This window comes from Enoplosus armatus, chromosome 12 (assembly GCF_043641665.1).
Source record: "Enoplosus armatus isolate fEnoArm2 chromosome 12, fEnoArm2.hap1, whole genome shotgun sequence".
NCBI lineage: Eukaryota > Metazoa > Chordata > Actinopteri > Centrarchiformes > Enoplosidae > Enoplosus > Enoplosus armatus.
The window spans coordinates 10186003-10436577 of NC_092191.1; the positions used below are offsets into that span (position 1 = coordinate 10186003).

Below are 250575 nucleotides of genomic sequence, written 5' to 3' on the forward strand. Positions count from 1 at the left end.
GTGATGTCAACACAACAGGGGAAATAAGGGTTTTCACAGAGCGGGGTGATGACGTATTGTACTTTGATTGGTCTCATGTTACGTTAATTAACCAGTGACATTGTTCTCACACACCTCCTGCGTATTTGTATATTGTATTTCACCTCTCTTTGCCTCTCTCTCCATCTATCTCTCTCTTTGCATAAATTTGAGCCCAGTTTAAAGGCATAAGCTTTCCTCTCCCAGAGTGAGATGAGAAGATCAACATCACTCATATCTGTGTGTAACAGAGCAGGAGTCAGGGTGTGTTTAGCTTAGCTTAGCTTAGCTTAGTTTAGCTTAGCATAAAGGCTGGACACGGGGGCAAACAGTTAGCCTGGCTCTGGCTACATGACACATGGCTACAAGTCTTAAAACGACAGCACTTCTATGCAGCGTCTCCAGCTACAGCGTAGTTCATCACTAGATACGACTGGTTAGCACAGGTTTTGTTTTGTTACTGCGCCTGGATGTTATTTGCCTCTATTATTAATTTTTACACTTAATTTCTGTACAGATTGAACAAACAAGACACAATGTGTTATTTAGTCAGCTTTACATGTGTTGGTAGGCATATATCACTTGGAGAGAGACAGTTTTAGCTTTAGCTTCAGTTTTTATGCTAAGCTAGGCTAAACGTGTCCTGGCTCCAGCTTGAGAGAAAATCAATAGTTTGACATTTTGGGAAATACGCTTATTCGCTTTCTTGTGGTAAATTAAATAAGATCAATTCCATTCATGTGTCTGTCAAATATATATATATATACAGTATATATATATATATATATATATATATATATATATATATATATATATATGATTATAAATAGCCAGCAACATGTTAACATAGCTTAGCATAAAGACTGGAAACAGCTAGCCTGCTGTTCGTTGCCTCATCTAACTCAGAGGGAAGCTTCTTTAGGAGAGTGAGAAAAGCATATTTCCTTGACTTTTCACTCAAACTATATATCAAAATATCAGCATGATGTTTGTGAAACATTTCCACTTAATCAGAGAACTGTGTGTGGGGCTTTTCATGTGGTGACCACGAGGCCCAACCCGTCTCTCGCTGCTAACCCAGGGACAGAGCTGTGACACTGGGTTCGCTTACCAGGGGAGGCTCATGAATGACTGGTTTGATCCATCCTGGTGTTCCTCCCATCTGCAGCTGACACCTCCTCTGTGGTCTCAGGTCCCTCTCTGATGATATCATACCATGTTTGAGTCCCTGTTTACCACATGAAGGAAACTCGGCGGCTGTGACTTCAGCTATAAAGGCCCATGGTTGGTAAGTGTGTAGGCCTAAAACAGAAACAAGTGGTCGTGTTATGTTGCACAATATGTCTGTTACAGTAACACTGCATGGAAGCCCAAGTAAAGAGATACCTGACCACAGTACCCTGTGTTTTGCTATGGTTATTGCCCTCTGGACATGTTTGTTTATTTTCCCTTGGCTACTGGCTTTTTCAGCAAAGCCAGTGGTGGCAGGAATCAAGGACCATTGAGGCACTTCAGTTCATCCCCCGCCACCTGTATCCTTCAGGTGGATTCCCTCACTCTCTCCAGGCCTTCCATGTGCAACATATCCCAGTGCTTACACAGCTGCAACCAATTCAGTGCAAACAAACAATCTGCCCATTGTTTATACAAATAATATCCCAATATGCAATGTCTGCCTGCTCTGCCAGACAAGCAGGGAGCGAACAGATGCACCAGGGGTGGGGGCAGACTTACAGCTGGGGATAAAAATGCCTACTCTTCATTATGGTTGGTCCAGAAGCTTGCTGCTGGCGGCCTGGGGCCGGGGCTGGGGCTGGGGCTAGGACAAGGGCCAGAGCTGGCTCAGCTCCTGGCTGCTATGTTAAGTCTGCCTCAGCCACAACCACATTGCGCAAAGCTGCTTCACACATATAATTTACTCATTATTCAGAAAGTTTTCGAAAGAAGTCAAAAAAATATATTGCAGAGTGAGAGAGTTGGTGGAAAACTAACACAGACTGAGTCGCTATTCAGTAAAAAATAAAGTTATATCCAGTTATATAACATTGAAAGATGGCAGGCTTATGGAGTCACAGTCAATTAGCACAGCTGATTGAATAGAGGTGACCGCAGAAACCTTATACTTTGAAAAATACCTTATAGTACTGAGGAGAGACAGTTTAGCCAATGATTGGCAAACCCCAGTCTGAATGCTTGCCATCAGTAGGTATGCTGGTTACCATGCCTAATCCAGTATGCTCACAGCAGACAGACTACTTTTTATGAGGGGCAGGAAATAGGTGCCTCTGAGGCCTCGGTTCATTTCATAAAACATGCTCAACAGGAGATGAGTGTCTGTCTGAGACCTGGGTGAATATGTTTAAGCAGGAGCATCAAAAGCCCCAAATGCTGTGTAATGGCATACTTTTACTCAACAGGGAAGCATCCTATCAGACAATGGCACAATAATGGCCCCAGTGGTTCAACCATTGTCCCATTAACAGTCATCAGGCCTTAATCACTGCCCCTCGCCACCTCCTTTCATGCCACCCCCCAGTCCATCTCTTCTCCTTCATCATCCAAACTCTTTAATGTCTCTGCTTGTTTTCCGTCCTTTCAAAAACACTGTCTTTAACCCCACCAAAGAAAATGGCTGATGCACAATCTCATTTGTGTAGGGACTTTGCAAAGGTGGAGTCTTTGGTAATAGAATGAAAAGGAGGAGGCCAGTGCTTTGATCTCTCTGGGGGGCAAATGGATTGGATTGTCTTGCCCCTGCTGGTGGGGCTAAGCTGGGGACAGTGTGAGTCCCAGGGGGTCATATCAAAGGTAGTTATCTTCAGAGGGTCTTCTCAGCGGCACATTAGTACACTATCTAAATGTTGATTTGTTCACACCAACATCTGAGGAGCCCTAAATGAGCTGACAAAAGGAAACACCCAGTGAATGTAAATGAGTCAAGTGGTCAAGTTCACTTCTGTCGACAGATGTGTGTATAGCCCTTCTCCTCCTCACTGCCAGCGTTTACTATTAAACCTGTCCCAAGTGGACAAGTTAAAAAGTCTTGATGTTAATTCCAAACAGCAACATTTCCACAAATTACAGCCCAGACTCAAAACTGCTTTATTTCCTTATGTACTGCTTGATTCTTCCACTCACAGGACCAAGCCTTAATAGCGCAGCATGCTCATTGTCTATGTTGTGGGTAAGGAAATGATTGGGAACACCCTATAGCCTCAGCAAACAGCCATGTTGAGGTTGCTGACTGTGTGTGTGTTCCTCCGTTGTGGGTGGGAAACATCATATTACTGTCACTCTCACAGCTGACATTTAGAGAAAGGTATAAATCACACACACACACACACACACACACACACACACACACACACACACACACACACATACACACACACACACTCCAGCACCCACTGTCAGCCACAGACAGAGACATGACATCTTTTCACTTTTGATAAACTGTGGACATCGAAAGGATCCGTTCACAAATACCCCTGCTGGTACAAACCACTAACTACACATGCATCTGTTGGACAGAACCACTGTTGCATTTAACATCATCCTGAAGCCGCAGGTCTCACATTAGAGAAAAGAATAGGTGGGGATTTTTTGGATTGAAGGAAAGCGAAAATGATCAATTCAAAAGTTTCTTTACAGTTGAGTTACTCAAGGTTTAATCATAATTTGAATGCCAAGAGCTCTCAACCCACAGTGTCGCTGCTGTTCTTCACCAGTAATACAGAATTTGAGGGATATATTTCCATATTTATTATTTCAAAGGCTGCCAGGCTTGTTAGAGCGAATTCTCAGCAATACCCATAAAAGAGGGAAAATTAGACTCCTTGCGCGGTGTCACAGTTTGCCATTCTCTGTGTGCATGGCCCAAATGTGGGATTGCAAATAAGCATCTCTATTTTTAGGGACTTTAAGACCAGTAGCACCCGTCTGGGTCATTCCATATCATTAGAAACAGCTACAGAGATGAACAAATTCTCATGGCACTCAAATATAATTCTGGTCTTTAAGCCTATAGTACCATGAAATCAAAGCCAAGCCTAAAACCTCCCTCCATCCTTGGTGTTATTTTTGAATCTCTACTGAAATTTGGGTTGACACGTTGATTGAAAATGCCCACGTCTTTGGTTATCTTGTGCATCAAATGTTCAACTCAGCACATTCCAGAGGGGCTTGAATTGCGCTCAGAAGCCTCAGTCTAACCCCCTGTTACTGAAATGTACATTTCAGCCCTTCTCTATACTCAGTCATTAACTATGCTAACTGTCTTTTAGGCTCTTTTCCTTGTCTCTGGCTGTTGGTAAATATTTGCTAGACGGAGATTGCATTCCGCATTGGTACTCCAATGTCTCCTTTGCATAATAGTTGTTGTGAAGGCAACTATTGTCTCATTTAAACTGACCACAAAGTGTATTTTAGTGATGTCGGCAAGGGTTGGCTTCTCGACAACTCTAATTAGCATTCCTTCCAGATAAAACAATGATCACTTGAATACGACTGAGCTAAGCATGCAGGAAGTGATCTAAAGAGCTGATAGGCACCCGTGATTACCAAGCAACTAACTCCAGTCCTCCATGCATAATGTTTTAATTCAACATCACCCCCCACCACCCCATTTTGTCCCATCACTATTCTTGCCTTAAGTTATCTTCAAACTACCGCTTTGCCCTGCGGCTTCAGGCCTTATCATTTATTGATTATGTCTCTTAGATTAAAGGACCCGCTTTCATTTCCACAAGAATGTGCCCCACTCTTTGTGTCCATATGGAAGCATTTGCCGGACAGATGGGCTGTTTTCCTCTCGAGAAAAGGTCCCGCTGGTCGGAAAGGGATTCACAGGGACTTGGTAAGTAATGGTGCTGTTGATATCCAGTTGTTGCTCACTTTGAAGTCCAACTCCCAGGTGATTTGTATTTGGCTATTAATGAGAGAGCAATGTAGAATATGCAAGGAAAATAATTAACATTATGTGAAGAAAGTCTTACCAGTTTTACAACAAGTCATCTTAATTCCTCCAGACAATTTCAGGGCTGTCAAATTGCTGCATAATACTACCCCAAACCCCCTCAAGCCTCCCAGACTTAATTCCATGTGCTGAGAAGCCGAATTGCCTGAATGTGGGTTACACACAAATGACGGACATTTTGTCTTGGGGTAAGTACTAATATGCCACTGTTGTTGCCCAGGCTGCCTGTATCTGGGTTTTGGTTTAAATGTTGGGTTTACTCTCCCTGGGCTGTGTGGTTTGCAACAGCTTAATCACAAAGCCACAAGCATCTCAGCCATTTTGATAGGAGCCAAACTGGGAAGGGTTCATATGTAACACTGTTTTGCTAGTGCTACATATAGCAGACTTTTCTGCAGAGTCAGCAGGGTGACTAAATTGAAATAGTTCATGTTGACAAATTGAAAATGTGCAAATAAAATGAAAATAAACTCGAGGCAGTTATGGACTGTAAAATGTTACAGATTGTAAATCTAATGAGTAAGAACCAAGCTTTACTTGTGCAGGAGTGGAAAGAACATTTCAAAAAAGATCACTGATTTTTGATCCACTTGGAGTAAACATTTTAAATATTAAAAATGTTTTATTTCCAGGATCTCAGGAATGGTGATGCTAACACTGTACTACATAATAATGTTGCCATTTGATATTGTTATTGGGCAGTTTGCTCTTGCATAGACAAATTCAGTCTTTGAGTCAGTGACAACAACTGGAGCATCTGGAGACAGTTTCCAGATCACTTTCAGGTTTGGAATAGAGGATGAGTAAGAAACCAAAGCATGCTTAAAGATTAAAGAAAATAAAGTGATAAAAGATCTTTGAGTGAAAAACAAGAACCGCAAGCCTCTGTGAGATAACACAGATCACCAGTCTGTGAGCAAACACACTGGCAGCATTACACTTATCAGCCCGAGACAGAGTCCCGGTCACATAAAATATTTCCCAGCACACAGGTGTTTACAACCCTTTCCAAACAACCGTGTTTGCAAAAACAACAGCGTTAAAAAGGGATTCCAAAAAAAAGTTACAGGCAACGAGGCAATTAACGCCTGTGTACCACGTCGAGCGCCTCAGCTCACTACTAATGGTTTGGGGCTGAGTACCAAGCCTTCTTTTTATTGAGCGTTCTTCTTGCAAGACGTCCAAATATTGCTACAAGGGAGGTTTCTGAAACATTGGCTCACTGGAGGCACAGAGGCTTTTTTGTTGTGCTGTGTGTGTAATTTACAATCGAACCGATGGACTTGCTACTGTTGGCTCCCACGGAGCAATCACATAAACTTAAATTTTTTAACGTGGTGCACTTTGGATGTTGTGCAGGAGCCGTGAGACATTACATTCAACTCAGTGCCAAGTTTGGCTCTCAGAGCTGCAGTTTTTCCACAGAAGTGAAAAGCTAATTCATTTGAGAGAAAAAAACTCTAATTAGTGTCTCATTTATGATAAAGCTAAAGTTGTTTTCTTTTTAATTTAAAACACTTGACAGGTGCTGTAAAGCTTAGAATTCTTCTTCTCATAAATCCAGTTTAATTAAGACTTTTCTCATGTTTTTCTTGTGTTTCAAGTTTCTCTCCCCTCATTTCAGTTCAGTTCCCCTTTCCCCCCCTCAAATGTCGTGTATCGCTGTTCCTCTCATCTCTGTCTCTCTTTTTCTTCCCTTCTTCCCTCTGATCTGTCACACACATTGCGAGGAAGCTAACCCCTGCTCCTCAGAGATCTGTGAGTACATCGTGAGGAATGTGTGTCCTTCCTGACATTACAACGCTCTTTATCAACTAACAAGAGGAGTAGGAGGGGAGCAGGGAGGAAGAGAGGAGGATGTTAAGATGTTAGGAACGGTTTGGGAGCTGGAAAAAAAAGAGAGCTCTTTGTGGCTGCTTATCTGACAGGATATGAAGCAACTCAATGGCTTTGGCATTTGGCAAAATAGCTTCCTTCAATGGGCATTCACTACAAGAGGCATCCCCTGACATGAGGCCACATATGGCTGAGCAGCTGAGAGAGGGAGAAAAAGAAAGAGAGAATTTCAGGAAGAGAAAAGACAGCCGGAGGGTGTTTTAGAAGTTCCGTATTTTGTTAATTGCCCACGATAAGATACAGCAATTTGCCGGTAGTTGTGATGATTATCAATGGCAGCAATTTAACAGATGTTGGTGCACTGTTTGAGCTTTTAAACACATCAGTCTTTCCAATGCTGCATGACTAAAGGACAATTCTGACAAATTTCTGATTTCTATGAGCAGAGGAGCCACATTTTAGAGTTGAGGAACCAAATTTAACTCACCAAAGGACACTTAAAGTGCTTCCTACACACACAAACACACACGGCACCAGACACACACACGCCACAGTTTCTGAGTATTATTTTTGTTAATGGGATCTAAGGGGACATCGTTTTCCTGATGTGGTGTAATTGAAGCTGCTGTATTAAAGGGTTGTGTTCCTCTCCTGCTGCTGAGACACAAAGTACTGCAAACCCCATCCCAGTTATTAACCCAGGAAGTCCCCATGGTGCACTGCACTCTAATGAGAGAGGCTGATACATGTTTTATTTTTTCTTTCATTTAGATGTTGCCCTTTTGACCCCTGTGAAGCTTATCCAGCGCTCAGTGGTCCACCTCTGTCCCTGTGGGGAGCTATATCCAAATGCTCTCATATTGTCCCTTTTCAACTTTTTAAATGTTTTCTCTCAGATCATATTATTAAACATAAGAAGCATTGCAAGTTTCCTCTGCCTTATTTCCACGCATTTCTCCTTTTCTGTTTACTCGTATGTTATTTTTCACTTTTGGGACAGTAAATATTTGAAAGTGAATGGAAATAAAAAAGACTTTAATGCAGGTCTCAACGCCTTGAGCTACCTGTCACCTGATCAGGAGCTTTACCTGTTGAACTTCATGAGAAAGATACACAACAGATTTGCTGTCTTTAGGATTAGCCGTGTCATCTCAAAGAAACACGGTTATACCATCTCATTATGTTGTAAGAAGATGATTTGTATTTGTATCCCCATTCTGTCATTTAGTTACACTTTAATATCAAGATGTTTACACATTTCTTTGCCTTTCTTCTCCTGCCACAGAACACACCACATTTTTAATTAATTGTATCTGTGGTCTTTTCAATCAACTGCACATACATATTTTCCGTTCATTAAGAATTGATGTTTTCATTTGCCAACATTTGCAGATAAATCTAATTGGTGCTGTCCACACCCCACTCTCAACACAATGGGCCTTCTTCTCACAACACAACAGCTCCTTGTCTTTAAACAAATTAACACTAATGCATCTTAATGGGGTTGAAATTACAACCCCATGTTGCCCGAGGGCAATTTCTGACAGGGATTCTTCTTGTTTTTCTCGATCTCACTAAACATCTGGAGTTTCCCATAATGCACTTTTTATTGGTCCTCTGGCTCTATCTCCACTTTTCACCTGATTGGCTGAGTTTCATACAGTGTACCACCAGAGGAATGCCATCACTGTTGTGTATCCAAAGAGGAGATTAACTCTACAGCACTCAAAACACTCCTGATTTTCTCACACAGGGCAAAAACCAGTCACAGTTGTATTGTCTCCTTTACTTTGATGTAGGACTTTGAGCCCTGACGGACGTATAATATCATTTACAGTCAAAATCAGGGGTGGTCTTTCCCGGTGTTAACAGCTCACCCTGCTTTGTGTCCCACTGATTCCAAAGGACTGGATTTTTCTCAGGCTGTTGAATGTTCACTGAATGGTTTAATTGCAAGCAGACTCAAAGAGATGGATATTTGAATCATGCTGAGTAAAATATGGCTCCATCTGGATTTCATAAGCTCATAAATGAATGCCATCTGATGCTGATTTTACACTTCAAACAATTACATTAATTCCAGGGCACCTACTGTACTATGACTGTGGAGTGTGAAGGCACTAATCAAAGAGTAGACACGTGGTTAGAAAATATGCAGTTTCATGTTGCGAATACTTCATAGCTCTGGTTGCATCAAGTTGGAAAACAAAAAGCTAAGACAAGAATATAAAATAAACAAAAGCAACTGACTTCTTTATAAGTGAGAAACATTCGGCTTCATCACAGGGATGGAAAGTCTCATCCTCAAAGAAAAGGGATTGAAGCGTTTCCACTTTTTAATACCAAAACAGTTTTTTAGCCAATGTTTGGAAACAAAAAAAAACATTTGCAAAAAGATCCACTGCAATCCCTGACTCAATAACATTTACACACCAATAGCTCTGATCACAAGAGTTCACCAAATATGTGTCAAAACAGGTTGAAGAGGAAGCATGAATCTATAATTATATAGATGGTATAATTATGAATCAAGCACGTATACAATTCATGGTATAATTATGAACCTCTGCAGTTATAAGCCACTAATGGGAACTGGGAGTGAGGAGTTATTCAACACGCAGACAGCGAATTACTGTGTAGGCCTCGTTAATTGGTTATGCCCCCTGTTTAGAACAGGAGCGTGATAAGGTTGGCAGATTTATGGAGCAGTAGCACACGTACACATCACAGAGAAGCATTTTTTTGTGTCTTTCAACTGTGTTTACCAGAATAGGTATGAAGTGTGGGATTGACCACAAAGCACAGAGAAATTGGCTCACACCGAAGAGCTGACACTGATAGTTGTGACGTTTTGCAGCAAATGAGAATGATAAAATCTGCCACCAGGGTATGATACAGAGACTTTCACACATGATAAGATGAAAAAGGCAGCCGTGCAGAAACAGCTTTGTGGTAGTAAAAAAGAGGGGGAAAAAAGCATTCGGATCACCAAAGCAGCTTGGTTTTGTATGGAAACAACTGTGGCTGGATGTTTGGTTCTCATGGAAGCCACATGACAGGGAGGTCATGAGAGAGACAGCAGGCCCGGCACTGTGTGCGATCTCACCACACTCGTTCCCCACCGCACTTTTGATGTTTCCCTCCTCAACTTTTATCATTGCTCCTCGGGAGACCCCTACTCTCATTGTCAGGAAAGCAGACACACACACACACACACACACACACACACACACACACACACACACACACACACACACACACACACACACACACACACACTCCCCTTGCTCCTGCTCCATCTGAGCAGAAGCTTGGCTACTGCCACCCATTTCCAGCTTCGCAAAACTATTTTAACAAGCAGAGAAATCATTTAGCGGACACTTTCCTGGATCATAAAACACCAAATGATGGCTTTTGGATCCTGCGCTTTTATTGATCTGCGCTCTCCGATCAAATGTATACTTCCTGGGCCAGGCCTGGTCAGCTTGGAAGAGAGGAAATGGAGAGGTGGGGGGTGGAGGACGAGGATAGGGGGATATGAAGTAGGGGGTGCTCATGTGAGGCTGAAATGTGATCCGGAGCCTGTGTCGCATTAGCCTTAACGGCTGTGTGGCAGACGCACTGGCACCACAGAGTGGAGAAGACAGGCGGCGGCGGCGGAGGAGGAGGAGGACTAGGAGGAAGACAAGGGAGGCAAATCGCCGGACACCCTGACGCAGGAAAAGTATGTGGAGCTAACGCAGCAGGAAGGAATGTCATCATCCCCACTGGAAGGTTTTTCTGGCACCTCCCCAAAAAAAGAGACAACAGAGAGGGAGAATGATGCTTATCCCTCAATCTAAGTCACCTTTGTACCCACAGCACACACATCATCACACATCTTCTGTCAGCCTGTCATCCCACAGGGTCACGGTCAGGCTGGCGCTCCCTCTCTCTGTGTGTCATGTTGTCTCTCTCCTGCTCTGTAATTTCCTTTTTTCCCTCTCCTCTTTCCCGGAAAGAATGTTTCTCCTGTCGCTCCACGAGTCAGTGTCAGGGGGCTTAACAGCCCATTTCGGTGTCTGACTCAGTTACGGAGTCCCAGAGGTGCTTGAAGGATTCCAAAAATTCCAGCTTTTGCACCCACAACTGTGACGCCACCTGAGGGAATGCCATAGAGATCATACCAGACACTTCCTGTACTCAGGATACATCTTCCAGCTGCAACATGAATCCCTGTTTACATTTAAGATCAGCATGAAAAAACCCAAATTAACTGCATATGAAGTGTGTCTCTGAGTGGAATATTGTACAAAACACTCTTTCTGTGCACATGCATGACTGTAAATGGGAGGCAGGGTGATGATGACAGAGAGGATGAAGGAGCAAGAGAGGCAGAGAGAGCAACAGAGGAAAGGAGAGACAGAGCCAGAGTGAGAAGAGTGGAGGGGGTAATGACTAGGTCTGCTCAGGACAGAGGAGGCGACAGAGGGGGAAGCGTCTCCGATCGTGGCTCCTCTTTGGCGTCTGTGATCCTCGGACCCTTCACGCAATCTCCCTTATTACAAGGCTTCCCCTCTCCACACGGGCACCACTACAAAATGGAGCAATTACATTTAATTAGGCTGCAGAGGGTAGCTAGCCTGCCCCATCCCAAAACCTCAGAGAAGCGCAGACTTCAGGTAACACAACGGTCGGGGAGAACTTCAAAGAGATGCAAAATTACAGCGCCATTAGTGGAGCCACCACAGGACTGCTGTGAAGCCAGGGAATCATTTGACCCAGAGAGGTAGATTCAAAGGAGTTAAAACTGAAAAAGCAGAGCAGTGGAGACAAAAACATCTCAACAGACAAAGATTAAGGGGCAGACTGAGCACTTCTCTAAACATTGTTTGTGTTGTATGGGAGACTTGAAAAATGAGTCTTTACAACGCCTATTAGTTATCCCATACCCCGCTAGCCTCTGTGGAAGGATGCTCTTTTGGGGCATGTCAAACATTTTGTGGTTTTACAGTAAAAAATAATAATTTTTGTTCCAAAACAAACAGACAGGGATTAAGTGTCCCAATAAGCCATTCAGGCTGTCCTAGAAAGATGATATGCGAGGCAATCCGACTTTATCTGCCTGCTGTTTGTAGCGCTAGATTTTGGCTCGCAGAGGGCATGACGGCCCTAAAAGTTTTATTGATGCTGACTCACTAGGCCTCCAACATGGAGTGGAAAATTCTGACTTAAATGCAGTTAGATGTGCCTCTGAGACAGTAGGACTCTTGTTTAAATGCACAACATCCACACAGGTGAGCTAACAAACAAGGATGACTCGTTCTGCATTTTTCCAATTCTTCCTGTTGGTTGCAATGCTATTAAGGAGATTGAGTCAAGTGGTGAGTCAGGGCTTTTTGCAATGACACACACACACACACACACACACACACACACACACACACACACACACAGACAAATGAAAGGAAAAACCTGCAGTGAGCGGAGAAACGTAACAAATTCAGAATACTTTCATACTGTGCACAAAAGGTCTTTTGTTAGATGTTTGTTACTTTCTCATTTTGTCTTCACTCCCAACAATCTCTTCCAGCATCCAAACATTGTAGGAGAATACATAAGCAGCCAAAACTGAGCAATCACATTTCTTGCAGTCCCCACATGGTACGTATATTTCTGAGGAGGTGCAGGTCAGCTGCGGCATAGCCCCTTAACGCACAAGTCCAGCTTTAGACACTCTCCACCACATATCAATCAAAACATCACGTGAGAGAATATGTTTAAGAAGAGCGCTCATCCGGCATGGTTGTGCAGAGGTTAGCACTGGTGAGCAAGACAGTGAACCCTAAGTTGCTCCCGATGGAGGCCAGCACCTTGCATGGCAGCTCAGTCGCCATCGGTGTGTGAATGACAGCAGATCTCTAAAGTTAATTTACCATTTGTCCCTCCAGGAGAGTTTAGAGACTTGTAGGGTCCATGCCAAGCTGTGTTTGCGGCTCATGGGGGCCCAACACTGAGACACCTAATGTTGGTGTTTCCCTCAATTTGTCACCCATCTGTACATTATGAGCATAAAACAATAGTAGATTTCTCTTCCCATCTTCGTGGCTGCTCGTCTTCTCTGACTGTCTCCCGCTGAAACGTTCTTTCGCGCGGGTAAATGTGTCTTTTGTAGTTAACTGTGACTCCATAAAGAAAGGGCTGGGTCTTTTTTTTCCCCCCACCACAAATTAGTCTCATGCTGCGTCATGATTTACTGTCTCCCTTATAGTAATCACAACCAGATCTGTGCGCACCATAGACTACAACCGACTGCTGGAAACTTTGACAGACAGCCAGTCGTACTGATGTCGCCAGTGTCACCAGTGCGCAGGGTATGAAAGAAACGTCATATTTCAGTGACTGGGCTGATGGTTACCACAATGTTCAAATATATTCTCCCACTGGATTTAATATTTTGTTTTATTCATGTGGTCGACTAGAATTAGTGATTATAGTAAAATTCCTTATAAAGTACAGCACAGAAATAATCATAAAATAAGTAAATGGATACTTCATCTGAAAAAAAAACAAGACTAATGGAAAACATTGAGGTATGCAACAAGCATATTGGAACATTCAAATTAATGATGCAAGGGATATTGAAGAGCACTTTGTATAACAAGCTGGTCCCTAATATTCTCAATAGTTCTCACAGGAAAAATACTGTTTATGCTGCACGTTTTCAGCACTGACAGATAAGCATTTCAAAGCTCTTTTTATATTGGATTGTGAACTACAGCAGTGCGAAAACACATAAATTAAATTCTCCAGCAGCAATCAACATCTAAATATGAAAAGTGACACCCTTGTTCTCACGGGAGTGCTTGTGTGCGACTTTAAGCTGTAAAAGCAGTAGAAGGAAATGTTTATTTAAAGCGTGACTCACAGCGTAGTGCAAACCTTTGAGTTCAAGATGACATCGTGTCTCGCTCGTGCGTCCCAGGCTCGGCCTGCTGTGGCCGGATGGTGACGACAACACGATAAGACCAAAAGCATTCCAGCGTTTGTCAGCTGCTATCTGAACGAGGCCTGCCTCCACTTTAGACAGCATGGATCTCTTTAAAGAGAACTTGAACTTAGATGCAGTGTCTGATGATGGGTGCAGCCTGTAGATACAGTGAGCGATATAAATCTTTGGATAAGAGAAAGAGACACAAATAGATGAGAAGCCAGTGAAGCAAAACAAAGACAGGAGCAGTATTCTTGTGAACGGAACGCACCAAGGATATGAGTCATGTGGTGCCAGGCTGCGTTTAGCCTGAGGCAAGTCAAGTTCTTCCAGGTAAAATATATTGCCGCAATAAAGGTCTTCCTAGAGTGCTCCTATAAGAATAAACTAATTTATTATGCATTATGAAATGACAATGATATTGCGCTATATAATAGATCATCAAGATCAATCTAGTGAGCCAATTTGATGAATGGGCAATGTGAGGTTATCAAAGCTAAGTTGAAGGAAACATGTAGCACAAATTTTAAAATTCAAAGATGATTCACTTCTCTAGGGGGGTTAGCTTTAAGATGGCGAGTACTGCTTTATGCCAAAGCCCACAGCTAAACATCCAAACAACGTCTGGCATGTCCCCACAATACGTTCTTGAAAGTAAGTAGACATCTAACCGCCTCTACAGCTGAGAGAGCACGCTGGCGCTCACTCATCTATGCAAGCATGTCATTGGTCACATGTGCATAGCATTAACAAAGACACAAACAAGGCAGGGGTGTACCACAACCCTATGATTAGGCTGATTTATGAAGATGTCAGAATGCACTCCACAAAAATATGATCCACTTTCCCTAAAAAGCTAAATGGATGAGCATTTAATCTAGCAGCCTTTCTTGGTGACATCGAATTGCAAATTGCTCTGAATTATGGAGGCAACAATGTTCTTTAACATGATGGCAGAGTTTTAAAGAACACTTAACTTTGAAAGAAACTCACATTTAAAAATACATTTTACAAACAACAAATCACTGCGGCCACAGAGGTCATAAAACTTTAGGAATCCTCTTCACTGGTGTAGTGCCCTAACAATGACATCCTGGCTTGACAAACATGCCTAACTGCAGCTCTCCATCACATAACCGATCAATGAAATCTAGACAGACACAAAATACACTGCGGGCAGTGTTGCCACAAGGCCCTACTGTATCATAAATCACCATGGAGACCACCATGCTACCAAACCGCACCAGGCTTAGATTTAGGCCATTCCTAATGGGAATCACTTATGCTCAAACCCCTGTAAATGATTAAGAGCTGAGGTCATGAGTGACATTTTACATGTCGACAGCCTCTCTTAGCCTTAAACAGTTTTTTCTGGTCTTTCAGATGCTGCTTTGCTGCCTCACTTTCTCTGATATCTTGTGGAATTACTTTCTCCAAGAGATCCAGAGTGCGTCTCACGGCCGTCCCTGATGCTCCTCTTTCATTCCGTATCCATTTCAGCCACATTCAGAGATGTGCAATTTGGTTTTGTGTCAATATACATCATTGCAGGATCATATCCTTCCTCTCAAACACCTCTGCTATTTCTGCCCGCAGACTTCGAGAGGTACCAACTCTAGCCCTGATTGGCCAAATTTAGCAGCCCTGCTCCATGGGAACCTTGGACCATACAGGTTGCATAACTCTCCCTCTCTAGAGGTCTCTCTTTTTTTCTTTTTCTCCCTTGTCCTCCTTTCAGTAAACACCTCTACTTTGACAGGAGTGGCAATTTTCATCTCACTGATTGAAGAGTAAAGCCGCTGCTGGTCCGCCACACAGACTCCTGCCCTGCCCTGCCTTGCTCCCTCTCTCACTTTGTGCTATCAGTCATTTAAAAGAACCTCCCCCATAATCTTAATCCTTCAAGTCTCAAGGCCCCTTAAGAACAGCGTCTGAGCCCTCAGCGTCTCCTCTGGCCTGTTTTCATTTGCTCTCGGGATACAAAGCAGCAAAAGCAGCGCAATTTTAACTTACAAAAAACTTTTTCAGTCACAAAGCAGTTTTTCCAGGAGCATGACTTTGTGCACAAATCCCCACATGCAAGCTAATGAGTATATTTAGACTCATGGACAACAAACAAAACTTGGACAAACTAACTCAACCTTTAATGAGTTGACTGCTTGCAGTGACACAAAGAACCACTTCATTTCTCCTCTCTTAATCTGCCAGTAGCCTGTCCCTTTAATAGCACTGCTTAATTGTAATGACTGTGTCTGTTTGTCTTGGGATGAATGGATAGAAGGGAGGCGGCAGGCCTAGACCACAGCAGCAAGGCTGGGCAGTGGTGACGACTAACAGCTCATCAGTATTGGAGACGGAGGGCACCTCATCAAAGACTAAATCAACTAAACTGTCCCCCCACAGATTAGAGCAACGAGCGGCCGAAGCCTCGAAGCAATGACTTTGGATAATCTTAACCTCACCAAAGCCTTACTAATATGAAGAGAAAACACAAAACTAACCACAGATTGTGTCTAGACGGAGCCTTAATCTACTCTATGGATTTATTCTAAGAATCTGCAGATGAGGATATTGACATCACTGGTCTAGTTTAGGAAGAAGATTACACATAGAGGCACACAAGCAAAACGTACACATATGCTTATACAAAAACTTTAAAGAATATACCAAGCACAGAAATAAATGGACAACTGACAGTAAAAACAAATGTACTCCATAAAATAAGGGCTCATAAATTGTTGCACAAAAGCATGTCGACACTAGTTTTAAGAAGACATGAGTTTTGTGACACACAAAAGCCAGCTTTGAGCTCCTCAAGCAGGTCATTTACAAAGATGTGTAGCTCTGGTCGCAAAAAGAGATCGTGTCTTGTTTTTAATCCAGACTTTGGAGTGGCTATTAAAGATGTGCTTCAGGACCCAAAAGCTCTGTGATGTAGTTCAGTTTCAGAACCAATCGAGCTGGTCAGTAACATCTCGAAATCAATTATAAACTGAGTTGACCGTGAGGTGACTCGCTATAAAAGTCAACTGGTTTCAAATTGGAACAATTATCTACTTCAGGCTGGATCATTAATTTAATGGCACTGGTCGCATTTTTATGTCTTCTTTTGTTACATTCCTGTAACATTCAGAGCCGTAAATCAACAAGGACGTAGATAGACGGATGGTGACATAAAGTATTGTCAGCCAAACTGTTACGATAAGTTTGTGGACAATGGGCCTCATACACAAAAGTTTTCTTATTTTTTGCTTGTAAAAATTGAACAATAGAAAACAAAAGAAAACTCTCCATCTAATTAATGAAAAGTTATGAAAATGTAAAAACAAAAAAAACCACTAACGTATATTTTATTTGTTATTTTATTTTATAGAAACTTTGTGTGTTCGTAGAGGTCTCGACCACTGGTAAATTGTCTTCTTGCCTTTCAGCATTTAGGAAGTTAGAATCAAATCTGTGTACACTAACCTTTCATGAATATATGCAGCATTTGCCAGTGGTCGGAGGAGGTGGAATGAATATAAGTTTGCTTTAAACACTATATTTGTTAGGATGGACAGGAGAGCAGCTACAAAATAATAATTAGCTTTACGGATAACTCCAGACTGCAGCATTCATTATGGCATGTGATGATAACACTATGTGTGATGAGAGGAGCAAAACAACATGCCTCCTTTGCATTTACCCCAGTGCCTCACTTGATGTTCCTGCATGATGAAAGCATCCCATAATCCTGCTGGAATGACAGTGGACAAAACATGGATAAGAGCGGGGAGGAAATTGCAGTACAAACAGCCTGATGAGTGCCAGAGACACGGCCCAATGAGTATGGTCTGATCTGTGTTTGCACAGGACCGAAGCATGCAGATTGAAGCTCAAAGCCTTTGTGTGTGTGCGTGTGTGTGTGCAGCATTGAGCAACAAGTTGAGGTTGGGGTAACAACAGCGAGCAAGACCAACAGGTGATTCAGGAGAAGACTCTTCTGCAGCAATGGATTCCCATGGGATTTGTGGCCAACTTTTTTTCCCTTTGCCTGTTTCCTCTCATAGATCCCAGAGGTGTGATCAGAATGACTTTAACTAAGATCTGTTGTGGATTATTGACAGGCGGAACACACAATAAACATCTCTTTTTTCACACGAATTGAGCAAGGCACGAGGTTTTGGATGATAATCTTTTCTTCCTCTCAGAAAGCGTCTAATTGCATTGGCTGGCAAGCCCACACAGAATGGTGTGCAGTTATGAATGGTGTGTTTATGCAGGTCGTTTTTATGTGAAGTGTATGTTTGCTCTCATATTGCATATAATTTGCCCAATAACACTCACATCTGCTATTAACTTACCACAGAGTTACTTCAGGCAAAACACAAGGGATTAACTCTTTATGTTCTAGTCTGGACAGCAATGAAATATTAAAAACAACAACAACAACAACAACAAAAAGACTGCAATTTCTCTGCAGTAGAAATTAAATTGTAGGTTTAAAATTATGAATTCAGTTCTTGCTGAGCGCAGACATCCCAATGTTAAATTGCTGTTTTTTGAACTCTACATATAACCAGCCATCCTGTGGCTATTCAGACTGTCCCAGACGCCACAGACACAGATATTAAAAAGACATTCACATCCAAAATCATTGTTAGAGCGGCTGTAATAGGTGGACAGTGTCTATTCCCATGCTCGCATTGTCCCTCCTCACACAGCCATGGCTAAATCAGTGGCGCCACAGCCGCAGAAGCAGGTAGTAATAAGGCTCTGGATGGTGGCCCATAGATGTGTTAGTTGATGTGTTACTCAGAGGGCCCCTATGAAAAGACCCCAGGCGCCTATCCCAGTGCCTGTCTCCACAGCACTAAGCGACCATTAGGCTGGATTTAAAGGGCAAGACATTTAGGCTGCTGTCATCTTGTGTCAGTCCACCACAGGGACCGCGCCGTGGTTAAACAGGCTCGTAAATAAACACCACACGCATACAGGCAGGGAGCTGGGCTGTGGTGCTGCTGCTGCTGGTGGTGGGGGAGCCGACCGCAGGTTTGGACCAAGGCTCCTCTCAACGCCCCTCTCCCCGCCCCCGCCAGCAGCTCCATGAATTGCCAGACCCAACTTTCAACTTCATCAGTCATCGACCAGACTGACGGCTCCCCACACAGTCGCTTTGTCCCTGTCTTGCTTTCTCTCCTCCGTCTTTCTTTCTCTCTCCCACGCACACACTTTGCATCTGCCTCACACTGTCCCCTGGCTCTGCTCAGAGGCAACACCACCACCACGGTGGTGGCGACAGCAGTGATGGAAAAACTGAGGGCTTCTTTCTGAGCAGCCCTGGGGTCCCACCACCCCTCCCCTCTCCTGTTCCTCACCCTCTGTCTCTCCCCTGTCTGTCTTCTTCTGGAGTGGGGACCACACAGATGTTCCAAACCACATCCAAGCAGTCTGGCTGTGATGAGCACATTTGCACATAGAGTGTAAGCTAACAATCTGCCAACAGCTAAAATGTGTCTGACTACGGCCTAGCACTAATCTTTGTCTAAGACAACGGCCACTGGAACTAAAATTGAAGCTGCTTACGTAACTCTGGTAGACTTACTGGGAGACACACACATAATGGCAAATTATCACATGGAATATGGGATGAGCTGTTGCTCTGGAAACAGGGCGAACAACTCTGGGTTGCCTGTTGAATACTCTCAACTGTCAGCAGTAATGTTTTGATCATCAAAAATAAGACCAAGTATAACACTGTTTGCAGAAAGGCTTGTGCCTGAAATCACTAAAGAAATGAATGTACTGAGCAAGAAAGCCATGGATTAAGAATGTATTACAGTCAGGAACAGCTTAAATGGTGTGATTCAGTCAAACTCCACCGAATAAAGAGGAATATAATAAGAGTTACTGAATGCCACGTCCTCTTTGAGTAATCAGCCATCTTTACCAGCCTCACAGACATCAATGCAAGTATGTCTCAGCCCCTGTCATTTAAAACAGCTACTGTTTTAATGCACCAAAAACTAGTCAAACCCCTCAATTACTCTTCATGTGAATACTGTGTGTGTGTGTCTGTGTGAGTGTGTGTGTGTGTGGTGCGCATACTCATCTGAAGTCTGTGGTTTGGTATGGTTTGGCGGGTGTGGGAAAGTGTGGTTAGAGCTACACTCACACAAATAGCGGTTTTCAGTGTGAGCAGACAGTGAAATTCTCTTTTTAAGACAACAACACAGTGTGTACCTCGAGGCTCGCCAATGGCCAAACCGCACAATGTTTAAATCATTTTGGCTTAATTGCTTTTTAACAAGGCTCCCTACTGCGTTGACATTATACATTAACACTGTGGGTGCTGAAAGCTCGCAGTCTGACAAGTCTGCCCACGTACAGCTGCGTCTGACTCAGAATAACGCAAGAGAGGCCATTTTTGTGAAAAACTCCATTATGTGCTGTTTATAAAATCAAGAACAATGAGAGCAGAAAATGACCCCAAAAAGCATTAAACAATTTTTATGCCTCAAGAGCTATCAAAATCTTTTTTTTTATAGTGGCTTCATGTCCTGGAATAAAGTCTCCACTGTGTCTAATAGACTGAGCTCTCATTGCAGACTTGCACTGCTGGCAGATATAGGATGAGATATGATCTGACCTTGTATCCAGTGATAGAGCGGCGCATGATACATGGTACAAACACAGGACTACCAGTCATAAACCCCTTCATTAGGAGAGCCAGACAGTGTGGAGCATGTATTTTACTACACACCCAACATTTCGGATAGAATATAACCTTTGGGCGGGATGTCGTAGGACTGGGCTCACTGAGCTGCACTGTGTCTGTGTGTGTGTGTGTGTGTGTGTGTGTGTGTGTGTATGTGTGTCTGTGTGTGTCTGTGTGTGTGTGTGTGTGTGTGTGTGTGTGTGTAAAACCTGTCTGTCAGTTAAACCTTACTTTGGGTTTTGAGTACATTTCCAAAATAACAATGTGCAGCATAGAAATTATAAAGCACTCAAGATGTACAATATATAGTTATGGAAACCGAAAAACATCTGAGATGACTTCTAAAATACCATTAAGTCAGATGGCACACGCTTTGTACACACGACGGTCGACGAAGGTATAGAAATGTCAAAACAAAACATTCAGAGACATCCTAATATCCTCAAATTAGTTTGAAAGCAGGTCCCCGGATAGCTCTGGCTGCGGTCATCGGGCGCCTATTTTGGAGAGGCACAGTCTTAAATAGCTGCAGGAAATGAGGAGATGATGATGGACTTGAATCTACCCTCTGCCTAAGCACTGCTCTCCGAAAATAGGAGTGATCTGTTGTCCACTACATGCCAGAACGAAAGAAGAAAATAATCAGATTGAAATAAATGTTAACTAATTAGCAGGCAGGAGCAACAACAAGTCTTTGATGTAAATAGTATCATCATGGACACATTTGTAGAGAGCAAAAGCATCAAACAACTCAATTAACTTAATGCATATTTGAGTAGTATTTAATGGGATGCCACAAAAACAATGACATTAAAAATCACAGATCAACATCAGCAACAAGGAAAGAGGAAAGTTTAGTTCAGAAAAAATCCTCAAATGTGACTTCAATCAAACAACTACTTTGTTATTAGTATTTTCATGTTCCTATTTTGGTCAAAGTGAATTATCAGAGTCATCAATTACAGCATGTCATCCCTTAGTGGAGTAATAAAGATAAATAACTAGCCATGCTGCAGGACCTCTAATGTCCAAAGAGAGTAGAAGTCAAATATATTATCTTTAATTTCCACTCTGTCAGTACCACCTCCTTATGAGCAATGTGCATCACTTCATTTGCCTTCTCATCTCTACAGGCAGATATCAAGCAGCAGCTGTGAGTTTCCGGCGCCATCTTGTGGCCGTGTGTGTTCAACATCTGTGTAAATGAAAATGCATCATGAATTATTTAAAGAGCACTCAGGGCGAGTCCAAGGCAAACATCAGATGATGTTTTCTTTAGTTATGGTTTCACTCTGATACAAAATCTGAAAATAAATGGCAAATATATTTATATGTAAATCTCGAGTTAATTTTATTCTCTCGAATGCGTCACAGAGTGAAAAGCTGTTAAAATGACAGCTAGGCACTGATTTATGTAAAAATGGCTAATGTGTCTGAAAGCAAATGCCACCACATTTCATACAAGTCATCACAATATTCACTATCACCTCTTTGCTGCCTCCTTTTGTTATGATGTGAAAATCAAATGTTGTGCAAATATATTCTGCAAATACTTAAAAACTAAAGTTGGGGTGACCCGATAGCCGAGTGGTTAGGGTGTATATGTCCTGAGCAGGGAGTTCCCGGTTTGATTTTCGACTGGCTGGACCGTTTGCTGCATGTCATGCCCCTACTATCTTTCTCCACTATCAAATAAAGGCACAAAATGCCCAAAAATAATCTTTAAAAAAAGTCTAGCTCATGATGTTCTTTCTGGCCATTTATCATTTCTCAGGATGTCTCTCTGTGGGATTAACAGTTCCGGATGCTTCCACAGGGGTCATGCAGGGATTCACAAAGTTATTCTCAGTTGGCTTCTCCCGCTATCTCTCCGATCAGAGTTTCGACTCCACCGCGCTCCAGAGGAAATCTAATTAGTAAGCAGTGATGTGCTGAAATGCGAAGAAGTTGGGTTAAGTGTAATCTTAACAGGTGGCTGAGCTGCAGGGCAAAGCTAAAAAGGTGAGAGCCAAATTGATCACCAGTGAAATTAGTGGCCCAGAATGTTTATGAATTGGACTTAAGTGTGGTTAATCAAGTTCTGGCCGATGGGGGAAGCTTTGATGAATTTAGCATCGATCAGGAGAGGCTAAAGCTCCTAATACCATCACTTGTCAGCAGGATTAATGAACTATCAAGAGCTGCAACAACATCAGAACTCAGCTGTGTAAGCAATACAGGCAAACAACAATACAATACAGTATGTAACTTTATTTGACACTAATGGAGCAAGAAGGACAACACATACCTGTGTCTCGGCTCTTCATCTTGAGTATAAGGTAACTGATGCTGTGTGCATCTTGTTTTAGGTATCCTTTTAAAATGGAGGGTAGACCACCAGGATTCGTTGCTTCAGTGGTTTTGAGCTCAGGTCAGGTGGCATTCTCAGAGTCTCTGTATTTCACAAAATGTATTCAAAGATTAAGGAAAGATTCTGGCTAAATGGATATCTCTGTTTTATTTGAAGGATTTCTTTATAAACATGTATTCATCACCAAAGATACCGACACATTTGGTGTAGTAGAGGCTGTGGGCTTGTTTCACTTCAATTGAACCTCAGTTTTGTCCATAACCATCTAATCCAAAGAACACTGTTGATGGTATTTACACAGCAACAAAGTAGCAAAATCTGCACTTTTATCCATGAGCTTTCTACTCCAGTGCATCACCTGCCCCACAACACATAGAAACAAAACAGACCTCTGTTATGGTTCTATTAAAGGTGCACATGAATCTGTAGCACTTCCCCCCTCAGGTCTTATTTAAATGATTTACTAGAAGTCCGAAAATAATAAACATAATTTTGTGTGATTTTTCTGGTCCCTGTTCTGTTAATCGCCTTGTGACCGCTCAGATTCACCTTGTGACCCCTTGTGGGAGTCACAAGTTGGTTGTTCCTCTATTTTTAATGGAAAAACATAGATTTGCAATAATTGAATCCTCTACACATTGTCTTTACATTTATAAAACATATAATTTAATTATAGAACATATAAAACTCTTTGCTCTATTGTATCTATAACGTAATATTTCTATACACATTTCAGCTGAAGTTTTAGTTAATACATTTCACAGTTTAAAATTCCATCATCAGCTCATTATTGTACACCGGTACAACCACAGCATTCTGTACTGTACCTGTGTGTGTGCGCAACCAAACCCCAGAATCAGGATAAACTACCAGCATGCATCTTCTTTACCCTCAAAGAAAATCATCAAAGCTTCAGCTTTTTAATAATAAAACAAGACCTTCACCTCACAGTCTTGCTGTTTATCAAAGAAATGACCCCTACACCAGATGGTGTATTTGGCATAAACAGTATTGCACAGCACCCTCTAATGTGGCTCCACTGTAATAACCAACCTGCAACCGGCCCCAGTCTCCCCTGCAGCATTGAACTATTCCCATCTGTCCCTGTGCCGGCTGCAGGGCAGACCTGATCTAGTTTAATGAGTAAAAAGCCAGAGTTCACTGAATAAAAAAAAAAATGACGCATCGGATGCATGGCAACAGCTGTGATTTCACCAGTAGCTGTCGTGTGCGCTCACAAAACAACAACTAATAATATTTCTTTCCCTTCCTCCTCCCTGATTTTGCAAAAGTAAATAAATACGTGACTTCTAATTTTATGACTGGAGTAGTGAAATGGATCATTTTATTTTGGAGCTAGGTTTTGGAGGAAACGACAAGTCCTGCCCTCCAGGTCTGAGCATGCAATAAGCAATGGTGACGGATAGGTATTATGAGGAGTTTCTCCTGCCTCCGTTGGGGATTTGTGATAATCTCCTTTAGAATGAGTCATGGGCAGATTACCATATTGCCTGCTGTAGGCCAGGATATCCTATATAGGCTATGCTAATAGGTGAAACTCAGGAGGCTCACTGGTGGACTTGCAATGAGAACAGTGCTTACCTGTACCTGGGAAGCACATTCCTGAGTGAGGGGAAATGGTATTAATGTAGCCACTCCTCCAGTGCACACAGAAAATCAAATCTGCATGCTTGTGTTATGGCTTCGGCTATCAAACATCTCTTTACACATTTATGACATGCAGTATTTACATGAGATGAAAGTGTGGCCGCCATATTTGCTTTTTCACACACTCACTGTGCATGATACTGCAAATACTGAGTCTTTATGTGGGCCCTTGATTCATTCTTTTTTTTTTTTTAATCAATGTAGTATTTCTTTATATTTTAGTATATGGTTTTTGAATCATCAGTGTTTCAAAATTGAAGTCTCAAAATAATTGATGTGCCAGCATAGCACAGAAAATGATTCATATCCCTGAGAGCAAAACATTCCTGATATGGGGATTATGTTTTTAAACATTAGTGATGATAACAGGAGTCATGCTCTTTGCAATAGCAGCATGAATACCTAAGAGTACCTTTTTTGACCCTTGTATTGGGCAAGCTCTCCACAACATAATTCTTCTGACATCAAATGCAGTAAGATGGCATGAGAAATGTGTTCATTCAACACCAGCAAGGGATCATTAGTCCACAGAATAAAACATATCGGACAACAGACACTTGCATATTTGAAACAAATCCCAATTCCTATTGAGCTCATGTTTCTATTTTACAATCACAATGAATATTTGATTACAAGGTGATTGAATATTGATGCATTTCTGTGAAGTTGCTCCCACTTCTTCCCATCAAATTGAATGTTAACACATCAGGAGCTATGTGGCTCTATCTGCTGCAGCGATACTACATCCTCAGCAAGCCAATGAATTTGTTCACTTGTTAGAGAAGAGTTAGGCGTATCTGAATGCATGCATGAGCTCGTTGCACTGATTAAACTAAGGGCCAGGAACAAGGCCTCAGTAGGCCAATTAGAATAAGTTAACTGTCAGAGGCTAGCATAAAGACAGAGCATGACCCTGTGCCGTTGTTTGGTGCATACATTGCACAACATTGCACTCCCTGGTGTATAAATAATCACCTTTCATAAAACCTTTAGAGATTTATGAATCTCTGTCAGGATTTACATGCACAGGTCTATTACAGATTTGCTGCTGCAGAAAAAGACTTATATAAACACAAACTGTGGCACCTGTTTTGGAGGACGTATAAATACATTTAAATGAACCCCGAGGTGATGATTATATGACACAGGTGTACAAAAATGCTGCTTGCCACTTCTGTGATCAGTTGATAAAACTAAATTTCTACATATCTGGTTTACTATGAAGCCCAGATCAATGTGACAATAACAATTTACAGACACAAAAACTGAGGGTTACCTATTTGTAAAAACTTTAAGACCTCAATAGTACACAGTATTCATGTTTGGAATAACTACAAATGCTTTGCTAACATGCTGACATTTATCAAGTGTTGTCAAATGCTTGTGAACAATGCTCTTTTTCTTGAATAAAAATATGCATTAAAAAAGTAAAGAGTAAAAGTAAAAGATTGAATCTTTATTTCTATAAACTTAATGTCTTCCCACATCTTTATCCAATTATGTAATCTGTCTTTTATTAGTTTCAGATGTATCATTTAATTTGATCTCATTTCACATTTAATGTACCTGTTCAAGTTTTTTTTGTAGATCACAGCAAGTTAGATCTTTGCATTAATGCATTGTTTTTTCCGCCTTGTCTCTTGTCTACACAAGCCTCTGTTATGACAGATAACATAATTGTTGTGACAGTGAACGGTAATGAAACTTCAGATCCGCTTAGACATTTTCTGTAGGTGTGCAACATTTCATCATCTTTAGACAGTTTTGTTTTAAATATATTAAATGCAAATGACAAGTAAATCCCATTTGAGGAGACATTGGATTGTGGGTTCTCTCAAGCCAAAAATTCATTGCCACAGGGATATGTCCATTTTTAATGCAGTAATTTAATCTACTAAGTGAAATGATGGGGGTGAAGAGTAAAAAAAGGCTGGGAATATAATCCTGTGACAGACATAAATGCTCAGTAAAAATGCTTCCATTATTCGTTGGGCCATCTTTAATCCAATTCATCAGGGGAGTATTCCAAAAAGAGGTTGGTGAAGTGTGTCCTTGTGTTTGAGAAGATGAGGGCACAGATGCATTTCATATCTAGTGCTAATTATTTTTCTTTCTAGTTCAGGATGCAGATTTCTTGGAATATGCTCTACATACAACACAACTTTTATAAGAAAATTGCCAAAAACAGCACATGATATTGAGCCCCATCTGCACTGAACAGGGATTATGAAGTGCTGTTCTCCTGTCAGCAGTGGTAATTCCTGTGAGTGTGCAGAGTGGAGCAGGTGGCTCTTGATAGACAGTGAACACTAGATCCTCGTCTGTACAGATCCCAAAAATTAATCCACACAAGGTGTCACACGTTTAACAGTTGAAAAAGACACAACTGACAATTAAAACTGGCTGATTCCTGCTTTTTTGCAGATCTTGCTTCCACATTTTTTTTCCCATCAGCATAGTGCAGAGGTTTGTTTTGATCCTTTAGGACACCGGGCTTGTTGTGGTAGGAACAAGGTTCCCTCCTGACCTATTTTCTGAGCAATTTTTCAAGCTACTTCACTCTGGCATTCAGCTCCTGCTCCTCTCTGAACTTCAGCCTCCAAAGAACTCTGTGAACTTGATTGGCATTCTCATGGTTTGATTGACTGCAGGACACTTTTTGTAAATGTCATTCTGGATGTGTTAGATGTGTCAATCTCTGATAAAACAAAAAACAAATGAAGAGAATGTGCTTGAGATTTCCATTGCCTTCTGCCTTTTTGGTTACAATCCCTGCCATCTTTAAAAACACGTTTGCTTTTTCTTTTTAGCAGTTTTTGTTGACAGGTGAGAAAGTGGGCTCAAGAAGACTGTCAGTTTGTCAGACTTCCCGGGATACTTCCTACTGCTTTTCAGAGATACAGTAGCTATCCATATCCCCATGTTTAGTGACATGTCATTGCTCTTCTTCAGAGTGAAAGCCCATTGCACAGAGAAGGCCTCATCTTGACAGACCTCTCTCTGCAGACATTGTATTTTTATGAGCTTACTGCTGAGTTCTCCTGCTGTGTGCTACCTTATATTCAACTTTCATCCACATTATGCAATTCAAGGACTCTATCTTTATAACCCCAAACATTCTTCACATTGTCATAGAGGCAATGATGTACTTTCAATAATATTTTCAATGGCTGAGGTTCCACTAACATTATCCATTTTGCTAAAGCATCTTGACATTGAGGAAAGGGTGAACTTGCAGAAATAGTCAAGGCCTGCAATCAGCGTCCAAAATTAACACCTGCCAAGCGCCAAATGCGGGTAGATTTTCCATTTGGCCAGTAAATCTTGGAAGGCTATCTGCCTCACTGGCAAGTAAATGTTTGCAGCGCGACTCTACCACGTTTTCGTGTCATTTCCCCTGTATGAGTTCCTGATGTGAAAGTTAATAAATTATCATGAAGAGAGTGAATCTGGGGTTGAAATTACCACATTCTGTAGTTACAAATGTCCATTTAAAAACATTACTATCTACTGTACTGTCATAGTTAAATGTTGAAATTCAGCAATGACAGTCATGTGGGTATTATGTCTTTAATGTCATATGTTAGATTCTCCATCTCTGTTAGATACAAAATAGACAAAAATAATTTTATATATTTTTCAGAAATTTTCAAAAACATTGTCAAGTGATCACAACATAAAATAATCAATGACAATCTTAATCATTTGCAAGTAAAATGCTATTAGCAAAATATGTATCTTTTACTTTATCATGGACTATATAATCACAATTTCTTCATATGTTCACCATGATTTCTCTGTAAATATCTTTAACATCATAGAGAAATGAATGACAATCTCTTTGTGATCTGTTTCAGGATAAAAAAAACCCCAAAAAACTGAGCCCGAAAAAAAGAACGTAAAACATGGAGTTCAACAAAAGAGGCCCATCTTCTGTGTTGAATAAAGGTTTAAAATTACAGTCAAGCACGGTTCACATAAAATTTCATATTTCTTTGAGGCACTCATTGCCTTGCAGCTCTATGTTCCCATCTGTAATAGCCCTGTCGGTGATAAACGCTTGGAACAACTACGTTTTAACATATTATGGTTAAATAAAATGTGACTATAAGTGGAATCACCTGTCGAGGACAGTGATCGGAGATTATCCAGTTGAGGCACACAATCATTTTTTTTATGAACATTTTCTAAACAAAAGCAACATGATAAAGATAGGAACATAGCAAAAAGGAAATTAATTTTCTGCATGGCCAGTCAGAGTTTTGTCATTGGTATGTGCAGGCTATTCCAGGGTCCCATCCATAACTCCTCCTCGTCTGATAACGTGTGGTCACTGTGGGACTCAAGTGTCTCCCTACTGTCCTTGTGGTTGTCAACAGAAGTCTCTTGCTCCTCGTTGACACACAGGCCACTGCTGTTTCTGTCAATCAAGGCCTTAGCAATATTGGTTTTGGACCCCAAACTTCTGAGATCTGTGATTGTGGATCCCAGGGAGCCACAGGAGGGCCGAGTGTTGAGGTTGACGTCCACGTTAGAGGGAACACATGTACCTGTTCCATTTTCTGTGTCGTTTCCTGTGCCCTCACTGCTAATAGTGGGAGGGGGTTCTTCATGAGTTACACCCAACTTGTCTAGTTTTTTAAAATGCTTACCGAGCCGGCACGGAGAGCCCACCTTCAAGTTGTTTGGGTGGGGTAGCCGCCTAGTTCGGATGATAGTACCATTTTGTGCGAGGTAGATGTTACCATTTATGTTGCTGTGGCTGTTGGGGAGTCGGTTCCGCTGGGTCTCTGTGGTGCTCTCCTCTCCTGTGGAGCTGGTCTCATTCTCCCGATCCACCACCAGCTTTACTCGCTTCTTTTTACCAGGCTGAGGAGGAGAGAAGGGGTCAAGGTCAATATTTTTTTTTTTTCAGAAGGTACAGTGAGAAAAAAATGCAAACACAAACACAGCAGATAGCTGGGTTGTACACCAGGCATCGAGATTCTCGCCATTATTTACTCCCTTGTCCCAGAAAAAATACTCAGATTTATGCTCATGTGCTATTTCAGGACTGAGGACTATCATGTAGTGAAACAAAGATGCCTTCCTAGAACCTCATTAATGCTACCAAACAAATACTGACATCAGACCATAAAATGTTATTACAGTAAAACAACTGTGCATTTTTAAGAAGAATTGTTGTTCTATTAAAGAATATTCATACTCTAACAAATGTGAAAGAATATCTTCAGAAAATAGAGCAAACCCAATGTTTGTGTTAGAACTGAATTTATGGCGAGAAATCTCGGTTTTCTATGGAAAAGAGAAATAGTGTATATTCCCAGAAAGTAATCATTTTAAAATCACAGGAAAGCATTCAGTCAAAACAGACAGTACTGCAACATGCAAAATCTCATAATGTTATCTCATAATGAGCATAAGGTTATACAAAAAGTAAAGGCATAAAAACACACTAGAAAACACCAAAGAGAAGAATAAGTCAAAGATATAAGAAAGAGAGAAAAACTCTGGTATTTTGTAACAGGAAACCACCATAGTTTTTCCTTGCTAAAGAGAAATGAGGAAAAAGTGGACATGTGAAACACTCTGTAGTGGAAAGCAATATTTCTTCACTCCCATGCAAGGGTAATTGATTTCATTCACTCTTACTTCACAGTGGACAATATATCTCTCTACAAGGCAGTTGAGTTTCCATCTGACTCTGAATCAGCATCTGATGTCGCTTCTGTTTCTCCAGAGTCCTTTGACGCACTGTTGGTCTCTGACCCAGAGCCACTGGCTGAAGACTTGTCAGAGGAGATGGCGTCCTCGTCCACCTCAGTGATAGGGGACAGTCCTCCATATGTTTCTACAGAGGTGTCACCGATGCTTCTGATCTCTGAGCTGTATGGGGGACCAGTGTAGGGGGCAGAAGGCCCAGGGTCTCCAGACGCCACACTGGACCTCCTGGACGATGCTTCATCACTCAGCTCGCTGGCTGACTCTTTGCTCTCATCAGCAGTCTCAGATTCTTCCTCATCCTCTTCTTCACTCTCCTCTGTGATTGTGTCCTCAGATCTGCGGCTCAGGATGGACTTTTGGGAATGCCGGCTGTCACTTGTGGACCGGGAACTAGCTGAACTCTCCTCACTGCCCAGGGAACTCTGGTCTGTCATCTGACTGCGGGATGCAGACCCTTCGCCAGACTCTGACCCAGACATTTTTCTCTGGCTGGACCCGCGAGACGAAGAGCCTTCACTTCCTGACCCTGACTCTGCCTCGCTGGCTGTCCCTGTCCCTGACTCGGCCTCACTGAGTTCTTCAGTTGATTTCTCTGAGGTTACTGCGCTTCCTGATGATCTAGTTCTCTGTGACGACCTTACACTTGACCCAGACAAAGATGCAGGACTGCTAGCACTCTTACTGCCACTCTCACTCTCACTTGCACTTGCACTTTCACTTCTTCTGGTACCACTCCCACTCCCACTCCCACTCCCACTCCCACTGCCACTTCCACTGTCACTTCCACTGCCACTTCCACTGCCACTGCCACTCACGCCTGAAGCGCTACTCCCCTTGCTGGCCTCAGTAGCTGATGATCTCATGGAAGAGCGGGCAGAAGACCCACTTTCTCTGGTGCTCCCTGATGCCTCTGCCTCCTCAGACTCTTCATCGGAGTCTCTCTCTGTTCCTGAACCCTTTTCTGTGCTTGTTTCCTTCTCTGTTGCTGTGCCTGTTCCTGATTCTGTTTCTTTCTCGGATTCTGACTCTTTCTCGGACTCAGACTCTTTCTCTGTTTCTGACTCTTTTTCTGTAGCTGACGACTTCTCTGACAATGACTCCTTCTCTGACTCTGATTCTCTTTCAGTCCCAGATTCTTTCTCACTCACAGATTCTTTCTCCGTTTCTTCTCCTTCAGATTTGGACTTGCTTTCTTCATCAGAATCCCCTGGCTCTTCATCAGGCTCTTCCTCCGAATCCACAGTGCTTTCGTTGGCATCATCCCGATCTAAATCTACTTTCAGATGATCTCTGTCAACACTGCTTTTCTCAGAGGATTCGTCATCAGAGCCTTTCTCCTTACTGCTTCCACTTGCTCCTGCTTCTGGCTCACTTTCTGTTACACTAATAGACACTTTAGACTTCTTGTCATCCTCACTGGTTACTTGTGAGGCCTCTTCGTCTCTCTCGCTGCCTGTGGCCGAGCCACGACTCACACTACTCTGTGACTTCCTCCGCAGCTGCAACTTTTTGCCTAAGTTGATTTTCTTCAAAACTTTGCCAAGCCGGCTGCGGGTATCAGACTTGCTGTCAATTGGTCCCATAAGTGCTGGTCCGTCAGTCAGACTCTCCTGGCTGTCAATACGACGGGCTGACATCAGTTTGGCATAATCCTTGTCCTTCGTCCCGGCACCAAACATCTTGAACATCTTGGCTCTCTTCCATGGAGATGGGCCAGAAGGACCAGCATCAGATGGCTGTTCTCCTCCTTTGCTAGCCGCCAGGAGTTTGCTGAGTTTCATGACAGACTTCAGTTTCTTGGCAGCCTTAGAAGGCTCCTCTGCTGGCTCAGCTTGTTCGATTTCATCCTCTGGCGGCATGTCCCTAAATGCAACCCTCTTGGGTGGACCTCTACCCCTCATGCTGCCGCGTCCCCTGCCTCGGCCCTAAGACAGTCATATTTAATTTAGCAACCTTTTGTGATAATTAAGATGTTGGATGTTACATAGGGTTGATACTGTTTCAATAATACATTGGACACACAACCTATTAAGGTAATAATTGACAATCTTGACATTATCACGTGCATATGAAATTCACATCTAGGAAAGATAATACCTCAGGGCCATGAGGACTGTAGTAATACCCGTCATCCTCCATTATCACCTCTCCATATTCATCATACATGGGAGTAATTAGCCTCCTCCGACTACCGTACTGAGGAAGGTCATACCTGAAAAATAGATTCAGATTAGAAATAGGTGTTTAGTGGACTACCTTGTCCATTTGCTTATAGTTTCAAACCAGACGGTATCAGCAACAATGAATTAATGATTATTAGTTTTAAACATCTAGATGAAATGTATTCATCTAGATGTTGTATGATATAAAGCTACAATGTATTCAAAATCATACCCTCTGTATCATGTTAGGCACCTGTTATCATTTAACATAGCGAGTACAGTACAATGTGTAAAATATATCCAGGAATTAATGACATTGCCAGAATCATAAAAGGCCTAACTTTCTTCTGTTTGTAATTCTTCTTAGTTTTATTTTCTTCTACTATTATATCAGGCTGGCCCCATACATTACTTTCTTTTTTTGTAGATTTGGCAATACATTTGATCAGGCAGCAATTGCTGTGGATATTTGCTGCTCTTCCCAGAATATAATGGAGAGAAAAAAAAGAGCTTTTCTGAAAATAATGGAGCACATATTTGCCAATGTTCATCAAAGGGGTCTAATAAATTACAAGTATGCAAAAACATGTTGAGATGGGAACCTGTGGAGTAACAAGTAATGCCTAAAAGCCCATTAAAACACTTAATTAACATCAGGTTGCATATCTCTTCTCCAATGTGCTGTTTTTTATTCCAGAGCATGTTTGGCTACACAGCTTTCATCAAGGGAGTGCTAAATCATCTATCCAACCACACTCCCTACTAAAGAGAGCAAAATCCACATTTGTATTTATTGCCAATTGTTACTAAAATGAAAGACAATGCAGAAGTAATTTAATCATGTCTCAATTGTTTTGATAATTCAATGTTGATGGCCAAATGTACAGATCATGACCTGAAGAAAATATTGAACATGTGAATTATTCTTCTTACTTTGAAATACTGAATTAGAGAGGAACCTAAAGGAATGAGGCTGATGGCAATTTGTGTCATCGCCACCTTCTGAACATGTGAGGGCGGCTTTGAGGTCTGGTGATTGCTGGATTAAAAGCTTGACCGCTGCTAGTGTGCCCCTCAAAGCAAATAAAAACAGATCAAAGGCATCTGGTCATTGTGATGGTACACTCATAGGACGCAGAGGCTTCTACAATGAACTTGACATACCATTAAAACATAAATGCAGCTGTGATTCAGCCAGTGTGATTCAGACACAGTGAGCAACAGTTGAGGTAATTAGAATTAGTAAAGATGACAGGTAGGTTGGCAAGTAACTGCAGAGGCAATTACAACACTTAATTTCAATATGGACAGTTTTTAATATTTGTCAGATTTCCATTCAGAGATTTAAGCCAGCAAAAGCTTCTCCCTGGTTTGATAAACTTGCAGAGTAATTCCCCAGAGTGGTGCAAGTCACCTGCCGTAGACGGGGAGCATTTAATGAATAACAATTTCTCAGCAGCTGTTACAGCTTTTAGTTCCATGTTTTTCCTCTTTAGACCATATGGGCAATGTAACAGGCAAGCCAAAACACCCTCTATCCATTAAACCATGGGAAAACACTTTCACACTCTCAGGTGCCCGACTCAAAGCAGCATAATTGATCTAATTTGATGGGAGGGTAAACGCTTTGATGGTATGTACTACTGAAGGGGCAGTGGAAGTTATGCTCATTGTTTTATTCTGAACTTTTAAATGCTCTCCTCCCCCCAAAGACCCAAGCACTGGAAGTTGGAAGGCAAGGTCACGATAAATAAAACGATGTAATTTTAAAACTTTAAATGAACCAATGGAGATCCGTTCCATGAATTAGAGTAAGACTGATGAGAGATGAGATGATCAGTTGGCTGCATGCTCACCCTTGGTCATAATTATAGTAGTCCTGTGTGTAGTAGTCCTGGCCTGGGTCGATACCTGACTCCATGGAGAGTTCCTGCATTTCAGAGAGGCAGAGAGAGAAATTACTCAGCATTTCTCGAAGAAAGACAGAAGAAGAGCAGCAGCAGCATACAGGGTGAGTATACAGCAGAATGACTACAATCCCTGTGAACTGTGAAGAAAAGCAGGAGAGTTTCTACCTCAGGTCTCAGAAGAGATGGCCTCAGCAGTTGCTGTTGCTGCCAAAGATTAGTGCAGAAGAAGGATAAGGTAATGGAAGGAAGGGATGGTCAGGAGAGCATAAGGACGAACATAAGGAAGAGTTCTACACATTTCAGATTTAAAGACAGAAAACGCAGACATGTCTGAAGTTTATTGCTAAATCTATGCTATACACCATGGAGTAGCAGGGAGAAAACTGATAGAATAATGATGGAAACAAAGCAAGGAAAAAGAGGGAAGACGTTAACCAAGCAATGGAGAAGTAAGAAATTGCAACAAAAAAATAAAACACATGTCATATGCTGACAGTTCAGATTATTTGAAGGTGACAAAAAATTGTCTAATGTCAAACACTGTCAAACAGAGCCACTTTGTTTGGTTCCTGATTATGTTTTCTTCCAACAGAGGAGAAAAACTCATCCAAATGCTTATCTACTATTTGACAGGAACATTGGAGAATATAACAGACTTTTGAATCAAACCTAAACTGTAATGTCAGTGTCAGAGGTCCTATCACAGGGATCTCATCTTAATCTCATTCAGTGTTTTCTATCAAGTGAGTTGTAGATAAGAATAATAGGATATAAGCTGCCTCAAGCTGCCTTGAGAGTGACAAAATGTCTCGGCACAACAGTAAGATAAAAACAAATCACAACAGGAATGCTTACCTGTCTGCCGTACCCTTGCCTGCTGTATGCCGCAGAAAGGAGGAAATAAGACAAATAATGAATATGGATTGACAGAAACATTTCAAGTGCTTTGAGATAAATGAAATGTTAAGTCTACAGGACCAGCGTGTGTACATTCTGCTGACCAGTGAGGAAATTGCAGCTTTACTTACTGTGCATTTTCATGTGTTCAATTATAGAGTTGCAGATATTGTTCTAAAAAGGGTGCCTAAGGCCACAATGTTATCATGCTGGTGTGGGCTGTTTTCCCCCCACCGTTATCTCATCCAAACAGGGAGAAAAAATAGATACAATAAAATGCAAATATCAAAGAGGCTGGAAAGATTGGAATTTGAAAAAAGTCAGTGTTTATACAGACATATCTAGAGCATCTCCTTGCAGATATGAAAAGGACATTGTGATTCAGGGAGGAATTACTGACTCAAAGAAAGTTAATAAAATTGTCTTTGGTTATCACGTCATAATGTGCCATTTTCTTTCAACAGGCAGCAATGTTTTTCAGCTAAATTGAAGTAAGTGAATCTTAGGAATTTCACTCTAACAAACACATAAAAAACCAACTCAGAGCTGCTCCTGAGGACAACAGTGCATCTGCAGTGCATTCTGTACAAGTCAGTGAGAAAGGGCGAGTAATGGAGCAGCCCGGCTGAAACCTCCAGGTTCACAAGCGTACAACTGTAACCTGTCTGGGCCCATAAATAATGACGACTTTCACACTCAGATATATGGCCAAGCAATGATGTGAGCTTCCTCTGGAGAGCTGTAATCTGTTATTATGGGCAGGGACCAGGGGACAGGGCAGAGCCATATGGCCACACCTCCCAGGCAGTGGATGATGGGACTGGGATCTGATGGATGGCCTGTTGGCTTGGCTGCTGGCTACTGCTGTTTCATGCAACATCAAGAAAAATGGCCCAGTGGACAGTAGCCATAGGAAATCTGCACATGAGGGGACTTGGGGGAAGATGGGTGATAATGTAATGTTGTAGAAAAAGACGTGAGATCAGAATTACAGCAAGAGTTGAATACTGAAGAGCCCAGCGTATTATATCTATAACAGTAAGGTGATCTTGGCTTCACAAATAGCTAGCTTTACATTTTTTTCGTTGCATATTTCTGTATAGAAAATAATAACAACAGGTCTTATTATTCTGCTGCTACACATACAAAGTTACCCAACCCATTGTAGCTGAAATCAGTTAACAGTTCAGCATTTTTTGTAAAATATGCTTATTCTTGCCAAGAATTAGATGAGGAGATTGATACCACTCTGATGCGTGTGTTCTGTAAATATAGTCTACAGTCAGCAGCCGATTAGTTTAGCTTAGCATAAAGGATTGAAACTGGGGTAATCTGCTAGCCTCATATTTACCAAAGACACAAGATAGTGGTATTGATATCATCAATAGGACCTCTCTGATCAGCATTTTGTGTGTACATGGATATTAATCATAGCTTAATTTTTTTTACCATATGGTCTTCGGTTTGTATTTTCTTGAACTTACTATGCTGATATCTGGTTAGTTGAGTCAGCATCACCTGTTTATTGCTACTCAAAGCATAGTTTTATTGTTAAATTTACTAACCCTCGTGCTATAGAAAAAAGAAAATTATTTTAATTATTAAAATTGGTATAACATTTGAGTTCTGTTTTCCTTACCACTACTTCTATTCCACTACATATCAGAGGAAATATTGTACTTGTTACTCCACATTTATCCGACAGCTTTAGTTACTAGTTCCTTTACAAATGAAGAGTTTTGCACACAAAACAATGTACAAGTACAGCTGAAAGAATTACTAGGTTAATCAATTGACCGAAAATTAATTGGCAACTATTTTGATAATCATTTAAGTCATTTTACAGGCAAAAATGTAAAAACATTTCATGATTCCAGCTTCTCAAATGTGACGACATGCGGCTTGTGTCACCAAAGGTGTCACTTTGGGCAATTGTGACGGCATTTCTCACAATTCAGAATTTTTACAAACCAAACAATCAATCAATTAATGGAGAAAATAATCAGCACATTAATTTATCATGAAAATAGTCATTACAGACCTATACAAAATAGTTCAAAATTCAACCAACTAAAACAGTAAAATCCTGCTTTTACATTAATGCATGAGTAATAATACTCCAATGATATAATATAGAATAGTCACAGGGGACATTTTTATGCATTGAGTAATTTTACTTTTCAAACTTTAAGTACATTTTCCTGATTATACTCACATACTCTTACTTAAGTAACATTTTCAAAGCTTTTACTTGTAACAGAATATTTTTACAGCACGGTATTTGTATTTGTACAGGCTCTGAATACTCCACCACTGGTCGGGACACAAAAGAGTTTGATAAAACTAGATGTAAAAATGGAATATAAACAATACCATCCATTAAGGCTTACATGGGTTGAAAAAAACAGCATGTGAGCTGCTAGCCTTTTTACAAAAGAGATTACCCCATGTAGTGAACATGGAATACAGAATTAGCAGGCCTTCGATCTGCCCATCTGGGGAACGAGTGATGAATCAAACATTACATTGCTCTGGAAGGGAGGTATGCTAAGACCATTTTGCCTTAGGGCATGGAAGGTGAAACAAACACATGAAGGGTATGTGGGAGAAAGACAGAGAGGAGTGGAAGTGAAAAACCTGAGCGCAGAAAAAAAAGGAAGAGAGAGGGGACGGAGGCCGCATTGCAATGAGTGTAAAGAAGGTAATAGAATCTCCTGAGAACCACGAGGAAAGATTAACAAGAAGAGGCCAAGGATTGGAAAGTATTCCAGCTAACTAACTACAGGGAGAGAGGGAGTGGGAGAGAGAAACAGACAAATGGGACATGCAGAAGGTCAGACGGATGGAAAGGGAAAGGAGATGGTAACTGTAGTTGACAGTCCCACAGGCAGCGGCCCTGGTTAACGATTGATTGGTTCTCTAATTAGCCTTTTCCAGTGTGCAGCCGAACATCACAGTGACTACTTTATTATGCTGGGAGGATCTCTGCAGACATGTGAATAGACAGATCCCCCAGAGGTCTGCTCTCTTCATTCAACATGAGCCTTCTGGGGAACCCAGTCGATGTATTTTTATAGCTGACGCTTCAACTAACATAAGAAGATGTTTTCACTTAGAAGTGCCAGGCCCTGTATCTGCATTCAACTGTATTGTGTTTAAATAATAGGATTTCCTCTAGCCTGCCTTAGTATAATGTCCAATACGTTTAATTTCATGAAATGTTTTCAATTTTTTTTGTGTATATTGTCCACTGTTTCCTTGCTCTGGGGCTGGGTATGACAATTATTTCTCTTTTCACTGTATCATCTACATCTCACATTCATTCACAACTGTATATAGTTCCTGTCAAATACAAATGAAAATAATGTAATATTTTACGTGAGCTTAAGTCACCGCAACAACTTTCTGAACATGTTTCATCATCAAAGATGTGATCATCCTTCCTGAATACTCTGAAGCTTATTTCACCTTTTGGGGAAATCCTTAACAATTTTCCCTCATTTGAAAAAAACCCTCAAACATTATAATTTTTTCTCTTTTTCCTAATTTGGATTCTGCATGAAGCAACAGCATCCCGAATTGTCATGCCCTTATCTTTGTGAAGAAGTTAAAGACCAAAATTCAAAATCAGCATTATGCAGCCAGCAAATGGTTGAGGAAACAGACCCCAGGGTTGAGGGATTTATACATTGTGGTATAATTGAATGGCTTTGGTTGTGAAATGTTAATGTTAACATTATGAACTGAAATAACACACTTGGTAACATGAACAGACTAATCTGTTAACTCTGGGGTATATTTAACACTGTCATAGATCTCATAGCAGTTCAGATAATTAAAAGATACCAATGAACTGAGCCGAACTGACTCTGTATATGCAAGCCTCTTTTATGTTCTAACGCAAGCCTGTAAGCATATTGTACAGTCAATGTGGCAGAGCTGAGTACATTTCTTGGAAGGTGACACTAAAATTTGATTTCCACACAAAGTATTAAGTAAAAAAGCACTGTGTCTCTGGAAAACCCACACAGTCAAAATTCTTTGACTAAAGCTAAGGCTTATATAAAACACTACCAGTTGTGCAAAAAAATAAAAAAAGTTTTTAGAAACAACAGAAAAACAGGCATGGAGATGTATAAAGGGAGATAATGAGAGTATGGAGACAAAGAGGACAAGTCAGAACATTGTGGACTGAGAGGAAAAGTCACTGAGCTCAGAAGTGTTTGTGCTGTTCGAATTCAATTGGCTTGTCTGCTGAACCTCTGCTGACATGTTCAGTTGACTCGTTTCATTTTCAGCACAGTTCACACTTGTTGAGTTGTTTTGGACTGCAGAGCTGGAGTTGGTTGGATTTGGCGTGCTCTGCTCTTCACAGGGATCAGAGCTTTGCAGTTTGTTAGCACCGTCTGATTCCTCAGTCACTTGTGGTTTCTTGTTAAACTTGGGCACCTTGCAGTTTTTGTCTACTTGGCTGTACAGGTTGGCAACAGACCTCTCTATGTCGGCTAGATTCTGGATGTTTTTAAGGATCCCTTTGAGCTCCTTCTTCCTCCCGAGGTCAGTTTGTGATGGGTCAGGAGGAGGGGGTTGTTTCCGTTCTGAAACAGGGCGAAGCGAGGACACAGGCGGCAAAGAGGTTGGAACGAACTGGACGACTGGGCGCGGCTGATTGCTAGCAGGTGAGGGAGGGGGAGGAAGAGGCGGTGGAGGTGGGGGAGCAATCTGCTTATTTACAAGAGGAGGAGAGGACTGAGGGGTATATTGTGGTTTATGAAGGTAGGGGGGTGAAGGTGGAGAAGAAGGTGGACTAGAGGGAGGAGATGTGGGTGGGGAAGGTGGATGTGGCCGCTGTGGAGGAGGAGGAGGTGGATTTTCTGGTGGGTCTGGTATGATCTCCACCATGATCTGACAAGGCTGAACTGACGTGTAGCTGGAGATGCTGGAGCTTAACTTCCTGAGAACGGGTGGAGTTGGTCTCTGGCTAGCCAGGGGCCATGATTCATCTCCCTGAGTAATGATCATGCTGGGGGGCAAATCCCTGCCCACAGATGTGGTGCTGTAGGGGTAATTCATGATGGAGAGCAGGGTTTCTGAGGTCAGCTCCAGCATGTCATCGCTGTCTCTATCCCTGACAAGGATGGAAGATAGGGAGCCTTGGGAGTCTCTGTTTTGCTTGAGGGTTCGTTCCTGGAGGGCCTGTTGCTCAAACTGCCTGGCCTGCTCACGGACCGACAACTTAGTCTCTGTGCTGCCACTCAGGCGAAGCGTGTCAGAACTATCTGGCCTTCCCGTGCCTCTCATGGCTGCTTGGAGTATCTGCAGTTCCCAATCATGCGGGTCCATAAGAACTTGTCTCCTTGGCACCTCGTAACCGTGCAGCTCTCCATGAATGCGAGCAGGCGTTGACCAGACGCACCCTGACCCTGCTGAGAGGGAAGGAGAGAAAGAGAACCGCTTTTCAGACGGACTCTCCCCTCGTGGAAAGACATCAGGACTGCAGAGGGGACTGTTGTCATCGTAGACAGGGTTGTGAGTGGTGAGTGGGTTGCAGTCAGAGAGGAAGGTCACGTTGCTCTCGGACTTGGGCAAGTTGACATGCAATGCTCCGTTGCCGCGGGCTGCAATGGCGCGACAGGCAAAGGTGCTAAGAATCCTCTGGTGGTCGGCCTCCTCAATGACAGACTTTTTAGCCCTGCCCCAGTAAAAGGTGGATGTGAAGAAGAAAAAAGACTTGAAACAGGTGAAGATTGATGGTTGAAGAGCGAGCGAAGCAAAGAAAAAAGGACTAGGCAAAAGCAACAGCGCTATCATTTGTTCCTGCATCTTAACTGATTATGACTAAGTATTGTGACTGATTTGTATGAGTAAATTCAACAAAACAATTTTTTTTTATTTCAATAACTTAATATATGGTTCAGTCTTCAACTGTGCTTTGAATGTCTGCATAGCATGAACCAACAGTTGGTATTTTGAGGCAAATAAAATGAAAAAGATGACTTTTTAAAAACGTTCTAAGCTTACACTAAAGAAGCTAAGAATTAAAATGTGATGCGATTAAATATTGAAATAGTAAAATTGATGATGTCTGCAGATATGCTGGGCTTTGGTCCAAAGATACAATATAATACAAATAACCAACATCATCCCATATTTGGATGCATTAGTGCAATCAGTCACTGGTAAGGACAGGATACAAAAGGAGTCGATAGTCTAATGGGAAGGCAAAGAGGAGATGGCTATAGTGATGTTTACTAAAGTGTAGTACCTCTAAACAAAGGGAGCTTCACTTTTCCTGACTACGTGGAAGTAAAAGGGTTTCACTAACTACACTACAACACTTTCCAAGTACTTTCTAACTGCTACCACTTCACCAAGGTCAGTTAACAAAAAAGGCTTTGCCAATTAAAAATCTATTTATGTACAAGGTTAAAATCCTACCATTTTAATAAAGGTTAAGTACATACCAGAGTTATACCTATATATAGTATGTGCATACGCTCAGCAGACGCTAACGAGGATGCTGCTCTTGTGCTATATTTACAAATAATACTGATCATATGCATAGACCTCATACGTCATATGTTTGGGGATTACTTACTGCAGTCTGAATCCAGAGAGACAGGGGAATAGAAATGATGGAGAAGATAGAAACAGACAGATGGTAAGACGACTAAAGCAGAAACGTCAGCGGTGTGGACTTCGAGTAAGCTCGAAGGTATGCCAATATTTTGCTTTTTGAGGGTAAATACTGTGCTGATTTATTTGCTGCGTGCATGCAGGACTGCTGGCACAAACACAAAGACACCCCCCCCCCACATACACACACACACAAAATACATTTCTGCAAAAAAAACTTTGTGTTTCACACATGGAGTTTAAAAGTGTTTTAATGGGGTTGTTTATAGGGCCAACTCCTCTTGTTCCGAGTGCAGGTTGGAAAATAACCCCCAAATAAACGACGCTCGGCTACAATACAATCCCCCTGAGAGCTTTTCTCCTGCTACAGAATAAAAAGCTTCTGCTTGTTGTTGAGTGTTGGTCAACATCTGTTGTAAACATTGCAAAAGCTCTTTACTGCTTGCCATTAAATTTCCATTTTCTTTTTTAAACAGCAATTGTGATGTTAGTAGCAGTACTACTTTAACATGCTGTAAATCAAAATTATTAAACCCAGCGGGGCAGCGGTTTCAATTCAACCTCATTTAATCCGTGAGCATTAACATTTCAACACACATTTTAGGGTAGTATTTAACATGATAGGTGAAATCTGATCATGCTACCTGCTTTCGTGCTCAGGAAGCATTCAATGTAGGTATTAATCAAATTAACGTTCAAAGTAATTTAAGACAAAATCAATTACTAAACACAGGGCCAGATTCTGTATTTGTTTCCACTAAACTATGTGATATTTTATGAAATTAAACACACTCTTACCTTGAGAGAGGATCTTGCAAAAATGCATATACAGTCAAATTAGAAAAACATATATAAGCTAAAGTGTAATCACCAGCTGTGCTGCTGCATACAGTGTGGTTTGCAGAAATCTAAAGTGGATCATGGTTAGGAAGCTAAAGAGCAGAGGGATCCATTGATGCAGCTAATAAAATGTATAAAGCAGCAGGTAGATGTCTGAGGTCAGCATGCAGAACTGCCAGTGGTCATTTTAGAAGAGAGGAGTTGGTGTAAAAAGCAGGAGAATATCAAGGATAGCATTCAACCTGAAAGCATTTCTGAGTTTAAATCTGACATTCAAAGAAAGGAACCTGCAGAGCAAAATATGGTACCTGCTTATCATCGGAACAGGTGGGATGGGAGACAGATAATAAAGGGTCAGGGTTGACTCACATGCTGCTGTCGCCCAGCTCTTCATAGAGGTTAGCAGTAGTTGCACCCGCTGGAGGTGCCTTCCCTCCTGGCGGTAAAGCCATCTGAATCCTGGCAGTTTTGGCACACTCTGCCTGTCGCCTGTGCAAAGTGTTAACATTTACAGTCACCAAGACATGTGTTTCTAGTCCACATACACAAACATACAAAGAAAAATCAACCCAAAATACCAGACCGTGTTTCTTTCACATTGAATGTAGTTAAGAACAAACTCCTCCTTTCCAGAACAGTGTGGTTAAAAAGTGCGTAAAAGCCAGACATATCACTTATGCATGAAGTCTCGAACATGAATTAACCATGTGTTTTCACAAGGCATTTTTACAAAAAAGAGGCACATGCAGTAACTGGTGGTAAACTAAAGACACTGTTATGTGACTGGGGATATATGCTAATATGCTATGCCATCTAAAGAGATGTTGGGGATAGGAAAAGTATAACTTAGTATAGTGGGACAAGGTATATGCAGCATTTACTCTTATAAGCAAAGCTGCATTAAGCTTTTTTTGACCGTTATGGTCCAAAAAGAGATTCCCAAATATACAATGAGCCTTTTATTTATTTATTTTTAACTATTTTAATTAATTAAATGTCTTATGGCTAACCCTAGGTCATGACAATACAGTCCTGTAAGATTTTAAAGTCTCTTTTGAGGTTGTTAAAAGATACCTGTAATTGTCATAGAAAATTACATTGACTAGTATGATACCTAACAACTGAAAGGTTTGTAGATGTAAGCTTTTATTTGTTTTCAACTACGTGTTTTTAGAGTTAGATTCTCCGTTATTATATTTTTCTTAACTAGTAGGTCTAACATTAATGCACATGCAGTTTATGCATAAAACAGCTGAGAACTGAAAGTTTTCAACAGAATGACAAGTGTAATGTTAGAGTTGCGTAAGAGGATATTTGTACAGAACTATGAGTCTTGTTGACTTTGGGTTGATTTTCCTTATGTATTCAGATTTTCCACATGAAGAGAACTTGTTCTGCCAAATTAAACATTCATTCTGTACCCTACAAGATGAATAAGCGTTGCTTCATGTCATTATGCTCTAGACATTTCAAAAGGGTGGCATTAGCTAGCATGTATTTTCTTCATCTTGACACATTCACACTCATCTTTAAATAACCAATGAATAATGGACACTGTACTTCTCACACACACTTCAAGCAATGGAAGAGCAATCACTTGTAAAACATGAAGAAGAATAATTACTCACTCTTTGAACCTGGTGATAGGATTTGATTCAGAGGAATGGAGAGGAGACGGGAAGAGGGAGAGATGGGGGACAAAAAAAGGATGAGTAATTACATAATTTGGCAAGACTGTAACCCAATGCAATTTTAAGAGGTATTTTTACATACAGACACACATTAGATTAAATCATGAGTATTATTCATGCAATCCTTGCTTAGACAACCGAAGATCTTTGCACAGCACACTATGTTTATCTATTTAACCACAAAACAGGTGAAAACTTTCTGTATGTTCTCTCCTATTTCTATGCAAAGTAGGAAGCACTCAAGCCTCCAGCAGTGACTGCAGGGCTACATGCAAAAGTAGCCATTGCTTTTTTCTTAAGTGAATCTTCCATGCTTCATGTCACAATTACTTATTCACAACAAAATTCAATTACTCCACACGAACAAACGTATTCATGTTTTATATATTATTTTCATCCCCAAATTTAGGCAACGGCGAATTATGTTGACACACAGAAATGAGAAAATGATCTCCAAAATGTAATGTCGCCACCAACAAAGCGCCATCTGCTATGACAGTTTGTGCGTTAGGTCTAATGTCACCATCAACAGCTTTCTGCTGTGTGTTTGGTCTGTGCATTTGCGTAAGGACAACTCCGCCCATCTGCCAGGAATAAATATTTCCCAAACATCACCGTTTACTGAACGCTTGCAGCATCCCAAAGAGTTCAATTACCTCAACAATCTGAATGACGCTTTAAACAGAGAGCATCATACTTTGTATGCGTGAATGAGACAGAGCAAACCAGCCCGAGAGAGCATTGTTTATTATGTGTGTGTGTCAGGCAGAGATGATTAAGTAGCGTGAAGAAGCACTGTGACGGTCACAATTGGCTGTAGATATTTGTCACAAATGAGTGTTAATTAATCTGCTTTCACAGAGCATGAGCAGGGAGATTAGCCCAGCAGAGTGCGCAGTCAGCATGTCTGATGAGAGAGAGAGCGAGAGAAAGAGATAGAGAGAGGGAGAGAAAGACATACACACAAAAAGGCAGCAACCAAGCAAGAAGTGCTCATGCTTTATCTTAAATACTTGACAAATACAATTTTCAAGAATGCTGTTTGTGGTTTTACTGGCTCTATTCTAACAAGCCACAGGGTACGGGATGTAAACAACATTCCAACAATAAATATCTGATTTGTCGGTGAGGAGCAAACTCGCTAAAACAAGTGTAATACAATACCTCCCAAGGAGGTGGTCTGTTTAATTAAAATGTATTTGCCTCTTAATTTCCTGACAACCAGTTAAAGATGATTAATCGAATGCAGAAAGGCAGTGATTATTACTGAGGCGAGAGTACTCACTGTTTGTAGGTGACCATGACGATGAGGATGGCAGGGATGCAGCAGAGGATGATGATGATAGCCAGGGCCAGGAGAGCTCCCTCTGTGTAGCCCACGGCCTGGGCTGCCTTCTTCACACTGGCCACAATGTCTGGAGAGCGAATCTCGAGGATGCGGCCGCCCTCGCCCAGGTATGGCTGGAACTCCTTGTTGATTTCCAGCACATTCCCATCGAGAAATCTGTGATTTTTACAACACATAATAAGAACAGGAAATGAACTGGTCTTCTGCACTCTTGAATATCACAGTTATTATTATCAGATGGCAATATAAATGTGACACTGGGAAAAAGTTCACTTGTACTGAAGAATCTACATAAAAATCAATACCCAAATCTGAAGCTCCCCTCGGCTTTACAGAGCTTTATGTTGAGTTTTCAGCTCATTGTTTAGCTGTCCAGCTGCAACTTTACTGGTTCACTCTCACTGCTCTCAATGTGCCATTTTTGGCTCCAGCATGCAGCTGTTTTCAGCAAAAAAGCTCTGAAAACCCACTGCACACTACCTGCTCAGCACCAAATGGCAGACAAACACAGTTAGCGACTAGCTGGTGAACATAGTGGAGCATTTATCAGCTAAAGAAACACACATTTCCCTCTGGAGTAGGTGGAGACCAAAAATAGAGCTACATTCATCAGGTGGCCACAAACACCAACTGCTGGATGTGTAAATAAGCAACTGTTTGCACACAAACAGTTTTGCCATATCAAGTGAAAAGGTTAGGATATGTCAATGTTGTGTTTACAACTTGTTTCTGCGGCCTCCAAGTGGTCAAAAAAATCAGTTACTGCAGGTTAAGTATTTCATTTGCTGAGAGATTATTATCATTTCAAGGTCAGTGGCATCTGGTGATTTAGATCATCACATTCTGAATAATGTAAAAGTGACTGGGAACCTGCATGCTGTTCATAGTAATGCATTTTTATCAAATGATTTGTCAAAAGGAGCACTAAAAAAAAACAAATTAAGTACTTAGTGTGACCTTTCTACCAAAATGCGTTGACTCCCACTTGAATTTGCATCAATATTGTAGTAAAATGCACATGCATATGAGCAATACACCCACTGTTATTCCAATGTTATTTTGTAACAATAACCAGAGTGGCTTTCAAACATTCTGCATCACAGGAGAGAGCACACTGCCACATCCAATTACTGTCATTTTTGTTTTTCTATAGGTGAATGAATGAGTGTAGATGAAGGTTATTAAGTGGTCTCTCTGGTAATCTATCCTCTAGAGAGCTCAAATGGTTGGCATATTCAAGGTGGCATAAGGACACTTGCATGAAAGAATCCACTCACTATGTTGTCTTTCTCTTTCTCCCTCTGTGATCTGACAGCAAAGTTGCAGACATATTACATGCAATTACCCCACAACATTGTCAGACATAAAAATCCTTTCCCCTCTAGTCTAAATGATGTTCCTGACATTCTCTGTATCCAAGGTAGCAGATTCATATTAAAGCAGGGATGTAGTATGCCTCTTTCAAAATGAGCTCAGCTCTCTCAAAAGCTGCCACTTGCAATAACACGATGGTCACTAGTTTTGGTTTAAAAAAAAAAGCTGTTTTTATGACCCAAGTGCCACCCTTCCCATGGCTCCAGCCTCAGTCCCCCACTTAAAAAACAGTTGAGGCACTCGTCTGATGGTCAAGGACACTGAGATAATGTTTATAGATTAATTCAGCACATACACAAAGCACCTCTAAATGTCATTTGTGTGGAGCATTTCCACGTGAACCGAAATTGTCACAATCTCATTCCGAGGAGAACCGACAAGGTTTCTTTGGAGCCCCGCATAAAACAGAATTGGCAATAACCATGGATAAGGAGAAATAAAGACAGGATGGTGTTTGATAGCTCAATGTAAGATAAGCAGGACAGCAAATAGGTAGAGAGTGAAGGGGACAACTCAGATGGGGGTGTTTCCTATTGATTGGCAACTCTCATGCTCTGATGGAGTTGCCATTTTAAGATTGGTGTCTGATTGGTTTGAAAGAAGGGCTAAGAAACATGAGAAAGATGAGTGCAAGATTGTCCTCAGGTGCCAGCTGAGGCCAGAGAAGAACTTTTTTTGTGTTGCTTCAATCATAATAATTTATATTTAGGTTTATTTGCATAGCACATTTAATGCTTTCAAAGATGCAGTCCAAAGTGCTTAATAAAACGATCAGATGAAGCAACAATAAGTAAAAATGGCAATAATAGCAATAAGTAATAAGTGAGAGACAAAAACAGTTTGATCACAATGCAATAAAACACGAACAATGATACCAGCAAAGTTAACCCAAATTAAAGAGATAGGTCTTTAATTTCTTTTTAAAAATTCCAATGGAGTTTGCTGTTCTTATATCCAAGGGGAGGGTGATCCACAGTTTATGGCTACAAAAACAGAAAACAGATTTCTTGTGGGAACTTCTAAAAGAAAGGCAGATCTGAGAGTTCTTGTTGACACATAAAATGAAAGGCAGTCACTGATATATGAAGGTGCAAGATTACGTAAGGCTTTGCAGATAAGTAAAAGGACTTTAAAATCAATTCTAAAAGATACAGATAGCCAGTGCAGTGATGCGAGCAGAGGGGCAATGTGATCGCTTCTGTTGTTATATTGGTGAAAATCCTGGCTGCAATGTCCTGTAATTTTCTTATAGACTTTTTAGGGAGACCAGTAAAACCAGTACATTTTGGCAATGTTCCTCAGATGAAAAAATTATGTTAAAATATATCTGTGAGACAGGTAAAAAGAGCATATAGAGCTATATAGTTGTGTATCACCAGCGTAACAGTGATATTTGACATTATGTTGCCCAGAGGGAGCATGTATAAAGAAAAAAGAATAGGACCTAGAATGTTTCCTTGAGGAGCACCATATTCACATAAAGTCACCTAAACTAACAAGAAGTTTTCTTTCTGACAAGTGCGAGTGAAACCAGTCAAGCACTGCGCCAGAGAGACCCACCCAGTTCTCAAGTAGACTGATTAAAATGCTATGATCAATTATATCAAATGCAGCACTCAAGTCATTTACAACCTTTAATAAAGCAGTTTCAGTGCCAATAATCAGATGGGTATTTATCTAATATATTATTAGCATTCAGATGATCATGTAGTTGGTCAAATACAATCTTCTCAAGAAGTTTACTGAGAAAAGGAAGATTTGAAATAGGCCTGTAATTAGGAAGACGCAGAGATGTGTTGATTATTCTTTTCTTGAGAGAGGCAGTTGAAGTTTGGAACAGTTTGGTAGGAACAGGGTCTAGTGCACAAGTGGATGACTTAATTTTGTTGATAGTGACACCAATTTCATCATCTGTTGTCATACTAAAGGATGTCATGGTAGGTGGGGGCTCACCCACCGGTAGATCCCAAAGAGTTGATGAATCTGTCTTTCTAATACTGGATCTAATGGTGTCAATTTTTTATTTAAAAATTATGCAAATTCCTGACATTCACGACCTGAGGCTTGATCATTTAAACTGGAAGCCGGAGAACATCATTGTCATCAATGATTCGCTTTACCGCAATGACACTGTTTTGACGCAGACATAGAAGCATTAAAAAAACTCAAAAATAATCAGAAATGGGAACCTCTGTGATTTGAGATATCTATTTCGATACCCCTTGTAATGACCAAATCTAATGTGTTCCCATGGCTGTGGGTGGCCCTCTTTACATGCTGTGCAAGACCAGAACATCTAAAAATCCCACAGCCTTTGAATCAGTGTCATTAACATGAAAGTTAAAATAGGCATGTAAAATAATCCTATCATAACTGGTAAGAGCAATCGACATAAAATCAGAAAACTCAGATAAAAAGTTGGTGTTGTGCGTAGGGGGGTGATAGATAGTCACAGTTAGTACAGACGGCTGAACTTTAGAGCTCAGTATTCAAAGCTTAAAAAGTCTCCAAAACAACACTTGGAGCAAGTGAAGTTATTAGAGAAGATACTGGCAATTCCTCCTCCTCTTTTATCTCGTCTACATAGGTCCTGGACACTATAATTTGGAGGGGATGATCCTAATAATATGGCAGAGGCAGTTGAGGAAATCCAACATACGGTTAAAAATAAAAAAACTAAGACCATGACCATGAGGAGATAAAATCATTCATATAAAAACTCTCACAAGAGAGGGATCTGATATTCAAAAGTGCTAACTTTATCAGTTCGGGTTCAGGCGAGCAGGAAATGTTTGAGTTCAGGCAATTTTCACAAGGTTCTGTGGATTGCTGTAATAATGATGGAGAGGTATGAAGTGCAAAATTTTTTTATTTTGACGTGTTACCTATGCAGTGTCTCAACAGGGTTCATTTTGTGGAGCAACATTTCTCCGTTTTGTTACGATGGGCAGTAACAATGGGGATTGGGAATGTCGACATGTGACAGGAACCGACAGTTAAGTCCGTGGATTGATTAGGCTTGAGAGAATAACTAAAGTCAGTTCCTACTTTCCAAGGACGAATAGCATGCGAACATGGCCTCAAACCGGGTTTTAGCACACAGACATCTCTCTATCCCTGCGTCCCCAAACAATAGGAATACAATTTATTGCTGGCATATCTCCAGGCTCTTGTAACAGCCTTTCAGGCACTGGCATGCCGGGTTGATGGACTGATGGAAATACTCGCTGCTTCACTCATACTTTGTCCCTTCCTAACCTCACCCACTCCCTTTTCTCCCTTATATCTGCCCCTTTTCTATGACATATGACAGATTTGGTGAACCTGCAGGATAATCAAAGTCTTACAGTGGGCGACACCTGAAACCTACTCCTGGATCCATCCCGTCACTTATGTTTTACAATCTACATTTTGTCATCATACTTGTATATACAATGATTTTCTGTTGTGAATCTCTTCTGCACACACGACATCTATTGCATGTCTGTCCGTCTTGGGAAGGTTTCTCCTCATTTGAAACGAGGGTCTAAGGACAGAGGGTGTTGTATGCTGTACAGACTGTAAAGCCCCTTAAGACAAATTGTGATTTTGGGCTATATAAACAACGTTGACTTGACATGACTTGACCTGAAAGTGAAGGCAGTGAAAAAATTGAGACATTGTAGAGGAGGAAGCCAAGGGGGGCCTGAGAAAGAGACATTTGCTGACTCACTGTATGGACAGAAGGTAAAGAGATACTGCGGGCATAACATGCAGCACAGCAGGGACATTAGGACATCACTTTAAAACAAATGGTGAACTGTACTTTTTGTAATAAAATTCACCCACTCACTTGAAGAGCTCCTTGGGCGAAATGGCCCTGTTCGTGAGCGGGTCAATGGCGTACACCATCAGGTCCGACTTACTGTAGTCCTCTAGTTCATAGCCATCGCCATGACGACGTGGCCCAATGGACTCTACTATCACCTTGGCACCAGGAATCTGGTCCTGGACGTGTCGCTCCAGAATACTGCAACGAACACAAAAGCACAAGTCAAACGTATATAAGGAAAGCAATAAAGATACTAAAAAAAGCAGTCTAGACTTATATAAGCCAAGATCCAGGTTCACATTAGTTCAAACCATTTCTGGCACCTTTGTGCCCAAAGCAATATGAGAGCCACCAATCTTAAGTACTCCACTCCAACAATGATTGTCCCATCGGGCAGCAGTTTGCTCCTCCACACTGGGCTCTTGGCAAAGCATGGCTCTGATAATCCTTTTCAGGCAGGGAGAAATCCACACCTCAAATTACAGCCAATAAAGGAAAGCCTTGCTGTCTGCCTTTGCCAAGGTAGATAAACAGTTTGAGCACTCAGGTAAAATGGCCCTGGATCATCACCAGCACTGTGCAAAATCGCAGACCTCTCAAATGACATCACTGCAAAGCGCTTAACATGACTAATGTGTGTGTTTTTCAGCCTGAAGAGCAGTGTCACTTGTGTGGGAGAGACACAGCAAGCTCTTGAAAAACAACTATTAACACCCATTTGCCTTTCAGATTGACTAATTAAACTAAGCACTGTGCCCCAAGAGCTGCAAAAAGATGTTTCATGAATCTCCATCATTAATTAATTTGGACAAGGAAAACAGACTCGAGAGGACAGACTCAATTTTCTCATTGGCTAATGCATGATCTTAATTGATTGGTCAGTGATTATTGAAGAAAAGAAAAGATTTGCGTAAAATTAACTTTTATTAGTCAGTGTTTATTTTCAATAGTTGTTTGGCACAGCTAAATCACACACGTCACTCCAGTCTTTCAAAAATAATTTTATATGCAAATGAAGGCACCACCTTGAACCAAGTTCACCTACTATCATAGTGGGCAAAGCACTGCACACAAAAAGATGCAATTAATTTTCCAGTGTCAATTCTACCTGAAATCAATTAACAAAAGGAGTATTAGAGGGCAAGGAAATGTACTGGAAAATAATATGTTACAAGGATGAGAATGGGAGAAGAAGTGTGGTCACAGGCATCTGGTGAAAGATGAATATTTTCTGTCCATTTCACCTCCTTATTACACAGCAGCTTGCTTTATATAAGAATAACACTCGTAGCATTATTTCCTCTCACTTAATTTGGTTTTACTTTCATATTCCAATCACGTTAAATGTTGTCTTACCTAATGAGCTCCTCCTTATGCTCTTCCACTAAAGTGGGTGGAACAGTGGACACAACAACTTGCATGTCCAACGCATTGACCACAGAAACCTGAGAGAGTAGAGGGTAGAGGGACAGAGAGAAATAAAGGACCAAGAGGGAAAACAGACAGCAGACAATAAAGATAAACAGTGATTAAGCCAGTTAGTTGCATGTGTTCTACTGTGAGTTTGATCGACTCATTCAAATGCTTCTTTCACTGGACCAAATGAGACCCTCTAATTATCTGCTTGTATTGGAGCCATGTGGCAAACTAAACAGGAGCTAATGCTGATGCCGCAGTTAAGTGTAAAGGCAACAGCCTCTGTGCTCTGAAGCCAAATCTCCCATGCGGCTCCTGTGAAATTAGGTTTCCCCTTGAAAATTAACGAGCAACCATGGTTAAGCACTTGCTGCTCTCTCATATCCAGGCAATGTCCCAGACCCTCCTTCTGTCTCGTTAGAGGCTTGTTAGCCAGACATATTTCCCTGAGACGAAAAATAAGCCTGCCCATAGTCAGGAAAGATAAGCATTGCATTGGGGGCAAAGATGAGCCCAATCACAGCGGGTGTGTGGGGAAATTATTGGGAAAAAGAAATGCACACAGAAATGAAAGACACACATTTAGACAAACATACAGACACACACATGGACACAGACAGATAATACATATGGCTGAAAGAAAGAGTTTAACTGGATCATCAGCCAGTGGCAGATGACACATGTTGAGTGTACTGTACTTACTGTAAATAATTCAATAGACTGGAACCAAAACATTTAAGGATGAGTAGACAAAAAAAACATCATCTAGGCTCATAATGAACAAACTAATGTGAAGAAAACAGAGCAGAGGTTTCTCCAAAATGAATAAGTCCAATTTACTCTCACACATATACAGTTTGTAGTTGTTTTTCATGGCAGGCATCTTTTGATATACAGACAGAATTATTGTTAAAACAGCCATTCATGCCTACAATTCTACTTCACAAAACATTAATCTATAAAACAAATGATAAGCAATTTAATATTGCGCTGTCATAAAGTAGCTGGAGTTGAGAGAGGAAATTGAATAATCAAAATCTGTGCAGCAGAGGCCAAGATATCCCGACTTTTACTCACTCCCTAAACATTGGAGCCTACACAACTTTACAGTGTGTTTCGTTTGACCCTCCCTACCTAGTGTTTCAAACTCCACATGCACATGATGCAGACTTTCCATAAAAGAATAATTTGACATCTTGAGAAAGATGTTATCTTGCTTTTTTACCTTCAGACAGAGCCAGGCTAGCTGTTTCCCACTATTTCTAGTCTTTGTGCTAAGCTAAGCTAACTGGCTGCTGTCTGTAGCTTCATATTTATCATACAAACATGAGAATGGTATCAATATTCTCATCTAGCTCCGCTAGAAAGGGAATAAAGATATTTTTCCAGAATGTCAAACCTTTGCTTTAAAAATCCCATAAACCCAATCCGAGATGACTAATCTGATGTAATATGAGTAATTCTCTCAGACTTGTCAAAGCCACAGAAGACAGGCTGTGCAGCACTCCCCAATGAATACTGAATTGACTTTGACATGTGAAATTGGTGGAATGCCCCATCAATAAGTCTCTCCTGTATCAATGAATTGTAGAAAGGTGACATTGCAAACCAATTCCATACTTCAAAGCACTCTGCAGAGATGTCATGCTGTCATATATATATAAATTAGAGGTTATTACTAACATACATACACGCTATAAAAAGCACTATACTGGATACTCACCACCACTTCGGCGCTGCTGCTGAGACCTTTTCCATAGTCGTCTGTGGCAATAACTTCAAACCGGAAGTAGGACCTGCGCATGTTTCGAAACATGATGGCTGACTTGATGATGCCTGTGTAGGTCTCGATGACGAAGCTGTCCTGGCCCTCTGGTGTGGGTGGGATAATCAGGCGGTATGCCATCTCACTGTAATTCCCAGTGTCCTTATCAGTGGCCTATAACACACATGTAACACACACATACACAGTTAGACAGAAAAAAAAACAATATTTTATACTCAAAACAATAAGAAAAAGAGAAAATACTTCAGAGAACAATGTCTTATGGAAAAAAACATGGATCAATACAGCCTGAGTCAACATCCACCAACCATTGCTTGAGCTCTTGACCATGATGGTGGCTGTTTAGTTCCAAGCATATTGCACTTCTGGCCACTTCCCAATCAGTAATATCACAGGGGATGTTTTGTCTTTGACAACCAATGGGAAACACCTGCTGTGACATCAGTGAATTGGGCCGGAAGAGCAATAAGCTTGAAAGAACACAGAACACAATGCAGACAGGGTTTTCTTCCTTGTGAGATTCAGAGTCGATTTTCAGTGTCGATTTACCCCCAGAACTCCCCCGTGCATCAATCTTGCTGTTATTTATCACACAATTATTCTGCAGCGATGTGACAATTCAAAACAATATAATTTTCTCATAACAACCGACCATCTGAGATGTCTGGTTATTGATGTGAAGTTAGCACTGTTTTCTTCTTGAGGCAGCCTTTAATGAATCCATGGTTTGTTGCCATGGTGCTATGTTGTCTGATAATGTACAAACCATTGATGGACAACCATTATAATGTTATGTTAAACTACAGACAGATGGAGTGGGAACCACTGACAGTTTCTATTAACAAGAGGTGAAAGAGTGGAGCTTTTAAGTGATGTCCTCCTACTGGTGGAGATATTTGCTTATGATTCTTTCCCATGCAGGTGTTCTGTGACCGTGGCTGACGAGAGGGAAAAGAGCTGCAGCTGGAGGCTCATAACATCTCTACCTGAAGGGGTTTGTTTCCTGTTATAAAAGGCCAAGGAGGAGTCAAGGTTTCCTAACTTTATGTTTTTCATTAATGAATGCTGACTTGTTTTGTTTCTTTAAATGTGCAATACGTTTTTAAGCTTTTAATGGTTAAAAATGACCGACTTGTTTGTTAACAGTTGCTTATTTAAACATCCAGAGCAACATTATCATTCATTTGGAATCATGTGTCTGGCCACCTGTACAAGTACAATATTTACTCTCCTTTTAGCTCTGATTTTAGCTTTGATTTTGGACTCTACCAACTCCTGAGGGAAATATCAGGCTCTTTAGCTGCTTAACAATGGGCTGAAACTCACTATAAAGCTCGGTAAAGCCGAGGGGAGCTGCAAAGTTGGGTGATAATTCTCTGTAGGTTCATCACTACGAGCGACGCCTCTCACCCTTTAATTGTCATTAAAAAAATATCCATTACGGCCACTTTAAATTTGAGTAATGACTTTTTGATTTTGTTATTTTTGGGCTAGTGTTTATACCACTTGCTCTACAATTAAAACAAAATAATGGCTGGGGTAAAAACCACTTAATCCTCAAAAACAACATAATTTATGAGGACCATAATCTCCATCTGTACTTTATGTTATTGTAGACAAAACCACCGAAAGTTCTGACTGGCCACTGAGATCACACACAGGCATCAATTTTCAGAGAGCTTGTCTGCAGAGAGTGACACTGATAAATAGGAGCAATCTCTTTTTTTTCTCCAGCTACTGGCAGAGGAGGACGAGGGCTGCATAAATCAACAGAGGGAGATATCTTCATTCGGTAAAGACAAATTTACAAATTATATGCACCAGCATTACTTATGTAGGGCAAACCTTTTAAAAGTTGATCCACTAAGGGAAAAACTGTCACTGTTTGTTTGCAAGCTGCGACAAGACAGCAAGGGGAAAATGTATGGATCCCGATGGTTTACATTGAAAATCCTTCAAAATACCAAAAAAATAAACTTAAGGTATCTCTTTAATGTTCAAAAAGCTTTTCATTGTGTTTCAAACAAGGAGCCAAGCAGTCAAAGAGGGAGATGACAAAAAATGACTGAATCCAATTACTTACTGATTAAAAAACAGGGTCAAGTAAGTGCCACAAGGAGCACGGTGTAATCATGTAATCAACCTTGTTAATGAAATATATTTCTTTTAACTTTTCCCCTCCAATGAAATAAGACTTTAGCAGCAAATAAGGCATATCTGTCTGGCACTGCAAAGGTCATTCGCTTAAATAAAAATGTCTTTCAGTTACTGCTTGAGACTATGCTATAAGTGACGATATTATTTCTGGCTAGGAGTGAAATAGCAGAAGGTCAGAAGTGTCAAAATATGCCAAATGCTGCCGATATTTCTAATGATTATCTCCAGAGAAAGGGGCACTCAGCTTCATTACTAATTAAGTCAAGTACAAACGCTTCACACTAGCCATAGTCCAAAGAAGCCTTGGCCGCGGGGAAATTATAGATAGCACTTGACCCATAATTCTACACTTCGGTGTCTATTCCAAGTTAAAGGAAAGACAGAAAAGGGATTTCGGATTGGCCGAGTGGTTGAAGCCACTGAGCCTACACGAAATGGGTTTTTCATATTTAGAGGACTTGGGCAGTGACCATGGTCAATCAGCAGACATTATTTTTAAATCATCTTCATCATTCATGATTCCAAGAAAGATGGTTTTGCTCTGTATTCCCCATCTGAAAGTTACAAAAACTCCCATCCCTGTTTCAGACACAGACAACCACACTGACTGAATGAATTACAAGCAAGTCATTTAATGCCATCTATGCCAGGTGATTTGTCAAGTAACAGCTGGAGGAACACAGATGTAACAGCAATAATATTGTCTGCATCCCATTTACTTTTAACATTTCCAGGGTCCTGGTATTGTGCAGGATGATCCGCTGGTATGGCATCCTGGGACACTTAACTGGACCTGATCCATAGTTAATGTTATTTGTTACACTTCTGCTTTTGTCAAAATGTCTGCTGTGAAAATTGTTCTATTGTACAACTAATGGTCGATTGAGTTACACTAATTTCGAGGCTATCTCCACGGACCAAAGTCCAAAATCAGTTATGAGACTGTGAACCAGTTGCACGCGTCAATGTGGGATAATGAATGAGACGGTATAAAAAATTCAACAACCTGAGCCGATATCCAGATATTACAGATTGTGGCTCTAGGTAAAGGTGAAAATAAAGATCTAAGAATTACATTAGTTCAAATCAAGGTTATACTATTCAACTACACAAACTGTGCTCTTAACCAACTGAATTAACCCCAACGATTCAGGAAACTAAACACAATTAAGTCATATGTTACGTTTTCCTTTTGTTTGAAGATGTAAGAATTTGACTGACTGAAGATCCATCCACCCACATGCATGATTACGTGCTGAATGATTGTCCAAGGCTGACAATGTTCTACAGTGTCCGTGCCCATAATACCTTCCTGTGAAATCTGATCAAACCTCGGAGACCTAAGACTTAAAATAAACATATAACACACAAGCATTGGCCATGCAAAAATAGGAGCAATCTCTTTTTTTTCTCCAGCTACTGGCAGAGGAAGACAAGGGCTGCATAAATCAACAGAGTGAGATATCTTTATTGGGAAAAGACAAATTTACCAAATATATGCACCGGTACCTTTTAACAGTTGATCCAGTCAGGGAAAAGCTGTGATCATGTACTGAATAATTGTCCAAGACTGACACTGTTCTCCAGTGTCCGTGCCCAGGGCTGCACGATTATGGCCAACATGATAATCACGATTATTTTGATCAATATTGAGATCACGATTATTTATCACGATTATTCATTGATTTTAGGGATTCAATATTTTTTTATTGCACTTTCATATTTACATAAACAGCACTGCTTTCACTTCCATGTTGTGCTACATTCCTGCTAATGTACAAATCTTAGTTCTTATTCACTGTGCATCTCCTGGACGCAAAATATAAATAAAGTTCTACCAAAAATAGTGTGGAGAGACTACCTACCTAACTACCTAAGTGAAAAAGAGAGTTCATTTATGATCATGTGATCGTGACTAACATTCGATTAATTGTGCAGCCCTTTCCGTGCCCACAATGCCCTCCTGTGATACCTGATCAAAGCTCTGAAACCTAAGACTTAAACTAAACATAAAACACACAAGCATGGCCTTTTGACATTGTCTGAAGGTGTTAATGTATCATGTTATTACTTTGATAGGTTTCTCCTAGTGTCTGCATCTCTTCATGTGCCATCATCTGTCTTGTAAATGTATGCTAACCCCATGTTTGGAGTTGTTAAATGCAGTAAAGAATGATTCACATAGCTTCACCAAGTCCTTGAGGAATGTTTCTGTGTCCTACAAGAGCTTTTTTTTAAGTTATAACATAAAGATTAAGGATAAGCTCCTTTCCCGCAGTAAAAGCAACCCCAGAGTTTTATGCGAGACCATCAATAGAATGAATATAATCCCTGGCTGCCCCTGGTATTCCTGTCTTTTCACATTTAGACAGCAACACATATCTTGCCTATTTTGTTAATAAGGACAGGGATATAAGATAAGCGACAGCGCCCTCCTCTGTATCATTTCCTGATTGATGCTGATTTTCACATCTGCTGGGAAGTCTGAAATACTTTTTATGATTCTCCCTTAATGACCTTTGTGCTTCTCAACTTGCCTGCTAGATATTACACCCACTTCTTTTCTTAAACATTCTCTAGACACCATTGGCCTGTGTCCCGTGTCCACTATACTGCAAATAGCTCCAATGTTTCAGGCAAGGTCCCAGTTTAATTTAAACTGGCTACAGTTACTCCCAATGAAGTTTAATTTCACCTCCAAAATATTTGAAAAGGTGTTAGTAAAACCCATAATACACTATAACTATTGGGTGGTTTGTACTGTGTTGTGACAACAAAGAGCGACACACAGCCTTATATCCATTCATTGGACATATTTCTTTTTTTTATTGTTAAGTGGACAATACTCAGGTTATTCAGGTTCAAGGTACAGGTTAGCCGTCCTACAAGACTGATTATCTCCTCTTCAGCTTCCTGATTATTGACACTGGCAGCATCACGTCAAAGATAAAGCTTAGCCTTGGTCAGCCTACATTAAGTCGTGTTCTTTCAAAAAAGTGAAAAACACCTATACATACCCAGCTAAGCCCCGGCTGATGTACAGTATGTGTTGTGCTCTCTAGCGCTGCCATTACTGGTGTGGCGAAGTCGAACTGAAATGCATTTTCACTGACATGAAAGGATGTAATTAAGTAACCCATTAGCTTGCTAGCTTATGATTATAAAATGAATAAACTTGCAATCCATGATTTCTTGTATTGTAATCAGATGAAAATACATAACGTATAACGGGTAACAATTGTTAAAGTGACATTTTGGCCAGGAAACAGCGGTAGTTTTTCCGATTGGGATGACGCTTGATCTGTCAGCCTCTCTGTCCCAGCCAATTACTTTTGGTGCAGTTCAATTTAACTTTACCTGGGCCCCGCCACTTTCCCATATCTGTGGAGAAATTTGGAAAAATAGTGGAGCGGAGCAAGATGGACAAACAAAAAGAGAAAAAAAATATAAAGGTGGTGCTGAAAAGCTGAGAGAGAAGAGGTTGAACTCCCTTGATGCAGGTTGATGCAGGCAAATGTTTTAAAATAACAAATTATTAATTTGGCGCCGTTACCAGTCAATCATCTGAGCCTAGTGAGCCTGAAGGCACTGACAGCAGAGAGCAGACAGAAGATAATATGGGGAAGACAAGCAAGGTTTGGGTTTGGCTAGCTGGCTATTCAGCTATATTGGGTGCCTTTTGTTGAAACATGTTCAACTTTTCAAGTCGATGCGCTCGTCATTGTAATTTTTCATGAACCGACCAAACAAAGCCTGGATGGGGCGGGACATGAAAAAAAAGTTGACGTGCTGCTGAATTGTTGAGCTCGTTGTTATGTATGAATGGTGATTATTGTCAAGTTAGCACTTAGCATTAACAAATTAGAGACTGACCACCAATGTAGACCATTCTTCTTCAAAAAGTCAATTTTTCATTCACGTCCCTGATATAAAACCTCAGACCTGCCCTGTTCTAGCTTCACTTCACAGGCTCTCTTTGTACAAATGCAAAACTCAAGATTCTGCTAGTCACATATAAGACTCTCTACAATCAAGCTACATTTGTGAACTCTTAACACCACACTGTAGAAACAGGACTTCTGGTCATTTGACCAGGGCTAAATGGATGTTCTTCTGACAAACTTCAAGGCCAAGGGTAATTGCTTTTGGGACCACAGGCTCTGAAACAACCTTCCCACTGACATTAGGTCTGAAAGCAATGTGAACACAGTCAGGCCTTTTAGTGATATTCTTGGGTCGTTAACTGTTTTTACTGACTTGTAAAAGCACCTTCGCCGACTTACTACTTTATATTTCATCATCATTTACACATAAATTGGTGGAGGTTTCTACTGTGGTGGGACTTCATCAACAGCATTTTTTTTTACTACAAAGAGCTCTGTCTTTGACTTATGTTCAATTCTTTTTAGGAGAAATTAACTGTAAATAAAAATAATTTTACCTGGAAAACTAGTACACTTTTTAAACCCTGAGTAATGTCTGCAGGTATTCATTTCGGGCTGCATACAGCCCCAACAACCTTCACCAATAAGGTAGGGCAGCTTGTGTATAGCCTTCTCTCATCTGGACTTTGGTGGTTGGACAGTAGGAGAACAGAGAAACTAGTAATAAAATCAACCTGACACTATAATGTGAGGGGGACAAAAATAGGATTTTGAAATCCCGAGAGGAAATTATCTCCTTGCATGGCTGTATTTAAAAACTGTATAATTCAATTACAAATAAACCCAACAAAACACAAAAATCCTGAAACCTTGACAAATAAACCAAGCTGTTTTCATGACATACTGTACATTCACACATAAACGGATGACTGTATGTCAGCTGTGTTGTTGACATTCAAAGTAGGCAAAGTATGTTCTCAAGGATTTTGTACACAAACGCAAGTATACACTAGCACCCACCCACGCATACAGAAAATACAGACACAGTGTAGTAAACAGGGTGACAAAGTGAAACCTTGACAGAGCAGGTTGATAATCAGACAGGATGTCCAGCCATGCTTCTGTGAACATACAAGGATTACACCGCTCAGCTCACTCTGATCCCACCTGCTCGTGGACAAGGCAGACAGTGGGGGGAGCAAAATTGAGGAAGAGATGTAGCGAGCGATAGGGGAGGAGATGAAACTGTGCTGCAGAGAGCAGATCGGATTAATTCTCCCACCATGGTTGCAGGGTAAGTGTTGAAGAAGTGGGAGCAGAATCAGGGACTTTAGTTTCAGCCTGTTTTCATGTATGCTGATACAAAAACCAATCAAAACAAAGACCAGAGCTGATGTTTTCTTACCACTATCTTGAGCACAGAGCTGAAGATCTTGCTGTCCTCTGTCACGCCACCTATGTAAAGCTTCCTGGAGAAGACGGGAGGGTGGTCATTCTCATCCTGCACCACAATGAACACCTTGGCTGTGTTAGCTGCAAAAAAGCAAATGAACACTTTGGAATTCAAGTCCTGTGGAAGTCTTATAAATACAGATCTAGTATGTATCTAGCATTGTAAAAGACCTAATGCCTCTTGTCAGTTAACGTGAAACAAAATACAACTAACAAACACACAGCATTTAACTCCATTCTGTGTACTTCAGTGTACCTATTTAAGCATCTGATAAACCAGGTTTCCTGCACACTCACAAAAGGAAGAATTGGGACACACAAGCCCAGAAAGTTTTCATCATCACGGCCACAAGCTGTTGAATGAACACATCTCAGAAGTCATCCAAACTGGTGTTGATCAAATGTTGCACAATTTAGCCTCAAAATTGTCATGTCAATATAATTTTTTCATGGTCATCAGCTGGTCCACAACTTCAAAAGAGAGCTTGAAATAATTTCCCAGAATATTTTGCAAGTTAGTCAGCACTGAAAACTTCACAGTATGTTTTTCAAAGATCCAGTTGGCTAGCCATCAGCAACTTTAAATAAAGTAATACTGGAAATAAATTTTATTTATTTTGAAATTGAGGATTCAGATTCACCTAGCTGGCTGACTGTAGTTAATGTGGGAATATTCACTGCAAACAGAAATGCTATTTGCTTGGTTTAATTTTGACGAAACGTGGACTGAGTGAGTTTTGGAAAACTCCTCTTCATTTAGTAGCAATTTCCAGTATTTCCAGTAACTATTTGAGGTGGATTTGTAATTACATGCTGGAAAGAGAAACACGTTGCCTTAGCCCTAACTCAACCCTTTCTGATGAAACAGTGGAGAAGCTATTTTAGTGAAGCTGACTACTTTGAGTCAATAATGAGAAGGTTAATTTTGTTTTGATTACAGCAAATATTCTGAATCAAGGAAAAACTGAGTCTGCAGTATGTTGATGACTTCTCTCTCACTGCCCCCGATAAGTAGATCAGGAAAACAACTGAGCCAGTTTGCATTCTGTTTACCAACCAATTAGTGATAACACTCACACTGGGTGAAATATGGCTCTGTGAAATAATAAAAATGATGATGAAATCTTGCCTTCCAAGCCATTATTTTTAAGTGAGGTCTACCTCGCATCATTTATTGTTGAGAAGTTTGTTTTCCCCACAACTCGGTGCACGACAATGCCATCAATAAAATGCTCTGAAAGTTTAACAGGTAAGCAGTTTGCACATTATTGGAAATAATAACTTGAAGGGCATCCAATAATCAAGCAGCACGAAATTCCCTGGAGTTAGAGGAAACACTGTGAGAAAGAAATGGGGAAAGGAGGTGGAAAATGTGATATTTTAATACTTGATTTGCTGGTTAAATGGTCTTTTTGTGAGGCTTTTGAAATATTCATCCTATCCCTTTAAAAGGAAAACACACATATCTTGAGTATAAACATTTGTCCCCCTAATTTGTTACAGTTACACCTACAGTGTGCAATGCACAGCATAAATATGTACAGCGCAAAATCCTTCCAACACTGCAGTTTAGGTAAAAAATATGCAGTGTCAAGGACCATTTTTCTTCTGGTGGCATCCAAAAATGTAACGTCATGTGGCATTGGAGCTAAGGATGCACCAGGGGAATTGGACAAACAAAAACACAGCACATCAAATTATGGGCACAAAAGCTGTAGCGTGAGACACAGAGGGAGGACTCCAGGGGATGGAAAAGAGGTCTGCGTTTCTCTCTCTTCCCTCTCTTTGTAGAAAGTGGCTATGTTCCATCCTCTGAGTATCAGGACATAAAAGCATAAATACAGTCTCCCCCCTCTCACTCTCACACACAGAGTGCATTAGAATTTAGAAAACATGTTTAAATAAATTTCATCTTACTCTGGATTATTATATGTGTGCATGTGCATATGAATGTCAGAGTATGCGCGCACGTGTTCATATTAGCCATGTGCGTACATATACAGTGCACTGGTCCTAACAGGGAGAAGAGAGAGAAATCTATCTGACAAATCAGTCCAGTAATGCTCTGATAATTTAAACTCAATAAAGACTCATTAATGACAAGAAAAATATTCCCTGTCATTGAGCCCTGATCTGCATTACAATAATATAAATGAGAGCAGTGAGAAAAGAAATGGTTTCTCTACACTCTGCCAAGAGAGGATGTCAGCCTGTAGATGCCAGGGAAGCTCTCTCCCTTGTGTGAGAAAGAGTCCTCTACTTTACATCCATCAGATAAGTGATGTGTGCCTGAGTATTGTGTACTTGTAATTACTGTCATTAGTATGTGAGAGACAGGCAGGTAGAGTAGGTCATTGATTATTCATTGGTAGCTTAAATGGATCGCGAGTGAGGTATGAACCCAACTTTTTGTTAGCACTTCATCCATCATTTTACAAAAAGTTTGTCGGTAAATTGTCCATAAACAAGCCTAATGATATTCCAGCTGAAGTTATCAGAGAGCGCAGTCTGAAGGTCTCACTATGCGTCAAACAAAGTGCTTCTCGGATGGTCAAACAGTGTCTCAAACCTCAGGCAATCTGACAATCATGCCAGGAATTTGACAGGTATGAGGTATGAAGTTTGAACCTCCCTCTCAAGCTCTCTTAAAGTACTTCTATCAGTTTTCATGCAACATCATGAACGCCTTTGAGGACAGAAAATATGCAGTATTACCCTCATTTGTGCAACTCATTGCGCCCAGACTACAAAGACACACGAAAGATGCTGAATTCTTGGAGAGAGATCGGGGAGGCAGCGTGATGCAGCCAGGAAGAGGCTTTGTCAGCATGTTTTAAGCCACACCTTCGAGTGGCTGGCACTTTGTACTTTCTAGTTTGTTTTAACGCACAATGAGGCCTTTGAATGGGAACACACAGGCGTTGCATTAACCGAGACTTCGCTATGATTAATGTTTTGTCACCCAGCCTCGTTTTGGGGGAGGTCTGCCTAAATTAAAACAAATGGGCTATTTCTGCTTCGACTCTTTTGACGAATTTGAACATGTTTTTAAGGATTTATGATATTGTTGGACTGATATGCTGCTTTGAAGGTAGAGATGAATTATATTTTTAAGATTATTATTACTAATTACCATGAATGAAAGACGAGAGTCAAATCTGTCGATACATATATTACATGTTCATATTCAAATTTTCATAGTACAAGCGGTCTAGCAGTGTAGGTTCTCATTTCAAAAACATTAAGTAATTCCAAAAATGAATAAAAAATGATTGCTCAAATAATATGACATCTCATCTTAGCCCGAATGTATGAAAATGCCTTAGTGGTCAAACATAGAGTCAGACAAACAGGCAGACTAACAAATGATCAACAATGCAGATTCTGGAGAAGCAGCTGCTGAGCTGGTCAAGAAAACCACATATTTTATTATTAGGCAATTTAAAATCAGCTTGACGCTGAATGGAGAGTGAAAGTGAACAACAAATCACAGGCAGCAGCAAACCTGCCACCAATTAAACAAATGGATCCGTGCAGTGAAGAAACAGTAGCTATACAACTGTCAACCTTGTTTTGATCCAAACCTGAAGCCCGTGTAAGTGCCATATATTTGTTATGTAAAATGTGTATAATAATACTTTAATAAACCAGGATCATGGAGCTTCTGTGTTTGACTGTATTTATGCTGTTATTTTAATGGCACATCTGATGTCGCCGATGCGTTCCTATGAGGTTCTAGCGAGTGAGCGTGATTAATATTTCTGTGACTGTTGACATTTTCTTCAGCGTGGCTCTTAAAAAGCAAAATTAATCTTATACAAATCCACACATATGTACAAACATATAATGCAAAATAGCTCTACATAATTGTGGTAAATGTGAAAATAAATATGAAGGATGAAAATAGGCTGCGATTTCTACAACTGTATTTAAACATAATCTGTCACAGTGAAGGATTATAATTAAATATAAATGCAACACCTGGAATCATATGAGACATAATTTCAACCCTGATTTCCTACAACACAACTCAACCTCCACATTCACATTCACCAATTTATTGGCAGCTCTTTCTTACTTTTTGAGGGCACACGCAGGTTGGACATGACAACCAACATAGAGTCTGCCTGGACCCTGAGGACATAGCTGGTCACGTTTTCATAATCCAGAGGTTTAGCTGTAGAGATGACACCTGTCTTGTTGTTCACCTGGAAGTGACCTGGAACCAAACAGTCAGAGCACATGAGAAAGTTGAAAAAGACAAAACTAAGGCATAGGCAACAGAATGGATGGAAGCACTGGTTAGTTAAGCCCATCCTTTCTCTTAACTACATAGTGTTCTGATCAGAGCTATATGGATTCCACTCTGCGGGTATAATAACTGTTTTAAATGTATACTCCTTCACAGGATATTTTCTCGTCATGGCCAAGAGTTCACTTATTGAGATCCTGTAACATTTGAAAGTCTTCACACATGTGCTATAGAAAATTTGAAATGAACATTGTAGTGAGTGGCAGTGCTCAAGAAAAAAATAGCCTTTGGACAAAAAGGGAATAACAGAAAAACAGCATGAATTCTAATGGAGGCTGTCTAAATGACGGATTTAAAAAAAATATTTTTTGCAGCTGAATGAATAGTTGGAGCACTGACAAAAGAAATATCACAAAAATACATCCAGCCCCCCCCCCCCCCCCCCCCCCCCCCCCCCTTCAATGGCATGGACAGATCTCAACTCCTCTGTGGCTATTTAAAAAGGTCATGCTTCAGAACGCTTTTGTTTTCCCTGAGAATATTACTGCTAGGGGCATGGAGGTAGATTTATAGAACTCTTATTAGGTCTTGAGCCTGCAATTTCCAGGAGTATCTAAGGAAAAGTAATTCTCACTGTTTCCATATAACACAGACATAGCTCACTACAGGAGCACTTGAGGTGCATGTGGGGAGGGGGATACTGACTGCCTGCTTCCTTCTACACTGCTTGCTCTCTCCATCTCACAGGTACGTCTCCTACTTTTGGCTCAAACACCTGAGCTAACCTCACACCTGTCTGGCGTTCTCTCTCTCTCTCCCAGGGTGTAATTATGCTCTTCAGACTTTGCCAACAAATGTGAAAAGCTAAAGCTAGTCTAAAGCTGAGAGTATGTCAAAATTGTCTTCTCTACTTCCAGACAAAGACAGGACAAACAGTACCTACGGCTATGTCATGCATTCCTCAATTTTCTAAATAATGTGGGGGCTTTTTGCATGAGTATTTTAAAATCTGATTGCAAACATATTTTTTCAGTTTTCTTTACTGTGATGGAAATCTGGTTTATGGACATCTGCAGTTGTCAGAGAACAACAGAAGTACACAAAAGGCACAAAAGTACCTTTTCTTTTTGTAGAAAAAAGAAAGAGAGGGCTTTGTACTTCAAACACAGAGCGTGTGTATGAATGGAGAAAAAAACCCATATTGCATTTTAAAGAACATTCACTTGGAATGAATTGTAGGATTAACTGACAGCATGGTATATGGTATTCAGCACATACCTAGTTCATTTCCTGCCACAATGGAGTAGAAGATGGTTTGATTCATAGCAGCAGCTAGAATAGTCCCCACTGGTGTACCAAAAGGAGCCAGCTCGCTAACTGGAGGAAACCTGGAGAGACATAGAACACAAATCATAAGACAAAACAATAACGACAAGACTTGAGGGATCAATGAAGCTGCACGACATAGTGGCAGACAGTCTAGCATCCAACATCTACGTGCATTATAAGAAAATATGTTAAGAATGAATTCACACTGATTAAGGCGGGATTGATTTAAATCATTGAATTCTCACTTAATGCATGAAAAGAATTGCAGACTTATCAGAGAACAGAGTAGGTATTAATTACTGGGATTGTGTTAATGTTTGGTAAGTCATTTAACCATTTTTGTGATAATCTTGGAAAGAACAATCTGCAAGAGGCATGGCTTTTGTCCAACAGTGAGGTCTAGTGGTGATTCTGAATATATGTATTTTTTTTCTTTATAAGTAAAAATATTTATTTTTCTTCTTTTAAGAATTCACAGTTTGAATGAGAGTCTTGTTGTCAAGGGTTATTACTGGGTGTGTATTTTTCAAATCTGTTTAAATAAATAATAATTTACAACATCTCTCGCCACTTATTGTTCCAATTATTTTGTTTTTCTATGATTTCTTTTGTCACTTCTTGCAGTTGTTTTACCATTCCCTTTACTCAAGTCTCCAGATAACAATACAGAACATTATTTCCTACCTGGTTAATGAATAAGTAAACAATTTCCCTCTAAGGGAGCACAATGCAGTTTGGGGAAAAAACATATGACTTAAATAAATAAATAATCTACTTGGACTGAGACAGGGTGGCTGGTCTCACTTTATGTGATGAAGCAAGGAGCTCAGTGATTCCCTGCATATTATGGAAGAATTAGATCTTTCAGCTTCCTGAGAGGACTGGGGTTTTAAACAGGAGGAGCTGAAATGAAGTTGCTGGGGTAAAGCATGTTTGGGCTGCTCAGCTGGTCCTGTTGCCGCTTAAACCCTGACCAGGATCAGCTGCTTAAGACTAGAATATAAAGAAATAATTGATAAACACATGAAAATGTATTGTTATGGTGGTGAGGGTGTAACCATAACTGATTTTTTACTTGCTCATTTTTCATTAATTCATCGAACTCTTTGAATTTGAAGTTGAAAAAGACCTTTTCACCCAAACTCTAACTGCCAGACAGACTGTTATTATCAGATATAAAAAACACATCTAAACAAAAGATTTGATAGTAAATGCAACACAAATTGTTCTGTGAACAGATCTGAGTGTTTTTCTCCTGATAAGTGAGACTTTGTAACAGTTAATGGCTATGCTTGACTATCAGGGGTACAAGTGGGTAATCATATCCAGCAGATATGATTGTCACCACTCTCTACAGAAAGTACAGCTGCCATAAATAGCAGGGAACCCTGTCTAGGCGGCGTGTCGGTGAGGGCTGATTTAAGCTGATAATGTCATCTCACTGTGACACCCTCTTGTGATACTGCGACTGCTTTCTCACTTACTCTCTCATCTCTGCATATGAGGGGTGTGTTTATGCGTTTGGGCATGCATGGTGGTATGCCTTCTTTTGCGGTTTTCATTCAAAGTTTGACTATTATTGACAGCAGCTGTAAGAAATGTGTAACAACGTAGTGGGAGTAACGCTCACACCATAATCATTCAGATTGTATTATGCAGTCAATGTCAGTGTTACAGGATATTTTGGGGAGTAGTCATTATCTTGGCAGTCTGGAGGCGATTAGATGCCTCCAGCCCGTGTTTATAACATGTTATTCAATGCTTTCATCTCTCCACTCTTTGATGACCCCTCAGTTCCAACACATTTTCTACATGAATAATAAAATTACCCAAAGCGGTCAGCCTAAGTTTCCCTTCTGGGTAGATTGTTATTTCATAGAGGATTGCAGTTGTGAGAGGTTCCACAATGAAGATTGAACCACTTTCCCGGGTGAAGATGAACAGTAGGAAGAACTTAATTCACACAGAAAGAGAGAAGTGCATTTGCTGAAAGGATACACAAGTGTTGAGACAATAAATGACACTGTCTTCACTGCTCACTGGAGTAAAACAACACACTCAGTAACGTTTTAGACAGCTGGCAGGTATAACAGTCACTATATAGAATATGTGTTTATCTCTCCCAAAGTTTCAGAGGCAAACAGAGGTTCAAACTACATTCTTGAAGGACATTGAGTGAAAACAGATCTTTCTATCCATCCTGGAGGCTACAGTTACTGTCTCTGCAGACAAACACTCCCCAAGGACATCTCGAGTTGAGAATAATTCTGGAAAATATTACCCATTCTCTTGGACAGAGGATGATATAGCATGCCACCCTGAGACACAATATTGTTGAGTATATGCTGCAATGAAATGACTGAACTAAACGTACTCACAAAGCCTTTCACGAACAACACAGGGCTGTTATTGACACGTGATTGATGTGTTGTTTGGATAATACTAAATGACTTCTGTTCAATTTCCCTCTAGGTGTACTGTTGGGCTGTCACTGAATAATTGCTATCTGGCATCCAAGAGCCACCACACCTCACTATGCTCCACAGTGATGGGAACCAATTCATTAATGTGGCCTTCACGTAAGTAGATTACCTGTTAGGCTCAGGAGCAGGCTGACAAAAACAGAGGTAAGCCCTTGAACAATGTGAGCACACTGAGGTGCAGCACGGCTCGACATGTGACTCTATATCAGTCACATAAATGTGCCATTCATTGGAATCAAGGGTGACACAATGGTTGTCACTAAATGTATGTGCCTTTACTTTTAATATACTTTTTAGCAGTCTAATGTCTGTTCTGGAGATTAACAGCCCAGAAGTGGGGATGTCATTGGCCAGATGAGGCTAATTTCAAAACACACTAACAACTCTCTTGCTTCTAAGTGGCTGTGGTTGAGACTAATACAAGTTTCACACACAAACTCTCTTTATGATACAGGTTTTGAGCGCAGATTCAACTGGTGTGTGACTATTCAAACCAGACTCATGGTCAATGATGTGAACAATCAGGTATAATTTTATTGGATTTCGTTTCTTTATTTGGTCAGCTTATAAAATGGTTATGCAATAAATCATCTTTGTCAACCCTATTGTTACTAGTCCCTGCTGAATCTACATGTACTTAAAATGTGTCCACCATTTAAAGACAGGTAGTATCAGCCTCGTGTGTAGCATTAAGCTCACCCCATCATTGGCGGTTACTGCAGCCAGAAAAACAAATTTGGGCCTCAGTGTGGAACCTGAGAGACTACTTTTTGAGCCTTGCTGTGTTCAAAATCAGACCACACATAAATTGGGACATAAGCCACTGAAACCCCAAATTCATCTAGCGAAGGGCAGTGGGCCTCATGCAAGAACATCTTGGTATTGTTCTCCTAAACCTCTCTTACTTTTATCAGAAAGATTTCCAAGTAGCTTAATCGATACCTCCAAATTGCTATATAAGGTGACTTGTTCCACTCCATATGTGGGCAAATTTCATTCACTAAAATGTTACCCAAGAGTAAAAAGAAGGACATCACACCGTGGAGCTTCAAGTTCTGCTGTCGGAAATCAGCAAATGAAACATAACATATGAATAGAAGTAGAATTGACATAAAGTTAGAGGCTAAAAATGGCTTTCTAAAGGTCCATGATGGTGTGACAGTCACGGAGATAGATGACAGAATATAGGTAATGTTATTGTTAATGTAATGTTAATGCTATAGTGCCGGATGGGGTGCAAAAGAGGATGTTCCCCTAGACAGGCCTTTCGTAGTGAGATAATTTTGCTAGCAGTCACTGAACTTTAGCTGTAATGCCTAAATATGGCAATAACATTATTCAATCCACAAACAAAGGCAAACAAACCAAATAAACATGGAAAATTGGCAAGCCATGATGCACGTCATACTGATATGGTGAATAGAACGCTAATTTAGTTTTATTTCAGTTATTTACTTTTCAGTTTATTTCTCTAACAACTTAAACTCCTAATTTATGCACATTAAGGTGTGCAAACAGTAAGAGGTTTTCCCTTGTGGAGAGAGGCAGACTATCTGGACTCATGCAACACGTCTGGACAGGTCTGAACTTGTGAATTTTGTTTGTTCTTTCTAAATATCAGAAAATTGGTCAATGTGACAAATTCTCCTAAATCGTATGTTCCCGTTAAGAACAAATCTGTTTGCACAAGTAGTTCTTGCATGAGGCCCACTGACTTTCTGCAGAGATCCTGGGCATTTTCTCAGATATTTCAAAACACTATGTTTTCTCGGAGCCTTCAGCTTTTGGTGAGTGGAGCTTCGTTAGAACTCTGGTCTGGAGCAGGGATGGATAACCCATGCTGGCCCACTTATAGGTTTTCCTCGGGTTGTTCTTTGAGTGTGAGTGCGGTGTGAAAGTCTGTGTGGAGCTAGCGCAGGGCTGCATGGTGTGATTGCCAGGAAGAGGCAGAACTGACATGTTATCACTCCCCTACAAAGTGGCTCTGCCTGAGGGTTGTAAGCTGCTGAGAAATGCGAAGGGGGGTGTGAAGGTGTATGAAGTGTGCAGATTAGTATAAAGGTGTATCCACAAGTAGACAGAAAGGATGACAGAAAGGTTAGATACAGTAGATACTGATACATAGATAGACAGAAGGGCAGACTGACGGAAAAAGAGACAGTAATAGTACTGTAGGCACATAAAATGTCTTAGATCTAAACAGCTACTTAAGCACAAGCACTCTAATAAAATCCAATAATTAGGTGGGGAAGTTATGAGCTGGCTGATATACTGGGACTTGAAGATACCAGAGAAGGTAAATAAGTTGTGTATTCAAGAGTCAAGTAGTAGGCGAATTCAAAGAGTCAATTATGCATAATGCAATACCGTGTTCTACTGAGCAGGGTCGAAGCCACTTTTCATTCCTTTCATATTCAGATGAGGAAAAAACCCATCCAGAGAGAAAGAGAGAAAGAGAGACAGAGAGATAAAGGGAAGGGGAAGATGCTGACATGTCTACAGGCAGCAGCAGAGAGTCCTGGTGTCAACATGAGAGAGGGTGAATGGAACGCCACTGAGAAGCGCGGGCGTCACACAGGTGTCAGCGAGCACTCTGCCCCAGGCCCTATGGCGGAGTGATGCTTACGAGACAAGGCAGAGGCGTATAAACCTCGTCGTGCGCCACAGGGGCTGCTGTTACCGTGTCGACTCACTCTCTACCTCGCCTTCCCTCTCTGTTCATGCATTGCATCACCGAGTGAACAAGCGGCGATGGACACGCCGGGAGGTATAAGTGCAAGTCTCTGCTAAAGTCTCTTCTGGTCTTGAACAACAAAGGCAGACATGAGACATTTAACTTTAATGTGCACACTAGCAAACATCATCATAAACAGTGTGTGAATGTCCATGAATATGTACTTGCAAATGTGCTGCAGCACAACTATGCCTGACTTCTACACTGCACATTTTGTTCAGCAATTATGAATCAGCCTAATTCGATGACTGTTGAGGTGGATATGTGCTTGAGAGTTTGTTAGTTAGCTGTTATGTCACCCCGGTGTTAACTTGTTTGTTCCTGCCTGGAAGCAAATTCGGAGAGGGACAAACATACACTCCTCTGACTTGAACTAAATTACACATAGGGAATGCATTTCAGCTCCTCCTTGAACATAAGCAGACAAAAAGGAAAAACACTGGTGAATATAGAGATACAGATTTTGACAGCCAAAGCAAAGTCAACTCAGTCACACATCATGGTTTAAACAGGAAATATGCTTTTAACCTGAATCCTACTATAGTGGTGATGTTATGTTTGCGAACGATCCGATTCTCTTCAACGACTCTTTGGTATGAACGTAGGGAACCAAGTCGTACTTGGTGAGAGACGTTATTTTTATCGTTGTTCCCAAATTTCCATGCCTGCCCTAAATCCACTCCCCTTTACGTCCCCTTAACAGTGAGGACCAGCCAGTCACAGTGTTGCATGAATTGCATTCAAGGCAAGGCAACTTTATTTACATAACACAATTCATACAGAGAATAAATTCAAAGTCGTAAATTTACTGACAAAGCAGAAGGATATGGCGTCACCTTGTGTAATGTTTACAATGAAGATCATTGACATTAGGTCTGGCAATACAAATAATTGTGACTATAGTGCCTGCTATAAAGTGCTGCTAAACCTAGTACACGCAAAATGAGATTATATTGGTGGGATGTCTTAGTTTGAATCAGATCCAAATCTTACCCTATGAATACCCTAGTGATTATTTCACAGATAAGCCTAGTAACCCAAGGCATCTAAAAAAAAGAGGAAAAAAGACAGCCATAAGCCATAAGATCTGGCTCCCTTCAAAGAGCGGTAATTCCCATTACTATACTATAGGTTTTCAAATTTCATGAGTGTATTTAGCATTCAAAATGACTCGCTGAATAATTCAGAATTGCATTTAATCACAGAGCTCCAGATGTTGTATTGTAATAATCTAAACCAGTGCCATCTGTAAATACAGTATCATGTTGTTGATATTGCTTTTCATAACATGCAATTTAGTTCTTAAAAATATTTACAATATAATGTATTTTCCTTTTTCAAACATTGCAGTCCATTAAAATCAAAGTTCACACTGAGATAAAGAGTGCACCGCCCTCATTTAATGCAATGTTATTTTAGAGTCTGAGCTGTAGTGTGTTATTGAAGGAAGGGTGAACTGTAAAGATTCTAGGTTATGTTTGGCAAGACCAAAGGAAGTGTTTAATTGAGATGTATAACTTATTCAATTTCCTCTTCCTGTTATATATCAGTTTCAATTGGCAATGTATTTCAAAATATTTCATAATTGTTGAGACACCAAGACAAGGCAATTGTCCTGTTAATAAAGGAGATTGGGGTAATTTCAAAATGATTCTGCCTCGAATGCTCGTCTAAAAATGTTTTGTTATGCATTAAGTGTAAATTTGTCCTTCCAGCTTCTCTGCATTGCACAGCTTATGCTAAACATGAAAACCCTGCAGCTTCCAAACATCACATTATCCCGAGCTACTTCAATTCAAAACTATTATTATACGTTTTATCTATACCAATCAAGGCTTCCTCAAATTCCTAAAATGTGTGTACAAATGAACAATTCATCACCTCCTCCAGCAAATGCTCTCTCAGTTGTAAAGCAAATTCAACACTAACATATATTAGCACATACTGTTTATGAGCTCCTGACTCACACTTCCTAAGAGGATTTAACAAAAATGTGTCTGGTGCTAACAAACATTTCAGAAATCCAACACTTCTGACATGAAGTAATGCAAGTATTCACAATAAACTATCGTGTTCTATAAAACAAGAAAAAAAAATGTTTACAACCCCTCGTCTGATCATGTTCCTCCCTGAGCTATTCCTCTGATCACTTATCTTGCCTCACCAGACCCAGGATTTCTTTTGTATTCAAGGGGAGCCATTTTTCTGAGTTCCACAAGAAAGAAAGTGGATTCAATCAAAAATATCTTCTGGAGGGCAAGATGGAAAACATTAGCAAAGCTGGAGAAACAACATTTACTGTGCAGCCAGACAGTGGTACCACTCTGTGCCAACTTAGCCATGTCAGCCCACAGGACATCACTTCACATATCATCCAGTGGGTCATTTAGCACACAAGAGGAGACCTGGCCAGCGAATGTTTGGACGCTGGTGGATGAGTGTGTTTTCCAAACTGGGCCAGCCATTGAGGCTTGCAATGTGATATCACACAGTGCCATGAAGGTACTGATGCCATCCTGCATGTTTTACTGTCAAATTACTGCTCCTGCCCAAATGATCTATTCTACCACACCAACACCTGGAGGCCTCACAGACAGAAATACATTAGCACTCTCTAACAAGCAGAATGCTGCAGGAAAAATCAGCATGAACTGTTTTCACTATGGAGCATGTGGTCGTGAATGTGAATCATAATTACAATAACTCTGACATAACATGAACACGGCATTAGGTGCATAGGTTGAGTTGTGCTTTCCCAAACCATTTAATTTGACCTTTATTTGGTTATTAGGAGATGTTTATAGTAGTCATTTGCAAATACACACTGTTTCATACATCATAAAACATTAATTGTTAACCAGCAGGTTTAGTTTCTGTCCTGTTTGTTGTCTGTGTCCTTATGTGGGATTCCTCCAGCAAAAGGCAGAGCCAGGGACATTGACTTACCTATAAATGATCTGTGTAGTAGTTGGTCAGAACCAACTCATCAGGATTCATGGGGGAGTCATAACTTCATATATCAAATATGAATTCTGTTATTAAATCGTACAGAGCAAAGCAATATTGTGGCTTAAACTGTTTACTGTAACTATTTATAGTGCGTAAATGTTATGTTCCCTTGTCCCCCATTTGGTGTTCATTAGAGGCTAGAAAGGTTCATATTCGAGTGATGTGTTTGTCATAGACATTGAAATTTAAATAGAAAATAAATAAAATCCTTAAATTCCCCTCGTCCCTCACATTTCCTCTGTCGTGTTGCTTATCATCCCTTGTTCTGTTAAATCTTGGGAAATTATAGAGGGAAATTTTTGCATGTCACAAAAATTAAGCAACGGTGAGAGCAGACATGTCAGGTGTAGGAGGAGCACTTTCATTTGTACCAAAGCTTACACAACATCTCATGCAATAATGTCCTGCTTCACCATCACTCTCAGTAATATAGGATAATGTGACAGCTGACCAAACATTTCAGAAATCCAAATACAAACAACATAATTATTCAGCACCATGCACTGGTTTAGATAGCTTGTATCCATACATACTGTTTATGGTTATTGATAATTATCTGGAAAGTTAGTGTGAGCCTTTAATGATAGGTCATAGTGCTTTTCTTCCCTGGCTTTCAGCATCGACCTTTAGCTGATATTTGGATTGTGTGCAATGAGTGTGACTTGGTGTCTGTTAGACAGCCAAGTGATGCCTGCCTACTTAGCAGAGACAAGTGAAAGGTCAGTGCACTCCTGGTGCTTAGAAGTTCATGGCTCAGGGCAGCAGATTCAAACCTGTGGCTGAAAATCAATCATGCCCTTCAGAAGTGAAAGTGCTCCAAACCTTATAGCTGTGATTAAGAGGAGGAAGGAAGGAAGTAAGGATAGTAGGACAGAGCGATAGACAGAAATAGAGAAGGTCGAGATTGTTCTTTTATATGTAGGGTTTACAGGGTTTACTCTCATTTGTATCCACGTCAAAACAACAGTTGCAAGAGGGCTGCCAATAAAAGAGCTGCATGCTTTGAAGACATGCCATTTGCCTAATTATGTAAGAATTACAGCCTTGTCTGAATTGGAAATGTGATATGGCTGGACTTGTTTTCTCTAACTAAGATGCCAGGGACAGGTGATGGAGGGCACATAGTTGAGTTGTTCCTTTTAATTCCTCTAAGATGAATAGCAACGGTTTCTGGAATACATTTTTTCTTTAATTTTACGAACAATTTATCGCTTTTTGATTAGCGGTTAAGAGCTGTGGAGTCCAGTGTGGCTGGTATTTCAAGCTACAGGATATCTATCTCCTTCAGGTATTGTGCAGCCAATTGTGAGTCAGACCCCTGAGAACATTAAATCAATCGTCACGCTGGGGTCAGACATCCACAGAAAAAGTACACAGGCAGTCTACATGGTCTGTGAACGTCAAGAATCTGCAAAAAAGAGACATGCTGTTCCAGTTTGACTGACACTCACATTAATGGTCAGATTAACAATGCCTAATGGAGAAAGAGGAAAAAGCCATGTCTCAAGGCTGAGAAAAGTCCCATCTCTCATCCAAACAAAAGACACCCTTAAGAGTTTAAGCTGAAACCAAGAAATTGTTTTAATGTGCATGTATGTGTGGAGTAGCAAACAAAATACCTACGCTGTCATTAAAGTATACTGTCACTAATTGTGTAATTAGTGGGGTGGCAAGGATAAGTGGTGACAGCATGTTGTTGATTGTAGTAATACTCAATGTTGATACTGTTTACAATGCTAACAGTATAACTAAGAGCATCACTCAATAATGGGCTGCAGTGCTCTTCTCAGGATTGCCAGACCGCATATTAATGCGACAGGTATGGCACAACATCTGCTGTCTGCGACAACAGTGAATTGCTGGAAAGAGAATAAATAATGGCGTGACATTTCACTCCCACGTGATATTCTCTTCAATCAGCAAAATACCAACTTCTGAAATATGTTGCAGTGGTAACAGGTGCTCAAAACAAAGATACATTTGGGCCAAAAGAGGTTAATGTACAGTAATACATAACTAATGACCATTTAACTGCAGTGAGCACAAAAGTCAATCAAGTGACTTAATATGGAGAAATACACAAATCCAAGTGTCAGCACATGCACATGGTATCACACAAACCCACACAGAGAGAAACTGACCCCCGCGCTAAGGAGAAAAAGGGCTACTGACTGTACAGTGAGGTGAGAAGCAAAGGGAAGACAAAGTGAGAAACTGACAGAGAGAGAAATAAGCTGAGGAGAAAAACTCAGGGGATGTGAGGGCTGGGGCTGTGAAAGGAGGAGGAGAGCAAAATGACATACTCAGAAGCGGTGAGGCAAAAGTCTCATGTGATTTAGAGTAGATTTAGAAGGGGAAGTGCTGTGGGGGAGAAAAGCAGCACGGAAAACTGCTCAGAACGCAGGTTTGCAACATCGGGCCAGAGAAGTAGCCTCAGTACAAGAGGGGGGATTTGCATAGTGTGACCATGTTAGATAGTAACTTACCCCTCCTCATCTTGAGTCACACACGCAGGGGAAAATAAATATTCATTCCCACCCCATGTGCTCAGTGCTAAAGACTTCCCCAGAGGGTTGTGTCCGTGAGTTCCATGTAAAAGAACCATTCACAGTGGTTTAATGATAGGGCTCCAAATAATGTTTTTTCTTTTTTTTTTTTTTTTTTTTAAATCTGCCCAAAACGTAATCTCTTTGTTCATGCACATTAGCTTTAATTTATTCACATATTTAATATAAAATACAAAAAACATCATCACAAGCCATTAAATCATTACAAAATTAGTTAGCTACATTAAGTGACTATTAGTTGGTAGGACTGCATAATGGATCATATTTAAATCACAACTGCGAATGCTACATCTATGCAACCTCGTTCATACACATGTAGATCCGCTGCATCGACTCAAGCGCTCCAACCCAACAAATGGTATCACATGGCAAACTCTGGGCAACTAGAATATCAGATTAGATTTGATTTGATTTTGTTGAGTTCATGTTGTTCATTCTACTGCTTATCAAAACAAGAATAGGAATATGAAGTCCACAAGAAAAGGGCAGAAAAAAAAAACGAATTTACTGTGTTTAAAAGACAGAAAAGTAACAAAAAACAAACAACAAATCAATCAAAATAAAGAAATATGATGATGATGACCATTAAAACCATATACATACTTACATACTACAGAAGTCTTGCCATAGCTGCAGCAGATGAAGATGAAACAATCGCGGCCCTAAAAAACTACCTGATAAGATATAGGCAGAAGGGGACTATAGAGTAGACCTATCACCTGGCCGAAGATATAGCTCCGATTAGAACATCAGGGGTTGAGTTGTCGATACAACTCTGTGGTTATTTGGGTGGCACGTGTTGTTACTGGATTGCTATAAATATGGTGGTAAGAAAATGTGAGCTCTACTTATAAATACTAGTCACAGTCAAAGAGTTGTTGTGTCTCTGGCGAGATACAGACAAAAGAGAATGAAATTAATATTTCTATTTCATTTTTTCCTATGAATTGGGAGATTAAATTGGAATATTCAGAATATTATGATTCTTATTTTTTACAGAATCATGCAGCCCTACTAGGGGCAGAAAGACTTTCAAACAAACTCAAAGAAACCCGATGGTAGCCATGATATACCATTGGCTTATGAAGCTGCCACAGCTAATATGTTTGCACATACACATGCAGCAGAAACAGAGCAACATGACCATTGGGCTCATTTCTGGCCTGACGAATGAAAGTTCAATATTTACTCTCCTCTTTGGTCCACTAACTCAGTTTTTGTTTTTACTTTATTCACCATGTAGTGTTCACTTCATGCTGGGCAGGTAGCGTGCACTCAGCTTGGCTGCCTGCAGTATTATATGGGGGGTTCATGAGGGCGGGTAGACTCATATAGTCTATTTGTGGTGTAGAGAACTAAAACAGTGAGCTAAGACGCTCAAAGCTGTGTGAAGCTGCTGAGTTTTGTGAAAATCTCCATAGGTTCAGCACTGCAAGCAAACTTTTCACTGAGTCATATTACTATATTACAATATTACTTAATGCGGGTTTAAAAATATTTGAGAAATTCTAAACCCAACATCTGTATTTCCACAGAAACAACACAAGGTGTTTTGCTTAAACCTTCTGAAAAGCAAGCGGCAACATGCTGCTACAGTAGCAACTACGGTATAAGCCATTTATTTTAGCCAACAATGACTGGGAGCCCCTCGTTTCCCTCTGACAGATGGAGGGGACCAACCATAAAGCAGGAGCAGAAATCATTAAGTCAGCCGAAGCCCTGCAGAGTTGTTTTAATTGTGTGCTCTGGAGCTATAGGCATAGCTTACCTGATTGCTGCTATAACTAACTGCCTTCACAGAGACAGACGAGATCTTCTGTGGACGTTTAGAGAGTGATTTGTGTTCAGAAGGTTCCTCGGGGAGAGGACGATGGGGAGAGATAGAGAGGCGAGGAATGAAGAGACAGTTCATCGCAGAGTGAGCAGATTGGAAGCTCTCCACTAGAGAGAACCTTGTCCAGCAGGAGAGGCTCGAGCACCTGGCTAATGCTTTCATGGCTCACAATTTACAGCAGACCTGCCACTGTGTATGGCTGGCATCATCAATGTGACACCCTACAGAGGTATGTGACTATGGCCCCGACCTTCCATGTGTGCGTCAGACAGAGCACTCATTCAAAGCGTTAATCAATGGCCTTTCAATGGCTACGCTGCTGTGCCTGTGTATCAATCACTGAATAATGCTGAGCAACAGGAGAACGTGAGCACACACACAGAGTGCTGGATTACAAAAGATGTATTCAATGCACACACACTCATCTGTATAAGGAAATACACACACACACACACTCAACCAGGCACTTTTTACAAAAGGCAGTGAGATGGGCAGAAAGACATATCTGTGCACAAACAAAGACACGCGCCTCAACTGATGTGTTGACAGGCTGGGCAGGACTTACATTCCCTGTCTTATGCATAAAGGCATCAAATTCTGTTACAGAAGATAGTCTGCCAAGACTCCCTACTTTGACTGACATACAAGCTGGTAAATCAATCCACTTAAAACAAGCTTTACTTTAAGCTCCCAGGGACTGCATTGTGCCAGGCAACTTTGCCATCAGACCTTAAAGCTTCACAGTCTGGCTAGGATCTCCTGAACACTGCAGACAGGTACCCACTGCAGCACAACATAATAGACAGCAACTGTTAATGCTGGTACCCACTCCTCATGGAAGCTTTATCACAGCAGCCTCAGCTGGTGTGTTAATAATCCATGTTAATTTTTAATTATAAATGACTTCTTGGCCTCCTCCAGAGTCACAGTATCATCAGTACAGACAAACTCCACCCAGCCCTGGCCCAGTACAGCCGTATATCACATGTGTTGCAGCCAGACATCTCAGAGCAGTATAGATTATGTTCCCTCATCCTGCATCTCTCTCTGCCAGTTTAACAGTCTAAACGCTTAATCTTGTCAAGAGAGTCTCTTAATAAACCCAGAGGGAAGTCCTGCTTTGCCCTCAGAGAGAAACAAATGTGGTTTACAGCAGTGATAATCTGCAGCATCTACCCCGAAGCTCTAATGCATATTTATACCCAAAACTCATTAATCAGTCATGTACGGAAAAGAGAGCATGACAAAGATGGATGCACGGAATCAAAACTGGGCTAGTGACAACAAGAGCACAATAATACTATCTTTATTACAAAATAACAATAACAAATGCATGAGGAATAGAGACCTCATGGCCATTTGCGGCAATTCAAGGTAGAATATATAATTTACCAAGTGATTAAATATTAATCAAAGTATTACAGAAGCTGAATGGAAGATGTGACCAAAGATATAAATGGGCGCCAAGGTATTCTTAAGATACCTTGTCCACTTCCTCCAGCATCCAGTCTCGTTCTGTCTGGCACTACAGCCTAAGCTGCTCTTTGATGTGTGAATTTACAAGCAGAGGCAGCTGCATCAACAGTGTGTCAGGGAGACGTACCTGTACTCTTCTTGGGTGAAGATTGGGATGCGGGAAGGTTGAAGGACAGTGATCTCCACCAAAGTGCCGTTAGATTTGACCGGCTCCCCATCATCATATGCTATCACAAACAACTGCAGTGGACAAGAGAACACGCATAAGCAACACATATGCAAATGCAAGCACAAAAGCATTATTCTTTTTATACTATACTATTACTCACTACACAAATAATTCCCTTTTTGCGGTTGCCAGGCATTTTTTTGTAGACATGTTCGGCATCCTAATAAAGACTGACTGGCAAAATAGCATCTGGCGAGCAGCCTGCAAATGCTCCGAGAGAGCAAGTATGAATGTATTGATCTACATTCATAAACTGTGTGGAGGATGGGGCCTGGGGGAAGCAGGGGGAGTATGGAGGCAGAGAGATAGACAGAAAAAGAATAAACACAGACAAATGTTTAAAGAAACAGACAAAGGAAAATACAGGAGAGAAATAAGGCAGGATAGAGGTAGACAGACAACATGGGAGTGTAAGCGACAAATTAGGACCTAATATCACACAGCACCTGGTCCACTGTTTACAACTACAGATGAAAGGTCACCTGTTGGTTAAAAAAATCAATAAGAAAGGTCAATATCACTGGTCACATACAAAAGAGAAGCAATGGCATGATCACTGTGACAATTCAGGACACACTGTAATAATGCCATAAAAATGTCGATTTTAACAAGCCAATATGTACAAATCTGACCCGCTGTTCTTCACTGCAACTTATATCACAGTAAAACATGCAAGACAGACCAGTAAATATCAACCATGACAAGTAGATAGAGTTTCTTGTATTTGTGATATAGGATGAGATCCTGATGATGATTATGATTATATTATAATGGCTTTATCATCAAGTATATTTAATGCCACCATCATCATTATTATTAACATGTCAAATGTTGAAAGCTAATATACGTATTTTGATCACACTTTTCTTAAAATAAGTTGAATTTGCCTTTTTATTAAAATCTAGCAAAATTAAATCTTACTTTATTAGTTATTGAAGCCATGCTTGCATTAGCTTATTTGCTTAACAACCACCGGTTGTCAGCTGACTGCTAATGTCCAATAATAATTATGCAGGTGTACAGCGGGGCCATTATAGCCTGATACTTCTCACTATCAGCTCCCTCCACCACCAACCTCCTTCTTATGGTTATATCTTAGCTATTATTGATTTAACTAAGATTTCATGTTCATGTAAGGAGGGAATTAGCTGGGATTCCCTGAGAACTCCTCCCTCAAAGAGCAGATCCTTTTCTGCCAAATCTAACTGTATAACCATTCACTATAAATGGACAATTCCTGGACTCACTTTTAGTGTCTCTGACTGAATAACAGAATAACATTAATAACTTGGAAGTGACACACTGACTAGCAGCAGTAGCTTATCACCGCTATACTGTCACCATAATCACCGCCACTAACCTTAAAGGTGGCACTGGGCTCTTCATTGAGGTTGACCTTGGTGATGACTCTTCCAGTTTCCTCCTCCACATCAAAGATGCTCCCACTGTAAGGTGACCGGTCCAGGTCTACTCTGTAGCGGACAAAACTGGCCGGAGTGCCCTGGAGGAAGGAGAAAGACGAGCATCAATCCAATAGCAATCCACTTATCTGGACACCACCTTTCACATTTTACAAATGAAGCCACGAAGATGGAGACAGGGTGTGTCAAAGTAATTAGGTGCTGCAAAATGTATTCAAACCTTGAGGGTATAGCAATATTATTTGCTTAGGAATACAACTGTATTATTGTGACATTTGATTGTTTCATCATGAGACAGAGCTGAAGTGGTTTAAGTAAGAAAAGGTTGCTCTTCTCTCTGTGTAACCTGGAAAATTACCCTAATGTCTCTCTCTGCTCTCTCCTCATCAGACAGCCTAATATACACTCACTGTTATTCATTGATTCGTGTTCCCTTTCATTTTGAATAAAAAACTTCTCCATTAAACTCACCCCTCTAGCCTCCAGAGTAACTCACTTAGATTCATTAGCGAGAGCCTAGACTTAAATATGACCCTTTGATTAAGATTAATCATGGTTCCTGATTACTAATCATCTCTATAGCTTATTTTATGCCAGTTTCATCCCTTTGGACCTCAAATTCAGTCTGATTTTTAATAAGCTTTTTTGAAGTTCTGCTCCCTTGCCTGAACTGATTTTGTTCCCCAGGGGACACCTGGGGCTAGAGAGAGGTAAATCCTGTAGTGGATCCCTAGGGAGGCCTACTCACACAAATGTGTCTCTAAGAGGTTACAAAACTATCTGAGTGAATTCACTCAGGGGATTCTCAGAAAAAAGGCCCTCGTCTCTAAAAGCTCTTCAACTTGTTTTCGAACATGTAATGGAAAAGATGTCAGGACAGAATCATTAATAAAAAAACACCTCCCACAGAAGAATCTGATACAGTGGCTTCGGTGGCAAGATCTCTACAGTGATGGCAGCAGAGATGGTTAAAAGTGCTTTGCCCAGGTCTAAACATATAGTGTAGTCAACTTAGAAACAGCAGCCAGACTCTAGTTCTTCTTCCCACTTGTATTATCAGTTTGCCTTTTGAAATATCTCACTTAGCCCTAGAATATCAGGACCACACAGAATCACACCAATCAAGAAAATGTTCAGTGAAATGATAAGACAATGATTGTGCCTCACTCACATCACAAAACTGTATTGTAGTTCTGAGCACACTGCACAATTTAGTGCGTTTAGTGCATTTTCTTGCAACAACTCAGTCGCTCAGAAATGATGTTCAAACGTGAGTCAAGTACTGAATGTACTATAGTTATAGTATCATCTAAGTCTGTCTCTGTTTACAGACATTTTCAGCTGTACAACACATTATCTTGTCTGGCATTCAACTCACAGACTATGAATGTTTTATATCCAGTGCTGGAGTGAACTCACTGTGTCATTAACATTGCAGATGAAATTGCAGACATACAGTTATGACTTTAGCATTAAAATAATTATTCCTTATTGTAACCAAGAGCAACATTTTAAAGACAGATTATTTTCAAATGTATTTTTTCTTTTGCTTGTATTTCTATCCAATTCTCTTTTGTATAAAATCAGTTCATGAATTAAACAACAAGCTCAGAAGCACTGAATGATGTGTCAGAGACAGTACAACACAATGGCATGGCTTGATCTGAGTGTGTAAAACAGCAAAGCCAACACTTTTATACGATTTAATTTGGTAGGTTTGTGAAATGATTTGATGTGAAAGTGGCTAAAAGACTAGTGAATACATGGGAATCTCTAAAAGGGGCAACAGGAAACTGTCCCTGCTGTGATGAACAACGTTGCAGAAGAAAAAGAAACTTTCATTTCCAGTCACAAATAAACAACTCTGCAAATCTTGTGCTGAAGAATAAGTGTCTTACTAGAACATTCATCTCCATGGTGATCTCCTGTCTCATTCAGGGTTATATTAACATTGACGTTAACGGGTAGAGTGGCACAGCCAAAAATACCGCCATTTTTAAATAAACCATTAGTATCACTTCTCCCAAGGTACAGGAGAATAGATATTATGACTTCTTTCCAAAATGAAAAAAAAACAGGAATGGTCTACACCATTATAACCTTCTGACAAAATATGCATGGCTCATGTTCATCACATCAACACTACAAGCAACAGAGAGTCTTTTCTTTCTTGGTGTGCTTTTATGAGCCTGTGTAACACAGAGAGTGAATGTGTGTGTGCACACATCTGTGTGTGTATTTAGCAAGCACTAGACTAAGCTCTGTTCCACCAGAGGTGTCTATGACAGGCATCCTGTCAATAAAATGCTTTGAGCTCCCAAATCCAGGTCAATAAGAGACAGGGTTAGTCTGCTTCTGTTAGGAAATCTAATCCCTCTGTCTGTCAAACCACTTTGCAGAGTCACTCCCATGTCTCACTCGCTGCCACTTTGCTTGTGGTGGTAACATAATGATGATTTCCTACCAATTATTTGTGCTTCAGCACTGCTGGATATTTTATACTGTAAAATATTTAACTATAGGAATATTTTAGGGTAAAATCAAGGCACAAGTTCACAATAAGAACAATGGTTGTAGATCTGCATAGACAGCAGGAGGAGGGACAGTATCCCTCTGAGAGGGAAAGTGAGATGTACAGCAGTCATTGTGGCACTATAGAGATGTTTTACCACCCACAGCTGGGACTGACAGGCATTCATATCCCTCAGCGTTTATGTGCTGCAGAGAGTACACAAGCTCACCCAGCCCTGGTGAGATCCCACCAGCAGGAGGGCCACTAATAACAAGCATCAAGTCCAGCCACACAGGACTTTTCTGAAAAACGCATTCAGAACTAAAAGGTGTTAGGGGAAGACAGGGGGGTCACTGGGGGATTCCTATTCCCTTTTTTCACTGTGAAAATTTTAAGAAAAAAGACTCAGTGTGTTATAAGAGAAAAAGCTGGTTTGGTGAAGTCGCTATGAAGAAAAAAAAACTCTTTAGCACCACCAAAACGAAAGAGAGGATGTGAGCAAGACTGCTGACGCACCAAGTGCAATAAAATATTAAGGTGGGTGGCACTGCAAATAAAAGGAATTCAGCTGAGGTGAATGACGTGGAACCAAACATTCTCAGGACTTCCTATCCTAAATATACATGTTATGCTACTGACAGACTTAAAGCAAGGCATCCCCACCTCACCAAAAAAAGGTTTTCCATTGCTCCCGTGTTGCCTCCTCTTAGTCATATAATTTCCAGTCTCAACAGGGTATCACAATTTCTCTTCCGCATTGTGTAATTTAGTTCCTTGGTTTGGAGAATCCATAAAAAAAGGAAGAAAAATCTTCATAGCTCCACTCCCAGGAGAACCTGCTCAGAAATAGTCAGGTAAAGGGGAGTGAGGAAACATGATGCTGTCTGAGGCAACTGGTAGATGACTCATACAAGTGAGGATGCTAAACAAGACTCCCTTACAATAAGTACACACAGCGCTGTAGCTCTAATGAGAGCACCGAAGTGAAGTCTTGAAAACATCTTTTAAAATGTATTGTGTCAAATGCTACGGATGAGATTTGCTGATGTTCTGAGAGCAACATGTAGTGAGGAGGGAAAAATCACCAAGCAAGGCCTTTTATCTCTGCTACCTTTATTACAGACACAGACAGTCAACATGCTTTATGTGCTTTGAAATTGAATCACCAATGTTGTACACATTGCGTATTTTAAACAGACATTTGAAGTGTGACAAATGTAATTTTTTAATACTCACGGGAGGGTCTTGGTCCTCAGCAAAAACAGTTGTGATGACTGTTCCTTTCTCTGCATTGGGTGCCACCATGCCCTTATACAGGCCTTGGCTGAAGATGGGGGAGAAGTCATTCATGTCCTAAAAACAAAAAGAAATGTAGGTTTATATTGGTGATATCAGTAAATGTAGCTGGCTTTCACCTGAAAAAATGCAGTTATATGTCAGTGTAAAACATTATTGAGTCAGCACAGTACATACTGTTCAGTTACACTCCAGCAGATTAACAGGTTACAGACAGATACCCCTTTGGTGAGAGATATGATTTAACATTAAAAGGGTCAAATTAATTCATCAGTGTATTCTCCTACTACTTTTGCAGATGCTGTCTGCATGCTGAAAGAGTAATGATGTAGCAGTGCAGATTTTGCAGCTGCTGCTTTGTTTGATTTCAGCTAACACTTGTAGCAAGTTATTGTGGATTCAGGCAAATTTTCCCACTGCAGTAATTCACAATGCCGCAGGATTTGTCCATGCACTTTAAGAACTGTGCATTTGAGCTGAACGTGATCACATATAAAACATACGCACGTACTGTAATAACATTACGGATTAAATGAATCCATCCATATTGTAAAATTGCTGTGCTTACAATTAGCCGCTGAAAACTGAACATACAAAGTACTGTGACTGGCTGATTAAAACTATTATGTTGTGTAAATTGAACCAATTCAACATTTTCCTTTTTTTCCAAGGCTTGTGTTGATGTACTGGTAATTAGCCGCAACATTTAATTAAATTGTGACAAAATTATAATACTGCTGCTGCTGTGAAACTAAGTGTTTTATAATTAATGCATTTTCCTTTGTGTTTACACATTCCACTCGACAGTATCTGATGATGGGAGGTAGGTAGATGAGCTCATTGTCACTAATTGCTAATAGCTGTTCATGGTGTGACCAACATACATTTAATAATAGCTTTATTCTCTCAAAGTGTCTGAAAACAATGGAGCCTGAATCTTAAGGACCCTTGTGGTATATTTACGTCAGGTTAAGATGACGACCATGAAAGAGGTTTTCTGACCTACTTAAATGTACAGTCTAACATTTAAGTGTTTTCAGTGTGATTTTGCTGGCTGGAAATTTTCGAAAACTGGTGTTTAACTATAAGTAGGTCCCATTCATTGAACCAAACAACGACCATACAGACATGAAAACACACAAAGACAGGCTGTATGAGAGGGCTGACCGGTTACCATGAATAAAATATATGGTATATGAAAAAGAAATCCTAATGCTCGCCCTTTTAACTGCAAAACAACAACAAGACTGATGTGAAATGTTGTGAACACTCCCATCTTTTCACGACATGAATCCCCCTTTAGGTGATGAAAGAGTTTTGTTGGGATTCAGTGATAACAGTGCTCCCCAGAACACATGTGAGAACTTAACATAACCACTGCTTTTAATCTCCCTGTCCCGTCTCCCTGTAAATAAGAGGTGTATGATTTCATGGGCATGCAAAGAAATGAAATCTTGTTAATTTTGCAACCCTTGCTTTTGGAGAGCCATTCACATATCTCTCAGGAATAGCTTATTAGTTTTGTAGTATAACTGCTTGATCTTCTTTTCTCTTGACTTTTCTCTTTACTTTCCATTGTTTTTACTGAGCCATGGGCAACAGTATGTGTTCCATAAACTCAGTGGTGGAGGGCAGCCTCCCTTTGATCTATACACAGGTTCAGTGTTTCCTAGCAGAAAAGATCCAGCTCTTACTTTGAACAACAAAGCCTGATCCTTGTGCTGCACAGACATACACATGTTTGCATGCATGTGCAAGTGTGCACACACATGCAGTACGGTTTCTCCATCCATGCATACACACCCACAGGGCATGTCTTACATTTCTGAAGTACAAGAATAGAAGAAAAAGTTTGGGAGATTCATTCGGAACAACAAGACACGCAGGACACTCAATCCATCACTGCGAGGCATCCGACGAAAGAGACAACAACAAAACAATACAAGGGAAATCAAACACAAGCAACTTCAAATAACCCTCTGGAGGTGTTATATGAGGAAGGAAGTGGAATCAGTGGAATCAGCTCCATCTCTAGTCCCCAAGACGCCCGTGTGAATCCATTAGGCTCATTCTAATTCATGTCTGCCATTTCAAATAGCAGACATTGGTTTGATATCAGGGGCTGTGCGATGCCTTATCCTATCAAACACAGTTCCTGGGTGACAGCACGAACACTGCAACAAAGCTTGTCCTTATCGGAGGACAAACTCACTCTACAGGTTGACAGACCACGCGGCGAGCCAGCTTGAATAAGCTTAGGTGCTTCCTCCCTGTCAGTGTAATATAGAGAGCTTAATTCTGCAGACTTTGAGACAGTCACTAGGGGTGGACTGAATCCATACACATCGATGCATGTGAACGCATGCGTTTTGAAGCACAGAATTACTCACAGAGCAAAAAAACACACACCCATTAACACGCACACACTCACACATACACACATGAATAGTATCGCAACACAAGGCGTCTAATCCTCTCGTTGGGATTCAGCCGTTAATCTCTTGAAAGGTTGTAAAGGGAATACAAGCTCCTGAAAAACCTGACATAATTGCTGTCACAAAGCTAATGAGTCATTCAGATCTGGAATAGCACAGTGTACAAGGCAGAACCACCTATCCATCAAATTATCTTTTTCCCGGTGATGCTACGAGGACAAGCAGGTCAGGAGGCCAAAACGTATTTTACAAAAGGAAAAAGCATTCAGCTTTCATGCTGAATGTAGTAACACTGAATTTCATCCCACAAAAGCAGCACAGGTGCAATACTGTACAATATGTCTCCAATCCCCTTTTGGACTGAGGCTTATGTGAGCTATTACTACTGTAAAACTCTGCTAATGACTCACCACATATTCACTGTCACTGCTGCAGCTCCTCTGAGGGACAATGAGGATGGATGGAAGGAGAAAAGACCACTGAGAGGTTGTGGTGGACTGACTATCCAGGGGCTCTTACCGTGATGCGGACCGTGACGGTAGCCTGCCCTGGGGGCATGACCCCTCCTTGGTCGACAGCTTCCACCTGGAAAGTGTAAGAGGCCCCCATGCCCATAGCTGCCAGGTCCTCAAAGTCCAGGGTCTGTAGCACAGCTAACTCCCCCGTGACAGGGTTCAGAGAGAACAGCTGCCTGGCCGATTCAGTCTTGATCCGATACGTGACGTTGGAGAAGAGGTCTGAGTCCACCGCCTGTGAGAAGGAAGAGGAGAGGGATGTGTAGCAATACAATCACAGTACATTGAAGACAACAGAGGACATGTGTGGAGAAAAAGTGTGGTGATGGAAGGAATGCGAGGAAGAGCCATATTTTCATCATTGGTATGTTACATATACATAAACGTATACATATAAGCACTGTGGCTGTAGACAATGAATATTAATGTTTCTATTTTAATTCTGTTTTTATGCTGCAGGGGTTCCTTAAATCAATCATTAATAGGATCTGATTAAATTAAACTGGTCCTCACTGCATAAAATCCCAACTCTACTACTTAAAGTAGATATAATTTGCAATGGCTATGCATTAGGAGATAATTAGATATTATAATATATGAATGCTGTGTGGATGCGCCCTCCCCACACAGACACAGACACAGACACACAGACACACACAAACACACTATTTACTGATACACACAAAAAAAATACATTTCAAGTATAAGCAGCAGGTTTCAAGCTACCCAACTCAACCACTTCCTTTTCTCAGTCTATCTCGTTTCTGCTCTTTAGATGTCTTGCCAACCACCCCCGTCCCTTTAGAGTTGAGGTGACGTTGTCTAGGAGATTAACGGTGTCACAGTGCCACTGTCACTCACACCCCTCACCCTCACCCCCCCCCCCCCCCCCCTGCTTCTCAACCTCCTCTCTTGCTTTATCCATCTCTGGGAAATGTCACTCACAATATTTCAGCAATTACTGGGCCCTCTGTCCGTGTTTGCTCTGCAGGCACAGGGTTTCCCTATACTTCACTTCAGTGCAGACTCGTGCAACAACGTTTGACGGTGCTGAATCAACCCAAAGACAGATTCCATCAAGTTGAAAAGATTTTCAAAATCTTATGAGAATAATATTAATGTTTGTCAGGACCAATGGTAAAAATAATCCTCCTAATAAAGCCTGGTTTTGACTTGAAAAATCTAGCTTTAAATCATATTCTGTTTGAGTCTAAAAATGCCCAAAGAGCTGTCATGACATAACTTTCTGCTGTATATATAAAACTGTGTTTGTTCCTGTCTTGGTTTCTGTCTGGAAGCATTTGACATTTCTAAACGCTAAATTGCCTGCACTCGAAAAGATGCTAAAAGCCTGTTAATACAACCGTTGTTTCAAGCACCCATGCTGCCTTATATAAAGGGAGACAGGAGACATATAGGGTGGAGGATGGAGAGAGAGAGAGAAAGAGAAAACAACTTTGGCTATAAACACATGCACATAAGTACTTACGCTTAACTTCAGAGCCAAAGTTCCCACAGGGCTGTTCTCAGGTACATTCACCACGTAAGTTTGCTGGGAGAAGACTGGGCTGTTGTCATCGATATCCATGACCTGGATTGAGAGGGTCAAGGTGGTCCGCCGTGGATCCACTGCCCCATCTGAGGCCTCTACCACCAGGTCATATTGGCTCCTGAGCTCCCTGTCAAGAGGCACTCTTGTGTAGATGCTGCCGTTAGCACTGATCATAAACAAGTCAGGATGATTCACGATCCGGTAGCGCACCTGGCCATTAACCCCTGCATCTGGATCTGTGGCCTGTGGGGAGATAAAGATCGGAGGGCTCCATTATGGGAATATAAATATAATTATCTCTGTTTACTTAGTGTAGGAATATAGGACGAAATGTTTCCCTTGCAAGATTAATATGTGGGCAGTTCGCCCATGTTAATTAAATGCCCCCCCTTTTGTTTGACTTCAGTTTGGGTGATCTGATGTCTGACACTTGTGGTTTTTGCTGATGTACTTTTAAAACAATCACCATTTAATACTGCCAAACTCCCAAAGCAAGTTAGTGAACTACAATGACCATAATTCAGTGCACCAGCATATCTGCCATTGTTTGCGTAGTGGTCTCTGCCAACACAGACTGAACAGAGAGACAGCATGAAAAATAGCCTGGATTATCAAATGGACGCATAATAGCCAGCTAATGTTGCAGTGGCCATTATCGTGCAGTGGACTGAGAGATTCGTATGCTGAAAAAAATGAGAGTTAGCGGGCTTGCTAAATGAAACATCAATAAAAAGTCATCAGTAAACCCCCTTTCCCTCCTGATGCTGCTGAGGTAAACTGACAACCCGTGGGAAACACTGAGTATCTATTTACATATATCAATAACAGCAGAAAGAGATAAATATTCACCACAACACGGCATATGAATAACAGGTAAAAATGAAATGCAGAGGTACTTCCCTTTAGGCAAACAGCAGCTGTTGTGAGTTTGATATGATCCATTACATGATCCATTAGAGCCTGGCTTTATCTTAACGCCTTACATATTTACTGAGGCTTCAGGTACAAAGCCATATAAGCTACAGTACCGCAACTGCGGCCAAAACAACTCTCATATGCTTGAGTCTCATTTCCTGTTCTTCATATTGAGATTCCAGTCTTTGTCACCTTTCATGCAATATTTGCATTCAATCAAAAGGAAATCCTTGTATGCTAAATGTAACTTTAATAGCATACATGCCATTCTTGCCATGCCAAAAGAGTATAAAAAACATGGTCAGAGAAATGAAGAGCTTAGGAGAGGCACAGGGTACTACTCTGTGATGCTGTGGTGATCCTGCAGGGCTAAAATAAGTTAGTGGCTTTAGAATGTTTTATTCCTGTGTGGATATGATGGGTCATTATTATGCCTGTGTACACACGTGTGTGTGTGTGTGTGTGTGTGTTTATACTCTGACAGTCTCCTGTGTGGTGGTAATTCTTTGTTGTAATTGAGAGAGAGACAGAGAGCGGAAGTGGGAGAGAAAAAAAAGAAAAGACAGAGTTAGATCAAGCCACATTTCATCTGTCTGTTTGGCAATCATTTCTCTACCCCAGTGCAAGTAAGGACAAGGCAGCACAAAAAAGTGGAAAAAAAGCCCTTTGAGGAACAGTGAAAGAGAGAGGAGGATGCATATGGTTGGTAAAGGCTGGCACCAATTTGTTTTACATGGAGTGCCTGACAAATATTCAAAGCCAAGGCTAAAAATTGGACCTCAGCATTAAGCCTTTGCTAAACAGACTAAAGCACATCATGTCAATATGTGCATATGGATCACTACTTCTCTGCAGTGATTACATAACAAACATTCTCACTGCTCCTTGCCTTGTAAGAGGTGTAATCCAATTAATTAACAGCCAATAAAATCAAATAACGAATTTGCATATTTCTGTAGCCTCCAATGAACAAAGTACTGTATGTATTATAGAGGTCTGTGCAGGGCAGGCCAGTCCCACACGACCTATAGCAGATGTTGGCTGACATGACAAACATGGGCAGTCATGTTGTAATGCCTGGCCTTAGTGGAGGCTGTAAAGCCTTTGGTTTGTGTACCATAGTTTCTGACTATTTGGCAGTGTAACAGCAGATATTGGAATCTCTCAAAGAGATTTTCAATCAGGACTCATTTAGTGATGGTAACTGGCTATAGATTGTGAGCTGGTGGGCAGGCTCAGTACATCTATTGTGGGAGAACATCCTGCAGGTGCAGGTGGCTGCAGTACAAAAAGCAGCTTGAGCAAGTGGTTGCAGTCTTTAAAAAACAGGCCCACGCAGACCTCTAATGTATAGTACCTGAGAAATTTGTCTCAGGCTTGGGTCCAGTGTTTTTTTTTTTTGCATTTACAGACAGAACATATTCATCTTGCTTTGGATGATTAGACACTGACATCTTTTAAAACCCTTTAAATTTAAATTAAATTTAATTGAATCGTCTTTAAATTTAAATTCAATTTAAATTCAAACCAACATTTAAATTGAATTGCCCACTTATACTGTAGGCAGAATGATGTCTCGCTACACCCTGGGCACAGTATTTTCAAAAATGAAGCACGCATGTTGTCCTCTTAAAACCAAACAACAAGGTGAGATAACTGTATGTGTGTTCACCAAGTGAAATGCAGCATATCAATGCAAAATGCAAATGTCTTCTTAGGAGCAGGATAAAACCATGAAACTCACTTTATCAAGGAATCTACTTGACAAAAAATAAATAGCATTATGTTCAACTGCCTCTCCAATTAGCAACAATTCTACATGATGTTTCCATCATGTGTCTGACATGAATGCAAATCGATTTGTCCTCCGGTCATCTGCATGATCAGATTATGGCTCCGTGCTGTGAGTAAACAGAATGTGCATGTATGGTTAAGGATTTGTCAGTCACAGAACAAACGGCTCTATTAGCACAACCAGCAATGCTGTCAATTATGATAACCTAGTAAATCGTCTCCAGTCTATGTGAGTGTGTGTGAAATAAGAACAGGTGGGAACCGGTTCCAATTACTGTAACGATAATCCAAAACACTTTAGGTCTAGCATTAAGATACTTAATAGTATTATGCATTTGCACTGCAGTTATCTTCACCGTTGGCAATGGCCTGAAGCCTTATGGTTGGCTGCACTATTACTCCCTCTTTGCAGGTAAAGTCAAGGCGCTGCAAGGAGAGAAAAACAGATTTTACAGTAACGCATCACATTTAAATGTGAAATAATTGAGTAGTCACAAATAGCAGCTTTATTCAAGCAGTCTCTCATCTATTCCTTTATCTGTCACTTGACTTTTACCTGGCACGTCATGTGATAGTGAGCTGTAGGCTACTGTTCTGATAGAGACAACGTTCGTTCAATAAGACTAACAGACACGCACTTGCACACAAAGCTCTTGAAAAAAAAAAAAAACACATCACAAGATGCTAGTCAGACCGGCAGCAGTTACAGAACATTTGTCAGCCTATCAGGACGGGTGATGAAACAAAAATAAATACTCAAGTTGTGATCGTTAAGTGACGCCACTCGTCAAAGTCGTCAATATCGGGCGTGTCCTCTAATATTGATTAATTGATGAATATTGACCATTCAACATTCTGTCAGAGTGTATAGTCTGTTAAATAAATAATACATAATACATATAATATAATAAGTTTCTCCCTCTACATTTCTATATTTTATCCCTCTTGACTGCCTGTGCACCTTGTGGATGACTTAATGATGTGAAGTGAGAGTTAAGAAAAAGTGAAAATGTGACAAAGGGGAATTTTTATATAGTACATTAAATTATTGCCACTTAAAATCTAAATGGCACATGTCTTTATTGCTGAAATTTGGTCTAAAAAAAAACTTAGAGCCCAAAGCTATTAAAGAGTATGACTTTCTCCCTTGCACCTAGCCCGCAACTACAAATAAAATCTTAGAGAAAAACACTAACACTTCGTTACCCATTACAAAAACACTTAACAATTGTGTTATCCATGTTACAACCAAAGTGCCATCTTATCTTGAAGCCTAACCCTGAAGGGCACGGTCTCCTAATATACTGAGCAATGAGCATGATGACTTAAAATTCAAATAACAGTATATGCTCCTTGCATGAAAAATGAAGAAAATGTCTGTCCACCATGAAAGGATTAAGTAAGTAAAGGAGACAAACCAGAAAGAAGCTGTACAGGAGATACTAGAAACAGGCTGCAGGTGGAAACAAATAGTAGGTTGTAATATAATGGCATCGTGGCTGGTTTGGTGTGTGTGTGTGTGTGTGTGTGTGTGTGTGTGTGTGTGTGAGTCTATATACACTTGCTTTCAACTGTGATAACTATGTTCAGCTCCCAACAAGTCATGAAAGTTTAAGTTTTCTTGTTTTAACCAAAGTATTTCTAATTTAATGAACTAAGACATACTGTTTTCTATTGCACCTTTTAGGCAACTCAAAGTGCTTTACAAAAGGCATTAAAATCTATAAACACAACATTTAAAACCACATTGAAAAGTTAAATTAAAATAGAATTAATGAAGATTAGAAATAAATTAATTCCTCACTTCTTAAATGTGGTATTGTAGCATCATATCCTAATTTGTATTCATGACATAAGCCATTAAGTGATTCATAAAATAGAAGCAGCACTTTAAAATCTATTCTATGACTATCTGGAAGCCTAAAAAGGTTTAAGAGGAGGCATAACGTGCTCAGTTCTCCTGGTTCTTGTTAGAACTCTTGCAGCAGCAGTCTGAATGAACTACAGTTTAATGGTTTTTGGATAACAGACTACGGCAACAGTTAATCCAGCATGAGATGAAGGCACGAATGAAGACGTGGAACCTCTAATTCTTGCTATTTGTTTTAGATGAGAGAAGGACCTTTTAAGGGTTATTGAGTTGATTGATTGCTGCTATAATCTTTCTAACTTGGTGTTTAGTCTTTATCGCCGAAAGAATTAAAGTGAGCAATACCTACTTTTTCTCCCTGATATATGGAATAATATACTTTTCTCTTGTAGTAATGGATCTTAGTTTTGTCCTTCTGTAAGTGAAATCACATCCACATGCCACTTGCTCTAAGCACTGACACAGTAAGTCTATAGGAGCATAGACTTCAGGTGAAAGAGCAAAGTAAATCTGGTTGTCTTCTGTGTAGCTACTGATTTTGCCAAAACGGAGCACAAGTCAGACAAAAGAAGGGTGTCTACAGACAACCATCAGCCAAACTTCTAATGTGACAAAAAGGTGAAAATGGCATGTCCAATTCATGGTATTGTCACTTACTCAAATCTATTGGAGGATCATTATATTCACTAATTTGTGGCTACAATGTGCAACCTGTATTTGAGAGATTGTGCATATTTCCTGAGAAGTGTTGCATTGAGAAAAAAAAGCCTCCATCCCTTCTTGATCAGCTACAACAGGCTAAGCTGTAGCCTCTCTATGTGCATGTGCATGGAGAGCAGGATTGTGTTGAGCTAAGTACTTTAATGTACTTTTCTTTCAGTCAGAAAGGCAGCACAGCCTCAGCTCAAGTTGGCCAGGTGCCAGCTGAGAAAACCTCCCCAGGCAGGACACTGAGAGAGAGAGAGAGAGAGAGAGAGAGAGAGAGAGAGAGAGAGAGAGAGAGAGAGAGAGAGAGAGAGAGAGAGAGAGAGAGAGAGAGAGAGAGACGGTGGGGTGGGCTAAGCCCCAATACAGCTGCTGGCTGCATTTGTGAAGAAACACTTGGGAGTGAGACTGAAGGTAGCTTTACCTCATGCAAACACCAAGCTTCCTTCATATGTCCTTCTGTCTTATTTCACAGTTCATAAACCTGCAACATTTTCTGGTAGTCCGTTTTATTACCCCCTGAAAAATGTAATGGGATGCCTAATGTTAAAAGCATATATCCTGAAAGGTGACAAATGAGACTGATATGAGAGTGCCTGCTTACCCTTGGTATATTTTTTGTTTGCACAAGCAATTACAAGGACAAGACAAGGAAATGCACAGAAACTAATACTCTCATCAAAAACAATGGGAACTGAGGTACATTTGTGACAGTACAATTTATGAAAAACGACGTGGATATACAACAGTGGAAATGTGATTGACTGTTGCTAGAAAAGAGAAGATGTGGATGTTGGCAAAACAGCAGCTTATTAATTTCAAAAGAACAAGATCACCTGTCTCATAAAACAACACACTTACCCTGACTTGTCCTACAAACAAATTGGCCTCTTCTTCTCGGACAGTAAAATTAGTGGGTACGGTGAGGTCGAACTCGGGGTCATTATCGTTGACATCAGTGACGACTATGTTCACAGTAGTAGTGGATGTCTAAAGAAAAACAAACAAACAAACAAAGCACAATTACGAACAGCGATATTCAGAGTTCCTTTATATATTAAAAACCACAGAAACATAATAATACATTTGGATGATATCATTTGGCTAAAATAGGGAGCCAACTAAGCCAAGAATTTATGTGATGAGGAAAATTAGATTCATGCTCAAGCAGTCATTTTAAAAGCATTAGAATGAAACAAGGTTGACTGCTAAAAACTGGCAAATCACAAATAATGATTTTAAGAAGTACTTTTGACCCTGTGAAAACTAAAGTAAACAAAAGGGATTTTACAACAAACCTGAGCTTTCATGATGCATAAAAATGTACCCACCTTTTCTTTTGTTACTGGTTAACAAGACACATGCATTGAATTTCAGAAAAGACGACAGATTCTAGTGATGCTGTGCAGTGAAAATGTCATCAACCATCCAGGTACATTGAACGCAAAACATATTATTACTTAAGTAAGGAAGTTAGGAGGACTTGCCAGCCGAGCAAAGCAGGGTTTTTCTCATGAAACTGGTTAGCAGACGTGGTAAGCTGTAGTTAATTTCACATGAGACGGCCGACATCTGCTAAAATATGCTGCAGCAAATCCTGCAAAGTGCACCATTAGACTCATAAATAATTCCTAGTTTAGGGAAATGTAAAAAAATCATCCCATTGCATGAAAAGCAGAATCATTTGGAACAATAGCTCTACCCTACAGTTAATGTTTAAAAAAAACCTGTCAAGTCAAGTGTTTGGTCAAACTACTGTATCTCGCTTTACTTGTTACAGAGAGTGAAAAAAAGGTTCTGGTAGATCTGGAAGAGCTTTCAAATCATATTTATTTACATATGAAAACCCTGTTTATTGCAGGTGTGCATACCGTATATAGCGTTATAGTAAAAGTACACTATAACACCACAAACACTGGGTAAACTATGCTGTAATAAGAAGGACATAGTCACTCTTGCTGTTGACACTTTCTGCCAATGATTTTGTCAGCCAACATTATAAAAGGTACACTGATGTGCAGATGATAAAGCTTTTGTTAGCCTTTTACCTCATGGGAATGAAATCAGATACAGACTAGAAAAATAACACTTCCTGGTGTTGTAATGATGTGTTTCTAGCCACACTAGCTAAATATTTTGACAACTATTGGATGGATTGCAATGAAATGTACAGACATTCATAGTCAAAAGAGGATGACTTGTCACTTTGGTGATCCCCTGACATTTCATCTAGCAAGATCATCAGGTAAAATTGTTATTTGTTCAATGTTTTGCTCCTAAGCACAACCTCACAGAGCCGCTACTGTGGCTGTACAAGACTCTTCGTCTTGTTAACACACAATACAAATGATTACATATAAACAGCGCCACAACCCCTGTAAAAGTGAATGATACAGCTAATTTAATGTGTGGGGGAATACGCCTACAAGCACTTACGGAATTTGAATACCAACACTAATGCTTTGTTTGCAGAAATACATAGTATTTTCTGCCATTCAGAATCCAGGGTGTATTGACCTCCTGCATTTTTGCTCTGCATTTATGATACTTACAAGGTTAGATTACAAGACTAGGTGGCCCATTATCTGGGTCAAGAAAGCATGAAATCAGATCCACTGTATCTTCCTTCCTCTGATAATACATGTTTGCTCTTAGAGCAATGGTTCAACAAGCCAAAGATGCAGAAGTCAACAACTCTATATCAACACTGGCACTTTTTATGGCATTAGAAGATGACAAAATTTTCCTCATGTTTACAGTAAATTAAATTATGCTTGTGTAGGTTTTGTATAATGTTTTTATTTATGTGGGTTTGTTCATTGGGCAAAGCTAATTCCCCCCAGCGTCATTTGAGGTGTTCATTAATTTGCAGGGCCAATGTGCACCAATGTACTGCCATTAACCTTCAAACAAAGACACAGTACACACACGTACAGCACTCCTATAAATCAACATAGAAAAATTGCTGAATATGTGCAATCTACGATCTCTCAGCGCACTGGGATGAAGCTGTATGCAAATAATGGTGTAAATGGTCTCCTTTGGGGGAGGAAGGATGGGTGGGTTGTGGGAGGAGTTGGCCCTTGCAAGAAAAGATACTTCCCAGAAGACAGCTGTTTGAAGTCGCCCTGGCAGATGAGACATTCAGCAGCACGAAATGAAGGAAATGACCTAGTTAATGTCACCTTCATCTCACTGTCTGTTGGGAATTCCTTCACCATTGTTGTTTTCTTTGTTCTAGCTTTCGAGACGTACATAATCAGTCCTTTTATGAACGAATTGACATGGCAACCCATGCAGAAAACCATCACACCCCATGCCTCTTTTTGCTCTTTCACTATAACAACTAGGACACAAGAGGACGCAGCTCACTATCAGCGTAGTGATGGGATCTACTTATTTTTCATTTCACAGAAGACCGAAAGCCAATTAGCATCTCCATCCTGGTGTGGGTGTTTTTATCAAAGCCAAAACTCCTACCTCTACGGCCACGAGTGTGATTAATGAGCTGCCATTATTTATTTAACATAAACAGAGGGAGCTTTGTTATGTCTCATCTTCTGTCCTCACTGTCTGAAAGATCCAGAGGTGCTTTGCCTTTCTAGTGACAACCCTGACCAGACGTTGCATGGGCTGATATGATCAGGCTGCTAGGAGTCATGTACTCAGCTTTATCCAGCATCCCTGGGTGAGTTTCTGGGTTCTGAGTTTCCTTCACAACATTTTGAATTGGTCACACAGATTAGCACAATTTGTTTCGCGCACTCGTAGATGTAAGAGTTACAATTCAACAAGTATTATGAAAAAAGTTGACTATACTCAGAGAGAAGTAGCACCGAGGTGGGGGAGATGGCTTGCTTCGCTCCTTGTGTCAGGTTCCCATGGTTACGAAAGTTCTGTGCTAATTACACATCCGAATCCCTTGTGGCCCCCTCCTTTTCTCAGTCGCCTTCTCCTTTCTGCTCCCTCCTCCTGTGCTTATTTTGAACCTTTTCCTGTCTCCAGCCTTCCCCGCAGTACAAGTTCCTCACCTCCATCCTCCTGCAACCCTTAACCCCCTCCCTTATTCGACTTCCTTTCTGTTGTGACAGCATTTCTACCTACCTGTGACATTTAGCACACACGAGTCAGCCAGTAATTTCCGTGGAGAAGACGTTTCGCACACACGTCATATGTGTTTTACTATGTGTTGTTTTGTACAATCTGTCCATCAATATTAGGACAAAGACCACCAGAATGTGGTTACCTCACCTCATATTGTGAGGTGAAGCCCCATCTTACACACTCTTTATTTATTTGCTCGTTCCTCTTTGACCCTGTCAGTGTCCATCTCCTCTGCCCCTCCCTCTGCCTTTGCACTCCAACAGTTCTGGAGCACTCACAAATACTGGGACACACACGCAGCACATATGCTTCTTATATAGCTCCACTTAACCAACACACGTTGGCTGCCAGCAGATGAAAAGGAGCTGTAGTGTTTATGCGTGCGCAGGTGAGAGGGGGGCAATCAACATCACTCCTGACAGCTCATCAGCTAATGTTCATTACCTATCACACACCGCATCTTAAAAAGGAAACCACATTTCATCTCTGCCTGGAACAGAGACAGCTGCAAAAACTGAGCCAACCGAGGTGAAGTCTAATTCAATTAAGACGGTTTATATGATTATCAGCTCTCGGTGGGAGACAGAGCAGCCAGCATTCACTTTCAGTTATAGTGTCTTCTGTTCCTCCAGGCTAAGTTACAGAGACAGCTCTGTGAATGGGAACACTCAAAAGTCACAACTACTAATGATGTCATCGTATGGGCTGCAGTCTTCTAAAGGGGCACAATTACAATTAAAGATCAGTTTACCAGTTAGGGTTAGTGCTACTCAGGTGAAAAAAAGTAGTTTGCTCTCTTCTGTGGTTCTGAAAGAGGTGTCTCAAGTCTGAGAAAACAACTCTGATGATGTCACAGTGATGTAATTGGGGTAATGTCAGCTTGGGCTCATACACTACACATTTTTAACAGAGAGCCTGCGTTACAAACTGGAGAAGTGGAGTTTGAAAGATGTGGGCAATTACTAGACAGGGAATGTCTAATTGAAAGAGGCTATCAGCTGCATGATGGGAAATGTGGGATCTGGTGTTTTCTTTCTTTTTTTCACCAAATGTTACGGAGGTGCAATATCAAATCCCTTGAGAACTCCTTTAAGAATTAGCCTTGCATGTGGGATAGCAAGAGTCTGCTCCAAACCACTGTGTGTGTGTGGATATTAACAAAACTCAAAAGCAACAAACAACAAGTGCTTATTTCCACTAGTTTGCAGATATATCCATTGAATTTTCTCTTGTTCCATTTCAGTGAAAGCTGCCTAAAGGAAACTGTTATCGAAGTTATGTTGGATACAATGTTACGATCCTTTGAACTGTTTAATATCTGTAGTGCAAAACTGCTTTGAAAGCTCAAACTAACTGAAGGTAAAATACACATTTTGAGCAGCAGGTGTAAAGAAGCATTTGCACTACAAACAGTGATGCTAGAAGCAGCACGGAGCAAGCACCATATTAGCAACACGGAAACTTGCTAGCTCATGTAGTTGTAACTTGGCTTTTGCAATTTGCCAGTGAAATACATTAACATTATTGCAGGGTAGCAATTGCTCATTGTCTCGGTAATTGACAGATGAACATCTGATCTGTGATGTCGGAAAAAATACCTCTAACAAAATGCACAACGGTATTCTCAGCAGTCCTTTTTTCGATGGCTTTTATGAATCAGTGAAGAACTCCCACTAAGAGACTCAGCAGGTTACCAAAGTCACAAAATTATCATTTCCACATACAGTATGTGGACTCATATGAGCAGGCAGCCCTTATTATTGGTTTGGCACACAGAAGTGGTGCTCCTGACATCTAGTGCTACCACAGATCTTTTGAATCTATTACAATATCACAGGTTATTAAACTCTGTGAGTTCAAACGCACTATTAGATTTTCTAGGCTACTGAAAGCACTTGGGTTCAGTGAGACAAATTTCTGGGCTAATAAGCTTGTATGAAGGTCTTATTTGAGCTTAATGTGTTCAAAATGTTTGAGGAGTGTTGACCCAGAGGAATTAGGCCAACAGTTTAATAAAGAGGGTTGTGCCTCACCCCCCCAGGGTTGCCGTCGGAGGCTGTGACAATCAGACGGTACTGATCTGTGGTCTCTTTGTCCAGAGGCTTTCCCAGAAGTAGGAGGCCAATCCTGTAGAGAGGGGTCAGAGAAGACACTTGTATTACTATTACACACGAACAACTACAGACATTTATACAACAACCTCACAAAAAAGAAACACAATAAAGGGCTTTGTGTGGTCATGTTCCCGCTTTGCTTGCTTCTGTCCCATCAAGAAAGAGCATTCGTTTAAATGTGTTCAATAGTTTATCGCTGATGCAATAGAGGGTGAGGGAGAAGGCTGCACTCCAGAGTTTATTTACTTCCAGATTAGACAGATTATAAAACATAGTTGATGATAGAGGAGTCTAGGGAGAAGAGCAGGTGGGCAATTAAATGCTCCCACTCTGTCTTTCTCTCTCTGTAGCCCGCCTCTTGCTCCCAAAGTACATGGACTACAGACAGAAAGATTCATGTTTTCTTTCCAATGACTGCAGCAGACACAGCGGCCCTCCTGCTCGTTCACAAAGTATAATTTGGCACTCTGGCATTCCAAACACAACACACAAGTGTGGATGCATTCCCGAGCAGAACACCAAATTATCTTTGTTTGCACACACACAGGCACACAAGGCACGTGAGTGCAAGTGCAGACACACACAAACACGCAACCAGCATGCACAAAACAATTTCACTGCCACACCCAGGAGAGGCTCTGTCAGAATCGCAAACGGAAGGAAAGACGAATGCATCTGAACGCACTGCTAGATTAATACCCGTCGCAATTCCCTGCTGTCCCCCTGCTCCTTCACATTTCCAATTTAAAGCTCCTTCGGCCAAACATTCCAAGCAGAACCTGACCGCTTCTTCTTTCCTGCCTCTCTGGCCCATAAACACCAAACTAGAGAGCCTCATCTTAAAATCTGACAGGCAAATTACTGAAACCTCGATGAGCATTGTCTATTTCTCTAAGCACTTGCCGCAAGTTATGGCGGACACATCCAATACACCTGATGATCAGTGGTTCAAGAGGGCAAACACAGCTTTCAACAAACACCATCAACATGCAGCGCACCATCCCTCCCTGGCTGCTGTGCTCATGTTTATTTATACAAAAGCACGAGAGTAGAAAATAGCCCCCTCTGTGCTCAGTGAAGCTAAAGGTACGGGATGCATTGATGTGAATATGATAATGAAGATATACAGTGATAATTGTCATAATTGCAGTGATAATGATGATAATCTTGATAGTGAGGATGACAAAGATTAGAATGATTAATGCCACTTAGCCAGCCTGGGGAGTTCATTCCTTACTGCAGCTGGAGCGCTGAACTACACTTGAGCGGCTGGGTCTGAGAGGTTCACTGATCATGTGTGATAGCGTCCTGCCTCCTCTCCCCAGCCACCGCAAATGAAAAGATGTTGTCAGGACAGACAGGACACTGTTAACAGCAATGTCTGGAGTGACAATGGTGCAGGTTAGAGGCTATCCATCCCAGTCACACCAAGTCAGTTGATCTTTCACTCTGCTCAGATCGTGTCTCTATAAGGTAAACTGGACTTGAGGCACAGGACGTGAGTTCCAGGTGGCATGAACGTTTTACCTCAGATAAAATAATGAGATAAGATAAACTTTAGTGATTCCACAAGGGGAAATTAACGGCAAATATGTGACACTTGAATTGTAATATCTAAAATACTTGTTTTGAGTCTATTTATTTAGAACGGACTCTGCAGTGTTTGGTTTCCCGGGGCAATAAAAAGTGCACCTTCTTCTGAATTCTTTTTTTCCAATTTCAGTTTCAATTTCACTGAAGGAAGACAATCGGCTGCCAACTGGAACACAGGGCCACAAGGAGGCACTGACAAAAGCTCAAGTATAAAACTTGACCTCTAGGTTAAGTTTTTGTGACTTTGAGATGCTACAAAAAAAGAAGCTTTGGCTTCAAATGGGATGCTGTTATCAACAAAAAAGATCAGCAGCAAGATCTGTGGATTATAGCTCGACCGATACTGAAATCTTTATTTCTGTAGAAAAATTACATATCAGTTATAGTAACTTATAAACACATAACGCAATTTATTTATTTATTTTTTTAAGATTTTGGGCATTTTTTGCCTTTAGTGGATAGTGATGGTGAAGAATGACAGGAAATGCGGGAGAGGGTGAGAGAGGGGGGAAGACATGCAGCAAGGCCGGAATTGAACCCGATTTTTCAGTATACAAAAATAAAACTAAAAAGAAACTTGCCAGTTCTCTCTGTTGGACAAACTATGTAATGGTGACACTGTTTCTAAACTATCTCAAACCTAGTTTGGCATTTATCAACTTCAATTTCTTCAGTTACTGACCCACATATACACACTACTTATATATATCTGCAACAAGCTAATATCGGCATGCCTGATTTATCAATCTAGCTCTATTTACAATTACACTGCAGCTTTAAACTTCATAAAGGATTAAAAACTGTATAAATAAACTTCAAATCTGAGTTGAGTTGAGAGTTTATATATCTGTATTTGAGAGTGACATATAGGTCGTGATTCATTTTTATAGGGATCCCTTAAGTAGGTATCATTAAGAGTCGTGACGTTTCAGTACGATTTGTACTGAATTAGACATTTCACAGTTGAATTTAACTTGTCAGTTCTCTTTGGTGGACAAATTATGAAATGGAGACACTTTCTAAATTACTTTAAACACTTTTTGGCATTTCTGTACTGAAATCAGCTGACATATAAGCTAATACCAATATAATATCTGTGAAAAGCTTCTATCAGCTGATATATCAGTCCAGCTGACATGTATTTAGTGGCTCATCAGAAGGTGTATGCAGTACATTTCTAGCCAGACCTGGGACTTCACTAGAAATACCTGTGTACGGTGCATTAAACTGTGATCCTGCCTCTGCCGGTTAGTATGTCATTACTGAATGCTCTGTGTATAGCACTTGGTGGCTGACAGATTCACTGATTCAAGGCTGCGTCCTACTCGCTAGCATAATTGTGAGTGAATCTGAAGCAGTTCCACCTCCCTCAGGGGAACCTGCCCCATTTATAGGGAGTTATAGACTGGAGAGCTCATTATTCACAATAGCTGGATTGAACCAGCCCCATATGTAGCCTGAATCTGAACATGCAGCAATGCAAAATCTCTTCACTGAATCATATTGGAGTTCTGAAGGGTTGAAGAATGAGAGCATGAAGTAGAGCTCTGTATATTGCACACTCATCAAGTGTACGAGCTAATCATTCTGTGATTCATCATGTGCTATATCAGCACCAGCTTGAATTTATTATATCGGTTGCTGAGATCTTGTAATACAGAGAATGTACTGAATGCGAGTGTGTGTATCTATTTTCAGCAATATTTCTGTCAGATCTGGTTTAAGAGATTATAGTGGCATCGGCAACAACAGCAGTCTCCTGTTATTTTGATCATGTCATGTTTTTAGCTTGCAGTTACTGCTGTGAAACCGTAAAGTAAACATCACTCCATAAAACAAACAATTTTAACACTGTGGAGCAGATTAGGGGTAAACAAATGGCAGGGAAACAGCGCTGCAACACAAGCTTGTCCTTGCATAGCTGGGAGACCGAGGATGCAGACAAAAGAGGCTTTAATCAATTAGTAAGAAACGTGTCTGGCAGGGTCCTGCATTTTCAGTCTCTCCACGTCTCTTCTCTCCATATTTCCCTGCTTATTTAAGGGATGGTAAAAAGCACTGACCACTTTCATATTTTATGCCTTTTTCTTGCTCCCAACTAGTGGTTGAGTGAGGTGGGTTTTTCAAATGCTGACGTTGATTATGAGAGGTAAGGTAAGATATTTGGGGTCCTTTTCCTCTCCAGAATGATAAGATAAGATAACATAAAACTTTATTAATCCCAAAGGAAATACTTGCGCCAGACATTGCTCAAAAATTACAACAACATAAGAATAAAAACAATAAATGTGGTATAAGGAGAAAATGCTAACAAAGTGCCTAATAGAATTAGTAAGAATAAGTTAACTAAAAGATCAAAGTAATATTGCATGTGATATTGAAAAGTAATAATGGCAATGATAATGAAAAAGTAATAAAAAGTAAGATTGTAAATGAGCTTCAGCATGAAAAATATTTGGTGTTTGATGCCTTTGGTGTCTTCTCTCAGGCAGAAGAAAGGCTGAGAAGAGGACAGAGCTGGAAACCCTTTTCACCTCATCATACCACTGAGAAATATATTAGTATTTTGAAAATTAACCAATCACAAAACAATAGACCTCTAATCTTTATTTATATAGCATACAGCTAATCAATGCATTATAAAAAGAGATTGATTGATTGGTTCGTCTAAGCCAGTCTAGCTAATCTTTGGCTGCACCTGGAAGTTGCTTGACGTTTTCCTGGATTTGTATTCTTCATAGATTTGCACTCTGTTTCCCAATACTGTTCTTTTGTTTTTGTCTACCCTGTACATACAACATCTATTGCATGTCTATCTGTCCTGGAAGAGAGATTCTTCCTATGTTGCTCTTCCTGAGGGAGAGTTTTTTTTCTTATCCCAATTGCCTTTGAGGCAAATTTGTGATTTGTGACTAGAACATTGGCATCATGGGCACAAATAACTGCCCGAGGCAGCAAGTGAGTGTAAATAAGGTGTGCTTTTCAACTTAGTACATTGGGATTCTTGATAGTGCCAGCAGCCAGTGCCAGTGTTCATAAAATAAAGTCATATATTGGCTAATAAATCAGCTAAAACCAATAATTGGCAAGTCAGCATCTACTCCCTACCATCACAATTGCACATCACCTCTCTGCTCATTCCTTCTTCCCCACCACCATCACTCACTCTGGCAGTCTGTATCATCAGAGGGAAGCTAATGATGATAGGCAGACCCTGCCTGGCTTGTTCCATGGTCATGACAGTGTAGGGAAGAACACTGTGTCTCAACGTATTATTACTGTTTGTCCATGTACAGCCTTTGCATATAAGAGAACATAAAACCCAAAAGCTTACCGAGGACTTTCAAAAACCGAGTTGTCCTTTTGGTTGTGTCTCTTAGATCATAAGTTCAATAAAGCTTTTGATAAACCAGCCACTGTACACAAAAGCTTTGTCTCAATAAACTCTCAAACTGATGTCAGCAAGAGTCACCCTTGCAGTTTGCCAGGGGCCATTATCCATACCAGCTCACACCAACAAAGTATTTACAGTCTCCAGCTCACCTACAGTAATCTGCATGCCGTTGAACTTTCTTTCTTTGGTGAGAAAACCTTATGAGGCCCGTCTGAACTAAAAAATATCTGGACTTACGTTTCAGAGAGGTTGAACACATTCTGGGAATCCCCACTCACAATGTGGTATGTGATCGGGTCGTTTTCTCTGTCTGTGGCCTGGGAAGGAAAAGAAAAGCAGGATCTTGTAGATCATATAGTGCCATTAACACTGAAGGCTATGAAATATTATGGTTGAACAACAAGGATGTTGAACTGGAGTGAAAGTGAGCGAACTGAATGCTGGAGAATGAAATGTGAGAGAAACGGAAAAAAACTGTTGATTTTGTTGCTCAAAATTACAATATACCTCAACCATTTACCAAAATGTCATCAGTTTAAAAAGCAAGTTTAGCATCATACGGAGTGCCTCATTCAATTCCAAATGTTCCTATTTGCATGTGCCCTGTGTGAGTGTGTGTAATTGTGGGCAAGTGACTCACCTGCAGATTGAGCAGAATAGCTCCTATCCTCATGGCCTCGCTGACTTCCAGGCTGTAGGTGAGGAGAGGGAAGCGTGGAGGACTCTGGTTGTTGGGCGGCAAAACCTCAATGTACACTGTAGTGATGGAGCTCCTGGCAGAAAGGAAAGCACACATCAGCCCACTGACAGCATCAGTTTCTCCCCGACAACCTGTTGAGTCGTTCTGAAGTACCTTGCCCACAGCATAGTAAAAAAAACGTTCAAAATACATAAACCCACATCAAAGCTCTCTTGTGTGGAGTTTTGATTGCAGAAAAGAAAAAAAAGAAAAACTCAACAGGTTTTGGTGGCATTTCTTTCAAGTGGGATCTTTTTCTTATTCACAGTTGTATCATGAGTGTCTCTTTGTACATCCCAAAGCGTCAAACACAGCACTTTCATTCACAATGTGTTCATGACTGTAAAATCCCATTGCTTAAAATCAGCCTGCTTGTTCTCAGTTGTTCCCAGCAGCACAAATGAAAACGGAACTGACTGCGTTGACTATTTATTCATTCATTGTGTGGGACATCTTTTGTTGAACTGCTATAAAAGGTACATGTACAAACGTACTTGAAGATGATCTGATATGTGCAGTGCAATAACCCATTTTGCGTGGTATATTGCGGCATTATGTCAACCTGTACCCTGCTGTAGCTTGTTTTAATCCTGGCCCGCTGAAATGTGTCTTTGTTTTCTTTTACTTGGTGAAATCAAAGAGGCAACCTACTCCACCCCCAACTACAGGGTCTTATACTTCGAGCTGAGATATTTTGCTTTTGCACAGAATTCATTCTTTGCTTTTTAATCACAAGATAAAGAGGAGACAACGTATGAAACATCTCATACTGGAAACAGTGTTAGTCAAAAAACAGATGGTCTTTTTCAATCTCACAACAGCTTGACAGAAATGTTATTTCTTCATAATTCAGCACAGAAAAGACATTCATAAGCAAACTTGTGAATCCCTATGAGCACATATTGAATTAAATAAGACTTGTAAAACGACGCGTGCTGGTGGCTCCGCTGCAACCCTGAAGAGACACAAAAATGAAACTGCCTATGCATAAGTTCTGGAACAATTTAGAAAGAAATCTGCTCTTTATGAAAGAGTAATGAACTGCACATCACCTGTATCACATTAAACTAATAAGCCCTTAATTCTACCAATGCTGAAATATTTTAATGTTCAAAGAAATCACACATAAGAAGAGAGCTAGCATAGGTGCACGGCTACTGTACCTTCTCTGGGTCTCTGGTGCATTGTCAGAGGCCTTGACAGTCAGTGCATAAGATCGTCCCACAGTTAAAGTGACACCAGGCGCCACAGTGATGCGTCCAGTGCGATTACTGATGATAAAATGTCCTTGGGCACCAGCCAGTATCTCATAGGTCACCAGACCATTCAGTCCCTCATCAGCATCTGCCGCTGTTAACTGGGAGAATAGAGGAAGAGAGAGAGAGACACACACATACACATTATACAAATAACATGTTTATATTTTTATCTCTACTTAGTAGTTTTACAGGGGGAGTTCTGCACTGCTGTCAGCAACATGCTTACTGAACAAGTCAAGCAGTAAATATTTCTCAGTAGAGGGTTGTGACTGACTTCAGTCAAGTTGCCAGCCTACAGTAGAATCCATTTTGATGCCCTATTAATATCTAATGGATACATGACCTTTGTTTCATGAATAGAAAGGAACAAATGGTTGGCATTTAGCTAATAGTATACATACTACTGATGTGGCAATCTGACCAACTTTTTCTGCTGGCTGCAATTTCCTCCCTCCTAGTGTTTGCAGTTTGGTGACCTTAATGATCAACGTTTAGATTGGATCATATTAATGCTACCTTTCATATGAGGCGGATTAAAAAGTTGTGGACAGAAAGCCGCCGACTTTTTATGGGAAGTAAAAAAAAAAATTTCTTGCATACTCTGTTATCAAATGAATTAAGCAGCCGCCATTTCCACCAATTATTGAGGGCATCCTGCGGCTTGTAATTATGAGCCCTCGTGGTGTTGTTGGCTTCATATCTTTAAGGCCTTGAAACTTTAATCCAAGCTGCCCAGACCTCCTTTTTCATGCTCCTGACGTTGAAGTAAAAGCTGTAGCATCAAATAAGCAGCAGCATCCTCAGGGGGCCTGCGGCTCTCATAAACGGCTTATAAAAAAATCGGTTAAGCGGTCATACCAGACACTCTGTGACCCCTGGCCTCATTTCAGGGAGGGCGAAACGGCTTGTTTTTAAGACAGATTAAACTTGACCTTTTCAGCATCTGACATTTTTCTGGAGAAGCTGTGCTAAGAGGACGGATCAACTGAAAGATGAAAAGATCATGCTCTGACTACCAAATAAGAGTCAATGAAATGATGAAACTCCCCACATTAATAGATATAGCAGAATGGGGTTATGGAATTATATTTTGAAGACTGTGTATGTATGTATAATGTGCCTGCGCATGTGTGCATGGATGCTTTAGTTGATATTAGGATGAGCATGAAAATCATGACCTTTAAAGCCAGTGCACTAATGAAATCAACTAAATGAAATCAAGTAAATGTTCCTAATCCATGAAAAAAATCCTGTTTTTAATATATTTTTGAAGCAAGGAGAAAGATTGATAAATGGTCATCATTGATGCCTCCCACATTGAATTAACTTCAGTCATGACAGCAGCTGATCTACTGGGTAAAAGGTAAAACAGGCCTGTGCACTGAGGATGGAGAGAAACATTCTCTCTGACGCATCTGTTGACTGCAGATGAGACGGAGGAAACTGTTCCAGGGGTTTGCCTGTCAACACAATGCCCTGGATTGTTGTGGTTATTTACTTTGAGCATGAAAGAACGTGTGTGAGAGAGATGCTGTGTGACGGAGTCGAAGGCGAGGGCGTAAAGCAGAGTGCCAGAGCAAGAGACCAAAAGAGCGGGAGAAAGGCGAGAGAACGATTATTGGATTGATTACCTGTAGTACCGTCTCCCCCGGCTGCATGTCTGTGAAGACTTCAACGCTGTAGGAGACCTCGGCAAACGTGGGTGTATTGTCATTGGCATCAATGACCAGGATGTTGACAGTTACTGGGCTACTCTGCTGGACGCCATCTGATGCCACCATCTGTAAACACAAGAAAGAGAAAAACGCATTGGAGCTTTAGAAACAGAGGACAAGTAAACAAAGTCCATTTGTTTTTGTTTTTGTTCAAGCTTATGCTCTCAGGACATGTCAAACTTCAACATGTTTCTGACACCACAACAAAGTCACTTGCACTTTGCCTTTGTGTATGCTCATTTTACATTCGCTTAACGTTAGAAAAGCCTTTAAAGAGATGAGAAGAGAGCTCGTATAAAGCTCGACTAAAGGACAGTTTGCTAAGTGAGCATACTGCATGTATTTGTCCCTGGCAGCTCTGATCTCCAGTACTTGGCAAGGGAGAAAGAAAATGGACTGGGAAGAACAACAAATGAAGTGTAGGTGAGATCTAAACAACAACTGTGGAGGCAGCAGCAAGAAATACATGTTTCTGTGGGGGAAATTGCTTTTCCCCAAAAATTTGCTCTCAGCACTGAAATGGAAATGACACGTCTTGCTGGTTTTACTGTACACTGAACATCAGGGAGGTGCCTTTAGTAGCAGCTAAACATTCCCAGCGAACGTGTTGTACAGAAACAATGATAACATGTACGACAGCAGCTATTCTCTCTCCCATCAAACAGTGTTTCTGTTCTCCAGCCAGACCCAGGAGAGAGAGACGCCAGACATTTTTGGGGAGCCAAGGGGGGAAGCAGATTTGGATTTACTGAGTCATCACAACTGTATGTATAGACACTCCATACTTATACACATACATGTGCAAGTACTGACACATGTCTCTGCACAAACACCTACACAAAACTGATGTAAACGATGTTGCGCCTGGCTCAACATCCCTCTCTTCATCTCACACACACACACACACACACACACACACACACACACACACACACACACACACACACACACACACACACACACACACACACACACACAGTAGTAATTGAAACAAAACATAAATATAATAATCCTTGAAGGCTGATATTTATCTAAATTGGATCTGTGAGCTCTCTCCTGCGTTTCCAGTCCAGGATACGCAGAGTAATTATAAAATTGATTTGATGCTAGCGTTTACGCAAAGACAAGATTTCTCTCAATAACAATCTCTGAAATAACCTCATCTTCAGAAAAGCAAAAGCACAACCAGAACACATCGACATCTGGCAAACATTATGTTAACAAGCTTTTATCAGGAACTCAGAAAGGATTGCATTCACTTGTAATGTCTGATAATATAGCCAATTAAGATTATTTATCCAACATTTATCATCATGATTACAAATAGAACACTTGTGTTCACAGATCCTGGTTTTTAACTCTCGTTTAGTTTTCCCAGCATAATACACATTACATGGGCATTTTAACCACATATTTAGAGTTACATGTGATTCAACAAAATAACTAACATCAGATACACTTAAAAAACCATCAACCAAAGCTGGTTGGTTGTTAAAAGTTTAAGACAATTCACGACAAATTACTTTATATGCAACGCAGAGTCTGTGCACCCATTTCTGTTTTCAGAATTCATGAACTTTTGAGGAAATTCAGTTTATGGTCCGCCGCACCTGTCTATAAGACTTTCTGGAGTCCAAAGACTTTGTCGATAAGTGTCAACTGCTGGGTGGTGCCAGTTAAAATTACTTTAAAAAAGGTACCCAGAACATACAGTTATAACAATAGACCGCAGCATAGTTATATTGGTCCACGAGCACTGACTGCTCCTCTGCACACCATCTCCGCCTTACTACTAACATATAGCTATGTTAGCATACAAAGTCATGGCTAAACAAAATCAAACTGCTAATGAAGTCACAAAGGAGCTTTGTGATGTGTTCACGGTATTGACGGTACCAGAAATCTGAATGTTTCACTGTATATGGTAAAACTGGTATACGGGAACATCTGTGGGAGAGACTGACATTCTCATGTAGGAGGGAATGATCCATAGCTACCAGCAAAGGTGTGATACTTTACTAACTGGAAAGATCAATATGCAAGTGGAGTTTTCCACAAGAGTGTGTGTAGAAGGATTAGGCATTACAAATACATCTACCTCAGAAGCTACCTAGCATTAAATGCATAGCAGGTCTCTGGGAAACATGTTCACAGCAACCACTAAAGAGATTCACCAGGAAATCACCATCATATTTTACTCTGGATGGAAACAGTGATGTGGAGGATGTTTGAGAGCGATAGAGAGGACAATACTGCTAATGATCCTGGAAGGGAATTTCTCCTGTACATCTGATATTGAAAGCAGAAACCATGCTAAAGAGCTGAGGGGGCCATGGAAATGCACTTTATTGAACAGTTACCAATGCAAAGTAGAGGCAAACTGTCAGCTTTACTGTAATGTGTATTCAAAATACATCCTGAGCTTAAAAGTGTTTTTAAAAGCACTTATATCCAAGAAATAAAACCAGCATGAGAGATCTTCAAACCACAGGGAAACTGATACTGTACATGAAAGGAAGTAGTAAATAGATAAACCAACCCGTGCACACACTGTCATGCAATAAACTCATCATACCATCATAAATTGCTGAAGTCCAAAGAACCTCTACCAACTTGACCAAACGCAGCATAACATCAGAATCTGAAGAGAACCAAATCAACCCTCTTCAGAGACTTCTGCACTCCCCAGGGAACCATTCCCACAGAGCCCACGGTTAGTTTGCTGATGCTCTCTAATCAAGAAGAATCCCCCAGGATGAAAGGAGCTACTGTATTTCCCAAGAGACTTAAACCCCTCTGAGCAGCGCAGAAACAAGTTGCTTTGGGGAACCAGGCTGTTGACATCAATGAAACAGCAGTAAGACAGAAACTTGAATAAACCCACTACAAACACCATATAGTAAGAAGTTTAATGAAACCTAACTGAACATGAAGGTAGCTGTGAAGTGAGACTGAACCATCTTGTTTGTTAAAATATTAGAGTTCCCATAGAATATACTCTTTATACGTCTCTTTAAAGGGATAGTTTATCATTTGGGGAAAACATTTATTTGCCTTCTTGCCAAGAGTTTGATGGGAAGTTCGATACCACGCTCTTATCTGTTTTGTACTGATTAAACAAACGAGATATAACTTATTTATTACTGAGATTTAGAGGTGCTGGTGGGCGGATTTTGTTAACTTAGAACTGAGCCAGGGTAGCTGTTTTCCCGTTTTTATTCTTTATAAATTGAATACTAACTAACTGGCTGCTGGCTGTATATTATATTCACTGACAGATTTGAGAGTGGTATCGATCTTTTCATCTAACTCTCGGCCATTATTCCTTTAAAACTGTACAGTAGGTTATCATTTTGTGAGGTTTAAGGCAGAACAATGAATTTTATAATAATCACAATTTTGTCTTGATTGCCCATTATGAAAGCTGTGAAGAATTGTTTTAGTGAGTATAATTGTTTGTTGTTTGAGTGTTTGAATGATTTGTAACTATGTTTTATTTTTACAAGATGTGTAATTGAAGTCTACGGTGGCTGAGAGAGCTCAAGGCACTGCAGCTTAAGAACCACAAGCAAATAGATAAAACCCAAGCAAATGAAGAAACACATTCATCAATTAGACAATACATGACAAAGACAAAGAAAAGAAATGTGCTGCAAATACAGAAGACACAAGCAAATAGAGAAACAATAGAACTAAGTTGCAACATAATATACATGTCGGGACACTAAATACTAGTGAGCATGCTAGTGAATAGAAACAGGCTGACGCTGGATATATAGCCAATATCTCCATTAATACTGGAATCAGTCAGAACGTGAAGATTAAAATTAATGTGGTTATCTCATTATCAAAAATCATTGACAAATGTGTTAGTGTTGAAGAGTTTTTAATATCACCCAGAAACTATCATTGTGTTCTGTGCAACTTGTAGCGTTTCTATATTTGTTCATATTTTCTGTATTCACAGCGTTTCTTTATATCATACTTTAAATGTGCTGTCAAATTGGTGAATATGTTTTTAAATTTGCTTGTGACTTATTTGCAAAGGTTTTATTTCTAAATGCTAGCCTTGTGCTGCCAAACTGAAAGATGTGTTCTTCATTATAGGCCTGAGTTTTTCTTAAATTGCAGTACATTCCTCTGTATGGTATAAAGTAGAGATTTTTTTTTCAACTGAACATACAAAACTGTGGAGGTCTGATGTGCCTTCGGTTCCCCTTTGGATGTATATTTGTAAATTCAAGTGAACAGTCTCTTTTACTTCACTGCTATTTGACCACTGATAAAGGTCACATTGCTCTAAAAGTGTCAGGTCAGCTTTGCATCGGCAAGTGCCTCTTGGTATAGAGCTAACCTGTGACTTCTATTAATATACACAGAACAGGAGATGTAGGTCACAGGGCTTTAGTGCTTTAGAGTCCAAGGCCTACCGTTAAAGTATAGGCCATCTGCTTCTCCCGGTCCACAGGTTTGAGGAGCCTCAGGTAGCGGATTATCCCAGTTGGGGTCAGGCTGAAGATCGTGGTGTAGTCATCCAGGGTAATCTTCACCATGGGGTCTTTCGTCTTCCAACAGAAAGACATACCAAAAAGAAACATGTTACCATGGCGACATGAGTGTTTCATCAGTTGTTTTTTTTTTCCAAGGCCGCAGCTGTGGGGCTGAGAAAACCTATCAAACAGTACATTTTGATCTGCCAAAGAGTTGAAAAAGTAATCTGCTGGCAGGTCTCTCGTCTGTCTTCAGAAAACAGTGGAGAAGGAGCTGAGGACGGAACCAGAAACCTATGTCTTTTTGTCATGATTGTATCAATAAAGAAATGAAGAGAGGAAATGACCTCTGCTAAAACAATGAACACCCATTACTAGCCCTGTTCCTTTTAAGGGATAAATATTGACCACATTATACAGTTGTTAAGAAATATGGGTTTTATTCCTTTTGTTTTGGGTGTTCAGATGGTAAATCAGCTTGAGAACTGCTGTGGTTAGACTGTGTTAACAAATAAACCTGGAGTTCATTGCGGTCCAGTGCTGCGAGTCGGCTTCGATTCACGTCCATCAATGAGTCCTCTTAAGAGAGTTTGGTAAACATTAGGACTGGGTGGCTTATTGATTTTGTTATCTCTGTTTCCACTCCTCTTTGATTTGTTAATCTTCCCCAAAGACTGAGTAAAGGGATATTTTGAAAGATGAAATAAAGGTGGCAGCCATTTGTTTTGCCCGTGTGTTTTCAAGCATTTTAATATAAATCTTTGAGTGCAGTTAGTTAGTATGAAATTTAAAGTGTTCTCCGCTGCTGTGGGCGAACACATACAAACAAGCACACACACAATCAGTTTGTTAATTGTGTCAAATAATGTCAAAACATCCCCATCATCCAACTACACACACACCAATCAATTAACAAATAAGAAGTTGGTATTCAAAGAGAACAATTGCAAAAGTTTTGACTTAAGCAACTGCAGAAACCACAGCAAAAACATCCATCTGCATATAAAGAAAGGTAACACAGCAAAACACACCAAACGCACACTCCCATCAGGACACAAAAGTCAGTGCATCAGCGTGATTAATCTACACACACACCCGTCATTACTGGAGAACTGCTTAGTATTTAATCCACCGTTTGTGAAATTTTGAAGTAACAGAAAACATATCCTTTCTGCTGTTGAAAGCTCACAAAAACATTTTTTTCTCGAAAATAGAGTTACAAAGTCTGTCTCCAGCAGTGAAGAGTTCTGTCCGTTTGTTTTTACTTTTTACAAAGTGATGTATGAATTAACAATCAGGATGTCCCGAGTCAATCTGCAGAGTAAGGATCAAGGTTTTTTTAATGGATCAGTATTGGCTATAGCTTATCCACTTCTGATCCTTTGTTTATTGCAATTTATTGCGCTCCAGGTATGGCAGCCACCCCACTTCAGTACGTACAAAACACTGGAACCACTTTAGTAGCATGTAGCATAGCCGGCAAATACACATCACTTTCAATTAATGATATCCAGACAGACATTGTGCCACAGCGAGTAGAGATGAAGAGAAGTCGTCTAAATCCTGTCCAAACTTCCTCAACTCACACACACTGACACTCCTCTTTCCAAAGATATTATACAAAAACTCTATGATGCTTCACAAAATGTTGGAAGAAACCAATTAAAGCTTTGATGCAGGCTAAATGCAGAGCTGTCAGATCCCTTAATTGAATTGGCTTTACTGATATAAATGTAGGCATACTTTAAGCTATTAAGTGCGCTCAGTGCAGCTGTATTATGCAGGAAAACATAAATATTGGATTAATCTCGGTATCAGAAGATACTAAATATTAAAAAGGACTCGCATCTGAGATTAGGAGCAAAAAACTTGGGACATCCCTATTTTACACTGTGTGTGTGTGTGTGTGTGTGTGTGTGTGTCACTGCATCTAAAAGCAGCCCCTTTACCTACAGGAGTATCACCAGGAGCCAGCTACAACAAGGAAAAAAATACAGCAGGAAAAGGACTCATGAACGTGTTACTTTCTGTGAGTACACTACACAACACAAACACATGAATAAATGTGGACCTTTAATCAATATTTACTCAATGCACTACAAGCGCTTCGTGTTTGTATGCACGCATGCATGGGTGGACATGTGTAAAGTGTAGGCAACAGTGAGCATAGGTTGATAAAGGTGCTTTCTTTCTACCTCCTCAATGTCATTATCCAGAGCGATGATTCCTAGGGGGGCAGTGAGGTTTGCCCTGACTGAGATAGTCGTGCCCACTGGGGAGGACTCACTCACGTAGCCCTGATAGGTGGCAAACTGGAAATATGGTGCCTGGTTGTTCTCATCCAGGATTTCGATAATGAGGTCAGCATAGGCTGGGAGGGGGTGACCGTTGTCCTGTTCAGCCTGAAAAAAAGAAGAAAAAGAAAAAAACAAGAGAGAGAGAAAGTCTTAGTCTGGGTGTCAAATATCAACAAGCCTTTAAAGAAGTCTATATTCACTATAAAAAAAGTGAAAACCAGTGTGTTGCAATTTTATTAAGAAGTATTAATAATAAGTTGGATGATTAGAGTAACACACTCAAAGAGTTGCAAGCACAGAAACAGAAAGGCATAATTTCATGTCATTTCAATTACAAAAAGCTACATTGACTAAATTTAATCAGAGGTCCACTTAGGATTAGGCCTCAGTAATTACCAGGGCACTTAACGCAAATACCATCATTTGGAGGAGGCTCAATGGAAATATTACTGTCTAAGTCAGTGCCAAAATTAAACAATCAACTAGTAAACCAGTGTACTAGCACTTTCCAGTTTTCCATGCAGCATCCAACCATAGAACAGAATCTATTTAAATGTCACCTTCCAAGTCTGCAAAAGACAACAATGTAGGAGAAATAGTTCTGTTAAAATCAGGTAAGACACAAAATCAACAATATTCTCCAAAAATCACATACCTATTACATGAAGTCAAGTCTATAAAATATTATAAAATTGGACATAAGAAAAGTAACAACATAGCTTACACATAAACCCCCAGAGCACACACTCTTCCAAAAATGCCTGAGTGAAATGTTGACTCACCTGTATCCAACAGTTTGTGTTCGTATCACGTACAGTGCAACACGTACCAAACTGTACTGCCCAAACACCAGAACGTAAACATTCCTTCCCCTTCATTTATCAGCACAGTTGGTGGGTGACGTGACTGCTTAAGTTACCACAAATCAAAATGTGTGTTGTTTCATCTATTCAAACAGTACAAAAACCTAAAGAGGCTGTACTCTGAAACCGGAGTTGCATCTGACACCGGCCCAGTGAGACCAAACCAAATGAATGTGGTCTGGTCAGGATGTCACTGCAGTCCTGCTCCTCCTAAGCGCACACAATATGTCACTGCTGGCTCCCACACTGGGGTGCTTCAGAAACATTAAGGCTTTGAAAATACAGATGGAGAGGGGGAGTGAGGTGACATCAGTTTGAGCCATGACCTGAAACTAATTCGGCATATTAGCTCGATTTCACCGGGCTTGTGTTGCAGAGTGCCGATTGTAACAGAAGAATATAGTTCAACCGCTGAATGGTAAAAGTGCAGGGGCCAAAAATATTGTCATTTCTTGTTCTTCACACTTGTTTTTATTGCCATCACAATGTTATGCCAGACAATCTTTCCTGGACATCGTCTACCCTTTTCTCTTATCTGATTGATAATAAAGAACATCCACACCGCACTGACCCAAAGATCCAATCTGCTCACACAAACACCTGAGGGAAAAGTGCTGTCATTGACAGACAAAGTGTGAGCGCCAGGATGTTCTCCCTTTCTCTCAACATTCACAGACACATTTTTGTCTAAGAGAGAGAAGAGACGGGGTGTAGGATCACAGTGTTCCCTGGTGATTTAGCTCTTTAGCAGTGTCTCTATTTCTGGGAGGCAGTGCTAAATGACCTAAGCTCCACTGCTACAAAACACGGGCCTGCAGGAGATTCACTGCTACCAAAAGTCACTGTTTATCACTCAGCCTTGATTCTCCCGTCCCGACTCCATCATCCTTAAAGCGTTGTGCTGCATCTTTTTGCTTTCTTTTTTCTATTTAAACCTTACATTTTCTTTCCATCTCCATCTGCATTTGTCACTTCATTGCATCCTAGTCATCGTGGTGGATATGGCTCCATCAGGACCAGTAAGACTTTTGATGAACAACAGATGTGTTTCCCAAATATGCTTTAGATGCCAGAGCCCCTTCCACCATCAGCTTTTTATCTCCTGAAGCATTAGCTATGTACACCACATACTGTGCTGCATCAGAGCACTCTCAAGAAACTCTAAATCTCACTTTCCTGGTGCTTGAGCATTGGTTCCTCTCCCTCTCTATGACTCAGGTAGATAAGGCTCTTACCATCGCCCACACTCATCTCTCTATCTATCATGGTCTTTTCGTGCTCTCCCTTTGAACTTTCTCCCGTCCTCCAGCTATGTACAATCCTCCTGAAGACATGCAAAATGCCTCTTGTATGATCAATCTCTCCTTGCCTCCATCCTCTCGTAGAAATCAGTTCTTCCTCTCATCTCTATGCTCTCCAGCTATCCCGGTAAACAGCAGGTTACAGTGCTCAGAGGTGTCTAGAGGTTAGTGATGGGTGGATGGAAAGTTCATCTGCACTGCTGCTCTGCACCAGCAGCACCAAGGCAATCCCTGACTCGGCTCTAAATTAGGATTCATGAGAACGCAGCAGCCTATGCTCCTGCTAAGTCCATAAATCATAACACCTTTTTCACTCCCATCTCCAAAGCAGCTAAAGATAAGGTTAATGGCCTTCAGGACTGAGGTTATCTAGGTGGAGTGGGTAAGGGTGCATGCTTAAGTTATCGAGATATGAGCTTAAGTTGATGTGGCACAAGCACATCGAAGATACGAGTAGAGAATTGAGATGTTTAATAAGTAAGAAAACGAGGAGGCAGCAGGAGAATCAATATTTTACTTTGGGCTGAACAGTAAATGCAGGGTTCATATACATTTGGGCTAAGAGATTTCCATGACTTTTTCATGACCAATTTTCATGACATTCTGATTCCTGTGTATGCATGACAAGTATGTATAATAAATGAACCACAATACTTCCCAAGCACATGTGTATACAGCAGGAATTGGTAATAATTTAATATTATCTCATCAACTGTCAGTGGAAGCATATTGTGATGATATGATCATATCACATCAAGGAAAAAAAAAAGAATACAAAAAACAATACTGTGTGTTGCGATGCGTGGGCTACCGGAGCTCACAGCAGGCCGTCTACTATTTGCAGGATATGTGAGCAGAGCGGTGCTGAACTGGTCTGGCTCACATTGTTTGGAATCCACTTCAAAATGGATAAAAATGTCTTAATGTATTTACATTTGACATAATATAATTAGTTAATCATATCTTAAGATAATTGTCTAGTCGTTGGTTTTTGGCTTCATTTGTCTATTGCTCTCTGAGTTGTGTCTCCGGACACAATTTGTCTTATTAAAGGCAGTTCATAACACTGTACAGATAAAAGTAACAGCTTTATATGAAACAAAAATATCTTCTTTGTTTGGCTAAAAATGTTCTCAGTGGGGTGTTGATAAGCTATTGTACAGGGGTTTCTTTCAATAATGTAAACTGTCCAGGTGAAGCAAGAGAAAAAAGAAAATGAGAACGCACAGGTGCGAGATAGTGAGATAGAGAGACGCATTTCATAAATCATAACTGAAACCCAACAGCAAGACATAATGACTTAAATAGCTCAATATCTGTCTGCTGAACAGGTTAGTTGAAGACTAACTCTTTTGTTCACATCAGACCAGCCACACGATGAATCCATGAACGATCCTCTCGCAGCACAGTCTCTCCCCTGTTCCAAATGCCAAATATTTTTCCACGCAATCTACATTTTGCTCTATTTTGCTCTTTACAAAACTATGACTATATATTGTTCATGTGCGGCCCACGACCCAGGATGGACATTACTCCAGGCCAGACAATGTACTACTAGGCTACAGTGAGTATCGGCTCTAGCATTGAGTGATTTCAAAAATACACAGGTCAAATGCAATTTACAACTTTCATGACTTTTCCAGGTTGTCCTTGACGAACCTGGCACGTTTTGGGATATTTGTTATTTCTGCTCGTATTGTTGTTGACCAGTCTTGCAGGACATCTGTCAGCTAAAAGCACCGACAGATTCTTCACAGCGGTCTCAAGTTGGTCCTAATTTGTTCAGCCTACTCATGGTGTGACCTTACATTACAGTGCACTGAACTGTTTTTTTAGTGGCGGGTTTAGTTTCAATCAAAAGTCACACAGTAAATCTCGCCATCAATATAGGTGACGTCCTTCAAGCGTTAATAAAATAAAACAAGCACTGATTCTGATAATGCATCAGTTAAGGAGTGAATAAGTCAAACTGAGTTTTGTTGTTTACCTTGATGATGAGCGTGAACCTTTGATACAAGTCCCTGCTGATAGGCTGCAGAACACGCAGCTCTGCAGTGGTTCTGTTCAAGGAGAAATACTCTGTATATGTGACGGGATGACCTGCAATAAAGAATAAGAACATTCACAGATTTGGATTCAGTGCACTTTATGATACCATCAAGAACACCAGAATGAACATTCAGAAGTCAAGTCATGGCATACCAACCGAGCCAAAGAACATTAAATGTGTAAAATCAATGAAGATACGTGATGAACCTACCAACCAGGATGTAGTAGAGAATGCCAGGTCTGTCTGATGGGGGCTGTATGTTTCTGTCCATGTCCACGGCCCGGATTGGAGGGGTCACATTCAGCGGGTTCAGTTTGCTCTGCAACAAGGTGTGGGGGAGTCAGTCAGCAACACAATCAGATGCAAATCCATTTATTTGTTGTTAACTGTGTAGCTGTAGCCTATATTGTCTCCTAAAATAACTGAGTGCATCATTATGCAGAGACAGGAGTTACAGTGTTTTATGAAGCGGAAAATTCAGCTTAGAAAGAATATCATCTGCCCTGGATAACAGAAAACATTTGTGCTATATATTAATATTTTGGCTGCTGTATAATCTTATGTGACGCGTTATACATCACTTGCTACTCTGCTCTCCTCCAGATAAAAACAGCATTCTCTATAGAGAAGCTGCCCTGCACTCTCTCCCTGGCCCATTAAACTGTTTTCTGCTTTAAATGGCATGAGAGGAGCTGTTGTGATTGAAGCTCACCCAGCTCCACTAGCTGTTACTGTATCCCTTAAATAATGTTTGTGCCTCAGTCTTTTCTCCATATTGTGTTGCGCTGTGCTAAGATTGCACTTCTGCCTCTGGTCGCCAAATCAGCAAACATTAGAAACAAACATGTGTGCTGGCCCCACATTTGCCCTAGTAGTTAGTTTCAGGAAAGTATAGGCCAGTGTCTTGTGGTTCATTTAAAAAGGCTGCCAACATGGAATATTAGAAAAAAAGAAAAAAACTCTACCTAAAAACATTCAGATATCCAATTCAAGAACTAAATTCCTCATGTAGACCAGTGCCTTAGCAGTCATTATCCATAGCACGCTAGCCAATTATAATGGTTTTAATTAATAAGCCAGTGCTATTGCATCTATTTCTCATCTGCATGCTTCTAAATACGCCTGATAGAGTTTCACATCAAGGATAATCTGTTTGCGGTGCTGCAGGCTACTTTTTCCTGCTCATGCATACTCAGACACCATCAGCACTAATTACCCAGCTCTACCTCTACACTTTTGCACCAACATATGGCTAAGTGGGAATATGTTTAGCACATCACATTTATGAATACCTCTCCTTATGCAAAATACCTCCATATGGCTGATACAGTGTGTGAGTATGCTAAGAAGCCTGTGCTAAACTTCCTTAGCGTAGACAGGCACATGGCTAACAGTTCTCTGGCAGGAAGAATCCCTCCCTGAGGGGGTATATTTATATCCCTCAGCTCTGGAGTAATCCTTACACCCCTCCCTAACCAGCCCTCTCGCTTTTACAATGTCTGGAGGTGCGCTAAATCAAATCCCCCTAGCTCTGCACAATGATGATTAGCTATAATACCCTCCTCCAGCAGTCATTATCCAGGGGACTCCAGAGCCCACATTATATCCCCCCAGGGCAAAAAATAAATACAGATCAACTTAATAATGCCTGTCTAGCCATTGTGATTAATTACAATACACTCATCAATTATGAGAAGACAAAACCCCGTGGACAGATATGTTAGCATAATGGTTACACTGCAGAATGGAGAAAAACTGACTGAAAACTGCAAAGCTAACGTGGGAAATCTCAAAAAAACCCTGTTATGAAATGAAATTGTACTCTATTTAAGGAAAGTAAATGAGGAGAATAGGAGGTAAATGTTAGCAATATTTTGGGAAAACTGTAAGTGTAGAGAGGAGCCATTCTATTGAGAATAATAACCGTATACATGCAGTAAAGGTAAACGTAACATCACTGTGACATCAGGCGGGGGTGAAGCTTTGGGAGGATGAACCCATGCAATGTTTAGAGGGGGAGAAGCAGGAGGACAGGGAGAAAGGCTGACATTTTCTCACACTAATGAAAAAGCTTTGGTTTATGTAGCCGGTGCTCCCAGGTCCTGCATTCTTAGCAGTCTGCAAACCTTTTATCATAAATTATACATTACATGGGCAAACTCTGAATGGGAAGTCTGGACAAACAACTGTGAGTCACTACGGCTGCTCCCCCTCCTCCACGGCTACACATGCACATGCAGTATATGCACATACACACATCGGCTGTATACATTATTTTTTTGTCACTCCCTCTCTCTCTGTAGGCCTCAATCTATTCTCAGTCTCAGCATTTATTAGTAAAGGAATTCCACTTATTTGAAAAACTGTAATACTCTGACATTACAGTAATTTTTCACATTAACCACATATACTGCATGAAGGTGAGAGAAAATGTGAAAATAATTATACTGGCAGGGCAATTTAGAGTTTCTGTGGGAGTGTGGGAGGGAATCCGACCCATGTGAGATTAAAATCTGCTATAGTCATTCAATCCAGACTACTCCAATCCAATCCAATTCAATACAGTTCAATCCTAGTCTAGTATAGACTGCTGATTGATGAGGACTGTGTTATACAGCTGAAACCTCCAGGACAAGCAAGTAGACCTTTATTTGAGCTTGTTTTGTCAACTGCTGTTTAATAAACTGTCAAGCTCAAATTCTAAGTCAACATGAACAAGAGGTCCTAGAGGTGCTCTGAATCAGGGAACGTTTACACATCTACAGTTCCAGTCTAGTCTGGTCCAATTCAATAATTCAGCACAGTTCAATTCAGTTCAATTTGAATCAGTTCACTTCAATTCAGTTAATTCTAGTGATATCTCCATGTATAGAAATACACGTTAGATACAGATTTCTTAAGACATAGATTTCTGTTTACAGATATACACATAATTTCTCATGGTGCACCACCTGTTCGCTCCACCTCAGACTCTTTATCTCAGCTGCCACACCATCTCCCACTCTATTTTTCTTCTTTTATGAATTCAAGTGGTGTTTTGCTGTCATCCCAGGTCAACTCAGCCTTCAGCTCTAATTGCTGGTCCAACAGACCAGAAAATGCCCCTGGAATAACCATGGTGAGATGAAACAGCACAGCTTACTCTCCCTCCAGGTGTGAGGCAAAAACAAAGTGTAAGTGGACAATTAGGCTATTTAACAGGTGTGGCATAGTTTAACATCTAACAGGAATGTACACATGCAGAACAAATCTGAATTATGTGGCACACTGCACATGCACACATAGGGTGACAGATAAAAACACAACCTGTGTGCATGAAAATACAATTATGCACATACTATTAACAAGAGGAGTGCTGTTAAAATGACCTTGTGGAGCAGCAGGGTGTTTCACACTTGCCTGTCTGCCTGGTTCTTACCGGTTCAGTGAATTCAGGGATAGCAACACGGTAGGTGAGGGGGTTGCAGTCACGGGTGTTGTTCACCAAAACACAAGGCAGGAACATGGGACCTAGGTCGTCTCCATCCAGAACGTCCACAGTCAGAGTCGTGGTAGCCGATCGTCTGTTTGGGGGGTACGGAGCGCGGTCCTAGAAGATAAACAAATGCTTTCAAATTTCCACCTTCAAACTCTCACACAACTTGTTGCTTTGTGCACTGAGGCTACACACGGCTTGAGCTAAAATCAATATCACATATTAAAACCATGACAGATCTCTGCAGCTGCTTTTCAGCATATATTATAGTGGTGGCCGTTATGGAAGCTCACACTCATGCATTGGTTATGTCTTTATTCTTCATTTGTTTGGCTGAAGGAAAGACTACTGGAACACATTTTCTTATGCTTTAAGTGGAACATTATTGAAATATTGTCTGCAGTAAATGCAGTGATCTAATAACATTTTTTTAGTACACTGCATCAATACCAGGTCAGCTAAGGAAACGTGCTTTTACAACAGACCATAATCACTGCTAATTAACACCTGTTTACAGTATATCTAGGTTGAAAAATACACAATTTAAAAATAGGTTGTAGGAGGGTTTTGATTAAAAACATCAAAACAAATTGTTTATTACAACATGAATATACCTTTTTAAAGCATAATGTTAGATTGAATTGCTTTTTGTTTTGCTATATAATAAAATCATATCCTTGACAGAAAGCTTGTCAACTAACACACAGGTAGAAAGGGTCCCACTTTTCCATGTATCTGAATGGAAGAGATGGCATGACGCAAACAACGTCACCTCAAACTACTCCTCTATATTCTATTAAACCTTTTCCTTTTAAGCAAATAATTCTTGGCAATAAAACATATCTTTTACAGCAGTTATCCTTGAAGATTCCCCCTTGTGGTACTGTTGCTTCCCAGAGTGGTACCCTGGAGAAGTGAGCAGCACAGCACTTCAAAGATTTGCGCTGTCAGTGTAATTGAACTCTTCACACAAGAAGTGCAGAGTTCTAGTAAATACCATGTCTTCTTTCTTTCTCTACTCTGACGTCCTCTTGCAAGAGAAAATGAAATCTCCCTGGAGGACCTCTCTTTTGCTCCCTCATGCAGGTCATGGGGAGAATAGATGATGGGTTGACTGCTAAATGATTATATGTCCTGTAAGTTCTCCTACCTCTTCTATTTTATAGTATAGAGTGTAATATTTGACCACTGCTTGTTAGGGTGAGTGATTATCTAATCAGGGATCAGGAGGGGATAATAATGATATGAATCATGATAACTATTGCTTGTTTTTTGTAAAGAGGTTCTGTATATAAGGATTTGAGACATCCTGCACTGTCCACATAGGAAAGGGGAACTCTTAGATCCCAGCCTGGGTGTTTCTCTAATTGAAGTAAAATTCTTGGTCAGTGGCTTTGCAGTGGCAGAAATTTGCTGTCTAATGTTTTAGGGTAAGGACCAGAGAAAGAGCATAAAAATACATTCATTATAATTCATACTGGCATCATTAGGCTTACTTGTTTTACAATATTTTATCCGTGACAGTATGAAGGAAAATGCCCTCCCTCAAGAAAAAAACCCATAACAAAAACTACGCTGATATGCAAAAATGATTACCAATTGAGAAATCTTATTTTTAAGCATCCCTTTTATGATTGGTAAAACATAAAATGAAAAGGTTTGCTAAGTGATGATGACATTTAACAAAAACAAATAATATTCACCAGACCTTGCCTTAAAACTACACAAAGGAATAGAAATTATGCAGTGTATGAAGTACGGTGGAAACACTGTTACTTTCTAGGCCAAAAGAAAAGGTCCTTCAGTGCTCAAATTCCAGGCTTCAAATGAACATTGTGAATACAGCTGCTACTACTGAGTGCAAAGCACATCTTGAGATATAGCGGCATTAAGAGTTCTTTAGATTCAAGGTCAATGCTGAGGTAGACAACCTCAAACAAAATATACAAATAAGGGCCGTTTTATAATTTGTTGATATTGCGCACTTACTGGTCTTAACACAATCAAAAGTGAGCTCACTTACATTGGCTTGGACCAAAACCAGATAGCGAGTTCTCTCCTCATAGTTTAGCCTCTCTGCAAGAATAATGTGTCCTGAAAGGGTGTTTGCGACACTCACTGTTCTGTTAGATGCCTGAGAGAGAGAGAGAGAGAGAAAGAGAGAGAGAGAGAGAGAGAGCGAGAGTCAACATGATAAGACAGAAAGAAAGGTGTATGTGAGCAATAAGTCATGGTTGTTGAAGAAATGTACAATGGTGTAAAGGGTGTTTATCATGGCGTGACTTGTCCATATACCGAGTCATTGGGGTTGTAAAGGATGCTGTATTCTATATGTCCATTAGGCCCATCGTCAATGTCCGTAGCGCCATTATTTCCTGAGAAGCCAGTGAAAATGGTCGTTCCAACTGGTGTGAGCTAGAGAAAAATATGAGAGTGGGAAAAAGAAAAGTAAACAGCTCAAACAGCCCCCTGTGAGTACAACATCTACTTACAGCAGAGAACCCATGCATATAGCTATCACTGTTGCCACTTCACCCCATTAGTATACAAAAAGAAAAAATATCAAAAAGGGAAAATGTTGCAGTCAGCAGCAGTCTGAAGGCTTATGCACACTGCTGACAGAATAACAAAAAGTAAGTATGAGAACCACTGCTGTTCCCCAGAGCCCTCAGCAAAGTCCACAGGACCAGGCAGTGGGCAGGAGAGCTTGTTCAGGGGAGACGTTGACAGCAATGTCGAATGACTCACTATACTGTTGGGGCAGCGGCACATGGGTATGGTAACACACTGTGACAGGAATTTTCGAACACGCAATGTACACAAAGTGTGAACAACGGAGAAAAAAGTTGTGCTTGTCTAGAACTCGGCAGGGAATCGTCTCCTAATCTCAAAACACATGACTGTAAAGTCAGAGATGAACTGGCTTGAATCATTTCAGTTGATGCAGGTTTGTTTTGGAGGAGGAGGGTTGCCCTGTCTGGTGCTCACTGGATGTATATAACTAAATGCAGTGCAGGATGCAACAAAATTCCCGAATGCTCTCCTGACCTGCCAGTTTGCATGAATACATATGTGTCAAAAGTACAAACTTGAGGAAAAAGAAAAAAAATGTTTGACTGTTGTAACTTGTAGGGAAGTAGCACTTGGTGCACTAAAATGCTGTTCTTGTCAGCCACAGTGTGGAGAAAGAAGATTGTACAGCCACATTGTACATATTTGTTGCAAAGACGAAGAAATTTAAGTTACCGTTATTTCAAATATCAAAACTGACATAACAATAACGTGTGGTTAACTAGAAACTAACAAACAGCTGTAGGCAGTCAGATGGTTCCTCAATAAAATTAAGTCAACAACTTAATTTGACTCTTTAGGAACATTGTGACAGACAATTTGCACCAGTGGGCTCAGATGCAAAACAACTATGGGTGGGATTTGAACATTGGTTCTACAATTAGTTCTACCCACTGGTAGAATAAAAAAAGACCGTATGCTTACGTAAGCAATAGATAGGCAGCAATTTTCACCAGAATTGGCTCATTTTTCAAAAAACAAAAGCTTGGGCAATCAGAATAATTTCAAGGATGCTACAACAACATTACAATACCGCACATAGTGACTTTATTTATAAATCCTGCAGGACCAACAACAGGAGTTGCTGCCTTACCTCGTTTACTGCAAGATAGTAGCGTGGCTGCTGAAAGCGAGGGGTGTTGTCATTCCTGTCCCTCACAACAATCCGCACCTCGTGGAAAATTACAGTACCAACCAGCTCGTTGGTGCACTGGACCTGAACCACAATGGTGGTGATATAATTGGGGGGCTGAGAGAGAGAAAAGAAATAAATGGCATTTAAATATTATAATGGAAGTTGTTGTATATGTTCTAGTTCCCTTTTTGGCCCAAAATACAGTCCTACAGTCCACTGGGGTCATAACAAGCTATTGAAAAAGTTTTTTTTCTTTCCTTCAACAGTACCTAGCATTTTATAGAAGAAGAATAATGTGTGTACTTTGGTAAAAGGAGAGCGCAACTGACCTTCACTGGTTTCAAATACGTCTAGTAAACAAGCTACTTAAACTAGGAATACACGCACAAAATGAAAAGAGCGGAGAGGAGTTTTGGGTTTACCAACATCGCCAGGGTTGTCATGAGAACCAATTTACTTAAATCAACTTGTTTCTTGGTGGATAGCGTCCTGACATTATTCATCCAGTCCGAATCTGAATCTACTCCAGTCTGGTTCAAAAAAGACTCAACCAAAATTGCTCTTCAATCATCTTGTTAATTATGTTACCTGCATAGTGTTGGAGTAAACAAGTCATGGCTATTGTTATTTTATTTTAAGCTGGACTGTACAGCCTGATTTTGCTTTCTGAATATTACATGTAATAAATGATTAAAATGCTTGATCAAACGGAGAGCTGTGAGCCTTGTGCCATGTTCTGCTCATACTGGACAGCAGCAGCTTATCTCGTTGTCATCGCTACTTGTCAGACATCATCTGAATTTAGAAACAAGGATGATTTTGCCCTATAGTGTAATGCAGCCGGACTAGCTTCTCCCTCCTACCTCTCTCCTTCTCACAAAGGTTTGACTCCCATCTGCTCCTCCCCTGTCATTTCACCTGTTAATTGGCCATTTCTCTGAGATATTCCCATAAGTATCTTCATGTCCAGCTCACACCCCTTGGTCCATATAATCTAACCACACACTTCAAAAACAGTTTCTTTCCCACAGCAGTCACAACACTTAACACCCAGTATTAATCCCTGTGCATATCACATCTCATGTCCTATACTGTACCATTTATCTGTATTCGCTGCAGGTTTACTGGATACCCTAGAGAACTGAGCAGAATGTATTACATACAGACATACAGTGTCTGCATTTATACCCTCATTTACTATATTTAGCACTAGGGGCGAATTATCATACTACACTGAAAAAATGACCACCAACTCTGTTACATCTCTACATTACAACTAGTATCTTTTCCCTTTGTAGCTAAACAACAGTGAAAAACATCATGAATTCAAATTTGTCATTAAAATGAAGGAGCAACGGGGTAATAGTAGAGATGAAGCTGTTACTGTAAGATTAAAACTTATTGTATTGATCATTTTAACATGATTGCTATGATCAGTCAAATTTACAAAATGTTAATTTAGACTATCTCACATTACAAGTTTGATTTATCACCTTCCTTATCTGTTCACTGTTTGCCCACGAGCATCCTGGTTGTGATCGAGTTTTTGTATCCCTGTAATGTGTTGCGCATGTAAACACCATATCCTGGATTCAGAAACCTGCATAAGCCCTTATCCCGGTCTTGAGAAACCTGGATACGCCAGCTGGAGTAACCAGGAATGTGTGGCATGTAAACACCATATCCAGGTTTCTAATCATTCTCTGCCATGTGTGCAGGCGCTACCATCACCGGTGATCACTTGGAAAAGCTAAATCCAGCAGAGTTCATTCTCAGCTGGTGCGGTAACTCAGCTGGTGCGGTAACTCAGCTGGTGTGGAAACGAGTGGCTAAGATGTTGAGGAATCAAGACACACCATCAGGAACCTGGATGTTGTGATCATATAAGCAGAGATGTGAATAACCAGGTTTCTCATATTCCATGTAAACGCCATATCCCAAATATGATTCAAATCAGTAATTCTAGTTTAGTAACGAGATTGAAATTCTGCATTACAGTACAGTGCACCATTTCTGACGTTTGACCATCGATTTGGATCAATTTTCAAAATGACTTCGCCATAATTTAAAAACATAATATTCTATTAGCAGCATGAATTCACGATGATATTAGTGCACAAATCAAACATTCTGATGCTAAAAGAAAACCAGTGACAGTGATATGATATGCTTCTCCCTGTGATACAGCTAATATTCTTCTCCATATCATAAGCACAAAAAGTTTAAACATCTAAAGATTTGTCAAGGCAACTGTAAAACAAAACACATAACCATAACAACTTTAACAGCTAATTAAAACATTTGAACACACTTTATTTATACTTGAATCACCTCCCACTTGCCTCAGAACGATAAAAACAATGACAATTACTGAGTTTTAACAGCCCTGATAAAAATAAACCTAAAGAAAGTGCTCAGCTATGATTAACGTAAACAACAGTATATCATGAGAGCAGAGACCACAGGACACAATTAGCTTGTGTGAAATATGTTCACTCTCTTCTTTCCTGTGCTACGTTGTGTAAATGCTGATCTCTAATAACTACAAATGAGCTCACACAAGAGGAGCTACATATTCGTAAATGATGGAAAATACATTTACTTTAAAAACACCAGGACACAAGTATGACTTAATTTCTCACTACAGATCACCATCTTTAGTCCTGCACTCACGTCTCTGTCCAGAACGCGTCCGGTGCTGTTGAGGTAGAGCCTCTGTCGTGCTGGTGCCAGTATCACCCAGTAGTCATAGTTGTCCAGCAACGTCAGCGAGATGGTTCTGCCTGGGTCTTGGGCACGGCCATTTATCTGCATGTTTTCCACCAAAACTGTACCTGTGAAGGCAGAGATATCTCCATTTATTAAATGGCCCTCTTGTAGAAGGACTGTCACCATCACTGTTTCATTCTTACAGTATGTCAATAAACCAGGATGGTGGCAGAAAAGACCTCTGTTACCTATTGACAAAATGTTGTTGTTGAAAGACCGACAAGCAAGGGCAGATGACCTGATGATGAAGGTCATATTACTTCGAAAAAAAATCAGCTGAAAGGAAAATAAATTAAAAACAGGGGAGTACTATTTTGTTGAATAATACTACTTACTTAAGGTTTTATAATATCTGAGACAAGAGCAGTCTGAAGATTTTTATACCATTTTGGCTTTCAGAAGAAAAACTAACATGATTTTTAAAATGTACTCCTACACTGACTGACCACTCAACAACTGCCTGAGAGGACTTTGGAAATACTACCTCAGGGCTCTGCAGACTACTCCACACCTTGGGGTAAACCTCTAAAATTGACAATTATCATCCTTGGGGGCACCAACACTTTCTGGTTTATATTGCACAGCTTTTAATCAGTGACTGATTAAACTTTGCCACAGCAGCCCTGTGGGAAAACCCTCAAAAAGCTTGTTAAATCTGAAGATTGCTCAACTCCTAAGTGGCCAAATTAGTAGATTTATGAAATAGCGAGTGGTTCACTAAAAAAAAAAAAAAATTCCATGATCAGTGGTGCAAAAAGGAATTGAAATTCAAGTAAAAGTACACCAAAGTCTACAAAATTGTTTTCTAAGTTTCAGTAAACGTAATTAGAAAGCATACCACAAATATCTAAAAAAAAAAAGTAAAGTCATAAAATATTGCTGCTTTATTGAGATATTCTCTATACTCTGGTGGATGGTGAATATGCAACTCACCTATATTCAGCCCATCAATCTCGTCTAACCATTCATTTTACATTTTTTACGTGCAGCGAAGGAATTCTTTTTTTAATCAAAAGTCAAAACCACTTTAGTGCCATTTACGATTACCTCCTACATACATCTTGGCTTGGAGGGTACTGATTAACGGATATGTATCAGAAAACCTTTACAAGAGTCAGAGATTCAGCTACAGCAATAAACCACCACAAAATCCAACCCAAATTCTGCATGGCATTGGGAAATGCTGACTGTCAAAAGGCGATCCTCAAATTACTCTATTTGGTTTGTGTGAACCGTTCCTCTTGCTACATTCTCCAATCACATATCTGCTTCAAGGCATCCACAATATTCACACGTGAAAAGATATGTCGGGACAAAGCTAGCATTATCATTAGGAAAAATGCATCACTTCAATTTGTGATTGGATATGTAGTTGGCTGATCACATTTGTAATAATATGGTGGCCAATGCTTCACTTTCCACGTGCTTAGACGGGAAACATTTGCCATTTCAACACAATATGACAATGCATTTATAAAAGGAAGAAAAGCGTACAGCCACTAGGAGTTACAGCACCACCACAGACTGAACCATGTGAGAGCTACTGTTCAAGCACATGAGCAAGATCCCACATGTTTCATGTGTAATTAACAATATACCTAAAGTGAGCTGGTGATTCTTCAAAGTACACTATGCGTTCTCCAAAAAGTGAGTAAACTTAACCATATATAGATGTTGAAATACTGTAGAGACTAAAAGCACTTGACATGCCTTGCCAGTCTAGCAGCTGTAAAACCTAAGAGGCTGGTGGTATTTTAATGGGCTTTTTAATTACTGCCCATAACATCTTGTATTTTATCCTTTCATACAGCAGGTTTATCCATTTACCCCAGAGTTACTCAGACTCTCAGATACTCAAGAAGGAGCACAGATGGAGGTGTGATGGAAGCTTTTGCCTTATAATTATAATACCCACTCCCGCATTTTTATGCCACTATTAATGACTCTGCTCCCTGCTTGCAGCAGTCAGGGTTTGATGCATTTGTGTGTTGTCTCAAGGACCTATAATTATCTGTCTCACTTGGGCTAAACTCCATCTGAAAAATGGATTCTTCTAAGAATTTAATTTAAAAGTCAAAAGACCCCCCTGTTGCTTGTTCATTAATCTAAAACACAGCTTTTCATAAATATATCTGCCTCAGTAGCTTGAGTGGTGAGGTACATCTTTCTGAAACTCTTGGGTCGTAAATTACACCGCTGATAATATTACAAGGGAGGGCACGCAGAGCCTTTCTTTCTCAAGTTAATTGAACTTTAGCTTTTCTGCTTTGACAGCCAATACTCCCACTGTTCAGGGAACTTCTTCACTCAATCTCAGTCACAAAGCAAAGTTGTCATCCTCATCAGTCAAGAGGATGCCAGAGTCTGTCAGATCTACACAAATAAGAGTTCCACCATGCTGCATATGTACTCCTTGTCTAAATAAATAAAATCCCTCTCTCTTTAGTAGCCTGCGACTCAGTCAGGGTCATCTCCGGTCAGATGCGCCTCTGATCTGAGCTTCACAGTGGAGTAATCCCACAGAGACAACACAGAGGGATTGCTTTTATCCCAAATATCAATAATGTTGGCATCCGTAGATGATGGCACCAGATAAGTGTGGAGGTCCGTTTCTGATAGGGCTCCAAGTTTCGTATGAAAATAAAAGTTATTTGCATTAAGGTTTATTGGTATCAGCATGGAGTCCTGTTAAAAATATGCTTTGAGCTAAATCATTGATCTTAATTCGTAATAGGTTCTGGGAGCCACAAGGAAGCAAACCAAAAGAAATAAGTGGGTGTGGGAAAGAAAAACCAAGCAGTTAACTCACAACTAAAAATCAGTACAGCAACAAACTCGAGTCAATGAAACTACTTTTTTAAATTAATTTTATCTCTAAGAATCCAACTAAGATTTTTTTCCCTAGTAGGGTAGATAATAATGAGCACTCATGTAGAAATGGTGGTATGTTGTTGGAAGTGGGCTTAAATTAATTTTGTGAAGAAACAGCTGCAATTCATTTGTACAGATAGCTCTCCTCTGCCAGTTGCAGGACATAAATTAACAACATTTTCAGTTAAAACTCATTAAGTATAAAAACTCTCTTTAACTGGTGTTCTGTCTTCACTCTAACACTTCCTTTTTTCTTGCACTTTTCTTTTTTCGTGGGTAAAAGTTCTGGAGGAAATTGTTGCAGATCCACTGCTGGCTGTCATTAATGAGAACCCTGTGTCTGAAAAGTTTCAGTCTGGTTTTTAAATCTTATCACAGTACTGAAACTGCCCTCCTGAAGGCAATAAATGAATGATCTTCTTTTGTTATCTTTCTTATGACCAAGGTGAGAAATCCTTTTCCAGTCTTCTCACATCTCCATGCAACGTTCAATACAGTTGCAATATTGATTAGCAAACTTAGAAAGCACTGGGTGGCCATTACCAACACTGCTCTTTACTGTTTAAGTCATAATACACTGGCAAAACTTTTAGCCCTGAGTGACTATACAGGTCATTTCAGAACTTCTCTGCAAGGACCCCCCTATTTTCACACTGCCTACTCAACATCTAACTAACACTCATAATATCCATTTCCACCTTTATGTGGATGACACAGAATTGCTTGGGCAATGACCAAGCACAAATGAGCTGTGGCCACAGCTGTCTCTAGGACATCCATTACTGCTGCTCTTTTTTCAATGCCAAAAAGTCTTGAGATCCTCATATCTGGCGAAGATAAACTAACCCCCTGATTTCTAACCCATGCAGCCCTCTATCCCTGTTTGTAACTCCAACAAACAACAAACTTAGTGTGAATAAACTGACAACCAGCTGTCCAACAATGCTTCCTTTAACTCTGCAAAATTCAAAAGATTAAGCATTCCTCTCCAAAACAAGCCAATAAGACTCCTGTTTGTGTATTCGTAATGTCCCACCTGGATTATCGTAATTCCCCTTACTCCGGAAATGGTGAAAAGTTTTGTTTGGCACTAAAATGAGATATGCTTATTACCTCTATACTGGCATCACTTCACTGGTTACTTATTAATTTCAGAAGTGATTTTAAGATCCTACTGATTACTGATCACAGAATGTGCCAGCTTGTTGGCTGAGATCCTGTGAAGTTCCCATTTTGGATGTTCAGGTCCAAAGTGAGATCAGCCTTTGCAATTCAGGTGCCTCTTTTATGAGATCACTTTGGAGATCATGGCCCGGTTTCCTGATAGTGAACAATCTTAGAGTCCAAGACTTTTCCTACTAACAATCTTACATTTTTACAGTAATTTGCTGAAACAAAACTTCAAGGGGGAGTGCATGTGCAGGACTGTTAAGTGCCTCTCAATGTTAGCTATGTCCAGAATTGTCACACTGAGTACATTATGAAAATGTAACACAATGTACAGACAGCTTATAGCTTTTTGCATTTTCATAATACATGCAAATACAATATTTCTGTAATATCCTCCTAAGACCCGGCAATTAATTTTTGTCCTCTGTGGGGGACATGAGTCTGAGACCTCTAAGTCAAGCATAATTTATAGAATCTATCTGAATCATACTGTCCCTTTTAAGAGGACACTATGGGCTGTCATTTGATGGCCCAATTGTGGGGGTGGGGCCAACACAGCACATGCACTGTCTTTTCAAAATGGCAGGAATTTCAGCTTCCACATTTTATGCCAACAAGAGAGGTAAATCATCATTTTTTTTTCATGTTTCTGTTGCTAAAAATCAAATTGTTTCTTTAAAATAAAAGTCTTGGCTTCCATTTAGTAAGATTTTTAAAAAGTCACAGTAATTTTAAAAGGAATCCACTCAAAAATGAATTCAGTATCATAAAATTACATCATTACATTCTGTATGAAGCAAGTCCCGATGTCCACTACAAGAGACAATCAATACAAAATCAATAAACAATACTTTTGAAAAAAAAATTGTTGCAACATGTTTCTTTCAATCACAATACTTAAATTATCATAAAAAAAGCAAAAAAGCAAAACCTTTTTTCCTCTGGTTCTCAGGATTTTCTGTTCACATACTAGAAGGAAATGAGAAGATATGTATATGAAGAATAAAAAACATGCTGCAATTAACTTACAGAACTTTCTCCAAAAGGGTTATGTTATCCTAAAACACCACATATTCTCTGAGATATTATTTAAGTTCACTTTCCATCTGTCATGTGTGATGACTGTGCCCACATACTGACTCCTCATCTCACTCAAGGCACAGATAAACACATACAGTACAAACATGGGCACCAGCTGTCAAGGGAATGACACACTGTGCAGCATACATTACCAAAATTAAAATATGTGTATTACAGCCACCACCAAATGAGGAGGGATGTAACATCACTGCCATCTTAGTACTCCAAACGCTTAATAACCTCTAATTACTTGTGATATAATTTGACATGAAAAACATCTGTCTGTCTACGCATTTCTGCCAAAGAAACTAGAGTCAAAGAGACAAAGGGAAAAAAGCTGCAGCTGTTTCATTCAGTAAACAGGGATCTCAAGAAGTGTTCTGAGAAACAGTGATGCAGCAATCTCTTCCTCTGGAGAAACATAACGTGTTTTTACTTTTCATACTTGGTGAGGTGTTAGTCATACATATGCACATGCTGAGCTTACATGGGGCTCTGAGCACAATTTTGGCAATGCAGGGCATAAAATTAACTCCCTGCCATCCTCCAAAATTAGGTTAATTTCAGCCTGGGTGAAGTCATCAACTTTTTCCCATCATTGTGGCAGGCAGTTAATTTGCTTCTGTGGACTGCTCAAAATAGGCCAAATACAAACACAATTTCCTGACTGCAAATTGATGTACAAATATCACTATGGTACAATAGCTTAGTCAAACTTAACTCTCAAGTTGCTGCAGCTCCCTCCCTATTTTCAGTCTTAAACCACACACTGTCTTCAGTACCGCATATCTGAGCATCGTATACATCTGAATACATTTAGGTGGCATTCCAACCAAGAGAGGTCTTAAAACACTTCACATATACGGTCCAATCCAGTCCGTGGCAATGGGGGTGCTAGCAAAGAGGGCTCTGGCAAAAAAATAAAAATAAAAGAACACAGGATCATCCGGCCAAAAAGTTCAACTTGGTGAACCGACCGACAAACAAACCAAACATTGCCATCCATAGAGCCACATCATTAGTATGGCTATAAATGGCAATTTGAAAATTACATACAGAACTAATAGTACAAAAATCAAAATACAGTCTTATTGCCCTCTGTGTGCACATATACAAGCCTGTATACACAGAACACATACTGCAGTATATTGAGTGACGATGTTTGGTCTATTCCACCACATATATTGAGTTTTGAGTGTGTGTTGGCAGATGCTCTACTACCAACAAAACTTCAATTTATTCTGAGGACAACCACATGACCTGCATCAAGTAAGTGCAGAGTAGAGCTGCGTTTATTCACCTGAATGATGTGAGATAGATGTGATGCAGCCACACCATTCAGGGCATTGTCAGCTTGGAGAAGCACTTGACAATCAGCTTCGGCTTGTATCAACAGCAAGTGCTGGAAGGCCATGGTGGATAAACCAAAACAAAAAAACTTTCCAGTCTTTTTAAGTTTTCTAGCTGTATCATTGTGTACGAGCTTGAAACTACAACTACTGATGCGTGACTCACGCAAACTAGAGAAAAGACTATTACAATAATCAAGCCTAGATGACAGATACAGCCCAAAATAAACACACACACACACACACACACACACACACACACACACACACACACACACACACACACACACACACACACACACACACACACACACACAAAAGCAAACCAACTCCTTTGACTACATCCAGCACTGGGAACTTTGTCTGCCTACATTCTCTCATAATGTTGCACAATCTTGAGTATGATTTGTGTGCAGTTTCCAAAGCAGCACTTCATGCCTCTGCAGGATCCAGGCTGGTTGGCAAATGATGAACATGCTCAAAACGTTGGAAAAAGGAACCTCTTGGGCTGGTTGCCAATTGTGGCTGCTGCTACCTGTTCCCACACAGATTTGTGTCTCCAGTTCTCTGTGGTGATAAATTGTACTTGTTGTTAAGGCTGAAGTATTTTCAGCCTCCAAAAGTTTGTTGGCACCACCTGCCATAGATGAAGATGACAGAGGTTCTACTACGTGTGTACACTGTAGGTACAGGTGTGTGTGTTCTAACTCGTCAGTTTGTTTTGATAATTACCTATGTCAACTGCTTGAAGTTGAAGACAGATTTTGCAAATGAATCCAAAAGTAATTTTGATTTCAAAACTTAATTTTAACCTCTTGACAGAAATGAGGTTGGAATCATCAACAGATGTTGAACAGTAATCAAATCAAACTAATTCTTTAACAAATCTGACATTATTATTTCATTTAGAGTCATCCACATGGGTCAGAATGATTTGATTTCTCTTGGTGTAATAATAGTATTCCTTTTGACTGTAAGACAAATGATCTATACTGTCTATGTCATTGTAAATCTGTGCTATGTGACTGTAAGTAAGAGTCACTGTAGGATTGGGAAGAGATTCAAGTGGTGTCTTAGGCTTTCCAAGAGAGAAACATGGCTGCTTTGTTGCAGGAGATTATGTGGTGAGAGAAAAGATGGACAACACAGACTTAATTGATGATGCTGAAAAGTGCATTAAGCCATCAGCACTGTTTCTAAAAGGAGAACATTAAAACAGATAGCAGGGCTATTGTTGCTTCGTCTGCTGAAGAACAATAAAAAATACAGCCTATTTTCACAAGTAATGTCTCTTCCAAGTAGTTCACTGGATTCAGGGAAAGCTGCCGTTCAGTGAAAATATCCTTGTCTAACCTATAATTCAGAGATACATTAACTTTACAAAATATTTAGTCACAACCAAGAGAACTATTACAACCTACATAGAGCAATAAAGTCTATCATATAGTCATCTGCACCAGCACCCACAACCATGTCCTTGTCACCATAATGGAAATGATTGTCTCATTAGTCTGCTACACATACAACGCAGATATTAGATTGGAGCAGGGTATGTAATCCATGCACACATTGTTACCAGTATTGAAAGCATTGTACCACCAGAAGAACTGACACATACAAGCCTTGACCTTGCACTTCTTATTGGGAGCTTTGTTGGCTCGAACAATGTGGAACAATCCTTGTAGGTATACTCCAAAAGCTTCTTGTTCTTGCACCTGACGCATGACGGTCACATTTTATGACTTTGGAAAGGATGTAATGCATTAGCGTATGTCCTTGATCAGGTCATTGACATCACATACAATATAGTGTGGATGTCAGTGGACTGTACATCATAGGTTTGACACGTGGCATTATCCAGGGATGCTTACATTGAGTATGCCAGGCAGTCCAAGCTCATCTACTCCCTCAAAGCCCTTTGAACAGGTCGAAACCTTTAAACAAGAAACCTGTTGCCAGGATAGAAAGAGCATCCATTATCTCGAGTAACATGAAGTGGTATGTGAGACCTAGCTTTGTTGAAAAGAGAACAGGCAGCCTGGATCTATGACTCAAGTCCCATCAATGCTTAAATACCAGATAGCTTTGCGTCTGTCTACACTGCCCGTGGCCACCCTTCTTCGATTACATGAACACATTTTAAGCACACAGCTTAAAGTTCAGGTGCTATGAATAACATTGTGGTTGTTCAGAATTAGCAGATTCACATGGCTGTTTATAATCATTCAGATGTTCTATTTTACATCAAGCGTAAAGACAAGCAGGAGACATGGTATTGTTAAGATTTGGATTAGATTTAAGTTTAAAGTGTGCATCACAGTAATCCTGATGTGAAATTGGACATGCCTTAAGTCATGTATTCTCAACCAGTATGCATCCTGCAAGAGGCCGCATATCTGTGTGGAAATTTGAAAATTGGGGCATCATCGTAAAAACTGAATAAACCAACGCTGCATGACGCTGAAGTGTCTGTAACGGGCTCAGCTACTATCTGAATCTCATATAAATGCAGTCGGCCCGAAGCTCAAATTTTAAGAACCAAGCTTTTCATCTGTGATGTCATTCTGATTTACAGCCTGGAGCTGCTCCATTGATAATGAATGGGAGACTGACTTTGTGCATTCCTAGAACATTAGCTTGAAAGATGTCCTGGGTATTGGAACTGACTCCTTTGCCATCATTTTTAAGCAATTTACTATGCAAGTCTACATCGGAATGACATCAGAGGTGGAGCACACTTGTCTCTCTTGTTTCTAGCTCTGGGAGCGAGTGATTCACTAATACAGCCCAAACTGCTACAGAGTACATAGGTATGACATTTATTTATTTTTTTTTATTCTGACAGCTAGATTTAACATAGGCAGTGTTTCCTGATCACGTCAAAATATGTATATCCACATTGCTGGAAAAACTGTGCCATCAGAAATTCAAATATTTATAATCCAAAATGTACACATTCTTTCTGAAAAATATATCACTCTCTAAGACGAATACACCACCTAAAATATTCTGTTGGAATCCCACTGAGTTGTCCCATGTGGACAAAAATAGATATGTGTGACACATTTTGCAGGAGCTCCGTGTAGTATGCAATAACCACATTCAAAACGAAGAATGAACATGACTGAATACTTTGCAGTCTGTTAATACTTGTTCACTGTCTCTACTTGGTGCTACACCTGAAGTCAATGAACATATTCTGATAAGCTCAAAGTCCTATCACAGCCTCTGTTAGTCAGACATACTCAAGACTCATTAAAAATAAATAACACTGCATTCATCCATAAGTGACGTAGATGTATTGTCAGCTTTCTGCAGTGAAATAATTTCATAAATATTATGGGACTGAGAAACAAGGTTTCCTTAATTGGAAACCTGATACACACTTTCTATACCAGGTTTTCTGATTTCTTGGCCATTAGCAGTGTTTGTGTGAAGAAAGACAATAATGTGGTCTCACACTACAGAGACTGTTCTCCGACTGCACTGTGAGTCAAAAATAAAATATCTTAGAGCTGAGGTGTCACATACAGTATCAATAATACACTTACAGCATTGCAGCATTCGTTCAATATAAGTACCCGGGCGGATAAATCTCATTACCGACCAAACATGGGTTTTATACTAACCAGGTTACTGCAGTGCATGTAAACTCCAATTTGCTGCCATAACCTTTTGTGTCCTATCAAATTGATTTCTTGTGTGCATGCACACATAGTTATTTTTATGACACTGTATCTTCCAGCCTTCCTCTCAATCTCACTGTTGTCTTTGAGAGATATTTCATCCCATGCTGCCTCATTTGTAACTAAATCGGGAGACTGCGTGGTTACTGTCAATGCCTAACCAGCAGCTGAAAGATCAAGAAACCTGGTTCAAGAGTGGATCAGCCTTGGCATATAGCTGTGGTGTAGATAGCAATAAGCACCTTAACAATGTCCCAGCAACAATTGCGCCATTTTTCTTATCTATGTAGCATACATCTTCTCAATAATTTTGCCAACTTGATGTATGCAAGTATAAAGTATGAGTCTACAGCCAAGCTAACGGCTCTGGAAGGCTCTCCTTAGGCACAGTGGTGCTTTGAGCTTGCCAACATTCTCACAATGCCACATGCTGATGTTTACAGGTAATGTTTACGCTGTTCACCATTGTTTATCGTGTTAGCATGGTAACATTTGCTAATTAGCAAAACAGCTGACGGAAATGTCATCATTTTTGCAGGTATTTGGTGACAAAAGTATTGGACGAAGTGAAATGTTGACCTAATGATGGCGCTATGATTCATCGTGAGGGTGACATGAATGCCTCTACTACATTTCATGGCAATCCACCTAATGGCTTTTCACTCAAAGCCACACACATCAATCTCATAGTGGTGCAAGAGGAAAAGTCAGGGGATCGCCAAAGTCATTAGTATTCATCATCTGGGAACCATGAATGTCTGAACATGATTTTTTTTGCAAATCTATCAAGTAAATGTTAAGATATTTCACTAAATAAGTGAAAACTTTGACCTGCTGGTGGCGCTAGATGAAGAGTCAGGGGATCCCCATTAGGCTTCATCCTTTTGGGACTACAGATACCTGTACAAAATGTAATGGCAATCCATCCAGTGGTTATTGAGATATTTCAGTTTAAACCAACATTGTCATCCCTCAAGTCAAGACACTTCTACAGCAGGTCTCAGCAGTCAACAAACTCCTACAGCCATTCCACATTAACATTCAAGGTCAAGCAGGCAGGATAGATTTGGATGTAACATTGTTGCTAAGGAACAAATGAAAAATGGGAGTGGCTGTAGCTCAGGAGGTAGAGCAGTTGGTTGGGTAAATGCAGGGTTAGATGGTTAATCATTGAACAAACCTCAAAGTGCCCAGAGTGTGTGAGTGTGTACACTTTGTCCTACAAAGGTTGAAAAGTGCAATATAAGTGCGGTCCATCTACCTTTACCATTTTGACTCTATGACTCTTAGAGTGTTGTCATCATATTCATAACTCAATCAGATGATTAAATCTCTACAGCAACCTTTGAAAAGCACATACTGAATTCTGCTTGCAGAAATTTGTACTGCTTGAAAATGAGATCTAAATATGAAATACGAATGACCAATCATTTTAATGTCTGTTCAGCCTAATGTGAGGATTAAACTAATCCACAATCTCATTACAATATGTTGGAAATTAATTGGCGAATGCTCCATATTTTATCAACAGAGGAATACAAATTACCAGCTGACAAACACAACAACAATACAGACAGTTTTTCAGATGTTTTCCTTATGAAAGTGATGCAAATATTTCCCAAAGCTTCGTATTTTAAAGAAAACAAAATGGCCTTAAGAGCAGGTTTTACTAAGGTTTAAAGGTTTGTTTGCACGCACACACACTAACTTACACACAGTATATGCGTTTCCCTATAATGGAAAATTCAATTATTACCTCCCTTCAGTACACTGGTGGAACAAAAATCCACCGATAAGTCCTACAAGATGTGGTATTATTGTAGAATATATGATCAATACTTCATAACGAGGGGCCATCACAGGTTCTTTCTGTTGACAATGAGTTTGTGCAACTCCAAAGACTCAACAAGGTTTTGATTAACCTTAATTTCATTGCAGTGTTAACAGTTATGAGCCAGAAAATGCAAGCAGCATTAAAATGGCCCCAAGTATCATTATGGTGTCCACAAACTTGGCATCATTGTTTCAGTGGAACAGCTCTGTTATCTCTCTACTGATGATGCCATGAACACAGTGTTGGCTCTGCAGCTTCTTGGGGAGGAAAACTCTTAAAATGGTCGGTATCAATATAAAAAGGTTAAACATCTCATTTAATACATGATCTGTAAATAACTTTCACTGTTTTGTGTATTTGAGGAATAGATTGTATTGTGGTATTGCTCATGCAGAGGCCAACAAGTTACTTTTTGCGTATTGCAGTGATCTCCCCGCTTGTCTGTGCCACAGTACAGTGTGGAAAACTTGCAACTATCATTCTGCTCTATAGTCTCCTCACGTACATAGGGGGAGATGCTGCAGTGAAAGAACACTGGGATTCCCTTAGAGAAATGTGAATAAAAAAACACATATTCTATGATGACACTATTAATCTAAGTTGACAATCCCACCATATTCTGGGGAAAACCAGCTGAATAATGCAGTGAGGGTTGTGTGCTCACACCAGGACCAGCACTCATAAAAAAGGCATTTCTTTCTATCACTAAAAACTAAATTGTTTGGGCGAGACTGTTTACTTAACATGCTATTTTCTCTGATCATGCATAAAGACATTAAGTTCGATTGAACAAAGAGATTATTTGCATCTCAGAGACTGAGCATTTTTCATTGATATTTAAAACCCCAGAAAATCCAAGTATGTTCATGCAAAGAATCATACAGTGCAGCGTAACACATGAAAGGCCTGTTTTTAGCGTAATGACGATAAGCACAAAAAGGATTTACAACAGGAATGGAAGTAATTATGCTGACCGTTTATCTCCATAATATCCTGTAATTGCTCTCTTTATTTGCACATCAAACACCAAAACATGTTCTCCACTTCTAAAGAAAAACAATAGCATTTACACGAACAGCAATCTAATTAGGGCCAAGTAGACAGGGAGGTGTTGCAGGCCACTTAAACTCTGTCTGAAGGTCTTTCTTTATCATATTTAACCATCAATTATGTTATGTAAAAACAATGGCTTGTTAGTTCCATAAACATAAAACAAAACATAGATGTTGTACTGAGGGAGTCACATTGTACTGTATGTGGTGTATAATTGAGCCTCACTGCATGTCCCGCCTCCTGTTTTGCTCTCTAATCCACAAGTAGCAGGTGTTGTGCACTAATCCCAGCCTTTCAGCTACGCTCTAATTATATATTGATGATCTAGCAATCATCACAACTGGACGTGAGCATAGAATTGAACAGAGACCAGTGTGTGTGTCTGTGCATGAAACACAGAATAGGGAAAAGAGAGAACGTGTTCAAACCCTAATCAGACAGCTGCACAGAACTATAAAAAAAAAAAAACACACAAAGAAGTGCAACATGTCCCCGCTCACGTTTCCCTCACTCACACACACATGCATACACACACACTGTAACTGCATATAAACAGACACAAGCATACACACACACACTTTGCAAGTGCTCAAATGCATGTGCACACAGAACAGCAGTGCTCGTTTTGTTTGAGTAAGAGATTCACAGCTCCACAAAATCAAATTGGCCACTTGGGTAGCTCCAGCCCGATTTTCCTCGAGGTTTCTCCTGTTAAACTGCAATTATTAGGCAGAACAGGGTTGTCCAAAGTCCTGATCAGCAAAATTAAAGTCCACCTATAGTGAGAATATCAAACATATTTTCAAGTTTTTAATGTTAAGTTTTTAAAATTAAAGTTTTTTAATGTTCAATGCCAGTGATTTTGAGGTTAGTAAAAAGACCATACCCAGACACAATGCAAAGCCCAGGCTTGGGAGTCAAGGGTTAGGGTTGGGGTTATGAAGTTGTAGTGGGGGTTAGGGGTTTGTACACTACTGCCTGCATACTTGCACTGAATGTTGGAACTGGACTAGGGCATGGCAATATTTAAAGTACATTTGATTAATTAGAATTTTTGATTTTGCATGATGTGGAGTGATTACAATGTGCACAAGAGGTTATTTTCAGTCGAAAATGAACGTAGATTACATAAAAAGGAAATTGGATGCATCAGTAGTGAAACTGGATGCATCAGGTTCTGGCCTGAGACACACATCTTCACACCTGGCAATTATATTTCCTGGATATCAACTCAAAGGCAGTTAGGTGGCCAACAGTTAGTTAACTCTGTTCACTTGTGGCAAACGATAAAGCAATATGCCTTGTTCTGCTCTTCAGAGTAAGACTTGTTCACCCCACTTGACTAAAGGGTTACAAATTATGCCCTTGCTATTTGAACAGGGCTACACTGAAAGCCCCATACATCAATTTGCTGACAGCTACTATTGTTTGAAACCAGAGGAATTCAGGAGTATAGGTGTGTGAAGATTCATCATGGTAAGGCATAGTGCTACATGCTTGGGGGTGTCTAACTGGAGTGTTTGTCCACTGTTGGGTTAACCTCAGAGGAAAAGTTACTGCCTTCCAGGGGCAACTAATGGAATAAAAATTACAGGCTTCTCAGGTAGGTCTGAGGAAGTTCAATTCTAATAAGGAAGACTGACCCTAAATTTGAACTACACATTTCATGCGCAGCCAGTGCATTTGTTCTTAAAATGTGCCTAACAACTTTAGATTCTGATTTAATATCCACTGTTCAAAAGAACCATTACAAAGACAATTTCTCAGAGTATTAATCACTTTCCATATTTTAAGGGTGAGTGGTCTCTACAGGTGCATAAAAATGAATAATGTATCATGCGCATGAACAGACTGCATCAAACTCCTACAATTGGCTAGATGTTGTGTCTGGAAATACAGAAAAAAAAGAAGAAGAAAGAAGTAGACATAAAGAAAGGGCCTCAAACAGACTAACTACACAACATGCTAATGCAAAGGAGAGTATGGTTAAACTAATGACAAGCTCGGTGGAGAGAAACAGTGTGAGGGATTGAATTAACTTTAAGGAGAAGCTAATGAGTCCATGGTGGCTGAGAAAAACACTCACGTAGGCTGGTTCCTCTCATTAATTGTTTAAACCTGCTAACACATTTAACACTTTCTAGAGCTGCCAAATAGTGCAGGCAAACCAGTAGACACAGGACCGGGTATTTTGCTCAGGAGAAAAGCCTGCACCAGTCCATGAGAGCCAGTCATCCTGGATGAGATGAGAGACCTTTACACAAACCGCCTGGTATTTAGCATCTGCACTCTGTTTGCTATCATTTCAGCTCTGTCAAATCTTTTAATGCCGTGTCAAGGCTGCTCTGTGGCCAGTTGTCTCGGGTCTAAAAACAAGCGCAGACTCTAAACACAACATACCAATAAGACAATGAAAGCCAGGAGTTGACAGTAGACTAGAGAAAACGGCTAAAACTCTGGGGCTCACTTTGTTTGTCTTCATACAAACTCTGGCGCAGTTGTGAATTCATTTTCTATCACACCAGCTTTGTGTGGATGACTTCTTTGCAAGTTCATAGATGTGCGTGAAGAGGCAGAGGCGAGACAAGGAGTGTACTCTCCATCACATGAATGCTTGGTCTGAGTACTTGTAATAACAAAAGGGCATAGAGTGATGGAAGGATAAGGAGTGCTTTGTGTTCGAGTGCCGCTCTCAGATAAACTCTCAATTTTCATCACTATCTTATTCAAATTAAGAGTTTTATTTCTTTTTTCATTAACCCATTGTAGATATAACAATAAAAGTATGAAGCCAATTCAAATGACTTGAAACCTGAAACTAAACTGGACTTAAATTACCATCAAATACTCTCCACACCTTTAATGTGAAGAGAGGCATGCAAGCTGATACTGTGTTTCATTCTGCGTCTCGCTATTCAATAAGTCATTATATTAACAGCTTGCGGTGCTAACATAAAGTTTTTATCATCTTTCTTTAGCACAGCTTTAAGACTGGCGATGACTGTAGCCTTAATTGGAGGCTTGTAATGAATCAATTAAAGAGCTTAATAACAATTACTGAAAGTCTAGGTATATCAGCTGGACTACTGCCCAGGCCAGTACTTGCAATGGACTCACACTTCACTGGCAAGAAAAATTGAAACATCAAACAGTTTTATAAATCAATTTAATTCTCAAATGGATGAAAAAAAAAGTATATATATATTCAGGCCCATCTGAGGAGAACAAATTGGCCCATGGCTACAACTAACGCTAACTAACTCCCGCTCTAAGAGTTACTGTGCTAAAGAAAAGAAAATAACCAGAGGAACCGATCCAAATCTTGCAGCATTGCATTCCTTTACCACTGGTGAATAGGTTCGATTACCCATGAAACCACTTGTTTTGAACATTAAGTGTATCCAGGGGCTAGTGTTTAAGGTTAAGCATGCATTTTAGTGACTGATATGATTACTTGCACCATCAGCCTACGGAGGGTTCTTATTTTGATTGCCTCAGTCAAGTGGATGTTGGACTTCTTCAAGATGCAATGATTTATCAGCATTTAGAGTGAAACCACCTTAGCAGATACACCGCATAGGAGAATGCTAAATTGACTTCTTTTTAATAAAGCCCTTCAGCAACACATTTCTGATTTCCTATAAGCTGTTGCTCAATATGCAGAGGGTTGAGAGGATCCTTGCGCGCTTCAGGCAACAGTTGATACAAATCATGAATTTGCAGAGACAAGATAAAAGCTAGGAGACGGCATTCTCATTTATGGACACACTGATTTCCCACTGCAGTTGTAGGAAGCTTTCTGTCAATGAGAAAATACACCCCCCCCCTCTCTTTCCTTTCTCCTCATGTCCAGCTGCCCCTATCCTATGAGATAGAAATCTCTTCAATCTGATTAACCGCTTTTTGGAATTAGCTCATAGGCTGACTAAGCAAAGGAGCCTATAGAAAACAAGCTTTGTCTTCCCAATAGAGGCCTACCCTACAACTGAGTGAGACTTTATGTGTTGTGTCTGGCACCTGTCAGTGGGTCTGCAGAAGTAGCAGCTTGGATAAATTAAACATGTTACGCTTCATTTGAGCTACAGGGTTGCTATCCCCGCATGACTATCTGTTTCTCTAAAGTGAAAACCTCTAAGAATAAAACACAAGAAAAAATAAAATAAGAAGCTACAACCAAGGAAATTGATTATATATTTATTTGTTTTTCTATCTTTTCTGACCTCGACCAAACAAAAGCCAGACAGACGGGTGATTATGTTGTTTGCTTTCCCATTCACTGACATGAATGAATATAAAGGCAAATGTTCAGAAAAGATGGGATCTTATTATGTGCCATTTGTATGGTTTCTGTGTGACAGAAGAGAAGAGATGAAACACATTTAGAAGGATAATTGCTTTGGTCAATAACGGCGGGTTGCCTGTTTTACATTCCATTATGGGGAGGACGGGCTCTGGGCCGTTTCATCAAGGAGAGATAAATAAAGGGACGGTGGAGCCAGAAGACACCCATATCCCAGGTAAATGAGTGCTTTATGAGAAAGATTAGCGCAAATCCCTCGCACACAGAGCATCGGCACATGTGGGGCGAGGGAGGCTTTCGGATGCAGGCTTGGCTACCTCCATCTCACACATTCCCCCGGCAATCGATCAAAGCCCCAAATCACAGCTGCACACACACAGAGGAAGGAGTAGGTGAGACAGTATGACAGCCTGAATTGGAGGCTATTGCATTGACGAATGGCGGCCTTATCTGACACAGAGCCATACGAATATGCACACAAGGTGTATGCATATGTGTGCACACAAATAATTTCTCTCAACCACCCACAAAGCAGTGCCCAGAGCACATATTGCAGGGGAGTGGAGCATCTGTGAAATAGTATTCTGATTATATAAACAAGCTCTGGATTCTATCTTCAGTGAGAGCTGCTCATTAAACTCCATTAACCTGCAGTAGTAATATCTGTAGGGAGCGGCTGAGTGAGACAAACACACACCTGCTCCATTTAGATTAGAGTAGAGTAGAGCAGAGTAAAACTTTAATGTCCCCTGAGAGGCAATTTGCTAACAGACAGTACACCAACACAAATACATACAATACATCATACACAAACACAGCACAAGATCCATATCTCCTATGATGTCACCAAGACTCATGGAAAAAGAAAATGAGAGAGACGCGATGACATCCAGGGTTATAATTTGTTTAAAAAAACAATAGCAGATGGAACAAAGGACAATCTGTATCTGTTAATGCTGCCTTTGGGGAGACTAAACCTCCACCCTGATGGAAGCATCCGGAACATAACATGTAAAGGACGTTGAGGGTCCAAAACAATAGTCTGTGCCTCAGAGATGACCTTCTTACAGGTCCTGAAGGTCATTAAAGGTAGCACCAGTAATCTTTCGGCACAGCTTGACAAGTTTTTCCAGTTTGTTCCTGTTTTTAGGAAACCATCAAATAATAGAAAAAGAAAGGACAGACTCAATAAAAGAAGATTAAAACATTTCCATCAGTGACATGTCCACATTAAAACTTGGCAACTTCCTTAATAAACGTTGCCTTTTTACATATATCATCTGTATTTCCATCAAAATGACGCTACTCGTCTAGAGTACTTGCCCAAACACTTATATTGCTTCACTGCTGCCACTGGCCTTGAGAAGCAGGGGGACGGGGCCTCCTCTGAAAATCAATAAACATTTCTTTGGTCTTAGCCACATCTATTTGGAGGAAATTTAATTTAGGGAAACGCATTTCTCATTCCCTCAATGAACATATAGCTTCTCCCCAAGCAGCAAGTCAGCACTCCATATCACATATGCACACACATATTCGCACAAGCACACACAGTCATTAACAAAATGCACATGGCAAATGCTCAAAACTCATAGCAGAGAGCCAAGAGAAGAAAAGAGAGGAACGTTGGAGAGAGCGGAGAAGTGGGTGCAGGTGATTGAGAGGCCAGATGAAGATGAAGAAGAGGAGAAATGAAAAGGAGGAGCACAATAGTTTCACCTGACCCACTCAAGTGCTGCGTGTCTGCTCTATGCGTCAGTGATTCCTGCACTACTGCAGCACAGGTATACCACAGTAAAGACAACCTGTGTGGGGAGCAGACTGCTCATTAATGGAGCCCCATGTCACGTCTGTATGCCAAACACCATCTGTATTCACTCACACAGACACACACACACATGCACACTTCCCTGGGAGAGCTGAACAAATACACACAAGAACAACTAGAATTTATTTATCTTTAATTTAAAATACAATCAAAATGACAATTCAATATGTCTTACAAAACATCTCCTATAACCAACCTGCCCCAAGAGCCATCAGCTGAGCGACTGTACTCTATTACACTCCAACACTGAAAAGTCCCTATAGGGGAAGTATTAATATGTATTGCATTACCAAAGCAATGTTCACTGTAGTAAAAAACAATCCTAACAGTGAAAAACACACCACTTGAGTACAGAAGCATTTACCATGCTGACATACGGAATTAAGTGGAGCAAAAGATAAGTGAGGAGCGTAGGTGGCCAGTTGTTTGGTACATACCGTTGGGGCTCTCCTCATCAATGGTCACTATGGTTGCAGGGGGGCCTGGCCGGGACAGCTTACACTCTGCATACGCAAAAAGAAAAAAATCAAATGAACATGAAAGAAGCTCAATTACGGTTTGCCATATTTAAATAATATACTTTGAAATGCCAATAATATATTGTGCTTCATGGCAGCTTATGATAATTACTGCATATTGTGTAGAATAAAATACTAGAATTGCGAGCAGATTTATAATTCAAGCTAAACTGTGTTGACATATAGCGTACTTAAGTACAACTCTAAGGCACTTGGACTTGAGTAATTCCATTCTATGCTACTTTATATACACTTCAGAGAGAGATATTGGACTCTTCACTGTATTTATTTAACAGCTATATTTTTCTCAGATTTTACATTTTACACAAAGCATATCATACGCTTATAAAATACAATGCATTATTAAAGGTTAAACCAGTGTTTCCCAACCTTTCTGGCTTGTGACTACTAAAATAGTGTTTACTTAGGGCCCTTGTCACATTTCAGATGTTCATGAGGTTTTAGCAGTTCCACTAAAGAGACACTTGCCCTTTAAACTTCTCAGATACTTTTATTCAAACAGACTGTTTGAGGCCCAAAAAGGTAAAACAGACAAAAAAGCAAAGAGTACAGAAAGGTCCAAAAAATGAATTAAAATTTGTGCAGCAGTATTTTGTTTTTTGGTCTTTCCTACCCCATTAATCCTCTTCCAACCTCAGATACAATATACAACATCTACTGTATTTATATATAAGTAACTTTATATAGAAAGTAGTTAAAACGAGCTCCACTAGCTTCAGAAGTAAAATGCTACTTACAGTAAGCACTGATGGATCAGTATTAGACATGTAATTTACAATACTGTATTAGTGACAGGGGCCATCAGCAGAGTGAGTACTTTTAGCAAATTTTGCAAGTAATACTTCCATACTTTTACTTAAACAGAATTTTGAATGAAGGACTGATATACAGTATTGTCTGAATACAGCAATGCTAGAACAACACTGCAGAAAAAACACTGACATTGTAAATATTTCACTGGTCTGAGGAAATAAACCTCAAAGAGCTGTTTCAGTGTCTTTCTGTCGTGCCATAAGCTGTCACGTTGACACATCTTTTTATAGCAAGTGGCATCAATGACTGCAACATCAACAGGAATGGACTGTACGATACTGACAACAGACAAACAGGGTGGTCAAAGCATGTGGCAACATCATAAGCAGAGCATTGACGAGAGCAGCTCCACAGATGGAGGTCACAGCAGCTAGATGGTACGAGCACTTGGGACACAGTAATGGCAGCTTGACAGACAGCACCAGATGGGGCAGCAGGAGAGGTGGAGAGGTGGAGAGGAAGAGACAGGAGGAAGGGAGGTGTCTAGTGTTGCGGAATATGCACTGCAAGGTAACGCGCCCTGCAGCTGATGTGGGGAAAGTTCAGGATTAAATGTCTTTCAACAGGGAAGAGAGAGGGGCAGAGAGGGAGAGGGAAACAGTAAAAGAGAATATAGGAATGTAAGAAAATAAAAGGCAAAGAGACAACAGATGTTTGACCTCTTACCCTCATACTGCCAGTCTGAAGGGGTCAGGGGTTAGTTGAGCCAGAGGGAAGCAGAGCAGAAGCATGGAAGAAAAGAAAAGCATGAAACAGTTGGTTGAGGAACAGCTCTGATGTTAGGAAAGGAGAAAAAAGATCATTATAAAAAAGCACAGATATTAGAAAATAGGAGAAAAGAGAGGCAGTTTCAGGGAGGATACACCGTAGAAGACTCCACTAGAGAAATGGTGTATGTTAGTGAACCACCCACAGGTTTTACAAATATCACCAGCAGATTTCTTCTTGCTACCAGTAGCTGCCGGCTGACATTATTCCACAAGAGAGGTAGTGGTGTGCATTACAAATACTAATCAATTTAAAAACTACAACAATTTCTCTCACTAATTAAGTGGTACCACGTTTTTTAAGGAAAAGGAAAAACATCATGAAAGAGCACTGGAACCCATATGAAAGTTATTCAGTGTCTCCTCCTATCTCTCTTTCTTAAATCACTCTGCCTCCATCTTGTAAGATATTGAATCTCTGGTAGCTTGCTGTCAGGTGGTGTCTGCTTACATGACATGTAATCAGAGATGGGCCGAAAAAAAATACACATGGTCAATGACACTGCATCAACGGTCAGCGCTATAGGGTTTCACACCCACCTTCTGTTGCCTGACTTCAGTTGTGCAACTATGCACCTGTTGCCAGGTGCAAAACAGTGGATAGTTTACTTATTAAATATGCATACCCCTGAGCCTTCACTAATGTGGTGGTTTAAAAAGTGCATTTTAATCAGAGATGAAAACCTTAGGATGTGACGTTGCTGCATTTTTAATAATGGCTGTTTGCAAAGTGCAGATACACACAATAATTGGCAATTAAATGGCAATGAAAACCTGAGGCTACAGTCTGGAACATTTCATGCAAATCATTGATTGCACTTTCATCTTCTTCTTTGAGACATGATCTGTGCATTTTTTTTAGAAAGACTTTATGTAGAGCTGAGATTTACATCAATGCAAGGCATCTCATCTTGCCCCATATGTGACTTGCTGTGTGACAATCCTTTCTCAGTACAAGGTAATAAGTTGGGAAACAAACAACCTTTTCTAATCTACAATCCTTTAGGAATAATTATCAACACACACTCATCTTGCACTGCTAATACCTAAGGTGCACTCAGTGTTCATTTTAAGAGTTCTATGAATTTATGGCAATTAGAAATCCTGTATCCATCTGCTGAAGAAATTGCAGGATGAGGGTTTCCTTTAATAGCGACAAAATGAACAGAGCAAGTGGGTCACACCTCGCAATCGGGAGACATAAACAACAAGCAACATCAAAATAAGTATGCAAATCTGCTCTGAGAGAATATACTCTGTGTGAAGTAGAAAGAGCGTGCACATGTGTGTGTGTGTGTGTGGAATAAAAGTTACTTGCACTCATTTCTGAGAAGCTTTTTAAGAGATCACAGACAGTCTGTTTTGTTAGTTTTGCATATGTGCGTTCAGGCACAAATGTGTGTGTGTTCATGTGCGTGAACATGTGCATGCGTGCGAGTGTGTGTGTAGCTTTAAGAGGTAGTTGTGGCAGTAGGAGAGAAAGATGTGAAGAGTCTACTTTGAAGACAAAAGGCAGAACCAAACAGAGATAAAGAATAGTGCCTCCATTTGCAGTGCTAACGGTCCTATATTGCGATCAGAGCACAAACACATGTTGCACTGAGGAAGTAAGGCACACACATACACATGCATGTGAATATAAACACAGGCACACAAACTCGAAGCAACAAAGTCTTAGTCATGTTCCCTGTGAAACTGAAACGATTCCAACCTCTTTCCAAATTTACACCTTTTAACAGCGGGTTATATTTTCAAATGACATTCTACATAAAGCTTTTCTCCCATTAAAAAGCCTTCGAAAACAATAATTTCAATTCCCTGCGGCTCTCTGGGCTCATACAAGAATATGCCAAATAGTCCTACCAAATCTCCTGTGCACCCCCTGCTGCACCACTCAAGATAATAATACAGGATGGAACCTGCCCACCCTAACACACATATACAGTGAAAATACATGATTGGAAAAGTACTTATAGATTAATCCACTTATCTGGAAGACCATGACCAATCCTAAAAAGCTACATCCTTGATTAAGGAGGACAGAATGGTAAGAGAACCAGACATAATTTGGTGCAGCAGAAGGGTGGTCTTTCAAAGTGCAGAGGAGAGCCAAGCTTTTCATATAATACTATGAAAATATGTACACAGCAGCTATGTGATGTTGAGTATAAATCCCAGAAATGCAGGATAATATGGAAAAAAGGCCTAAAGAGCAAAGTCTGTTCAAAAGTCTGTGTAAAATGTTTTGATTGACCCTTTTAAATCAGGCTCTTGTGTATCATTAAATGTACACATCATATTGTGCACATTTGTAAGACAAGCAGAAAGTACCATTGAATGGAAATGAAATACAGATTGAATTGGGTTTATGGGGTTAAGCTTACTGCCTGGCAGGAGACTGGAAACTCGAAACTCACCTCGACTATGAGAAGAACATTGGCTTATCTTCCTTATAACACTAGGTACGTCTCTATGATGTTTGCTGTTGCACTATTTAAGCACCTGTAGGATTTCATGAGGTGAAGCCAATTGGTTGAGGAGATAAAAGTAATGCTCCGATAATTAAGTCCAGTCAAGATAGCACATTGTTTGATGTTCATACTATATATTCTGCAGTGCCAAGGGAACAGGACTTCAAAGCCAGTAATTTGGTTAAACTTATTTTTGTCTCACACTGCAGGAGCATTGCACACTATCTTTGGTTTGGTGGCATGTTGCACCAAGTTGGCTTGGGAGAGGGATTTAAAAAGAGGGGGATCATAACAAATGCAACAAGCAGCATTCAATCACTAATCAGGGCACTAATCCAGACAATCAAAATCTTCTAATTTTGACGTTGGGGTAATTTGCTCTCACCTAAAGAGATCTTCTCACTAATCAACCTAACAATGTTGACTTGAAGCCGTAAAACTTCAATTACAAAATGATTACTGCTCGTCTCACAGAGGAATCAGGTGGAAAAAATGGATGCAAGCGAGCTTCAATCAATTGGTGGAATGCTTGTGATTGAACAAAACAACATTTTTCTTTGCAAAACATTTTACAAAAGGACAAAGAGCTGAATTTATGTAAGTAAAACAATGATATCCTTCTTTAACATTTTCCATTTTTAAAGAGCAACTCTTTAACACTTGGGGACTTTTAAAAATACTCTGAGTGAGTGATAATGACTCAGTGAATCAAAATGTTTAACAGTGTTTGTGCTGTGAAGGTGTTTTGGGAAATGTTTTGGTGTCTATGTTCTCCTATATTGGAGAAAATGAAAGCTTTCACATGCACCACCAATGCATATGATTGTTTTTTTTTCCACTGTAGATAGTTCTTTCATCCTACGTTTCAAATGAGACGGTCTGAGATGCAAACAACCTCCCAAGCAATTCAAGTCTTTACAAGGCAGCTCATCGACCGCTATATTACTGGAGCAACAGGGCTGTGGCAAGATGAATTCTGCTCACTGACATTTAGTTTCAAAAGGCATTTTTACCTGCCACTCGATTCAATAGCCTGTGCTTTCCTGTGGCTTCATCTGCAAAAGCACCTTTTTAGCAACCAATAAATCAAACTGCTGCTTCCTGGGAATGGAGATCTGAAAAAAAGACTTTAAAAGACAACTAACCTAACAAGCAACATGGTTCAGGAGGCTGCACTGCCTCAATCAATCTGGCACACCTTTACAACAAGCCTACAAAAGGATCACAGGCATCTTATTTAGATAACTAAGAAATGCAAACCTTTTCACAAACTGCAGCAAAACACGCTTGCCTTCTTCTAGATGTGGGCAGTCACTCATTAAAAATTGTGAAAGGAGGAGAAGAACAAAAAAAAGCGTGAGGCAGAAAGATTCTTGGGAAAGGGCAGAAGCAACGAAGAGGAAAGTAGGAGCTAATTTCTCATCCTGTAGATGGATGGCAAACTGCCAACTCAACACAAGGTTCCTCTTATCATAAAACGTCTCACGCTGTATGTCCATATGCAATCATAAACTCTTCTGCCCTTTCATATAAATATCAGGCCCTATGTGATGATAAGGACATGTCTGACAGAGCCTATGGAAAGCTCATCCAGCAAGGACAGGAAAGGCTGGAAGAGTTCATGTCTCACCAGTGGTCCACCTGAGGGAGGAATGTCTGCTGACCTCAGGTTTGACCAGCATCTACTCAAAAACCTTCAAGATGGAAGGTTAGAGTTATGACTAATCCCCAGGGTGGCAGGCAGCCCCGGACAGGGATGAGTGGAGACAGAGCAAACAGGGACACTGTTTTAATTTCCCAGTTGGATTGATAGTTTATTTTGCGTGGATCCATGTCCAGTGGGCTTGAGGGGCATTCTGGGACAGGTCCAACAGGGCCTGGCAAAGCACTGTGCGACAGACAAAGGGCAGCTGTCCAGTGACACACATTGCCAGGTAATGGCTGCTCATGGGCCGACAGCAGGCCAAAACAGATGAGCTGTCTGTGTTATAGTAAAGGGGACTGGGGCCAGTTATCCACAGGGGTTGGCTGTCAAAGCTGTGCATTACAGTTCACATCATACAGTAAAGGTTCTTTCTTGTGCCGAATATACTCCACTGCGCATTTCTTTGACATGTCTCAAAGCATTTAAATGTTTATGTGAGTTATTTTTGTACAGTTCATATTATAGGTTAGGTTTTGTGTTAAACAATTGTCCTTTAATACATGTGTGTTCGATCTCTTAACACAGGGAGGAGAAAATGCGTTCCAAGAGACACTCTCAACAAAAACCCAACATTATACACCTCACAAAGGTAGTACTGATTGCATGTTATAGTATTTCATTGCATTATAATGTGAAGGTGTTTCTTTGTCTCACTTTTATTACAGGTTTCCCTTTAATAGTAAAATGCCATGAAAGGTATGGCTTTTATGAAACAGTTAGAAAATATAGAAGTTTTAAAGCTGCACACAGAATGCAATTGCAAGGTTTTATTTTTTATTACAAAAATAATTTCTACAAGAGAAAAGGCACTCTTGGCTGTCTGCACATATGCAAAGCAGTTGCCATGTAACATACACAAACACTGTTGTCAGTAGCCACAGGTAGGCCATAGCTATCACAGCCTGAAAGAGTCCCTGAGAAAGTTAACACATTCAAAGTACAACAATTAAAGGTAATTCTGTTTCTGGCACTTTTAGCTGGCCATGAAAGCGGATCTACATTGCTCATCAGCCAGGATCCTCTACCACAATAAAGTGCCACTTTGTGTGTTTTACAATTTGCAAGTGACTTATTTATTAAAAACATTATGAATACCAGCTCAAATCTCAGTTTTGAGTGGTAGGTTTAGCTACAATGTTAAGTAAACAGGCTACATGAGGTTGACTGTTGCTGTGACAACCATCTTCTTAACAGGAGAAATAACTTGATTGCAGTTCAGCAGCAATCAATTTCCATTCTTTTCTATGGACAGACTTTCACCAAACGTGGTTGGGGTGAGCCTTTAGGGAGAAAGCATAAATGCTCAAAATGTTGTAATTGCTGTCTTGCCTCAAAATGTGCTGCTTTTTTGTTAATTAATTATCCTAAACTCCTGAGTGTAATAATACCACCTAAATATAATCAAGCATCAACACCTGTTATATCTATCCATCACCGTTATTCTATCTAGCTCTACTTCATGCTCAGTGCTCAAGTAAGACCACATGTTGGTGATTGTGAATGCTGACTGGCTGAATACCCAGGATATTTATATTTATAATCATCAAGGAGACATATCCTACACATGTAAAAGACAAATCAAATTTAGCTGAAAAAAATAATTTGAAATACAATAACTACACATGAGCAAAGGTTTGGACCTCGACTTTACTCCTTACACACTGGAACAGCAATATGCATTTCCAAATGTCAAAGCAACGAAAGCCAAGTATCTGTATCTAATAATCATTTGTTTTCTTTATAGTGAAGGGATTGTTGCAGCTTAGATCTCATGCTACTGCACTTCCCCAAGACAATAGCTCTTATGCAATTACAAACCAATACGGGTCATAGCAGCTAACAATCCCAAGAATTAAAAACCAAACTCAATGTGAAACAATACTTGGAAATGTGGAGTCAGTTCTGTTTTGTGAACAACCAAAAAGCACACACCCCTGCATGTAGACATTCAGCCATTCACCATTCCCTTACTTGAGAGGAAAAAACATCTAAATCGATGTGGAGACAGACAGTGCTATGTGCTTCTTCTTGGAGCGCGTCTATGTTTGGCACAAGGAATGCAATCACTATCTCTGCCTCCATCTCCATCTCTCTCTCTCTCTGCAAATCTCTCATCATTAGAAGTGTGGGTCTCTCTGTGGGGATGATTGTGTGTTTGTACTTATTTTTAAGGGTCACAAGTGGAGTAGAATATGTTGGTGCGAGATGGAAAGCAAATCGGAGACGGGCAGTGGAAAGTGTGTGTGTGTGTGTGTGTGTGTGTGTGTGTGTGTGTGTGTGTGTGTGTGTGTGTGTGTGTATGTTGGGGGGTGGGGTGGGTTGGACGTGATTGTAACAGTGGTGAAGAATGTCAAAGAGATAGAGGTGGGAATGAATTCCTGCAGCATCATGTAAATCATTAGTGGCTGATAATGGAGGAGAGAAGGGGATTATTTTACTGATGTGTAATCCCTTGCAGAAGCTCCCGCTTTTACTCCACTTCAGACTTCCACGTCATTGCTGCCTATCTTTGTCTCTATGTGAGGTTAACCACACAGGCAGGGGGCCAAAGGTTGTAATCACACTCCCAGTGAACAGCTCAGCACGCACATGCTCACGTACTGAGCTCCAGTATGGGCCTGTTTGTACAGACCCCAGGCAGCACGGACACCCAGTCTTACCAACAGTGGCCCCCTCCCTTCTTGTGCTGCCCAGAGCCTGATTACAGCCTACTGGCAGGCAGATTAAAACCTCTTCCCCCTGTCACTCCGCTGCTCCCCCCTCCACAGGCCTCTGCTGCAGCCAGACAACAGTCTGCACATCTGGCCTCTAATCAGACAATCTCAAAAATAGACAAACAATTGTGGGTCAGAATGGATGTGCAGATGGGAAGAGAGGGAAAGAGAGAGAGAGAGAGACAGGCAGAGAGATGGAAATAGTGTGAGAGAGGTAGGCTGATGTCACATGGCAGAAGTGTCCACAGGCATATCAACTAATCCTCACCTCACCACACACAGACACAACTGAGCATGTTTGTGCGTGGGTATGCGCACATGCATTTGTCCGACATGTCGCATTAGCAACGCAGGGATTTAGACGTATGGACAGTGTGCATCTGTCCGCTCCGCTTTGGATTGACGTTTCATTACCATTTGTTAAACTGCAAGTCTCGGTGGACGTACACGAGGTACAGTGCAAGGTTTCCGTGCACATGTGCAGTCAAAAACAAATCGTGCGGTACAGTGGAGTCGCAGTCAGATGATCTGAGGTAAGTAGGAGAACATGAAAGGATGGCACATGGAAGAGAGGATTATTACATATGAATGAAAGCAAAGCAGCAAAGGTGTCAAGGAAAGGAATTAAGAGACAGAACACTGAGGGGATGTGGGAGGACAAGTGGAGGAGAGAAACAGAAAGAGTCCTTGAATTTTCTTAATGACTGCCCCCTATTAGCTGAGACTAGTCGGTCTTTATTGTTTTGACAGATGCAGAGATTCTTAGCTTAATAGTTGTTTTTATGTGTTCATGGTAAATAAACTATTAGTCAGTCATTACTGGAAACAGACACACATAAATACCCTTTTAATAAACAATACAATTTTAAGAGATCCCTGCTTTAATGCATTCATCTGAGGACTCAATAAAAAAATCCTAATGTTTGTCAGGCTCAGACTTATTTTCTCACACTGTGATGTCCACTGGAAATGGCTCTATGCGTCACTCTACAGCACATCTAACAAAAAATCTGGTCGCTATTTTCATTTGATAGACAGACAATAAACAAGTTGACAGAGCCAAAAGCCAAGGGCGCCTTGAGGTGGGCAGAGCAGGGAGATTTATGAGCGAGAAGATGAGGGATGTGGAGATGAGGAGGTGAAAATCCCTACTCAAACCAAGTTCATCCCTGGGTGACTCTGAACAGCAAAGGGAGGCAACAACAGCCACATTCGCCCTCACCCATCAAACCACAACAACTGTGATACACTCTGTCTCACCCTCTGCTCCCTCATTACAACTATGACACTGTGGGTCATTTGCTGGCAGACTCTGATCCAATCAGAGCTCATTCGCACTAATTCCTAGCTGCCCCCCCTTTGTAATTATTTCTGTCTGCAGCCAGTCAAATTACAGGCTGCAGCCACGTCCAACACCAGCAGAATACCCCCCCCCCCTCTATGACATGGTCACAGGACAATGTCAGGACGTTTTTGATCATATCAGCACAGAAACCATATGATGGTATAGATCAATGATATTCCTTGGAGCCGACAGTAAATGTGAAAAGCATTGTGCCGTCTCAACAGGGTTGCTTTTGAAGCCATATCCCTCCAACATTTGCATCATTTAGGCATGCATATTCAGCTAAAAGGAAACAAGAAAGCTTTTAAACAGCAGTTGTTGTAATATGAATGAGTAAAGATATGAATCAGAAAAAAATTGATTAAGTTGTGAATATATTAATTTCTTTTGTTGTTGTTTTTTATTTTTATTTTTCATATTTAGGCACCCACAGCACTTGGTTAAGGTTAGGGGAATATTGTGGTGTTGGTTTAATACCAAAACAGTCAACACTGACTTGAATCAGGAGACACGACATGTTTACTGTTAACCAAAGGGCGTTCGTGGTCTCGGGAGTCACAATCCTGCACTTAGAACCACACTGCGCTCCTCCCTATGACCAACGTACGGCACATAAATGCAGCAGTTCCTATACTAGAAAAAACGTTGCCAGGGAACATAATACTAGTAATACAGGCAGCAATTACAACGCCATTGGCAAAGCAAATTAGTTGTATATATAAACATAATTTCTAGGAGACAGGGTTGAATTTAAATACTGAGGAAGAAGAAAGGAGGCAATTTGCTCCTTTACCTGCACAACAGACACTGTAAATGTAAGTAAGGTCTGCTGCGAGTAGTCACAAATATATAGCCTAACAATTTAAAGATGTTCTCATTCAACTGATTTAATATTAAAAACGTAAACAGAAAAGACAAATGAAGAAACATTGTCATTTCTATATTAAAATCCTTTCACGAGGCACACTCCACTTGAATTTTCCCTGGCAACAACTAAACTCTCTGCCCTACACTGTGATGTCTGAACTTTAGGAGGAGAGAGCAGGAAAACGCTGTTCCTTGAAGCAAGGATTAATTTTATCTCAAGTCAGTGAGGTAATCACAAGTCAATGAACCAAATAAACAAGGATCATTTGTCCTGTATGTCGAGCAATGCCATATGAAGATTTGATAAATAGGCTCTTTAAATGAAAAATACCTTTGTGTACGCCATCACAAGTTGTGAAATAAATTACCCACAAACCAATATTCCATAGGGCTGTTCTTGAGTTCCACAGCTGTTATGTTTTGGGTCAATGGTTTCCTCACTCTACACAACAACATTTGTCTATTAATGCGGTCAGAGCCTCAGAGTGAGGCTCCATCCAAAAGGAAACCACAAGGCACTCGTTCACCTTCAAAGGCTCAGTCAGTCATAAAGCAAGTCATTTCTCTACTAAAGTGATATCACACAAACCCATGAAGCAAACATCTCAAAATAAAATACAAATACAAATGACAGTAAACAGAGATTATACACTTGTATAATGCTTGTACATTAGTGAGCTTGTCAAGGAAGGCTGGGACGCAGGAAAGGGATGAAAAGAAAGAAGGAAACGGGGCTAGGATCTTAAAATTGACCTGAATTATGCGCAACAGTGCCGCCCAAGGGGTGGGGGAGGATTGAAGCATGGCTCTGTGCATGTGCAGCTTCCTCTCAGCACTATCTTTAAAGACCTGCCAATCTTACACAGCTGAAATTCACTTTTAACTGGCATCTGCTACAAAGTCAGTGAGTTGAGACGATAAATGCTAAGATTCCCTCTGTAATGTGGGAACTTAAACATGAAACTACAAGGAGAATCCTCTTAGCACGATCAGTGAACTGTGTGGGAAGGAAGCTGGATTGACGCCCTCACTTTAAATAATGTTTTTTGAAAAACGTGTAAATTTGAAAAGGAGGATAGTTAGAATAATGTGAAAGCAAAATGTTATCTGCACTAAAACATTATGCACAATGTTAAGAGCTCACCTGAGGGCAACGTCTCTACGGTCCCCCTCTACTTCAATGAACTCAAAGTTTTCTTGAACTCTCATGAAAGTCCCACAACTATGTACAGACTTAATGCTGACTTTAGACTTAAGATGTAACATTTAATACTCAATTATTGACAAAATCATTTCTTTTACCGAAGACACATATTTGGACTGTGATGAAAAACAATCATGCTCACTATACATGAACACAACATTACATTATTTGCAATAACAGAGTGATACAGCTAAGTGAGTGTCAGGAGTATATAAACAGCAGTATCCTGACGAGATGGAAACTCTCTTTACAGACCTACAATATGAAACATGGCGTGTGAATAAATACAAAATGTATAATGTTTGGAAAATAAAGACCTTCATGCAAGATTTTTTTTTTTCCAATATTTCAAAATGAGTTTTACTTCCAGTCCATTTAGCACAAAGGCTTTTCCGCCATGCTGGTCCTCTGACAGTGAAAAAAAAAAAAAAACATCGCCTTTTCCACATTTCAACTTTCCTCTTGGCAGTGCAGCTACAGTTAACTGCAGAAGGGGAGGCCTGAGGGGGTTAGCCTCAGTGCTGGCGGCTCATACCTTCTGTGTCCTGGCCCCAGCTGTGGGTTAGCAAAGAGAGGATTGCCATTCCTGTCCCCAGCCATCTGACGAGCCACCACCCCCGTCGCATCTTCTGTCAAGCCTTATTGCCTGCCCACCTGGACAAAAGAAAAACGGGAGAGAGGATTTTTCATTCATGTCTGCAGCGAGCCCTTCAGCCCTCACGCATGCACAGCTGTGATCAACACACACGCACAGATACACGTCTACCTACCTACAACATCATCATTAGGTCAGTATTTTTGAAGAACACATTAATCTCGCAATCCAACTTTGTTTAACAGTAAACAACATAATCCACTGGATTATCGGACTCAATCTGAATGTATGCAGTTACTTCTGGATTACCCCAAAATCGACTGAATTTTCCAAAATGCAGCAATACTTTCATTGACCATACATGCAGATTTAAAGAGAATTTCGGCAGGGCAGTATAACAAACATGTATGCTTACCACGGTGTAAATGTGCTTGATATAATTCAGGTGAAACCTTTCCTGACTTTTCTTTGGAGGATTCAGTGCAAGCAGCACTCATTCCCTTCCCTAACAGACAATGCATGAGTGTTGCATTGACTTGTATTGAATGCATGACCAGTCTTAAGTGGTGCACTCTTTCCCAATCAATCTGTCTTGTTACCTACTACAGACATGCATCCACACAACAGGTTAGTGTTGTGACTCCAGATAGCTGGCTACAGTAACTATTAAATCAGTTAACACATGCATCTATTGGCAAGCTTGACTGTGTCATGCATAAGGACTGAAACGAGAGCAGTGCACTTCATTTTGGTGGAAATATGACTAAATAAAAACATGCTTTAATGTACTCAGAATAATGGATTGTGCTGCAAGTAATGCAGAAGACACTTTTTTCCAGGCTTAACTATTTATGACTAATGGCATCAATTTCAACTGCAATCAAATCCAGCTGAATCGAATCCATTACCGTTGAAATAGCAAACTGCAAACTTTTTAAACCACATATCTAAGTCTACAGGGGCCGAACATTTTATACACACAAGAAGAAATGATTTTAGGTGAAATTTAATGGCACAAACCGATGAACAAAACATCCTTGTATCACCAAAGAATCAGTCAAAGCTGAGCTGCAGCACAGACGTAGTATCAGCTCAATACATTATGATGGTGTCTGAACCAAACTGACGGACAGGATTTACAGTAAATACGCTGTGCGCTGTTCAGGCTGTGGTGGAAATCACAAGCAAAGCAAAGCAACAGATTGCATGTCCAGCCTCGTCATGCGTAGCACACACACACACACATCAACGGCACACAGGCTCCACTCTGAGGTAGAGGAAGGCAAGGTGTCAGTACACAGAATACAAGGATTTTTCTTCTGAGCTATTTGATGTCACACCTTCCTCACAAGGCTTATTCTCAGAGCAGGCAATAAGCTGTGAAATCAGCTTTCATAGCATATGCTAAAGGGACGGGAGGGGACTCACAAGCATCATCACTATCATATCAAAGCATGTCTGACAAAATCAAAATCTTGTAACTCATACTATCAGCACTTCTTCATTTGCAAGAGTGATTGCCCTCTCTTTTTCCACTCAGTTTCTTTTTCATACACATTGTATAGCATGTATTTACTGGCTTTTATACAAATCTGTGTAGACATACACCCAAACAAATTTTACACCAATGAACCAACACACACCCAAACAAAAAGACATCTTGCATGAACTCTCTGTGGACAGCAGGAGACAGCTGTGTTCTCGTCTCTTACAGTGCAACAACAAGAATGATTTCACACTGGTTTCCTATTCTCTCAGTGCCTTCTCATCTCTCCGGCTCCCAGTGGTGTTCCCTTTTGAAGCAGATTTGATTTCCCACATTCGTACATCTATCTTTCTTAAGAGGGCTGAGTAAGATTGCTTTGATCCCTTTCACATGAGAAAACCCAGACCTGCACAACCAGCCACCCTGAAAAGGGGAAGTTTCAATTTCTTTCAGTAGCTTCCTCCAAATCTTCTCCTGGTTGACATGGGAACGCCGTATCTCATTTGCATAGGCTAACAACAGTGTTCCTTCAAACTTAATGAACAGGGAAACTGAAGAGATTGCTGACCGAGTGCTGACAGAAAAATGGCTGCAATACTCCAATGCAGTCCTCTCATAGTGGCCCATGAGTCGCATCATGAGCAGATATCTGTATTTTCAGGAACAATAACTACCTTAATGCATATCATGTTACCGCAATCCACAACTCCACAACTCCCTTCAAGTAGTTTTGCCGAATAAACATGCTTGCCTATATGTTTATACAATATCTCTGCCATCACATCTCTTTGTTGAAGGGAGAAAAGGGACTTATGTTGCAGGGGGTGGTCAAGGAAAAACAGGCTGTGAATGAAACAATCTCAGTTATGGATTACACAGAGAGTGAAGATGCAGTTCTTTATCCCCTAAGTGCAGGGGCTTTGCACTCCCTAGAAGAAAAAAACAAAACAAGCTCGTCTCTCTCTCCTTCTTCCTCTGTCTGTGTACCTTCGATCAGCTCTCATCCGGCATCGAGTTCTTTTTCCAACTCTTCCTGTTCATGTGCTTTGGTGTTGACAGACTGTTAGAGATGCCTCAATAACAGAAATCACAACTTTTTGTTAACTCTTCAAGGCCAAACCTGTCAGGAAACATCATTCATTAATAATATCATTAATAATTCACTGCTCCGAGCAAGTAGAAATGAGTAAATATAACGACTCAGTCACAACTTTTCAATTTCAGATTTCACAGTCACATCAATGTACCACCAATGAGTGCATTTGTTTTCTCGGCCGATTTGTTAAAAGTTGAAAAAACATTACATTTTGTTATAAGTTAGTGAAAACTCTAGTCTTCCAATTCAGAGTAATAAAAAGAAGAGTTGTTAGTTCCGGTGTGGTTGAGGTGCTCCACCATGTGTGTCATCGCACCAGAGGATGCCATCTGAACAGCAGCACACCGTGACTAGCAGGATTTTATCCCCATTCCCATATCCCTGCTAACCGCAGTGCTATTAGTTTCTGAGGGGGAAAGACTGGCTTTGACTCACCATGATAAATTATGTTTATTCCTTTAAAACTTTTCTGTTTCTTTTGGCTGGTTTCTAATTTTACAAAGTTAATTTAAAGTTATTAAATACCCTTTGGATCCTTTGAATCCATATTGACAAAATAATTAAGTTAAACACAGTTTGAGCTGAAAAATAAAACAATAACTTGCATGCAGGCTAGAGACATTTTCTAAGGTAAACACTAATCAACTAAAAAGACTACCTGCACAGATTGGACCTCTTCATTATCAGCAGCAAATGTCTTTCATTTGTTTACTGCATGAAACTATGTAGTGCTGCTTCATCTCCATGAATTCTAAATACATCTATTCAGTTCTTCAAAATAGCTGAAATTGCCAGACAGAGAATGTGGATCTGAGATGCTGACCACTCGAGCAGTGAAATAATGATACCTTATTGTTTTTTTTTTCCTGCTGTTAAGTGGAGGTGTGAATGCTGCTTCCTCTTTGATAGCTGACAGTGGAGGATTGTTTTGAGTGGGTCGGTCGAACACCAGTGTCTGTTAAATATGTAACAGCACCGTCAACCACTGTAGCAGAACAAAATGGACTAGAAGCAGAATAACCAAGATTCACCGACATAATCTGACTGATGCACCACTCCAACAATCTCTTATCTTCACTGTTTCATATTTTACGTCAGTCTAACCATTTACAAGGATATTTACAGATAGATATACATCGCAATATAGTCAATGTTTTAAAAATCACATGAAATGTTGCTTTAGACATCAGAAATTTGTAGAATGACATCATGATAAGATCATAACACATAAACTATGACAAGCTTCGAGCTTGGCAAAGGCAGGACTGATGCAGTAGATGGCAATGTTAGTTGCTAAACATACTATGACATCTCTTTTACTTTCAACAACATATTACCTCCTACAATAAACCTAAAGATAAGAATGTAGGTTTCACACTGTTATGTTGTAGTTATACATGTAATTATCACCATGAGAATACAGGGAAATAGTTGCCAAATCATAACAGACCACAGCCAGGTTGTGGAGTGTTTTCGTGCAGTTTACTAAAGTGGAATTATAGCATTTCTGGCCACTGAAGTTTCACTACCATTAGTCATTTAGTCACATATTTATAAAACACATGAACAAAAAAATCATACTTTATTCCCTATACTTTTCCAAAAATGTCTTCATGAGGGTGTCTGTTATAACATTACAACCATATTTTTAAAACAAATGGTTCTTTTCAATTAATCTGCTGATTATTTTCCTGATTAATCAATTAATCATTTGATCTACTAAATGCAAGACTATTGTTTCCCAGAGTCCAATGTGATGCCTTCAAAACTCTTCAACCAGCAGTCCAAAAACCAAAAGCACACAAAAGCAGCAAATCCTCACATTGGAGAAGCCGGAACCTGACAATTTGGGGGATTTTTATTTAAAATCATAGATCAAAATAGATTATCTTTCTGTTGAACTAATCAATTACTCAACTAATTGTTTCAGCTCTACAGAATAAAAAACTTCATATAGTCACAAACACACAAAATTGAGTGAGTGACCGTGCGTGCTGAAGTTAAGATATTATAGAACAGAGCCACACAGTCATTACAGTAAATGACCAAAAAGTCTCAAAAGGATGCGTCACAGGTATGTTATGTCTTTTCTGGGACTGTAAATTGAGCTGAACTTGGCAACAGCCTCAAAATCAAGCACGTGATATACCTGCCACAGTAACGTAACACTTAACTGCTGCTGCAACTCTAGTGTGTAACTCAAAACTAGGGAACGTAAATGAAGCTGATACTTCTTTAAGCCAGGTCACACACGTGCATGCATGTGCACAAAATCCACAAAAAGCAAACAAAAAGATTAATAAACAAAGCAAATATTCAGTCAGTTTGTTGAAGTGTGCTAGACCAGTGCAGAGCTATTCACCTACTGTGAGATGTAATCAGCGGTAGCAAGGGAGCCCTGGTGCTCTAATGACAGGAGTGATTAGCCTCGGCTAACCAACTGGCCGGCACATGGCTCACACCCAGCGAGAGATAGCATTCAAATACCATCCGGCCAAACACTTTCAGGCAAGCAGCTGCTGCTGAAGCCTCATCGCTCTCCTCCTCTGTGTTTATCTACACAACCCACCTACACCAGTTCATAGATGCAGAGACAATTCATTAAATGATTACTGTAAAGTACTTGATCACTGAGACAAGGAGACTTTTGAGAGGAAACTCTGAACTGCTGGACCAGACACTCCCTTCACACTCCCCCACAATTTCAGCTGCACCAGGCAACCTTAGTTTACTACTAATTGTTTAACTGGACTCGACATCAGACTACTCCAGCTGGTCAGTGATGTTTGAACCGAGGGATCCAGTTCCCTTTGAATGGAGCTCTCACTTGCCTGCCGTTTAGGAAGCAGCTTTTTAATTTGCTCCTAAAGTCACAGTGAGATGAAAAATGGCTTTTATACCTCATTAGGTTTTCCATTTTCCATGCCATGATACACACCTATTTAACAGTAAATGCCCAACAGTTTACATTTTTTATATATCTTCCTATCCACATCTCTGTTTTACCTCCTATGAAAGAGTGCATCTTTAAAGGTTTATGTTATGGCACCAAAATAGGCCCAAATAACTTCAATCAGTAATGTCTTTTGGCAAAATCAACTTAAGCTTTAACCCCCTTCAATTCTCAGATGTCAGATTGGTTTAAGCCTTTGAGTGATCACTCCCTGCCTTATAGCCTTCCTTGATCTTTCATTACTGTATAGGGGTGGGCAATATCGCCAAACTCTTCTCTTAAGGCATATGAGATTTTATGTCACATTATTTATCATGATACAGTAATTGATCTGTAAATTCATGAATCAATTCATTCATATTAGGGCTGTCCCAAATCCAGTTCCAATACTGATTTGGACGTCGATTACCATGGTAACGGTAGAAGCTTTGAGGGCATTCAGGTCAGCCCTACACTGTATATAACGTCATATTGCCCAGCCCTATTACAGTATGACGCTCTCAAAAGGCCATTCACTGACAAGTTAAGTAAGAACACAACCAGAGACTGAACTACAGCCAGGCAATATATCAACATATAGGGCTGCATCATTGTGGCCGTCATTACCGCGATTATTCATCCATTTTGGGAAAAGCATTTTTTAATCTACTTTCAGATTGCACTACAAACTATCACTGTTTATTAAAATGTAAAAAAAAACACAACAGCATGCAGACAAATCAAAGAAGCAATATATAAACAATATGTTTTAGCAATGCAATGAAAACAGTCGCTTGCAGCTGCAACTTGTTTAGAGCCACGCCAAGACCATTAATCTGTGTTATCAAAACGAACACCAATGATTGGTCAGACAGTTGACCTGTAAATCTAGAACACTTGATTCCATACACCAAAGCAGAGCTATAAATACAAAGGGTAAGTATCACACCAATCAAGCTTAATTAGTTGTGTAAGCCACAATTGTGTGTAAACTGTGTGTAGCGCTATGTATCTCATCCTGATACAATTGCACAAATGTTATTTATATCCTGGTCTTTAAGGCTGCATTACACTTTATGAGACTGAAAATATTATACCACACCTTTTAATTGTGCAAACATATCTTCTTAAAGCACCAAAAGTAATCAGTAGTCACATTATCAATATCGATAGTATTTGTATTAGGGTGTTTGGTAATGGCTGGTAGTAAACCCTCATTGCATTGCTCTGAAATGTAATCTACTAGTTTGTCTTCAATCAGTAACACTGCAGGTGCTTCCCTCCGTAGGATGATGTAACTGCTATTATGGCATGAGTGCTCAATGTGTGTACGTGGCTGTGGGAGCAGTGATCTCAATGTGCACTTGAAACAAAAAGCTGTTAAGTTCATTCGGTTTCCCTAATTATGTAACTTTTCATCCCACCTCTGTTACGAGGTGTATTTTTCATATTCCCAATGGGGAAGTGTGCTGAGCTGACTGGTGATGGTGCTACACACAGACATAAAGGTTGGGATGTTTAGCCTGGTTATTTCAGCTGCAAAGACCTTCCCTAATGGGAAAATGTATAAACACCATTATGTGCTTTTGCAGTGCTGCCTGCAGCCAATGAAAGATTTAATGTGGGCCTCAAGTGCTCTCATGATTATTGTGATGGACTAGGATGGTTTGAACATGATAAACCCCTGTGCACCTGTTTATGCAATGTACTTCCACAGACCAAAATATACTTGTTTTAAGTAAAAGAACTAAGAGGAGAGAAGAAATGAGTGCTCCAGTGTTTGCCACGACTGTTGCATATCTGCAGGCATGATTAGGAGGTATCCTAGATACATGGCAATGATGACACCATTTAATAAATAAGTTAAGATGTGATGATGATGAACAGTATCCAAGAACATATCAGAGGGTTATGTATAATGGTTAGCCTCAGAGACAAATCATCAAGCCATTGCACTCTGGCTGTTTCGTCTTCAACTACTCCTCCCTGCAATATTTAAAACTGATCGGCGGAAGAAAAAGCAACAAATATGACCACATCATGTTGTCTATTTTTATTGAATATCGCTAAGAAATCTTTGCTAATTCAGTGACAAATGCATTGCATTCCTCTTACACTGAGAAAAACAGCACTTTCTCTCTGGTCATCAGCACAGCCACACATGTGTTGAGCCAGTTAAGCGCAAGACAAAGCTTTGGTTTGAGGGAGAAAACTGTCCCAGCTTGGCCCTGACTGGCCATGCTGCCAGACTGGACTACAATAGCGTGGGTGGGTTATCCAATGTGCAGTGGAAACACATCTACTAACTGCTTATTGCAGCGTGACTATGGCGGACTATACCAGGCCTGTGGAAATACAGCCCAAGTAACAAGCAGGTATCCCCTGGTGAAGATCAAGCCAGTTGGGAAATGTAAAGTACAAAACAAACAAATTAGAAGCTGTACTATAATTTGACCGAACACAAAAAGCAAATCATTCAGCACTACCACCTGCATGATTACATGTTATGAGACTATAATTTCACACCACAGTATCTCATATCTCAGATTTTCTGTTGAATCACACATAATCTGAAGCTGAAAAGTAAACCTACATGCAGTGCAGTAAGTAGATAATGTATTCAGCTGCATCTAGTGTCAACGGAGCCCGGTGGTCCACTAAACCTCTCATTTTCTCTAATTCAGAGCGAGTGAGGCACAGATCTCAGAGGTTCTAATCCCTCTGCCTTAGTCATCTCATGACCACATACTAAATCTCTAAACCCTAGCTGAGCTCAGTTCATGTGGGTGCCACGACCACTCTGCACTGTCTGCTTAGCATCAACAATGCCCTATCCATGTCACAAGGCGCACTGCTCTGCACAATAGGAACCACATAGCCACATGGTCTTAATGCAACACATGCAGCTGATGCCTGACAAAAGAAAGTTTTTGACCTTTTTGTAAACCTTTCACCTCAGTGGGTGACTTTTACCCCTGCTAATCGCAGCACGGTTGTGATTGTCACAGGGTTTGTCTCCAAGCTTTAACACACAATAGAATGACTAATCCTTCCACAGAAAAATTTAATCCAAAAGGGAGTGTTTAGAATTAGGAAGCATGTGGTCATTTTTGGGGTCGAAAAAAGACAAATGTCATATTGTTCCCCGTAGAGGTAGACCGATAAATTGCCCAGGCTAATGTATCAGCCGATATCAGTTTATTGCAGATATATCGTATCTGTGTATATGTGGGCCAATAAGTAATAATAAACTGCAGCACAGAAATGAAACTAAACTAGATTTGAGGTCATTTATAAACAGAGACACAATTACATAGTCCACCAGAGAGCACTGACAAATTTCTTTCTTATCCTGTAAAATGTCTTGCTCAGTATGTATCTTGGTCACAATAAAAAAAAAAAAAACATATCAGATTTTTTGTAACTCCCAAATATCGGTATCTGCATTGATAACAAAAATCCAGTTTTAGTTGGGACTATAATTCCCTGCTAAGGTAAATGAGCAATTTTAGTTTCAGTAAATGAATTGGGTGCAGTTTGTGTTGCAAAAACTTGCGAATGCATGATACATTATGCCAGGGGAAAGGTTTAGAGGGCTTGTAACAGTACAATAACTAGTGAGTAGACTACTATACTATGCATTGCCATCTGGCACTTGTCTGTAATGTAGACCTCAATAAACTGATGAAAATATCTCATCTCTGCATCTGGTCCTCCAAGGTCAGGACAACCACTCAATCCATTTCAAAAATCTCTATCTGGCAGCTGCATTGTGCCGTATGGATTCGTAAAATAGCCCCTGGGATCTCAATAATTTTTATTATTCCATTATTATTGCTCACATTTGTACAGTTTCACATAAGCTATGAGCTCAACCAAGATATGCAAAATAAAACCTACATTTCCCCTTTTAAAAGCCTGCTTAGGTGGTGTGTCAGCCACCACACAATGCTATCCACTCACCTCTGTAACTTCCTCTGACTGCTTCAAATGCTTCAAAGGATTCTGTAATGGCCGGTATAAAAGACAGAGTGCACTCATTTGTATTGAAATGGATCTTTTATGTGCCAACACATCCCCGTGAGTAACATTCAGGTGACTATCAATGTCAAGGTGATTCTTCAAAAATAAAGTCGAAGCACAGTAAGGCACTACCTGGAAGCTTAAACCCGAAAGGCATCTCTGACCTCAGTCCCATGTCCCATCAAGATACACTGAAGCACTGAAACATCCAGATAGAATCGACTACACCCGAAATCAGACAGCCAAACCACTATGATGTGGATCCAATATTTTGAATCACATGTTGTCCAAGATGCAGTCTGTGGAGACGCTCCAATCAGATACTTCCTGTTAAACCACTCTTCTTTATCTTTATTTTACACAAAAATAAATATCCATAAAAAGGTTGTCACACAGTATGTACTGTATGTGTGTGTGTCACTTGAACTAATGTAATGTAAGGTGTCATCATTTACTAAAGCAAAGTAAAAAAAAAAAACAATGTTTCCAGCTCATTTACATTTCTACATGTAGCATGTCTTTGTCTCAAGCAATAAAATATACAACATCATCATTATGCAATGAAATAGAACACTAAACAATTCTGGGGGTGTATAAATGTACTAAATATTATGTTAATTGCACCTGTTGTGCACTAGACTGTAATGGTGAGAGACATGGCTGAGTATAACTTTCAGAAAGTTCAGCATACACTGTTGTCTAGAGCACCAGAGGGTTTAAAGCATAGCTCAGGGGAATTTCTGCAGTGGTGACAGGCACCACAGATGTAATGCCAGCCATCCTCTAGTCAACAGCTCACAGCTGGAACACACCCAGTCTGACTAAAGTCACAATAAACAAATAAATAATGCAAATGCCCTAAATTTCAACTTTCAAGTTTTTTATTGCTTCGGCTCAGCATGGAGTGAAGCAAAAATCAAATTCTTGTTCAATAAACTTCTCATTACAAAGTGAACTAATAATTGGTCAAAGGCCAAAACAAATGTATTTCTTCACCAAGCCAGATTCAGCTAACAGCTCATAGCACCTCATTGGCAATTCCACTAAATGCCTTTCAAGGAATTAGAAAATTCTAAACAGATGTTGACTATCTAGTTACAATATGTGATATATGATCTACAGTTAATTAAGAAAGAGTATGTAATCCTACACTTCATTGACTTTACTTGGCTTCTGTACAATACCTCTATGTCCTGTAAGCTTATTAACAGTGACTTATTTTCCCAACACACCTTGTGCCGATTTCAGGTTTTTTTTTTTCTTTTTAAAAGAGAATGTGCACTTGTGCAGTTGTATTGCAGCCTCGAGCTACTCTGGAATTGCAAAGGTGAGATGAGGGCTTAAACAAAGAACTGACAGCACAATCACACTGGTACTGACAGACTGAATGTAGAAATATCCTATTTTTTCTCACGTATAATAAGTAGACTGACATGCAAAACCTGTGACAAATCAATAATTGATTGTAATGATGAGAGCTGTAAGCAGGGTTACAATACAAGCGATAAGAGGGCAAAGATGCAGACCATTTGAGACTGATGGGGGAGTAAGAAAAGATCCACCACTTAAGAAATGTGTCATTATATTAATATAGAAACTACATAGACACCATTCCCCTCGTGCAGTGATCCCATTCGCACATTTCATTCCACTACAGGTGGCAGAGATGAAATAGACTTTACTACCTCTGATATCTGACACTGAGCTGTTGATCTGATAATGTTGTTCTTGCTGCGCAGTACCTGCCCTTCTCCACATGGAAACAGGGAGGGAGAAGGTGGTAAAATCATAACACAGGCTTGCATCCACAGCATCTCCTCTGAATCTGTGAAAGAACATCATTGGAAATTGAAACACCAGGAGGAAGGTGAAAGGGAAGAAAAAGCTTTTCACAACTGCTCCTGTTTCCTCTTAGTCTCACTTGGGCCCAAATCATTTCAGGCATCACTACCCACAAGTCTCTCAAATAATATTAAAATGGTTACCCCGAGGTGTCCATTGTGCAAATGAATAAAGTCATATTTTCTGAATGATAAGTAAGTTATGATAGTTATGCACTGTGGGGAAAATATCTTTTATCCTGTATTGAAATCCTACTTCTAAAACTCATCCTGTTTCTTCACTCTGTGAACCCTGAGAGCAAAAATGTTAAATTGAAAAGCAACAAACTGCATTTTGAAATATCAAATCTAGGCCTGCTCTACAGCGCTAACCTGCAACCATTCACCTAATTATTTGCTTTGCCTGTTTTTTTGTGTTTTACAGTGTTTAACAGTCGCAAACAATATTACCAAAAACTAAAAGCTGCTCTAAAGAATGTTTTCATATGAACAATGGATCAAATGACTGTGTATGTGAAAGGGGTCACTCATACTGAGTAACTCACAGATAATTATCACCAAACTTTGCACTTCCTCTCAGCTCTACAGAGCTTTATAGCATATTTCAGCTCATTGTTTTGGTTCAAGGTACCACCTTGTAAAAATTGATTGAGTCATACTGTTTGAGTCAAACACCATCTAAAGAATGAGGCAGGCAATACTCTTTCCTTAGTAAGTATTGCCTGTGTAACCAAAGCCTGATATACTGTTGCTTATTTCTCTGTTGCCATACATCTCCATTGATGCCCAAAAACTATTTAAAACTCATCAATGTGGCACACCATCGCACAGGCAGACACGTTCCTTCATCATGATCAACACACATTGCTACACGTTGTGTATTTTGAGTCAATATCCACATATATGTATGTCGCTCTGCTGTAAATACTCTTATACATAACAAATCTGCAGCTGGATATAGTCCCCAACAAATGCACTATTTACTCATTGAAGTATATGTGTGGCCTCTTTTTAAAGATTTGCATCTTCAGTAGGAACCTTTAATTAGCAGTGGCTTATGTTACAAATTTTAGCATAAGACGATACTAAAAGCCTAAAATTAGACCATCTTTTAAACTCCCAAGATTGTTTTCTGCCTTCATTGCTCAGGGGCTGCAAAATTAGTGCAGTCTTATTTGTTTCAGCACCAGAATGCATTTTGTGTGAAGCGCTGATGCAACAGACAGATTAGATCATTAGTCAGTCATGGGAGTGTTGCAGCCCTTGTTAATTACCGTTTTTGCGCGCACACACACACACACACACACACACACACACACACACACACACACACACACACACACACACACACAGACACACAGACACACAGACACACAGACACATCTGCTTGGTGTGAGCGCATGTAATAAAGAGTTGAAGACTAAATTAATGCAAACTGCTCACCCAAAGCGATCCGAGCATTCGCTCTCGAAAAAAAAAATGCTCCACCTGAAATCTCTGCTACATCCAGTGAAGGCCCACCACCCACTGGAATGATTAGTCTCATTTTGACTTCCACCTGTATGAGCCACACCCTGAAGGCTTTCCTCTCCATTCTTTGGCATGAACAAGCCACTCCATTACTTCTAAGGATAATTCACCACTGCCTAATTTATCCCCTCTGGTTCACTTCAGTTACCAGAGAATTTTATAACCTCTTTAGTTCACCCTATTAATACTTAAAGAGAAGACCGCCTTGAGCTTCCTGTCTTCCATCATGACAATAAAAATGGTTTATACCTTTTACCATTCTGAAGCTCAAAGCAGAGGTAAAGGCCTCGTATCAATCAAGCAACAACCACAAAAAGCTGTGAAGAACTACTTTAATATGCAATTCCTCTAATGGCCACTAAACACTGGCTCCAAGAACACCCCAAAGAAAGTTCAGGGTCTTTATGCTAATTTCACGCCGTCTTATTCATGTCGTGGTGGGCACTTTGAAAATGACTATAAACCCACAAGTTTCCCACTTCCAAGTTTTAAAAAACCTTCACTCTCAAACCCAAAAGATGTCACAGATACTACATCCATGTTTTTATACAGTCTATGGCATCTATAACACATTGTTACAGGGAGGTTAAGCCAACATGGATAAAGTTTTCTATCATGGTTTTAGAGCGTAAAGAAGTTAGTCCATCAGCAGAAACTTAATCTGCAACTATTTTGGTAATTGATTAATCAGCACAAGTTATTAAAAAAAAGTGAAAAAAATACATTTTTCAAGCAAAAATGCCAAACATCCCTTAGTTTCATTGCTTTTTGCGATCACAAATTGAATATCTGTGGGTTTTGTACTGCTGGTCGTAAACAACAAGCATTTTGAAGAGATCACATTGGACAGTGGGACACTGACCTGCAGTTTTCAGAAAAAGTAATCGGCAATGAAAATCATCATTATCGTTAGTTGCGGTTCTACATGGTATGTCTTTTTACATTGCCATAATGATGAAATGAAATCCAATTGAGAAACAGTTTATACGTAAAATATGAGACGAGAATGTCTCCTTATGGACAAGTCAGTGGCTTAAATACCTGTCACATCAAGATGAGTCATCACATTGATTCTATAAATTCAATAGATACATCACAGACACTGTCACACATTTTCACAATATACCACATGTACAATAATTGATTGTAATTTTGTTTCGAATGACATACTACTCTCTGGAGTGTCCAGGGCCCTAGATGCTAGATCTATCTGGGGTACGAGTGTATATCATTTTTCCTCTCAGGCAGGGCCCTTAGCTACCTACAGTGCCTATTGTGATTCCCTATAGGCACTGTCCATTGAAAGTAACATTACATACTGTGACATACTTTTATAAAAGATGTTGTGCATCAGAACTTGTCACATCATTATTTAAAAAAGGACAGAAACATTTTTGACAGTTGCATGCTAAGTGCCAAGGTGTACAGAAAAACAATGGCACCCATGTACACACACACACACAAACTAGGTGAACATTTGGTAGAGGGGCCATTTGAAGATGATTGTCTAACATTCAGGGGCAGATGTCTAATTACGCACTATCGGCGTAGCATTGCCCGTTAACTGAGAAGCCTGTGAAGAATCTAAACTACCTCATCTAAACTACCTGTGGAATATATTACGAATGTAAAAGCATCCGCTCATCTGTGGTTTCAGACGAGTCCTTACTTTCGTTTATTTTGTTTTCCAACAATGGTATTTAAAGCTAAAACGGCCACTTGTACAGCATTGCTCAAGAGTAACATTGAATTAGATTGACAGAAAAAGATTTTACACCTTTTTTTACATTAAGGTAGCTAATAGCACTGGATATGGTCACACTGCCTCCTCACAGCAAACATTTTGACTTATCATAGCAAAGACAGCACAGGAATAACTAATAACATTAATGAGATCCGTTCCATTTAAGTGTCACAGCGGGACAAGCCCACAGAATATGGCACACCTAAATGGAGTGCAGCCATCATTCATGTTATTACACCTGTGCTTTTGCTGCTCTAACATGTCAGTGCTGTTTGTGGCATGTTGAAAATGTGTTATGCAAGTGTTAACTGTGCGACCTTGACCCAAAATAATGCAGACTAGTGACAGGCTTCAAAGCTGTATGTGTGTTTGGAGTTTAAAGTTTCATTTAGTCAGGCTCATTATTAGAGCAGAGGCTACTATCCCACAAGAATATCTTTATTGCTATTTTTAAGCAAGCAAGACATTATGGCATGCCTGCAATTTGTCTCAGACACTTGTGGGTTCCCAAACACCATGAGAACAATTTACAGGACTCTGTAGTGCTGTTCAGTTTAGTTGGTGGTGCAGCCTATAACCTCCACCAGGAGACCTGGGCTTTCATTTTTAAAGTGAATAGATTCTGCAGTCATCTGGGCTTTTAAAAACGGCCGCTAAAATCTAAAAACAGTAGACTTCAGGACCAAAATCAACCGTGTTTCGTTTCTTTGAAGATACTCCTGTGAGTCTGAATAAACTGTGAGTGAATGAAGTTTTGAAGGGGCATGCATCACTGCTCACACTCGCAGGGGAAGTTCCTGCATGCCAATCGTGTTCTTGATCAAATGCTCTTATTGATATGCATATGAGGCGAGATACAAAAAGTCAACTAATAAGAAATGCAGCTGTCGACTCTCAGCCGGTGAATTGAGACACTCATCACTCGCTAGATTCGTAATTTCGCTCATTACTCTGTCTCTCGAAAAGCTCATTGAAACAGGTCTAAACAGCCGCAGTCAGCGTTAGCCTCTGCGTGAGATCTGTCAAACCAACAACTGCATTATACAGTCGACTGCAGGCATTAACGCGATATCATCCTCAGTGGACGCTGATGCGCTCAGTCAGTGTTTGAAAACTTCACCCTCCAGAGATTAGAGGCGCAGATCCGGGGCAGACTGCGCCTTGATTACTCATTTCACGGCGGGGAATGGACACGATACGATGCGAGCCTCCAAAACGAGCTCCTATTCCGTGGTCAAAGAGACAATTACACAGCGAGGACATTAACTGTGCTCTGTGTGCGTATCGCAACGCCCATGTGGTAGCCTAAATAAAATATAACGCCAGCCGTCTGGGATATAAAAGAAAACGTCCTTACCATGTTTTGGCTCCAGAAGTACTTCACAAAAATCCCCTTTTCGGACGGGAAAAAGGAGCCACAAATACCGGCTGGCAGGGCAGCTACAGCCTCCTCACGCGGGCACATCAGCACTCTGCTGTCCCGGTGTCTTCACACGGTAAGAGACAGCAGCACTTCACCGGGGGGCTGTATCCTGGGTCTGATGCGAGCAAACTGCACGAAGCAACTCTCTCTCTCTCTCTCAACCCCCCCCCCCCCCCCCCCCCGCCCGTGACGTGAGAGGCAGGTAATCCTATTACACCGGTCAGTAAAGGTGAGCCCGGCTAAAGCTCCGTTGTCCCTCGTCCCACCTCACATCTGCTAGATATTCACCTGACCAACTCCGGTGTACAGCTACCACCTGAGACAGATACATGATATTTCTCCCACCACCAGGCAGCCGCTTCGAAGCACCTCTGGACAAAAAGATCCCCACTGTATCATCCATTGTAAACAAGGCTGAATAGACTGTCACTACTTTTAAATGCAGCTTTGCATACCGGCTCTTACTTATTTATGGACTTGTTTGTGTTTTAATGCAATTTTATGGGTGTATGTTTTTATGTTGTTTGTGAGTCCCTAAAAGCCAATTCTCTATCATTATGTGATAGACAATAAAGTTTTTGGATCTTGAAATCTGGTCTGTCTGCAGTGAGTGGAGCTGAGAAATAATACCACCAGACGCAGTTAGCTATGATTCATCTGTCACTTTGCAACAATCACTGGCCTTTTCTTCCCTCCAGCTTAACCGACAACAAAAAGCCTCCCATCAATATACTCTAATTAGATGCCATGCTGAATAAGTCCTGACTAAAGGTTGCAGGGCATATACAATAAAACAACTTCTACACAAGGGACACAGCTGGAGTCTTCTTCACAAAAGACAACAGAGGTAAAATTTCGGCCAATTCCTCTGACAATATAAAATTACCTTTCTCAAACAGCAGATGTAATTTGGTCAGCTATGTTTAACTTGCCAATATCTATAAAATATTTTAACAAAAACAGCCACCAACAGAGGGAGTCACAATAAACCCAAATTACACGCAGAAAGGGAATATCACAACCAATCCACACATCATCAAAATCAGCATAGATGTTACGAAAACAGCCAAACAGATTGATGGTCTAAATGTGATCCTGTAAATCAGTTATTCCCAGGGGGTTCTTCTGCAGCTGCCAAGGGAAACATTGAAAAACTGTTGTGTAGCTCAACCAATTTCAAAAATATACTGAAGTTGAAGTGCAGTGGTCAATCAACAGCAGCACTTTAGAGTCCTGGTTAACCTGCAAAATGTCACTAAAAAGATGCAAAATATAACAAACATGAGTGACACAAGGCGGCAGGGCTGGCAGGTAGAAGGGGGCATTTTACATCTCATAATCTGTGCGTGACTGCAACAAGTCTTGTCTTAGTCATATTTCAGTCTACAGCCATGCTCGCTGCTCACTGAGGCAAATTTGTAACATGGCAATCCATCTAATAGTTGTTGAGATATTTCAGACAAGCCTACATTACCATCCCTATAAAGAGAAGAAAAGGAAGAGACTAAACCTAAACCATGACAATTCCAGGATCGCTTCTTGTATGAAAAAAGTATCATAACAATATACACATAAATAACCCAGTGTAGGACATGAGTAGTGTTGATGAAAGGGCCGTATCTCAGGGCCGTATATGTAAAAAGGTTTGGAACCACTGCTCTAAATAATACTACTGACATGTATAATTCAGAGTGGAATGTTTATTCTTTACCTTTGGGAACAGTAAGACTCTAAACACAAAGGGTCCACTTACTAGCATTTGGAGTTTTAAACTGCATCTCACACTCTTCATTAAATAAGTGCTCAGATTCTCTTCATCATGTATAATGTAGTACCAGAGGCTCATTAGAGAGCGTATCATGTCAGTTTGTGTTTGAGACTGACAGAGGTAGCAACTACCTTTTCAAAAGGATGTAGCTGTATTTTATTTTATTTTCATTTCATTATCGTCGGGTGATTTGTCATTTCAAAGACATGCAGAACATCTTCAAATTATTACATCAGACCTATAATTAGGATGCAATACAAGATAATTGCATACTTAGTCTATCCATCATCCACGGAAATGCCAAACTAAAAATTTGTGTAAAAATAGCCCTCTGACTGGCATGCATAGGCCCCGGATGAGTATGAAGAGCTAATCCGGGTTAAGTCATCACTACCTCCACTTGGCCCAGCTTGTTTTTGGTATGAGGAAAGCTTTCAGAAGAAGCTCTCTAATAATCAGCCCCTGCCACAGGACTAATTCTCCCTCTCATCTCGTCTCTGTTGCCACACAGAAAACGAGGGGCCAGGGTTCAGGCAGGAGTGAAGACACTCCCCAGAGACGGGTGATTAAGGGATATGCTGCTCTTGGGAAAAAGTCTCATCTCAACACCCCAATGAAGTCTTCTTAGTGAGAAATCACCAAACTGACATCATACATATCCAGGTTTGTGTGTCTGCATGTATGTATGTGGACTGTGTGTTAAAGCGTTATGTATGAATGTACGTGTGTGTGCTAGCGTGTCAGTTAATCAGTAACAATGAGAAAGGAATAAAGGAGAAAAAAAAGTGGAACAATAACTGCAGGCACTTGTCTAATAAGGATATTAAGAACTAAGAATAAAAGAAATAAATTAAGAGGCCTTTCCCTTCTTCATTATTCATAATATCATTCTTCAAATATCTGCAGTGTGTGTGCCCATCCTAATGATGTTTATATAAAAAGGAGTATGGAAACTATCTTTTTATATTAGAAAGGATCAGTTTCAGTGGCTTGTGTTGGTTAAATAAACTAAATTTGTCCAATCTTTCTCTCTTTAAAACTAATTATGCAGGCACAAAATACGTTTAACCAGAAGCAGTTGAGTTGAACTTGAGGTATCATGTACTCTTCTGAGAATGCTCAAAGTTGTAGCAATGTTTGTGCCTTTTTTTCCCTGTAAAACCAGGGAAGCCCGAGGGTCCCTTTATGAATGATGCACACTGCTTATTTGTATTCAGTTGAGGGTTCAATCACTAAGCAGGCAAGTCTTCTTCGGGGAAAATAATTCCTATTAGTGATGTTGCATTGAATACAGCACCTTCAGTCATTTCTTTAAAGTTCAAGAAACTGATTTTGCCTAGCAGATGTAAATTGCCTGCAGTGACAGACAGCAATGGTTTAATTATTCTCAATGAATGCCTTCTTGTCTCACAGTTGGGGGCTGCAGAAATTCTCTTTTGGGTTGGAAGGTGCATTGTTTACCTACTGAATTTTGCAAACCCATTAAATGGGTTTAGTGGCCATTTAAATATTGAATATGACTTGTTTTCAAAGAGCAACTGGATGTTTTCAGACTTGGATAGAAACTATTTGGGTGACTAATAATGCTGCAGATGGTGTGCAACCAAACACTATCAATTTATTCCACCAGTCAAACAACCATCCAGTCAACATGGATCTGCAAAGGAAGTGCGAGTGAACTGATGCTTCCGTCTTATTTGAGAATGAGTCGACTAGTGGTGTGTGCTTCTTTTTGAGCTCTTTGAATCAATGGCACAATAAATCATTCAGGGGCTCCTTTCTAGGAGAGCGTGGTCATACTCGGATGAGCAGAAAATGAACACAATTCCTTGGCTGCCTTCTTTCTAAAACTCCTTTTGATATTGCTTAGCCTCTTCGGGGTGAGCTCTTAAAACATATTGTCAACAAACCCATCAAAGCAGCAATGCTACAAGCTTTGTGAGTAAGAAAAATCAAGAGCAAGTAGATACTGGCACTACAAAAAATGCTTCATTTTGAATATTGTTTTTCACTCAGGACAAATTGAACAATTCTTCTTGTTGACGCGTCATTTCCCTGGACTGTGTGCATGCACTCAGCTGTTCAGTCCCGAAACTCCTCTGCCTGTGAGCTCCCTGTAGGCGATCCCATGGGAGTTTCTACACGCGCATAGAAGTGCATGTGCACCTACATACTCAGACACACGCAGATCTAAAGCTGCAATCTTAGCCCTGCAATTGAGCAGTGATTTGAAACATGTGGTGTCTCATTTATTCTGTGATTTATCCTATTTAACAGTAGGATAAGATTAAAAATAAAAAATTAAGAAAATGTCAACATTTTCTCCTCTCTCAGTACCGCAAGTATCACAGGTTGAAACATGAGAGGACAGCTTCCAGACGTGCTGATAAGTGACACCATGTGTGAAGAAAATCTAGGGTATGATGGGAATGCCTTGCTTTTTGAGCACGGTGCAATGACACATTCTCTCTCTTCCTCTCCCAGCAGATTTTCTGGAGGCATGTGAACTGGACTTCATAATGCAGTCCCCCAAAAGAGCACTACCCCTGCATTCACAGAAAATATAGTCGTATTTTTCAACAATTTCTGTAACTTTCTACAAAAGCTGTAACTTTAGAACTCTGCTCTGCACAAGGCCCAGACCTGAGACAAAATAAATATCAGAGCTTGAACCAGCATTTCCACAACAAATTAAATACTTCTGTACATGAATGGCGAGTTTGTGTGTGAGATGTCATTAGCTATCTGTGGTTACACAGATGTGTGCAGCAGGCAGCCTCCCTCCCACACAGAGTGAAGTATTTGGTGCTGTCCATGGTGCTGAAAGAGAGCCTGCACTGTAGCACAAAAGCACCATGCACTCCTACTGGTGAGCTCTCTGTTATGAGTCTTCACTAGCATGCTAATTGTCTCTTTATAAGTTTATTGTTATGAATTAGGCTGATTTATCTAAGAGAAGTAAGAAAAATATCCATCAAATGCACTTGACAAGTCATTATTTGTACTTGGCAAGCTATTTAAAGGATGATGGGTAGTTAGTTCAGATGGTAGTTCAGATTGCCAAAATGTGACACACACACACACACACACACACACACACACACACACACACACACACACACACACACACACACACACACACACACACACACACACACACACACACACACACACACACACACACACACACACACACACACACACACACACACACACACACACACACACACACACACACACACACAGTTCTACTTAGGGCGCTTGTTTTCTGTCTTCAACTTTGGCTTATTCTGACTGCAGGCCTTACACTAGCCCCCACCCGTCCCACTATAAAAATTGAAATTGGCTCTGCAAATGGAAATGCCGAAGGGAGTCTGAGTCGAATAAGTGTCAAGGGACATTCATAGTTTGGCACTGACAGCTTGTGTGATATTGAGAGGTCAGAGCAACTGAGACAGCGGGCAAGCAAGAGGGAGAGAGCGAGAGGGAGGGAGGGCGTGGGGTCAGAGAAAGCCAGCGTGTGTGTGTGTGCGTGTGTGTGTGTGTGTGTGTGTGTGTGTGTGTGTGTGAGAGAGATAGAGAGATGTAAAAACAAGAAAAAAACAAGTGAACAAGTGATAGAGTAAGAAATAAAGACACATGAAGAGCAGGTGAGCCATACAAATACACTTATTCCTAGAAATAACAGGAGCACAAAAACATCAATACAGACAATTCTGTCCTATTGTAACCTGCCAATTCTGCTAAATACTCAGTGTGAGATAATGAGTTGACGATGAAGCTGATACTTGAAGAAAACCAGTGTCAAACTGTTAAGAAGTTGCAGAGATGCTTTAACATACTTAAGTTTACAATGAAGTTATTCAACTTCTATTCTAACTAAAATAAAAGAGGCGGTTGAGGCCACAGCGACGCAGCTGACTCACCAGTTTAGCACAGAATATCCATGGGCTTAAGTCTGCACAGGGGGTGGATTTAAAAATAACTGTGACTAGTTTGTTCAAAACACCATGTTGTGGTGTTTCCCTGTTCCTTATTCAGGTAGGAAATCGGCAATACGAGAATGTGAATTAGAATCCAAGAGCTAATCTGACAATGTCCTATTCAATTGAGTTGAAAGTGCATAATTATGCAAAATATATCTAACTGCTCCCAGATTTGAGCCACAGTGCAAGTATTTATAGTACAGACCTGGAGTCAATTTATATTTCATTGCTGTCTGAGGTTTCTGCATGAGAAATCATCCTCAGTGTGAAATGGCTTTTAGTGCGGTAAATCCTTGAACGTTGCAACTATACAGTATGGATTGTCATGCAAAGGTACATCAGGTCAATCATCACAACCCAACAACAACAACATGAGCAAAAGCACTCGTCACATGCAGCAGTTTGCTTAGTCTTGCATAGCAAATTTATGTCTTGAGATTCCAAACCTGCAATAACAGATTTTTTTTTGGCAGTGAAAACAAGCTGTGAACACAACATTGTTAATGTGGCAAAACTGTTAGCAAATATTTTCACATCCAGCAGTTATTGAGCAACAGTAGAATATATACCTGTAGAACGTAAGTCCAATATTCACTCTCCTTTTAGCTTTTTTCCACTACCTCCTGGGGGATATATCTGGCTCTTTAGCTGCTAAATGCTCCACTATGTTAACTAGCTAGTCACTAACTGGACAGGCAGCATACAGTGGGTTTATCCAAGCTTTTTTGCTAAAAACAGCTTCCTGTTGCGGCTGAAAATGCGACGCTATGAGAGCCATGAGAGTGAACCAAAACAATGAGCTGAAGGGCACTGAAAAGCTCCAAAGAGCTTAATGGAACTCCAGATTTGAGGGGATAATTCTCTGGTGACACCTTTCACATTAAAGTAATCATGTGATCCATTGTTAATCTAAAAACATTGATTACTTCAAGGAGCTTTAAGGAATAATATCTACTAGTAATAAGTAAACTGGTTGCAACTGAATTGAAAATAATTACATGGTTATTTCTGTGATACATTTTGTAATTCTTTCTTCCAGTTGCCCTTCAGCTGTGTGACAGCAGATACTCATGAGACATGTCGTCTTTGGGATGCTCACATGGGCATAGAAGCTAAAGGGGTTTGATAATTGGAACACATGGGGACCAGAGCACCAGATCTGTTACCAGGAATCCCAGAGGCTATAGAAACCAACACTGAGGGCTGTAATGAAAATGTTCCCTCTTACTGTTTTTTTAACCCCCTTCCTGCCTTTTCTTCTCCTCTTCAGAGTACGCCATGGCAACCTCGGGGAGAGAGCTCTCTTGACAGGTACCACAGGTTATTACTTTCATGACCAGGGGCAACCTCTAGAGAGTCCATTAGCACCTAGAAGAGCAGTTGACTTCTTCAACTGGCTAGCACAGACTTTCAACTTTAAAACTGGACAGAAATCGAATCAAATGCTTATTATCCATCAAAACTTGACAGTTTGTGCAAACTAGGATCAATTAAGTGGCAAAGTGAGTGCTTTGAGGACACTGATTGCTGTCAGGGGTTTGTGCGCAGAGCTGGGATTGCATCTTTTATCACTCAGTGCAAATCAATACATACCAAAACATGACAGTGAATACGCATTGTGTTTTGTCCAAAGGAATTAGAAGACAAAGGCAACCCTTTGCAAAAAGGGCTTTCTGGCTTTCTATGAAAAAAAAAATGATTGATGATTGTAAAATTACCTTTTTATTGTACAATAAAATATTTTAATGATTAAAATGACAATTTTACAAGAGTTTCAAGCTGTTCAGCAGTGGACAACCCTTTTTTTACTTCATGTGAGTACAGAAAACCTTTGAATCTCTCTTTTTCTCTCACTCTCTTACACCATTTATTTTCCATCTCTCCCCCTCTCCCTAATTCTGAGTCCTGTTTTTTCTTTATCCCTCCCTTTTGGATTGCATTTCCTTGTGTCTGGCACTACAGATAAGATGCAGGAGATAAAGGACGTCGATGCTATCGGGAGATAAGACTGTGATGGGCCTAAGATAAAGAAGTAACAGCAGATATGGAGAGGAGGGGAGAGAGAACAAAAACTATAAAACTCCCCATCAATGAAAAATGACCTTGACCTGTGTTCCCAGTATGCAGACAGCAAAATCTGCCTCACTATTAGTGTTCATATGAGACAAAAAGACAGTCTTGTCAAACAGACAAATCAAAAGAAAACTTGACTACACTTCAGGGCCCTTTAATTTCCACCAGTATAATAGCTGTGCCTCGCAGAAGCACACACCTCATCTATAAATCCTGCAAACACACTGAGTGGCAACCGCAAGTTCATTTCCGTTCTCACTTCTTTCCCGTTTCCTGAGAGTAAGTGTGTGTGTATGTACATGCATGTGTGCCATGAATAGTATGTAATTTCAGACATTTATAAAATGCCTTTCACACAGGCGATCAGACAAGAGGCGACGTGGCAACATGTAGAATACACTTGAGGCCGATCGGGACTGGAGACAGCTGTCACACAAACAGCAAATCAAGTGAATTACAATTTGGCTCCAATCATAGCTTCGTGCTTAGCAGCAAAGAGTCAATTTTATTACTTGTCAGATACTGTGTCTCCTGAATATGCCCTTTCGCCACTGACACACCAGCTTATTGATGAGTAGGCTTGACTTGAAAATATATTTTCCTTTTATTTAAAACGTCTGTGAATGCAACTAGGTTGAATTCTTTTGTACATGGGTATGATGGTTAACTGCTGTCACAAACAAACTTAAACTGAAAACCAAAAGTACTTGACTGCACATTCCAACTACAGCAAATATGACAAAACATCCAGTGCCATTTTTGTGAGGTTGTTTCACCTCCTTCTTTGTTTGTATGCTAAAAAAATGACCAGAGCCCGACCGATACTAGATTCTTTAGGCTGATATTGATGCTCAAGAATAACAGAAACTTATAATAACCCAATATATCAGCCAATTTTTAAACAAAAACAGATAAACATTTCAATTTACATTTGAACAAAATCCTTTGTCATATTTTTATATTTTACTGACAGTGACCGTGAAATACAACTGTAAATATTGATATTTTAAACAATAACTTTTACTAAAATCACATTAAACAAAATTACATTAAACTTGAATTGAGAAAAAAATTAATAGTTGTCATGGGTGACCTCAGTCCATCATGATGACTCAGATAATTCACAAAATAAGATGTGGACTTGATAGGTTGACTAACTCGTGCTTTTTCCTTGCCCTCGATCTTGTAATGTCATTTCACTGGTCAAACGTTCATTTCTGACAGCAATATGCAAGACAAAAATGACACAATTCAGAATGTTTTTTCCCTCCCACAAAATTACATCTTTGGTGTGGAAGCTATGTGATAAGAAAGACAAGGATTTAACTACCTGCTTGGTTTCCTGGGAATATCTCACCTGTTTTTACAGACTTGGTGTGTAAATACCTTCAGACAGCAAAATCAAGTGGACATGTGTGACCTGACAAGCATATCTTAACAGCAGAGGATGGAGATCATCTCCCATCACGGTAAATAAACCTACGTTACCAAACTCTACAAACAGACGGATACAACGATTCTTAAGAAAAATCTCATTTCGTTTCAGTTTTAAAACTCACAAGCTATTTATGAGAAAATCCAAAGGAAAGGTCAACACATGACAACTGACCATGAAATGTTTTCTTTTCTATGAACAGTACAAAGTGTCTTCCGACATTCATAGATTCTGACTTCTCTTCCACATGCCACAACTTCAGAACAATTTAAACCTTAGATACAATGCTGTTTCACAGTACAAGAAATACAGAATAAAACTAAATTGAAATACTCTAAGTACAGGCATTTTCTGAAAACACAGGACTGGCTAGGTGATCTTCACTGCAAAACAGAAAACAAAGACATTATTGCGGCAATTTCATCCTGCTGTGTGCCCTGCACCCACACACCACTTGTGTTGTATGTTTCTTGAACACGTTAAAAGCGATTTCCAGGTGAACTGCGGGTCAATACAGTACAGTTTACAGGATGCCAACACACACACACACACACACACACACACACACACACACACACACACACACACACACACACACACACACACACACACACACACACACACACACACACACACACACACACGAAAAAGGCCAAGTTGTCAGACAGCACCCTTGAATTGCTGTTTGCGTTCTGCCTACTAGAAACATCCAAATGAAATTGGAGATGAGTGAAACAACAGTCATAAACATGCCGCAGTTTTTAACATCCTATTAAGGGATGCGAGGCAGAGGAAAGTGTGCACTGATTACTGTTTTGTCAGGGAGATGCATTCGGGGCTTGAGTGAGGAGAGAGATTATATTAGTGTTACAGTAAAGCTGTAGAAGAGCGCTGAATTGGATTGTCTCTAAGGCACGCTTTTCTCTCTCTCCTTTATTCTGATAGAAATCCCATGATGAGGCAGGGACTGCTTTGAAAGACAACAATGACAAATGTGATAACCGTGAGATGAAGAAGCCAGTGTCTGTGGTTCCAATGGCTCTGACACCAATACCTTCACCAACTCCTCTACTGTATGTAGTGCAGGCATACAATAGTCATTAGATTAAGACCATTGAGCTGAAGCCACTGATACGACTTCAGCTGTGATTTAAGTTATACATATAAACTGGACAATCTCTGATCCTCATCCCCTCATCTTCGCACCATGTGAGCCTGATGTTTGTGCCTGTGCTTGACCGAACATGCTATCTATGAGCATAACCGTCTGAACCCCATCAGCTCCGTCTCCACTCCCCTTTACGCTCCAACCACTTGCTCAGCGTATATCCGTTATGCTGTGGTACATGCCCCACTTCCTGCACCACTGCCTCTTTATTTCTCCCATCTCTCTTCTCCCTCTTCCTTGTTCTTCAGTTCACACACAAGCTCTGAACCTGTCACTCCTTATGTGGATTGCAAATCTGAGCGCATAGTCTTCCTGTGTGTGTGTGTGTGTGTGTATAAGTTACTGGGCCTGTTACCTTAAGAAGTGGTGGACCAAAAGTTAAATTCAACACCAGACTTCAGATTTACACAACAAAGAAATGGCAGAAACTAAGATAGCGTGAATAAACACAAAAAGTGGGACGCACACACACATAAATTCAAATTATCAACATATGAGTCCTAATTTGCATTAGCAAAAAGTCTCAGTACTTACATCTGGCATCTATGAAAATTCCAGGAGAAAATTAGAAAACCTGCATTAATTACAGTAGTACAAGGAGTACGTGACACAAATATCAGCTAAAACTCTTTATAACCTGGTGTGAAAAGCCATTTTTATAATTATTCTATCAATAATTACATAAATCTCAGTTCGAGTGTGGCACCTCTCCAGCACAGACATACAGCAGATCTGAGACTGAGCTGTAGTTATTAAACAGAAGACCCCCAAAGCAACTGATTTCTGGTGCGTCACTTACGTTTCTGTCCAGCATAGGTAACATTGAGTTGTCTGTCAGTTACATCATCCTGGTTCATTATGAATGTAGGTTTAAAACAGTCTAACATCTGTATTTAATTAATTTATTAGCAATACACAATGTTTCCTCGTGAGTTCCACATAGGCAGCAGTTCCTGCTGAACAAACTGCTTTGTCCTCTAAATGCCTCCCTCGCCCAATCAGGATACAGATATTGACTATCAAGATGCTCTGCTGGTTTTGCCCTTTGAGCAACAAAAAAGCAAACAGCAAAGACAGAATCATCATGGTGAACAGAGATTTTGCTGAGACAATGATCAATCATAGGTCTGGGGCTTGCCAATTCAAAGTGTCTCAAAAACTCTTAAACAGCTAAATCTGTTGTTTCATTAAGAGTCCTTAATGTCGAGGCCAAACACACAGGTAATAGCTCCATTTACCAATATTTTTGACACTGAATGAAATAATTACTTGTATGTAAAACGCTTGCTAATACTGTGAATCCCACTGGAAATGAACTCAACAGACTGCATCTCTGTGCATCACTTTCAGCTAATTTGTGGTGCCAGGCTGTGTGATTGAGTCACAATGGTTCAAATGTTTGTTCCTGCAAGTATGTCTACTTTCAATACAACCTGGGCCTCAGACACTCACTATCTAGGGAATGGTCAACCCTGATGGGGGGACACCTTAAATATTTACTAAGTGGACCCTGGACAAGCAGTTTTATGATGGCAAGAGATTTGCTTGAGAAAGAGAGCATCAGCAAATGTCAGGGCGAATCATCTAAGGGACATCAATAAAACATAGGAAAGCAATGCTTTAAAAACCTCCACGGTCTAACCTGTCTGATTCAGTATGTCTCTGGGATGTCCCACTCTAGTCCACCAGAGAAAAATCACAGTGTAACTGACTGGCTGAGGAGAACATAGAAAGGACACTAATGCACAAATGCATGCAACAGCAACACACAGACTGAATCTTTTACAGGTTACAAAAACTACCAAAATATTAAAATCTGAGACATACCTGATTTGAGTTCCTGTGATCACACCACATCTTGCCCTTTAGTCAAATTCACACACACCTAGAAAGCAAACGGAAGGGAAGTGTTGGATCCACAATGCACATTATGTGGGACATATAACTACTATACAACTATAGCACATCCATTAAAAACATTTGTGAATATGAGTGTAATTCATAATCTCCTTCTCAGATAATATCCCTTCATTCTCTCATATTTCCTGTCAGTCTCCATTATACTGTTCAGTGATGCATTTAGTAACTGCCCGACAAACACCAGAGTTTGTCTTGCATAAAGATGCAGAGCAGCCTTGTACTGTACGAGGTTATGTATTGTGATGCATCCTGGGTGATATTTTTCTGGACACCTTTATGATAATTCAGCTTGGCTGGAAAATTGGCATAATCAGTCTGGTTGATTTGTCAAAGCTTATTTTCTGGACCAAAGCTTGAACCCTTTTAGACACAGGACACTGTTATGTAAATATAATATTTGAAGTTGTCTGAAGTCTGAGCCATGCACCTTCATAACTGTCGCAACACACTGGTAAACACTTAGTGTGTATATCAGTATGTTAGAGTGCATAAAGGTCTAACATGCGTATCACCACCTCTTCTGAATAGACACAAAGAGAGGCATCTTTCTGTTTTCTCTGTTGTTTATGTTTGTTTTTGGGTACAATAAACTTGATGTTGACATTGATCTGCATACAAATCAATTTTTCTATGCCAGTTGTCAAAATACCGCTACTTAGCCTTGCTTAGCACATAAACAGTGAAGCAATACACCTTTATTTATTGTTTTTATTCTATGATAGACTATGTTGTGGTTTCAAGGGCAGTAAACTCACATGTTGGAGTTCAACAACTGCTGGACAGAGTACATGCAGCATCTCAGAAGTCCCGTCCTCTTAGTGGGGTTGCCAGCTACAGTCACTAAGCTTGCTAGCCACCATGATAGCATGTATAAGACCGTTGAAGATAGATTTGTGATGATGATTTGAGATGCTGGAAGGCCAATTTGCTTCATAGTGCACACATTAAAGGGGGCCCACTTCTAGAAAAATAGCTCCATAGTGCTAACAAGGGTCAAAAACGTATTTTGTCAAATCTAAATGGCTCTCATACTTTACAAAATTCTCATTAATATCACTTATGTAATGTTAAGACAATTATGTTGACAAAATATTATTGAATTAATGTAATTAATACATTTTATGCAGTGATTAATGACCTGTACTGTGGCCCTCCACACATAATTTTCAGTATAGGTTCAGCAATTATCAAATTGTGCTTCTAATCGAGTGAAATGACCTGCAGAGAGCTTAAGAACTCATGCAATTCTAGCAGCATGGAGAGACCTTAAGGCTTGTTCACCTCATCAGAGTAATCAAACAAATTAAACAGCCATTAGATGAAACTGCAGAGCACCACTGAGAGTGCAGCAATCTTCTACCCCATGCTTCGCAAAGTGCTGAAAACACCATCGCAGGTAAGAAAAGGTATATCGCATACACGTGCTATTTCTACACAGTTTCAAGTTGTCATCACGAATCCCTATGTGGGATGAGACATGTCAATATGAAGAGGAGAGAGGCATTTGCTTACATTAGGGGTTGTTGATGGAGGGTGAAGAACTGCATCAAGGGCCACATAAAAGAACATCATGCAGTGTTTGCATTAGCGTGTATGAATATGAGAGAAAGAGACAGACATAGACAGAAAGGAGGAAATTGGAGAGGAGAGAGGCTGTATCAGATTTCAAAGGGAGGTGCATACAGCATAATGTGAGTAACTGAGATATAGCTCCAAGGAAACATGTGGGAGTGGATAAACACATGTCTCAGATGCTTCAGCAGACTATGGTGTATGCCCCAGTCATGGATTGCTTCCCAAAGCACTCATTTTGCTTCATTTCCCATTCCATCCTTTAGTAATGAATAGCATTCATCACTGCATGGATGTGTCTGTGGCTGCATGCAGGGAAAAAAGACAGGAGAGGGAAGGCAAAGACAATGGAAGGACGAGCGATTGTCTTTCTCCTCTACGCCGACACGGACTAATGAAATGCTTTAACTCAATCATTACAGTCAATAGGGTCTTGACATGCAAATCTTGTGGTCTCCATAATTACACCCTGATAGTCTCATACACATCCTGTCCAGAAAGGGACAATTGTCAAGGTTCAACAATCAGAGCAACAGACACATGTTCTCTGCAAATGAGTCATAGCGTACATCAGCCACGCTGTGCTGATGTAGTCTGGTGACAGCTTGGAGGATCAAGGCTCTGTGCAGCCATTGTCGTTGTCACCGCATGCTGACCATACTTCTGATGCTGCCTCCTCCCCTCCCATCCCCCTGTGGTCCCGAGGACAAGATTCTGCTGTGCTGCACTGTGCCATGCAGTTTCAGCCTGGATTTCCCTATGAGCTTAACAGGGAGTGTAACCCTCTCATTGTTTAGCACTTCAAAGGAAACAAGAGAAAAGAGAGGGGGAGCAAGCAAGGGAGAGGGGGAGAAAAGGAAATGACAGACACGGGGTGAGAAAAGGAACATGAAAAAAGGAGAAAGGCAGAGGGGAAGCAGCAAAGGAAGAGAGCAGGGGAGCGGGAGGGAAACTATGAGAGATGGACAGAGTTTGAATGCAAGTAGTCGCTCTCACAGCAGCTAAACTGGCAAGTGCTACATCCATGTCTGTACAAAAAGAGAAGATTTAAGCAGGAAACAGAACAGGTCTATTAGGTTATACTGTAGTTTACTGCACTGGTATGATTTATTTAGAAAGTACAGGCCAAGTGTCAAATTAAAACAACTGCTCAGGATCATTAAGTCCTATAACATTTTAACATTTTGCCAAATAACAAATAACATGGACATAGAAATCCCATTTGGTGTTTTGGCAATCTTGCACATAAACTGGCAAGATCTAAAATGCACAGCATTTCTGTTGAGACCATATGGTGTTTTTCTCAAAATGGTTTCTCCCTGTGGCAGTGGTATATCCACCACCGCAACCACCTTTGACATTTAGCAATCTTGTCCAAGGGCCAATAAGTCCTCATACCTAAATGACAAAATGGTGGATTGTCAGTGTATTCCAAAAACACATATGAGGGTTCTGTAAACTGACAAAACCCTAATATAATTAAGATAAGGTTGGTTTTAGGGATCTAAAAACTACATCGTTAAGGTTAGGGGAAGACTGAGTATGGCCAATAAAGTGTTGATGAAGAAATAGTTTGACATTTTGGGAAATACACTAATTCACTTTCTTTCCAAGAGTTAAATGAGAAGATCGATACCACTCTCCTATCGGTCTATTCAATAACTGTAACCTGGAGACAGCTAGCTTAGCTTAGCATAAATACTGAAAGCAGGGGTGTCAGAGTTGACAGGACTACAGGAGGTAACTGTACTGCACACGAGATATTCCTGTGTATAACTCCCCGCAAAACCACAACTTGACGTTTTTTAACCTTTGGACAGAGCCAGGCTTCCCTTTTCCCCCAGCTTCCAGTCTTTAAGCTAACGCTCTGGCTGTTGCTTCATTTAACAGACAGATATGAGAGCTGCATAGATCTATACCATGTGCATATTTCCCAAAATGTCAAACTATTCCTTTAAGACACTGAATGTTTATGGTTAGGTAACTAAATCACTTGGTTATTTAAATACTGTGGCCATGATTAAGGTTATGGAAAGATCATGATGTCATGTGAGCAAGAAAATGAACACCAGGCCAACCTCTAAACACTTCCGTCTCAGAGGTGCTGTCATAGCACTAAACTTGTGTGTGTGTGTGTGTGTTAAGAAACAAGGACAAGAAAAACAACCATGCTTAAGTACAGAAAGGACATTACTGCTGGGAAAATATCTGCTTTGTGGAGGTAATGAAGAATTATGAGGTGCATGAACTTCACCCCCCACGGCTCCAGCACACTGTTAATTACCTGTCTCAGAGTCTGGCTGTTATGACAATGAGGAGGGCATTCGTTAATCCATGTCGCATTAAGAAAGAACAGCACATCTGCATATAGTTACAATTCAATAAGGACTTTCCCATTCAAAATCCAAGATTAACTTGTTGGTTTTCTGGTGGGTATTCGGTCATTTTAAAGATAACATTTTCATGAATTCCATAAGGAAAATGCTTCTTTTTTTTTACATTAGGACAATCAATTACATTCATATGATCTCAGCAGATATTTAAAATGATGCTCATGTTGCATTTAAGACATTTTCTGCAAGATAATCAATGCCTATTGAATTATTTTCAAAATCTAAGATTAAAGGACTTGGTCCTCTAAAACAGATACAGACAGTTGAAACCATAAGATTCTCAGCCGCACAGAGACAGCTATTGACTTAAAAGTAATATTCAGAAAACGGATATATGAGGAATGATTATGTGACTCATCTTTGCTGAGCCTCCTTGTGTGTGTCTTGCAGCTTTGGCCATGTTTACACAGAAACGCCACCTCAAACAGCTTTATGGTAAATCTTTATACAGCGGCAGAATTCTTCTCGTACGCATATTAATTGTTACGTTACTCTGTCCACATCTGTCCTCAGTTAAAGAGCTTGTTGGCTGTGCTAGTAGGGTACATTGCTTTGTATGGCAATCAAGGATTTATTAAGTCAGGGTTATGCTAATAAAATATTTTAGACAGCCAAGGTTGGTGTGCATAGCAATACAGTAGTGAACATCTGGTCTTCTTGATGACACACTGAGTGAACTTTTCTAGCACTATAGCAACCTCAATTACAAAACCAGCTGATGCTGCACAGCTAGCTAGGCACTGGGACTGAACAACATCTGGACTGTGCGTGTACTTGTTCGGTAGCAATGACTCCGGCTTGGTTCTGCGTTCCAACAAACATTATTATTAGTGTTCCAGAGTGGGAAGCCAGTGAGGGATTATGTCCTAGACACTGCACTAGCAACTCCTACTGGTTGGTTAGGGTTAGGGTTACATTGCAAACAGTGTAACTAATGTCAAAGGAGTCAGATTTGGTCAGAAAGCGTTATGTGACAGTTCCCTTTAATACAATATTTCAAATGTGACCTGCTCTTCTGTGCAACTATAAACTAATGAAGAATCATCTGTTCATACAGCCAATGGCTGGTTGCTTACTGTTTGATATCACTTATCACAATGAAATCATTTTTTAATTAATCCTCTCACACCTGTACACAAATGCTATCACCCGGTATATACTGCGAGACCTGACTTCATGGGATCATTAATCAGCATTGTCAGCACAGGGTGGTAAAAGCAGCTCCCCTTTATGAATTCATTCAGCATGTGACACTCACAGACTAACAACCCTGGACCTGTGGTGGTTGCCATTAAGCTGAGATATTCCTTATTATTAACATGTGTCTTGGCTGATGTGTTTTAATGGAAAGTAAAAGCCATTGAGACACTCTCTACTGAGAAAACAGCCACACATAAACTGCCACTTTGGAAAAAAAGTGTGGACAGACAGACAGCAAGGCAGAGCGATAGAAAGAGAGATCTTTCCATTTAGTCCAGGAAATTACAGCAGATGCTATTAAAACCCATAGACAAAGTAAAAATGCAATTTATTGAGTTTTATCTTATCTTTCTTGCACAGCCATGATCAATGATGGCTGTTTTCCAGAGTCCAGAGAACACATTTTGAGGGCTCCAGTTTGAGCTGAAGGTCTCAAGCACTTGCTGCCTTCAAGATTACATCAAACCATTCACTGTCTACAAAGGGCAAAGGAAACAACGGCATTACACTCAGTGAACTTTCTTTCTATAGACTCGTAACAACTTTGAATTGCCTTCAAACTGAGCCAATCACTTCTTGCTCGTTTCAACATCAGGTTTATATGAACAAAAACATCTTTATTTAAAGAACTGTTCAGTTTCATGGTTCACTATCAGGTTCACCACTGACAAAGGTTTGCACAAGTTGCTTGATAAATCACATACTGTACATCTAGAGGGATGTGGTAACAGAGAGGCTAGTAGGAAAACGAGGAGTAAGAAAATAGAGGGACTTCATTGGTATTCATCGTTTTTCACGAGGAAGCTCTTCTACTTGAACTCTTGCTCTTTTGCTTGCCTGTATCGAGTACAGGGATGACCTTTGTGGCACGTGTACAGAAACAAAACACAGAGAGAACCAAGGCAAAGTTGTAAACCAAGAGTAATTTGAAAAGATTAAAGAGTATTATGTGGTCCATCTGTTGGTCCTTTGTGATGTTTATTTTAACTTTTATGTCCTTTCCCCTCAGGTTTACCTCATCTGTTCTGATCGTTAAAGGGGCTCTCTGCTGTCTCCCTCCCTGTCCCAGCAACACCCTATGTTTACTCTGATACTTTGTTTGGGGAAGATGGTACAGGCAGTCTTGTTTTTGTGGCTTTGTTTCTAGTCTGTTTAGTTTTATCTTATCTTTTAGTACTCCATAGCCCAATGAATATATTGACCTCTTCTTTTTAGCCACGCTAGCGGCATGGCTCTAGGGATGGCAATGTCGGTCGGTCCACTGCTTTGGTCCAGATGGAAATATCTCAGCAACTATTGGATGGATTGCCATGAAATATTAAAACAGACATTCAAGGCCCCCAGAGGACGGAATTTACCGACTTTAGTGATCTCCTGACCTTTCCTCGAACACCACTATGAGGTTGACATTTGTGTTTCAGACAGAAATATCTCAACAACTGTTGACTGAAATTTGTAATAACTTTGGTGATCCTTTAACGTTTCATCTAGCGTCATTATCAGGTCAACAAATCACTTATTTCAATACTTTGATTTATGACCAAATACCTAACTAATGACATTCCCATCAGCTGTACATTGTGTTTATACTTTAATTCTAAATGTTACCATGCTTGGATGGTGAACTTGGTAAACATAATACATGCTAAACATCAGCATGTTAGAATTGTCATGGGAGCATATCAGCATGCTGACATTAGCATTTAGCTAAAAGCACCTGTGCCTCACTTCAGCCTCACAGAGCTGCCAATTTTGAAAAATCGAGTAACCTACCTCTGGTAATCAGGTTATGCTTACTCCCATTATGTCCTTGTTTCAAACAAGATCACCAGGTGAACATATTAACATGAGAGCTGCAATAATCAGTATAAGCATTGCCTTACATTGGGTATAATTTAATTGTTAGAGTGCATTGAATGTCCCTTTCATGAACAGATGAATGGTCATTTGAATTGCATGTAGACCCATTTGAAATGCATAATGAGGAGTTTTCAATAACCAGACGACCAAGATTATCACTTACTAGACAGTGATTATGTTAGTAGTAATTATCGTTGACCTTATTTTGCAGGAAATGAAAGACCACGACTGTGCTGACAAAGCTTAATACACCATTACAAAGCCAACAGTAATGTGAGGAGTCTGTATGCTGGTGTCCCCATTTGCTGACTACACCCAGTGGGTTTGTGCCAAAACAGGACCTCGGTCTGACCTCCCACTAAATAAAACAGCCGTTAGGTGTTCATGTGGTGCTGTGCCCTATTCTGGTAAACTCTAGAATAAAACCCGTGCTTGATGTGTTTGAGTACTGTATTGTGTAACATTTAACATACAAGAGTTTCATGTAAAAAATGTCTGGGGTAAAGCTTTTTCCACAAATACTTACAGTAAAGAAATAATGCTGGCCATTGATTGCTTGTTCAGGCATTGGCGGCCTTCCGTAAGGTGGCCCAGATTTTTCTCTGGGTTCTGCAAATGAAAATCGATTACAGGAAAACTATAAACATAAATAGACCACAGCAATTTCTCTTGCACTGGACCAAGTTGACTTAAGGTCACAAAGAAAAACATCTATAAGCTAGAGTGACATGTCCAATTTTGCTGGATAACCTATCATAGTGAACAATAAGGCAAGAAACAAAAGCTGCTAAATGGGAACACATTTAGTGGTACAGGAGCACAGAGAGTGGACTGTGTGTCAGATACAAATAATTTATATTGTGTATTTGTAATGGGGTGGACAGGCAATATATTCTGAGAAGGACTCCAGCTTACAGTAACCCTGGAAAAAGGCTGACGAGCAGACAAAGTGAATGAATGTCTCATCATTTTCACCAAAAAAATTGACTAGCACAACCTATAATTTACCTTTTAATTTCAGGGGTTTGTCATGCTCTATTTAGTTATGTAAAGCTGCATACCTTTATGTCGCCCACTTTGAAAGTGAGAAAGAGAAGGCTTCATTTAAAACCTGACATCAGCACTCCACAACTCTACATTTCACAGCTAATTTGCTTAGATCACAAGGTGTGTATGGCTACTGCACAAACCTGCTGAGTGCCAATAAAAACTCTGGCCCCTTTTTTCACATTCAGAAAACAATTAATGAAGCCTCTAGCAGAGCGGAAACCTCTTTATTGTCAGCCTTACAAGTACAACATGGCACTTTCTTAAATGTCACTGTCACATGTTGCTTTGATAAAGATTATGTTCACTGCATATGTTTTTGGGGCATAAATGTCATCCCTCAGAGTGTGAACATAAAGTTTTATCAAACAAGCCAGTTGATTGCTTTGGTCGTCGCTTACTGGAATAAATGTTTGAGTTTTCCTGCTTAACCAAACAAATCGTGGAGTTGATTAATAAAGACTTCAAACTAACAGACATGCATAAGCCACACTGGCTTGACATTGCACATTCTGCAGTCCAAGCAGTTTCTACCAGCATTCGATTATTAATGATTCCATCTGCAATACGCTTTATGTAGACTATCATCAGGCCTGTGTGGTCCACATGTGACTGTGTTAAAGTCTGTATGCAATCACTTGAGGTTTCGGCTGAGTGCTGGCAGGTTGACAGCCTGTGAGCATGAAGACTGCACTGGCTCCAGAAACCCCTTTTTCACCTCGAGTTGCTCATCCATCAGCACAAGGCCCATCCAGCAGTTTCATTCATTCTGAATATATAGTAGCATATATACAGAAGCATTCTGTGATAAAATCGTTAAGTTTATTAAACAATAGGTACAGCTTTATTTATCAGAATGTAAAGTAAGACAGATGAGGGCAGCAAAGTTCAGCTCTAACAGGAGTAAAATCCTCAACTTCATCTAGGGCGATATCGTCAAACGGTGATGAGTGAGAGGGAGCGTAACTGGTCATGAAATTGTCATCGCACCTGCAAGACACTAACTCTGCTACGAAAGTGATAACCTTCACTATGGGATGCAAGGTTACTCAGCCATTTGCTCCCCGAGCCTGCCCGCAGAATAAATGCACTTGTCATGAGGAAATATTTGTAAGGAGGCTCCTGTTGTGGCCGTTATGAGAATGGTGATTGTGCTCGCCACCTGGCTTTGGGATGCAAATGGCAGTTTTTGTGTATAAATATCCCTCCAGCTTCTACTGTTATCAGAGTTGTCAGGAGAATTCATGAGGGAGATACACGGGGGGAAGGATTAGACAAGAGGAGAGCACAATGGTTTGATTTGGTGTCCTCTTGAATGGATGTCCTCCTCAGAGCAGAAAGTAGGAAAAGACTACGGCAAGATGGACAAGAAGTCCAAATAAAATGCACAGAGCATTGCACATTGAGCCAAGCATGATAATATCAGAAGATCTATCTACTAATGCAGTTGTGTATTTACAGTTTGGTAGTAATGTGGTCATAGTAAATTATATATACCAGCCCAGTAATTTCTGACATCAACAACATTATAGCATCACCAACTAAATCAGTCCCACATGTCCCTCTGTGATGGTATGCCATTAATAGCCAATAGAAAGTGGAAATGTGACTTTTAGAAGTTTTCACATGAACTACATTAATACAGCACCCATTGAGTACTTTAACCAAGAAGATATACATTAAACTAATTTTAGTCCACTGCCAGGAAGTTATTAATGTTCAAAATGACTCATTCACTGACGCATAACTGCAAGAATCAAAACAATTTAAAGCCATGACAAAACATAACAGATGTCTTACTGCCTTCTGTAATAATAAACATTTGTTCTTTGTGCTACTGCTGGCGATATTATTGACAATGACCAAAGAATCATGAATTTCATAAAGTGGAACACTGTGACCCAAATACTCAAATTTTTGCAAAATAAATCCCTCTGAAAATAATTGTTCATCTGCTATAATTGATTGTAGATATGTGTTTATTAATCCTCTCCTGAGGGAATGCAGGAGTACACAGAATGCTACAGAGTACACAGTGTATATATATTATAAAAAATCTGAAATATTTGGATTATGACCCGGTTTCTTTTTTGCACTCGCTGTGCATTTTTTTGTCTCCAGTCATCCCAAACATTTTTCAGAGTCTAGTGTGGCCTTGAGTCCTCATAGACTTACAAAATGTAACACTAGTAATTCAGAGTGAGGCTGTTTCATACTCAGCATGAGCTCTCAGTCCACCGCCTGAGGTAGGATCACATCTGAAATACACAAGATGCAGTTTGAGGGTAGTTCTGATGGGAAAAAAGCTGATGTTTAACTAAATCCATTCTCATTGTAATGTGTGTTTAATTCAGTGCTAAGGCTTGACAGATATCTGCAATCTACATTTCCAATCCCTGTAGCAGGACAAGTGTTTATCCTCACATAGAGAAAATAATTCACTTATTTCACTTAACCAAAAAGTCATTTTCTCTATTCAATGTACTACCACTCACTGGTAAGGTAATGGGCCTTGACCACATGCATTTACACACTGCTGTCAGGCAAGAGCATCATATTCCACATGCAGCAAAAACACGTGGGAAGGCTCTTTACGCAAAAGGTTAAGATTTCTGCTACGCAGAGCAAAGTGCAGAAAAAAAAATACTTTTTTTTCAATTTAATTGAGCCTCTCACGTTAACTTCAAAGCGACAGAGAAGTAATTCCAACTCTTTGCTGGCTAAACCTTGTCCTCTTCATTAAAAGCCCATTCCTCCTCATCCCCTTGAGCCTGTCATGTTCAAACAGTGTTCTCAGCTCCTTGCTAGGCTGGATTAATGAAATATTTTATATAAAATGTCAAAATAAGGGAAAAGCAGCGTGGACTAGGGACCATGGTGATTATTGCAAGGAGAGAGAGAAGAATATAATGAGGTACAGATTTTTTTTTCTTGTTTTTCCTTAACTGCAGCCTATGATGTACTATGGTGCTAAAAAGTTGAAATACATTTTTAGCAAGACAAAAACTGTCTCGGAATGACAATTATGGACAACAGGAACCAACTCTTCACCTCAGGTTTAAATGCCCTGTTGTCCTCAGAGATTTCTTGCTTCATCATTTTCATTGTCCTTTAAGATGCTAGATGGATAGAAAGGTCGTGGTCACTAAAAGTAGCTAGCATAGTTGCTACAGTAGCAGTAGTCAGTACACACAACTGAAGGTGCCAGTATACGTCAACAGAAGTGCTTGTCAGATGGTCGAACAGCATCTGAAACCCCCTCCCCTCACATATTTCCAACGTCGGAATTGGGGGGGGGGGGGGGGGGGTGGCAATTTCTGCAACTTTCTGACGACAGGCAGAGATGTATAGCAGCACCAGCAGTAGCCATAGCAAGTATAATAATAATGGAAAAATTACTGATAATAGTAGTTACAGCTGTAATAACTGAAATATGATTAATAATAGCAATAACTAGTAACTAGAACTATGACTAAAAAGCCACTTGCTGGCCACTGCTCTAGGTGGTAATTATGGCATTCTATGAATTGGCTGGCTAGCTGATAGAGATAGCACTAACATTTTGCATCATTCATGACTAATCAAGATGGACAAAAAAACTCAACTGCAAAAAACAATAACAGACGCAGGCTGACTGAAGGCTGAAGGTACTAGACATGTACACTGCTGCATTGCAGTGTATAATTTTTAAAAAAAAAAAAAAATCAGTGAAGGTCCATGTTATTGATATAGAGCTGAGCCAGCTCAGACACATTGTGGCTACACATAACCAGCACAGTTGACCACCACCTGTCAGAAAAATTACACATACTATTCCACACCATTCCTGCTGACATCAGTCTCCCTGTCCTGGGAATAAGTATCTAATTACATGTTCCCCTTTCAGCAGCCGCATGTATATATGATAGTCTTTAAGCTGAAAGGCCTGTGTGGATTCTCATTATTCAGTGCCGTGACATGGATTACGGTATTTCAGTCTGTAAGCTCTTCAGCAAGCTTCCACCATTATAGAGAGAGAGGTTAATTAGGTGAAGATGGCCCTAATTGACTGGCTGGACCAGTCTCTCATTTCCCAATCAACTCTCCCCGAGCGAGTCCACAGACAAGGCAACATGAGTTCACGAATCTTTGCAAGGTAATGCAAAAAACTAGGCGCAATTCCCTCAGTTCAGATATTTCAACTTGGGTACAGTACAGCACTTCTAGTACTATCTTCAATTTAAAAAACCTGGGGGCACAGGTTTCCTCAAGTGTACAATATAGTGTCAAACATTCATTTGCAAGACTGAACCGTTTCTCAAAATGACAGCAATAAGCTTGTGCTGTAGGGTCTGCTCGTTGTAGGGCGACTAATGGCATACAGTGCATCCGGAAAGTATTCACAGCGCTTCACTTTTTCCACATTTTGTTATGTTGCAGCCTTATACCAAAATGGATTAAATTCATTTTTTCCCTCAAAATTCTACACACAACACCCCATAATGACAACGTGAAAAAAGTTTTTTGCAAATTTTTGCAAATTTATTAAAAATAAAAAACCTGAGAAATCACATGTACATAAGTATTCACAGCCTTTGCTCAATACTTTGTTGATGCACCTTTGGCAGCAATTACAGCCTCAAGTCTTTTTGAATATGATGCCACAAGCTTGGCACACCTATCTTTGGGCAGTTTCACCCATTCCTCTTTGCAGCACCTCTCAAGCTCCATCAGGTTGGATGGGAAGCGTCGGTGCACAGCCATTTTCAGATCTCTCCAGAGATGTTCAATCGGATTCAAGTCTGGGCTCTGGCTGGGCCACTCAAGGACATTCACAGAGTTGTCCTGAAGCCACTCCTTTGATATCTTGGCTGTGTGCTTAGGGTCGTTGTCCTGCTGAAAGATAAACCGTCGCCCCAGTCTGAGGTCAAGAGCGCTCTGGAGCAGGTTTTCATCCAGGATGTCTCTGTACTTTGCTGCATTCATCTTTCCCTCTATCCTGACTAGTCTCCCAGTTCCTGCCGCTGAAAAACATCCCCACAGCATGATGCTGCCACCACCATGCTTCACTGTAGGGATGGTATTGGCCTGGTGATGAGCGGTGCCTGGTTTCCTCCAAACGTGATGCCTGGCATTCACACCAAAGAGTTCAATCTTTGTCTCATCAGACCAGAGAATTTTGTTTCTCATGGTCTGAGAGTCCTTCAGGTGCCTTTTGGCAAACTCCAGGCGGGCTGCTATGTGCCTTTTACTAAGGAGTGGCTTCCGTCTGGCCACTCTACCATACAGGCCTGATTGGTGGATTGCTGCAGAGATGGTTGTCCTTCTGGAAGGTTCTCCTCTCTCCACAGAGGAACTCTGGAGCTCTGACCGAGTGACCATCGGGTTCTTGGTCACCTCCCTGACTAAGGCCCTTCTCCCCCGATTACTCAGTTTAGATGGCCGGCCAGCTCTAGGAAGAGTCCTGGTGGTTCCGAACTTCTTCCACTTACGGATGATGGAGGCCACTGTGCTCATTGGGACCTTCAAAGCAGCAGAAATTTTTCTGTAACCTTCCCCAGATTTGTGCCTCGAGACAATCCTGTCTCGGAGGTCTACAGACAATTCCTTTGACTTCATGCTTGGTTTGTGCTCTGACATGCACTGTCAACTGTGGGACCTTATATAGACAGGTGTGTGCCTTTCCAAATCATGTCCAATCAACTGAATTTACCACAGGTGGACTCCAATTAAGCTGCAGAAACATCTCAAGGATGATCAGTGGAAACAGGATGCACCTGAGCTCAATTTTGAGCTTCATGGCAAAGGCTGTGAATACTTATGTACATGTGATTTCTTAGTTTTTTATTTTTAATAAATTTGCAAAAATTTCAAAAAAACTTTTTTCACATTGTCATTATGGGGTGTTGTGTGTAGAATTTTGAGGAAAAAAATTAATTTAATCCATTTTGGAATAAGGGTGTAACATAACAAAATGTGGAAAAAGTGAAGCGCCGTGAATACTTTCCGGATGCACTGTATGTGTGTTACAAATGAGGCTCAACATTGGTTTTGATCAAGTCAAGCTCTACTTCATCTGCCCTGATTATCAGCAGACGTCAAAACAGTGATGGCCCCTTCTTATGATGAATGGGTTTATTTTTTTAGGCTACATCAGTCACAAGCATGCTTTGATTAATATTCAGACTAAGACTTTGCTACATAACTGAGAAGGCTGAAAGAAATGCCGCAGAACAAAAGTTTTTGGACAAGTTCTTTAAAGTTAGAGCATTCCATAGAAGAATATGACAGAAGAAATCATGCAAGAGCCAAAATAAACCTCACAAAGCGAAATTGCTCTAGAATCAATAGTCTATATCCCAAGGACCCTACGGGGTGACAGCGAATGGGCCTCCAAATGGACTCTGTCACCTGGAATGAGAAGACTTTATTTATTCTGAAATTAAATTTAAGTCACTTGCAGCTGAGAGCAACAACACACTTCAGGCTCGTGCTTCATCCATTTCATGCATTGAATCTCCATCTCGTACATTTAGAATGTTTTGCTCTTTTAAGAGGATAGAATTCAACAGAAACTGGCTGCTGTGATCAATCTGTTTTGTCTACCTGTCTCACTTCTACACCTGCAGCTAAACTGCCAGGTAATACCTAGGTGGACAAAGGTGTGATGGTCACGGTACAGCTAACTTGGCTAAAAGTTTTTACAGTATAATCTACAAGGGGTCGAGTTTTGTTTATTTTTGTGTACCTACAATCAAAGTAATAAAAATCGTGTGATGACTCACTCCAAATGCTTAATGAAGATAAACCTTGAAAAAAACATGTGCTGAGAAGTCCTTCTCTGCATGCAGCTAACAGTTGGATATTGTTTTCATGCAGAGAGATAGACTGAGCCCCTCCAGCTATATGATCTTTTGAGACTCTTTCTCTCTAGAACAAACGACAACACTGGTCGTTTGTTCAAACAGCTTAAAAACAACATTTACATTCAGTACCAAAGCAGCGACGAGTAAGTTTTCTTTTTGCCAAGAAAGGTCAGACAGCCAGGACTCACATCTAATAGGTTTTGTACATGTGCTATATTCCCTCTGTTTTGATGTTATTATCACTCAAACACACTAACATTCAGAACTTTTAAAGCTAAGTCTTGCAAACTGAATTTACAGAAAATCTTCAAAGAAATGCAAGTTATTGTGCAATCACATGCTTCATGTACTTCATGAGTCCATTTCCATTGCACTTTGTTGCATTTGGCTTTTATGGATACACCAAATTTTCAACCTCAGCCAAGCGTAAAAAACTTTTGGGAGGACATTTTCAGTTTATTCTTCAAATATCAACTAAACTAATAAAACACTTACGAACATGACTGTCCAAAGGAGGCTGATGTGTCAGCTTTAGGAGAGAATATAACACACTGAACATGAAAGATTTTATAGCTCAACTAGTCCTAGCCAGGACGTAGCTGCACTAATCCCTATTTTTTTGTGTGTCTACTCTTGTTTGCTTATTAAGTAAGCAGCTTTCAACCCAAAACATGGAGACACTGGTGTGTTTTCATATGCTGATTTTAGTATCAAGTGAGCAAAATCCAGCACTTAGACTTGTGTGTGTAATGTAATGTATGCAGATCAATTTCGTCGTCAATGACAATGCAAGATTCACCCCATATGGGATCTTGGTGGATATGATGAAAAACTGGGTGGGTTTTTCTGACATTTATATATACATATATACATATATTTCACCATCACATATGGTGACTTTCACTCCAACAAATATGACATACTATGAGGGGTCTGTCAACCTCTAAATGCTTAACTCTTGGCTAGTTACCATAGCTATGCCGATGTCTCACTATCCTCTGATCACGTGAATCCCATAAACTCTCTAATCAACTTCATGGTTGGCTCTAAACGTCTTACAGTTGAATATGGAGTCTTTGTCATGGGAATCCTGGACAATTCCTTGTTTACGGGCCTTCAAGCTAAAACCATCCATAGTCTGCAGCTCATTTTTAACTTCAACCATGACAAAAAAAAAAAAAAAAATCAGACCACATCATTCTGGTCCTCAGAAACCTCCGTTGGCTACCCACTGTTTCCGAATTCAATTTGAGACCCTCTTACTATGGCATGGCCTCACCGTACATATCAGACATGCTCTAAGTTTATAAATCCAGCAGGTCTCTCAGGTCACAAGGAACCAATCTCCTTCATGTTCCTCGAGCATTTTCTAAGTCAGGTGAGAATGCATTCAATATTTATAACCATAAAGAATGGAACAGCATGTCCTGCTGATCCTTGACTTGCACCAACATTTTCACATAAAGGCAATCTATAGAGTCTCCTTGCATTGTTGTAAGAAATTCTCAGTCTCTGTCATCAAATGTATACAGTAGAATTAATAACTTGTAGTTAGTAGTTGTAGTAGTCTAAGTGCAGCTGGCGTTGTTTTATGCAAATTTTGCTCTGCTTTGACCTTATATGAATGTTTTGTATGCAGGTCAGGACTTTGTAAGCCGTACACAGTCAAATTATAGACAGGACGGTGATCAGATATAATTGCTGTTTATATCTCAGTAACAAAGACAAATAGAGATTTAATTCAACAAAAAACACAAGGAGGATCCCTTCCTACGCCAAACAGTTGTAGAGTGGAAACAGCGGAATGAATGAAAATACTAATTTATCCTGCAAGATGTTACTGAATGCAAATACAACACCAACTGTATTAAACACTTTAACAACATGTGATACAAGTAACAGGTAATACATTGTTTGAATAGCACTTCTTAAAGCAAGTGTCACAAATTGCTTCACAAAGCGATAAAAACTAAATAAAATAACTTAAAATAGAGCAGCACAAAAAAGATTAATAACAAATATAATAGTAAAATAGTGAAGTGGTAAAACAAATTTATGTATATATATATATATATATATATATATAAATAAGGAAACATTTCTTTCTGATTTATTTCGGAATAAGTTGCACAATTACCATCTTCATCTTCACATTTAACTTAACTGTCCTGTTCATTTAAATTAAGCAGAGTTTATGTGGAGAGATTTGTTAAGCCACCAGCAGGCCAAAAATGACTCCTCTGCTGCTTTTGACACTACATGGCGCTTTAAGGCAACAAGTGTGTGATATCTTCAGCAAACTGTACACGTCGCGTGGAGAGAAAAATACCCAACAGCTTTCAGTTATCTATGACTTAAAGCATTCAGCATTCAGTGAAATGTCATCCTGGAATCACATATCGTGCTCCCACAACCTGTGATTGCCTCACAGCTCCATGGCATTGTGTGCATCTTACTATTTTTAGGCTTGAAATCGATATTCAGGGAGAGCTGCGTGTGTTTGAGTACGTGTTCAAGAGAGACAGCGAGAGAGCATGAGAATTTGGAGATTCATCCCTCAGAGACTAAAATCCTTCAAAAAAGGCCTTCGCAAGTTGCCTTGGGTCTTGATGTTTTTTTAATTTCTGTGATATTGCCAACAGTGTAACCTACATGTTTGGAATTGTTGGAAATTCAGAATGTAAAAATTGATAGATTTCAGTTGGAGCATCATTATACTGATGGTGCTTCTCCTGGCGAGGCTGTTTGAGTGCACAGCTCCAAGATCAGTGCTGGGCTTGTCAGCTTGTGCGTTCATTGAGTTTACAAGAATCCAAACTGACTGACCAGTCCAAAATAACAGCACCAGATGAAGCAGCGTGCAGTGTTGTCTGCCACAGGAGGGTGCCAAAGTTGAACTTCTACACAACGTGGCTTTAATTTAAAGCTGCACTAATCAATATTTTCATATAAACAACATATCAAATGACGATGTGTAATGTAAATAGGGTTTCTTGTAGGGCTGCACGATTATGGCCAAAAATGCTAATCGCGATTATTTTGATCAATATTGAGATCACGATTATTCATTATTTAGGGACAAAATATTTTAATTGCACTTTCACATTTAAACAAACAGAGCACTTCTTTCACTTCTATGTTGTGCTACATTCCTGCTAATGTACAAATCTTTGCATCAAAATAAGACTGGTCCCTACTCACAGTGAGTCTCCTGGAAGCAAAATATAAATAAAAAAAATTGTACCACAACTTTTTACAATGACGCTCTGTACAGCGCCCCTGTTAGGGATGTCTGAGTTGATGCTGGACAAGGACAGTGATTCAGTGAAGCAACATTAGCAAAGTTATATTCATGCCTTCATTGTACTGCAGTTTGTGGTGTTTTGCATTCTTTGCATATGATTTGTTCTGGCTTAACATCACTTGCCTTAAATCCAAATACTTCCAAATAACGGATGATCTGTTTCGAGGGACCAGCTCTTCACCTTCTGCTCCAGACATTGATTTTCGTTTTGCCCATCTGCTCTTTGTTGTATATTTCTCTTTTACTCAGCCGGCTGCAGCTGCAAAATTCCAGGACATTTTTGCACAGGGTGCACGCACACCGGCGTGACAGTTCCCCAAAAGCTGATTTGATATGCGGAGTTTTCTGAGCAGGGCGCGCATTTTAAACAATATCGCAGTCAAATCATCTTCATTTAATTGTCGGAAGCCAAAATCATGATTGAGATTAATATTCGATTAATTGTGCAGCCCTAGTTGCTTGTAGTGGCAGACAATTATCACCCGATTCCGCAGCAGGCAGCTGTTTTGGGCAAAAAAAGCTCTGAAAATCTCGGTAAACTACCTGCCCAGCACCAAACGGCACAAAGATACAAATGGCATGATGAAGAAAATGGAGCATTTAGCAACTAAAGAGCCAAATATTTGCCTCAGTAGTTGGTGGGGACAAAGAGCAAAAACTGAAAAAAACTGGACTTGACTGGGTGGCCAGACACGACTATAAATTAATTTGAATGTTGTTCCATATCTGCGGAATATGTAAATAAGTCACTGTTTGCAAACACATTTGCCACAACCACCATAAGGTGATAATACAATAAGTCAATACTTATTGTACTGCCCCCAAGTGGCCAAACAAATCACTGGTCTGATATTTTTTAACTTATCAATGAAATTATGATGTGCCTTTTACAGTTACATTTCCAACATGGCAAAATGTTTTGCTGTAGTTTTGAACCATCACAGCAAGATTTAAATGTTCAAAATCTTTCTGCAACAAGCAATGCCCAGAGATATTAAAGAAACCCTAACCACAGTGTTAATGTTTTCAATCTAGCTAAATTATTAAATCATATAATTCACAATATTCTAATAAACCAATAAGAGAAGGTCATGAGGGTCTCAATCAATCGTCTTGCATGGTAAAGTCACAGAACATATACTATAATCTGCTACACCAGCCACAGATAAATTCTCTTGCTGAAGTGTGAAATTTAAAAAAAAGGCCACAGTGTTATCTGTCACTTACAAATGGCGCAGCCAGTGTTTAGTCAAGCTATTATCAGTATGATAATTCACATCCTTCCTCTCTATTTGCTTTTTGTACAGCAGTATTTATTTGGAGCTGGGGCAAATACTAATTTATGCTAATAGAATTGCAATCAGCAAACAGGGACACTTGCAAACTTCCTCAGAAATTATAGATGAAAATAATCTGCATATCTGCTTCTCTCAAACAGTTTCCCCTTAAAACTGCACCACTGTCGAGGGTTCCTTGAGCAAAAATTAAAAATGATAAATTCCCTCCACGGGTGGAGGTGACGCCTAAAGTGAGATGACGCTTAATGTTAATTTACCAATGTATCGGTTGGATCCTGCTCATTAGTTGGACTTTAACTGAAGGGCAAGTAAGCAACAAACGGCGTTCAGCCTCCGTCTAATTATTGATTCAAAGGGCAAAGGCCCAAATATCAACAGCATGATAACTGCTCAATTTTAGCTTTTGCAGCTGGTGTAATCAAAGCAAGTTGGCATTGTAGTTTGACACTGTTATTAAAATGGGCAATTCAATACAGGGGAAACACTATTATGCAGCCTCTTTGTTACTCACAGACACATCTAATGACAGTTTCACATGGAGAAAAGGTTACACATGGCTTACACGCACATAGTTTACAGATGTGCACATCGGGCAGCTAATCAGCACAACTCTTGTTCCACTGTTGACCACTGCACTTCTCAAAAATAGCAGTGAGACCAATCAAAAGCACAGCATTCCCCAACATGCTTGTCTAACACTTGAAGCTTACTTCTCTCTACAAGACACTGCTGCCCAGTCAGCAGTAGTTACTGTACTCTACATTCAGAGACTTAACAAGAGGGCGAAAGCACTGGAGCTAAGGAACAAATTGCCCTTCAGCATTCTGTTTGATTCTACTGTATATTATCTGACTGTGCTCCTTGCTACAATAAGATCTGTCTGTTAACCAAATCCAAAAAAATGGGATATTTATAATAAAATTATTTCAGAAACCTCTTACCAAGTACAAACAGTTCTTATCAGAGAAGATAAAGGGGACGGCATGAGAAGGGACAGAACTAGTCATTGTGTTTGAGAGTGACAAGAAAAGAGATAAAGCAAAGGGAAAGAACAAGAGAAGGAAAGCACAGAACAGATCTGCAGTGCATCCATATGCATGGTTTTTCATATTCATATCAAGTTCCCTTCCCATTAATTTTGAGACTATTGGTGTTGCCACACTCTGATAACTTATATGATTTGATCTTCTCCCTTCATGCTTCAGTGGGGGCCTGGATATAGAGTTCTGCTACAGCTGCCAGCCACAAGGGCTAGTCGAGCTCTACTAAGACCTAATGCAGCTACAAGTCTTTGGCTATAAATTTACAACACCTCAAGACTGAGCTGTTAAAATGTTGTATTGTCGATCTGTAGGTCACAGCAGTCAATGGGTCCTTCCAAAATGAATTTTAAAAAGTCTCCTGAATCCGACTTTTTGATGTTTTAATGTCATTTTAATATTCTAATTTGTTTCTTTATCTGTGATGTAATGACTATTATCAATTAACTGGTCCACACTGTTACAATGTGACAGACAAAACTTTAAAATTAGTGGCCACCGAGTCTCAAAACATGAGCCAAACATGCATATAAACGTCAATACCATTGATTGAGGCTTTACAGGATCAGAAAAGAATACACAGTAGTCCTGATTGACTCTCCTTTTCATCCCAGTGAAATCCTTTAAATAAAAGTGCATCAATCCACATGTCCAAGCATGATTTGCAGTATGTAAGCCCTGTAGGCTATAAATTAACAGTGACTTTTCACAGTGGCAGGAAATTTGGAAGGTGCAATATCTCAAAAGTGTGAAAAAAATAATCAGTGCTGAGCTGAGAGTGCAGTCCTACAACTGCAGCCACCAGTCATGCCATGGCACTCCTCAAAAAGTTACCCTTATTTGTTAGACTCCTCAGATGAACTTCTTTGTTACTCCCACGTGGTTGCTTTTTCCTGCTTATTTCCTTTCTCTCTTTCAAAAAAAAAAAAAAAGCAACTACAGCCTTGATCACTTCTACCTGACGCAGAGCACTGGCAGCCATTAGTGCTCGCTGCTTTTTTTGTGCGTGACTCCTCTCTGTTACTTCTTTATTTCCCAGAGCAATGGAGGATCTGTCTCCCTCACCGGCCCTGGACAGAATACTGCAGAGCATTGCAATTTCACGCCCTCACGACAGATAAATCTTTCTGCTTGGCTGGCCATGAATCTTCTAGGGCTGAGTGACCACACAGTGTGGCACTGTTGCACCTGACGAGAGAGAGGCTGCACCCTTTGAAACTTGAGATGCACCTGCAACGCTTAGAAATCCCTTTTAATATTTATGCCATCTAGGGTACAATCAGAGAAAATTAAAGAGCCTCGAAGGCCATTTAGTTGAATATGAATCTAATTGCAATTCAACTCTAAGAAAGTAAAATCATGAAAATATCATTCTAGATGTTCATCTTTTGGATTGACTCCATGCATCTCTCACACAACATGTACACACATGTACACCATCAGCCTCTACTGTGAGGACATACTGTATATCTTTAACCTTCAATAAATGAACCTTTAGTTTCTTTCAAAGCTGGCTTTCAACCCTCTTCCATACCCCTCAATCATCAGATGCTATCCCACTGAGCGGGCCATGACAATGGGCTGCCTATGGAGCAGTACACAGGCAGAATATCAATGGAGTCTGGCTGGCCTGAGCCACGCTACTCTTCATCTCTCATTTCCCAAATGTGAGCCTCTGGCCCAACCCTAGACTGATGAAGACATCCTGTAGCAATACTTTAAGTATTCCCTTCACACTAACCAAACCTGTAGCTGTTGGGAACTGTAGTACATGCAGAATAAAATAACATTGCAGAAGAGACGAGAAAGAGCATTTTAAGCACATCCATTAAGAACAGGGTAATAGGATCATGTGGTTTTTCTCAAGGCTCACTGTAAGCAGCACTATGCACATACTGTAATATCAATGTTTCATCTCATTGATTGAATCCTACTAGATGAATAGCTGTCTACAGCAACCCACAAATGCAGTCAAATTATGTGTGGTGTGTGTCAGGTTTGGACAATACGTGTGTCCTAAAGTCCTCAGGGAGATCTAAAAAGTTAAACTTGAAAATATGTGGTAGTTCACTGAACGGAGCCATATCCCTCAGAAAGCAGACCCAGATTTTTGCTGAGATGGTGTCTTTATTCCTGCCACTCAATACTAAACAAATTCCTATGGCTTTTGTGCTTATACATCTGGCCTTCAGTTGCATGCCATTGTATAGATGGGATGACTGCACTTCATGGCATGAGACCTTGTATTACTTTGCTGTGCAATAAAGTGAGCTTTCTGTGCCCTCATATTTTTGGTCAAGATCACGTGCACATTAGTTCGTCAACTGGAGTCTATTTTTAAAGTATGTTCTAAGGATTTACAGTCTGCTCTATAAACGACCATTATGAAATCATGTTCTTCAATTTTTCATCAATTGTGTTGGTTCCCAAGAGTCTGTCTTATCTGAAGCAACTCCCGTTAAATATCTTATAAGAAAGATGCCTCGTTTGGCTTCTGGCGTGGGGAGAGCTAAAAATGATGGCACTGCCCTATACGATCCAAATCACATGTGTTCCTTAAACAGTAGCACTCCGAGGGAATAAACGCTCAATCATTTTCGATGCCCCTGATCAGAGTAGGTCGAGGCATGTTGTGGCAGATTTGACCCCGTTACCAAACATGCAGCGACGCAGACTAGAACACGAATCCCTGAAGTATTGGTCTCTGAATTGGTGCACATTCTGTAAATTGCATTAGCCTTCATGCGTATGGAGCGTTGTTTCTTCAGAGCGCTCGAGTAGGCTGACGTGTTAAGCGTGTGAAATACAGTGCATGGTCCCTGGATGAAGCCGCAGAACGTGCAACATTGAGGGATAGCCCTCCACTAACACTATGCCTGTCAAATATATATATGGTTTTCATAATTCAGAAGGATTGCGATGGCACCTGCGCGTAACAGGCTCCAATATAGGATGTCATTTTCCAAATCCCAACTGCTATGTGTTAAAGAGTGGATTTAGCTGTCTGACACAACTTCACATCATGCAATTAATCCCAAATGCCTAAAAAAAAAAGTCAAAGAAAATGATTTCCTTACCTCACGGGCGGACCCGCTGTATTCCAAGTGCACCAAAGGTCATTGCGCAAATATTCAGAGGACAAGATGTAGGAGTGATGAGAAGTAGGTTAGACTGCACAATACCTAATCCTGTTCTTAGTGTCCTTCAGACGTCGTCAAACCTCTAATCTTCAAAGCGAGAGGGGTCGGAGCCTCCCGGGCGCTCAGAGACTCCGTTTATAATCTCACCGCTGCCAGTTTATGCGTGTGGCTCACTTTCTCTTGCGCAGCCGGTCAGACAAAGTTGTCCGTGTATATTTCACTAACGCCTGCACAAAAATGTCAGCGATGAAGCCTGTTTACCATTCCCGACAGGTGGCAAGTCCAACCACCCGCTGAAAGGATTCACACATCATTTAGCGGGATGTGGAGACGGCCGGAGCCATACAGCGATTCTCCGGGCAGATTAACCCATTAGTTGTGCCTATTTGTTCCCCCCACTTCCTCTTAGCTTGCGCTCTGGCGCCACCCAAAGTAGTGCTGCGGAGTTCTATCCACACACACACACAGGGATTCCCAAATGTCTTCATGTCCAGCCCCCCAACCCCCCACCTGGATTTAGGTTTAGCGACACACTTTCAGAAATTATCTTTGTTGAGTTCTATCATTTCCTGCAGATATTGCCATCTCATTTCACCCTCATATTGTTATTCTACTCCGAGCATCAGATGAATTAAATATCTGCGAAACGGAACTAATTTAAATTCTTCTGGAGCTCCTCCGAACGCCCTCAATATACAGCTGAAAAATGTTGTGAACTTACGGGCCAAATGAAAAAAAAAAACTCTCCAGGATGTGTGTTTTGGCTACAACCAGTTCTTAATATTGCTTACAATCAGTTTTCCTGTTGTCAGTTCGCCAGTTCCCGTCATTTCAGAGCTGCTGTCCCGTCCTGTCCTCCTGCCTTTTCACCTGTCACACCCACCTGCGCACCTGTTCCCAATTCCCTAATCAGCTCCCCAGCACATGCGCACTTTCCACCATGTCCCAAAGACTGTACTGTGAACAACCGTTTCTGGCCGCCTGTTTGCCTGCCTTTTTTTGTTTTGTTTACCCAGTTAACGAACCCTGTTTTGAATTATTTTTTGGGGTCTCAGAGATCAGAGATCTTAAACATAATGTATTTTCAATATTTTTTAACAGTTTGTTCAAAAAACTTAACACTGTAGGAAACATACAGGTATTGTCTGTGGGGCTCCAAACAATGAGGAAGTACAGCCAGTGTCAACAAAACGTGAGGGTTAAATCCAGTACCTGCAACACTGAGTCTTAACAATGTGGTTGTCAATTTGATAAGGCAAATTAGACATTTGCAGTTGCTTTCATACAAATAAGCATGTGCCTGCTGTTGCTTCTTAATGACACGTTGTAGAGAATGAGATAGCGAGGGCCTAAATCAAACTGTATAAACACTCCTACATAGCACAGGAGAATTTATAGCTGCAGAGGAATATTGTGACATTACAGCTGAGTTCATGTTTGAGTAAGAAGGAACTGTTTTTTGTCTGCTGTGTTTGCAAGTGCTGACAATCTGCATAATATCTATTCATCAGGCAGGATTGGAAAGATCAGTTGTGATTTGTCATTACTGTAAATCTCGCTAAGCAGAGTGAAAACACCCTCAGTGTCGGGCGCGTTAGATGTAAGTGCTGAATCTGCACGCGAGACTGTAAAGTATAAAGTGCCTTTGGGTAAAGTATCTCCGGATCTTATCCCACGCTGATCCCTTGTAAGCTCTGATCTGCAAATTCCAAACTTCTGACCTGGTGGATGCAAATACATCAGCATTTTAACAGTGTCCTTTCTCAGCTCTTCCGTTTCATACTGCGAAAGAGAAGATTAGACCTAAAACTAAATTTAAATCTCTTGAAATAAGATTGATGAAGAAGAGCTGGGGTTAAAGCTCACCTGCAAAAGGGCTTCAGAGGAAGGAAGTGGTCATTTCAAAATAAAAGCAATTTATGTTTAATGTCATTTTAAGGTTATGTTCTTCCCATTCAAAACTTTTGATTCTTTTATGTTTTTATGCTACACTCATGATGTTATGCAAAACTGTAATTACTCTATGGCTATAAGCATTGACCCTCAATCAATAATATCACAATAGTGGAGAGAACAATAGTAAAATGGCCTCTCCGCATTTGTTATAAATATGTATGTAATGAATAGTGTTAGGGAGTTTGACATTATATGAGGAGGCTTAGACCTTGGAGAATTATTTTATCCTTGTATATTTCATTTAGTCAGTGTTACTAGCCTGTAGGCACAAACTTGATTTCCATTCATTCCTTATTTTTTTTAATGCATGCAATGTAAAAATGATGTAAAATGCCTGTTTTGGTTTGGTCATGTAATGAATTTGTAGAGGTTCATAGAGCAGCTTGCTGGAATGATGCTGATTTGTTCTTCCAGCTCGTTCTACAGCGCAGTAAGGAGCCTAGATGTTGCCATTTTGTTTGTCTGTATCATTTTACTCTGAATATCAGGGACATTTATGAGCATTGCATTCATGAGGATGAATTCACAGATTTTTTACCAAAGTTCTCACAAGACTCAAAGAGCGGAATCCCATTTGCTCTGTATCACAGGGATCTGAATGGGCCTTCTGTCTCTCTCATGTGGATGTCACAGGTTATTACTTATTTTCAGAAAAACAATAGTAGATAAAAACGATTTCACCAGTTCGATGAGTAAATGTAAAAGTGGTTCTTGGAAAATGCTATAATATAAATCCTGATTCAGAATAAAAACCGCACAGTACAAATAAACCAATCAATTTCTTGCACACCAAATTTGAATCATGTAAAACTTCAAATAACTCTTGTAAAATACAGTTATTGATTAAATCTACAAGGCTTGGGTGACTCAGTCACTCACCTGGTAGAGTGCACCAGGTGAGCCATTAACTAAGGCTGGGTCCTCATTCCTATATGTCATTCTCTCTCTCTCTCTCTCTCTCTCTCTCTCTTGCCTTTTCTGTCTCTCTTCAGCTATGTAACGTAAGGTGAAAATGCCCAAAACAATTCACATGCAAGAACCAAACACATGCATCATCTGAAATTTATAGAAACTATATAGTGAACATCAAACAAAGCATAAAGGTAGATAAAGACACCATGGAAGCATGGGGTGTGGGTTGGAGTGTATGGAAATGTTAAAACTATCCCATATTATCAGTATTATGGGACCAAAATATGAAATCATATTTTATTTGTTATTTTCAAACTGCAGCATCCACAGGAAAGCCACACAATCTTAGGCTACAAGAGGACCAGCCATGGTTTGAGTATTACTTTTGGCAAAATGGATCATAATAACTTTGTCAGATTACTCATATTAACAAATGTGCTATGTGGGTTTTTTCCCATCTATGAACCCTTGAGTGACGAGAGATTCTCGCTCAATTTAGCACTAGAGGGAATCTGAGGAACCCTTCAGCGATGGACAACATATACTGTGCGACAGTGTGATTGAAAATATCCGAACAGAGACGTGCTTGATGTTTTGCTAAGTCTGACAGATTTGTGAATTTCAGGTGAGAATGTTATTAGGGATTAAAAGCCACATTTGAATCTGAGACAGGCATTAAAACAGCTTATGCTTCTCTACACAAACTAAATGACTAAGCTCAACACCAGTATTGAATGTAATTAATCACCAGGTAGAAGCTGGAGAAACCTTATTATGCGACGCAGGCTACTTCTCATGAAAATGGTCCTTGAGGTGTCCTTTATTGATTGTCCGGTAGGTTGGAATCATTCGTCCATAAACACTGAGCTTAATCATAATAACTCAATCCATCTGGTCCAATCAGAAGTTCGGCCAACGACTGCGGAGAGATGTTTAATCTAATTCAAATCCATTTGTGGTTGTCTGACAGATCCATTAGCCAACAGATTTAAAGGATATAGTATTGTTGTTAAAACGCAAACAATAACAGATATTTCAGGGGGAATTGAACGCAAATGGCTCAACACGCAGCACTTGGCCAAACCACAAATCTCACAGTAAGCTCTCGATGAATAAAACATGTGGATTACATCAAAGAAATGTTGAGGTTTTTGTCTGTAAGGAGTCACTGTCCGTCCTTGTTATGCAGATAAAGATGTCAGATCTGGGTCTCCTTTACTATGCAGTAACATTTCTTGACAGCTTGAATGATTCATAGCACTCCACCAGAGCTGCACATCCATCTGACTTTGAATACAGAGCTAACACTGCTCTGATTTACATAAAGGATATTACTTTCATTCTTTTTCACTTTTTTCTAGCAATTTGAAATGTAGTCACAGTTTTTTCCCAGCTACTCTACACCTCATCTTTTGTAACATGTGCCCTGTTGGTTCTATCCTTGTGCATAAATCTACTGTTTCATTCTTATTTTTAAACCAACCCTGATATCCGGTTACCTGCAGTCAAAATGTATTGGCTTTTTATTAAAGTCCAATAATGAATGCCACCATGATTAATTAATCTTTTGGACAGCACTTCAGGTGTGTAATCGTCTATTTATTGATGTCAGAGAGTGAATGTTCATTAATTCAATGATGAAACAAAAATGTAGATTCTACAAAAATAGTATTTTTCTAATCCATATTACATGTTTTTGACCTACTGCTGCATTCATTTAATACAAAGAAGAAAGACAAACAATATTTCAGTTAAAGAACAACCATCCCTCAATTAGCTTTTCAAAAGTTCAGGGGCAACTTGTTGTGGACTGCTTGTGATTTTTCATAATTAATTAACATCTTGGACACTGTGAACATGACACAGATATTGCAGCACAGAACAAAACGTGACACATTTAGTTAATATGCCCAAAGTGAGTGCTCGCTGTGTTACCATGCCTGTAGTAAAAAAATATTTGCCAGATCTGATCTCTCTGCCACTAAAAATCTTGTGCTTTCCTTAACTGTTTCATATCATTAGTGCTGGCGATTCGACAAATGATCTTCTATAATCGGATAATGAACTATTTAACCTCCCAGGCAGCCATCTGCTTGGTATGCATGAGGCAGCACTCATGTTAGGATGGATTTTGGAATGAGGATCAAATCAAACAAGAGCCTGGCCAATGACAGGTGGTTGCCAATCACTGTGTGTCGATGGCAGGTGGTAGTCAGTCATGAATGTACCAACTGATTTGGCTCCCCATTCCACATTGTTTACTAGGCAACTGTCAGGACCAGAGGACGACAGGTGACGGTGAAAGCATGGAGGAAGTCATGCAGACGGCCATTATTTTCATCCATCATTGGCATTATTTAAGTCAAATAACCAACACAAATTATATCATAGTAAAACAAATGAGTTAATCATGAGCAAATGAAAGTAGATGTGATTGAAGTAATATGGGTGTAACAGTGAATTAGAGGAAAACTACAAAATAGAATCGATGTATATACTGACACTGGAGGCAAGAAATGCCTTCTTAATTAAAGAGAGACACACTTGGGTTTATGAACTCAATTAAACTGCTCATATAATGAAGCATTCTCATATTTTCCTTGGAAAGTGTACAGAGTAAAATCTCTAAAGTAACAACTGAAATTACACTTTGCCCAGATGGTGCAAGGGCTCCAGATGGATGAGAATATTTGGCTGCAGGTTCAGATATGTAAGCATTGAATAAGGGCTTTGTAACTATATGTTTAAGTGCTGTGTACACTGCAGTTATAGAGATTGCATCCAAGTCAGCACTAACCAAGCTGTCACGGCTGTCAAAGGTTCCCACTCCCAACTCCCAACAACGCAACTGCATTTGTGTCAGGAGAGCAGTGAGCTTCATCTACTTGAGGGTCGAGGATCAAGGTGCCTGAAACATTTCTTATCCTGTTAATGATGACAGACTCCAGCATTGTGTAAACAGGCTATACAGTAGAGCACATATAATACCTGATTTGTGGCTAATTAAGATTTACAGTATTTATTGCATGAAGATTCACAGGATGAGATAATACTTTCTTTGTTCATAAATATGAAACTTTCAATTAATCAGTGCTGGTGTCTTACTGTTTATTTGAGTTGAAGTGAGAAGAGACCCCTGTATGTCAGCACTGCTAATGGAAGTGACAATTAAAATCATAAGAGTACATTTGAAATTTAAGATATTTTAATAATATTTGTTGTCCACTGGCAATGAATGGATCTACAGTACTATCAATAATGAACAAACTACGGAGCAATATCTTTCTTTTCACAATACTTTTACTGATCATGCCAACCGTGATGCATTACTAATTTACAGCAATGACACGACTATGGAGCTAAAAATACAGAGGCCTGTTATCGACCAGCCAGGGGGAGGGCAGGTTTTGGAGCTGCTGGAGGAGTCAGGGGATTTGGATTCCTAGTATTGTGGCACATTATAACCTCTGAGGACACTGACTTTGTGTGCTGTGCCCGGCCAGGCCAAAGTTTTGGCACTGAAGACATGCACTACAGGGTAAATATACCGTTTGGCTATCGACTCCAAATGATAACAACACCTGCATGTACGCATGGAAAAACCTTACAAGAGCTGCAGGTTTTTAGTTATTTAGTCTGGATAGATATAGTTATTCAGATGTTATCTGAAAAGAAAGATGGGCTCCAGACAAGGCTGTGTGACTTACTTTTGAACATAAAATAGTAATAATGTATAGAAATTGTTTTTTGGGAATGTTTTTCAAAAATGAGATGAGAAGATTGATACCACTCTCATGCCTGTACAGTAAATATGAAGCTACCACCCGCAGCTGGTTAGCTTAGCTTATCACAAAGACTGGAAATAGGGAGAAACAGCTAGCCTGGCTCTAGTAACGAAATCTGCCGGCTCACTAATCAACATGTGATATCCTGATTGTTTAATCCGTACAGATTAGTGTAAAACCAACAGTTTATGGTATTATGGGGGGTTATGTGCCGGACTATTTCATGGTCACTTCCTGGAGTGAATAAAATTCCTATTCCTTTAACTATAGCTGTTAGATCAGCTGTCACAGTTTAGATCCAGCAGCAGTCATGTCCTTTCAGTTGACTGTTGTTGGTTGTTAGCTTTTTGATTGATGCAACTGAAGAATGTGTCTGTGAGTTTCTCCAAGTTTTCATTTTTCAGTACTAAACTCAGTGTGGGTTGATGACCGCTCCGATCTGTTCATCCGCTCTGCAGAGAGGGTGATCGGCTGCAACCTCCCATCTCTTCAGGACCTGTACTCCTCCAGAACCCTGAGGAGAGCAGGGAAGATCGCTGCCGACCCCTCCCACCCCGGACACCATCTGTTCGACCCCCTCCCCTCTGGCAGGAGGCTGCGGTCCATCAGGACCAAAACCTCCCGCCACAAAAACAGTTTCTTCCCCTCTGCAGTCAACCTGACAAACTCTCACTGACACCCCCCCGAACACTACCACAAGCTATACGTTATATTAACGTACATCACCCCTGTCCCCACTGCGTTACATTAACGCACTCACCCCCTACTGGACACTTTATCTGGACACCTTACTTTATTCTGGTCACTGCACTGTTGTTATTTATCTTATCTTATTTTTATTTTTATTCTTATTGTTATTTTAGCTTTTATATTCTACTTATTTGTTATCAAAACAATAGCACCTTCAGACCACAGCAAATTCCTTGTAATGTATGTTACTTGGCAATAAACAGTTTCTGATTCTGATTCTGATTCTGATTCTGATTCAGCTTACACAGACTTAGTTTGAAATGCCCTTTAAAATGAAAGGAAGCAGTCAATAAATACTTGTTTTATATAGCACCACAAAATGCACCACTTGAAACGCTGCTGGAAGCAGGATGTCAACCTCAGAGCTCAGTGTTCGTGGACTCCCGTAAGGATTTTGGATTCCATCTTTCACATGTTGCTGCAATAACCATCCAGAAAGTGCTGGTTGATGGACCCGTTTCTTTTTTTCTAAGACAGACTGAAAGAGATTCATAGCGTTCACTTTATTTTACTTTTGCCTGTAGTCTTTTGTCCAGAACAGAATGACAGCTTTACTATTTCACTTTAAAGGAAAGGAGGTTTTCTGGGCAGGTTTAACTGGTAGGAGACCCTGGGGCAGACCCAGAACACACTGGAGGGATTACGTGTCCCATCTGGCCTGGAAACCTCTCGGAATCCCCTAGGATAAGGCTGAGAGGAGAGACAGACCTTGACAATCAGTGGAAAATGGATAAATGGACATTTATGCTGTGAATACATCATAACAAGCAAACAAGGCCTGTCTCATTTCAAGGGCTTCTACAATCGCAGACAAGACGTGCTGCTGTCATTTGCCCCGGACAAAACTGTCTACTTGTAAAGTTAGGAAATACCACATACTGTACATTCACTTGGTCATCAATTACAGGTAAATATGATGTGAATTTAGCCAGTCAAAAAGCCACTGCAAGGTGTAAATACTGGACAAAAGTCATACACTCCACTGCCTCTTCTTCTTGGCAAGAAAAAAATGAACTTATAGTGTGTGAATATATTTAACAATAATAGTACACAATTTGCCAGTCATGTAACATGTATTGAAGTGAAATGTCAAGACTGCTAACTGTAAAGTCGAATATCATGAAATTTGTCCCAGTGGTATTTACACTTTGTCTCATTTGAGGGCAGGTTCGTGGTGATAAACTTGAAATGTTTGACGTTGCAAGTTGTTGAGGGACACCCAAATGCACCATTAAGCTTAGTCTCCTTGAAGCTAGACTCTCGTCTGGGGAGAGGGAGCAGGTTCAGGTCATTTGTGGCAGCATCCATCCTGGACAAGCCCCTAATTTGTGAGAAGAAAAGAGAAGGCATGAGAGATAAAAAAAAAAATTGAATTTAAAATAAAACAAAGTCAAAGACAAAGACACAAACCTTACATCAAACTGGCTGGAGGAGGCCTGGTAAGATACTGTGGTTAGAAAATTAAGCTGCTCGAATAGACTGAGACCCAAGCCACTCAGGTGTGGACTATTTCCTAATGTCCTTCCCTGCTCTGCCTATTGGCTCCTGACCCAAACACACACAGAACCGCAGCAGGCAGAGTGGGAGCGACGTCACAGGATCCAAGAATTTGGACAAGGCTGTGGAGACACTGCTTTCATGTGTAATTAAAATTTTCAACTGTAGTCTTTTGTTTGATTCGTTTAGTTTAGTTTTTCAGTAAAGCTAAAACACAATGCGCACTACTGTCTGACCCTATAAACTAGAGCAATTCTGACTAAAGTGAATTCTTCTTCCACCACAATACCTTATTATCCCTGCAAATTTCTTTCAAATCAAATCTCCAATGCTTTTCATCCTAATTACAATCCTACTGTTGTAATCGCTTTTGCATGCTTCTGTTCCCATCGAGTCACGAACCTGGTGGCTGAGGTACTGAAGCTCTGGCAGACCCCAGAAAACATGGTGTGTATGTGTGTGTGTGTGAGCCCTATTGTCTCCAGAGAGATTTGATTTATATCCTGCCTCAGTCTGTTGTTTGGCATCTTCTCACTCCCTGCTACCCTCTGTCCCCCAGAGCAGGAGCGAGCCAGCCCTTCCCATCAAAACACATCATTTCCATGCCAGTGCTCTCATGGAGCCACATATACCCACCTTTAATTCAAACTAGATCATCAACAACAATAGAGATGTTACAAAGCATTTTAATACAGATTCCAGATTTTTTTATGTAACATGTCAGAGTAGTTCTTATCTGTAGAGAACAAGTAAATGGTCACCACCATCTATTTTGGGGTGGCATTATTATTATTATAGAACATGTAAAGGGGTTGTCAGAGTCATATCTCACTCGGTGCGGAGACTGAATGTGATCTGTTTTTATGTCTCAAACAAAGAGAGATCGAGGCCTGAGGCAAATGGATGCACAGCTGGAACAATCATTCATCCCAGCTTTAAGAAAAAACAACTAATTCAACATTTGTACACTAATGATGTGGGCACAAGCCTGGAGCCAAACGCGTGAATGTCAGCATCCATTTTAAGGCGCTAAAGGGGCATAACACGGCAACATCATCCACAGGTGTTGGCAAGCACTACAGATCAAATATAATTTATGTAAAAGCCGGAGAAATAGAAAACAATCTTCAGGGCACTGAGATTGAACAGGCAGACATATGGATAAGCCTCATCAGTGCTTTGGTCCGACGATGAGGAGAAATCACTTCAGTTGCTCCGGGCTGTTACTCAAATCAATATCTTTTAAAAGGTTTACACAAGGCACATGAAGGCACTCAAAATCTTTCAGCTTCTGCATTTGATGTTGCTACTGTGTGGCTGCACTAGTCACAGATACAATGTAATCATTTGAAAATCCAAAATTTTGAAGCCATAACCTGGTGTGTGCACCCAGTCGTCCAATCCAGAATAATGAGCAGAAATAGCCCAATAGCAAAGCAGGTGTGAGGTGACGGATAAGAGCAAATATACTGTAAAAAAGATCACATTAGCATAGGTTTTGCCTTAGAAATAAACTCTTGAACGGAGTTGCTGGCAACGGCGCAGAGAGAGATTAGAAAAAAATTATGAGGATAAATAAGTTTGCATGTTCCTCGAGGCTGTTAACAACACGAGGGTGGCGGTGGTTATGGCTGCGATGCGGCATAGTTCCCTGCAGGGCTCACAGTACCATCACTCTTCTCTGATCCCCAATGAAACAGTTTATCCATTAATTTCCTCTTCATTTAATTGGCAGATGGAGGAGCCTCCTCCTCCTGAACTAGCCTGTAGGTTTATTAGTCCCACCACAGTGGGCCATCTTCTCCAGCAGCTCATTCATTTCACTTTGTTGTCAATTCAGGCTGTGAACTTGATGTCTTTGCCCTTTATCTCCCATTTTATTTTACACCCTTACTGATGATTGAATCAAAAGGTAATTAGAGAAAAATTCACCATAGAGAAGAATGGATGTGGATGTACTTTAGCACTTTTGTATGAAGATGAATGATAAAAGACTTTAGTCCAGTATGGTAGGAATATTGTACTGTTTTGTCTGATATTACTATTGACACTACATTAGTAATAATACATTGCAAGATGTTTGTTATGTTATTTGGTTGTATTGTGTTGTTTTTTTGGGAGTAATTGTCCATTTTATAGTTATCTTTTGTCCTAATTGTTAGTGTAAATACTTACAGTTAAACAAGGGTCTACAGCCACTTGAGGCTGTACATATACACAGCAAGGCTTTGAGCTAACTTCTAACTTTGGCATGCTAACTGGCTCACAATGCCAACATACGCTGATTTTATGCTTTCTCAGGTGTAACATTTATGTTTGCCATGATGATGATGGCGCTAGATGAAAAGTTAAGGGATCACCAAAGTTATTACAATTCATCCTAAGTGGAAGATGAATGTCTGCACCAAAATCCGTTGCAATCCATCCAAAAATTGTTGAGACATTTCACTGAAAGCCACAAATGTCAACCTCATGGTGGCGATAGAGGGAAAATCATCAATTTCATGGCAATCTATCAAATAGTTGTTGAGATATTTCAGTCTGGACCAAAGTGGTGGACCAACTGACCAACAATTCCATCTGTAGAGCCACGCAGCTAGCATGGCAAATAAAACTGTTTAAATCATTCTGAATTGGCTTTTCATTATAAAACTGTTTATGTGTGTGTGTGAAAGGTTTTCTCCAAATATTCCAAGTGACTGAATTGCATTAGATGCTCGCAGACAGCTCATAAAATGTGTTCCATATTATCACACATAAAATGTGTCAAAATGACAGACTTCCAATATGCAAACAATCAGCTTTTTAAAAAAATCATGATCCTTTGGCAGGATGGGAAAAAAATGTAGCAAAGACCAGTCAGGGAGGTGTTATTACTTTTCCCAGTGAGCGAGTATAATTCATCTTTCATTCTACACAAAAATATGTCTGAGTCAAATGGTATTGTGAGATCTGAGTTTCAAATAAGGGATTGGCTCAGTGGGACGTGTGGAAACAGACAAACGTTGTGACGCCCCGAGGGACGGCCAGTGCCATCAGTCTCAGCCTAAAAAGTTGTTTTACATTTCTGTGTGATTCATGAAAGTATGTATGAGGCAGACTCTTAATTTGTGAAATGAAGAATAACTTTTCAGATTGAATCTGAAACACAGTGCTGGACTTCCCAGATCTACGCACAGTAGTAAGTGTGTTAGCTGTTCTTTCCATGTCATAATGTTTTTTGTACACAGTCCCTGACAAAATCTAATACATCTTCAGAAAATGCCTGGTGCAACTCATTTACAGTAACTGGTGATATGCTATATTATTGGACGAACATTGTTGTTTTTTTATATCAGTTATCATGATATAATGGCTCTAAATCTTAAAAAGGCTGACAGGTTTTTAATACACTTTATGATTTTCAAGCACTAATTAAATTCCATCATGCATTTTTCAAAAATGTCTGCTATCTTTGGCTTATGGTAACTTTCCAACCTTTTCACTGATTAATAATGGCTACAGCTCATGGCTCTTTGCAATATAAAACAAGCAAATAAAAGCCCTTTTGAGAACCTTCAGCTGTTCAAGAGTACCTGCTTTACATCACTGCTAAAGGGCGTGTGCCTGCTGTGTGTACCTGTTGTCCATACAGTACAAAATGATAAACAACATTGCAGAAGGTCATGTCAGGAAGTGTGGGAGCACAACGGGAATTGAAGGAAGTAGAGAGATTGAGTGTGCCATGGAAAAGCCATCAACTGTCCCCCCCAACCTCCCCTCCCATTTTCAGCTCAGTGCACTCTTTAGCAGAATTATTGATGGTGCTTGGGAGGTACAGAGGACTGGGATGAAGATGTCTCAATCACTGGGCAGCAAAACAAGAGCTATGGCAAAGGGTGGGGCAGCAGGAGGAACAACACATGCAGTATTTATTGCTGTGTTCACTTTGAGGAAAGAGAGGAAGAAAAATGGAAGTGATCTCCAAAGTGGAGCAACATAGAACTGCACTGCTGTTACTGTATTAGCAGTGGTGGAACAAGCAGTCAGCTTCTTCCACTACTGCTAATACAGTAATGCGGAATGTGAAAGTGTTATATGACGATACATATTATATTACTGGATTATTATTACTAATGAATTATAAGCAGAGCTAATTCTTAACTACTGAACTATGAGAATGCATGTTTTTAACCTGCGTAGTAGCTACAGCTGTTGAATAAATGTAGTGGAGGAAGTGGACTAGAAGTATAAAGTACCATGAAATGGAAATACTCAAGTAAAGAACAAGCACTTTAATGTACAGTAGTACTAATTTCTGTACTAATTAATACATTTGCCCACTTGGGGGCAGCAGAAACATGCTGTAAACACAACACTGATGTATCATCACCCTTTTAATGGTAAACTTGTTAGGCAACAGTTGCTTACTTACACATAGTAGCAGATAGGGAGCACTACTAGCATGCATTTAGTCGGTGGGTTAGTACAGTGGGTTTATCAAAGCTTTTTCACCGTAAAGAGTTGCCTGCTGTGGCTGGAAACGACACTCATGCGAGTGAACCAAAACAATGCCCTGTAAGATGCTAAAAAACTCAGTAGAGATGAGGGGAACTACAGAGTCGGATGATAAATTTTCTGCGGTTTTTTTCACTAAGAGCGACTCCTTTAATATGCAAGTGGTCACGTGATCCATTGTTAATATAGAAACACAAACAAATCAATCAGTCACAAGGAATATAAAAAAAACAAAAACATTTTAAATAGTTTGCAAAATTGTCAGTTGAAGTAAAATGTTGTTATTTGCAAAAGCAAAATTAACTCAGACTTTGTGGTTTTCAGTCAAGAGGTTTCACCTTTTACTTCAAAGTGTTACATTTGTACAGAAAAGAGTGGGAGACACACAACAAAAGGTCTGGTTGACTTTCCACCACAGGATATTCACCTGTACATGATACAAACTCTATACTAACGCACCAGGAGACACAGTATTTCATATATTATATAGAAACTTACAGTACCTTATAATAATGGTCATGGTACATGAGTACTCCTAGGTGTTTGACAATGGATGTTCATAGGTCATTTCAGGTGTGAAAAGGGTTTGTGAGATTGGAAGAGAGCGGGTGGGTTTTCTTTTTAGGGTAGATGTCCTGTTTCTCCAGTTTCATCATGCTTACAGTACCTTCCTTGCCTCCTCTTCAAGCTTAGTGCTAACAGATCTGTTTCTTCTCTCTATTCCCAGGATGTACAGTACATCCTCGTAATACTGCTTCAAACAACACATGTAGATAAAAAGAGGAGAGACAGAGAGACATGATTTCAGTCAAACAAAGTCAATGGATGTTTTGATTGTGAGCTTTTGTTATAGCACCTTTATGTGTCTAAGACCAGGGTTAAGTGTTTTGTTATTTTCTGTAGACGTCCTTGACAACTGGTCTCGAGTAGACAGTTAATGAAACTTGCTCCCCCCAAGATTCATCAATAAACTCATGAGCACCAGCCCCCTTGATGTTTATTCATAGCATGGGCAAGAGGAAAGCATGATCCAAGGCAGACAGATAAACAGTATGGCCAGTGTCCCTTTTGATGAACGTCACGGTCATAGAGAACGTCCCCGTGATCCGTGTTTATAGGAATGAGATCATCATCAAAAGGTGACTTTTAATAGTATGGTCTTATCATGAAATGCAGCTAGTTTAAACCTTCTTTCCATTAGGAAGATTATTGACCACATGAGACAGCTTATAAATAATTCTATCAGCTTGTTTTTTTTGCTTCAGTATGATGTATACACAATCAATGAAACCCCTCCAAAGTAGTTTCACCAACAGAGATACACATACATTTTATTTTTGTGCTAACTTATGAGGCATTTACATATTTCATTCATTTCGACTAATCATTCCCATCTATAGCCTTTTGTTTTCTTTCTCATTCTCTTTTTTTGTACAGCACGCCTCCCAGATGTCCTTCAGCTTATGTGTGTTTATGATACCCTCTAGAGGAACATTAACAACATCGCAAGAATAAACTGTTGTATCTGATGTCCTTATCGGTCCATGCCATCCCTGCGGATTACTGTTTGAATTGGAGAGGTGTTGATTTTATGTCCGGGTTTTGAAGCCACATCATCCCAGAACAACATCACCACAAACTGTTTCTCACGGAATCATCAAGGCCTCTGATACAAATGAAACAGAAAGTAAACATCAGTATCTTCATCATGTTATTGTGTCCACCCCCTGCAAGTTACTTCATACAGGTGAATAAGGAGAATCAAAATAAACTGAAAGTAGAGCATGTGTAAAAAGAGTTGTATTATATTGTGCCGTATGATGTATTAGATTATTATGGTATGTGAAATAAAGAAAAATATGTACCATAGATATCAATTCAGTCACAATCTTCCAAAATAACTCAAACCTGCACCCTTTCGTTCTGTCACGTAGCACCCAGTGTTTCATCCCTGCCATATCATTTCATTGTTGAATCTTGAGTTATTCCACTGAGGCAAACAGCCGGGCCACCACACTGATGAGAGCCGACACCTCAGATACGAAGACTTCCTTTCATGTCATGAAGTGACACACAGTTTCACAGTTTGTGAAACTACATGCTGTGCTTCTGATAAGGAGTGAGTGAATTCAGCTGTAACTCAAGCTAAGTGACAGTCCAGCAAGTCTAAATGGTTTTTAAGAGTTGGGACTACAACTGTGAAAAAATCAGAAAGCATCTCCATCGCTATAATTAATAAACAGATACTGTATTATACAGAATGTTCTTATTCTTAAGTCTTATGGTACCATTGCTCTACTGCCTGCTTCTCTCTAGTGCAACTTTGTACGTTTTTGTCGTTATTCAGCCTGTCCACTTCACTACAACTACAACACACTTTAGCCACATTGAGCAATTATGAAAAGAGGAACCTTTGTGTTGCCGAAAATAGGTCAACTGAAGTCTGACACAGGTCAGCTGTTGTGATGTAGCCACCCTTAGCTAAATCATTTTGTCATAGTTATTCTTATTCTTCAAAGAGTATAATACAATTAAATAAGAAAGCGCTCTAAATGTAAATAAGGAAATAAAGGTCCAGTAAAGGAAATTACTCAATATCTCAATACCTCATATGGCACAGCAGAAAAAAGTTTAATTTAGATGTGAATGTGGTTAAAGTTGGGGCACATTTACTGTAAGATCATCTGACAGTTGCTCCATATGTGCTTCACTGTGTTTCTTTTCCAGCTCAACCTCCTCTGTTTAAATTAGTAGACACATTTAAAGAGATGAGTTCTACTGTAACTGCAGTGAAAAGTCCAATACTTCAAGTGTTACCTTAACACTATAAAGTTTAGAGACATCAGCCGAGCAGTAGCTGTAACTAATAATATCACATTGAAGAGGAAGCTGGTTGACCACTCATCGGCGTAACACACCCATCAGCACAACTTCCTGCTTGTGTATCTGTGTGTGTCTGTTTGTGGTTTCGTCAGGGAGGCACAGAGAGAGAGAGAGAGAGAGAGAGTAGGTGGATTGGGTGGGAAATGTTTTTGACAGTCACTAACAGTGACAAAAATTGCAGCTGACAGCAGCAGAGAGCAGAGTAATGGAGCCACAACAGATTAAAGAGGGATATTTGGTGAAAAAGGTAAGAATAACTCCAAGAAAATACTATCTGCTTCCTCGCATTGCATTTACAGAGCTTGAACGTGTTTTTCACAAATCTAACACTAACAATATTGTAACAGAATTGACAACTTTCTGATTGGTTCTGCAACAAAAAGTAGATACATTCTGAATTGACATCTACATGAAAAAATACTTAAGAAAAGTGTGTGTCAAAGGATGTGGAATTGCAGAACGTATTGGATTTCTAAAAGGTTTGTTATAAAAGTACAATTTTTGAGTTTGTGAACCAAGAGGAGATGCAAGTGCACCAGTCACCCAAACTGTGACAAAAATAAATAAACATCTGGACTGGACAAACAGCACTGGTAAAAAGGAACATTCCAAATCAAACCAGCACCTAGTGGAACAAATGTGCATGTTACATGAAAGTTGCTGCATAATATGCAACTACACACTTCTGTTCCACAGTTGCAACAAAAATACAACTTCCTGCTTCTGTCCAGAACCAAGAGTAAAACAAGAAATGTGTTTTGTAGGTTGTGTTTCACCATTTATTCGACATAAAACAGATTTATACTTGGAGAGAATGCTGTGACCTGAAACAAATGCTGTCTCTTTTCAATATGCCATGAATATACTGTGAAATCCCCGAACACATAACAAAACAAATTCCATTTCATGAACAACAGGGAAGAGACATATAAACAGTGTGTTTGCCCAAAATCAACACATAAGCCATATCCTACACTTAAACTGAAACTTATTTCAAATAAGAAAGTAATGTGAGAATGTGCTAGTTTCACACCTCAAACCCACGCACGTACGTTTTTCTAGATCGAGCCAAGTGTGACTTTTGGCTTTCTACACACCTAACATGCCAACCAAAGGAACATTTATAAACTGTATTTTAATCAATGTGTGTGCTTATTGTGTGTGTACACAACTTATTTTTTTTTACCCCATATGTTCCTTTCATGTTGTCCTTATTTGTAAAGCACTTTGTAAACTCTGTTTCACTGTGCATGTACAGTAACTAAATCTCTCTTGTTTGATGATGATTGAGATATCATGGCTGATGTGTTTTATTTTATGAATAATCTGATGACACTGTGCCATAAATAGCCACAGCTGTGCGTAATGGTCATGCCTAAAGATGGCTAAGGCATAGTCAGAGAACCTTTCTTCTTCATGGACTGAGTGGTGGAGCCACACAAATATTATGCAAACAGTTGATTAACAGCGCGTCTATGTCCATTCATCACATATTGTGGGAGTGTCAATAAAAATACAATCAAACACTGTGCTCAAGGCAAGAAGTGGGTAAAACTAAAAACCTATCCAGCAGTAAAGGCTCACAATGATGGACAAGTGCCTTGTCCTCTTCAATTGTTGATTTAATTTCTGTAAATCAAAAAAACATTCAGGATAAGGACATTAAAGGATAAGGCTTGTAATAATCTACATTTTTCTTATTGTCAACAATGAATTGATCTGACTAATAACTGTTGTCTGGTTAGTCAGACCCTGGTATACAGTGGCTCATTCTTCTTTGCCAAAGATCTCCATTGTAGTCCAAAAACTGTCCACACTGCTGCACTTGGTGACAAGTTGTGTCAGGGTGAACATGGGCTCTGTAGTTTATTTTACACTGTCCTGCTGAGCACCAAATGTGCAGTAATCCACAGTTGAAAATAGTCCCTAACATATGCGTTATTTACTCCTGTTTAAGTATTGTTTGCTAGAAACTACAGTGCCCAGCTGATTTAGTACTAGTAAGTCTAATGTTTAATGAAAATATATTTGTGAATAGTTTTCAAAGTGGTGCGTCTCCCATGGGAACAAATCAGTTTGCTGTGTGCTGGGTAGGGAGCTCAGAAAGTATTGAGAGATGAAAAGTCCAGATTGGTGTTGACACCTGGGGGAGTGGAAATCAGATATATGCATGCATGCACAATTTAATGGCATACACATGGCTTTACAAATCTGTGTTGCATAAAAAGAGTTTACTGTGCACAATGTCTGAAAGAAAATATGAATGGTACAGTGGTACATGAATGACAAGATTGAGGACTACAGCTGTCCAGAAGGCAAACGCTAATATTCCTACACTATACTGTTACATATTTCTGATATATTACTTATCCTCTACATGGTTGAATTTGGTGAGAACAGCCCCAATTCTGCACTCTGCTTGAAGGCATGTGTTTCACAGCAGATATATTTTGGGAAGACTTCTAACACAAGTTATGAAACTTTAAATGTTATACTTTCTCAAAAGCCTGCCTCGCTGGAAAAAGGCACGGGCTAAACAACCTGCTTCTGTTCCCTGAGGGAGTGAAGGAAGCCGCAGACACTGCAAGCTCAACAGAGCATGATAGTTAGTTCAAAACCAAACCAAGCGAAATGGAACATGGAACATGTACAGTATAAACAAATAGTTCCTGAGAAGGGTTGATTTATCTTCCCCATATGTATTACCAGAATGCCTAACTAGATTCATTTCTGCATTGTCATGTAGCTGGTGAATGGTGCCTGATCACGAAAGAGCTGTCTGCTTTCATTTTTAAAGGCTGTATGTGAGTGAGTGTGTGTGAGACAACACACAAAGCAAAGGGAATATTTATAGAGGCAAATTCATGTCAAACTAAAACTTAATTTGGTATTTTTCACGTTACATCATCTGAACATAAAGTTAATTCTCTTGTTTTATGTGAAACTTTCTTACCTTTGAACTGGTGACCTTCAAAGCCATGCACTCCACCTCGGATTTGAAGGTCACTGTGATTTACGGTGCTATTCCTGATGGTTATATTTGGACAAGGGAGAAGATGAGGAGGATATCAGACATGAGAATCTTTAGTGATGACAAAGACATGTTAGAATAGGTGTAAATTAAAATATTCAGTTAATGTACAACATGCCCTCTGTAACAACTACAACTCCTCGACCAATACTTTTGCACTTTTGCTCAAGGCGGCCAGTTGTCACCTGTCTTATTGATCTTCAGGGTACAGTGCTAAACTCCTGGAAGGCAGTGTGGGTGGTGCTGTCAGAAGATGGGGTGGAATTCTATAAAAAGAAAACAGACCGCTCTCCGAAAGGAATGATTCCATTAAAGGGAGCCACTCTCGTCAGTCCTTGCCAGGATTTCGGCAAGAGGGCGGTAAGAAAATGACAAGCATACCTGCTGAAATATTAGTCACAGTGTTCAAGACTACAGTTAATGTTTAGGAATTAAAACACTGAATTTGAAGAATCGATTCATTTGAGCAAATTAAGTAATTTCTTCCAAATTAGCAGCTGTGTTTGTTGTTGATTTCCCTCATATGAAAGGGGAAACAGAAAGTATAACAGAGACTGACTGATAATGCTCCATTTAGTTGGTTTTCAAGATTACTACAGAGAAGAAGCAGGATCACTTCTTCCAAGCCTCACATGTGGAGGAGAGAGAGTGTTGGGTCAAGGACATCAAGAGAGCCATTACCTGCCTACAGGGGGGACGAAAGTTTGCCAGGAAGTCCACAAGACGCTCCATTCGCCTACCTGACACAATCAACCTGACGTATGTTCTGTAAAGTCTTCTTGATGGTGGAAACAATCATTTGACAAGATCAATGCATGGATTCATTGTATACTCAGAATTGACCTTTAGCCCACTCCCCTTTGTAACTGTTGTACACTTGTCAATGACTAAACATTTCCAGTGATCTGTCCCCATTCTCACTGTAAACTACGTATGTGCCGTGCGAGAATGGGGACAGATCACTGGAAATGTTTAGTCATTTTTTGACACAATGGGTCTTTCATTTTAGACAGAGGCAGACAAAAGCAGGCTTCTAGCACTCGACTATCGATATTGTCACTGTCACTGGCAGATTTTATCGGCTGTAGCTTGCTTGCTAATTAAGCCACCGGTAACTCTGTGAGTTAATTGAAAACTCACTGTGGCTGACTAGAAACATGGAAAGGGGTCTTAAATATGTACTTGACGGCTACACACATGATATTATGCTAAAAGACTGAGGCTAAAGCATACAGGTTCCAGACAATAAGTCAGCATCATCACCATTACAAGTGTTATCAAGAAAAATGTAAGATCAGAATGTTATTTCATTCCAACATAACCTGGTTTGGATTAGTTTATTATAGGAAATGATACATGGACAAGAAACAGATGTTTTACTTTTAAAGTTGCAAGAGAAAAGGCTTTGAGGATGAGGACTAACTGATGTCATGTGTGAGAGCAGATAAACACACTATTTGATCCATTCCTTACAATTTTGCTCTTGTACTTTTGGTTTGGGAAACGCCAAAAAAGAGACACTAACTTCCAAAGTATTTGTTCACCACTGTGGGCTCTTACAAGTAGAGCCCCATGCTCACCTGCCAGTCACTGGGGTTTAGTGAATTGCTTGTGCTTAGTGATAGAATGATAAATGGCAAGACATGACGACAGTGTCTACGTTGTGTTTTCTCAGTGAGCTGTACACACTGATGAAAGACCAAGACGATGGAGTAAAAGAGTTAAGACTGGAGCAGGAGAATCGAGTCTTCAACCACTGCTTCGCTGGTACTGTTGGCTTGATTTTATTAATTTATTTTATTTTATTATTGATGTTGTAGGTGTGGAAGAAGTTTTTTTATTTCTAATCTTCTAACAGTCCCATAATTTTTTGCTCCTTCTCTACTTTTGCACAGGTGCGACAGCGGTAGAGTGGCTGATTTCAAAGGAGAAAGCAAGAAATAGGCCTGAGGCCCTCATGTTAGCAACAGGGCTCCTGAATGAGGGTTTTCTCCAGCCTGCTGGTGACCTGTCAAAAGAAGGAGCAGAGAGTGGAGAGCAAACAGCCTTCTTAGACCAGACAAACGCTCTTTATTACTTTGTAAGTTCAACTGAGTGTTTAAAAACTACTATGTAACAAATCATGTGTATCTGTATGTCTTTTTCCAGCTAGGCAAATGTTGGCACATAGTCAGTTTCAATACGATTAACTAAGATTATTTACGTATTTACGTATGGTGTGTGTGTGCTTTGTGGCAGGCAGACAGTGGGTTCTTCTGTGAAGGCTACTCCAGTGATGAAGATGTGCTTGTGAAGGAAGAATTCAGAGGAAACATCATAAAACAGGGCTGTTTACTTAAACAGGTGAGAGCAAGAAAAAGTGTCACTGTGTTTTTGTTGCACTGCATACCTTTACAATGTTGATTTATAAGGTGTAAACACTATAATAACAAGAACCTCTTGCAAAAGTGCAAAACATCACACTTTTCACAAGTATCTGATTCATGATATAATATTCACGAACATGTAGATATAAATAACACACAGCAATGTTGTGATGGAAAGTGAAAACTTCCTCTGTTATTACAATAAGCCAAGTAACTTGTCACATGATGTGAAAGAGGAAGTCTCCATCACATTTGCTTGACACCAATGCCATGTTTTCTTTTTCGTACTGTTCAGCTAATCAGATAAAGCATGCTGTGTTATTTTATCACAGGGACATAGGAGAAAAAACTGGAAGGTGCGAAAGTTCATACTGAGGGATGATCCTGCTTATTTGCATTATTATGATCCTACAAAGGTAAATGTACTTACTTACTAAGCTGAAATAAGAGTTTCTATTACTCACACAATCTTTCTTGTTCCAACTTTCTGCCTTGTTTTGTCTCCTTTCTTTGTGTCAGGGGGATGACCCTCTGGGCTCCATCCATCTCCGTGGGTCTGTGGTGACAGCTGTGGAGTATGTGCCCGATGGTGAGTGACACCATTGTCACAGGATACACACACCCTGTTGCTTCCCAACCGTGACACACTGTGACCAGGAAATATAATTGCTGTTTACTGTCAGTAGTTTCTCTTCAACTCATCCCTTTTAACTGGTTTTCCACATCTCTTGCCGGTTTCAGCCAAAAAACATGACATTGATGGCAACCTCTTTGAGATCATCACCTCAGATGAGACTCACTACTTCCTCCAAGCTGCTACGGGCGAAGAAAGAAAGGAGTGGATCAAAGCAATACAGGCAGTGTCAAAAAGTGGAAAATAACAGGAGCAGTGGAGCAAGTGTGGAATATCTTGATTTTAAAATCCCACATTTCAAACGTCTATAATTACATTACAGTGTGTCGGCTAAGTGAATTTTTATCATAATGTAGTGCTGAGTCACTCTAGACTAACTGGCAAGTTTCACTCCTCTATACACTATCAAACTAATGTCACAATGTTTTTGTGCAGTAACTAATTAAAGAGAAATAAAAGTTAAACTGTCTAAATTTAACAGTGTAATGTTTTATCACCATATTTTGGTATGCAAACGATGTCACAACATTGTCACAACTTTACATTCTAAGTAATATATGGGAACAACAGCTAATAGCACAATGGTAATTACACATTTAATAACCTGATAATATTTTGGTAATGACCATGACAATATTTTGGTAGTATCAGAGTTTCTTTTCTATAAAAAGGCAATATTACAGCAAAAACACGAGAGGAATACTGGGAAAGCGTCTTACATTTGAATGGGAACAGAAATCTGTTATATCATGGTAATAACAGGTTAATAATAAGTTCATCAGTTTGCGATAATCTGGTTATTTCAGGCTAAAGGTCTATCATTGTAAAATCAGATTAGCTTTTCATTAGGGTAACATGGTCAATAATAATAAATAAATAAAATGATAAATAATGATAATAAAAGTACTAATACTAGTAATAATACTCTCACTAAATAGTTACAATAATTGTAGGAATGGCTTAATGATGTTTTGTCCCATTATTACCTTGAAACTTTGTAATGCTATTATAGAATGAAACCTCCTTATCATTGCCACAAGCTACTTCCTTTGTAAGTACAATGTTATTACCCCAGTACTGCCCTGTTGTGCTCAAGACATTAACCCTTATTATCGTATGAGTGCTACTGTTATATCTTTTCATGACTTTAAGAGAACTCACTAACCAGACAAATGGACTAATATTACTGTAACTAGTTTTCATAGAAGTCATTATGGCAGCTATTGTTTCAGAGGACTGATCTGTGATCATCTTCAAATATACACGATATACAATTGTTCAGAATTATGTAGCTGTTGCATCTTTTAATTTTCAAAAAGTCAGCACTTAAAAACCGTCTGTTTGAATATAAAAGGAAGTTTGACAGTTAAAAAGTGGTGACAAGGAAAGAGGCATTCTGTGTTTTTGGTTCAAGACTTCTGTTCTGCCCAATGTAGTTTTTTCTGATTCCCTCCTTGTTCACTTGTCTTTCAAAAGTTTGAGCTATCATACAAGCACACTCAGTTCCTGAGCATGAACTCAGCGTGAATCATATCTCGCCTTCACGGTTCAGTGTCACCCTGTGGCTGACAGGCGGCTGCATCTGTGAGAGAATTTATCAGTGACAAAAATGACTGACTTGAGCTACAGTATGATTATATTAAAACACTTCTGTCAAGTAGCTGTTTAAAGGGATGACAACTGAAGTGAAGATAATTAAAGGCCAACTTCCAGTTTATTACAACTTGGGGCTTATTTCCATAGTTTTGACCATATATTGGTCATATTGGTATATCTATTGGTGGTTACAATATTATATTTATCAAAAGATTTGCTGAGATCATGAAATATAGGTCAGACAGGCAAAGAAATACATGCACTCAGACAATCACACAGGTTTTAAAGAAACTCCCAGGATAGCCACACATATTTGGAGGAGAAAACAATGCCAAATGGTAAAACTGTTGACTAAATTATCACAGTTTACCTGGTTCACCTTTGACCGAGTGTACTTGCCGAAGTAGTATGCAGTTTTCCGGTGTAACAAGTCAAATGTATTATATCAGGATAAGATAAGTTGTATCATCTTGTTCTCATTAGGGATTATTAATGACATTTCAGGTGCACTCTCTTTCGGTACCTCTAGATCAAGTTGTTTAGATAATCTGATTAAACTGTTGGCTTGATTACAGCCTCTCTGATTGTCTGACTGCTCATTTGTCTTGCCACCAAATTACTTTGGTGACTATAATGTGATCCTAACTGAAAAGAATGATGTGTGTGATGAAACTATGAACACAAGACCCAAGTTTTAATAAACCAGGATCATCCTTTAATTTCACTTTGATTTGATCAAACACCTCTTTTGCAGATGTTAACCTTTTTGTCACCTTTTACCAATACGCTGTTTGCTCCAACAAGGCATATTGAATCTTGGAAACATTGTCCTTTTTCTGTGGCGATACCCATGGGCACAAATCACCCACTGGCTTGCTTACACAGCTGTGTTATTTTCTCTGGCAGCTCTACAGTGCAGCCCAGACAGAGGGCAGAGACATGTAATTCTTGATTCAAAAAAGGTTTTCTCAATTAGTGATATAAATGTTTGATGGAAGGGAACTATAATGGCTGCATTAATGTTGATAACCATATGTGCGTGTACATGCAAAACTAACTAACTTGTCTGGTAAATGTAGATTCTTTGTAAATGTTCAAATTATTGTATTTTTAGAAGAGTAGACATAATAAGCTATGGATTCCACTGCTGCCTTTTTGGTCCCGTTTTGACACTGATTCATTATTTTGTGGCTGTACAAGCACATACATCATTGTGTCTGCCTGTGTGTGTGTGTGTGTGTGTGTGTGTGTGTGCGTGTGTGTGTGTGTGTGTGTGTGTGTGTGTGTGTTTTACTACTACTTAACACAGGAGGGCACTATATATCAACCCAAGACTTTTCCTGTGAGTCATAGCAAAGTGGAATCCTGCCTTCAATCGTTATTGGTCAATTTACTATACTTACAAAACATGGTGAAAAGTAGGTGAAATCTCAACACCCTGTGGTCAGTCTCTCACGTATAGCCTCAGAGCTTGTTATATTATGTCCTCCTTAATGAAAAACAAGTACAAACGTCACTCATAGGTCTATGAATAATATGTGAGCAAGCATATGATACAGTACAGTAAATTAACAATTTAAGAGTCTCATCCATATTCTCATCAGCTTGTAGTTTGCATTTTAACTTGATGAAAACTATATGAAGATACAATACAGATGAATGTGTGGTGTAGAAAGGTAAAGCTGAAGATGTACCGTATAAAGTGCACGTGTGGGGGGGTTGATGTTTTTACAAAATGATTTTAAGGATTTTTAAAGTCCGCGAAGAAAGAAAGTGTGAAAAGACTGAGGGAGAAAGAGCAGAATCTAAAAAACTTCCCCCACTCAATAAATCAATAGACAGAAACACAGGAAAACACTCTTTTCTAAAATGTGGATACTCTCTTCTCTCTTTTGGCACTCCAAACATTATGCCAACACTACACTACCAAAAATCAGAGGGGAAAAAATTTGAAATGTAATGCTGTAATGTGAATTTTAATGCAGCTGATCACACAACACAGTTGTTGTCTCTGACATGTTTCTGCCGTCAACTGCACACATTTAAAATGGAGTCTTGCTCAATAGCTAGCATTAACTGATTGTCAATAATGTATATTATATTCATGTAGTTGTTTGACAACAGAAGCAAAAAGACGTGTTAATGACAAACACTTCTACTGTGTTATCGACACATGGAAATATCATAATACAACACAAAACATCAAGTGATCACACAGTCTAAATTGACAGAATGGAGTTTTACCCTGCTGAGACTAAGCTGAGACCAGTCATGTTTTTCAAAACACTTTGTTCTTTAAGCCACATGTCATAGTGGAAGATAGTGGCAATGCACAATTTGAGGAAGTAGACTTTTCTATTAGTGTAAAATTGACTGTTTAGTCTGTTTGGCATGTGAACAACACTTTTAAGTTAATCTGCATTCACATGAAGATGGCACCAATGACAACAGACAGCTTCTGACTCACCCCTGAATTTGGCCAAACTGATATTTTGAGAGCCCTTTTTTGACGAGCATGGAACACAGTTTATCTCACCTTCGACTGGTGACTCCCCAAGAGGAGTCTTTTACAAGAGTCTGCTCTCAAATAACTTGAGAACTTGTCCTTTCTGGTAGCACTTTATAATACAGCCCACAATTTCCTGCGTAAGTTCCCGCAATTTACGATGTAACTTCCCTAAATGTACGGTGTAATTTTGTCCTATGAATCAATACATATAAAATACTTTCCGGTTTTTACTGGTACTTAAATGTAGGTACTGCAGAACAAGCAAGTAACAATTATGAATTTTAGAGGAAAGGAGAAATAAATTATACTGTAAGTATTTATGTAGGGAGCCTGTGGGGTATACTACTGGTAAACAGAGCTGAACGGGTGACAATACACAATGACATCCTGCTGTACCTAATAATAATAATAATATATAATTATGATAGCCTATAGCATAACATTATACAGTAGGCTATATAATTCAGCATGTGCATCTCAAAGCATACACAGGCTCACAGGATTAATATATGTAGCCCATGCTAGAGACGCAAACAAATGTGATTCGAAATCTGGTTACACAATTCAGAAAAAGCATGTAAAGCTGAAATGCACTCACTAAGATAAAACTTTTTTGTTCATCATGGAAAGATATATTCAGGGCTCAAAAGTGGTCATATATACAAAACAAAATCTAATATATGTAATAAATGCTCCCAGTGTTTTCATTCAATTTCACAGAATAGGTTGTCTAACATGATTACACATTATAATTCGCCATGTGAAGAGTATATGACGTGCTGTGACATGCATAATGAGACACTACTTTGTCTTTGATGAAACAAAGATTCAAGATTTGAACCTGAGCTGTGGTTCAAACATTGTATCCCACTGATAACAAGCCCAACAATCCACAAAGGCTTCAATGGGAATTTGGAACAAAAGGTCATCTGTTGGATACACAGGTTTAACTCCTCAGCAGGGCCTCCATCCCTGCTGAGGAGGGGTCACTGAATGGTTACATGAAAGTGATGTGAATCATATGCCATGGCCTTCACAGTCAAAAGATCTCCACCTAATTAAACACCCGTAGGAGATTTTGGACAGTGTTCTCCACCACCATTATCAAAACACCAAATGAGGGAATATATTTTGAAAGAATAGTGTTCCTCCAGTCAGGGCTGGCCCGTAAAACAGGTAGATCGGCCCATTGTTTTTTCTCTTAAGCAACACTGGGCTGGCCCAATCACATCCCCCTTCCCTTTGGGCTCAGCGCCTTCATTAAACAGCGCATGCACATCAGCGCAAAAAAGACGGATAATAATCACAGCGCAAGGGGAGGAGCGCAGAGAAATTGTGGGCCAATTAAATGGAGAGCAACAGCTGGAAGGAGGAGAGGTGGCTGACCATGGCCACTGCCAGGCAAAGGAGCAGGAGGAGAGTGTAGTTGAAGCGGTTAGCAGAGAGTAGTATGCAGTTAAACAGGGACTCAGTGAGGGCGCAGGGAGGTAGTGTGTGTGCCGTGATGACAATGATGAATGATGATTAATTCATTGATTATGGTAATAAGATAAGATAACATAATTGCAACACGATCACCAGCTACTGCTGTTGCTCACTCACTCAGTCAGCCACACTCAGTGTTTTTGTAGCATTGCTCCCTAAAGCTGTCACACCTTCGGCTGACTATTCTAACGTTAACTAGCTAACGTTAGCGTTGGCTAAGCAGTGAGTGACTCAGTTCCCTTGAACTGAGTCACTCCAGATGCATGAATAGGCTGTATAATAGGTTACATCTGTAACTCTACTGTTACTAAGATGTATGCCTGCTTATGTATTAGCCTATGACAGGGAAAAGAAATTGTTTTCATTTCCAACAACAGGCAACAAAGTGGTCCTACGTTTATTTTGAGGTATGTGGTAACTATTATGATATGTATGATATGGACCACTGACATTACTATCTCTGGGGTAACTGCCTGTACATTTTTGACTTAGTGAGTATACAATGCATGCAACTTTTACTTTTATCATTTTAATGAAAAAACATTGTACAGTGGATTTAAGATTGTTTACTTGAGTATGGATATTGTGTACTCCACAGCCAGCTCTGATCACCAGGGAGTCAGTCAAGAGTGAGTGAGTACGTTGGTCCACTTGTCCACAGCACTTACTACTCAGCTTTGCAGTGGTTTGGGGGAATAATACAGTATACATATTTAAGGGGACTGCAAGGATGGTGTACTGGTGGGTGGTGTTCAACCGATTGTGGGGGGCTGCTCTGGGTCAAAAATGCCAGGGCCGATTTTTTGTCCCAGTCCAGCCCTGCCTCCGTTAGAGTTTAAGAGACCTGCACTGACGTCACATTAGAAGAGCAAGAGTGGTGAGACCCAACCATACAGTTTACTTTATGTGCGGGCTTTATGGTCTCTGCTGGAAAACCAAAGTACTATAGCACTAAGTGGCTTAAATCTTGGGTGCACATTCTGTTTGACATTATTAGTGACCTTTTCTATTTTAGACAAAGAAAAGGAGAGACGAGGGAGGATTGCAGTGGCAGAAAGGCGCAGCAAAAGCAGAGGTAGACGTGAGACGAGTGGAAGAAGGAAAGTTCAGCCATTCCTAAAAGAAAAGTTCAGATTAATGACAGGCCAGTTTGCCCGCCTGAAGGTCTGGGTGTGGTCAATATTACAAATTCAATACACCTTAAAAAGCCAGTCGAAGATGAGACTGACAATTGTTTAAATTTCAATACATCTTTTTATTCAGTTTACACACATGCACACACACACACACACACACACACACACACACACACACACACACATGCATTTATTGAATGTTGGTCATAATGACTAACTTTAATTCACATCAATTCCCCATCCAAATCAATAATCTAAGATTATGTAAGTCATTAGGCATGCCAATTGGAGCAACTTATTCAGTACTTTCATGTAGCAACAGCTGTCTGCAACAGCTATTAATTATAAATATAATAATTCCTCAGATGAGAATGGATTATTTCAAAGACTGACCCTCTTCCTACACATACTGTGGATGAATGGATTTTCCTAGGCTGGATCCATTAACTGGTGATGCAAGGAGCATGGTAGCTTTGTCAAAGCTTCATCACACTCACTGCATGCTTGACGCTGATATTCTCCATACAATTCATCAGCTCCCTCCGTTCTTTATAAGTGAACAGATAAATGCATGACATATGCATTCTGTTTTTTTAATTGTGTTCATTTGGTGTCTCTATGGACCTATGATTATCACAAAGAAAATTGAACATAGAAGCTCTTCTGGTGATACATTTAAATGATTAAATAAAATATAGTTTGCCCTATTAGATGTGCTTTCTGGACTTGGAGAAGCCTCATAACCCCCAGAATGTCTTGGTACTGTGGGATTATGGTGCCAGGGTCACATGTAATCCATCCAGTCTTTACATAACCAGTCAGAGCTGTGAGGGCATTGGGGTTATTTTACTGGATTGTCTTTGTGAAGAGGGAGCTGACACTGACCATGATTTAACTATCAATCCTCACCTAAAGTCAGCTTTATGTAGTAATAGTAAGAAGCCAAGGAGGAGCTGGAGGACATAACTGGGTTGGCTATTTGGACTTACCTTGCCTTGCCTGCTGCCACCATGACCTGTATATGGATAGGCTATAAACTACAATGAATGGACAGATTTTATCAGATTTTGTGCAATTATATTGTTTGGACAAACAAAATATGGTGACTGCAGCGGCATCGCAAATAGCTTCTACTACGATGTCAAAGGCATTTCCATCATACCACCATCAACAGTGTCTATTACTGTGTCTTAGATGCATTTTTTGCTGAAATATGCCTGAAAAGCTAAAATTGTCTCGGCACTTGATGAAACATAATAAAATTACACTAAAACTAGACTAACATGAACAATAATCAAATTACTACAATGCAACTAAAACAAATGTGTTTTTGTCCAAAACAAAGACTAAAGCCAATGCCAAATAAGTTGCTAAAATAAACCCTGTACTGCCTGTTAAAGGTGTATTAGGGTGATGGTTGTGGAGGAATTATGGACTGAAAATGGACTCGTTGAAGCCTATACGCTCTACTTAGATTTACTTTTGTGAGAAGAAATCTTTCCTCCATTTATATGATAACATCTGTCCTAGTCCACCTTCACCATTCATTCTCAAATACATCAGGAGTCTTCACACAGATCTCCCTGACAGCTCTGTAGGGAATAATAGCCTTTTTGAAACAAAGTCCACCTGATGTTACCAATTCATGAAACTACTCATGGTGAGAAAAGCCTTTTCCATCTTTGCAAATTTCAACCTGACATTCACCATTTCAAGTCCTAAATCTAAAATACAAAATAGCTTGTTTGTCAGTGCTGCAATGTTAACACTACTTTCACCTTTCTCAACTGGGAGCGGATGGCCATTATTGTAAGAGGTCCCTTGTCAGGAAAATGGAAACATGCTGTTGCTTAAAGAGTTTGAACAAAAGACCAAAGTAATGTCCTTTGAGCTGTCATGTTTCATTGTACAACAAATAAAGAGGACAAGAGGTCACAAGTTGCTTCAAATAATTAACACAATTTGTCATTTCAAAGGTCATGCTGGGAGGTATTTCAGTGTGAAATATTTACTTTCCACACAGTAAAGAAATGTCCAGGAGAGTCTGACAGGATGAAGTCGCCTCTTTTCACCTCAGTTCACCTCAAAGTGAGAATTTCCATGATTTGTTTTATATCGCAACAATTTGGTCCCTGTACCAACGTCTAGATTTAAAGTCAGATTAATAACCAATTAAAATATACCTGTAATGTGTGTGAATGCTTTTCAGCATTTCTGATTAGTGTTGTTTTAAGTTTGGTTAGATGATACTTATGCATTATTTTGTATTCAAATGTTTATATTTCATTTGAGCTACATGGATATTTAAACCACTCATGGCAGCACTCCAGTGTGCCTTCTCACCAAGCCACAGAAAGGAGTTTTCTCTTTATTTTCCTTTTTTCTCTTATACCTGGGGTGAAGGAGAAGCTATTTCCGAAGCCAGCAAACCAGAACACTTGATTTCCATTATTCTGTCCAGGTCACAACAAATGACCAGTGCAATACAGCATAACGTGCCAAGAGATATGAGAGTAATACAACAGGAAAACGATTACATACTTCATAATACAACTGATTATTACTATTTAATATTTCATTTTACAGTTTTTTTCCGTGATATATTAGATCACAATGTAGGTCAAAGTAAAGTTTTAAGATCTTTGTTGACAGGATAAGTATCATTGACAGTAACAGCAGATTAAATGTTCTGTTTTCTGGCTCTAACTGGTGTCTTCCTCATGTTTTTTGTGTTACATCAATGCCGTAACTTTTGCCTGTTGAAGGTTTGATAACTCCTCATGCCCAAAGCAATCGATCTCCTGTATTGTCACCGTCCCTTCATGTTTGACAATGAGCCTTCTGACCCATGCAGACAGTAACTGAAAGATGTGATTGACAAAGGTCTCAAAGCCCGCTGGTATCTGAGCTAGTGAAATTGTTATTGAAGGAAGGTCTTGGCAGGGCATTGATATGTGATGAGAAATTGTACAGTTTACCTTAGTTTACTTGTAGGCCCCCCTTCTCTTTCTCTACGATGTTCCAGAGTAAAATTTGGATCTTGACAGGCTGTCATCGCTAAGCTGATCCTGCCACACTAACAACTAATGACACAGTGGGATGGATGGTTTCCTGTTAATGCCTTTTGGGGATGAAGTCAAAAAGGATATATTGCTTTGTAGGATGTGATGATGCCTTAAAGATTAGAATGACATACATACACCACACTTAATTATGCCCTGTAACATTATCATGCTCAAATTAACATAAACATGTCCTTACAAAACTGTAAAGGGTCCATTTTCTGATAAACAAGAAAGATTTAAAATCGCTTTACACCACTTGTGTCAAAGGCAAGACAGAAAATGCTCATTAATTTCAAGGTATCCACAGCCAAGCTGAGAAGGTCTTACTGTTACTGTGCCCTTACAGCTCAGCTTTGCGAGTCATGTCAGTTTCATGATTGATGAAAAATTGAACCAATTAGAAAACAGCCAAGGCACTTAATAAATTTAGTTTTAAAGCAAGTCATTTTTTAAACAGATGATACGAGTTTGTATGTATAAAAGTTAAAAATATAATAATATATTGAAGTTAAATTGAGTTTTATGAGGGGCTCTTAGGGACATTATTCAGAATTGCCATGCATATACATGTACTTTTCCTCTCACATACACATATGAAACCAAACTCATTCACATACTATACTGAAAACCACAAGTACACAACTGAAACACAAAAATTATACGCTCACATACACAACTGAAAAGCTCTCACACATACAAATAGAATGTGCTCATATACACAGGTGAATGCTCTCATATAGTATTATGAAAACCTTCTATATTAACTATTGAAATATTGTGTATGAGAGCATTTCATTATGGGGTATGAGAGGATTTCAGTATGTTGTGTGAGAGGATTTTAGTTGAACAGGAAGGCATTTCAGTTGAACAGGAAAGTGGTTGAGAAAATAAGAGAACGCATTTCATAATAAAGATGAACTCTTGTTGTTTGTACGTTCCCGGTCACCAAAATCTGTTTCTGAACAACTGATTGGAAACAATTCTATAAATATATCAATGTAAGATGAGATTTAGTATTGTCTGAAGATTTATTTTGGTTTAATGATTCTCAGGTTTAATGAGATATTGGCATCATTTAATAATAACCACATATATTGTATTCTGTTCTTTCAAAACTGAAATGATGTTTCACGTTTGGTTGTGAGAGTTCAGTTGTCCTACGGTGGGAGCAAACATTATAGTAGACAAGGTACACAAACGAAGCTGTCCCTGTGCTCTTACTTCACCCACGTCTCACAAGTAAATTAATTTACTATTATTATTATTATTATTATTAAGTTGAGTTAATGCTGAGGATAACCAGCGTTACACTGGTGGCAGCAGGTTTGTGGACTGTGAATTTTCACAGTGTTTTTTCCAGGGGCAGAGACAGTTTAGTCCGATTAACGGCCTCTATTTTTTTTTTCTCCTCACGTTGGACTGCTCCTGCCACAAGCTAGCGCCAAGCTAGTGACTCAGTTGATGTACTGGTGGAATAAAACAGACTCTGTCGAACATTTAATCAGAGATAGCAACAAGGACAACATATGTGAGTAACAGAGACTAGCGTGTTGGAGTGCTGCTTGTGAACTTGTCTGCGTGGGGTAGTCACATGGTAAAGTTTATAGACGCGCCTAGCAATTCATTTTCAATGAGAGGTGAGCGGGCAGGTAGGGAGGCGCGGGCAATCTGACAGGCGAAGCGACAATCAGGCGCGATCCTGAGAAACTGCCGCAGTCGTGCTCATCTCATGCACACGCCCGCCCGCCGTCAGAGTTGA

At 40.1% G+C, this 250575-nt stretch overlaps 2 protein-coding genes across 2 annotated transcripts; one reads left to right on the forward strand and one right to left on the reverse strand.

Moving 5' to 3' along the window:
- Window positions 1-30189: 30189 nt before the first annotated feature.
- LOC139294580 (protocadherin-15-like) lies at window positions 30190-164621 on the reverse strand. Its single transcript, XM_070916497.1, has 38 exons — window positions 164531-164621; window positions 153589-153603; window positions 152008-152073; window positions 132304-132464; window positions 129589-129744; window positions 128220-128339; window positions 127948-128058; window positions 125868-126038; window positions 122660-122768; window positions 122387-122499; window positions 118134-118340; window positions 117892-117912; window positions 115879-116013; window positions 111365-111514; window positions 109638-109831; window positions 108376-108508; window positions 107973-108052; window positions 102668-102761; window positions 97392-97520; window positions 91184-91489; window positions 89699-89929; window positions 86685-86801; window positions 82876-83016; window positions 81414-81526; window positions 67133-67242; window positions 65681-65821; window positions 61556-61683; window positions 54047-54262; window positions 52264-52352; window positions 50929-51105; window positions 45660-45878; window positions 44312-44320; window positions 43053-43172; window positions 35166-35187; window positions 34476-34514; window positions 34257-34330; window positions 32336-32450; window positions 30190-32163 (listed from the first exon to the last, which is right to left on the reverse strand). The coding sequence occupies exons 1-38, from the start codon at window positions 164619-164621 to the stop codon at window positions 30190-30192; spliced, it is 6597 nt and encodes a 2198-aa protein (XP_070772598.1).
- A 68496-nt stretch (window positions 164622-233117) lies between these two features.
- Window positions 233118-239503, forward strand: plek (pleckstrin). Its single transcript, XM_070916103.1, has 9 exons — window positions 233118-233241; window positions 236230-236385; window positions 236603-236784; window positions 237701-237792; window positions 237921-238105; window positions 238264-238368; window positions 238724-238807; window positions 238911-238980; window positions 239133-239503. Exons 1-9 carry the CDS (start codon window positions 233200-233202, stop codon window positions 239270-239272), a joined length of 1056 nt encoding a protein of 351 aa, XP_070772204.1. The 5' UTR covers window positions 233118-233199; the 3' UTR covers window positions 239273-239503.
- The last annotated feature ends 11072 nt before the right edge of the window (window positions 239504-250575 follow it).

What these genes read in the sequence shown, in the direction of transcription:
- LOC139294580 (XM_070916497.1), bottom strand. Translation starts at nt 164,621, where the DNA reads ATGCGACGGGGGTGGTGGCTCGTCAGATGGCTGGGGACAGGAATGGCA. An exon ending in CCGACGGCAACCCTGGGGGG is followed by an intron (nt 97,521 to 102,667) that starts GTGAGGCACAAC and finishes GTTTTTCTTTAG; the next exon opens with ACATCCACTACTACTGTGAA. An exon ending in CCGTCACGGTCCGCATCACG is followed by an intron (nt 86,802 to 89,698) that starts GTAAGAGCCCCT and finishes TTTTGTTTTTAG; the next exon opens with GACATGAATGACTTCTCCCC.
- plek (XM_070916103.1), top strand. Translation starts at nt 233,200, where the DNA reads ATGGAGCCACAACAGATTAAAGAGGGATATTTGGTGAAAAAG. An exon ending in CAAACGCTCTTTATTACTTT is followed by an intron (nt 238,106 to 238,263) that starts GTAAGTTCAACT and finishes GCTTTGTGGCAG; the next exon opens with GCAGACAGTGGGTTCTTCTG. An exon ending in TGTGGAGTATGTGCCCGATG is followed by an intron (nt 238,981 to 239,132) that starts GTGAGTGACACC and finishes TGCCGGTTTCAG; the next exon opens with CCAAAAAACATGACATTGAT.